Genomic DNA, 280,163 nt, shown 5'->3' with positions numbered 1-280,163 from the left:
TGAGAACACAACATTTTAACAAAATGCTTTCAATACAGAGTGGATTTTTATTTCTCTTTTTTAGTCTTTCAATTTTAAAACAACTCTGAAGTTATAGGAACAAGTGCTTCTTCAAATGCTATCAAAAGTGTGAGAAAGGCACAAGACTGTTTAGGAAAGGTAAGGTTTGTAAGGAGAAGGAACACCACGACTCCCATTTGTGCATGAACTCCAACGGAGGTTGAAGCATGTGACTGTGAGAAAGTTTGAGCCGCATTTGCATACAAATAGTTACAGAGCACTCAAATGAGTCATGAAAATTCACTCTGTTTCTAAAAATGAGTGGAAATGCTAATGCAATGGTAAGGCTGAGATTTCAATTGATGATAAGCAAAAATATTTACTGTTCTGGCTTCAAAGAGACAAACCTCTGCTCATTATTCCTACCTACTACAACAGCCCATGCAACAGTTGTTCAATTCAGATCTTGCCAGTACTTATCTACATACATTTTTTGATTATTTGGGTATTTTTTTAAGGGAGGGTGGATTTTTTTTGTGCAATACAACATTATTTTTTCCTGCATTAATGTTGAAGGACATTAAATCACAAGAGGTGATAGCGATATCTTATGAACAAATCATAAATATACTTAAATTCTGTGCCCTGGCAAAAACAGAATGGTCTAGGATGGTCTAATACGTTGTTCAGGAAAGCAAGGAAGGTGTCAGAGCTGGGATTTGTGCAAAGAAAAAGAAGGGAAGGGAAAAGAGATACTCTTTTTTGGAAGAAGGCTTGGGTGTTTACTTGCAGAGCTGTGTAAAAGCAGTATTAGAAGATGACAGAAAGTTAGGATGAGTAGTCTTCTGTCCCTACAATGACAAAATTTTTTTTTTAAATTAAAAAGGCTTGAGTGCTGTTCAGGGCCCAGGAGACAAAGCAGCAGGCTCGCCACCACAGCTTGAAGAGCTCACTTTCCATTACAACCAATTATAAAAGCCAAGGTAATGCAGCCAACAGCACAAAGTACAGAGGATTTTTTTTTTTCTCCAGTACTAAGTGGAGCAGCTGAACAACTCAGAAAGATGACTCTCACTGACAACCCTGCTCCCAAACCAGCTATCATTAGCACCCATCCACACCACAGGTAACACTTCTATTGCTCTAGGGGAATACGTCACGTGAGGACTACAGGAACGAAGTACTGCCTGACTTTTGCAGCTGTCATCCTCACAAGCTGCCTGGTTTTAAAACATTAGCAAAAATGGCAAGGTAACAGCTTGTGTTTGTTCTGTCATCCCCCCACTTCAAGACCCCTGATGCACTGAGAGACAGACTGTGGGTCAGGTTCTGCTCTGCCCCGTTCTTTCTGTCGTTATTTACACCTGAACAAACTGAGTGGAAAACATGCAAAATGGTACCATTTTGTTTTGATAGTGTTTTACCCTCACTTCACAGGGGTGAGAATGAATAGACAGGGTGCAAGGCAGTGGAGAATCAGGGATTCTGTATATTAAAAAACAGTGCAGACAGCCACAGAAAGTGTCAAACACCATACAAAAGGATTGTTCATGCATTCATGTTCAGCATCTGTGATCTGGACAGTATAAACAGTCACTACCTTTGGGCTATGCAGCTTTTACACGGTTTTGTTTATATAATTTAAAAATCAGCAGACCTGCAAGGCTGAATGTTGCAGGATGCTTTGCAAACAGCAATCTCACCCATTACAGGAGCTTCTGGGGCTTACGCAGAGGAATTCCCTCATTACTGATAGATGGTGAAGGCTACTGTCAGATGACTGACACTGGCTCTCCACCACGATACTGGAGCCCACAATATTAATTTAAAAACCTAAAGCAATTTGAAGAATTGCCTGTCTGAAGCTCTGATTAGCTAGGATGCCTTCCCCTTGCATATGGAGTTGGGCAAGTAATAACAACAAAGAAGGAAGCTTTTCTGCCACTCTGAAGGGTTAAGATCTGTGACTCCATCACCTCCCCAAAACAGATGTTTGATGCTTAAAGCCAAGATGTGCTAATAAAGCCTGCAAGGGTGGACTCTGCATCAGTCCCTCAGCCAGGCACAGGAGCTGAATTCACAGATGTCCAAGAGCCAGGAAGGATGAAAGCAGCACGGTGGCTAAAAGCAAACTGGGACAGTTGGGAGTGAAGGAGAGGGAAGGTAACAACCATCAGAGCCAAGAGCTGCTCCTGTCTGTGTCAGGTTCCAGTGACTGCTGATGATTACTGAAATGGCATCATGGCCTTGTTGTCCCCAGCAGGAAAAGGGTTGACAGCAGATCCACAATACAAATAACGTGAGCATGTTTTCACACAAGCTGCCGAGAAAACAATTTAACTTCCACTCTTCCCAGCTACTGTTAGCAAAGCCCCACAGACATGTGGGGGGCAAAGTGCACCTTAAGGAGTGATTTGAAGGAGAGTGGCTGGAAAGAATTTTCCAGACCTTCGTCCCACACATGGAGGCTAGGACACGGGAAAACTTGAAGATATCTGTGCGGTAAAAGGCCGAACACGTGGTAAAGGCCGAACGCAGGGTAAAGGCCGGCATCGCTACCAGAGCAAAGGTCATGTTCAGCTATGCAATAAGTTAATAGAGCTGGAAAGAATGGATAAAGAGTCCAAAAATAGAGCAAGGGTTTTTTTTGCCTGGAGCACAGAGGATGTTAGGTAAGGTCAGTAGTTGTAGATGCAGGTTTTCCTAACTATCTGGTTTGAGAATTGATGGCGGTTTTTGTTGTTTGGAATAAAATCTCACACATTCTGGGATTTTGTTTTGGTCTCCCTCATACTATAAGCACTCTTCAGAGCTATTAAGTTGAACAGCCACTAGTTAAGCAGTCAAAGATGGGCTCTGACAGGTTTCCCAAGCTGCTTCTGAAATGTATTTGGCAAATAAATTCCTCCTCATCTGCTAATTTCAGACTTTTAAAATAATTTAGCTCTCAAGTACATAACATAATGTTATTATCTTGTTCTTTACAATCTGAGGGCAGAATCTATTTAGAACGTGAGCAGGCTGGCTATGTGCAAGTGACAAGCTTTAGATAAAATTCACTTGCCAACCCAGAGCAGTAAAACAAATTCCCTCTCCGCTCTCACAGGCACCTGTTATGCTAGCCAAAAAACAGCCACATCCCACATACACATTCACAAACACACCTGAAGCTGGATCTAAAGCCGTGAACTGACAGGGAGAGCCTTCCTGGGTCTCACTGGATTTGCATCAGGCCCCATATGTGTAAAGTATGAAGACTACTGAGTCTCCATCAAAGGAGTTTCCACTGCCTGTTTCATGTCTTACCCACAGCCACCCCCATAACAGCTGATTCACACAGACAGCCTGCTTATTCTATACAGGAATGTACATTTGCAGCTTATATACATGTGCTTCACTCCACAAAACACTACCAAAATAGCAGAAAAGAGAGAAATTGGCACACTCCAGACTGCTCCTTAAAACAATTCTGCAAGGTGTGTTGCTGCTCTCAGTACAGAACAGAGAGTATCATGTCCTCAAAAGCTATGCCTTTACCAGGTTTAAAAAAGGAGCATCTGCATTACAGCAAAAAACACCCAGTCAATAAAAAAATTACCAAAAACTTTCCCATGATGTTTTTTTTCCTTAATAGAATATATAAAAACACTTCTGAAAACAAAGTAGAAGCTCATGTAAAAAGAAATACAATCACACTTCAGAAGAAAACCAAGCTTATACTCCTGAACATTTTCTCAGGAAATTCTCAAAGAAGTGGTCTGATGTTTACAAGGCCTGTCAAAAACCAAGGCTTCATACTCCATTCTTCCCAGTTTAGACTGTAATTTAGAATTTCCATTGCACCAGTGAATGTCCCAAATGACCACTTCTAGAGTGTTTCTTATCTGAGGATTGTAAGCACCTCACTGGATCAACCCAGAACCTATGTCTCTTATAACCTAGGAAATTGATTTAGTTAGGGCTAAAATCACCACAGTTTACCTCACAGGTTGTCCTAACAGGAGACAGAAATAAAGAAACTTCTTCAGAAGCATTCACTTTCTGGATAGTGTTGCTTATTTTAGCCTGACATTTCAAATGAAAGAAATCTAAATTGATGAAGAGATCTGAAACTTGAATTCTCCCTCTCCCCTGTTCCCCTTTAATCCTTAGACTTCCTTGTTCCTGCTCCAAGTCCTCATCCAGCTGTGACTGGTACTTTCTCTGGTCTCTGGCAGTCACCCTACTGTCACTGCACCATCTTGCAATTTCCCATCTGGAGAGCAGGAAGTAGAATCTCTCTATAGGCCCTGAAAGGGACACTGGAATGTCCCTTATTATAATTATTACTTCTGCCTCTCCAGAATCTTTTCCCACATTTATTAGAAAATATTGTGTCCTACCCTCAAAAGGGATATTCCCTTTTCAAGAAAAAAAAAAAAAGCTGTTATCTTTAAACCAATGGTAATGTGTGAAGCATCTGGTCAGAAAATATACTGGCTACTAACTCTAGCTCTAGTTCTGGATGCTAAACTTGTGATCGACAGGACCTGTTACTTCAGAGTGGTGTCTTCATCACATTTTAGATCTTTAAGGACAATTCCTATTGACTTCCCAGGTGATATAAACAGTCTCCTGACACAGGTCTGCTCTAAATGACTTGTCCATTATCTCACATAAAAAAAGAACTTTGTGGCAGAGACATGGATTAAAGCCTCCACAACATAATCCAGCTGTTTTAAGGAGCATCTTCCTTCTTTGTGTACCTTGTACAACCGAGGTAAGGCTTCCACAGAAAGCAACCTCCCTCACTATATAAGTCCCATCTACGCCACAGAGGAAAACGCAGCCCTGGTAGTGAATGTTGCACAGCTAACAACAGGCAGAAATGCACAAAACTTACAACTATGAGCATCTAGCCTAGAGGTTACACACTGTAGACTGCAAAACCCTAGCACTCCAGCAGACCACAGCCAGAAAAGCTTCTTGGTCAAAATCTAATAGCCACTGCTCATTCTTCTCAATGCTGTCAAACATGTCAAGTCACACACATACCAAAAAAAACCCAAAAGTGGAGAATTATCAAGAAAGTCTAAGAATCAACCCTGACATGGGACATTCACATCAAGGCCAGGGTGTCTAGTTAAACCACATACTGTCTGAGCTAAGGACAGCTGGACTCAGAAATCAAGAATATCAAGGGTAGAGTTAGGCTTTTAGACTTCTGTATTAGGTAGAAATAAGTCATCACAGAAGCAACGATTTTCTCAATTGTCTGTAAACTGAGTCTTTAAAGACAGGCTTAGATGCAGACATCAACCAGACACTGCCATAAATCAAGTGAGGTGAATCCCATCTCCGGAACCAAGAGACCTGTGAAAGGGAATAAGGAACACAAAACTATCGCTAATGAGGTAAAAACAAGCAGAGTGATAAGGCAGGAAAAAAAGAAACTGTTAAAAGTCCAAATTCTGATTGTTCAATGGAGAACAATCCAGAGATTCTCAGCTATGTAGGTCTAAATGAGCTGTTTTGTTCTGGCTCAAAACATTTTAACAAGTTTTTGCATCCTTTTCATATTTTCAGATCTCTTGTCTCTGCTGTAAACAATAGCTCGAGGTCTTAAATAATTTAATTTTAGTCCATTCCAAATTACTTTTATGTTGCCAAATTTAAAAACATATCCTTCGTATTTTGATAAAAGAAGTAGAAGGATTTCTCAACCATGTTTTGGAATAGTTGAAGGCATTCAGCCTTATGGAGTGATTGACGTGAACAACATGGTGGCATCATCTCCAACTGTATTTGTAGCTAAAAAACTATCAAGAGAACATGTTACTCTAATTTTGCCAAACTGGACATTTATTTTCCACAATTGTTTCTACAATCTAAAATTTGCAAAATGACTGGACAATAAGCCTTTGGTGACTTTTAACAAATATTAAATTATAAAAACACATAGCTTGTCTTCCCCTGAAATCATCCATTTGCAAAGGATATATGTGCACCAAACTGAGACCAGCACAGAAAATACTTGCACTCCAGTAATCTGAAAAGAAAGCTGGGTGACCTTTTGCTGATCTCTGATGAAACAATGAAGTACATAGTTGGGATTCATCCTGCAGTACACCACAGCACTATTCCACATTATCAAAAATGAAAAAAACTATAGCTTTTTGAAACCGAAAATTGCAGGCTCATCTCTTCAGGGCTAGTATTAAAGGTGGTATTTTTAAAGGCATCCAACTTCCAGTTTTAGAAGTTAGAGACAGATTTTTCTGGGTACTCAAGTGCATAAAATGCAGTATACCCTTAGTCCATTTTCCATAGTACTTTACTTTCTTTGATTTAAATACAGAGCCTTTCAGCTTTCCAAAAATCCCAACTGTAGCCTCGTAATATCGTCAAACAATTTTTATGCATATTTTACACAGCTAGCTCCTCCCTTAAAAGCAGCATATAGTGCCTCTAGTCACCTAGACCATCTACAAAAGAAGTTCACAAAATGACATGTAATAGTTTGACACTTACATTTCCAACACCTGGCAGGCACCAGGATTCACAAGCGCAGACTAGGAACGCACATGGCCACTTGGTCTTTAGGCTCTACAGGCTCAGCAATACTTCATCCCAAGATATTCCACTATCCATGTCCAGCCTTCCAATGGAAGGAATGATCATGATACAGAGACAGAACTCAACTAACTTTGACTACACACCCAAATTTTAAAGACTAAATTCAGGTATGATAAACCAGGAAAATTAGTCATCTGCAGTGGAATCCGCCTCACTTGGCATCTATAAGTCAGGCTTCTGGCTGAAATTGGTTGTCCGGCTTCTGCTGAGAACTGATGGTGAGCAATGACCCCCAGCAAGGAGATTCACTCCATCCTGAGAGAGGTGTCAGATGGGCCCAGAATGAATCACTCTCTGCAGGTGTCTCTTGTTCTCTCTTCCCACTGACTATAGAGAGATGAGACATAAAACCTCTAAATAGCTAAGATAAGGTGAGATCAACCTCACCCTCAAGAATGGGTAAGTCTGCCAGGCCAGCAGGCCCAGACTTCGGGCTTCTTACCATCCAGGAGACGCCTTTACCCCTGAGCTACACTGTTAGGCTCCCTCTTGTTTATAATCCCTCTGGCCCTCTGAAATTTGCATCTGTTTCTTTACTGTGGCAAACTTGAACAGGATGGGTGGGTGTCCTCCACCTTAGCTTTATCTCTGGTTGTTAGAGTTGCTTTGCAAGCAGGAGGGAGTTTATATCACCTCTGATGAGGAGAACATTGAATCTGCATCCCTCACTTCCAGGACAAGTGCCCTCATGAGAAAAATTGCTTATGAGAAAGCAGCAGTTCTTTTCCTTCTTTGCCCCTGAACTTTCCGGCAGCTCCAGCTGCTGCGCCTTGTGCTAAGCTCCATGCTGTCAGTGTGCATTTAACCATGATCTTGAGCACACCTCCTGGACCAGGCCTCTCTAGAGATTCAGACACATAGCTATTTTGTGATTCTCAGGGGGGTTTGTGCAGGCGACAGTCACTAAGAAAGTCAGCTTAACCTAGATAATGCTCATTCTGGGCCTATAAAGAAGCAAAGTTTTAACAGCCTGGGAAACTTCACTGGAACCCACGTGGTTCAACAGGACTCGTGAAGGCACACGTGCATTTGAGATGTGGTACACATATTTTGCTAAACTGCACTTCCAGTACCCAAACCCTGAGTGGAATTAGGCTTTCCTGACCATACATTGTTTTTTTTCTGTACATTAGTTAAAAAAGACTGAGAATTATGTGGGTCCTGTATAACAATAGCTTTGGTAAAGTTAAATTAGTACTGCCTGCTTAATATTACAAATCTTTCCACCATGGAACTGAGGTATTCTTCCTGAAGACGACAGGAAGGCCAGACTGACCAACAATTAGATGCCACTTGCAGTACAGACTCAATTTCTTCTCTATGTTCATGAAATATTATTATTGAGCAAAAACAAAACACACAGAGCATACTACATAAACACACTTATACTTGAAATTATCATAATTTTACAATTTGGGGGGTCGAGTGGGATGTGTGTGCTTAAAACCATACCTGGAACAGATTTGCAAAATCTTCTCCCACCAAGCCAATTCCCATTATATCCTTTTTTTAGTGAAATTAAGCCAAGCGTTTTGCAATCTTATTCCCACAGGCCTGTACCTAAAGATCAAAATTGGGCCAAAGTGGGAGACTGAGGGGAGCTGGACCAGCCAGCCAGATAATTAACAAAAGAATAAGCTCATTTTTTTACTCCTTGGTTTATTCCTTATTGCATGTGGGGTACTGTCAGTAATCTCCTGCCTGGCCCCTCTCCCTTTCCTATCCTGAATAGATTTTCCAGAGAATTGGTGGGGAGTGCAAAATCTGCAACACTTTAGACCTACATTAATTTAAATGTATCACTAGAAAAGCTACACTAGATCAAAACCATCTGCTACACAAGCCACGCACTAATAAGTGAACTTGCTTGATCCTAGATTTTACTACAACCATGCTAAGTTAGAGAGCCACCTAACTGGTTCACTGTAAGCACTTCTAGAAGACGATATGTAACTTAATTAAAACATAGATGTTGCATTAATAAAATAATTAAAGATTTTTTAAAAAGAAATGTATTTGGATTTGAGTAAAAACCTCAGAGTTAATACATGGATCTAATACACCTAATACCAGTAGCACTTACTATGCCTTATATATGCACTTAATATGCTGCTCTCAGAAAGATTTCATGGCAATTTTCTTCAAGTAGAATCAGGTAAGCAACAGCCCTTTGCAGGTAGCAGTTTATGTAGCAAAGCCTTCAGGGCACTGGTTCTACTTACAAAAATGAGAAATCCTACAAAACTGAAGTAAACATTAGAACTAAAGCATCTGAATTTGGATTTGATATAAATGTTGCAGCAAAACCATGCAATTCGCATGGAAACAGCCCTCTTTGCAGGGTGGTGCTGGAAAATACAGTCTGAGTAAAAGGCATTTTACTGCACAACAGCAGTTTAGGAATACGATCATAAAATGATACACATGTCAAAACAGAATCTGAACAAAGGCCTGCCCATCCTATAGTCCAACACTTCTAGCCAAAGTGGAGATGTCTCAAAAGAATGAAAAAAACATTTATGTTTTGCCACAATACTTCTAAAGCACCCAAAAGTGAGGACGAAGGGGATGATACTGTGAAAAAGCAACATTATTCAAAAGCACAATGAGAAGAGAGGAAAAGATATCCTAAAATTTGGTGAATCTGTGGCATTTGCAACTACGGCCCAGGAAAGAACACGGTTTGGAAACGGAACTCAGGGACGGTGTATCCATATGTTCTTTGAAGCAGAACCCGGAGGGGTTCGGAGCGGGCTGGGTGAAAACGGTGGGCAGGGCATTCTCGTGCCCAGTGAAGGACCTGGCGGCGAGGGAGCTGTGGTGCCAGCCCCACTGCCCAGGAGCAGCTGCCGGCAGGGCGGGACGCGGAGAGCCCTGCCAGGGGCAGCACGGGGGTGCCGGGAAGCAGGACTGCTGCTCCAACAGCACAGCTGTTCGCAGACCGCCGCGGGAGCAGGGAGATGTCACCCTGCTGCTGCCGCGCCGGGGCTGCCCACGCAGATGGGGCGCGCCAGGGCCCCGCTCCCCAGCCGGGGGGGCACGGCAGCGCTGTCCCACGCGCGGCAGCCCCGCTCCGCCGGGCCGGGCCGGGTGACACCGACTGCGGTGGCGCACGGCAGCACACGCACGACACGCGCGAGGCGGGGGACAGTGGCCGCAGCCGCACCCCTGCCAGCCGGGTCTGCAGCGCTGGGGACGGGGGCACGGGGAGGGCTGCTGCCGGCAGGGCGAGGAGTGGGAAGCAGGGAAAAGTAGAAAGAAAATTAAAAAAAAAAAATTAAATTAAAAAAAAGTCCCTTCCCCCAAGGCAGCTGCGGAGTGTGCTGAAACCCCCTTTTAGGCACAATCAGCCCCGAGCATCTGGGCAAGGATGAGGTGGGTGCAAAGTGCACGGGGAGGAAATGTGTCAGCTGCAGCATCCGAGAGCAGCGGAGCAAGCTCAGACGGGAAATGAGCTTGCGAAGTGCACCCGACAAGATGATCGTGGGGATAAGTTGCTTCTATGGAAACTGCAGCCCGATGAACCAAAAAACAGTTTGATGGCAAAGTTTTAGCAGGAGCCGGCTCATGCCTGGTTTCAGCTACATTCCCCACCCCCTGAAGAAAAAAAAAAAAAAAGAAGAAGAAAAAGCTGCACAATGTGTTTCTTGTTATGGACCAAAAAAAAAAAAGAAAAGAAAAAAGAAAAAGAAAAGAAAAAAAAAGAAAAGAAAAGAAAAAAGAAAAAAAAAGGGGACACAGGTTTTTTTCCTGTATGGGCTACATCATATTAAGCTGTAAGTTTAGTTCTGGACAAACAATCTCTTGTTGCATCTCTGGGATGGAGGTTAATGAATTCCCACAGATGATGTTGGCCAAACAGTGGTCGGCTTGTGACTTGATTTCCAGCATCATGATGTGAGGGGATCAGTATAGAAAAGCACTTTGAAGGGAAGAGGCTGCCTACAGCAGGATTGTTTCTACAAGCTAATTGTACTGAGTGCAGCTGCACAAAGCTGGATCAACAGTAATAGAAGGCGGCGCAGACTTCCTGACGCCAGCCCCGCAGAGCTCCCACCAACAGCCTGGCAATTCCAGATTGTTTTCCAGACCTTATCTCTCCCCCAAGTTTTTTTTTTTTTCTTCTTCTTCTTCTTCGTTCGCCTTTTTTTTTTTTTTTTTTTTTAATTTTCTGACCGGAACAAAAGTAACAGGAAAATCCTTTGTGAAAGTAGAAAATGCTGTTACAGACCGGTGCCTTTCGCAGAAGTTGTAACTAAATATTTTGCATGCGTTACTCTTCCTCCCGCTCAAAAGAAAGGAGAAAAAAAAAAGCCAACCCCCAAACTTCTACAACTTTTCTTTGAATGAATTGGAAACGTGAGGCAAACAAAAGGGAGCGGGTAGTTAAAAGCGACCGGGTTTAGCGAGATATTTTACCTGCTACATTGAAAACTGCTGTATCAAAACATACTTGGACGCCCTGCTTGGACAGGCTGGATGGTGTCAATGACTTGGAACCTGGCCAATTTTAACAGGTTTTTTTTTTGTTTTTTTTTTTCTTTTAGTTTGGTTTGATGGCTTAAATACGCGGCAATTAAAGCTATTTACATTATTACTGGATGTTTTAGATAGATTTCATTAGAGCCAGGGGACAGGGCCGCGGAGGAACTCGCCGGTCCCCGAGGGAGGCGGTAGCGCAGCCTCGCAGGTTCTTTCCTCAGCCTCCCGCCCCGCACACGCACCGGGGGGAGCCAGGCCGGGGGGTGACTGTGTGACCCTGGGGCTGGGCTAGAAAGAACTTCAGAGGCGAAAGAGCAGGTAGCCTTCAAAAAAACCCGTGACTTTTCCTCGTAGAAAATACTTTTTTTTTGTGGGGGGGGCGGCAGGACCGAAGCCCCCACCTTCTACCCCACATCGCAGTCTGGGAAGCCCGGCCCGCTCCTTCCTGCCCGGGTCGCGGCACCCCGGCCCCGGGGAGCAGCCCCGCTGGGGGGCGAGCGGCGCCGGGACCGTTCCCCCCCCTCGTCCATCCGCAGTTTTGCCCGTTTCACTCTTCCCTCTCTCCTTTCTGCGAGCGCCCCCCCCCCCCCCCGCCTTCCCACATTCCCTCGGCCCCCCCCCGCGGCATGGCGGGGCGTCCGGCGGCGGCCCCCGCTGCAGGTGCGCCCGGGAGGGGGAAGCGGGGCCGGGCTGCCGCCGCGGGCGCAGCCCCGGTCGCCATGGCAGCCGCCTGAGCGGCGCCGCCGGGCCCGGGCGGCGCGGGCGGGGGGGGCGGCGGCGAGGGGCTGATGTCACGGGGCTGGCGCCGCGCAGTCCGGGCCGGCCCCGGGCGCGGGGCGGGGCGCGGGGGCGCGGGGGGGACGGCGCCCCCGGGGCGGCCGCGTTCCCGTCGCCGCTCCGCGCACCCGGAGCCGCCGCGGGCTGGCGCCGGGCGAGGGGGGGGACCCGCGCGCCCGCGGAGCGCAGCCCCGGGTTTGTGATCCGGGGGGCGCGGAGGCGAAAGCGGCGCCTTGTGCGTAGCTTCGAGTGGCGGCAATTCCTACCAGATGTTTGCGGCGGCGGCGGCGTTTCGGGGCTGGGAACCGGCCGTAAAAGTCTCGGCTGAAAACTAAGAGGCGGACGCGCGGCTCCCGAGGCACCCGGAGCTGCCTGGGACGGGTCCTGGGAGAAGCCTCCGAGGAGCAGCTCGCAGCCCCGCTGGTTTCGGGCTCCCCCCCTGCCCCACAGCCCCCCCCGCTCGCCGGGCAGCGGGACCGCCACGGCTGTGGCACCGCTCGTGGGACCCGTGTCAGAGCGCAGGAGCTCCCAAAGCTGGCGAGCCTCTGCCAAAGCTTTCAGTGCTAAAACAGCAGAATTGAGCGAATGAAATGTTATCAGCCGCTCGCCTGGGGGAAGCGGAGCCTGGCTGCTCGCGGGCTCTACTTCGCGTGCAGAAAGCGCACATGACAGTCATTTGATGACAGGGAAAATAGCCAGGTTAGCCCCTCCACACAACTCCCCCGTGTTCCAAAAAGCGTGCTAAGCCCTTGGTGCGGAAAAGCGAAAGCAGTAATACAGGGTCCTCTGCAGCGCCCGGCCGGCCGGTTCTGCCGTGCTGCTGTGCTGTCCAAGAACGACAAACAGTGATGGGAGAAACATGAACATATTTACGTTGGCTATTATTACACCAAAACCACTCAACATTTCTTCCACTAGTGCCTTCATTAGACAGAAATGCAAGTATGTTGCAGGACCAAAACGGGTGGCCGCAGGTCAAGTACCACCACTAATTGGTATCTTAGCGATGTAAAGGTTGAAGTCCCTCTAAGTGGTGATTTTAAGCAAGTCGTTAATTGGCAGGGTGTTTTTTATTTTTATTTACTCTCTGTAACTGCACTTGAACAGTGTACTTGTCTTCCTATCAGATTGAATGTCGAGATTCACTTTCACCCTTCGCGTTTCAAAACGCTTGATTTGTGTTCCTGTCAGCCTCGGCACCGCCTCCAGTCCACCCCGGAGAACAGCCGCGGGGCAAACACCCTGGTGTGACAGTCACCAAAGTGCCCTGTTAAAAGAATAGCCAACCACCAGCTCAGGAATGCCACGCTAACTGGAAAAAACACTGATGCGGCTCTTCGTAGCTTTGTCTTCAAGTGTCCATAATGTTCCTCCCTCACAGCCCCGACCCCCTTCGTGTAGCTATGCAACAACAGCGCAGATAAATCCCATATTTGTCTGCTTTTAATAGTTATGATTGGCAGCACAATCCTCACTGATTTTATGGATGTGTGCGTTTACTACGGTTTTGTTTGCCATGAACACTAACGCGCTTTAAGCATCCATGTGGTTTTACAAAATTGCTGCGATTTGTGCAGAATTTCATTTATATTAGTTGTGTATATAAGCTCCAGCTTTCGTAAGTTGAACTTTCCTCAGGTAGTGTGTGCAATGGGAGGTGGAATCTCTGTCCGTTTGTGATACGGCCGGTAGTATAAGCAAAATATGAGAAAATACAATGGAACTAAACTTAAGAAAAAAATCAAAGTCACTTCTCCAGCTCAACAAAACAAAACAGAAAAACCCCGAAAACTTTTTCCTCTGGAATGTTTCTGGAAGATGTTTCATTGGCTGCAACCAAAGCTGCTAAAAGTACAGCGAGTAGTAAGCATTTGCATTTGTCACCAGAAACAATCTTTGCATAATTAATGGCAGCACTGTGTCACGAGCACTCATAGGGCGCAGATGAGCAGCCTTTCAAGGGTAATACATGTAAATGCACTTCCAATATGCACATTTGCTTAATGATCTCCAATTAATAGCATCATCTGAAGTAACCCTGTTCTCAGGAAGCAGGGCGCTAGGAGTGACGCCTGCCTGGCTGTCTGGGTGCTCAGTGCTCCGTTCTCATCAGGACAGTAAGTTGCAGTGGGGTTTATAGGCTTGTTTTATCTTTAATCTTGATTTATTTAATTCCTGCTTACACCCGCAGCCTATAGCTCTGGCTGCAAACGCGGCCACCGACTTTCGCTGCCGTGTGTTAAGTGGGGACGTGCAAGCATCGCCGGGATGCTCCAATTCACGGTGACCTGGGGAAGGCTCAGCCCTCGCCATCCCTCGCTGCAGCGGGACCTGCGCATCCCGCAACGCGCACCTGGCTCGGCGCCGCCAGCCCCGCACAGCAGTGCGAGCCCATGCAGAGATCGGGGCAGGGGAGGGCAGGGGAGGGCAGGGGAGGGCAGGGGAGGGCAGGGGAGGGACAGAGGGATGTCTGAGGGCCGGGCGGGAGCGCGCCGCTGCCGCCCCAGGCCCCGCGCGGGCCCGCGCACTATTTACTCCCTCAGCTGTGCGCGCGGCCACGCCCCCCGTCGCTATTGGCTGCCCGGGCGGAAGGCCCCACCAGTGAGGGCGCCCCGCGGTGATGGACGTGCGAGCGATCGCCAATGGCAGCGAGCGCGGGCCGGGCCCGGCAGCGGCCGCCATATAAGAGCGGCCGCGCAACGCCGGCCCTCAGTGCGAGCTCCGGCAGCGCCAGAGCGGCACCGCAGCGCTCCGCAGGCTTCAGCCCGTCCGCCCCCCGGAATCGCGCTTTCTGCCCGCCTGGCAGCATGAAAGCCTTCAGCCCTGTGCGGTCCGTCAGGAAAACCGGCCTCTCGGAGCACAACCTGGGCATCTCTCGGAGCAAGACCCCCGTGGATGACCCCATGAGCCTGCTGTACAACATGAACGACTGCTACTCCAAGCTGAAGGAGCTGGTGCCCAGCATCCCGCAGAACAAGAAAGTGAGCAAGATGGAAATCTTGCAGCACGTCATCGACTACATCCTGGACCTGCAGATCGCCTTGGACTCGCACCCCAGCATCGTCAGCCTGCACCACCAGAGACCCGGGCAGAACCCTTCCTCCAGAACTCCTCTGACCACCCTCAACACAGACATCAGCATCCTCTCGCTACAGGTAGGTGCCTCCCCCGCGCCCCGGCTCGCCGCTGACCTGGCTCGGGGAGCTCGGGTGGCGTTAGCCGTGTCCCCAGCGCGGGTGGCGAGGTGACAGCACCCGCGGCGCGCTCCCTCTCCCGCGGCGGGGCTGGACCGGGACAATCCGATCCCGCCTCCCTGAGTGCTCGGCCACCTCGCCCTTACCCTGCTCTTGTTCTCTCGCAGGCGTCCGAGTTCCCCTCAGAGCTCATGTCAAGCGAAAGCAAAGCACTTTGTGGCTAAATCTAACGGTGAGTGCTGTGCGCCTTATTCCTAAACTTCGGGTAAAAACTGCCTCCCCAGGGAATGGGAGGCGTGATGGCAAGTGCTAAAAATAGGTCCTAAAAGTTGATTAGGAGATGCCTTTGTAATCAGTAAGAAATGAGACTAATAACTGAGTCTTGAGGTCCTAAGTGTGTGTGTGTGTGTTGCTGAGGTTCACCCAGCAGCACAGGCTGCTCTGATTCTGCTCGCTGCTTAATGCAAATTCTTATCTGTTCTTGGAGTCTTAACTTCCTGGGCCAAAGTGACTGATTAAGTTGGGAATCTTGGCACAATTCCTTGAATTCTGTGATGTGGGATTGTCTGCGCTATCAGTTAAATAAGTGACTGCTTTTAATCAAATAATTGCTCTAAGAGGCAGGCTGGCGCCTCTGAACATTGCGTTTACAGAGATCTAAATAAAGATTGGACTGAGAATCCTCTTTCTAGCCTTTCCCTGGAGTGTATGTTATTTTTATGTTCAATTTGTGCTCTTGAGAGCGAGTGTGTGAGCGTGTATGTGTTGCATCTGGACGCCAGGGTTTGCCCAATCTCTGAGTGTTTGGTTAAATGTTCAAACTGTGGCTTCCTCTCTGGCGCCAGTCTGTCCGGATCTCTGCCCTGTTAGCATTCTCCTAAATATGCTTCTTTTCAATCTCTTGCAGGTGTTCCACTGATGAGATTTTTTTTTTTTTTTGCACAAGAAAATGTCTACAGGATTTTTTTTTTTTTTGAGGTGCTGAATTTATTTTTCAGCTGTATATCTGGAGGGGGAAATCCACGTTCAAGTAAAAGGACCTTTAAAATTAATAAAGAAGAAAAAAATCAAGATTGATCTTTATTCCCCACCCCATTTTTCAACTTGGACTGAACCTAGTTATTTATGAAGAGACTCTTAAATACCCTTTCCCTAGTTGGAAGGCTTCCTTTATATACTATTCCCAAGGTGGGGAGCGAAACAAAAATCTCACAAGGAGTTGCCCATTTTAAAGCAGACTTTGCCTTTTTTTCCAAAGGTGGAGCGTGAGTACCAGAAGGATCCAGTGTTCAGTTTTTTAGGAAAGTCTGTGGTCAGAAATTACCTTTTTGACACAAACCTAGGACTGAATGCTGTGTATATATTTATATATAAATATATATATGAGTGAAACCTTGTGAACTCTTTAATTAGAGTTTTCTTGTATAGTGGCAGAAATATACATTTCTGCAAAAAGTGTAATGATGTACCTAATCATGCTAAACTTTTTATAAAAGTTTAGTTGTAAACTTAACCCTTTTTATACAAAATAAATCAAGTGTGTTTATTGAACTGATTGCTTGCTTTATTCTTTGGGGACCAATTGTTTGCTGGCTTTGATTTGTGTTGTGGTTTTGTTGTTTGTTTTTTTAATACTTATACATTCTGTTACGAATTCATCAAGTAAAATTTCAAGTATGTAGAGACTATAAAGAATAAAATTACCTGAAGTGAATAATTCTTGTAACTTGGAAAATCTTATTTGAGTGTATATTGCAAACTTCTAAGTGCTCTGCCTGTAAACAGTGTGAAAGGAACTAGAAAAGGAATTTATTACACAGGGGATGCTATTGACAAAAGTGCTTGGAAATGTACAAAAGCAGTTAATCCTGAGGCATTCCCATGGAGTACTGCCTTTTTTATTCCCTCCCACCCCTCTGAATGATTCAATTCGGGGTAGTAATGGCCCAGATCTGTTAATTTGTGCTTAAAATAATCACTCAGAATTAAGGGTTGTGGGTGGTTATTAGTCCCCCAACTCCAAAAAGGCTTTGAATGTGAGAGTTGGTGATGCGTTAACATGGGATCTAGAATGATGAAGTGACTGTTGCCTTTCCTCACTGGAATTTTCATGCTTCCATGCAATATTTCAATGAAATGAGCTTTCTAATCAGTTGCAGCAGCTTCTCCATATGACTAAGATACTGAGAATTGAGCTAAATCGCTGTTGTGTTACTGATTAAACTTTGGCTGCTCCTACAGGGACTCTCTCCATAAGAATTAAATTAAGTTTGAAATAGGAGTCTAAATTCCTGAAAGCCAGAAATGGTTTATTCTTTCTCTTTTGCCCTCAGAAGCGATGCAATATCCCTTATTATTCCAGGGACACTTACTGTACCCTATGGACTCACTGTTCATTAAATATGTTTAGTTGTCATAAGACAGTGGATGTGGGAACTGTGCCTTATCAGATGACATTCTAATTTAAGCACACGCATAAACTTCCCCGAAATGGGAAGTTAAATTGTGGGTCCTACATAGGAATTAAAGAGAGTCACTTGTAATCTGAACGAAAGAAACTTCCCTGCTGCTTGGGGTAAGTACAGCTCTCTGTCAGGCGCTGCGCTTTGGGCCTGAGGGAGCGTGTTTAGGGTTTCTGTGCTCTGGGGACTCTTAGTGTGAAAGGCAGGAGCCTCACCTGGGGCCAGTAACACTTTCCCCAGCGAACAGGTGGGTGGGTGGTGCTCTGGGGCAGCAGCAGCTGCCTTTCCTTGCCCTTGACACCAAATCCATTCACGTAGGCTGGGAGAAAGCCAGCTCTGATCTCTTAATACTGACGCTGCCCTGCCCTAGCAGAAGCGCGCCCTCTCAGAGGATCAATGCAATCAGAAGACAAGAAGGGTTAGCAAAAGCTGGGACGGGCCGGGGGGGGTGGGGAGAGAAGGACACGGCCCAGAGCTGATCTTGCATCGCCCCATGCCCAGCCCCGCACGGATTAGGGAAAGCTCCGTGCAGCGCACACCGGCTGTGCCTCCTGTGGCCAAACCTCGCTACTGTCTCAGCGCCCGGAGCGCAGGGCTCGTTCCAGCTTCGTGCAATCAACGTTTAACCCTGACAGCCCAGTAGTGAAATACTTCATTGCCGCAAATCGGCACGCCTCAGTCCCTAAAATACTCTTTTTCCTGTATATTTTACCCAACTCTTAATAGCAGCACAGTCGGGGTTGTAATCAGAGTATTGAGATGTTTGTAGTTCCAAGCCAGTAACAATCCAATGCAATCGCCACCAAATTTCACTGTCAAAACTAATTTTTCACCCTGCTGCTCATTTTAGGGTGAGACAACAGTAAGTCACTTTAAACCCACAGTTCATTTTATAAAATTAAAGAGCTGTAACGGTCAGATCACTGTAATTATTTTAAGATCAACCCCTTTAGGAACTAAGGCATTTACACTACAATAGTTTTAAGCTACGGGATGATTAACACACTTGTAGAATGAAACCCATTTTCTTATCACGCATAGCCAAAAGAGAAATTCACAATTTACAAGGCGTGGGGAGCTGAGCAGGAAAACAAACAAACATGTTTTTAAAAATGTAAATTAAGAAAGGAAAAAAATTTCCTCTTTCAGAATTAACTAATTCCTCGACTTGACAATGCAATTCTACAATCAGAACTAGGGGCTTAAGGTAGGTCCTCCCTTAGAGATTCACTCTTTGGTTTTGTTCTTAAGATTTTGTCATTCAGAGATAAACAGCAAGGTCAAAGCTGAGAGCCCAAAGCCTTAACATTAATTCTTTAGGTTTCCTTGAAGATGTGGGATTTTTTTTATTCTATACGATTGTCATTGTCCCCCTAGAACACATCAGAAAAATGTGTGACATTTTCACCACTTTCCCTGGCCTGTTTACTGTCTCTATACACAGCTGTTGTCCATAGTCCTGTTTATGTGTAGCTGAACACAACAGATCAAGAGGAGCTGCAGTCAAGTATGTGATAGCAAAATACTTTTGGTGACAATCATATTTAAACTCTGCAATATGTTTTTGAGTAGGCTATGCATGAAAGTCGCAAATACACCTATAGACACTTCCACATGGGGGTGGGGGGAAACAGAGATACAAGAGGATTGTCTCGTCTAGAAGAGAGGTTTCCAAACCTGGCTTTTCTTGTGCAGCGCCCTTCATAACACATGGCCCTGCTCCCAATCTTATCCCAGTCAGAAATCGACGGGCTCACACCCACAAGCGGAAGGAATCCCTCCAGTCCATCTCCAGGTAAGGGAAACGCAGAGAGCAGGCTGGGGATTGTTTACTCACCCCCGGGCAAACACCATTGTGTCTATCGCACCGAAACCATTCGGGAGCCACTTGCAGAGCCAGTGCCAATATTTTGACAAAAACACGACCGAGAGCGCTGCCTCGGAGCACGGGCAGGACGCACCTTCGGGCCGCGTCCCCCGGCGCGGGCTGGGCGGCGGGCGGTGCGTGGAGGGCCAGTGCCACCCTCCGGGCCGGCCGCGCACGGCACCGCGCTCCCAGCGCCGCCTTCTCTGCGCGCTCCGGGGAAACGGCGCTTTGGCGAATTCAGCTCTGCTAAGCTGCGAACTTCATTCCCAAGAAGTGACACCTTTTGTAAAACCCTATAGAGAAATCTGCTTTGAAATACCAAATACTTTGCCCGTACCGCAATGGGAAAAGCACCATTTGACAGCACTAATTTGTATTTGACTCTGGAAAGAAACTAGACTGTTCTCTAAACAGTCTAGTGCGTGTTAAGGATTCTTCTATACAACACTTTGCAGTCTGGATCAATTTATGCAATATGGGAAATAGATACAATTATAATTTGCTAATGAGAATTAGCTGTGAGTAAGCATCTTTTCCTGTTTTTACCACTGCCCCTGCTTACTTACAATAAATGATTTACACAGCTTTTACTGGAAGCTGTAAAGAAGAGGGATAGCAGAATGCAACTGTTGCATGGCAAAAGAAAACACTGGCATTGAATTTGTTCAGAAAAAGGTTTTCACAAATGTACTCTTTAAAACTACTGTTTTGCAAAGGGATCAATATTTTCCAATTCTACAGATAAATGAAAATGTTGGATCTTTGAAATCAAATTTGTTTTACCCACATTACCATATTCCTCTCTAGAACAGCTATTAAGTTATCATAATTCTAAAGTGCAGGAGCCAAATGCAAACACTATTTCAATAAATCAAAACTGATATTGCAACAGCCACTGGTTGTGTGAGCCACTAGCTAAAGTAAATTGAAGGATTAAACAAAGGACAAAACAAGCAAATGCAATTATTTTTGGAGTCACTCGTGGTAACTGAGAGGAATTTATATTTCAGTTGATTGCTTGTCTTTAAAAAAAATTTTAAAGGGTAGTCACTGCACTGGGCAAGAACTATAATTAGGGCCAAACTGAGAAAAATGAACTGCACAGGAAGTGCTGCAGTGGACTTACTGCTGTTAGCTGCCCTAGAAGACAGCACTTTACTTGCTATTTCACAAGAACACAATGAATGGATAGATAAAACGACATTATGTGAAGATACAAGGCCTATCCAGATTTGAAACAATTAAACTAACTGCATCACTTGCCAAAAAGAGTAAGTTTTTATAATTTCTAGTAAATATCACCACAAATTACACCCTGTCTGCAACTCAGAGTTTTGTGAATAGATCAGGTATTTCTCCTTAAAACTAACTGCCTGAAACAGCTCTTAAGTTTTACTACTGATGGCAGAACTTCAAAAGCTCACACAGAGTTGCTTGTGGGGTTTTTTTTTCCTTCTCTTCTTAAGAACTGGACTGTAAACCTGCTGAATTTCTCTTTCATTTGGAAGAGAACAAATTATTTGGATACTTACCATCTTGCATCTGAGCAGACAGAGGACCAGCAGATTTGCCTCACTGGAGCCTACCTCTTGCTAACAGCTGCAGTATCTGATACTTAAGGAAGAGTGCAAAATCAGCTTTGGGTGGTACTTCCTCCATGTACTCTCAGCATCTCATATTCTCCTAGAACAGCTTTTCTCATCTTTTTGGCGTGGAGGTTCACTTTGATGCACTGTTTGTCAATACGGAACTTGCATATCCTGCTGGAGTGACACCTGTCATCTTATTTTTCTCTTGTCCTGAGAAGAGATGCAGTGCTCTGAAGGGGGAGAGAGAGGCAAAGGGGGAGAGAGAGGAAGAAAAAGGGAGGACAGAAGTAACATAAGACTAAGTATCTCCTGCATATTAGACTGGAAAAGATCAAAGTAGCATGTCTGGCCTTAAAAAAACAATGAGGTTGAAGTTTCAGTTGTGTTTTCAGTCTTGTGCAAGTTTCTTTCACCTGGAGTAGAGAGCCCAACCTCCATCCCAGACGGACCATCTCACTCGGGCACCCCACAGAACTGAGCTGGGTTGGCTATGTCTGATACCAGCACCCCAGGGAAATTTGGTATATTAGAAAACCTCTAATAGCGTCCTTCAGCCGTATTTTCTGTAAACCTCATTGCCCATCCACAAGCTTTTTGTGACCTTTTAGAGATCTGTGTAGTACTTGAAAAGAAGGAATGTGATAACAGTCTACTGTAAACCACTTTAGAGATCAGAGAATAGAGAAGAACTGGTGCTCAACGACAGATGCTGCTGCTGGCGCTGAGATTTCTGCCTTGTTCAGACCACTAGCTTCACACCCAGCTGTAACATATTAATGCCTCTACAAAAGACAGTCTCACACAACATCAGAAAGACACACAGACTTCAGGGGAACTGGGAGGAACTGTTTCTCATGGACATCATTATGCAGGACATCAACTACAAGAAATTCTTATTTTCCATTCATTAAGGGTAGAATAGACTTGTTCCAAGAACAAGAGTAAACAAAACAAAAAATAAACAAACAAAAAACCAAACTAACAAAAACTGGACCAAGAACATGAACATGTAAGTATTTTTTTAATTTCAGATTCAGTGTCTACATGAGTTAATATACAGGAATAAAGTGATGGGCAGGCTATTTCAGAAAGACTGGTCAAGCTACATAGCTACAATTCACAACTTCTTGGAAAAGTATCTTCCTAGTGCTTTTGTATTTCTCCTCATAAGTATATGAGAACACTGTGCCACTGCTAGGGGTTTGCTTCTTTGAGTTAAAAAAGTTTGTGTCAAATGCATTAAGTAAATCTCCCATTAGTACTCTTCAGAAGATACAACAGTTAGAAGGCTGAGTAAATCACATGCCAAATCTATAAACTCATAGTTCATGTTTTTTGACAGTTTTGAATACTTACTATTACTTTTATTACTATTTTACAGGGCTTTGAGGTAAGCAGTATTTTCAAAAAAGATAAAAGGAATGTGGCTGAACAGTACTTGTAAGGGGAAAGGACACACTTCTGGAGAGATATCCAAGGCAGAAACTTCCTGGACTATGGCAGTCCTGGAAGGAAGCAGATTTGTTAGTTATGAGCCTAAAAATAACCAAAATTTTTCAAATAGAAGAAGAAACTCAGAAGCCAGGCATCAAAGTGAGAAAACAAAGCAGGTACTTTCAGATTTATTGGTCTTCCACTGAGAAGTATGAAGTGACAACACCCTGCCACAAAAAAATGGAAGTGTGACTACAAGTGGAAGAATGAGACAAGAGGGATATGCAGGAAAAAAAGAGTAAGTGATGTAATGTACACACACATACAAGAAAATTCTGAAGACAATTATTCCGCCAGGGAAAGGGAAGAAAAGTAGGTTTTACGCAAAGAATCACAGGTAATGAAAACATGGAAAACACAATGAATGAGGTAAAAAAGAAGCGTCCATGTAAGAAAGAGGCAGAACAGAAGAAAGTATATTTGCAATGTAGAAAGTGAATGCAGTCACAAATTCTACAAGAAAAAAGCAGAGCTATTAGAATAAAAGTATGTAAAACTTACTTGTCTCGTGAAGGGGGTGGACAGATTTATTCTTCAGCCTCTCTGAAGAGTTTTAAGAAAGAGCTAAAAATCCCTCTTCTAATTCCACAGTATTTACAAATATAAAATGCTAGTTCCAGCTGGCCTTGCGCCTCAATCGGAATATAAATGATTTTTTTTTTCCATTTTAGAGATTATTCACACCGCATAACCTATGGAAAATAAACTAGGATTTTAGCCCTTGATAACTATACCTCTCATAACAGACTAAATTTAACATTTTCTAGGGAAAAATAAGATAATTAGCTGTAAAAGTATTTCTTTAAGACTTCCATTTGCAGGTTCAGTTGCTAGGAAAATTATGAATGAATCACCTTCAGTAACACAATTCCTGCCATGCATACAGTAACAACAAAATATTATCATAGGAAGCATGTAATTCACTTAAAGCAGGGAGAACAAAAAAGTAGGTCAACTTTGAGAACTTTTTTTTTTAGATTCCATGTTGGGGTTTATTAGAGTTATTTCTGATTAAATTCTGTGCATTTATAACATGCATAACCTCACATATGATTTCAGGGGGTCAGCAATAAATGTGTAAACAAATATGTAATGAGGAAAATTTTTTTATATTGTTTACATTAGGAATAAAAAGTGGGGTTTTCTCCTTCAGAGCTATATGCAGCAAAGGATAAAAAGGATTATGACTATGTCAAAAATAATAGACATGGTGAGCAGAGTTCAGTAAATGACAGAGAAAAGGAGGACTGATTTTCTAGTGAAAGTCATTCACTAAGCAACAATAACAACAGGTTCTTTTGATATACAAGTTTCAGGCTTACAAAGGAAGAACAGCTCTGTAAGTGCTATTTTTGAGGGCATTAATTCATGCAGTAACCCAAAGGTTAGAGAGAGCGGATGTGAAGATCCAGCATTTTTCCAATCCTGAAAAATACCTCTGTAGTACAAGTGGGAAGCATGATTGCAGTATGTGAGCAAGACCTAAGCAAACTTTCATTCTCTCAAGTTGGGTACCAGCACCAAAGAAGATTGTCCAGTACAGACTTCAGTGTAGGAGACAGCCATGGAAGATACATAAGGCTGTACTGACACCTAAATCTTTGCAACCTGACTGCTCACAATGCTTTAAACAGCTTTTTCAGTCATCCTCATCATCTGCATGAGCTGACCTAAAGGTAGCAGACTGCAGCATAGACATACCCAAAACCAAATGCCTAAAGGCTTCAGTGAAAGTATACTTGGAACTATTACATGACATAATCAATTACTGGATATCTGTCCCTATCTTGGAGACAGTGTCACATTGAAACATGGGACCTAAAGGTAAATGTAAGGTAACAGAGCAGCAATTTGATGTAATCATCACAGAAAAAGGTCTCGAAGCACACTTGCAAAAAGACTTTCAGAGATGCCTCTAAGCAACTGAGTATTTTATTGAAGAAATGTTTATAGACATTCTTCTGTTTCCTAGAGAGAAAAAAAAAAGCTTATAAATGTAATCAATTTCAAGTCTTAAAAGTATTAGTTTACTATCTCTTCTTAGTCTCTGAACTATTGCTGAAATGTATTTTTAATTTTTTTCATCAACTGATGACTTCCACAGCTTTCTTAAGCACTTAATTACAAGTCAGGAAAGAAAGTTCATTTCATTTGATTCGTATACAGTTGGTGAATGATTTAAGGTGTCCATGAAAACACTTAAAAGCCACAAAATCTTCTTACCTTTCCCTTCAAAGTTCTGGCATTTAAGCAGCTCAAACCAGTAATTTATCAGCTGTTAAAGGTGATGAAACAGGGCTTCACTGATGTGGGGGGAAATACGATCTTGTGGTTAAGACTTTGAACAGGGAGCTATAAGATGTAGTTCTTAGCCCAAATTTCCCACAGACTTTGTATGCGACCTCTGCAAGTCATTTCACTCCTTAGTGTTTCTATCCATGTGTAAAAATGGGAAATTTCATTCTCCCTCTCAGGAATTCTCATGAACTAGCATGTCTCATACTGGGCTACCTTTGTAATACTATCAATGGGAGCATCTTGGGCATTAAAATTGGTCACTTATCATGTGAAATTGTACCTGCCACACACTCAAACAATTGCCAGTCATGACTTGGGAGTTACATGGCCCAGAAGCCCTCCTAGAGCAGCATTATGTTTTATAGAGTATCAGAATCAATATCAGCAGGAGAGATTCCATTGCAATAGGCCAAAGAATGGTCCTTATCCTGGTGGAAGCATTAACGTAGGTTCAGGTCCCAGTTTTGTTTATATCACTAAGTAAAAAAGAGCCAGGGAGAAAGCATAAACACTGGGCAGCCACAGATCCCTGTGTGAAGTAAAAGCAGTTTCTTTGGCCTGAATGCAGATCAGGTAACATGATTTTATGTCAAGTACTTGAATTCTTCCAAGATCCATACATTTAACTATCAATGTTAATAACATTGTAACATGAATGCAAACACCCAACATGGTAATAGGCTGGGTATGAGGTCACTGTGCAAAACACAAGAGTCATACTTGTGACTGGAAGTCTGACCATCAAGGGCAAGAACAAGGAGCTATTAATCTGATATGCAAAATATACTGCTTTGCTTCTCCATTTGAATTAAGAGCTACTGTATCCCATATAACTGGAACAGTCTGGGGTTATTGTTATCTTTGCCTCCACCCAGCTTTGAAATAGAAAGAGCCAGGCAATACAAAGTGGGACCTTTTGCATTTGAACTTCTATTCATGGACCTGCTCCAAGGGGAATTTGGCTATTTTTCTCTTTCACAGGTATTTACATCGAGGCCTACTCCATCAGTGAATTTCCCAGAAACACACACAGTTTGGCACATGCTGTTTTTCTTTTGGGAGCCTCATCAGTGCTGAACACAGTGACGGCTGATGTTTGAAACAAATTTCTGTGCATTTTGCAAAGTAAAACCCAAAAGTTCAAACCAGAGTGGAAGGATCTTATGTCATCTTATGATTCATTCACTTACATTACTCTCAAACCCTCCCAGAGAATGAAATTCCACAACTTAGCATCACTGATACTGCTTTAGTAGAAAGCTTTTATTTTCAGAATACTGGGGAGGGGTTTCCACCATAAATTAGAAGCTGATTACTTTGTGCTCCACTGATGTAGCTTATAATCTTTCTGTAACAGTATTTTACACGTGAAGAAATCATGTCCATTCAACCTTCCTCTGAATCCAACTCTTTCAAAATTACATACCTGTAAAGTCATATTTTCTATATGTTCTTGCCATTCTCCTCCATTGCTTATTAAACTTGCTCAGGTCTGGACACAGTAGACCTTCAGCAGCAGGACATACCTCTCCTGGACTGGATAACACTCCTATTTATTCACCCATCAGACATTTCCTTTCTTCCCTCTCACTTCCACAGTATCACTTACCTTCTTAGCTTACTACTGGTTTAGTAGCCACACCAAAACCCCATTGCCCTCTGCAGTATTTCAGTGGCTTAAAATCAATTTTATATTTGTGGATTTGATTTCACTTTTGTAAGTGCAATATTTTATACTTGCCTTTACTGAGTGGCATCATGTTAATTTACAATCTTCTGCGTATCAATAATTCTGTCCTTTGAGATAAGGCATGTTCAGACAATAGCAAACTCTGAGATTCTACCAATAAGGTTGCTTATTGAGGTACTGAACAAGAATGGACCAAACAGACCCCTGTGTGACCCTACTCTGACATGAGATAACTGATGATCACTGGCAGGTTTACCTTTTCCAGCAGTCTGCTTTCACTCCATTGCATGATTTGCTTAAGCTTCGATGATAAAAGTCTTACTGCAGTCAAACATATCACATATGCTGTATCCATCTTCTGCAGGCTGGTTACTCAGACAAAGGAGGAAATTGGAGCAATTTGATAAGGGGTCATCCCTGAAAACTTAAGATTAACTTTCAAACTTGAACTTTAAACACCTGATAAATAACAAAAGCTTGATAAATTAAGTTCTTCCAGATGTCAAAGTAAAGGTAATTCCCCAGGCCCTCCCTTTTTGCCTTGAATATGGTTCCAGGTAGTCCTCTCCTATCTTCTAGTAGCTGTATTTCCACGATACTGCTGTCTCTCTGTTTCTCCAAGAAAATTGATCATGGTTATAGATTGTTTTGATTGGCTCCAGAATTTCCACAGGAAGCACACCTTGGCCATACTGATTTGAGGCAGTCACTGAAAGAAAAGTAAGTATTCTTAAGTTGCTATCTGGACAAAAAACTATTGGTATGCTGGACAGGTCTAAGTATTCAGAACCTCCCATTTCTGATGTCAGTAGTTTTCTTTCTTTAATAATTATTGATTTCTTAGTATGGCAGAACTCCCCTGCATAATTTAGCTTCCTAAGATAATTGGAGAGAAGAAAAATATACAAGCCAGTTATATGGAGTCAATTTATCTTGGATTTTTTCTGTTTCTGCCTGTTTCTTTCCAGAAAGCATTACAAAGAAGATCTTATGATAGCTAAACATGAATGAATTTTGAAGATATTTTCTTCAGAATTTTGAAATCCAAATAATTCTAAGATATCTGAATTGAATACATTTCGGTGCTACATAGCATCAACTTGGAAGATTTTAATGACTACCCTCGGTTATTTTTTTCCTGAAATCTCTCTTCTTCAGCAGTGATTTACTTTCTTAGAAGTGTTGTTCATTTACATATTTATATTGTAATTGCACATGTTCCCAGGCAGCTAGGAATTTTCAACCTTTGCACTACCCACGGCATGTGTTCACACCACATCCTCACACATACTTCAGATACAGGTGCTGTGTCATCTCAGTCCTGGCTCCGCTACAGAACTCCAGGGTTCTCAGAAAGACTTGCCCTTGGGTACAACCTATGAATACTTTTTTTCTCCATTTTTAAATGTATATTTAAACATCTCCGTGCATTACTCTCAGTGACCTGGAAAGAGGTGTCACAGTCCTCATTCTAAGACTGACAGATCAATCTTAGGAGCTCAGCAGCAACCCCCAGATTCCTGTGTGATGCCACAACTCTTGCTGAATATCAGCTCAAAGCCTGTTGGCTCTGCTCTGAGCAGAGAAGAGCTTCACAACTACAGTGGGGACTCTCAAGGGTTGCCAGAGTTCTGATGAATTGCACCACTCTGGGCAGATTCCACCATAGACACATCATAAATCATCATCCTGTTTAGCAGCCTTTACAGATAGTGTTGCTTTGCTACTAACATGGTCCTGGACTTGATTCTGTGAAGACGAAGTAACCCCCTCTTATCATCCTGGTAATGAAAGAATGGCCTAGGTATGGGAGGCTACATAAAATTACATTCCCTAGTTAAAACAGAATTGCTTGGGCACAGGGGAAGCTATAGGACTTCATGGATGCTTTATCCAAAAAAGTGACAGTGGCAGGGACATTCCTAAGCATGGATTTCACCTGCTCTCCCAATGTTACAATCTGAAGAGACATGATCATGAACGGCAATGCTGTAAATTCCACTGAGGTTCTGTCCTGCAGTCCTAGTCCTGATCATTACCTGCTTTGTTCCCGTTGGTCTTCCACACAGGAAACAATTTAATTCAACCTAGAGAACCCTTAAGAACACTGAATGTGTGTGGCTGGTGCACCAAGGTAACGCTGCCAAGTGAACGTGGAGCAGAAAATGGGATGGTTGAGCCTTAGCTCCATCAGAAAGTCCAAAGTCTGGACACTCAGCCAAGAGAGCAGAAACAGAGCATTCTCTCATAGAGCCCTTTACGCTCTTGATAAGGATCTCTCCCATAGCATGGGAACATCAGCACCCTAACCCTGACAGACACCCAGTATTCACATTGAAATAGGAAGGTTGAATGGACTAGAATAGGTAAAGAATTCTTCAGCAGATCAGAGACTGGATAGAGATGTTTTTTGAGATTTGTTATTGACAGATATTAAAAACAAACAAACAAACAAACAAACCTAAGGTTACTTTTCCAGAAAGACTAGAAGGGAGCTCATCATAGTAGGAGGATGAGTGTCTAAGTACTCTGTCCAACTTTTCACAGCCTGAAAAGATTCCTGAAGAGAAAAAACTCTGATAGGTTTCTGCCCTCCCCTGAACTCCAGGGGCTATTTAAATATAGGTTATTTCTATAATTGTTAAATATATTTAAATTTTCTTTTTTTTTTTGTCTACTGTCTCTGAAAAAAAAAAAAAAAAAAAAAAAAAAAAAAAAGTTTAAAAAAAATTGAAGAACCATGAAGTAGTTGATAGAACCTGAACCAACTGATCTTATGTTTTAGAAGCCATTTACTCAAGCAAAAGAGTCATGGTCCATCTCAGATGAGCACTGGCAGGTCTCTGCTATAAGACTAGTCCAAACAAAAGTAACATTTTTTTATGAAAGTCCAAATAATTTCAAGGACGAGAATAAAATAACTGTCCCCTTCCTATACTGGAAAATTACAGAAGTGCGACTACTTTCCTGAATTTGAATTTTAAGCATAAATGCCTTCTCTTGCAAGTCTAGGATGAATCACCATTGTACTTTTTGCTTGAGAGTAAAGTGTCTATGCAGATAAATTATTTCTATGGATCTCAGTTTTGCAAAGTACCACCAGGTGCTTAAAGAAATTACTGTACAAGGAGATCTGAAATCTGATGTGAGGATAAAAAATAAAAAATAAAAATTACTGAACATCGTAGCCATGGACGGCAAAACTAAAGACTCCGATTCATATTAGCATATAAAAAGATCTGATGAAGCTGAGCTAGTCTGTCATCAGATGGAAGAGAGGCAGAAGGTAGCACAGATGGTGAAAACAGAGGAAATTATTCATGGTTCCTCGTCACACCTTGAAAGAAGCTACTGAAAAGATGATGTTGAAAATTAAGACCAGAAGGCATCTTGGAACAACAAAACCTCTAAACCCTCCTTTATATTCCAAAGGTGTAAATATGTCCTGAGGTTAAGTAGGCTTATGGTTTGATGATTTGTCTTTTACAGAAAATGAAAAAAAAAAATGATTTCTTTTTATCTTTCACAGTAAAAATACCTGAACACCAAAGGTTGACAAGTCTTGAGTCTTCAAAACAAACGTAGAAACTTCCAGATTCTTCAGATTACTTGAAAGTAAGTGATAAAATGTCCTGCATATAACACTATTTGCAGTGCCACTCAGACCTGCATCATCAAACCCAACTTAGAGAACCATGAGGAAAATTAACTCTTCCTGAGTGCAACCATAAAGTTCGTCTAGGATCTAAACAGACTACTTAGAATGCAGATGAGCCGACAACTGTCCTTATCCTATGAGCAATCATTGCCTGATTATTTACCAGGAATAGATGCAAGGAAACAAAGAAGCAGATTTTCCCCCCACTAAATAAAGTTTGAAGGTTTTTTCCATTTGCAGATATAAATTAGTGCACTTTTTTTCAGATGCGTCCATAATACCATCCGCAATAAAGATATCAGATAAAATGTATTTTAAAACCAGCTTTGTGGACTGTGGATATGTATATCCTGTGAATTTTCTATGACCTGAGGAAGAAGATGGAGAAAAATGAGAAAAAGATTTATTGTATAACTTAGATCCTACCTAGGCTGTAAAACCTTCCTCGGGTGAAAACCCCCACCAATTAAAAATCCTCATCCAAGCAAAAAACACCACCACCACTGCAGTACAACAGCATTTTCTGCCATTGCTGAAGTGGAAAAAAATTGCAGTGTACAGCAGTTCTGAGGTTATCATGAAAAAGTTGGGGAAGGTAAGTCACACTGTCAGCAACCAAAGCCCCAACTACCAGTCAGGTGTTGAGGCAGAACTGAAACAGTTCCAGGTACACAATGTTCTTGTGCACAGAACACAGGGAGTGGGGGCAAGACAAGACAGGAGCATGTCCAACAATAAGGGAAAGCAAATACATACCCAGTGCCAAATGACTGACATGCCCAAGACATTCAAAGCTACAATCTTAAGGCTTTGCCAGAAGGAGAGGACCATAAACAGACTGCAAAATTTATAGTCAAATAGGGAATGTAGAGAGGATTAAAAAAAAAAAAAAAGCTGGGTAATGAGAAAAAGTTAATAGGAATCTTCAGTTTAGATTTCAGGAGCTCTTACTGTTTAAATGAACATAAAATAAAGGTGGTCTCTCATCAAAAGTCCAGTTTTGACTGGCAGATGAAAGCTCAGGACCCTCTGAAGAAACATATGTAATCCTGTATTCTACTGCTTCTGAGGTGGGAAAGGATTTTTGGTGTTCAAAATGAACTTAGGAAAATTTTGCTGCCTCTCAAAAGTACTATAACAAATGAGGGAGATTTGACGGTACTGCAATATGTAAACATATTCAAGAATATGGATTGCTTTTAGCCAAGCACAAACCATCACATTATTTCAGAAGAAATAGTCAAAACCAAAAAAAGTTAAATCTCTGCTGATTGCTTCCCTGTGGTTTAATTAGTGAGGCAAGGCAGTAAGGCATCACAAAACTTCCGTTTTAGTTTAACTGTTCCCCACAGTCAGTATTTTATGCCTTTGTTTTTATTTCTAAGTTCCAGGGACATATACAAACTATTCAAACTTTTCCTTTTGTTTCCTACCATGAGAAATCCTGGACACAAAGAAAAATCTTATAATGGACCACTAGCATTCCTTTCCTTCCCTTCTCCTTCATAAACAATAGACTTACTGTACTCCAGTAATGATATACAGACACTCTGGTATACTCACAAAGATAATTCTGCAATCCAGGTTATTTCTGTAAGAAGCAACGAAGATATGCAATGTCAGTACTCAGACCTGAAACATGAAAGAACCCTGAACACTGTGCTGTGTAATGGCAGCTCTAAGAATTCACACAACAAAAAGTATGCTCTGTTGCTAGAATCTCATTTTTAAAAGAAATATACACCAACTCTCTATGAGAGACTGAAATGGTTAATGGCTTAAGCACTGTAAAAATCATCGGAGGACTTCTGCCCACTTTGACTTTGCAACAAACTGCAAAGCAGCAGCTGTTCATCTGCAACCAGCACAGCCTACCCCACCCCGACTATGCCTACTGCCTGGAGGTTGGGAAGTGACGGGCACTTGAGATAAGATAAAGGGGTGCTATTGTCCAATCATCCCAGCTCTGGGGAGAAGAATGTATCCACAAGAGATCCTGGAGAGAGACTGGAATGGTGATAGCTCAAACATTCAGGGGCAAGCTGGCGATGTGCAAAGTACCCGCCCAGGGGCAGAGGGCGAGCCCCTACAGTGTACAGGTGGTGTTGAACAAGATAAGGAAAGAGGCAAACCCTGAGGCTCGGGGAGCTGTCTATTTGTCCTTACTAAAGTGAACTCAGCTGTGGTAACTGCCTTGCCGGGAAAGCACTGGGACATTCGCCCTCAGCCTGAAGGTTTTCATCTCTGCCGATGGGCCCTATGGACTGGACTGGGCTGACGTAATAGACAGCTCTAACGTCTTAGAAGGTGCCAAAGGCTTCCGAAGTGTCTCGTGAACCACAACATTAATCCACAATCATCATCCAGTGTGAAACTCCCCACCCCAGGAGAGGTACCTGGGCGTTCCCACTTGAACCTGAGTTGATAAAAACTCAATAGATGTTGTGTTTTAGGGGGTTCTGTGTGACTTCTCCCACCACCTGATGGTCTTCAACCACCACCTTGACCAACAGACATAACTGCAACAACCAAGTGTTGTAAGGACACCTCCTGGCAGTGAGAACTTTCTACACCTGTCCCTTCCTTATACATTTTTAAGTGTATATTGTCATATTACTATAGATAATACGAACCAAAATGGCTACATACCTGCTTTCCATTGCAAGTAAACTTTCTGCAATAAACCCTACATATATTTACAAACACCAATCATTCAGTGTCTTTCACTCTAAGCTACCCCAAGGGATCCATTAACAACAATCTGGGTTACCCCTCACTTTCTGGGGGTGGGTTGTAACACTCTCAGTTATAACCTTTTGCTACATAAAATATCACACAATCTCTCACCTGTCTTTTCTTTCCTCCAAAAGACTCTGTTCTAAAATATCCCAGGGATTTTTTTTCCTTCCCCTTCGGAAGAAGGTGACCCCAAGATACGACAGACTAGGAAACTGGCCAATAGAATGTCCTTTAGAAGTTTATCCACTGTCACCATCACAATTTGGGGGAAACACCACCTGTAAATGCTTTTTAAAGCCCAAACATTTGGTGTTATCAGTATCAGTCTTCTTAAAGAACTACAATCACTTCTGACTCCAAAAACATTGCTAAGAACCCTGTAGCTCTGAGTCTTACTTCATGGAAGACAGGGCATAAATTTCTAAACCAAAACTTTACCAAAATATTAAGCGTATCACATCAAACCCACACATGAAAATAAATATGTTAGATTCAAAGTTTGGAAACATGGTGTGATATTACTTATACTATGACATTTTTTGAGCACCCATTTTCCCTTCTTTTTTTTCTTCTGTTTGTTAAAATTCAGAAACCTGTGAGAATATGTCAATCTTATGAAACTGTTCTGTATTCCCATGGAGAAAGATTCTAAGTAAAGTTTTTCCCCACCCTGCCCTTAATCTGATGAAATGGGCCTTAAGAAAGATAACTGAAATCTCGACAATACGAAGCATAAGGCTGCCAGAAAATAGCATGTAAGCTTAGTACAGTCTTTCCAGTCTTCTCTGCTTAACTGGAACTGGAATTTTGCAGTAAGTTGTCCTCCTATACAGCACAGAAAAGACCAAAATCCCAAAAGCAGTCCCTATCTCACACCAATTACTACAATGTTTTTCTCTCGTGTGTCTGAAAATTCACTTCTTGGTATGAACACTTTTATTTTACCACCACTGTAGCTTTCATTTATGGAACCTCAAATACTCAGGTATTACTTTTCTTTCGCAATTTCTTAGTAATGTGTTTAGAAACTTAAATAAATCTGTAACAGATTTAAAGCTGATCAAAATGATCAAGGCCACAGGGTGCAACATGCTGAACTGTGGCTCCTCTGCTTGTGTTATCTTGTACAAAGAACTTCCCATGTTCTTACAGTGAGGACCAGAAAACTTCCCATGAGAGCTGCACATGTAAAAAAGAGGCTTTGTGGATTCTATTGACAGAAGTGAACAGTTGAGCCTCAGACCACAAGAGAAACCACCTATTTTCACCATTCTGTATAAACCCCTGCTAAGTGTGTCTCAGGAAAATTTCCCAAAGACCATATAAATAAAAAAAAGGGAAGAAACCAAAAAATTTAACAGTATTTGAAAAGAAAACTTAAGAAAGTTAGGGACTGAAAACTTACCAACATCCCGTACCTCTTCTGCTGTGTGGGCAAAGTCACATAGGGTGATCAGATATCCCAGAGTGACCACGACAGGCACAAACTGTAAACTTTTTTCCAGATCTTCAAGAATTTTACCAGACCATCATTTTGTTGCAAGTTTTACAAGTGAAATGTAAGAATGTCCCTCTCTCACTTCCTCAGAAACTGCAACCCTGGAAAAGGCTGGCAAATAGCCACAAGAGTCTCACATAAAACTTGGAATGTTACTTGCATCCATTTTTTTCCTTACAGAAGCGATTTATTTTCACCCTATCACGCAAACTTATCCAGGCATCATAACAGGAGGACAAGCCAAACTGTGCTCTTAAGATTCAGTTAGACAAAGTAGTCATGGTTTCAAGTTCCTGTATGTTCAGCCATCTAAAATTAGAGTGGATACATAAACTATCATTACAAGAGTTCTGCAAAGTAGCGAGTACCAGAAATGTTTGCAGTTGTCTTACTGTTTTATACTTTTCATTGATTTCAATTTTTCATGCAACTCTTGGGTTCCCTGATTCCCACAAGTCACAGAGCTAACATTTAATATTTCAACACTGAAAATTGTTTATGGTTTCTTAACTTGAAAAATTGTGCAACTATGCAAGCAAGTAGCCATAGAAACTGTGGTAGAGGAAAAAAACCAAGTTTCAGCTAGGAAACTGCAGGGTATTTTTATTTCTTGCAAATGTTATTCTGTTATATTCTACATGTAAAAAAACCATTAAACTAGCATACATTTCTGTTACATACTAAAGGACACTTACTACTGTGTTGTATTAAGTCCTCCATTTCTTTCTTTGTTTTCTCCTCTCTCCCTTTATTATATTACCACAGTTTCTTCTGTTAGCTTATGAACACCTGTATAAAAAAAATTTAAAAGAAAAATTCACTCTGCCTAGTTATTTTTATGCAAGTAGATTCTGAGAGTCAGTATATTTACTGTCCTGTTAAAAGCCAGCTTTTATGGCATGCTGTTCTTAAACTGGCTATGAAGCAATCATATTTGCCAATTCTAGGAACTTTGCTAGGAAGGCATTAAATAACAAGTCAATTTGATGATATAAAGTACACCCTGCACTACCATATAATGCAGTTAGAGCAGTCCATGAAACTGAACTGACTGAACCACTGTTTGGAACTGAAATGACTTTAGGTACCCACATCCCATGTGCGACATGGATCAACATACCCAAAGGGAGAACAGCATTAAGTCCTGAGGCATCTTACACACACACTTTCCTTGTAACTATTGCTTCCTAGTGATGGTAAGCAATTACACTGGTATTAGCAAACACAAGACAGAAACACTGAGAAGTTTTCCACTCAACCACCTCTTTCATCCCAACGTTGGTATTTTTATGAAGACTTGAGGGATAAAACTTTCAGGAAGAAAAATACCTCAAAACCATATGAAAATCTGTCATTCATCTGTTTGGAAGAGTTAAGACAAAATTATTCAAAATAATTGGTTATCTTTTGTCAGTACTGTATGTCTAAATGAAGAAGGCTACACTTGTCTTCTCTAACAGAACAATGATTATAAGTACCTTTCTGTCAAAAGCTTTTACATCCCAAATATGTCTGAAAGCAGAGTAATGTACTCTTTATTTTTAAGATTAAGAACTCAACCCAATAAACTGTTCCCAGAGATTTGGCAAACTATCATTAAGCTACACAGGCTTTGGGGGCTTCTTACTTTGTTTTGGGAGGCTTTTTGACTGAACTATTAATCTAATAGTGCACACAAGTTTCCAGTACTTCTGTGACACTCTGATGAGTAAATTTTAATTCAACCACATAACACACCAACCAAAACCAGAAATGGACAGATCACATCTCCAGCCCTCTAAGTATAAGACATCCATGGAATGAAAAAACAGAGATCCCAGATAAAGACAGTTTTTCTGTTGACTCTGGCACAGAAATGCATCCTCTTGATTTGGAAAACAAAGGCCAAGACCACAAGGTCCCTTGGGAAGCATTTGGTTGGAGATGCACTGGGACACAAGCAAAGCTGTGCAGAGCTACCAGCACATGTGACTACCACAAACAGCAGGAATACTGCTCTGGACCAGTTCGAGGTGGCCACCTCTCTGCAGCTCACAGCACTTCATCTAGAAACATCTGCTTTGGCAATTTCATTCATCAAATGTATTTTTATACTTGATGTTTATTTAGTATTAATAATTGTATTGTTTTAATGCATTTTAAAAAACTGAATCCATGAAGTACCTTAACCATAACAACATGGGTTTAACATTTTTATCAAGTGAAGAAACAAAATACTGCAACTAAAAAGAAATTTGGACACAAGCCCAACATGCCAATTTATTTTTTATTTTCTTTCTACTAGCAGACTCTAGCTTGAACAATTCTTTCTCAAAACCATGCAGACTTCACTGGTCAGTACAAGTACTGGCTATAACATCATTCGGGTACATTACTTAGATGATAAAAAAAAAAATCTTCAAACACTGTACTTCAGAAATAAAGAATCTGGAGTACAGCTTTGACAAGATTCCAAAAAGTATGCATTAGTTTTAAAATGGCAAACACTGCTTATTTTTCTTTCCATAACCAAATGATAAACACCGTACCAAGGAAAAACCACACACAGCCACAAATGCTTCACAAATTCAAACATCATATTCATACTTTATCCTTACAATATTTTAATGTGGTGGTTGCATCTACTGAGACCATCTATTTAGTGACTGCAAAATTGCATATCTATAATAAATAATGGATCCACGAAGTCAATGATAAGGTATTACCTTATAAATAACTGCCAGTTCCAGTGACACACCAAGACAATGTTCCTTACAAACCTTATCACCACTCTACCCAAAGTTCACAAATTCAACAGTAACTACTGAACATACAGAGAGCAAAAGCATACATATAGCTGAACAAGTAACTTAACACTCAAATTTCAACATATGTAATTTATCTTGCATACATTAATTCACAAATTAATGCAAAGTTTGGTAAGGGTGTCATAGGTTGTGATATTCAATGTTCTGGCATCTTGTACATCAAATGGCAAGGAAGGACAGTATTGACTTTACTTGCAAGTATGGAGAATTAATGGAATGTTTAGAGTATCCCAATAGAAAACAAAATCACATTGTACTTTTCATAATTAAACCATACTTCTGTAAAATCTGCCCCTGACCAAATCTTTGCATAGTGTTTTAACAAAGAACTGATTTTCCATGCTGACAACTACCGCTTTTATATGTGGGGAAGGTCTGAAGTAGTTTGCTTCTTGTAAAAATTACTCTTCCTTTCAGAGAAAATGCCTGAAAATAATCTAGGCCTTCTTTTACAATATTAAAAGCTTGAACTACAGAGCTTAATGTAACCACCAACTGACAAAGAATTCCAAGCTACAATTCATGAGCATACTCTTTTTTAACCTGGCTGCTTTTCACAGGATACTCTCTCTCTCTTCTCCAAAACCAGCCCCCTCTGAGGCTGCAACAGTGTGGAGCTCTGATGAATCTTTGGAAAGCCTGGTGTAACTCGAACGCTGGCCTCGCTTGTGAGCAACGGTCTTCAGGTTCTCATTCTGAACTGCAGTTGAATTGGAACCCGAGCCAGGCTGCAGGACAATTTGAGCTGGATCTCTGATACCTTGTATTTCTTCAAAATTTTGATTAGCTCGATTGCTTGGAGCACTGTTGTTATTTAAGGTGACTGTACTAGGGGTTCTGTTTAAATTATAGACTTTCTGGCAGGCTGGCCAGCTCTCTTCAGGGCTACTTGCTATCAGGCTGCTTTCAGAAGGGCTTTTCTTATCTTCTGAGCAAATAGACATGCGAACCACAGCTGGATCTTGAAGGCCACTAAGGCTGTGTGGAATTCCTCTTTTTGCACTGTGACTGTCATCTTCAAGCTCAATGAGATTTGCCTTTTCAAGTTGTGAATCATCTGCTCCTTCATTGTGGAGGGAATGATTTGGAGAACTTTCGTTGGATCTTACACCAGAGTCAGACGAATCTTTCTTATCCAAAAGGGCATCTGTCAAATACTCCTTTGCTTTGATGAAGGTTCTAATAGGTTCAGAACCATGTTCTGGAGATTTGGGCTGCTTCTCTATTTTGATATCTGTTTTCTTATCTTTACCTTCCTTAAGAAGTGGAGTATTATCTGATTCTTCAGTTCCTGACTCATCTTCATCACTGGGAAGTTTCTGATACCGGAGAGTAACTCCCTTAAGCTTTAAATCTGCAGCCTGGAAAATACTTGTTCTTTCTGAAGACTTCTTTCCTGGGAGAAGCTTGGAACCAGACTGATCTGATTTTTCATCTTCTTCAGTAATAGGATCCAAAGGAGACGCATCGTTAGTAGAAACACCTGAAGTACTGTAATCAACATCATTCCTCTTCAGCAAAAAGGACTTTCTTCCATCATCTTGTTTCTGTTCACCATCTTTTCCTTTTTCCTGTTCTGCACTGGAGTGCAAGGAGCCCCCCGAGGTGCTCTGGCCCATATAGAAAGCACTTGAGCTATGAGGGGAGGACCTCCCACTTACTGTGGTAGAATTGGCACCTCCTTCTAACTGTGACATTTGAGCAATATACTCTCTGTATGCATCTCTGTACTCTGCCTGCACCTTGTCAGTAAGCTTTGATATTTCAATACTAGAATCTTGAGAGTTAAGACTTGAAAGACTTGGAGTTCTACGAGTTTGTGACTGGAAAAAAAAAAGAAGAGAGAAAGGTAACAGTTAAATGAACTATTTATTTTTACTTTCATCAATCTTCTTAAACGAAGTAACTCAGAGCATTAAATATGTACTTAAATTATTCTTTTCATTGCTGCAAATAAGATTATGCAAGTGAAATTGTAAGCGCTGTAATTAAAATATGTTTATTATAATCACTTCTATGCAATCTCACGTACACACACAAAACTTAAAAAGTTTTCTTATTGTTGGTCTCCATAATGGAAAATTTCCACAAAACAAGCACTTTTTCCAGTGCATTTGAGGCTAACTCTTTTGAGTATATAATTATAAAAACTTAATTTGTATGTCAAGATGGGCTTTTCTAATACATTTCACACATTTACAAAATTAGCATTTTATATTAGAAAGACAGCAAGAATTCATCTAAATGTTGAACATCTCTCAAAAACATTTTTAAAAGACCCCTACCCTACATACTTCAATATATCCTGGCAAAATTCCATTGCATATATCTGATTTCAGAAAAATCAGTTTTCTGACAAACATAATTCTCTCTGCCCCCATGTCTGCTTTTAGAATTTGGTTTTATTTCTCATTACCCTACTCTGATTTGATTGGTAATAAATTAAACTGATTTCCCCAAGTGGAGTCTCTTTTGCCAGTGATGGTCACTGTTGAGTTATCTCTCCCTGCCCTTATCTCATTGTACAATCCTTCCATTATATTTCCTCTCCCCTGCCCAGCTTAGGAGGCCAGTGATAAAGAAGCTTTGGTGAGCACCCGGCATCCTGCCAGGGTCAACTCACCAAAACAAAGAAGCAGCAATACTAATCAGTATTGACTAAAAAAATTCTAACAGGTGAATTTTCTTAAGGACAAACTACCTTTCTCATTCCTTTGATTCAACTTCAGATAACTATTATGGGCATGAGAAGCACTGTTTATTCAAATACAATAAATGTGTGTAATGCCACTTTGGTCTAGAAAAAACATACATCAATACTCTGTGGAAATGGGCAGTAAGGGTAAGCAGTATCCTACAAACATACACAAGTATGCATGCAGACACTCAGAAGTATATGAGATAGAAATCTATCTCTGGGATATATACCCCAAACCCACTTTCACGGACAATGTTGATTATTAAAAGTATCACCTATAGTTACGAATTTGGGGTGTCTTTTTATTTTGTTGCACCTTCAAGATTTTTTAATTTACTTTCAGAGATGAAAAGGGTTCACCCCACTGAGTTGGGCGGGTTTTTTTTTAAATTCTAACCACTATTTAGCCCCCAACTGATTTGTCTTATTTCTTAAAGACAGAAAAATGAAAATCCAACACTTCAGGTGGTCTCATAAGATGCAGAATAAAACTGACCACAGCCTATGGCAGAAACCATAGTTAGAGAAGGATGTCAGTTCTGGAACCTATGAATAGGTTATGCATTGTAAGGACAAGGTTCTGATGTCATGGAGCACTGTAGTTGTCCACTATCAAAAACCTAACAAATGTACCTGTTGAATGGGCTAACCTCTGGTTAGCACATAGCGAAAATATTTCATACACAAAGCCTGAATACTACAAAAATACAGAAGCCTTGGAGGACACCACCCTAGGCTAGATGAGAAAAGCATGATAGCTTTAGTTTTTTTGTCATGAAGAGTGATTACTGGAACAGATGAATAGTTTTCAGATGGCAAAGACTGAAGACTTCAACTCAGAGTACGGTTAGAGTTTACATCTCTGCAGAACTAGGCTTTACCAAGACTGAGGACTGAAAGCATCTGAACTGTCCCAGAGACTTATTTCTTGACCTGTCTGTATCCAAGACTGGAAAAAACCTCTTTTCCATACAGGTAAGCAAGCAGAATACATTTCTCTATTAAATACCTGCCAACTTAAGTTACTATGGCGTGGAGGAGCTTCATCAAGACCAATTGTGTTGAGTTCTTCAAAGCTGAAGTTCAGCGTGTAGGGAGCTTGACCAGCAAGACCTGTCAGCTCAGTGTGAGGCAGCTCGGTGTTATGGCCAGGACGGCGAGTAAGGTCACTGTGAGGAATGGCAGCTGTAACGTGCTCCGTTGCTCCACGAGGATCTTCCTGAGCAGCCTGATTTTCTGAATTTCTCATTTCGAGTATCTTAACACACAAAGAGAGACAGTTTAAACGTAATTACATAAATAGAAGAAGTTCTCAAAATTGATAAACAAGAATTCCATTAAAAATAGGAATGAGGAATTCACAGCTGTAAAAGTGTACATGTGTATGCATTTTTGACCATGGAAAAGTACAAAGAAAAATAATTTAATTCTTGTTACTACTCAGATCCTTGAAAGAACTCCTATGCCAAAAAATACATAAATTCTTGTAAAACTAGTAAGTGATAAATTACAAATTTTAAAGACAAACCAAACACTTTGTATCTAACAATAAATCTCATCATGTAATTCTCAGTGTTTTCAAGACTGCCTTACAGTTGAGAGACATACTGTTATTTCAAGAAAGAAAACCGGCAAGTCTAAAAATACTTAAGAGAAAACTCAGTTCTCTGCAATGCGTAACCCTCACTGTAACACAGGCTGGCTGCCCAGTTCCTTGCACTTATTATTACACATACTTTGAATTCCCTGACTAACTTCAACAGTAGGACAGAGATTTCAGAAAGAGTTAAGTTCTGACCATTTCATTAAAGTAGGCAAATTTGGAAAGGGAAGCCACACAGGAAAAAACAGATCCCACAAATAAAGGAGGCAAAACCTCAGAGTTCACAACCCATTAAGATGCAAATCCATAGGCAACCAGTTATTCATTAGTGCTTAAGGTAAAAAGACAAAGTAACAAAACAGCAGATGCATGCATGCTTTAAGACAATACTTACAAACTTAAAGATGATGACAACAAGAAAGCAACCAGAAAGAAAAAAAGATTCATATGGAAAAAGACTAATTTATGATGACCTGAACACTGAACAGAAAGTCTTACCATGCTCCTGAACAGGTGCCAGTCACCAAAATTCATATTCATTTCTTTTTTCAGTTCATCAATGTTGCACTGAGCCAAGACACGGCCATTTATATTTGCCTAAAACAATAAAACTAAATAATGTAAATTATGGATACAAGACTCATGGCATGGCAGTAACAGACTAAAAAGATAGAGGTAAAGCTGGATGCAGACTACTAGTGAAATTTCCCAAAGTCACTCTTAAGTCCACTTCTATGTAATAACCATGTGTTTTTATAGAAGTATATTTAGTGGCGGTTGCTGATGAATGAGAAACACCTGTGTGTCATGGAAAAAAATGGAAATATTAAACCCATTAAAAATGTGTATATGAAAGGCAATATGATTGTATTCTATAAACCGACATAAGGAAACAACACATAAGTGGTGGAAAATTTCAGGAACAATAAGCCACATTAATCTGCTTAAATTGCTCCAACTCAGAACACAAATGACACCCAAGCATTTGAAGATAATCAGACAAAGAAGTCCCAGGCAGCGTCTGACCCCTGGCTTGAGGCATCTAAGATCAAGTACTACCTCCATTAAGTTCCCTCTCTGCATAAAACAGGCTTACATTCCTCCCATCATCAGAAATATGTAGGGACAGAAGATTAGACTTCCTTCTAATGTTCATCATCAATCAGAGATAAACAAGAAGTGCTTAAACAACATCTATATTCTAGAAAGATGAGTCCTTACATTCAGAATGTTTATACAGCGCTTAACTTCCAAAAGCACCAAATTCAACACAGAACCATTTTCATTACATAACAATGAGAAGTATTTCTCTTTATACCATGTATCAGTGTATGGACAGAATGTAAAAGAGGAACCATGTCTTAGGAGAGCTGCCAGAAAACAGAAGACCCAAGTTCAGACCACTGCTTATAGTGAGGGATCTCAATGGTTTTGTTCCCATATCCCAGCAGATGGTCTTAGTCAAACCAGGAAAAAGACCAGGCTGAGCCATTTTCATTCTTCTTTGATATCCCTTCTAAGAAAAGCAAGAATATAAATAAGAGGAATCTCATTAGAGATAACTGATGAGCACATTCTTTTTGCACTCTGGAGCAACAGAAGCAACTGAAATCTTTTGCAGCTTCACTTAATGACCTGCAATCTAACGTCCTACATCTTGTTTTAAGTAACTTCACTGAAGCTTCCTATGATAAACCTGTCTCTTAATCCTTGAATCAACATCCTTCCTGTATTATTCAAGATATGATAGGTTCCAGGACAAAGCGAGCTCAGCAAAAACACTGACTAATGACAACCTTCATATTTTCCCCTTCTTTCTTTGTAAAATAGCACACAGAACAGTGAAAAAAAAGTTAAAGAGCAAAAAAAATTTCTGCATTAATGTATCTTTCACAGAAAAGAGGAGAGGCAGAAAAACATACAGTGACCTTCTTCCGAAGCAAATAGATGTGGACTGTGATAAAGAAATGGAACCATCTTCACCACTCATTTACAACAGGAGAGATGTGCCAATTTTTCACAGAGAAAAAAGAAAGGGATATTGCTACCTAGATATAGAATACATTTGCAACACTTTTTATTTATTTATTACACATGGCAATTTTGAAAACATTTTTCCTGCTTTTCTCAGAATAACCAGTCTCACCAGCATTTATATTTCTGACTGTTTGTCCTTTCCAACAGAGCACATTTTCTCTGAAAATTAAATAGCTGTATTAAAATGTCCTCCAAACTTGTCATGCACAGAACTCAGGATGTTACTTTAACATATGATGTATTTAAATACACATTTTCAAGAAAAGAGGCAACTAAATATTTCCCACTCCTTGTGTATTTCCATGTTTAGGAACTAAATACATTAATGAAATTCAGCTGATACCTTTTTTATAGTTGCAGAATACTGAGGTAGCATGCTCTGGTCCAGACCATCTATCTGCTTTAGCTTCTCACAGACAGCTTCCACACTCATTGTGCTCAGAGATACATGCAATACTCCTGCAGCTGACCCTGTGCCTGCTCCTGCTCCCTGCAAGTGAGAAAATGTCCACATAAGACTTGTTCAAATACTCAGTACACCCAGAAGTTCACAATACACACTAATACAAATCAAACTGTGTTCAACTACATTTTAAAATTAAGAGATGAGAATAAGATTGCACAGGCATTTTTAATTACTATCAGAATATCTATATACTGGAGAACAGTCATTATATGTATTTATAGGAGAAAAAAACCAGCATCTTGAGTCCTGCCTTTATGACAAATTACATAATTTTAAGAAAAGAAACATAAAAATCAGAAATATTAAGTACGAGTTAATCAATTTGCAATGCAGTTTCACCCACAAGTTTTCCCCTAACTTTTGTTGTTAGTTTGGTTTTGGGATGTTTGAGTTTTTTCTCAAATAATGCAGATACAACCTAGATTTTTCTGTCTTAAAAACTGCTGCTTTATTATCAGACAAAGATGACCTAAAACTCAAAGATACTCAAAACAAAGATAACTCCTCAACTACTTGGATTAAATGGGTAATTTTAACAGTATCTGTTCATTTTCCAGAGGTTCCTTCAGCTCTATTTATGCAAGATCAGCCAAGGGGCTGTGTACCATAGCACAGAAACAGCAGCACTGCAAATGCTCTACAAGATACTATGAGGATGCTTCATGTATCTCAAACTTAGGCATGATTGAGGTAGAAATTATTTATAATTCAGCTCTGTAACACAAAAGTTGTCCTGTTAATGTTGCCAGCTTCTGGGAATTTCAAAGGAAGGGTGGAAAACTAAAAGAAATGTATCTGCAGGTAGACAGTATATTAAGGTGGGTTCTTAAAAAAACCACGTTTCCCCTGGATGGGAACCTGTGCACAGTAACATCAGTGATTCCAAATTCCTAAAAGCAAAATCAGAATCAGTTTTATCAGTTAGAAAATATTGTATGCTCTCCATCTGTGAGGGAGGTTGCATCCTCCCTTGTTTCTGAACATGAAGTTTTGGGTTCAGCATTGTAGACCGTGCACCAAACAGCTCATTTTGGGAGCATGCAAAAGAGCTTCTAAAGCATCAGAGGTCATCATCGCATGCATAAACCCTGGGATGTAAAAGTGCATTTTGACTATCCAGAGTTCAGCTAATCAAGTTTTATTATATTCCTCAAATTACCAATGAAGGCTGGTTTTAGAGTTGCAATATTGTCCCCCATTTTTATTTAATTATGTCTAAATTGTTTAATATTTCAGAATTAATATAAATTACTAGATCCCAATATATTGCTTATGAAAACCAAGGGTTATCACAGAGAATGCCATTAACCTTATCTGAATTATCTAAACCAGGATATTTACAAAGAATTTATTCAACTAGTCATTCCAAGACAGCAATCCAAAACCCCATTATCTACTACCTCAGAGTTATTTCTGACTTATTATCAAAGATATCCTGATCTGGGGAGCTAGGCACACTCCCCACCCAAGCCACTCTGAGTTTCCAAGTTTAGATGATATTACATGTAATTACCTCAAAGTTTTCCACCAGATGTCCTTGAAATGGACTTTAAACTGTGTAACTATCAGCTTCATTCAGGAACACTACGGGGGGTTGTGGGGAATTTGAACCTTTTGAACACACTTGCCTGGAAATAGCTGGGGCACTAATTTTTGTTTCTCTAACCATTCATAATTCTTTTAATGTTATGTAAACTGGATAATAAACAAACAAAAGATATATCTCATTTTCTGGGAAGGCAATCTACCCTAAATTATTGCATAAAAATTAAACATTTTAATTCCACTCCAGTCTAGGCCCTTAAACTAGTGCTTGGTATTCCTTTTGAGGAGAAGACAGCTACTTTTCAGAATCTGCAATGTCTCCCTAATTAGGTGCCTACAATACCTAATTAGTTATCATATAGGCATCTAAAGGACAAATTTCAGCTCTTAATTTAGTCTGATTTTTAGCACAACTAAAATCTGTATCACGTCAAGGATATAAGCCAATCATTAAAATGACGAAAATGACAGAATGAAGCTTCACCCATAATCTATTTATCATATACTTTTTTATGAACATATTTGATTTTCCTCTTTAAAAAATCACTGTGGGTTTTTCTTCAGAATACCAGCTTTATCCATTATTTCCTCATAAACACACTATTTACTATTGGCATGAGTTAGATAATATATCAACAAGGACAAGATACTAAGTTAATTAAAATCTTAATTATTTTTTGCTTATCAATTAAAATAAAAGAAACGGTTATAGCCAAATACATTGTGGCACTACTAAAATAAATGATCCCTAAGCAACATGTGTTAGCAATTGCCTTTTTTCTCAAAATCTATTAAAGACATTATCTATGATACATCCAGAAATAAATGAAGAAAAGTTTTAAACACTTCTAATTCAACAGATCAAAATATTTTTCTAACAATCAAGGACAAGCCATTCTTTCTGCATGCATTAAGACTGAGTTTAGAAACATTGCTTTCAGTGTATAAAAAAGATATGTAAAAGCTGAAATATTTAGACTATTTTTTTTTAAGTGTGAACTGTTTGAAATAGATGCACATTAATCCAAATCATTCTTTATGAAAAGCACTCTCTGAAGAGTAAGTAATGAAATAGCTTTAGGGATATTGTCATCATGTAAGTGAATTAAAACTGTACTTAAACTGACACATTTTTCAGCCTTAGTGGTTTTGTTAGAAATGCTTACAGAACATTAGTCTGAAAAGTATTTGCCATGCAAAAGCTAAAAGCAGCTTGTCAAAACAAACCTCAAGGCTAGTAATGAGCATTAGTTTACAGACAGCCCAGCATGAAGCACCAGTATGATAGCTTTTGGAATGACTCTGAAACAAGTGAATGAGAATTCACAGAAAGTAGCTGTACCTGTCTGATTTTGTCTAACCCAGACTTACACAGCTTTGAGAAAAGGACAAAACACAATTAAAAGAAACAACAGCTTCAAGTGACATCACAAAGGGCAAACATACAGAGAACACACTTTGAAGTAAACAGAGGAAATCAGGGTTAGGACAGACACAGGATATTTTCATAATGTGATGAAACTTTTAAAATAGGTCTTCAAAATATACATTTAGGATATGCTATACAAATACTATTTTCAAGAGCAGACTATTTTGTTTTGCATTTGCAAAAAAACCACTTGCTATATTTTGTTTTGCATAAGGTTTTATACTGTTTCTGACAGAAAATCCTCCTTTTGTTGAAACATTCTCCTGCCATTTCAAGATCACATTATACCACTAATGTACCTCAAATAACTTTGCAAACTTCTACCTAAAGAAGCTTCTATCTAAACGTATCAAATCTGCCAACTCCCCTCACCACCCGCCCCCGAAAAAGCCCCAAAAACAAACCAGCACCATCCACAGAATAGAAAAGTTATTTCTTATAAGCACAAATATTCAAAGCACAAAAAAGCTACACAAAAGCACTGAAAAATCCCTAAGAAAACTCCCATGCCATACATTCTCATTCATGCTCAAACTTTTGAAAAGCACTTCCAGTTTCTTAAGAAGTACTGTATGTTTATCTTTACTACATGCTCTAGGCCACGTTAGTTCTCATTCAAAGCACACATACTACATCTTAAGGGATTATATATTCAGTGCAGTATGAAAAAATGTATTTAAACAAAGTAGTTATATTGGAACAAACTCCTTCCTAAGAAGTCAAAATTAACAATGCAAACTAAAGCACAAAACCAAGTTTATGACAGATAAGTGTTACCATCTCATGACTGATAACACTGCAACCCACCTACAAACTCTTCAAAAGGGCCCTCTAGAAGTTTTTTAAGTTATTCAGAAATAAGCATTTGTACAGTAAAACCAGTAGAAATGTCAAAGGCCAGCATCGTAAGACCATTTTCATTAGTGATTCAAGCTGATAACCTAGAATTTGCAACACACCTTCATGCTGATACAACTAAATAGATGGCATTTGGTCAACTTACCAGTTCGACATCTACGTTTTGATCCATTCAGCAAAGAACAGTAAACAATGGTCTGAGATAGATGAGTTTTATCATCAGCAACACAATCTAAGTACAGAAGGTGGCTGAAGTAAAATTCTTGATACAGGATGACTATTCTCAATGAATTCCTGATTTCTACGAAGCTAACCTAGACTTATACAAATATTATGACACTAATGATGATGGTCTGAAATTTCAGAACTTGGTCACTCCAGCATCAGACTGACAACAACAGCAGACCCTTAACTAGATCACATAACAGCCTCCACACAACTCTGTCAACTCATGCAATAAGCAAAAATGATGATCTGTATGAAAAAAAATTACACTCCTGAGTAATCCTGTTTTTTCACCCTGTTATGACTCAAAACATTCAAAACAATGATTATTCTCTATTTTACACAGAAGTTGAAACATTTCTGGCTCCTTGCCAGTTTAGCATGAAAGACAATTTTGATTCTACATGCTCCTCTTGTTTTCAATCACTAAACCAATTACACATCTTTGTGTTCATTAACTACTTTGTGCAGTTTTTTAGTTCATTTAATTACTTTGCATGCACCAAACCATTTAATAAGTTGTATCATTTATACAGTAGCAACAACCCATCAATTAAGAGCTACCTAAATAGCTGGATGAAATTACTGTACCCATCATCTACAGATAATTGTGGCACATAACACAAATATAATATTGTTTCCTTCCATAGAAAATTCAATAAAGTTGACAAAAGAAGTGGGTTAAAGTACATGAAACCCTGATAAGACATCACATATCATATCCTGACTAGCAACCTTCTTGTCAACTTCCCAAGAGACTTAAAAAAAAATTCAAAGTTTTAGATTTATACCATAGGTTAAATATTGCTAAGTCTTAGAAAAGTATAAGAGCTGGTATGCTGCACTACAGAGATTCACAATAAATTAAATTAAAAAACAGATCTAACAAAATCCTCCATTAGCATTATCTCAAAGAGAGTTTCTTTTTAATGTTTTAATTCCTGTATTTCCTTACTCAGAGGCAACAGGTTATTTAACTTACAGGAGTCTTTTAAATTGCTGTTCGAAGCTGCAGCCTAAATGTGCTTTAACATACACACTCAGAGCAGCAAGCAGAAGAGCAACCAGTTCCAGGTCTGCTGCTGGAATTCATTCACTACTTTGCCCCAAGACTAAATCCTATTTTTCCACTTGTGTCCCTTCTCACTCTCATAGGGACACACACTCTTCAGCCATCATGCTAATACTTTTGAGAAAGTCCTTAATTCTCCTTGCACTGACAAATCTCAAAGGTCTGGCAAAAGAATGGGATACTGAGATAAGGAATCAAACACAAGGATGGCATCAGCATCTCCAAAGGAAAAATTACTCCAAAGTCATCCCTTCACACAAGGTAGCAAATGACATGGGAGAGGGAACTTTAGTGTATCTTTTCCATTGCACTGCGCATACGTGGTTTCTCAGTGAAAGTTATGTACAGTTAAACACAGTTTAGAATCTGTGTGGGGTTTGATTTTTTTTCATTGCACAACAGTAGAAAGACATTTTTGCAATGATTTACTAGAAGAAAAAGTAAATGCAATCCAACTATTACTGTCAACAATGTCAACAATGACTGGCAGCAAATATTAAGAGAATCATGACAGTCACATTAACCTCTTTGTTTTGGTATAAATCATGATTACCATAATTAGAGTCAAAACACATACCATAAAGATGACATCTTTGTACGAATACTTAGGATAAAACAAAACAAGTCATGGAAAAGGTAGTTGTTAACATTCTGACTCAAGAATAAGCTTTTGACTTGCAATGTTTTATTTTTCCATTTCTATCAAAGTTGCCTTATACAGTGTTACCTGCAATAGCTTTATGTCACCAACTAAAGAAGCAGGGGTTCGGGCAAGAGAGTTGACTGAAGCAGAAAAACACAATTACCTCTAAAACTTACACACTGAATGACCAGCGTCATTCTACACTTTGTTTAGCTACCACGACACTTTACGGAAAGCTCACCACAGCTACTGAGAAAGGCAAGGAGAAAACTACAGGGGAAAATAAAGTACATCTTACAAGTGAAATATTAGCTCTTAAATTCATTCACGAACTACATTAGTTTTCAACTACTCTATTTGCCCACCAAAGCCACTGATGCAGTGTTAGTGAACTGCAGTTACGATTAATGCAGACTCATTACTGCTGAAAAAGCAATGAGATGCTAAAATTTCCACACCACATGACTACTCATTTACCATTGAGGGGTCTGTGGGTGAAGGAAGCCCCTCATCAGCATCCTCCTTGATAACATCCTAACAACAACAAAATATTATGGTTTGGGTAAAATGATCAAGGGCTCAACAAAAATTATGAAGTAAACAGTGAATGAGAATGATCTCATAATAATACATAATTTGATAGAAACACATTTGTTTTCTTTAAGTGATTAAAGCTTTAACCACCTTTTAACAGCCTTGCTCATTGTATCAATACCCTAGAATTAAAGTGACTGACAAGTGAGGCTTTACTTTTTTATCTTTCCTTAGTTCATAATTCCATTTGAACAGCCATCTGTCAGTAAAATAAATACTGTTAAACAGGAAATTTATTATTCTATAGGAAGCTAGAAAAGTCTGCTTGTTTTGCTCTTCTAATGGGTAAAATTGAATTATATGTACTTGCAAAAACTCTTAGGATAAAATGTATTTTGTTTTACTTAAATATTTAACACATTTCTTTTAACATTTTAATTTGACCTTTCAGTTTCTAGCATTGTTTACAACATTAAAGGATGTAATTCTATCTTCTCCAGATACAAAGAATTTGTGACATATTATTAAAATAAAACTGAACATAAGTTTACAAATAGCGCTTATTTTCTTATATCACTACATCTATTTTGGAACTATAGTACAGTTGGCATTTTCATTTCTATATTTTTTGCCAGTAGCACAGGTCATTCTCCTCTAACCTTTATACATGGATGCTAGAATTGGTTTTCCTCTGTAAGGAATTTCTAAAGTTAAAACAAAATACATTTACATTACATGTTAATAACACCTTTGCTTAAAATATTTATAATATAAAGCTTATACTTGTCTAACAGAGAATCATCATTAATAACCTTCATTTTCATTACTCACTATATTTATTGTCTAGGTTAGTATTTGAATTACCCTTCAAAATACTTACTAGGCCATTGCTCTGATCTCTGGACAAACTCGTTTTTAGTGGTGGACGTGAGATGAGATGAGAACTGCCAGGGTAATACCTTGGCATGTAAAGATATGGGGCAAAGAATGGCTATGGGAAAAAAAAAGTGTAACAAAAAAGGGACAAACAATTACACAAATCAAAATGTAATAATAAAACAAAAATCATTACAACAAAACACATCCTCTAGTTGAGTTTCATAAAGTAAAAAAGAGCAATTACTAATAGCTTTCTTTACTTTTTGCATTGAACCATTGAACAGAATTCAATCAAAAGCTCTGGAGTGAGTTCTTCAAAATCCCTCAGGAACTGACCCTTTTTTTCCTCTGAGCCTCTGGGTGCTCTGGTACAGTTTTCTGGAGGAACAGAGTCAGAATGGTTTTGGTAACTACACTCTGACATCTGTTTTCAATATGGGATAAGTATAATTTAAGGATAATTCTTGCAATTTCACTCTCTGACCTTCTAAATTCAAAATCAGATGCTCAGTAAAACTTCGAATCATTCATAACAGCCAAGACAACTGTACCAAATAAACAAAAAGTGTGATACGTAACAGCATCACTATAACTTCCCATATTTGTGGCACCCAACCTGAGGGCTTCCACAAATGCTAGATTTTATAAATGTATGAACAGCAATATTTGAGCTTTGTTTTGTTGGAAATACATTAATGCATGTTGTTCAACACAAATACCAGTTTAAGGGACAGTGTTAATTTAAACTTTAGGAAAAGCAGAATTACAGTACTCATTGCTCTCAACTCATTACCCAGTTCTTAATAAAGCTCCCAAAATAAAAAAAAACCAACAACTAAAAACCAACAAAACACCATAAAAACCTAAAAGAAATCTCAAAACAATGGCTGTATTACTGATTTCTGATGTTTCTATATGTAGCGTTTTCAAAATTGTATTATCCAGATATTTCACAAGAGAACATATTATCTGATTTGTGTTTCCGCACATGACAAGATTCTGATTAGTCTACTACACGAAATTCAGTATAGAGTAAATAATTCTATGACTCAAGGGAGAATCCATGAGGAAGAAGTAAAATTGTTGAAATATTTCACTTTAGATTTGCCAATAAGGACTTAAAAACTTCTGTATTCAGAAGCTCTAAATGAACTGAGAAATTCAAGTTTAATTTCTGAGTATATCACTTATGTAGACAGCATATGCTAGACTTCAAGCACTTTATGGAAAATAAAAATGGCTCCATATTCTTAGCTGCTAGAGGTAGACTCTGAACACTTTCACACAATTACCACAAAAATTTCATACGCTCTTCCAACATGCGAAGTTACACAATAAGCATTGTAACCATTAGTCTAAATGGGAAAGCTTGGTTACCTAGCCTTTGCCCTGTATTATTTGGCTAGTATAAAATGATGCAGAAAAGTTCACTGAATTAAAACTATTCCACTGTCATAAGGCACATTCTAGAAATAATACGAACTTTTTTTTAAAAGAGAGATTCATTTCCAGAAAATACCACAGAATAATTTAATGCCTCAGTTTTCCACTAACAGCTTAAACTGTGTGGAAAACCCCCAAGCATGAAATGCTTTGCGATCAAACTGCATTCAAGTGCCCGGCTCTCACTGCAGAGCCTTTCCTCTGCAACACATAGGGAGCTTGCTGGTTGCATGACATCAAACTACAAAGCAATGGAAAAAATCTGCCCACTAAGGCAATTATCCCACAATTCTTTCATAATTTCTAATCAACCCCTGAGCCCATTTCAGCTACTCCACTGTTTCCCAACTGTGGGATTAATTCTCCATTACAGGCTAGGCCTTACAGACTCCACCTTCATTTGAAGTACAATACAGGTATCACAAAAACATGAGATCAATAGAAATATACATTGGGCATAAACCAGTGTAGAGTCTGCAGAGAGCCTACATAGCTCAATGGATGTAGCAAAACATCAGTTTTTTCAAGATACCAAAGAATCTTCTCTTTTGTCAAAAAAAAAGTATTCACATACCATAATTTCTTGTTTCCACCCAGGAAATCCCAATTAGACTTGCCTACTGCTCCGACCTTCCCTTTAAGAAACATCTCCACAATGATCCATGACAGCAGCAATTTTGAGAAGCTGAACCTGAATTCAGCTTTTAGCTAGGCCATTAGACAGTAAATGTCCAGCATAGCCCTATACTGAGAGCCTGAGTGCTAAATTGAAGAGCTTCTAAATGGGACCATAATCTTCCCTTTAAAGCTAACCAGAGGGAGAACTGGGTTTTAAACCAAAAATTAATAGATTACATCACTGGAAGTTCCAGATCCATAACACAGAAGTATCTAAAGAAAAAAGAAGAAACATACATATTTTTTTTAAAAAAAGTATTTCCTAAAAACAAACAGAGCATTTTCCCCAACAGCTCAAAGGTTTTGTTCTTAAGCATAAATGAATGCTTAAAGACAACAGGACAGGAACCATTTACTGGTCAGAATACCCAGAATTTAGGGTGTTTTTGAATAAAATCCAGCCATTTCCACAGAAGTATTTGAATCCATTGTGTTTTGTCATACAAGTATCCAAGACTTCTCTTGGAAACTTCTCCTGGGGAGAGTCTATTCTTCAGTTGCTATTCTTTTTTGTGAACACCATTTTTACAAAAACCTGAGAAATAAAATGTGATTGAAAATGCTGAAGGAAACAGTTTTTCAGGATGAATTTTCTACTTTTAAAAGCGTCTCAGTATGTGGTGTCCATGACAGTACCTTTATGAGTCCAAAGTAATGAATACAGTTCTCTGACAGTATTTATTGACACACTAAAAACAATCACACTTTAGAAGGGCAGTATAAAATTCCAGAGAGAAAGGCCAAAATTGAAGTATTTTAGTCTTCAGCAGGCAAAAAAGTAAGCACGCTTGTAAGCCTTAACACAAATGAACAAATAAACTCATTGAATAAGAACAGCTTATGACTCACCAATAATTGTTTCTCTGATGCTTATTGGAGCAAAAAACCCCCATACAGGTTTCAACAGTTTATCACCCCTGACTTTAAACCTTGTCATGTACAGTAACACAAAACAGAGCAAAACAGACACAAAAACAGGGCTTCAAATGAAACACCTACTTGGACTAAGCTGAGTTAGTATCAGCACAAATATTCATGTGTCAAGCATTTATCAGTGTTGAACTACTTCAAAATATATGTTATTTTCCGTTATTTTCAACAAAACAGCATACTGACACTGTATTGGAGGTATACAAGAATAATTCTAAAATAGAAAACTTAAAAAGTTCTGGCTTACATATACATATTTTTGCCTTGGTTAACAAACACTGATTTAGGAATAACTCAATTTACATTTCACCTTCCTAGGTTATATGTTTATCTACAGTCAAATCTACTTAAAGCTGAGGCTATTTCCTGTATATAGAAGTAAGCTATGACTTATATCAGCTCTCTGAGGTTTTTTCATGATAGTACTGCAGAAAAAAAAAAAGTGAAAAATAAAGTTTAAAAATACTGAATACATCCCACAAAACCAAAAAGTTTAAACTCTATCTGACTATGCAGTAAAGCACTCCATTCAATTTTCACATGAGCCATTCCCAGGACTATGTTTTCCGAGGCCCACAAATAGTTCAAAAATGTATGTTTTATGCAATTCATGTTAATTCCTTTAAACTAGTACAACACCAGCTTAGGGAAAAGATCCCAAAATAACTTTAAAAACAGAGACAAAAGGGAAGACAGACATACATTCTTATAATGTAGCTCCCCACTTGAGTTTCTGTATGTTATACCAAAAGTCACCAAAAAAAGACAGGAGCCCTCCCAATGTGTGTGAGCATGTGAACAGCTGAGCAGTTTACCAAAAAAAAAAAAAAAAAAAAAAAAAGAGAGAGAGAGAAAAAAAAGCGCCCTGCAATATCCTACTATTAAGCAGTGTCTCAAAATTTTTTTTCCCCTTTGTAATTTGTTTTTCTGATGAAATTTACCATGTTTCTTCCCCAGACAACAGCAACTGAACACTACTGAGAAATTTGTCAACTTTTGGACTTTTCTCCACTCCTAAATAAAACTTGCATGGGCATTTTAATATTTAATAAATGACATCTGCAGTATTACCAGACTAAATCAGAAGAATGTTAACTGGATCTCGATTATTTACCCGATTGTAAAATGGATGCTGAGGTCCTGTCATACCACTATAGTAACTGCTGTGAGGCTGTGGGGACAAAACTCCGCTATTGAAAGGCCCATTGAAAGAGGTTGTCGAAGAGCAAGCTGAGGAAGGCTGACTGAACAGAGATGTTGCTCTAGCAGGTGCCTCATGTAAAGGCAAGGTGGGATAAGGAAGTCCTCCAATATTCATCTGATCTCTTGCAGCACGAACATCTGAAAAATAAATAGGTAACAAGAATAAGATTTTGCTTGAAATATCTGGAAAAGTTTTGTTTGCCAATTCATTACAGTACGTTTTTGTGTATTTAACTCCAATCAGAACTCATCAAGTAGAACATCAAGAAGAATGTCGAATTTCAGCTGGATTTGGTTGATTTCTCTTGATGATCACATCTACACAGGTGTCTTTAAGAAAGGATGATTTATCACATAAATTTATGTAATATATTACATGCCTCTAAATATTTAGATTTTTTTTTAAATGTGACATAAAGGAATGTAACAGTCACTCTCCAAGAGAAGCTGCTTCAAGGCTGGTCTGTACCATGGCAGAGTAACAAATCCCAGCACACAGAGGCCTCTTCTGATCCACCAGGGGCTGTAAGTGCTCTCAGAGAAGGTGCTAAGGAGACCTGGGAGTTGCCCAAGAAACCAAGATCCCGAACAAGCCTCAGCCCAGGGAGTGTGACAAGGTAATTGTGCAGCCAGGGGTGCAGGAAGGGCACAGTCACCCTACTCAAGAGGTGAGCTCCCTTGGTGGTCATCATCCCCTCAGAAGGAGATTGGATATGGTATCCACAAGGCAGAAACCTATAGTCCTCTGCACTTGCCAGAAAGGATGTGACAACCCAGACAGAACTCCCATCCAGGTCTCAGGCTGCAGGGGGGCCTGGCACCAGTGTCGGATGGCAGCAGAGACAACAGCTGTGTGAAACATGACCAGGCAGACAACCCTGGTCCAGCCTGGCGGCAGCATTAAGTACAGAAGCAGAAAGATTAAGAAGCAAGAGAGTTGGAGGACAGAGACTGCTGGAATCATGCTCTGACCTCCCTGAGAAAGAACAGCCACCAGAAAAAAAGCCAAGATCCAGGGGACCCTGTATTCTCCCCCTAGCAGGCAGAAGGTACCTGTGCCAGGGGACATTCATGTTGGACATCAGGAAGAATTTCTCCACTGAAAGTCTTATAGAGATCAGCCAGGAACTTGAGGTAACAGAAGCCAACAGGGAAACACCACTGAAATACCTCAGAAGAATTAAAGGGTGTTCCTCTAAGAAGGTGACACAGCTGACAGCCCAGATGAGGTGCCTCTACCCAGTGCACACAGAGTGGGCAACTCACAGGAGGAGCTGGAAGCCACCGTGCTGCTGGAAAGCTATGACCTAGCTGCCATTCCAGAAACTTGGTGGATGAATCCTATGACTGGAGTGCAACTATTGATGGCTACAGACTGTTCAAAAGGGACAGGAGAGGAAGGAGGGGAGGAGAGGTTGCCCTCTACATCAAGAGATGGATAGATTGCAAATTCTTAAAAACAGTAGCAAGGAGGACCCCAGGAACTAGTGGCCTCTCAGCCTCACCTCTGTGCCTTTGAAGATCATGGACCACATCCTCTGAGAAGTTTTGCTAAGGCACATGGAGGACAGAGGTGATTCAAGACAGCCAGCAACAGCTTCACCACAGGGAAGTCCTGCCTGACCAACCCTGTGGCCTTCTGTGATGGAGTGACTGCATCAGTGGACAAGGGAAGGGCTACAGATATCATTTATCTGGACTTCAACAAAGCTTTTCATATACTCCCCCACAGTATCCTGCTCTCTACATTGGAGATATATTTGATGGGTAGACTGTTACATAGGTAAGACACTGGGTGTGGACAATTGCATCCAGAAGTTAGTGGTCAATAACTCGAGTCCCAGTGGACATCAGTGGCAAGTGGTGTCCCTCAGGGGTCCATACTGGGACCAGTGTTATTTAATATCTGCATTAATGACATGAATGAAGGGATCGAGTGCATCCTCAGCAAGTTTGCAGATGACACCAAGCTGAGTGGTGCAGTTGACACACCTGAGGGACAGGATGCCATCCAGAGGGACCTGGACAAGCTCAAGAAGCGGACCTACGAGAATATTAAGAGGTTTAACAAGATCACCTGGGTCAGGGCAATCCACAGTAACAATCCAGGCTGGGCAATGAACAGATCCAGAACAGCCCTGCTGAGAAGGACTTGGGGGCGCTGGTGGATGAGAGGCTGGACATGACCCGGCCATGTGCCCTTGCGGCCCAGAAAGTCAAACGTCCTGGGATGCATCCAAAGCAGCGTGGGAAGCAGGTGAGGGAGGGGATTCTGCCCCTCTGCCCCCCTCTGGTGAGACCCCACTCACAGTGCCGCATCCAGCTCTGGGATCCCCAGAAGAAGGACATAAATGTATTTGAGCAAGTCCAGAAGAGGCCACAAAGATGATTAATGAGGGATGGAACACCTCTGCTGTGAGGAAAGGTTGAGAGAATTGGAATTTTTCAGCCTGAAAAAGAGGTGGCTTTGGGGTGACCTAACTGTGGCCTTTCAGCACCTGGAGAGAGCATACAGGAAAGGTGGAGAGAGACTATTTACAGAGACAGGACAAGGGGGAATGGCTTCAAACTGAGAGTAGGTTTGGATTAGATGTTAGGAAGAAAATCTTTACCGTGAGGGTCGTGAGGCACTGGAGCAGGTTCCCAGAGAACTTACAGATGCCCCAACACTGGAAGTGTTCAAGGCCAGGTTAGAAGGGGTTCTGAGCAACCTGGTCTAGTGAAAGGTGTCCCTTCCCATGGCAGGGGGGTTGGAACTAGACCATCTTTAAGGTCCCTTCCAAACCAAGCCACTATAAGACTCTAAGGAACACCTTTCTATGACAGCTGGTGTGGGGTCAGTAGCTCTGACCAAGGAAGCTGTGACCGGTCTGGAGAGATGGTCCCATGGAGGATCGCCTTCCCGAGGCCCGGTGTCTTCCCTCAGCTGCTGGCAGGAGGGCCTGTGCAGAAGCTGTCAGCTCTTTAGTGATTGTCAGCTCGTGATTTCAGCTCAGCTCTGCAGGGCAGCCTCCAGGCCAGACCAAGGAGAGAGACGAGAGGCCCATACAGCTGTTCCACAAGAGGCAGCTTTATCGGTCCGTACTCCGGCGAAGGGGAGGCCAAGGACAGGCTCTCTCTGCCCTCGCAGGGGCAGGGGGCTGGCTTTATAGGGATACAGGGGGTGGGTGTCAGAGGGTAAAGGCCAATGGGCTACAAAGGATCTGCACAGGGCCTCCCAGAGGATTCTGGGTCTGTCTTCTTGCTGTAACTGAAGAGTAGCTGCCTTCCGGGGGGGCGGTCCTGCTGGGAGATTGTGCAATCTCCTTATCTCAGCAGATGTCCCTCCAGGGCAGTGGCTGGGCATACCCTACGCCTCTCCTATGAGAAAAGGCTGACAGAGTTGGGGTTCTTCAGCCTGGAGAAGACTTTGTTTCACTGACTTCATTTCTATAGGGTTTTACATATATTTTCAAAATTGTTAACAAAGATGTGAAGTCAACTCGCATCTCTTCTACTAAAATATAATTGCTTGTATTGGTTTCCTCCATCTCCTAAAGCACTCTGTAAAGCAAGAACAGTGGACTCCCCCCTCCAAAAGGGAAGCTTTAGTCTAGTATGGTCTGGCTGTTACAGCAAAACTATTAAGCAAAACTGAATGGCCTCTTACCAAAGTCAAATCAGACAATCTGAAGGTATGATGTATTGAACAAATGAGTGTTCTGTGTGACATGCCAAGTAGCTCAACTTAAAATAAAGAATAGATTTGTCATTTTCCATTTATTTGAAAGCATACTCGCCTGCAATTATTTCTCGTAGCTTGGGATCCAAGTTCACAGTACAAGGCAAAAAGGTTCTTACATCACGTGCAACAAGAACAGGTGTTCGTGAGGATAAAAATACTTCAAAGTTCCGAATATCTGCATCAATTTCAAGTAGAGGTTCAACATCTTTAGTTGTAGGAATATTCTTTGAAATTCTGGGGGGCGAAATTAGATACATCATAAACCATATTTATTAGAGTATGACTTCAGTTTACAAAGTGATATTCTAGTACACTTGCACCCATTCTCCCTGCTTTCTGAAACATAAAAGAACACATAAAGAGCTGCACTGTCTGCAGAAAGATCAGTGTAATGTTTTCTAATATGCAAAAAACCTCAAACTGCTGAACAATCTGATCTAATGGTATGCTTCAGAGAAATGTCAAAGAAGCCATACATCAGTAATGTCAAATCCAAAGTAAGCAGAAGTTAACATTTGTCAACTTCAACCTCAAATATCTATTCAAATTCCTATACCCAAATCAGAATTCCATGGTAAAAACAATCTCATTTTTAAACTAACTTTTTGTAACAGGAACAGGCATCCTAGAAGTTGATCAAAATCTAACCGTGCATCCATTGCAAAAAGTGGGAAAACAACCACCTGCTTTCAAGCAATTCACCTTCTAAGAAAAAGCCACAAACAAATGAAAATAACAAAACCATGAGACATGATCAATGTAAGGGACTGTTCATGCATTATGGCTATTGTCAAGCAACAGTGGGGGTTTTGTGAGCACTAGTATAAAGGCAAGTTTCAGGAAGGAACAAGTAGAAGGATTAAATGTTAGTCTTATGGAAGTTTATGAAAAGCTCCTACCAAGCAAAGTGATGAAGGCTAACATTGTTGGTCAGACGGACCTATCTTATTTGATGTTTCATCTCATAGTACTGGTATATCAAATGAGAAATGTTAATCTAAATTAAAGATTACTAAAATGAAAAAGTATTTCTCACACCCAGCATAATAAAAATGTAAACAGTGAAAGAACGCACTGAGAATGGTGAATACAGTTACAGTAATGGCTACAAAGTGACTGTGACAGCACTTCATATGGATACCAATGAAGTAACCTCACTGTACATAAAGCAAAAATAGAAAAAAACTGTGAGGAGAAAAATATAAAAAACTTTATATAAATATAAAATTAATTATGATTTTTAATGGCTCTTTTCAAAGACATATCAAGACTACAGCTCCATGATAAAGAGCAAGAGCACAGATATGTTGGCTGCTCTGTGAGCTGCTGAAACTTGCTAAAAAGAAGAAGGTAGCATAGAAAAAAGAAAGTGTAAGAGTTTTCTCTGATTATTGGTCAATTAAAAGATCTAAGGCAACTACCAGTGCTGTCATGGGGGAAATAAGTGCACTGATGCATGCATGGGAAGGGAGGAAGGAGACTCTCATGCACACTCAGTAAATCATCAGTACACCAGGAATCTCTTACATTAAATAAATTCACACTCACATTGTGTCTATGAAGAGGAAAAAACCATAAAACACTTTAAAGAAACCCCCAACTGGTTGTAATTTAATTGCATTTTTAATAGAACTAATGAACTAAGTCTACCATTAGCTGAATAATCTTACCCTAGTTCACAATTTCTCTGCTTTTAAAAAGCAACAATCTTTTTTTATCTTTATTTTTAGATCCTCCATAAACAGTAGAATTTTATGTACCATGGGATTATTCCAGAGACAGAAGTGGCAGATTTACACAAAATACTTAGCATTTAATGTTAAGAAAAATAAAAGAATTGAGAATCAATGTTACATGCTTGAAGTAAGTGCAACTCCATTACATTAAAAATGTATTTCAGCTGTGCTAATCTTTCAATCTGATCTTTTAAGACATTCTTGCCATATACTAAGAGTAGAATTAACAAATTCCTATAAATTTTACCAGAAAACATCTGAATGGACCATGTACCTAACAGATGGAGAATACCACCAGGCCATGCTGTCATAAACAGTATCTATGAATAACTTCATTCATAGTGAGAGGCTACTTTATAGCACAGGAAAAATGTAACAAATATAAAGCATAAAAGCAAGTGCAGCCTATTTTAACAAAGGTTCTAATTCTGCAAATCATTATGAGACACTGTCCAGATGGCAGTTGGATTATCCACTCTGGGGAAGTTCAGTGTATGTAAGGCTTCAGAGACTCCAGCCTTAAGAGAATAAAAAGTGATGCATCTGTGAAAAGACAAACTGGACACTCAAAGGTTACAATTTCAAATAATGGGAACACTTCATTCTCTGGCAGAGTTTAAAGAAATCTAATAGAAGCTGAAAGCAGTCCTAACCTCAAGAAGTGAAGGGCCAAAAGAAAAAATAAGAACTTTGGCAGTATCAAAGAAAAGCTTGTATACTCCACAGAATCTGAGAAGTGCATATTTTACACACTAATGTTTAGCTACTACCTTAGGTTGTTCTATTTTGCCTTATATAAAACTACAACTAAACTGATTGTAAATGTGTCTGTTTTAAATCAAACATCAAATGGTGAAAAAAACCAAGATCCTTAATGCACACTTTAGTTATGTATGTTAGTTATATATATTTACTGTAAGTATTTGAGTCAGGACTTCAACATTGGAAAAGCAAAAATTAAGTCACTTTTCAAGTCAGGAACTGAAGAGTTAAAAAGTGGCCTACTTCAACACTTCAATCTACAAAATAAAAAGCCAAAAGAGAATGTGACATAGATTTAAATAAAACACACAGCTGATGAATCACATGAAACAAATTAGCTGATTTTTAATGCCAGCTCTACTTAAGTCTGAATGTGAACAGTGTTCCGAATACGATGAACAAAGCTACTGTTCAGAAGCCAATAGCCCACTGCTGGTGTGCAGATTGAAGTCTCTATTCTAACCTCCTGAGCTCAATGTCTTAAACTACGCCTTTGAAAGAAATATTTATGTAAATGATAATCTTTTGGCAAAGAGCCACAAAAACCATACGTGCCTGCACTTCTCAGATAAAAAAATAAAAGGTTAGCATGTAAAGCACTTTAGGAGTTACTTTCTCTAAAATATTAGCATGCAGATCTAAAAATAAAGCACTGTGAACACACTATTCTCATTTTGAGGCTAGATTCCTGAGGCAAAAGAATTATTTTTAAAATCAGAAGCATCAAAAAGTGTCAGTGTTACAGACTGTCTGTTTCCAGGAGAAACTACTTGAATTTAGAAGGAACGAGGCTAAAACAAAACATTACATTGATTGAAGTGAACCTTAAAAATTCATTCCACTACTCTTCATATCTCTTTCCCATGAGCAGGTGAAATTAAAAACTGCTTTCATTGTGGAATAAGTTGTATTCCAACAATGATGAATTATTTCTGCTTTTTCCTCAAATACAGATAACTTAGTACAAGTACACAGAGGCACATCATCTTACCTTCCATCCAAGAGACTGTAAATAAGATTCAAATTTGTTCTAATTATGTTCACCTTGTACTTCCATGACTGACTTAGAAAATAACCACCATGGTCTGACAGTGTGTCCAGCACTGAATGTTGCCAGCATAGCTCAGGCGAAGGTGCTAAGCTGTTGGGCTACACATGGCAGCCCACCTATTGACCATCTACTTCACTGCCCTGCTAGGTGGTGGCAAAATGGCAACAGCCAAAATCAACCACCTTCATCTGCACTGGAGGCTGTACTAGAGGTGCCCACATAGCCTATGTCATTGGTTATGTCAGGCCCTGAAATATGCCAACAGGATTTACCCACCTCTTCCCCCCAGGCAGGGATTTTGGGGCCTGTGCTCAAGGCTGGATCTGATGCAGAATAGCTGAGGAACCAGGCTGTGGTGACAAGAGCTGTGAGAAGCATCACTGGAGGGCTCTCTTGCCTGAGTTAAGAACAGCTTTTAAGCTCAGGCCTTTAACCTTGGTCCTCCCCTCTTGACCTTGACCACTGGCTTAACTTCCTGCCTTGACCTAAAACGTGCCTTGTGGCTAGAGGCCACCGGGCTGTTTGCTGTCCCTGGTTACCGTCACTGAACCTGCTCCCACCTTCCCATTTGGCTACTGTGGGACTGCTCCCCTTGCTCACAATGCTGTGCCTGCCTTGCTGTCCTCCTCAGCTCCCTGCTCCTCTCTCATGGAGCAGCCTGCCCTGCTGTTCCCAGACTGGTGAAAGGTTAACTTCTTTACAAGCCCTCATACCCTGAAGGGCTGGTCTCCCTGCTTTTTCCAAACCTCTCTCCCTGAAGGTGAAAACAAAGAAATGCTTCAAATTTATCTTTGCACACCTTATTTTTTTTACCTCGTGTGTTTCACAGGAGCAAGCAACTGCATGGACAAGAGTCATTTAACTTTTTCACTCCATAAAAAGCAAATGACTTAATTAATTGCTATTAAATAATAGAGCAACAGAAGGCATGAGCATGAAGGCATGTCATGTTTTATCTATCATGTGCTTTTTAATTTTTTCCTCTCAATACGGTACAAGTCAAAAATGTTGCTTAAAATAATGAAATAATTTGTCATTAAAAATGAGAAAAAAATTTTTCCAGAGATTTGATACTGAGAAACACAAAACTAGAAAACCTCGGCCGCTATGGAATGCAATATGAAATTTTGATGCTTAACAGTCTGCTAATTAGACATCTGATCTCTAATACCTAATAATCAAATCCTACTAATACTATGCTTTGCTCTTTAGTTACTTATCCTACTTTTCTCATGTCTGGTCAGTATAGTGACAGTGTTAAAAGCTCTCACCACAAATGGCTCCAGGAACTTTGCAGTACTATCAGCAACTGTGCTGCAAATATTCTCTCAAACTGAAAATTGCAACAGGTCATTTGGACACTGAAAAAGAACATTTGCTTATAAGCCCATTCGTATAAAGACAGGAATAAAAAGTCATTGCACATTCAGTACTATAACATAAGGAACTAAATGATTTATCTCAATAAAGACCAAAAAAGAGAAAGCTATAGTTTGATATATCTATGTAGACAAAAATTCAAGCCCCCTCAGCGCATATTAAGCAGAAGAGACTTCACGGAACAGATGCAATAGCTATTTAAAAACTCCTATTACCATAGGTATTCAGGAAAGCTTGCTTTGCAAAACTGACTCTATTCAAGTACCAGCGGATAAAGCACCTCTCCTCAGTGCTCCCACTTTTGATCATTTCGGAAAGAAAAAAAAATTCCGATCCTTAAAAGATTGATATTTATTAAACTAATCTTCGACTCCCAGTATCCTGCACTGTCACTAGGCCGTATTAAAAAGTTCTGGTTTTTAAACAACTCTCCAGAACACACCCTACACTGGCATACTTTAAGATAAAGTGTTGAAGCAGTTACAAATGCCCGGATTCATTCACAGCTTTGCAGTGCTATTTGAATTACAAAAGGCAAAAGAATTAAAAAAAAAAAAGGTGGGCATCAACCACCTACTACTCAACTGGTACACTGCCTTTTAACACTGAGACCACACTATTAGCCCAGTAGGAAACATAATAACTTTATGTGCCCTGCATTTTAAGTAAGAGACAATAAAAGGAAATGGAAAAACAAAAAGGTTAAATATTTTAGAAGTAATGCCTCACTGTGAGGTCTACAAGAATACTAAATTGTCTACTTAAAGGATGTGATTTATTTAAACCTGGCCTGGGCAAAGATGATTGCAGAGAACATTATAATCAGAGTGATGAATGTGGCACCTTCCACAGCTTTTTCATTTTTAATTTCTATAATCACTAAATAGCTACACTTCTTAAATTAATACATCAATAGGCATTAAGCAACTCACAAATCCCTCAAAAGTTCATTTCACCCTTTTTCTTAAAAGGTGTTTAAACAGTGTCAAAACTGGAATTAACATAATAACCTTCCAGAAAAGTTACATTTCAATGATCTTGCTCAATTTTAACATTTAAAATTTCTACAGATTGGCTGAAAGCATGTAACATACTTTTCTAAAAGAATAATTCAATAGATACTTGTCTAAAGCACTGTAATGAAAAAGTAAACAGATAATGCTTATCATCAGTTTTTATTTTACTTCTTTTCTTCTTACTTATGTATATTAACAAAAAAACCCTCAAATGATTTAAACAAAAGCTTTTAGCTCAACACATAATTGCAACAAAATTACAATAATTGTACCAATTAAAATAATCCTGAATGAACAGTTTGTCATCTTAATGTTCCAATGGTTTATAGAAGGATCTACTTAATTAGCTGAAATTGCTTTTCAATGTTAGTATCAAATGTCATTTGTTAAAAGTTGAACGATTTTGAAAATAATTTAACAAAGCAATTTTACAAAACACCAAGAACCAACATTTTCTTTTCAGCTGAATAAAGCAAGCAGATGTGTCATCAAATTGCTATAAAAATAAATGAGCCTTTATATGGAGAAAAATAAATTTTACTACTAGTGCTACAGAATACTATGTTTTTATGAAATCAAATTCTTTAATAAAATAATTTCATATCATTTATATCTCGGTGGTATTTTTAGTATTCTATAAATATACTTTCTTAAATTGAAGTAGTAAACAATGAAGGAGAAATAGTCCACCGTACATGAAACAGAAAGATGTTTTAACCTAAGTGATTTCTTAATTTGATTACCATGGGTGTATCACACAAGAGATCTAAACCTATCAGGAAAACACGGCACCAATGAAACCACGCGATAGAACTACAAATCTAGAGTAACGAACTGCCATTTCACTTGCAACTAAATTCGTTTTTATCCATTTAATTTCAAGAAAAAAGGAAAAAAATAAAAGAAAAACAGAGGATGAGTTGTGTAGTAACCTGAAATTAAGTATTTCTCTGGTTACCATTATTAGAGATAACTGTTTCTGTGGTTGATTTCAAAAAGGGATAACTTTAGTAAAGACCAGAAAAAAAACCCAAGCAAGGTAATATACCAGTGCTGAAACTGGACTAGAACTGAAGAAATTAAGAAACAACAATTCTTTTTATTATTGATAAATTAGACAAAGCATGTATATTCCACAATTCATCCCTTGGAATGGTGTTAAGAGTTGCAAAAGCATTAAAATGAAAGTAATAAATGAGCTATGCCTTGCTTAGATCCTTTAGTTCCCTTGATCCCCCCCCAACCCCCCTCTCTCCTCCCCATCCCCCCCCCCCCCCCCCCCAAAAAAAAAAAAGCTGAAATAAAGAAAGCTGTTATGCTATTCTTCTTCTAAATTCGGTGCATTCTGCCTCGGCACGTCGTACTGCCATCCAATTTGCCATCCATCATAGGTAGGCATGCACATATATGTGCACAAAGACTTTATCACAGAGGTTAAATTAAGCCCAAGTGATGGATAAATTACACGTTGCTAAGTTTTAAATAATGGTTACCTACAATTCTGAGGGAAGTATAACCATTTTCTTGTCCTAGAAAATATCTTTTTTCAAAATCAAAGAGCTAGGATTCTTGATTGCCATAGTTTCCTTTCCAAAGTTTCAGCTTTCCAAAAAGCATATTTTCAAGGAGATTAAGTAAGGGTGAAGATCCTAATCTGAACAGATGGCTCATGAGAGTTTCTTCTATCCTGAGCCAAGCTCTTCTGTTCTAATATTTTTAATAAATACATAAAAATAGTATCAGAAATTCAGGAACCATCAGCTATTTGCAAATATTCTCATAAAAAATTGGTAACTCTGGTCTTAATATTCCAGTTTGGTCAAAGCCCCTGTCTTAATACCCCACTTTGGTCAAAGTCTGTGCAAAGAATGACAGGTAGGACTGACTCATGTCTTCAAGCTGACCCTTGTGCCTTCAAGCCTAACAAGCAGATTAACCTCAAAAGCAGCCAACAGGAAGCACTTCAATAGAAGGTTGTGTGAATACCTGAATTCTGCAGTGTTAAATAAATTGTATATTCAGTCACGGGGACAAGCATCCTCCCCTCCCCATCATCTTTAGGCACTGAGACAATAAGTCATGGTCTCTCTTCGGACTATCTCCTCAGATACACCAGCCTTACATTTCTCACAGTTTCAGCAGGTAATGGCTAGAATTTTATTCAGAAAGATCCAGAACTTAGATCCTAACCCCGTAAGAGAGAGGACAATATTTATCACAGATCTACCTAATTCCTGGGTGAATGTTCTACCTATGTCTGGTATCCAGGCATAACCATGAGGAAATTCTCATGGATTGTCATCAACTTCATACTGACTTTCTTCTTTCCAAAGAGCTTTCTGTAACAGGTAGTAGCTCTGGCAGTATGTTCCCTGCCATTTTCTTTTTAAAGGCCAACTGAAACTTTTCTACAGTGGCCTTGCCTGCCTGGACAACACATCAGCACCGGAAGGTTCCTACACCTTGTCACACAGCCTGTCCCAGCACTTGGTATAATTAATTTAGATACATTTATCTTCCAGTTAAAGTAGCCTTTGCTGCTGTGCTTTGTGTTGAACCTCATTCTTTCCTCCTGCTGCAAGCATGCTCAAACCACATTCTTTTTGTCTTTACTTGGCTTTTTAAGGGCTTCAGTTACTGACTGAATAGGTTCTAGGTGCAAGGTAACCTAGGCCTTGCTTTAGCAATTCTATGCATTCACAACAGCAGAACCATTGATTTCACAGGAACTTCAGGGGTAAAAATTCAGACCATCCATAGTTTTTCAAGTGTTTAGAAATTTACAGTTATTTTCTGAAATGCAATACAAGACATTCTTGAACTCAAGAGGCACATGCATGCCTGAAGTTTCACTTTCAGTTGTAAAAATCTTACAGTCCAGCTACTAACAGGTCTAAGAAGTGGCAGACTGGTAAATCTGCCATATCCAGAAGAGAACTGGTTAGCTCATAGATACAGAAACTCTCCCTAATGCCTCCAGAAGGACAAAAGCCTCCAGAAGGACAGGCAAGAGAGTTACAAAATTACTTTAGTGATTTCTAGGAACATCTTCCAATTGACAAAGTACTGCAGACTTTTATTTCTGCCATGATAAGAAGGATACAAAGACATAAAATGTGTTCAGCACATTATCTTATTTAGTGAGGCAATTTAACGAGGAAAGGGACTTCAACAAGAAGACATTTCTTCTCATACAATCAGCTTTAATAGCATGATTTTTGTTCAACAAGGCGGTAAAATCAAATCCCTGATATCTTTAGCCTTAAGAAGTAGAAAATATCAAGAAACAAAGACAACCAAGACTCACAGTCTCAAAATGAAATGAAAAAATAAGACTTTTGGGGAAAAGAAATAAATGAATCAAATGTCTTAAGAATGAGGAGGGCTTGAGAAGAAAGGAGAAAGTAGTCCAGCAAAACCGGGACTCATCACTGCTTGATGTAAGACTACAGCTTTCCTCAGCCTCTTAAATACATTTGCTACTTTGGTACAACCATTTTGAAATGTGATGATTAGAAACTCAGTCTTTAGAATTTAGAAAAATTACGTATTTGTATAACACAATACATTCTGCCCTTCCATGGACTTGTTAGGAACTCCTAAAGATACTGTTTCATTTTCTGACTGAGGTGGGGCACTGCACATTTTTCAGAGAAATCAGCAATAATTTATTAATTCCTTTCCTTAGTGCACATTGACCATCCACTACTGCGTTAGCAGGATTATAGGTTAGATTATTTTCCCCAGTAAGGTATGATACCTATATGCACAATGACTATGATCTGCAACTTACTCATAGCGACTTCCACAACCCTCTGTGAAACTAGTTATCCTGGTTATACCCCCACATGGCATCTCCTCCCTCTGTCAGACCATTCACAGGTATGTCAAATAGCATAAGAATTATCTTTGGAAACCTCACCTGGAAGTTTCTCATGAGACACATACTCCTATCTTTCACTTCCTTCTTTTGTTTTTCTGAGGCAATCGCGTCTGTTATTATCTTAGATTTTAACACATTTAGATATTCTTACGTGAAGATCTTGCTTAAAATGTCTTAAATTTCAAAATATTTCCTTGTCTTCTTCCTCTGTTCCTTGACTCTGTTGAGAATTCAGTTTCTCGAAGTGTATCTTTTTTCTACAAAAGCCACAGTGACTTTTCCCAAGATACCATTTATTTAGATCTGGCACTGTCATTTATTCTGGTGTCATGGACACTTTATTTGCCTTCACAAGAGAGCACATTCCAATAGCTGGCTAATTTACAAGTCTGAAAAGTCTCAGTTGCAAACATTCAACAGAAACTTGCTTTAATCTGACAACTTAATTCTCTTAGAAATTTATTTGCAGAAAGCCCACATATTTTATTCCACTTCAGAGCCTTAAAAATTTGCCTTTTGCAACTTCTGCAAACCACTTTGGCATTACACAAAATTGACATTAGGAAGACTCTTTACGGTAACATGGAAGAGAATGCAGCACAACATAAATGTAGAGGAATATTAACTCTACACCACAGCTATAAATAAAATGGTAAAGATAATTAAATTAGACCAGGATGGAGAGATGGGTAATGACAGTAGTAAGCTTGACCACTGAAGAACCTAAACACAAAAGGGGAAGAAGAGGCAAAATGAGAATTAAGATCTTAACCTGGTAAGGAGAGAAACTACATGAAAATCCCAATGATGAGAAAAGGCAACACATAACCTGAAGGAGTAAGTACTAGTACTAATAAATACACCAGGTGGAAAGCAAGACCAACCAGACCAGCAATGAGAGAGAGGCTGAAATGAGAGGACAGAAACAAGATGATACAGCAGGTTGGTTTAAGGAAGTAAAAACAGTAAACACATTTTTCTCAAGAATATAGACTGAAAGCCAACAAAGCAGATTCAGCATTTTCTTCTCAAAATTTGCCACAGTTACAAAGCATGGGCCTGGTTCCCCCCTACAAAAGATTCAGAGCATAGTGCCTCTACCTTTTACTGTAAGAGATGTTAAGTGACTCCAGTTCATAAAGATTCTTCACAGAGGTGTGCCTGTGTCACAAACTGAAGCCTAATTTTCTTTAGGGGGTTGTGATTTTTCTTTCTCTGTTTTGGGTTGGGGGATTTTGTGGGGTTTTTTGTGTTTTTTAATTGTTTTGTTTGGGTTTTTTGTTTTGGGCTTTTTTTCTTTGTTTGCTTTTTGGTTTTTTGGTTTTGGTTGTTGTTTTGGGGGGTTCTGTGTTCTTTTGGGGTTTTTTTTTTGTGAGGGTGATTTTTTTGTTTGTTGGGTTTTTTGTTACAAACCCTGGCAGAAAGTTCCCAATATAATGTTCAGTAGGTTTTTCACCTCTGCATAGTATGATACAGGAAAGATACACTTCTGCTGACAGACCTGGTTTCATACTCATCAATATAGTCGTCGATATTCTTCACAGTATCTATAGAAAAAGACAAATTTACTTTCCCCAAAAAGCCTTCACAATAAGAACATATTAGTTAGCTTTATTTTTAATGACAAATTGAAGCACAGATGTATAGGTATACTTATTTAGTTACCAATTTGAGATATCCATTTTTTTCGGAATACTCCACCAACTGAAAGCAGAGCTCTCAGCAGCTCCAGATATAGCTCTGAACACTGAGTACTTAGCAGTATCAGCCTACAGAATCATAAGCTGTACACCACCTCCCCACAGAGGCACAAATACTATCCAAGTGAAAGGTACTGCAGAGGTGACTAGTCCAGAGCATCATGCAAACTCTGACAAGCAGTTGTGGAGCAGTTTTTAGTTGTCTTACTTTAGTTATTGCATTCTTTTCAACTCCAACAGATAGCACTGCAATGTGAAAGAAAATGGCCCTCTCCTTTACTGCAGTTTGCAAAATTAAATTCTGGACATTACAAGATGGGAACCTCATGGAGGCAAAAGAGCATATAATCATGGAAATCATATATCAATGTGCCTGCAAAGAGGGGAATTAGATAAAGACTACATTTATTCTTTTTCTTCTTAGTGCTTGACTACCCGATTCTTTTCATCGTCCTGTATTTTTTGTATGTTGTGAAAGTATCGCTTTCCCTCGGAAATACTGAAAGCAAAGGCTCTGGTGCCAGCGCTCCCCGCGGCTCCGCCGAGCAGGGAGCGCCACCTGCGGGCACCGCGCCGCGCTGCACAGCCCCTGCGGCACCAGCGCTGCTGGGGACAGCCCCACCGGGGACACGGCCGGGGACAGCCCGCCCCGGGGACACGGCCGGGGACACGGCTGGGGACAGCCCGCCCCGGGGACACGGCCGGGGACAGCCCGCCCCGGGGACACGGCCGGGGACAGCCCGCCCCGGGGACACGGCTGGGGACACGGCTGGGGACAGCCCGCCCCGGGGACACGGCCGGGGACACGGCTGGGGACAGCCCGCCCCGGGGACACGGCTGGGGACACGGCCGGGGACAGCCCGCCCCGGGGACACGGCCGGGGACACGGCCGGGGACAGCCCGCCCCGGGGACACGGCTGGGGACACGGCTGGGGACAGCCCGCCCCGGGGACACGGCCGGGGACACGGCTGGGGACAGCCCGCCCCGGGGACACGGCCGGGGACACGGCCGGGGACAGCCTGCCCCGGGGACACGGCCGGGGACACGGCTGGGGACAGCCCGCCCCGGGGACACGGCCGGGGACACGGCTGGGGACAGCCCGCCCCGGGGACACGGCTGGGGACACGGCTGGGGACAGCCCGCCCCGGGGACACGGCTGTAGGGCACAGCCCGCCCCGGGGGACACGGCTGTAGGGCACAGCCCGCCCCGGGAACACGGCTGGGGACAGCCCGCCCCGGGGACACGGCTGTAGGGCACAGCCCGCCCCGGGGGACACGGCTGTAGGGCACAGCCCGCCCCGGGGGACACGGCTGGGGACAGCCCGCCCCGGGGGACACGGCTGTAGGGCACAGCCCGCCCCGGGGACACGGCTGTAGGGCACAGCCCGCCCCGGGGACACGGCTGTAGGGCACAGCCCGCCCCGGGGGACACGGCTGGGGACAGCCCGCCCCGGGGGACACGGCTGTAGGGCAACACGGGGTTAACTGTCCCCGTCACACCCTCAGCGCACAGACCGATTATCCACCCTAACTCTTCAGCCAAGGGGGTTGTAACAGATCAGTTTTTTCACACGTGATATTTTAAAACCTGGAAAAGCAACTGTAGTACCAAAGCATTCTCGTTACACAGAGGATGTGATCCAAGTGCGAAACTCAACAAAGAACCTACAAGATTCCTTTCAGCGAAGGGAGATGTCCAAGCAGCAACCCTAAGACTGCAGTGTCACAATAAAAAGTAGTTTGATACAAACTACTCAATACTAGGAAAACCATATACTTGATTCTGCTCTAAAATATCAAGATATTAAAAAAAAACCCTAACCTTGAAGAACAAAAAACAGAGGAAGTAACACAAACTCAGTACAGGAACAAGCTACATAATTATCAAAATCTGGTATCTATTTATGAGACTCCAAATGGGAAAGCTGCTCTATAAACTAATAAAACCTAGAAAACAGAGACTGAAGTTTTAAACAAGGAACTAACTTTGAAATGATGCTGAAACAGTTATTTAAGCCAAGTTACTTTAAACAGTTGCAGATAAAAAGAATAGCAATGACACCAAAAGGATTGCTTTGGATAAAACAGAATTTTTAGAGCTCTAGATAATGCCAGAGAAGAGTCCACAGACCTTTTCATACTCAGCATATGGTAAAGATGATCACCCAAATCACCAGACAGATGAGACCTCAGCTTTGTCAGTATTTCAGGAGAGTTACATATTTAGTTCCTTACACAGAAGCTGCTGAGAGACATCAATTCTCCTGAGCAAGCAGCAACATGATTGTTAGGAAACTTTTTTTTTAATTGTTAGGAAGCTAAAGAAACTTAAGTCTTTTAGCTTTATCATTTTCATATCAAATAATCCTGTTGGTATTTTGTGCTAAAGAGAAAATCCTGAATATTGGTCTTATTTTCCTTTTCCTTGTTTTTCTGGCATTGCAGGTAGAATACAAACAGCTTTCCTTAAAAGATGATGATCACCTTCCCTTTTCCAATACATGCTACAGGGCTCTTCACTCTTTCTTCACATTATGTACTCTAGTTTTATATACCAAAATTACCTATACCCTTGTAACTGTCAGCTATGAACTAGCAGTCTACTCAAGTGGCTGTATCACTTCCAAACAACCTGCATAGCAAGAGGTACAGCACAGCAGCAGTCATGAATCTCCTCCACACCTTAACTAATAAACCATGACACGCTCCAGCTGGCACTGGGCATCAACAGCTCAAGTGTTTGTACCAACAACAAACAATCCAGAACCCAAAGAAGTTTTTCACATTCAATTCCGAATGTCCTTTCCTTTTATTCATGCTGGTTTACTACAGATTTAATATCAGTTAATACTGGAATTAACTGATATCCATTTATGAGAATAAATCAGGTGTCTAATATCTCCTCTGGTTTATCAGAAGACAAACTTTGTTATGTCTTGAAGACAGCTTTGGACTTCAAAAACTCCGAAGTGATTTATTACTGTACATGCCAATAATCAGAAAGCTGCCATGAGTTTGTTGGATAAATACTGAAAATAAAAAAATCTGAAACATGACAGAGAGCAAATCTAAATAAAGAGAAGTTTGAATGAAAAGCATGACAGGAAAGAGAATTCCTGATGATTCTGAGTTACTGTATTTAGCTGATCACATAAACATTTATGACACTAGTTGTGTGAACCCACAGTGGAAAGATGGGTTCCCAGTGCTTTACCTTTGATTTCACAGGTATATTACACTCACAGAGGAAATGCAAAACCCAGAAACCAGGTCCATACTCTAGAGGAAAGTGTTTTCTAATCATGCACTTAATTTACCTGTGAAGTTCGGTATTTCTAAAACAATCTTCCAGCTTGAAGCCACTTCAGCCTACTACTTGCCCTCTTCATCTGTTTTCAATCCTCAGCCTCATCACGTCCAATCTGTCCTTGGCCCTTTACCTTCTGGAATTTCTGTGTTCAGATCTTAACAGCACTTCAATTTTTCATTCCTAATACAACTCATTCAATCATCTTTCCCAATCAATCCTAACTCCATTCTCAACGCTTCAACCATTCTCAGCCCACCCCAGACCCTCATACAATTAATCTCCTCTTCCTTGACTTTCAGTGCAGGGCACACTTCCAATATTTTCTCTCCAAGTTCATCCCCCTGGACCTTGCAAAGTCGCTAGGTTTTCCGGTAACTTGTTCAATCAGTCACAATCTTCTCTCTTTACCTCAGCTGTTCTTTTCATCTGATCTCAATTATATTTTATCCAAGTCAAACCTACCTTTCTTCTCCCTGATTTTGATTCTCAGATTCTGCTTTTCTTCTATAGGCCCCACTCACAGTCACATTCTCTCTCTTCCATTCCTCCCACATCATCAGGCCACAACCCACACATCCTTTCTCACAAGCAGAGGGGTTTGGAGATGTTCACTGGCAGCTCGGGGCCATGTGTTCTCAGTAGCAAAACCTAGACAGCTCTGTTGGACAGCAACTCGTAGCAGAAACGGAGAAAGTCATGCCTCTTTTTCACACCCCTTACATGCAGCACATGGCCACAGACCACCTGCTAAGCACAAAACCTTCAGAGATTTTTATCAGTAAGGGCAGTTTTTGCAGAGCTTATTTCAGATTAACAAAGAATTGGAGAAAATATCCAAATTGTAGCTTGGCCAAGGTAAAGATGAAAATGACATCAAGAGACAAAAGTACAGCTTGCTGCCTGTGAAAGAATTCCTGCATAGTTCTCTTTGGCTTAAATACAAAGCATTCATTCATACATGGTGCATTGCAAAAGCAATGAAACTCACTTCGAAGTTTTCAAAAATTAGCAGAAGAGGGTAAGGTTGTGGGAATCTTAGATTACAATCTGATAGATGTTTGAAAGCCATGTTATTCTAATGATCATTAATAATAACTACTATTTTAATCACTGAAAGTGCACACCATCACCAGTATAATGACTACCTCTCATAGATGGTTTTTAAAGTCAGGTGATCCGGAACACCTTCGGTCTCTTCAAGATGCAGGATGAGCCATGATGTTCTGTATGGCCACTGCTCTGTGAGATTGATCCAACTTGCCAGTCTGTCCCAATTGAATGTGATCTGATTAGCTCTCAGTAAACGACCTAATAGAACAAGGAACGAGAGAAGAAAACAGAAAGGATTTTTTCTCCCTTTCGAAAGATACCTTTTTTCCCCCTTAAAGTAACAGCTATGTTACTTCGTTAAGTCCTTTCATCTGATCTGTGAGCTTCCTGCTATTATATTTCTAGCTCAGTAAATTCAAAATCATCACAAGTTGCATCTAAAAATATAATTTTACAATTTAATAAAAATCCTTCCATATACTGGCCAAAATATGAGACTCTCCAAAACTGTCAACTTCAGCCCCAGGTTAAACACTGATTACTATCATCCTGCTACTGGTGAATCTTAACTTAATTCAACAAAATTCAATAAAGAATTTCACACAGAATTAATTTCTCTATCTAAACACAGAATTTCATGCTAATACTTTGATAGATTTTCTATGAACTGGCATATGAAATGTGGTCAAAACAAGTTAAGCATACAACTGCCAACTTCAAAAGCCAATATAGTAAAATTCAAAGCTATAAAAAGGACTGTCTTAAGTTAATAAGGCAAGGTATAAATTACAAATAAAGTTATTTCAAAAAACCAGAAAAAGTTAATGCTACAATTTATGCATTTGAAGTTCCAGCAAATTTTCTGTAATTCCTTTATTAATATCTGTCATGACACGTAGCCTACAGCCTGACGGCTCTGCTCATAAAGCTGTTCATGAAATCATGCCTAACCACAGACTATACTACACTAAAAGTGCTCTGGCGAGGTTTTTTTCAGCTTAATTTTACAACTAACATTTTGTGATTTTGTTACTTTGTGATTTTGTTTGACAAGCTAAGAGACAGCACTCTTATTTATAAGATTAGCTTGGAATTTGAGGTCTGTTGCAGATTTATGCTCTTCACTATATACAGTGTGAAAAGTAAGTCAATTTCTTTGTTCTGGGTAGCTGTAGGGCTACACAGTGCCTTCTAGTGTCTGTAACAGAAAAGACAGAACATAATCACTCCCCATTCACTTACTACTACATGATACAGGATTTTATTAAACCTCCACAAGCCCTTTTCCAGTTATTTCCAGTTTTTAAACCTTAGAGATACCAACGTCTTGACTGTGTTTTGCTGAAGAAAAACAGGTCAGAAAATGCTTTCATTAGTTCCACACAATCATTTAGGGAACAAGGACTCTAAATATTCATAGAAAAAATGAACAGGATATATACCTGGTTTTTCCCTCAAAGCTCACCTTTTCCTCACTACAATCTTTGTTCCCACTACAGTATTATGAAATTGAAAAACATAATTTTCTTATCCCATTTCAAAATCAAAAAATTCAAAATTTCCTAAAAATGTAGACTAGAATCATTTGCCTTCCAACTGAAGTCGATGAAACAACAAATATTATGGATCTTTCAGATTCTGTGTAGAATGGTCTATAATGTTTTCTTACATTCTAAAAGAGTTTGCTTCAGAAGGATCTTCAAAAGCAGCACATGGACTGACTTGTTAGATTTAGTTTACACACTAAAAAGTCTGAGTGTAACTACAAGCAGCCAAAGCACAATACTGTTTTTACTGCACGTGATCATGTCACACTTACCCGTCACTGAAACAATATTTAGCAACCTCCTCATGGTTTGAGGGCTGATATCACTGAACCAATCCTCTGTAACCAACAGCTTGGTCAAATCAAAAGACATTTGACGTGTAATGGTCCTCTGCATCTGGCGTCTTCGGTAAGTATCCTGATGATACAAAAAACCAAGGAATACTGGTAAGTATCAAAAGCTTTTATGTACTTCAAATACTTCAGTTTTACTTGATTAAAAGTTAGAGACTCTGGGTAAGTCTGTGAGGCTGACACTAAATATCAAACGTACAAGAATTTAATTGTGATTTAGCTGTGTAACAGCTGAACATTATATCCATAGAAGCCAAGCAGTTGTAAGAGTTACACATTTTACTTCCACATCAATTGTGAGAGGGCAAAATAGAGTGGCATAGCAAAGTATTTCGTAAAAAGGTTACTATTTTCAGCATTCCCATCATCACTTCCTATTGTCTCTCAAAAGACTTATACCATCCATTTACTAATTACACAAAAAAATTAAAGGGACCATCAGGTTCCTCTGCTACAAAACTCCCAAAGTCTCTACCTATGGCAGCTCAAAAATCTCAGAATCCTCAGATTCTGTGTTGCTTTTCACAACTTTCTAGATACCTTTTATTCAACTAGTTAGTGATTCTATGTAAAGATGAAAGAACAGAAAGCAGGAAAAAAATGTGGTAGACATTACAGTACAAGTCTAGTACTTAACATCTGAAATTCTTTGATTTATTCAATTACTGCCCCTTGTTGCAACATCCTGCAACAAACTGATTACCCAAAAAAACCCAAAATATACACACAGACACAGACCATAGCTCCTATCAGATTTGCTGTATCATCTCGGAATTCACAGAGAGCTGCATTTAATTTTTTGTGGAAAGGAATACTTTGGTGAGCAAGCAAACTTCTTCCTCTTTACAGAGCATCAGTCTACTGATTTAAGAATGGACTTTTCCTGTGTGGATCACTTACAAAAATTTCATAAGAATGGTTTGATAAGTCTTCCAAGCTCATGTTACTGAAAATGTCAAAGAAAAAAAAAGAGAAAAGAAAAAAAAGGTTTTACCAGTAACTCTATTTAGACTAAAAATCTCTCTCACCCGCCTGTTGAGAGCAGTTTTGCTACCAAGCTTGGTCATGTCTCCAAGACTGTTCTGAGAAACTCTCCTGTCAACCTCTTCATGCAATCCTATAGAAAGGAAAACAAAGGTAGGCATTTTCTCCAGTCATATGCATTTGACTGGCCTATAAAAATAACACTAATGATCTGTCAATTCTTTTAACAGTTTCTTCCAAAACCAGATCCAGATTTTGGATCACTGGTTTTGTAATGCTCATACCACCCTCCTGCATAACCTTACCTGCATTATCTGCATACGGAATATCCCCATTGGTTGTTGAAGCTACCATCAGTTTTTTTGCATTACTAAGCCCTCGGCTGTTCAGAAAAACGGGCAAATGGACAATATTTCGCATGTAATCATGGCCATTTATGTTTGAATCACGTAGAACACTGTTGAGGTTCTGGTTAATTGCCTTTATTATAATGTGTGGGTCACTTGCAAAAATTGCAATGAACGGGCCTTTTGAAAACAAGACTCGCACCTGTGAAAGACAGTACACCTTGTTAGCAATAACTAACTGTAGCTGCAGATCATTTGAACACTTGGCTCAACATTTCATATTCACTCCTGTTCAAGGAATAAACCTGAGAGGCCAAGAGGTGTACAAAGATGTTAGCTTCTTCTATATGAGATATCTAACGTTAGGAACTAATCCACAGTTAGAAATAAGCACACTCGAAAATTTAACAGCAGAATTTACAGTGGAAATCATCACCACAGATGTATCATGCAGTAATGTCCCAGTTCCCCCCAAATATTTAGCATTTAAGTATTTTTCATCTAAAGTACTTCAAGGGTAAATATGAAAACTCTCCAAGTATTTTCAGTTTGTTTCAACTGAATAATTATTTTCCATAGTCTATATTTGATTCTTGCAAACCTTTTCAAAAGTACTAACGTGCAATTTAATTTTCAACTTCTAAAACCCATCACTCTTAGCATTATAATTATGCCAATGTACACAAATATTAATCACTACAACATAGCCTTTTTTTACAGAAAACACACAATAACCACATGTATCTGAGCTCATCTGTGCAAGAGAGCATGCATATAATCCAGCATTATCTTCATAAAGCGATCCAACTCACAGTATCAAGCATCTGTAAAACCTTGTCCTGTTCACAAGCATCCAATCCATCAATAATTACAACAAGCCTTGTCTGATTCTGAGTGAAGCTGTCAATGGTTTTTGCCATTTTGGCCATCAGTTCCACTTCACATTTCAAAACCTATAAAAATGAAAACAAAGAAGGAAAAGACATCTCTATAATACCTAAAACTAATAAAAATACATACATTCCTTTTGCAGATTGCTATTTGTCCCAAAAATACTTCAGTAAGATTACAAGAATAAACTTACAAATATTCAATGTGAAAACTCCTAAAATGTCACTTCCAACATACTAATTTCCTATTTCACCTATTCCACTTTGATATAACAAACCATCCTTATTTAAATTCCATTACGATGTTAAGAAAATAATATTTATGCACAGTAAAACATTATTTCAGAAATAAATAAAAGAGCATTAGTAGCTTCAGCTAGTCCTCAAATATTGCTTTGAATAAAAAGTACAGCAAATTTTTCTATCTGCCTTCCAGCCAAGCACATTATGCTATTACTCTAATGCTCAGTCATTGCAATTCAAGATATGCAGTGTGAAGATCTGTTAAGCTTTTCAACATTGTTACACATGTAACAATCTGATCTCTTAACCACTAGATTCATTAGAATGTGCACAATCAGATGACATATAATAGATGAACAACTCTCCTGAAATACCTATTTCTCTCCTTTGATGATCAGCAAAGGGTGAACCTAACTCCTAAACAGCTGAAGTTATGTCGGATAAATACCACTCAACAAACAACTGTCAAGAAACACAGCACCAAGACACAATCAGGTACTCTGATGCAAATCATGGCACCAGGCATGTTGGCATCAGGGATTCTCAAAGGGCAAAGAGAGCCTTTGATCAGGAGCCAGCAGGGTTAACAGAGCTTTAAACAAGACATGACAGGGGAAGGGGATAATATCACGCATGTCCGTAACAAGCTGTGGGATGACACACCAAGGTTAAAGGGACGCACTGCTAGTGAGCAGCTGCTGGCTCTGAGATGTGGTGGCCACACTGGAGCACGCTTGAAGTCTCATGGAGATCAGCAGGGGGCTCCTGAGGTAACAGAAGCCAACAGGGAAACACCACTGAAATACCTCAAAGGAATTAAAGGGTGCTCCTCTAAGAAGGTGACACAGCTGACAGCCCAGATGAGGTGCCTCTACCCAGTGCACACAGAGTGGGCAACTCACAGGAGGAGCTGGAAGCCACCGTGCTGCTGGAAAGCTATGACCTAGCTGCCATTCCAGAAACTTGGTGGATGAATCCTATGACTGGAGTGCAACTACTGATGGCTACAGACTGTTCAAAAGGGACAGGAGAGGAAGGGGAGGAGAGGTTGCCCTCTACATCAAAAGATGGGAGAGATCACAAAGAGATGCCTCTGAGAAGCAGCCACAAACTGGGTAAGTCACTGCATAAAAATCAAGGACCAGACCAATAAATGACACCTTGAGGTTTGTGTCTGTAACAGGCCTGATAAAGGAGAACCTATTGATGAAGTCATTATGTCCCAACAACAGGAGGCATCATGCTCATGGGTTCTCATCCTCCTGGGGAACTTAGATGACCCCCAACATCTGGAAATGTAGCCTCATGAGCTGTCAGCAATCCAGGAGATTGTTGGAATGCATGCAGGATAACTTCTCCAGCTAGGTAATAGACAAGCCCTACTAGAAGGGAAGCAACATTGAAGTGAGCTAATTGGGGACGTCAAGACTGGAGGCAGCCTGGGCTGCAGTGATCACACACTGGTGGAGTTTGCAGTCCTGAGAGATATGGGTCAGGTAGGGAGTAAAGTCAGGACACCGAAATTTAGGAAAGCGAACTTTTAGCTCTTCAAAGAGACAGTCAATAGGACCCCCTGGAAAACTGCCCCCAGGGACAACAGAGCTGGCAGATCTTTTAAGGATGCTTTCCATGGAGCCCAAAAGCTTGCAATCCTCAGGTACAAGAAAATTGGCAAGGAAGACTAAAAGCAGGCTACACTGAGTAGAGACCTGCTACTCAAACTAAAGACCAAGAAGTAAATGCACAGGCAATAGAAGCAAGCACAAGTATGCTAGGAAGAGTATAGGGACACAGTCTGGTTGTGAAGGGATGTGGTGACAAAGGCCAAGGCACATCTGGGGCTGAACTTGTCAAGAGATGCAAAAAATAACAAAGGGTCAATGGCTCAGTATCCCAGTGGACATCAGTGACAAGTGGTGTCCCTCAGGGGTCCATACTGGGACCAGTGTTATTTAATATCTGCATTAATGACATGAATGAAGAGATCGAGTGCATCCTCAGCAAGTTTGCAGATGACACCAAGCTGAGTGGTGCAGTTGACACACCTGAGGGACAGGATGCCATCCAGAGGGACCTGGACAAGCTCAAGAAGTGAGCTCATGAGGTTCAACAAGGCCAAGTGCAAGGCCTTGCACCTGTGTATTGAATCCCTGGTGTTGATCCAGGCTGGGCAATGAACAGATCCAGAGCAGCCCTGCTGAGAAGGACTTGGGGGTGCTGGTGAATGAGAGGCTGGACATGACCTGGCAATGTGCCCTTGCAGCCCAGAAAGTCAAACATGTCCTCGGGCTGCATCTAAAGCAGTGTGGGCAGCAGGTGAGGGAGGGGATTCTGCCCCTCTGCTCTGCCCTGGTGAGACCCCACTCCCAGTGCTGCATCCAGATCTGGGGTCCCCAGCACAGGAATGACACCAGTGTATTGGAGCAAGTCCAGAGGAGGCCACAAAGATGATCATAGGGATGAAGCACCTCTGCTATGATGAAAGGCTGAGAGAATTGGAATTTTTCAACCTGGAGAAAACAAGATTCTGGGGAGATGTTTATTGCAGCTTTTCAGTGCCTAAAGAGGCCTATAAGTAACATGAAGACAAACTTTTTATCAGGGCCTTTTGCAAGAGGAGAAGGGGGAATGGTTTTAAAAACTAAAGGACAGTCAATTTAGATTAGATGCAAGAAAGAAGTTTGTTTAAAATGAGGGTGGTAAAACATTGGCACAGATTGCTCAGAGATGTTGTGGATGTCCATCCTTGGAAACATTCACGGTCATGTTGGACTGGGCTCTGTGCAGCCCGATCTAATTGGAGATGTCCCTGTTCATTGCAGGGAGATTGGACTGGCTGACCTTTAAAAGATCCCTTTCAACTCAAACTGTTCTATGATTCTATGAAAAAATATTTGTACAACAGATTTTTATACAATATATTGGCTGTAATCTACAAAGGTAACAATCACAATGTTACATTTTACTTTCAAATAGGGGCATATAGGATATCTGATGACAGCCTGAGAGTGTATTTATCATTTTATAGATACAGGCGGGCAAAACAATAGTATTTTCTATCATTTTTCATTAAATATGTGGACTGGTTTGGAATGTTCTTTCCTTTCTTAGCAAAGAGGTCTTGCTGACAAAGTTGGGCTTGTTTTTTCACCTTTAGAAGATTCTCAGTTATTCTTCCTAATCTTACTATCTAAAGTAAGCTTTTACTAAATACTGGTAATTGAGAATTGTTTTCCAAGTACTTTCTTCCCAGCAAAAATAAAATCAGAAAATTGAAACCCCAAATTGAACATTCCTGATTAAGCACACAGGTCTCATACGCTAAGAACAATTACCACTGGCACAGAAGCGTTCCCTTCAGTAGACACTCACCAAGCCTCACTCTCCTGTTGTGCGACTTGGCCTGGTTAAATTAATGATGCCCCAACTTAATAATGCTCCATGTTTGGGGGTTTGTTTAATTCCTTTTAAGGGCCAATTCATATAAATGCTCACCTTCATGAACCCCTCGCTTTTCAACTTGTGAAGCTTGGAGGCAGCATTGTGAAGACGTTTCCTCTGAGAATTCAAAACTGAATCCATCACCTGCCACCACGTGCGGCAATTCAAGAAAAAGGCCAAACCAACAATACAGGTCACCGTTATAAGAATAACATTCACTGTCATGTTGGCTGATTCCACATTAAAAATTGCCAACAGGGCAATTGCAGAAACAACGCAAGACAAGATGAACAGGAAAATCACAAAGGATGGGAGGCAGCAAGTTTTCTTCCATTTCTTTTTACCTAGGAAACAAGTATTGCTGTTAGAATTAATGTACAATGTAATGACAGGAGAGTGCAAAAATTTATTAACTTGCATGCTTTTCATAAAACACTAACTGGCACAAAAGCTTACTGCTGTGTTACCACCCAATCACAAACCAATGGGAAGAAACTAACTATTATTTGCTAAAATTATTGGAAACTATGAAGAAGAGATATTCCTTTAATCTCCAGTTTATTTCTATCATTTCAAGAAATCCATACAGAATGGAAATTACAATTTTGTATCAGTGTTATCACCCCTTTTGCGGAATCTCTTTGTAAAGTGTATTTATGTAAATAAATTGTAGGAAAACAGTACGGGAACTACTCAGTTTTAAACTGGAACCTGGTACTTACATAATCTACTAGTAATGGTACCACTGAAGAACTAAAGCAAAACTGCAAGCTGCAACCTGAGGCCATCCTTTCTTGCATGCTAAAACACACACAAACAGGAGAACTGCAGCAAATACAGTTTGGACAGATCACAAGGGCCCCAGAAGAGAATACAGAGCTCCTGACTTCAAGTGTACTGATAAGAAAGAAGCAAATACTGCAGTTGGAGCTTAGCATAGCTAAACCAGTGACCAAAGAAACAGCATTTTCCAAAGCAGCCATATCTGCCTTTAGGACCTGTACACATCCAGTGGTGTACATCTAAAAGACTGGTATCTTCTGTACACATTTGTTGATAAACAAAGAACAGAACAGCAATGATCTAAAGTAAAACTATGACAGCTAAAAAACAGTATTTCAACTAGAGGAAAAAAAAATCAAATTTTAAATATGTTAAATAGAAAGAATATCCAAGGTTTATATGTGGCCCATATTATTCTATACACTGAGATATGAGCTGCAAAAGTTTTTAACACTGCTGACATACGTGACTCAGAGGATTGTGCTGCAGGACAAAGCAAGAGAAGTGCATAATGACAGAAGTGAGGGGCAAGAAACAAAGGGTAACAGCTCAGATATAATTAGATTCTGTTCTAGATGTAACCAGAAATATAAGCATCCTTTTATTAGAAGGAGATAGAACTGCATTAGAGAGACACTTAAGAATCATGAACAATGAAATGACAATTGAAAAAGGCTTGTCTGCAAGTTTACAGACATAATTTAAAAAAAACTTAAGATACAGAAAGCTAAAACTAAACCCTATGGAACGCCTGTGAACATCTAGAGATAATAAGCCTATGATCCTAGACCTGTAAAGAACTGGAGAAAAGGAGAGAATGTGCAAAATCACCAAAGAGATAAAATTTTAAAAATCAATTAGATATTTAGGCAGAGGATAGGAAGGCAACAGAGCCAAGGATCAGAAGACAATGTAAGATTACAAATGAAAGGGAAAAGATGATTACTGAAAATAATCACAAGAAGTCAGCAGTACACTGCCATTCCCAAGACAACTTCAGGAGAAATTACAGCATCAAGAAGGCTGTTCCACTGAGGTTAAGGAGAGGGACAGCAGAACCTAACATGGAAAAAAAAGGGTGAAAAATTCCACACATCCCTTTCATAAAGAACACTTAGTGAATTTGAAAAAGAACATTGAAGAGTAAGTTGTGCTCAGCACACAGCTGAACACAGCACGTTTTTTCCAGTCTCTGCAGGACAGAAGAATCTAAACATTTCACTTTGTGAGAGGTGACAGATTCCTCAATTTGTGGACAAAAGCAAATGAGAAGTAACTGACACAGACTAAACTTAAAGTTCAAGTAAGTCCTCAATTAACTGGAAGTTAAGCTCCTTAACTTTTCATGATATCATACTCTACTCTGCATATTTATTTTTCTAGAAATCTACAGATGAAACAGAATAAAAAAGCTTCTTCTGTTTGGATCAAGCCGGTACATTTCATCCCATCTTACTAGCACTGATCACAGCAATGAATAGGATTGTACCAACACGTTATACACATTTATTATTTCCAAGAATAAGTAGTGGTCACTCATAAAAGCTCTAAATTAAAATCTACTACACTAAACAAATCCCTCTTAGCAATACACAAAAACATACATCTCCCTTTATCTGACTCAGACACAATGATTTAATTGCTATGGAAATACGTTGCATCTATAAGGATGTAATGTAAATATACATTTCCACTGACATTTCTGAATACTATACTTCACAGGAGATATTCCTTTATTATATTAATAAAATCAAGATTAGCAAATAAAATGGGGAATTTTTTTCTCTTCCAAACAAAGACTTTCCCCTTCTCTACGAATTTCTGCACAGCTACTTCTAAAAAGAGCTTATAATGGAAAAAACAGAAGCCCTGGTAACAGTGCACTGAAATGGAATAATCGGAAATGTCATTCAGGTAAAAAAAAAAAACCTTGTGTATCTTCTGTCTTGAAAACTCGAAATAGCCTTGTTGCTAGGAAACCAAATTCCCTTTCACACGCATCAGAGAGGGTAGCAATCATCTCAGCCAGTGAAGTCTCTCCACCTACACTGGATAGTCTGTTGTAGTCCGTAAACAAAAATCTGAAAGAGAAAAAAACAAGTATTTTGTATACTTCAGAAAGCTTTAAATATTTTCTGGCAACTAAAACAAAGTCTTGCTGCATCTCTGTAGTTAAAAGTTTTTTTAAGTGGTATAAAATGTAAAACACTTAAATATTTAATTTTTTAAAAAATCTACATGGAATTTAACTACTTCTTCTCCATTTATCAACTTCTTCTCTGCCCCACTTCCTATTCTAAAACTTGACTTCTTAAAAAGATAAAAATGGTCACATCACTAATAGTACCTCAGATGACAGAAAAACCATGAAAATATCTTTATGATACCAAAACGTAATATTGTCAAGACTTTTTAAAACTGCATTCTGATCTATTTTTAAATATTTATAGAAGATGAAAAACATTTCAGAAACACAAGAACACATGAAAGCACCATGAGGCTAAAATAGAAGTCTCTAAACAATAGAAGTAAATGAAATTTTAAAACACACAGCATAAATTTTCTTGTTTTCAGGTAAACCAGAAGCTTTGAACAGTCTGATGCTTTACTAACAGGGAGGAAAAAAACCCCCAAACCTTAAGAGAAGTAATCAGTGAAACAACTGATTGTTGTCATTAAACGTACATAACACACAATAAGCTATACCAGAAAATTCTTATTTTGTCTGGTGTGAATTTTCATTAGTACAATAGCCAAAATCTCTAATTCTGAAAAGTACTAACTTTCACCAACTTTGGCAGGTTAGTAGTGTTTTCAAGAAAAACTATCTTTTTCACACTGTAAAGTTTATGATCTTCTAAAGCTACTGTTTTTCAAATGGGAGTCTCAACAACTTTTCACATGAAGTTAAATGTGCACATTAATATGCACAGTTGAGAAGTATCAGAGTGAGCCTGACTGATTCATTCAAGATTAAATAAAGGAAATAACTAACCTGACAGGCAAAGCTTTAGTGGTTTGCTCTGGTAATTCTGGTGGGTTCACAAACATGAGTTTGAGAAGCAACTCTAAATATCCAACATGTCTTGCCAACCTTGTACTTAACACCCAGGCCCAGTTCCATCTCTCCCCTTCTCTCCGGCCACCAAAGTAAATTACAGCTAAAATATTAAAAATTAAAAGGATGTTATGGTTTTATTTTAGCCAACATTCACAACTGAAAGAATCATGAAGTTTGAACAGATAAAGCATGGAGTTCTGTAAAAAAAGTTAATGAACTTTTAGCAGTTAGGCTAAAACTGAGAATGGTAAAAGTAACACAATGAAATTAATGAACAAAATTCTTCTTTGTTCTCAAGAATGCCCTCTCACAAATCACATGCAAAACACAAGAAAAGGGTCCAAAGAGGTCTTATTGTCTACAAAACCATTTAGCATTTTTTCTGAATGGCAAAGTATATCTACAAAGCAATACTTAATTCTAAAAATAGATAAAAACCTTCACAAATTCCATATAAGACTTACTGAAGAAAATGTAGAGAACAGCTAAAAGGCTGAGTGACACTGCTATTCCAAGCTTTGCATCCACTGTGAAAGCAAGCAATAAACCCAAACCTCCACACAGCAAAAGTGTGAGGAATACAATAAGCCAGGAGAACTGAAACAGAGGTTCAATCTGCTGTCCTGCAAAGGTCTTCATTTCATCTAAAACAAAAAGATAAAGACCAGTTAACATGTGAAGTCACTCAAAACCAGATCATTTTTGAAAAAAACTTTTTCAGCAGACTGTATAACTTACCCCGATTATTGATCCAAAAAAGATAATGATATTCGAATTTTTCTTCAAGCATTAGTGCAAAACCCTAAGTTTTCATCTATGCAACGAATGAAAACATTAAATGCACAATACTCACACTGTTTGCTGCAGATTTTCTACTTTTGAAAGCATATTAAAAGTCATGCCATTTCCTATTCTCCTTCAAAAGTGTGAAATGTATTTCACGACACCAAGAAAAATAAATCCACCATCCCCCATCCAAACCCCAAAATCTCAATCACTGAAACATGGACTGTGTTCCTCACGTAGTCAGATATAACAGTACAATGTGAAGGCTGCAGTATTATTTCTGTTTGTTGATTCTTATCTACTAAAAGAGGAGTTCCTGAAGGAACTTATTTAGGTTCTAGGGAATCAGAAGTAATAGATACACAATCCAGAATAAAAACAGGAAAGAGGAACAGGAAGAAAACACTGAGAAAGTGTTTTAGAAGTGTAAGAGCTCATCAGCAATAAATGTCACAGTCAAAATACATATGCTTTTTGTTTGACATAGAACAGGAGGTGAAAAAAACGAATGCAGCAGAATCCCATTTTGGCAAATACAGAAATCACAGAAAGTAAGAAACACCAAGACTGGCAGAAGTATTTTGAATTATACTGAAACATCTCAGAAAAACATCCTTTATAAGAAAATACTAAAACTAAATAAGATGCCTATTTCCACCAGGAAAAATATTGACTTATTTCATATACTGCATTTGCCTTCCTCTGTCATTTCAGAAAGTTCAAAATACTCAAAGTAAGAAAGAGGAAAGGGGAAGAAAACTAGATGCAAAGAAAATACACTACAGAGAATAAAATATTAACAGCCTGAAAATTGTTCTCAAGCATTAAAAAGACACATAGGATGCACAATACATAAATACTGCAGCAGAAGAGTTCTGAACCTGATCTGACACACAAACAGGCCCAGCAAGGCATATTTTGGCAGCCAGACTTCCTCCAGTACCTAAAGGGTAGATCCACTGCTGCAGGAAACTCACAGGAAAATAGGCAGCAGCACTTAAAGACTGTCTTGGCATTGTATAAATGAACAAAGCAATCTATGCATGAACTGACCACAGTAAAATTCGAATCCTTTTGTCATAGAAACAGAGACCAGATACAACATTACATGGACTAACAACCCCCACAAAAACTAGTAACTCCCATGTGATGCTTTTCATAAATAGACTGGAAGTACTGAAAAGACTAAATCAAGTTTTTACCTTCCAGTTTCTTAAGCAGGAAAGATTTTCCACTTCCCCACTGTGCATACAAGCCTACACAGATGGGTGGCTGCATGGTTGGCTCACTCAGAATATCAGCCAAAGCGCTGCTGTACAGATCATACCCCAGCATGTCACCATCAGATTCCGTGGGAGACAGGTGTCCTGCAACACAAATACTGTGCTACACAACTTTGCTCTAAGAAAGCTCTTCAGTATGATAATTTTCATACATAAAGTCACGACACATTCACCCGTAGTTGTATATATACTCCTGCCATATAACAGCTCTTATTATTTGCACATTCCTATTCAAAGGAATTTTAAATCATCCACATAATTGATACATAATTATCACAACTATTAGAGCCTACTACAAACTCAACATCCCAAACCACAGGAAGTCAAAGGAAGTAATTCCTACACAAGCAAGATGCAAATAAAAACTAAGTGATCAACAGAAGTCACATAGTATCCAACATCTAAAGCCAAAATAAATGGTATATTTGACCTTTGCCAGGCTTTTAGAGTGATGGGTTCTTTTGCCAACTGATTATTTTTAAGCCTTCTTCCCATTAGGTGCAATGTTAAAAAACCTGTAGCCACTTTTCAATACATAACTGAATAAACTGGATTCTCAATATATGAGTGATTAAAAAAAAGAAATACTTACTGGCACCAAATATCTGTGTCAAAATACTCTTCTGGTGGCTACAGTCAATATTGTAAGGGGTTTCTCCTGTTTTGTTGGGTCTATAAAGCAATCGACCATCTTTTGGATTTCTTAAGAGTAATTCAGCAAGTTTACGGCTTCTTCCACGAATAGCAATGTGAAGTGGAGTATCTCCTTTCTGCAATTAAGTGAAAACTAGTAATATCTACCATGAATTCCTAGGATTATGGACAGACCATATGTTTAGCACAGTTTCACATGCATTATTTCCTTGAAATAAATCTTAAGGCATTCTCAAAAGCATCAGTCCCTTACAGTAAGCAGTTTCCCCTTGAAAAAGCATTACAAATGTTTCAGAGAAGACATGTGAAAAAGCAGTTTTAGAATGCTAAACCTCAGACACTGTCTTCTTTCTTAAATGCTTATATTAATATTTTAAAGTTCATGGAAACTGTAGTCTCGATGTAAAAACAAATGTCTACTGGCAAACTCAAGAGACATGTTTGGAACAAGAGACACTGCTTGTTAGAATTGTTTCAATGTCTGCTCAGACTTCTCAAAAAAACATCCCAGTAAAAGCTTTCTTATTGCATCAAATCAACATTATTACTTATTTGCCCTAAATAAATTAGTAAGATATTAAAAAAGCATCACATAAATGTTCCTATATTTAAAAGATTTGTGGTCAAAGTAGGTAATGCATAAGAAGACAGCAATAACCTGTTTATTTGTCCTTGGCATCCTTTAATTTAATGTCTAATAATCAAAAACTAACATTAGTGACAAATAACAACCATTCTCTATACTCTTCTTCAAGTGTATTAAGAATTAGTTGTCTTATCCATGAAATTTTTATTTCTCACCTGGATTTTTTTTTCAAGTTACTAAGAGCACCCTAATACAAAACAAAACAAAACCCAACAATATATTAATGGTGGAAACAAATTTACACTTAAGTATTCTCAACTATTTAATTATTAAACATATGGGAGACTAAGCACATAAGTATTATGGTCTATTTAATTATGGGAAACTCTCTGTATTAGCTGCAAAAATCCTGCTGCAAAACTAAAATGATTAAATATAGTGAAGTAAACAAACAATGCTCTTTACCTTGTCTACAGCAGAGACCTTAGCTCCTTTATCCAGAAGAAGCTCTACTATTTCAATATTTCTCATCTTGGTTGCCTTTATAAGCGGTGTTTCTCCATCCTAAAATGAAATTGTAGGACTAATATAAAGATCTCTGTATACCCAAAACCATGAAAAAAATAGTTTGGGAAACAAATTAAATTCAAAACTTTTAAGATGATCTTAATTAAACATGCTACTGTGTAAGTAGCAATACTTTAGCACCTATGTTTGTGAAAAAGTATCCCAGACCCAGTTTTCTAGATTGATTGTAATCAAAGAACAAAATACACTTCTGTCAGTAACAGTGTCAAATAGAGAAAGACAAAATTCAGATATAATACAGGATATTCGAAGAGACTTCAATGCTGTGCCAACTACTTCCTCTTTTTTTTTCCTTACTGCTGCACAGGCCTGAAGTCATATCAGAAACCTCTTTCCTCAGTTTCCAGCAGCACCTGCTCTTTACTCCTTACTGCTGGTCATGTCAGTGATGCTGAGATAAAGAATCCAAATGTTCCCTGCTACCAAGGATTTAATAGCAAATCATATTTATCAACAAGGGAACATTACTATTGCTGAGAATCCTCATTTCAGAATTTTTTTTTTAACAGTGTGCAAGGTACCAACAGTTCACAAAAACTGAATTTAGTATGATCTTCACATCACACAGGAGTTGAGAAAAGAACAGATATTAAAAAAAGCAATTCAATTAAAATTCTAATTGTTACCTTAGTACACGTCTCAGTATCAGGATTGCATTGCAAGATATCCCTCACCATTGTAGCATTTCCTTTCTCAACTGCCCAATATAAAGCAGTTTTATTATCCTAAAAAAGAAGAGTATTAAACATTAACAGTGTTTTCATTCAGCTGGATTAATTTCAAAAACTGCATGTAAAGTACAACCACTATATATTGAAAACAGCATATAACACAGCAATTTTTAGCACAACTCAAGGCAAAGGGAAAGGTCAGCAAACCTAACTGGCACAACAGTAGAATTTAGGGGGGAGGATGCAAACCTGGCTAGGGAATATGAATCTATTTTGGAAACCTTTGTGAAATATATTAACAGCTTTAGCAATCCAAGCAGACTGAACCTTTCTTGAAAAAGCTTCCAAAACTACATGTAAGTATTCAGTTCTAACTCAAATACAGAAATTACCTAATGAAATAAAACAACTTTTTTTTTCAGAAGCCCTGCAAGCTGGAAAGCTGTAAAAGCAGACGGACAAGAAAGTCAACACAAAAAACCAGAATGCTGAACAGCCAGGTATCTTATCAATAAACCTGGGGGATGGTTCATAGCTGCAAATCTGCTTCTGTCATCCTTATTTCCCCCCACTGACGTGTGCTATCCCAGAAAGTCTTCACATCTGCAATCACTTTGCAGCCTAGTGACTGACTCTTTCTGTTTGATGCACATTTGTGTAGAGACATTTAAGAAAAGCGTCTGAATGCACACCTGCTTCTAAGCATAGCAATGTCAAAGTGCCCCTAGCACTTCTACCTTGCTTGCTTCTTTCATTTGCAGCTCTTTCTCTTCCACTCTTAGGCTTCACAGCAAACTGAGTTTAAAGCTTTCCTCAGCAGTTTAACAGGCCTGGTCACTAGGATTTCTTTCCTCTCCAATCACTTGGGTTTCATCTTCTCTGTCCTTCAGTGAGCTGGTTTCCAAGGCATCAGCCTGAGCTGTAGATCAGCTACACAGCCATGAACAGGTCTGCCAGGTGGACCCAGCTGGGTCCTTCCCCCTCCCAGAAGGGCTAAGGAAAACACCACCTGAGCCCTCACCTGCCTGGGCACTCACTCTCAAGAGCCCTACAGTCATGTTTTATCTGCTGAAGGTATCCGCTGGCTAATAAGAATGAATGATCAGCAAGGAACACCGCTGCTGGAAGGCTGGACAAGGCTCAGCAATCTTTCTGAAACATCACAAATTTGGGCAGTCAACACATCTCCCCAGAACAGGTCTGGCTGGCAGGCAGGTGCTGCAATGCCAGACAGCAGGGAAGTTACTCCCAGCAGGGAAGTAGTGCTCATCTCCAGTTTTGATACTGCTGGTCCTAAACTATGATCTGAAGTGCAAAGCTAGAACCTTCCTCTGATGGTACTGACTCCTGCTGTGCCTCCTGTAAGGCCACAGAAGTATTCCACAGATCAACCACTGCAAATTGCTAGTCAGGCAACCTCACACTGCCAGAAGTCACAAGCTTCCCTGCTACCTAAGAGGTTGCATTCTCTTGCTGGTTCTGTATTGCCTCAGTCACATCAAGATGTTGAAAAGCTTCAGCTTTTCAGACCTATGTCAGCAAGAAAGCTCAGACACACGGGTTGCCAATGGCAGGTTAGAGGAAGAGATCCAAATGCTACTTTTACTTAAAAATAAGAACTTGTTGGCTTCTCAGAGAGGCTCTGCACCAGGAGCAGGCACTGACCCTTTGCAGCTCTCATTGCCTTGTTAGTTTTGTGTTCAAACTTGGGAGAACATGTGTGCCGACAAAGCAGAGTGATTTAAATAGCTTCAAGCAAAAGAAAACAAGTTGAATGTAATAATAAAAACAAGTACCATGCTGAGTAAGAGAGCTTCCACTGGAAGAGTAAAAATAAAACCTTAATCGAAGGACAGAAAAGAAAGAAGGGGTAGGTAGAAAACATGGAAATCACTGACAATGTTTAACAGTAAGCAACACAGAAAGTTAGTGAAGAAGACAAGAAACAACCAAGCACAGTGACAACCACTGTGACAACAGATATAATCTCAGGTGCATCACATTTCATTGGTATTATATTTAAAGTATTACTAAAATCATTGTATTAACTGTCTTCAAAGTATGTCATTATTTTAAATCTGTTCAGTAGTGCAGATGAAGTAAACGCAGTTTACAACTTTTGCTTTTCAACAATTATACAAATTAACTGAAAAAACTGTGTTTAACAAGCCATCATAATTACATGCACCTTATATCTTAAAACCTGCCCAGCAATGTGATGTATTTTACTGTTTGATGGAATTTGAGTTTCCTACAGAGCAGACAGACCAAATTTTAAAGCGCTGTTTTCAGGAACACAGTATAAACATTTGGCATTCAGGTTCACATCCTATTTAAGAAGAAGTCTAACATTTACTTACCTGACCTCTGATATCTATGTCAGCGTATTTATGGAGCAGGGCCCTCACAATTTCAACGTGACCACCTCTAACAGCCCCAATCAACACTGTATCTCCACTCTAAAAAAATTGTGAAAGAATATTGAACAGGAATTATTATTATTTAGCAAAAAGAAGTGCAACAGAGAATGAATTACATACACTATACATATTTTACATTAATAATCTCCACTCATTAAAAAAAAAAAAAAGAATTATTTTTTGTATCTCTGAAAAAATGGGTATAAAATAGAAAAAATTCTGAACATTTTTTTTTCAAAGAGATGAAATTGTTCAGGAAAACAAACACTCTGAAATAGGTCTAGATTAAACCACTATTCTACAAGAACTCAGCATAAATTAATAATAAATATGAAAAAAACCCAGTTGTTTTCTATTCATAGGAAGACCAGTCATATTAATAAACTCCTTGGAATACTGTGTGTCCCCTTGAGACGTTTCACAGCTGACAAAAGCTCTTCAAGAATTTCGAATAAATTTATGCCTTTGTGCAGATTTGACTGCTATCTTGCTTACATACACTATGCTGTTATAAAGAAAAAAGCAAAAGACTGATTTCATCTCAGATCAAAAGAAAAAATATTTTGGTGTGTTAAATGGAGTTGTATACACATAAAAGTTACAGTTGTGTTCAAGGCTTCTGATTTTAACACACTTAAGTACATGCCAGAATTTCAGAAATTACTTTATACTCCTGAAATTGCCTAGTACTCCTTCTATGATGAAACAGGAAAAAAAAAATAAAAGTATAGCAAAATCACAGGTGTGGAGCTCAGAGAGCTCAGCAGTAGGAAACGTCCCATCAATCAGTCATTACATACTTGGCTGCAAACCAAGAAATTTTCTTTATCAAAACCTACTCTAGCATCTGAATCTAAGAGTATTCATTGTTAGGTGTATTTTTGGAATGCAGTCAGCTGTGGTGAAAGAGGTAGTTTATCCTTCCTAAAAGCACAGAAATGCAGACTGTTGTAGAACATTGTGGCAGAAGAGGTGCTAAGAAGAATTGCAATGTATTTTCTTAAATATTTTTAAAGTTTTGCTTTGATATGTGCCTGAGGTCAAATTTGTTATTACATGCAACACTGTAGCTCAGTACACTGCCATCTAAGACATGCACTGACTCTTGAAATACAGGACAATGCATCCAAAAATCCTTTTAAATTTAAGAGGCAAATATTAGGAGGCTTTCCTCTATTCTCTGCAGTCCCAAGCAATCCAACTTAGGGATTCAGAATGCAGCCTCAAAAACTTATTACCACTCTGAACTAAGTTACTGACCTTGATAGAGGCATCTATGTTTAGGCATCTAACCAACTATAGCCTCAAGGCTGCAGTGCTTGACCTGTCTCTGACACTTCAGAAACACCTGACTATCAAGAGGGCACTGCAGACAGTCCAAAGCACCTGTATAAGCAACCAAATAAAATCCTGAGCTGCCAGCAAGCAGATTCACACTCTGGGCACTGCTCATGTCACATCTCTACTGAGTAATGCACATTACATTAGGTCAGGTACACAGTGCCACATTTACATCTCAACCCAGAGCTGAAGTCTTCCTCTCATATATGCAAGTTTTCTAGTAAAAAGTTACATTGTAAAAGATAAAGGTACATGCTGAATTAAATATTCTTTTTTGTAGAATCCATGGTTTACAGTTTTAATAGTACTACCCTGCCCCAAACCTACAGATTAGCTCAGTACTAGTCTTGTGTTACAGATGTGACAAATGCCCTATGTTCTCAATTCAAGAATCTCAAAGAAAAAGAGTAGTTTCTGTGGTATTTACCACTTAACATACTTGTAAAATAGCAATACATAAAAATACCCCTAGATGGCAGAAAAATTAGAAAGCAAGAAAAATCACATATTTACAGATCTACATACACTGGTACTTAAACATATATTATCTATATATAAAATGACAATTATGATGAAAATTGACTCACTCTATCAGGAATGTTCACATAAGTTCCAGCATCAAGAAGATCCTGCACAATTTCAGTATGTCCCTCCTTTGACGCAATCATCAAAGCTGTATTTCCATCTTTATCTGTCAGGTTTACATTTGGGTTCCTTTTCAGTATTTCTTTTACGGAGTCAGTATAGCCACCCTTTACTGCTACAATAAGTGCAGTCATAGAATTCTTTAAATAAAACCAACAGATTTTATTGTACAGTGGATATATCATTATATCAGCAGTTCAAATAACAAGAGACCACTCACTGACATCACGCTCTTAATCATTCAAATGCTACTTCAGTTTTGTGTTTTAAAGTGCACCAAAAAACATGCTTTTTAAAAACAAAGACATAAACTAAGAGTAATAGTAGACAACACTTCAAATGCAAAAAGCATAGTTCAGATCAGTTTATTCCATCTCCTGAATGCCATACATATGATAAAATAATTTTCTTGTCATAGTATTGTCAGAGCACCCAGGTCTGCCAATACTGTTCACAAAGAGAATTTTTGAAAAACTTCAGAAATAATCATATGAATACCAAAAGTTTTCCTAATTTTCCACTTAACTTTTAATGGATTTTTTTTTTGACAAGCAATTTAAATGTAATCTGTTTTACTTAAAAACATTATGCAGCTGAAACTTCTGAAAAAATTTCAATTTCTGAAAAGGTTCAGTCACCATTATTATTTTCAAGAGATGCTTTGTATTTGATTTACTTTTCAAATAGCACTGAGGAATAAGCTATTTGATGTATCAGGCTTGGATACTGAATGAATTTTGATAGTGTTAACCTTCAGATAACAATTACCTAAATTAATTTATGTTCATTGAAATTTACACTTAAGATATCAGTGTGTCCACTGTCAATAAAACTCCCTAGCTACATCAGAGTTTTATTGAAAGGCACAAAGAAATTTCAGTAACTCTCACATGCAGTCTGCAAAGAGCTGGAAAGCAATACACTCCAACACCAACATTTCATCTTGTTTCATGTATTTCTTGGTATTTTTATTATTTAAAAAAAAAAAAAAGCAGGACACACAGATGTACTTATCACTGGAAAATGCACAGTTACTTACAGCTCCTTCTTGATCAACATCAGCTCCCATCTGCAGCAGGTATTTCACACACTCCAAATGACCTTTCCTTGCTGCCCAAACCAGTGGGGTGGTTCCATACTGAAAAAACACCCACAACATTTTATCATACTGCTCTCTGTATTTAGTATCCCATACAATCTAGCATTTACCCCATACTTTATTGCTTTAGTTTTTACAAAGACATAATTTGGTCTCGTGAATTAACACAAGCATTTGAAAAGACACTTCAATTTTTCTTTTCTAGATGGCAGCTGTAAGAATTCTTTTTCCATACAACCTAGCATAGCAAGGTCTCCAATAGCTCAGAAAATTGAAATATGCTCACAACATCTTGAGCACACTATGGAAAAACCTCTTTCAAGAATAACAACTTACTCTAGCATACTAATTCTAATCTCATGGGCAAAATATAATAGCAAGTGCTTTTCTAATCAAGAACTCAAAGATTTCCTTTTAAAAGAAATTTATCAAACACTACAGAAATTAAATGTTACATAGGTATAGCTTACTTTGTCAGAGCAGTTCACTTTAGCTCCATGCTGCAGTAAGAGATGGACTATATCTGAGTGGCCCCGTCCTGCTGCCCAAATAATTGGATAAACACTGTATTGCTTAGAATTAAAAAACAAATAAATAATTATTGTCTTACATATTTTAATTATTTTACATCAACAAAACAAGTCTCAAGAGAAGTTAAATCCATAGAAGAATGAATATACAGAAATAAATCCAACTACATTATCAGTACTTGTTACCTAGTACATTGCCTAGATGCTATCTAGGAAGATGTCCACTCTTTTGAATCAGTTTTGATTCTTTAAACAAGTGTCATAGGTTAGCAAGCATAGTCCCGGAAGGGATGTCCTTGCTAAGGGGTGCTTACAGTTTCCTCTGGGAACTGACAGAACCTATCAGCTGGCCAGTTTGAATATGGACAATTCTTTAAGCCACTTAAAGTTGTGATCACCTCTGTGATCCACATTTAAGAATAGGCAAACTCCCCCCCCAAGCTCTCTCTCGTTTCCGGCGCTGGCACAGGTGGCTGCGGGCCCCGTCTGGGGGCCAGCGGGCCCAGCCAGGCCCTGCTTGGGCCAGGCCGGGCCAGGCCACGGCCATCCTGGAGCCAATGGACCTGTTCCAGCCGTGGAACCCCCCCCACTGCCTTGCCGTGGGCAGCCAGAGCGGCTCGGCTCTCCCCTCTCTCCACTTCGATAAGAAAAATTCAACATTCCAGCTGCAAAGCTGCAAGGCCAAGGTGAGATTAACCCTTTTATTGCTGTGAAGAGCTGAAAACCTGAGGGAAGAGAGAGAGGAGATGCTTAAAGCTGAAATTCTGTTGTGAAGCTATGATATATCAGAGTACCCTGTTGTAATTTCATGAAGATATGGGGGGTGGAGTGTTCAACTCGTAAGCAAAAGCACCTGCGCTGAGATAGGCAGATGCTGAAGCAGCTGTAATTTCATGAGAAGTTTGGACAGGGAGAGATGAACCAGATGAGGACTTTTGCTCCAAACGGGAAAGGAGAAAACCTCAGTCCCTAGAGATGAACCAGATGAGGACTTTTGCTCCAGATGGGAAAGGAGAAACCTCAGTTCCTAGAGATGCTCCCAGAGATAGTCCTAACAATGAAGATGATGAAGACCCTTTGCTCCCAGGGAAGGAGAAGGGCCTCTGTTTTTGTTTCTGAAGGGCTCAACCTTAAAATTGTACCCCAAAAAACTTCAAGAGTGGACCCTCGAAAGCAGTTGCGGGAGAAGCTGCAAGTCAGAGGAAGGGACTCGCAGGCAGAGAGACTCCTCTTCCTAAATGGACTGAATAATATTTGCAAGTGGGCGGCTGTCTCGTTGTGATAATGTTTTCATAGCACAAGCAAGAAGAGACTTCTCTTTCTAAATGGACTGAACAAGGTTATTATGGAAGTGGTGAACAGACTGAACATCTTAAGGGTTGTCTTTTTACATTGTCAGTGGGAGAAGGGAGGAAGGTGGGGGGAGGAGGAGAGTTCTGAAGGTGGTATAATTTTTTTTTCCCTCGTTTAGGTCTGTTAATAAACTTCTTTATATTCTTTCAAGTTTGGCGCCTGCTTTGCATTTCTCCTAATCCTTATCTCACAGCAGATAAACAGTAATGAGTGTTTTGGACCAAACCACTACACTAAATTGGTGTTTCCACCCGGTTACAAACCGAACCCGCGACAACAAGGTTTGTAAATTCACACTGTCATCTTAATAGGAACATTTGTAAGGCAGAAAGGAAGCAACAGACAGCTATGCAATATCCTTAACCAATCAGGACTGCAGAGGAGTTGTGCCATGCACACAGACACTGCATATGTGAACCAGAGAAAATCAACCATCACAAAGGTTGTTCTGGCCACTGGGGTTCTTCCTTCATTGTTCACTGCCTCAAACACCAGAGAACTGACAGTATAAACAATTTGTTCAGTGCCTATGCTTTTGTAGAAAACACTTATAAAATAAACTAAATCTCAAAATCTTAGGGTTTTTTTCTTCTTCAACATGAGTGGTATATGTTCATATATTCTAAACTATTATGAAACAATTAAAGCAAATTATGGTTTCTAAATTGCACACATTAGTTACTCCATTAACTTCTAAAGATGCAGAAAAATGACAGTTGTTAAACAAGTAACATTAGATACACTAGTTATCTTTTCTATTATTTCCTCTCCTGATAATTTCAATCTTAGTATGAGCCATACACCCATTTGCTTCAATTAAAAAAATTCAAAATTAATAAGAAAGCCAGTGGCAATCACACAGATTATTAAAGCAAGCCCTTTATAAAGTACAGTGATTAATGTCATACTGCAAAAAATGCACAACGTTTAATCAAGATAATAAGATGAGTGTATAGTTCAGGACTTCAAACACTTGGGAGGTGGCGGCGTTTAAGACTAAACCTTACCATTCCTGTGATGTTTGGATTTGCTCCTTTCTCAAGCAGCAGTTTAGCCACTTCAGTACGGCCTTTGTATGATGCCCACATCAGGGCAGTCCATCCTCCCTGGCAAGCACAAGTCAAAGAAATTTAAAAACTGAAAAACACTTAGAAATCTAACTAATGACTTTTATTTCATTTTGTATTTCTCCTAAGACTATTCTGCAAATCCAAAATATAATAAGGATTGACCACATAATGCTGTAATTCTATTTATGTAGAATAAATAATAGGCTCCTGCAAAACTTGGGAAAACATCATGTCCTTAATGTTGCTGAATACTGAATTCAGATTTCAAATTCACACAGATTCAACCACTAGACTAAAAAGAAAGCCCAAGAAACATACCACAATCTTAAAACAAAGTCTAGAATCCAACTCAATTAATACGAAAAGTTTACTTTTGATTTCTGTAACAGAGATAAGAGCAATTAATTTCAAATTACACTGGTGTGTTCATTTAAGTTTGTAAACTAGGAGACAATGAAGTTTCACTGCCTAAGGCATTTGAAAGGTCACGTAAACAAATTTAATTTTAAAATAACAGTATGCCTCCAATAAATGTAAGCACAATTTTTATTTATTTCTTTATAATACACTTTTGGAGATGTGAAAGATCCCTCTGACTGACAGAGGTCTAGAAATCAAGCACTTGGGCCATGTGAATCTGCTTAATGTTAAATGAAAAATCTTGGTTAGTGAAGATGCTTCAGGCTTCAGACAGAGCAGAACTTAAATTAAAGGAAGCACTTGAACTCACCCATAGTGGTTTTCCCCACTCTAACTTAAGCAGAACAAAATTAGTCCTTGCAGGTACCTAATTTCATCTTCTGTCAATGGGGACAGTTTACAGCTCTTCAGAGCCATCTAACCTTAGAATGGTGTCAGCAGCTTTTGTAACTCTTTAGATGGGCTGGACTGAAGCGTCCACTTTTCCACTTAAAAATTTGGCAAGATGAACAAAAACAAGGACTGCTGTATGAACAATCACGGCTGCCCAGGGAAAAGGTAAATACGGACAGGTATCTTCTGGGAAAGACAACTTTTATTTTACCAGAATACTTGAAAAAACAAAGTCACTACTACCAAAAAAAAACCCCAACAAAAAAACCCCAAACCAACCCTCTTCCTGCAAGAAAATCTCACCCACACAAAACACACCCAAAAATCAAACTGCTCTTCAGTTTAGCTTTTTTCCAAAGCAAGTTGAGGGGGGAAAAGCAGCCCTAGTAAACCAGATGCCTTTATTAACACTAAAGCAATCATTTTACAAGTGTAAAAAACAATATCTAACTATATATTCTTTTCCATTCCAGTCACAATGAGTACAAAATGTAAAAAGGAAAGATCTTTCCTTAATTTTATGGAATTGAAAATCTCCAATTCACAAAACTGTTTTTCTATTTGATTTTTACTCTAGGACAACACATACCAAATCCCGATGCTCCAAACTGACATTGTAATTGAGGAGCTCTGCTACAATAGCTGCATGTCCTTCTTTAGCTGCTGAAATAAGAGCTGTCCAGTTATCCTAGGAAAAAAGAAAAAATGTTATAAAGTAATATTCAATATTTCAATACAAGTAACCTTGTTTTTCAAATGCTTAATCCACAACATATGGAAATACAGAAGCCCTTAAAATAGCTGTCCTTTAAAAAAAAAAAAAGTACTAATAAACTCACAGTGTTCCAGTTACACACATGGAAATACAGAGCAACTACTCCAAATCTCAGCTCCAATTAAGTGCTCTCCTACCCAATATCTATCTCTTTCCACTCCTCAGTTCACTGCAGGTTATCTTAATAAATATATGGAGAAAGCAGCACCTCCAAAGGATTAGGGAATGAGGTTAAGACACTGCAAACTGCTGAGAGGGAACAACATGATAACCAAGACCACAGAAAACACTGGCAGTGGGTCTCCACATACAGTGTGTGACAGCACCCAAGGGACTGATATGCAGAGTAATCTGGACCACCGCTTTTCACATTTCTGATCACTTCGGGAAGATATATTTTCCCTTGCATTATGCTTATTTTCCCCCCACTGCTCAAAGCACATCCAAGTGTGGGCTGATTTTTTATATGCCACACACTTATAAAATATAGCAACAGTTTATAAGGTAGCTATCCTTCCTAGAAATATAGAAACTGTGGCATTTATAGCAATTATAATAAAATGTCTCAAAACAATAGAGACTTGGTTGGGTTTTGTTGCTTTGGTTTTTTTAGGTGACAGATTCCATAGCAGACCTTTCCTGAATGTCCATACTGCTACACTTAAACTAAGTGCAGAAGTTAAAAAAAACCCAAACCCAAGCAATATCCTTTTCCTGTTTATCACTCTTCACTGGAATATACAGACCTTTCAAAACTTTCTAACAATATCTCTGTCCCATTCACTTGTTTTGGGCATCTTTCATCAGGAGTCAACCTCTTTTGCTGAGGCATGAAGACAATTCATAAATTTGAAACGCCTCTCTGCCACTGTTCTGGCTTTCACCTGAAATAAACCTTTAACCTAAATTCTCCCTATGTATTTACTGGAAAAACACCAAAACCAAATGAAAAAACCCCGAACAAATGAACAAAAATTCAACCCACTGACATACCTCAACAACACCAAGATGAGCAAAACCACTTGGACTTCATCTTTGATGCTGTATTTCTCTATCCTAATTTCCCAGAAGAAACAGCAGCAAGATTCAGCAGAGATCAAGATGTTTTAAATGTCTGAGGGATATCCCTACTCCTCATGAGGATCCAGAGAAATAAAAAAGCTAAGCAATTTTGAATAAAATTTCTCTTACATGTCATCATTTCCCACCTGCTTTTTTCCCTCCTGAGCTCAACACTAACCTAAATTCCCTTTCTTTGCCTGCCCCTTGTAATTTCTTGCTCCTCCACTGTCACATACCACCACATAAAGCACTAATACTTACTGCATCTTCCAAGTTGCAATTAGCTCCCTTCTTGAGAAGCTCCTGGACAATTTCTAAATTGCCTTGCTCAGCAGCCAACATAAGTGGAGTCTGGCCATTCTGAAATCCAAGTGACAGGAAAATAGATGCATTGGGAAGTGATAAAAATGACACACATACCCACACAATAAAAACCCAGAACCTACAGGGCAATGTTGTTTCCATTTTTAACTGCCAGTGAGAAGTTGTAATTAAGACTGCTGTTTAAACCACACAGCATTCTTGCAATAAAAATGGAGAACATGGTATAAAACCCTGTCCCACAGGAGATTACAAAACAAACACAAAAAAACCCAAACATTTCAGACATTAAAAAGGGCTATGAAAAGAAAAAAGTTACATTATTAAATAGCTACCTTTCTGAATGATTTGCTTGCTGAACACAACTCCAATACGAGTTACATCTTTACAACTTGGAGCAACTCAGTCACATTTAAAAAAATAATAAAGAAAGAAGTCTACCCTAGGAACCACAATGGCCATTAAAACATGCACACTGATTCAGAGGAACAGCTGCTAAAGCCTTGGAAAAAATAGTCAGTTTCTACAACCCACTTTCATCTGACAGCATAAGAAATACAGACATCACTCCTGTCCTCTGCAACATGGATTCTTAGCAGACGGTGTCATCTTAGGGAAGATGAAAGACAGAAAACCTAGTTTATTTGCCTTCAGAAGTGTTACAAAAGTCAGTTAGAATCTGTCACCCTTCCATCAGACTACCTTCGTGTCAGCAAATTTCTGAGATACAATTGCTCTGCATGATGAAAAGCAAAACTTGCTAAATTTTACAGTAAATTTATTGATTACAACAAGTTTAATAAATTAAAAGAATTTTTCCTGACCTGGCTTCTGTTTTTTCTCTCTACCATCCAGAAAACTCAGATTATCTAGTCTCTAAATAATGCAAAAGCTACATGTTAGGAGCTATATACCAGCAATTACCCTGGAAAGAATAAAAATGAATGCAGAATCACAATACAGTAGTATCACTAATCTTCATAACTGACACAATTAATACTACAATTAATAACAATACTTGATGACTCTGCTCTTTACACACACAAAATTAGAGAAATGCATGGATTCTTTCAAAAACATTTTTTGGCGCATCAGCTGTTGCCCATCTAATTACATCTATAATATAATTTTTCACAAAGAAAAATTATGCTCTCATGTAAGTTTATGTTGTTATAACTGTACATTGTATACATTCAAAAGGACACTGTTGCTTTTAGATCCTAAAGTATATTCTGTATTAACAAGAAGTAATTTTTAGGTCTCGTCATTAAAAAATTAATTAAAATGCTCAAAAAATCAAGAGAAAATAAACCACTACTTTTTAGAAAAGAACAGCTCTCTTTGAAGGAGGAAACAGTCATAACTTTTGCTCTTTAAGATATGCAAGCTAGTAAGTTGGGGATACACATGCCAAGTGATTTCAGAAATCATGACTGACCACTCTGCCTTCTGTGATGACATCACCGGTCAGTGGATGAAGAGCTGAGACGTTGTTTATGCCATATCCAGTAAGGATTTCAACACTGTCTCCCACAACAACCACAGACACTAATGAAGTACAGGCTAGACAAACGGACAAGAGAGGTGGACTGAAACTGGCTGCAGTGCTGGGCTCAGAGCATTGGGATCAGCAGTACAAAGTCCAGCTGGAGGCCAGTCACTAGTGCAGGGAATCGATACTGGGATCTTATTTAAGCCCTTCATTAAGGACTGGGGCAAGGGGACAGAGTGCGCCCGCAGCACCTTTGCAGCCTGGACTAAGTTGGAGGCTGATGCACCAGATGCTTGTGCTGCCATCCACAGGGACACTGACAGGCTGGGCACGCAGGAACCTACCGTACTGAGTACAGGTGTCTCGTTGTGATAACCAGAGGAAACTGCACTGAATCTTTGTGAAGAGAAGCTGGGACTGCCCTGCGCCAGACACAGGCAATTCCAGCTGGCTCCAACCAACTCACCCCAGGACACAGGGCTAGATAATCTCCAGGGATGCCTTCCAAGCAGTGCTTTACCAATACACACAAAACCCCCTATTTTAGCCTGACCATTCTTCTCACCTCCTTCAAACAGTTACTGTTGCTATCAGTCTGAGTGTCTTCCACAAGCGGATAACACAAAAGGATAATACAATCCAAATAAAAGTATGTCTGGGAAAGAAGAGGCTGTGGATGGTAAAATTATTCCCTCCCGTTAGAAGTGCCAGACAGCTGCAGACTGGCTTTGGTTTTCTGAGACAGATGTAAAATTTTCTACAGGGGTACTGAAAACATCCTTCCCTTTTTGTTAGAAGACTCTCAAATGTAAGTAGAATGTTATAATGTTTTAGCAGCCATCACAAAGATTTCACCAACACAGAAACAAAAGATAATTACCACATCTGTGCTATCCAGATTAGTTCTCAAAAGTTGCGAAAGAGTCTAGACACTCCACAACAACTAAATACCCATATTTCTCACACACACATCAAGTACTGTCTATATGTACATCACAACTCAGTCTAAGTATTGGAATGACCAAATTATAAAGGAGCACACCTGTATCTTTATAGGGAAATCAATTAGTGGTGTCACCTTACAGATTAGCACTCTTGCAGTCTGTGAGAGAACAGAAGATTCAGAATTGAACATGCAGAAGCTCCTTCAGTACCAAGAGCAGAAAGAAAGCAACATCAAGGGAAAGCGGAGGCTGTTAGGATCAAAGTCTATCACCCAAGGCAAGAATCTATCATTAGCTGTTAATTCATGTGTCTGGTATGAGAAAGAAGAAATCACACAAACGGAATGATGAGCAGGGAAAAGGCAGAGAGGCTGAGCCCTCCCCTCCTTAACTGAAACTGATGGTGTTAATGAACAAAACCATCCATACACAAACTGACTGGGACATCCCAGCTTTTCTGGCAACTGGCCACAGTCAAGATAAAAATGATTGGAAACAATGTGGGTGATCCTACCATTGGACAAGTCACTGCAGCCTGGGAGGTCCTGGCATTAGCAAACCTTGGCTTGCCAGCAATCTTTTTAGATCTCCAAAGGCACTCTCCTTTTGGTATTTTCTTTTTACCCAAGAAGAAAAGATGACTTGGCAGGTCCAAAACTGGAAACTGAATTGCACTCAAAGCCACTGAATTCCAAGGAAGAGCTAGCATTTAAACAAAACTCCTATCGTTATACATATGGACTGTCCCTGTAAGGGGTTTAAAACTGATGTAAACCACACACGTCTGTCTGCAGAAATGACTTTCTCCAATGCAACAGATCAGAAGACTGAAAACAATAGGTATCAGGGAAATGATCTCTGCAAAGGCAGTTAATGAAACCCAAGACTACATTTAGTCCCACCAATAAGTGAAGAAAACTTTAGAAAAGAAGGTGAAGGCAGTGACACTTGATAAAATCAACATGAACTCTGATTTCGGCCATGTTGTTGAAAGGAATTGCCAGCAGAGGGAACAGATATTCCCCTTCTCACATATGCTACATGCCAGGTGGTGAGGTTAATGTGTATGCTCTGAAACTTAAAAATTCTCCCATCTCAAATACCTCCGTGTATGTGCATACAAAGCATGGAACGAATGTGCCAACAAGGAAAGAAAGCTGTCTTAATTGAAACCAGATCTGATAACTACAGTAAGGCTGAATTCTGTACATTTTCACATTTGCATGATGCTTTTTGAGTTTGAGTAATATATGCCATTGGACTTCTTTCCAAAAAAATATTCTTTCCATCTTATGTGGATTTGAAAAACTGATCAAAATAACAGATTCTGAACAAGTCTCATATAAACTCCCTACTGTGTATCAATACTTCCATGTACTCCTGGTAACCTGTAGATACATATTTTTTCATCTAGATGAGCACATGCTCATGTAAGTTGCAATATATGCTCTTATTTGGACTGTATAACAAAGTATCTTGACTGAAAACCAGGATGTGAGGCAGGGATCATCATCATACCAGGTCTCACCCCAAAACAAACAGGGCACATGCAGTTGCATCTGTGAACTAAGAACCAATTCTTAGGTATAAACTCCATTTACAAAGTAAGGATGGAGCTGCATTTTCCAGCTCAGAAGAACATTCTAGAAAGCAAATACTATGAAAGATGCTTGAGGTGCTGACAGAGACCGAATACAGTGTTCAGGTTATGCAAAGATAAGCAATCACTTAAAAACAAAACTGAAATTTGTATATTAAATAACCAGTGTGATCTCACTAATTATTCATTCTGTAACTAACAAGCTGCAATGTGAAACTGACCTTTTCAAAAATCATCTTACCTCATTTCTCTCATCGACATCCCTGCATTTCTCTAGAAGCGCTTTCAGAGCAGGAACATTTCCTTCTTCTACGTAGGTCAACAGACTCTGACTCATCAGACTTGCCATCTTCACACAGTATTTAAAATGCCTCTAGATAACAAAGCTTACCTGTATTTCAGGAAAGGAAAAAAAAACAGCAAAGCATAAGTAACAGGTATGACATTAGAAAGCATGAATTGTATATGCTAATAAATTATTGGTTGGGTACAAACACCTGCCATTCTCCTCAACAAAACACTGTGGAGACGTGCATTAAAATGCACTACATTCCCATGAAAAGTCTTAACTCTTTCTAGTTCTTAGAAAATTACTGGAATTCTTTTAGCTGTTATGTGTTGTCTAAATAAATATTCTGAATGGAATGCATAGTAGTTTCTGTATATACAGCATCACAGGAATATCTGTATATGTTACATACTTTATATCTACTATTTACAATATAACCCTTATCCTTTATGTGCATAAGCAGAGCATTGAGACTAATCAGCATTACAAAATACAGTGATTCTATCTAAATAGCAGCCATATGGAACTCTGAGAAACGCCATTTACTAAATCAGTTATCACCAACTTTATGCAGACATGCCTGCATGTGATGGCACATTGTTACTTGCTAGTCAAACTTAACATGGCTTCTGTTAACTGATTATGTTTTTAACCTTTAATATGCAAGACAGCAAAGGTTTTTCTTTCTTAAGGCAGACCACTAACAACCATTTCAGACTTCCTAAAAAGTTGTGCCCAGTAAGTTCGGAGCACCAGTAGTATTACAGGGCCAGATTTATACATACACAGCGACAGAAGCGGAGTCACTCACTGCACCTAAATTTAGTTTCACTAGATGCAGAACAGGTCATGGGGTTAAATACAAGACTCCACCACCCCTACACACCTTTCTCCTCACCAGTGGCTGACATGATCATGCTCTCTGGCTTTCTCTTGTAACAGCAGAGGAAAACCTCCAGTTTAGTATCAGCTAAAGCCTACTGCTTAGGCTATTCTCTCCCAGGGAGAAGCCAAAGACTAGTGGCTTTCCCAGGCAAATGTTCTTACTTTTGTTCTCAAATCAAAGCAGCCAGGGAATTTTTCTGCACTTCCAACTCAAGTGGAACAAAAAGAGATGAGAGGAAGACAGCAGGAACTTCACCATGCTTAGCACAGAGAAGTTAGTTTAGATTTAGAAATTTAAATAAAATTATCCAGTTCCACTTTCAATTGCTGACGTAGTCGGTAACAGTATAACACCATCCTTTCTCCTTTACCAAGTGAGTATATATAGTCATACACAGCACTGTCACAGTTTATTAGATACAGCCTGAGCTCACCTACAGCACTGCAGCCACCACGTGACCCACATACAGAAATGCCTTGTTCAAAAAAAGTGCCAGCTAACACCTCAGTCAAGATGACAGCAGCTCTGGGTACGTGCAAATACAATTCAGGTGCACATGAATGTCTAGTGACAAAAGAAACTACACACATTGTTTAAAACTTACATCTAAAACCAGTAAAAAAAAAATCTAGATTCAACCTGTAAAGCCCAGAAGCAGTTTTTGTAGGCACTGCTGCCAGTCCGTCCCACAAGAAAGCTATAAATAAACTAAGAAAACAAAAGGTCCGTCACATTTACCGTACAGTTAAATTACCATCGAAGGGGGTGAGCAGCACAACAGCGGTGTTATATATCTGTCTTCATTTTCTTCAGTAGGAGGAAGAGCCAACTAAGAGGTTGCAAACTTAAAAAAAACACTAAACCACACAAAAAAATGAAAGGTTTGAAAAGAAACAGAGATTTTACTGACTCAGGGTGGATACACAGGCTCCTACTGCCATTTCAGACACAAAAATACCAGGAAAGTTAGCATCTTGCCTGGCATCCAGCTACCAGTCCAGAACAGCCCACCTCCCTTACAGCCAACAGCAGCATCTTACAGCCCTATGCAGGTGTCTCAGATATTCTCAGTCACCTAAAATGACATTAGATATTCACACGCACCTGTATTCCTCCCATTAGTTTTTATATATGACAACAGAAATCCATGAAATGTGATTTGCTGCTAGCTCCATTGCCACCACAGGCATTTTCTGCTTTTCCTGTGCAGTCTCCCAGCTTCTCTCCTGTAGCTGTACCTTCAATACCCATGCTACTTTCCATACCAAATATTAAATTGAAAACTGCATTAAGAACATCCCCAAAACATGACTAAAAATGTCTCACCAAATGAATTATACTCTGCAGTTGCCATCAAAATTTCACCAATTAATTCTCAGCTAGTGTGAAAAGAAAGAAAGTACTCAGAATTGCTTTTTGCTCAAAGTAAGATTCTTCCCTTGATGATCCCTGTGAGCAGACAGAGGGCAGAGGCAGCCCTGCTGCACTGTAGATAAGCATACTGCTTCAGAAATTCCAGTTGGCAACAGTGCAGCTTCTGCCTTCATGCAGAGCTGAATCCTTAAACCTCTGACTAACAGCAAAGCACCCAATGCCAATGAACATGTCTAGTGATGTGTTTAGAAACTCCATGTTAATATTACTTTTATAAAATGACAAAAAATTTGTACCAGTGAGCCATCTCCAAGAATATTAGTATGTCTTATCCCCTATGCTTCACTGTCACATAATATGCCTTTCTTGGAATTAATAACAGTCTATTTTATAAAAACAGGAATCACAAAATCAAATATTATAATCATGCACTTTATATCCTCATGCTTTTATTTGCCCTTTTTCAGGCAAGCTTCTTAGAGCATCCAAAAGATTAACGTCACTGGAGGGCTTTGGGAAGGCACAGTCTAGGGACAACAACAACCATCAAACAAACAAAACACTCCCCACCACTCCAGAAACAAAGGTAAATAAAAAAAGGGTGGTATTAAGATTTTTGGAAACTTTATTTTTTCCCCACCAAGAACAAAAAACATGCCCGAAACAAGCCTGAATGGGTCTGTTCATTAGACTTTCACTCATGACAGCAAGTCAACATCACTTGAACACAGCCACAGTCCACCTTTTTATTAAACAAAATATATGTTATTATGTTATGAAAATTAGGCACTGTACTCCAAGTCCATATGGGTGCTGGTCACTGAAGTGTGATTTCCTCCCATGCTTCAGATTTCTTTTAAATAATGATAAAAACTGAACCAAGATTCTGAGGAACAGTCTCTAGCTGTAATTCCATTCTAAGTAATTCTATTCTGGTCTCTCTGATGAAAAATGCTCCTGAAATACATATTCAGTTTTCAAACAACCCAGGAATAAAAAGAAAACTCTATGTCTTACCCTTGACCAAATTAAAAGATGAGAACTTAATCCCTGTTAAATTACATAAATATAGTGCAAAACCAGTATAATTCCAGAACATCCTATACATAAATGGTCCTTAATTGCTCAATTAACACATTTACTTTTTCTTTGACACAGCAGAAGTATTTTCACAATCTGTAACAAAAATTTCAGTTCAAACCAGGATTGTGCTTGGAAACCAATCCCCTTTCCAATAAGGATTAATGCTATTATTTTTCTCTCCCACCTAAGTGAGCCAATTTCCAGTGCACAAACCTGCTCTTCATTCATAATCCAAACTTTCAAGCTTGGAAATCTCACAATGCCCTTGGGCAGCAAATCCTGGTATTTTATAAAACTAACAACACACCAAGAACCATGAAAAGTTATAAAGTGCACAAATGCTCAGGTGAAGGCAATGTTTGCACAGGGATTAACCTGTTTTTGTAAGACTCTCACATCCTGAGCTGATGCAGACAAATGTTATCACTGTTTAGGAAAGACGGCAAAAATTTGTCAATTTAAAAAAATATGATTTCTCTCAACAGCACCAATATTGACAGCAGAGGTCCTGATAACTCAAATCTGCAGGTGTTTTATGTATTCTCAGAACCTCTTATCAGTTCCTAACTATATAACAAATATTATTACTCACTAAATTTTCAAACTATCATATTTTTTACATAGCTCTTCCCCATTTTTTTTTGTTGTGCAGTGATCTTTTTTGAATAAGGATCAAAACTGGTCAACAACACTAGCATTACTGAGAATATCTATTGAAAACAAAAAAAAGAAAGTCAAGATAGTAATGACATTAAATTCATACTTTTCATCATACTATGAAAAAACTGTTGCCTACTTTTTAATGCTTCCTTCCTTTTCCAGACACAAAGGCTATCTTCCCAACATGCACCACTGTGGCAGATCTTTCAGCTAACTGTAAAAGGAAATAATTACTGTGCTGCTGAAATCTGAGCACGTACAACTCAAATGTGTAAATGCAGAGCATTTCACCCTTAAGAACTGCAAACGCCATCTTTTCAAATTAGAATTAAAAAATGTGAAACACAAGAATTGTACACATTAAATTTATTATAAAAACCTAACAAGTCAGTTTCATATTCTCACGTTTTCATGCTTTATGATGGCATAAAGAAATGGAAAACATGCTGAAACATCACCTTTACTCACACCACACAGAATGCTGCTAAAACAAGCATTGCCCAGCCTTTACAACACCTCATTGTAATAATCCCTTCCTAAACACAAAGAGATCACAAGTCAGGCATCACATTAAGTGGCAAATATTTTAAAATATTCTTTCTCTTGGGACTGAGTCAACCAGCATTTTGTTTAAAGAACAAATTTTGAGAACAGCTGAAATGAGCCTCTAAAAATATTAATTTATGGTATTCAGAGTCAGAGAGAAACAACAAATCTAAGTTTCCATAAGTAGTCTACACCCACACCTCTTCTCCAGTGTCTGAAATTCCAGTGTGACTAATGACCTTATGCTGCATTTCTGCTTTTCCTTATTTATCTGGGAACATTTATTCTACTTCTCTCAACCACATTTCTGTTATCCAGGTGAGAAGTATTTTTTTTAATTACCTTACTTTTTGTTACCTTATCACAAAGAACAAAATAGTGTAACTCCAAAGTATCAAAAGACACAAAAAGTGAACTACTACAGCTAGACACACAGACATTCTTATTTTGAAACCCAAAACCAATAAAACTAAAAAAAAATTTGCACAAAAGGAGGTCTCTATTGTAACCATTATAACTGCACACAGTAAGAAGTAGGGGAAATTGGAGATACACAAGTCCTTTTCTACCTTATGCACAAAAGGCAACAGCCATTTCCAAATATTGTAGTGACGGATTTTTTGTTTGTTTTAATAAAATGAAAGAAACTGGGGATTACATACAAAAGACTCGAAAGATGTAAATCCATATTTAAAATACAGGGCTGGCTGTCAGCTGATAACAACTATCAGACATGCCTATGTTCTACCCTGGTTAAAAAATGAGTTAAAATAAAGTGTGAAGTATCTGATAACAGAATTTATACTTATCAGAGAAATCCGTCCTCCTTTAAGACAAAATTTAAATATGGTCAATGAACAGTAACATATTGCTAAGAACATCTGAATTCTAAGACAAAGTTCAATTCCAAAACAAAATACAAGATGCTCAGTCCTACAGATCACTGTTTCAGGTTTTAAATACATCAAATAAAAGAAAGCAAACAGAAACAAATACAAACAGAAGCAAACAGTTACCAATATTAAGAGGTTTTTTTAAATTATACCAACCAACACAAATCAATTGTCAAAACCTGTATAAAATACACAAAAGCACAAGAAAGTCTGCAATGTCATCTTACACAGTCTCATATGGCAAACACGTTTCTCTGTATGATAAAATCAAGGGTTTGTTAGTCACAGACACAAGTTATATGACAAAAATCTAACTTTTAGAGTGTTTCCACTTAAGAAAAAAGTGAATGATGTGATGTAGAACTTTAAACTAATATGGCACCATTTCGTAAGCTGTTGTCACACAGAATTTCAAGCAGATTTTAATTTCCTAATAACCAATTTATTTTAAATAAACACTGTGGCAGAACAAAGAATAGATGCCTAACCAGTAGACAAAAGGACGGGTTTTCTTACATGTTCTGATCTCAGAAAAAGATCTTCCGTTTTTCTTTCCATTTCTTTACTATTTGATGGGGGAAGGAGTGTCAGGTAATTAATCAGGCAATGATTCAAACACTTTTCCAGCAAAAGACATATTACTGTATTGTTCCTCCCATTAATCCTTTACCAAAAGTTATAGAGAGGAAATCGCTTTTCCAACCAATTTTTAAGCATATATGAGAAGTGGCAAAGCCCTACTACCTTTAAGACATTTTGCTACTCTTTCAGTGATGTCCTGTGGCAGGACCTGAAGCAATGGGCAGAAACTGAAACACAGAATCAATTAAGCTGGAAAAGATCTCTGAGAGATCATTCAGTCCAACCTATGATCAAACACCACGATGTCAACAAAGTGGTCTTTCCTTAAACACCTCCAGGGTCAGTGATTTCAGCACCTCCCTGGGCAGTCCATTCCACTGTCTAACTCCTTCTGTGAAGAAATTCTTCCTAATACCAACCTAAACCTCCCCCGGCACAGCCTGAGGCTACATCCTCTTGTGCTATCGCTTGTTACCTGGGAGAAGAACCTGATCCCCACTTGGCTACAACCTCCTTTCAGGCAGTTGTAGAATGATAAGGCCACTCCTGAGCCTCCTTTTTTTTCCAGGCTGACCACCCCCAGCACTCCCTCGGCCGCTCCTCATAGGACTTGTGCTTCAGACCTTTCACCAGCTTCGCTGCCCTTCTCTGCATTTGTTACTGTGAGAGTGACCCAGCACTGGCACAGATTGCCCAGAAAGGTTGCAGATTCTCCGCCCCCGGAGACAGACGAACAACCTCTGGGCACAGTCCTGCGTGATCCACTCCTGTTGTCCCTACTCGAGGAGAAGGGTTAGACCCGATGACCTGGGGAGATCCCTCCCAACCTCAACCGTTCTGTTACTCTTTACCTCAGAAATTAGACGCCAAAAACTTTCCTGACGGGTCGAACCCTTATCTACCTTTCCGAGTCGACAGGAGAGAAACACGGTACAAGAGGCTCCTCCACCCCCGGGACAAGGGTGACAGGAACTCCCGGCCGTGCCCGCGGCACCCGCGGAACGCTTTACCCACGGTGCGTGGGTAAAGCGTTACCCACCCGCACACCGAGCCCGGTCCGCCCCGCACACGCCGCCGTAGGAGCTCCGAGACAGAGCGGAGCGGGCGCGCCGCTGCTCCCGACCCGCGGCCCTGCACAGAGGGGACCGGGGCGTGAGTGTACCGGGCCCGCAAGCCACGGCGGCCATGAATCGCCCGAGCCCAGCGCTCCTCCAGGCCCCCGCCGGGAGCGGCCCCGCGGCGCCCTTTGTTTGGCAGCGGGAGCGCCGCCTCCCCCACAGCCCCGTGCCCTTCCCCTGCCCTTCCCTTCCCGGCCCGCGCTCCCCGCCTTCCCGCCGCTACTCACCCCACGGCCGGGGGCACTCTGCCCCTACGGCGGCTGCCCGGGCCCAGCCGGAGTCTGACACGGAGGGAGGCGGCGGCCCAAAGCGCGGCTCAGCTCGGCCCGGCGGCGCCCGCCATCTTCCACCGCTGCACTCCGCCCGCCCGGGCCGTGACGCGCGGGGGCGGCTCCGGCCGCGCCCATCGCCGCGGGCGGCGGTAACAGCGGGCACAGGAACCGCCCTGCCCGGCAGCCCCGCGGCACCGCCGGCCCGGCCCGGCCCGGAGCGGAGCGGGCGTGGCTGAGTCGGAGAGCAGCGCTGGGCAGCCCAGAGGGTGGCACCTTCCTGAGAGCCCCCAGCAGTCACCCCCCGCTGCTTTCTGATAGAAAATAAGGGGGAAAAGGGTAGTGAATAACTGCTGCCAGATGTACGGACAGACTGGGGAACGGGAGGCTGGAAACCAGCGCCGCCGAAAGGGACCTCACCTCGAGCCCTGCCGGCAGTTTTGGGCACCACAATAAAAGAAAGATATTAAGCTGTTAAAAGAGCGTCCAAAGGAGGGAAACGAAGATTGTGAAGGGCCTTGAGCCGAGGAAATAGCAGGAGTGGCTGAGGTCACCTGGCTTGTTCAGCCTGGAGAAGAGAGGGAGAGGAGACCTCATTGCAGTTACAAGTTCGTCCTGTGGGAAAGAGGGGGGGCAGGCACTAAACTCTTCACTCTGGTGACCAGTGACAGGACCAGAGGGAACAGCATGAAGCTGAGTCAGGGGAGGTTGAGGTTGAATATTAGAAAACGTTTCTTCCCTTAGAGGGTGGTTGGGCACTGGAACAGGCTGTCCAGGGAAGTTGTCAGCAGCCAGGCTGACAGAATTCAGGAAGCGTTTGGACAATGCTCTCAGGCCCATGGTGTGACTCTTGGGGTTGTCCTTTGCAGGGCCAGGAGTTGGACTTGATGAGTCCCTTCCAACTCAGAATATTTCTATGTTTCTATGGTTTATACACAGAAGCTGTGTCAATAACCTTCCAAGTGCAGCCCCTCCATTATGGCTTAGTTGTAATCTGCATACAAGTTACATAACCCCAGCTGACTTCTGTGCATGCTCAGGGGAAGGGTCTTCACCTGGGCAGGGTCTTTTTGACCTGTAGGAGTAATTTTTGGTATAATAATGAAGATAGACCAACTATAAGGATACATGGACCTTGAGTCTTTTGCTAAGTTGGCAGCATATGCATAGATATACATCAACATCTTGATTTACTGCATCCTTAGAGCTTGTTAGTTCCAGGATGTCCTGACTAAGGGATGCTAGCTGCTATCTGTTCTACTGGTTAAGTCTCCTTTCTTGCTGATTGGACTTGAAAGTATATAAAGACCAAATATCAAAGTACATCCCAATTTAAAATAATTTTATATTATATTGCACATTTTGCAGAACTACCACATACCTTGAAATCCACCAGCTTCTCTCAGACTCCCTCACAGCCCAGATATCTGAGCAGCTTTATGGGTATTTTGAAAATTCCCCTCTCAGCCCAGGCCAGGGTGTGCATGGCTGCAGCTGCCTGATACCATTCCCAACATTTTCTTCAGTTCTTCCATCAGTGCTTTCAGTGATGATAAAATGCACCCAGTGACTGTAAAATGTCATTTCCATCTTCAGCATTTCAGTCTGAATCCATGATCATGGATGCGTTTAATTCATTTAGACAACTGCATGAGAGATGATCTCTGATGACTACAGCAATAACATCTCCCCAGGAAACCACAGACCCTTGCTTAAACCCAGGATGGCAGCAAACCAGCCAGGGAAAGGAACATAGCCCCCACATTACTGCTTATTTCTGAGGTTACCGAGTTTCAAGGGTCAAAGCATAGGTATAATTCTTTACAACACTGAGATTTTCAATCTCGGTAAAGAGCCATGACTGTTTGCTTCTTAAAGAAACATCTGACAGGGCTTCCTGTACACCCCAAATACTTACAAACCAGAAACCATGCAGCAAGTGCTTTGCTCACTCTTAAGCATGAATTCTCCAATGACCTTAAGAAAGTCTTCACACCTGGATAAAATATACAGCTTCCTTACATGCTCTGAAGTTGTTAATACAAAGCAAAGGCACAAGCTGTGAAATTCAAAAGCTAAATCCACTTAATCTTACACCAAAACACTGTTTCAGCTGAAAAACCAGGAAAAATTAAGTACATAAAGCACATTCTTCTTCTTTAACACCTATTTGCAGAAACAAAATGTGGACAAATGGAGGATGAGTCCCTGCAGCTAATGTGGGGCTGAAAAATGCTCTCTGTGCCACCTGAACATATGCATAAAGGGCCACTACTCAAGGAAGAGTGGTCCCAATGCTTCAGGCACCCATATAATCTTATGTACCTAAGAGAAACCACAGTCTGATAAGACTGCCTGTGTTAACCTCTTAAGGTTTATAGATTTTGAAACACTTTCAGGATATTACTCTTTTTTTCATACTTTATACAAAAATGTATATTAGTATCTCACTTCATGATCTCCCATTGTCCAAATCCTTATTCCCATATCATAGTGTTCCCACCCATCAGGTGTTAGCTGTGTTCTCACCATGCAGCTACAAATTTCAGGCAAAACCAGTAGCTCCTTCCCTCCTGCATAAAAAGGAACTGTACAAACACCATGAACATGGAGGCAGAAAAGACAGTTTTCTGTATGGTCCTTCACTATCACTCACTTTTGTTACAGATGGATCCAGCTCCTGATATCCTTGTGCTCTTCTAGCTTGTACCCTATGCTTAGATTAGGAATAACACTTTCCCACCAGTGACTAATTCACATAGGCACAGTGCAGTTGTGGTTTATTCCGTTTGGAAAGATCATGTGCAGCCCCCATGGAGAAATAACTCCTTTGCTACTATATATGACCATCTTAAGAAGAGCTCTAAGATGTGCTGCCAAACCGGACAGATCTCCAACTCTCACCTAGTAAATAGGCTAAAGATATCTCCCCCTAGAGCTACTTCTGTATTCTATGCTGAAACATCCTGCATGTTATCAGGAAGTTACTCAGATGGAACTAAGTTAATTATAGGCACAGGAAAGTATCTGCTGGCTCCAGGATGCTCTTAATTATGATTTTTTCTGTGCAGTACCTTAACAATTTACAACACTTAGTAGCAGAAAGCTGTGCTTCATTTCAATCTCTTCAAATGAGTTTTTCACTAAATGCAGCAATGTTTAGTTCATGAGGACACTTCATACTCATGACTGACTCTGTTGTGAATGCGTATTTGAGAAGGCAATTTCCATTGCAGCCTAACTTCTGGTTAAAATGACAATATTTACCAGAGCTTCTAAAATTGCATCTGTAGTCCTTTCTGTTGGAATGGCAAGTATTTTTATCTCCTGTGATACAGATTGCTGAAAGAGAATTCTAAACACACAAGGCTCAAAAATGCTATTGCTACAGCAAGGCCTTTCAAGAGAACACCACACATTTCAATATTCCTCTAGGGCTGGATCCCCGGCAGAAAGAGATCTGTAGGAAGATGTCTTCAAAAAGTTACACCATCTTTACAAAGTTTGTACTGAAGTGGAATTAATACCAGATCAAAGAAGAGAGAAAATGATGCAGTGTGAGACAGGAAATGATGGAAACAGCCCCTCTTTAGTAGTGGCACATCCCTTCTTTTCTCTAACAACCTCAGCTCACATGCTAAAAACCTGCAGGTCCAGGATTCTCAGCCGGCTCTGACATACTGTCACCAGCCAACAGAAACTGCCTTAGCAGAGTCCTGGTAGTCAAGTTTCAAAGAGAAAAAAAATGTGCACGTATGGTGCACACTTAGCCCTGCTTCTTTGGAACCGCCAATTAAAGCAGCAGCTTCCTCAAAGCACTGAATTTGATTTCTCAGTTATGAGGTTTCCATTTCTCAAGCTAAAAATAACCCAGTTGCCATATTCAGAAGTAGCACTCATCGGGCAGGAATATGCTCTGAGATGGAGGATTTAAACTGCTTAAGCACCTTTCCCAAGTAACAAGAGGCTAGGCTTGAAATACTGTCTACCAGCTCTACTGAAAAATAATTATATACATATACTTATAAGTATATATATACGTATATAAGCTCTAGAAAACAAATTAAATAAAAGCGATTTTGAAGTTGAACATTCAAAATAACAGTGTAAATGCATGCAATGTATATTTTGCAATCTAAAAGGAGAAACTGCATTAAAATAATTTTGTTCTTTAGCACTCATTAAAGACAGACACCAAAGAATTTAGAAAAACAAGTTCACTTTTTTTAAACTACAGTTTAATCAGATTTAAAGACACAAATTAGAAAAGAACATTTATAGGCAAGTTAAAAACACCTTTAAAACATAACAGCATGCTGTTTCTGCAGCACTGCTGAGACAAATTAGAAATAAGTAATTATTAAAATATCACAATCACAGTGTAACTAACAGTGGTATTTTAGTTTTACCATACACCAACACTTAGTTTATGGATCTGTTGAAAAATAACACTTTTTTAAAAATATATATTTTGGAATAATAAAAATGAAATTCACTGACAATGTATTATAATCTGAACCAGGAAAGGCAAATTTAGGAATACTGTAGCTATCCACTTTTAGGGGTGTTCTCTCACCTTAACATATGGGTGGTTGGAGGCATAACTACTTCTGCATTGAGGTAAAACTATTCCCTTGAATGTGTAACCAAGGCAGGAAAGAATAAAGTTCCATATTTAAAATTCTTAAATTGAATAACTTATTACAACATCTTTGAATAATGCTATATTACCCATCTTAAAGTATTTTTCATCCAATACATTTTGAACGTTCTCTTCTAACTGATCTAGAACACATCTGAGGTCTGGGATTTAAGAGTAACTACCTAATTACTATTGTAGCATTTTGACACCTTTGTCACAGTAAGACACATCAGCAGATTCTTCATAGAAATAGTCAACACCACTGGACAAAAGAAGGTACAAAGAAGAGATGTAAAGAGAACTGAAAAACAGAGAAAGGCAAAAGATGCATAGGCAAATACTCCTTAACTTATTGTGATAATTGTTGCACCTTTAACACGCGGTGTTGCACTTTTCTGATTACCAGTCTGTAGGCACCCTGTTTCTCTATTTTTTTGTTTCAGGTTACATTGTCCCAATTTTCAAGTCTAATCTGGCTAGAGCATGGACCACAGCTATCCATTCATATGACATATTGTAGTGAAACCTAAATGAAAATCCAGCCTGGGGTACTCCTTCCTTAGAGAACAAAAGGAAGGAAGAAGATTGTGCAGAGGTCTCTTTTGCCAAGAGGTTTGTTTCAATAAGGTGCTGGATTGAGTCACTAGTAATACAAAAACCTTCCTCCAGAAGTGGCCCTACCTCAGATCTCAGTCTGAAGTCAAGTTTTCCATCATAGCCTGCAGCAGAATAACCTATAAAAGTTGGTTTTGCAACACTGTGAAAGAAGCCTTTACTTGCCACTTAAAGTGTAACCAACAGATTCTGTTTTCACTTTAGAAAGCAGGAAGCTCAAGTACTCTGAGAATAGAGCCCCCACAGCCTTCAGCTGTAATGTACAACTGGAGGGCTCAACACCAGCCTCATCTGAATATTGACATAAGCTGTTTTAAGTGTTTTTATTCTTATTATATGTAATGACAGTTTGTCAATTCAAAGTTTACACAATGTTTATATGGATATGTACATGGGTTCAGAAAACCTAAGATCATCTAAAACCAAGACCAGGTCTAAGTCACTGGACACACAGCTAATGCACAAATGATGATAAAGTGGCAGAATTTACTTTTGCACATTTGTATACTTAAACTGAGCAAAATTATGTTTTAAATATTTGATGTGACAAAAATTGATACATTTGACGGTTAGATTTTGTAAAAAACCTACAAAAAGCCCATTCTGAAACAAGTGTATAAGAAATCTTTTTTTCATTTAGTTTTGACCATAATAAGCAAGTGTTGCAATATTTGTAGTTGTAACTTTGCAGGGTGACTTTGTGGATGCCTGGATTTCATGGTGTTTGCAAAATGCCTAGGTTAAGACAGCAAACATGTCAAAAATCCAGCCAGATGTAGCAGAGATCAGCTGCAGCCTGGGTCACAAGCAAGTAGAACCTCTGTCAAGCTCTGCACACAGGGTTAGCTCCCTGCAGGAACTGTGTGACAAACCCTTCCAGCCACAGATGGGACACGCTGTGACTAGAGACTTCTCCACTGCCATCCTTTTCCACCGTGGCTGTGAAGAAGATGAAGACCGACAGTGCAAACTAGCTGAGATGCAGACAGATCTGGTAATCTTATGAGAGTAGGCTCAATTGACTAGTGTCTGCTTACTTATTCAGAATCACATTTAAATACTTATTAAAGTACTTATTGTCAATTGATTTTTAATCAGGAAAATTTAAAAAATACACCAAGTGCAGTTCAGAGTATTATTGGATCTAAATAAATAAAGGTTAATCGTGTAGTGAAATGCTGTGATGAATCAGCACAGAACTAATGTGTATTTTTTTATACATAGAGTCTGCATCATATTAAAATCCTTAAATTTATTTTCATCTGTTTTTCTAACACTGATCACTTTTCAACATAGATGGTGTTATTTCAAAATTTTCAATGAAAATTAAATTCTCAAGCCTGATTTCAGAACTCAATGCGAATTACAAAGTGAAAGACTTAAAGATAAGGGAAATGAAAGCCTAAATTACAGTAACTTGTGCTTTTAAATTTCTTTATCTTTCAAGGCCAACTTATAAAGTTGAACATGTGAAAGTTTACATATAAGCAACAGTTACACATTTGAATGCAAACGTGAAGACACATTTGACCATGAATTAAAACAAATTGTCAACAATTTGTTTGCAAAGCTTCTGAGAGAAAAAAATCTAGATTTTGTTACAATTACTTTTGATATGAATTAGACAGGAGGTGATGATCTCAAATATCTCCTCTGCATCAGAGGACATTTTACCACCATCCAAATCACTGCCATCGAAAGAGGCAAAACTACCTAGTGTGCATCCTGTCATACAAGCCTAGCATTTATATTAATATTACTTATTCCCCTTGGGGAAACAGAAAAAGTCCTTTAAGTGTAAAATTCTTCTAATAAATAATATACTACATTGGTAAATCTTACACCATATGTCAGTGTAGAGTAGGGAATATACTAAGGTCTCTTCATGGTCTTCTCACTATAGTGTGATTTGTAATCAAGAGCATATTGAAATGCATACCAATATTTTTAGATGTAATACATTTTCAAATGTCACCAATTATTGAAATCTTGTCTACATGTCACCTTAAGGGACGGCCAGGGAAGAATAAGTTTCCTGAATAAGAAGGACATATCTGTAACTGCAAAGCTAACAAAGCCTTTTTGATTACAACAGTAGTGGGCACCACTGAATGTATTATTTAAATATGTAATATAAATCTCTCTCATTAGCACAGAATCATAAAAGTTAAAAAAAGTTAAGCAAGCAAATAGTTACTATCAGGGTGATTACATTTACTAACTAACATTAACTCATTAAGTGCCTGAATGAACTGTTCACAATAGGCATATATCTGCAAAGCACCATAAAATTATGAATGATATGTTGTATTTACTTTTCATAGTGTGCTGATCTGCAATACAGGAAACACTTTTACCTTTTGGATATACATTAGTTAATAAGTGAAAGAATATTTAAAACCATGTTTCCTTCATGTCCAAAACATTTATAGGAAATATACTTTCTACAGTTTTTCTCAGGAAGAGGAATAGTAATCACTACCATCCTTTCAAATTCACTATTATCAAATGATGTGTGTAAAACCTAAAAACTGTCTAAAGCATTGGGGCTGGCTGCTCTTGACTTTCCGATCGAATGGATAAAAAGGATCCAGTGCGATAGCAAGGCAGAAAACGAGTAAAGCAGAGGGAAAGAAACATCAAAACCCCAGTTTTACTAAAATCAGAGTGCTGCCATTAAAACAAAACACTTCTTTCCATAGTCCCCAAGAGAATTCATTTGCGTGAAGAGCAGATTTTTGTTCAAAGTCCTTTTATATTTAACAATAGCATTTAAAGGGTAAATTCTAGGACATTATACTTAAATTCTGTGCAGAATTAATTGTCATAATTTTCTTGTTTTGCAATTACTTAATGAGTTCAAATAATGAAAAAAGTCATGTCCAATTTTGAAACCTGTATTTTGCCACTTGTGCCCAATGAAAGCATGAATGTATTTTCTTAGTTGTTTTAATTTCCCTATATACAAAAGTTCTGAACAAAACTGTACCTCTGAATTCATTCACACTGAAGTACCAGTCTACACTACCCTAAACCTCCTTATTTTCTGGGAGCCCTGACAACTGTTTCCATATTTCATTAAGAAGAATTAGGAAGTCTCCATAGCACACACGGGCATGCATGCCAAAACAGTAAAACAAGAGTACCAGAACATAAATAGGAAAACAGCACATTACACTGGCATCCAAAAGTGTTTGTTTGAATAGATTTGGAGACTGCACCAATAAGATGAATTTATATTCAAGAGTAACAAATGCTGAAAGAATCAACCGTATTTCTACTTACCCACCCAGAAATGTGCAAATCTCATTTTTTCTTTTATGTAAATATCCCTTCAAGTACAGAAAGCAAAAAAATGTCTTTCCTGATTCTGTATTTAACAAGGATGATCAAACAAACTAGCATGCCCTTACTTATTAGCAAGAAGAAAACCATAATGCGGTGTCAAAGAGGCACATGACAACCACAACCTCATGTAAGGGGAAGTCTACCTGGGCAATCAAAGGAAGGATTTAGAAGTCAGATTACTTTATCTTAAAGATAATACAGCTGGCACGGAAACAATGAACATCCCTGCTCATCTAAACAGACTCATCCACTCATTTCATATTCAGTTCCCCCTTTCTGAGTAGATTAATTAGTGCTAACCTACATATATGGGAAGTTATGTTCTCCTCCTCCTGTAGTTTTATGCAAGGAGCCAAGGGCCAGACACAGAGTTATGTCAGCAAGGAAACAACTCTGACCTAACTTAGGGTCTGGTTCTTTAGGGAGTTCTGTGATGATTTTTGCATGGCAATATCCCCAAAGCTGAGGACCATCATTGTACTTCTGGTAGTAAGAATACTCATTCAACTGGTGCTAAATATTTGATGAAAACTTAAAAGTTTCAAAATATTATGACAAAATTTCCTCAATCATTTGTTAGTTATTAATCTACCAGCTGCATTATTTTTCTCTGGTATTACTTTGTATCTGGTCTAAAATCAAAAATAAACCCCACATGGATAAACAGTTTGTGTTTACTTAAAAAAATTATACGAAAATACAGAATATATGCAATTAAAATATAGCCCTTTAACAGTAGTACTCTAGCACTGGCCATCATCACAATAAATGGTCGGGAATAGATACAACCACTGCACTGTTTCCTTGACACACTTCCATAATTCAGACAGTTAGATATTCTGAAGGATTTTCTTTCATTATGTTACCCAGAAATATGACATGAAATTTGCATCTAAAATTCTAATTCAAAGAAAAAGCTTTTCCTCAAATTCACACATTTCTTTGGATAAAGGTTCATCAATTATCAAGCATACAGAAATTGGTTATAATAGTCATTTCATGTTTGACTACCTATGTGCTGGAGCTTCAAGGTTAATTTTGCTATTTTATACTGAAAGCATCATCAACTAACTGATGCCTGAAAATTCAAAATAACTTTAAGTATTAAAAATCACTTTTTGTAAAACAGTTCTATTCTAGAACAAGTATTTCTGGTATTTAAGGGCAAAACTGCACTTTCATTGAAATCCCACTGCTTGCACATTGTCTTCTGTGCCTTGTGGCTGCCTTTCCCCCTCTGGCTGCAAAGCCCACTTGGCAGTGTTTTATTGGGTTTAGGTACTTTAAAGTAAAAGAAACCTACATTAGAACTAGCAATCCCTGGAAAAGGTAAATCTTGAGGTGTTTTTAATCCATTCAGAAGGGCCATTTTAATCCATTCAGAGTACTTATACTCTTTATCAAAGAAACCTAACTATAATTTGGCATCAATGTTACAGTTCTGTGATGTACTCTAATAGTTTGAGATACTTTAAGAAAACCCTCCAAATACTGAGATGCTTATTGCAATTCCCTTTGAAAGATTCCAAAGTCTTCTAGTGACTTTGCATTTCCTACTTTTACCTTCTTTATAGCACATAGTGTTATATATTTGAAACACTTTCCACATAAAATCAAACTTGAAATACCCACTAGAAACAATATTTCAGTAAATAGAGGGTTTAAGGCAAGTCATTCCGTTGGAAAAATTAATTTCCATTTGTTAATCCTAGATTGACACAATTTTGTTCCACCCCATCAGTGCCTTGGGATACACAACGTACATTCAGCAAAGGGCACACATATGACCCTATGGACATACGTTGCAAGTCCTGAGTGCCCATTGAAATAATGGTAATATCTTCATATAAGGCGTGACCCACAGGGACATGGCATGGGAGGGGTTAATTTGTTTTGTTTCCAGTCTAGCTATTGTATGTGATTTTCCTAGGTAATGCATCCTTTTCTTACTAAATATCTTTGCAAACAAATACAAACCCCTTTAAAAGGTGCTAAAAATGGGTTTCTGAAAACATACAAAATATATTCATCATAGTATTTCCTCAATCACTGTTTTAATGCTTGATATCTGCAGGTTATTTCTTGTTTCTGACTGAAACTATTATTTGTTGTGGAATAACTGTTCTTTTGCAAAAGACTTTCTTCTTCTAGTTTTCTGGACCACACGGGCTGGACATTTTCATGCTTTTTACTTCCTTTTTGAGTTCTTTTCAATGGAAATAACAACAACACCAAGATGCTGGCAATATGAAGACAGAAATAGCAGGAGCTAAAAAAACAAACAGAAAAAATATATCAATAAAATTCTGACCACTCTTACAGAATACTTTGCATGCAAGATATGAAAACATTAATATTTCCTTTACAAAAAGTAAAATAAGGGGAAAATCAGAAATTAAGTCTTCCCTCACACTATTTAGTACTGTAACAAGGGGTAAAGTGAACAGAAGTCTGCTTTCAACTTTTTTCACAAGTTATTTCTGGGAAGTCAGAATCTAGCCTCGCTATAAAATAGTTCAACGGCATACAGTAATGTCAAAGGTATTGTCTGCTTTTGGTTTTGGTTAGGTTTTTTCCCCTGCCTCCTGAAAAATAAGTCTGTTATGACAGGAAAATGTGAACGCTCTTTCGTACACAAGACACACTATGTTCAAGCACTAGAACAGAAATACAGTTTGCTCAGCTACAAATCTATAATTATATCTCTAAAATAGCTTCAGAAATCATCTGCCACTGCAAGTACTTCTATTGTAAGTTAAAGAAAAGGAAACAGGTAGAATGTGCTTACCTGTAAAAGGTGAAAGAGGGTTTTACAGAGAGCAGTACAAATGGCACGACTGTGTAACTTATTGCTGCTTGAGTTGCCATCCATGTTACAATATCATAACATAGTTTAACAGCAGGAGATTCAACAAAATAGTGTCTGATATTGTTTCTGATCTGAAAAATCAGGTAATACTACGTTAGCTGAGGAAGAAACCTTGAGAGCTCAGAGTTTGTTGCATTGACACAAAAGTCACAGGATGAATTTAAATGCTACAGTTCGCTCAAATATGTTTGAACTGTTCCAAATGTGCATCACCTTCAACAGGAATTGGCTCAAATTCCCTGCACTTCTTTCAGCATGGGAATTTAAGCATTTATCAATTTAAACAGAGTTTAAGTAAATTAATTCTACCCTAAATCCAATGCAAATTTGCACTGCTTGTCTGAATGAGGCAGACATTTTATTCTATCAAGCCGTTCTATAAATATAGAGGTTTGGAGTAAGTGAAGGCCAGAATGCTTCTGATGAAAGCTTCTATATGATAAGCCATTTTCATACACTTGTTAGTAAAATATATTTTAAGACAAGCAGGGTATAAATCAGAATATACAAAATATCCGTTCTGATTACACATTTCAGGAGTACTAACTTCTAGCAAGTGGAATTATTACAAAATGACTAAATTTTCTATGCTGAGTCTTCTTTTGTTCTAAAATTCTGCTCAAAAAAATGAATACCAAAAGTATTTAAGAAACCCAGATACAAAACCCACACAGGTTTGGGTTCAGTTTTATGTAAGTCTATAATTAAGACATCAGCAAATCTTTGCCTCTCCTTACTTTGACAGAATTGTTATCATTGCTCACACTCTTAAGTGCTGACAAGCCGAGATGGGCTCAATTCAGCCTTTGATCCCAACCTGATATCACAGTTGCCACCTCCTGGTCACCTGCACTAAAGCAGTCCTCTCTGAAAAGTTGCACACCAGAGTAGACTGTTTAGCTTCCACAACCCTCAGTTTCTTTAGAACTCCTTGTTCCAAAGAACATATCCAAGGCTAGCTCCTGCTGATTTAATTCTTTACATTAAAAACCATTTTTTACCCTTCTTGTTCTTCTTATTCTAATTGCCCTGTAGATACCACATTCCCACTCAGTCTTTGCTTAGTTAAGCTAAGTCAAACAAGTAATTCTAGCTACATATCCTTCATTCTGCCACCTCCCTCTAGTTTATTCTTATGGTCACATGCAAGGACTTGTTCCTGAGTTTAGTAGAACTCAGATGAAGCTTCACAAAAGTTCTTGTAATCTATATTTTAGGACTTGAAGAACAACTTTTAATATAAATCTATGACTGCCACTAGTAAACACCTGATTACGAAATGTGTAATGATTAAAGGCGGCAAAATAAACTGGATACATGCTTAGGCATAATACAACAAAGCATGAATCAGAGCTGCCAAGCTTTGCAGTTAAAGGCTAGTAGAGTTAAATAATAAATATGCTGAAGTACCTCTAACATATCTTAGTTAATATTAAGTACCCGTTGATACAGAAATTCAAAATATTTTTTTATAGCCTATTGATTGATACATATGAAACATTAATACAATGTCGTCTACTAGAGAGGCCCAGGATGAAGGGCAGCGAGCACTCCAATTTACTGGACTCATCTCACTAAGCAAACAACTTTTATCTGTGAACTATCCCCGAACCTTGGTTCCTGGCTGATAAATGTCAAAAGTTCCCTGTGATAGAGTCTGGAAGGGGAAGAAAGCTGTATCTATTGTAAAGAAAGGAGTTGGTTCTGTCAAACAAGGACTATAACCACATCTTGTGAAGAAAGAGAAGCATCTGTTTTATTGATGTAGTAACAACCTAAATCTGAAGTACCACCTTCCCCTAGCTATTATAGAAACCATAGAGCAGTCTATTTAATTTCTCACTCTCCTGGTTCTTTCAACAAAAAAAGTGCTCTGTTATGCTGCTCTGATCTGAGGTGTAATTTGTTCCTCTTTTCCACTGAGTGACTGATAAACCTGTCTCTGTTCTTACACAGCTTTCTAAGGCAGAACTGTGAGAGATTTCTTGGCAGATTTGCTGGTTCCATATGGTTCTGAATAGCAACTGCAAAAGCTTGTTAACGTGACTGCACTACTGGCTGGACAACTTGAAATAGTAATTGCACTAGAGATTTTTATGTGCCGCTTGAGAGGGAACATTCTTTAGTTACCATCCTTACAACAGTACTGGACAGAAATTAGGAATGAGGCAGACTCTAGAAATATATAGCATTGACACCCAAATTTTAAGCTACTCATCATCACTGATTTTTTCCAAATTATTTTAGATTACATCAACCTGTTCAGCATACCACAGTAACACACCATCAGTTAATACACAGGAAGAGCTTCCACAAAAGATATGCTACAAAGATGTTATAGGCTGTGTACAGTCTTGTTTGTTTCCACCAATCAAGCCCTCCTTTTAATTAATCATTCCCATTGCTCTCCTAACTAAAAGAGTAAACACCACTATCAGACAGATTGTTTATAAACAGTAAAAGGCATCTCTGGACTACAGAACATGATCAATTTGCTTTTACAAAACTTACTATTTAAGAAGATACTTGGTTGGTACTTACAGCTCGTGCTGCTAGTGTCATTAGTACTCCTGTTAAAAATGTTAAATAATATCCTGGATAAACCCCATGCCAGATGGCAGAAAGGATGAAGGTTTGGATCGTTGGGCTGAAGGTGGCTCGCTCATAGCACACTCTAGCAAGTCAAAAACAACTCAAGATAAGTAACACAAAGCAAATCACCCACGATCTTCTCAGCTATTATTTATACTTTTACCAGTTTCATCTCCAATACAAAAGTTTCAATGCAATTGCAGTTTTCTATTATTTAATAATGTTGTCACTATATTATGGCTTACAGAAAATGCTTAAATCTATTCACAGCTCCTGATTCCAGCCCTGAGTGCTAAACTGTGCTCAGTGCCATCACACATGGTCCTTATTCCTAATGAAGTGATACACAAGCATCCAAAGATGGGTGTTGCCATTAATAAGGGATCTTGAGCCATCCAAGAATGTGGAAAAGATCCACTGATCTTGGAAAACATCCAAGAATGTTGAAAAGCTGCACTGGAAGGCACAAACCACCCCCAGACTCTTGGGATGAGTCAGGTATGTTTTCCATAAAATAAGAGCAGCTTATAGGAGCAGGGGAAAACTAACAACCACCTTCAGTTTTGAGTAATAAAGAAACAACAGTTGAAAATGTGTCTGTGTGACAATTAGGTGAGCATGATGATGAAATTATAATAAATACTCTAGTGCCAAGAGAGTATCAAATAAGGAGAATGATGAACTCTGTGTTATTTTAAAATTGAGATGCTGAATTACTAGACAAGGACCTATAGTAAGGAATTCTAGAAGGAAGAAGGGAAAAAGGAATCCAAGAAAGGTGGTTTCTGGAAGACAACATTATATGACACAATGACAAACCATCATGATGTGGAAGAATGATAGGAAACATGGTAAGGTCCTGATATGGCTTCATCAAGAGTTTTTTAATGATCTGAAAACCAAAAAGCAATAGAAAATGTGGAAACAGATACAAACTAACAAAGCAAAAATAAACAGCACAAGCATGCATGAGCACAAATCTATGGCTAGCATACAAAAATGAGTTTTAACTAAAAAGGCTATAGACACCAATATGTAAAAAGGTTTTACAACCACATAGCAAGTAAAAGAGAAAGAGAAGAGAATGCACATCTGTTATTCAAAGATGACAACCTAATGATACAGAGAGTCACAACATCCACTACTAATCTAACTACAGCAACTTCCACATAAAGGAAAGCTTAATGAAAGCTACTGATGGCAGTGGATGTTGAAGAACAGAAGGTAAAAAGACAGGATGTGAATAGGGGCAGATTGAAAGAGTAATTTGCTAATTTAGTCCAGTCAAATAGATGTGGTAAGTTTTATCTTATGAGGTCTTCAGTGGGATATGTGCACAACCCCCTCCTCTTGCTAAAGGGCTTCACTCACAGTGGCCATTAATATGAGAACATGGGGCTGGTGTAATAATCAAAACTATCTGAGGACATTTGCCCAAAACAGATCACCTTAAAGAGGAAAGCAATATTGGCCAGGGATGAATAGTAAACAGAGACATTTTTTACAAAGAATCTGTCAGCCTCGGGTGTAGCAAAGCATTAGGAAAATTTGCAATGAGTTGGGGAGACATCTTGGAGCAAAATACTTTTCATCAAAACCTGGTTTGACACTGCCAGAAGTCTGCCCACCAACACCATGACCACTGCCTTTGCCAAAACAGAGCATCCCTGGTAGACACCGAGTAGCTGCATCCAGATAGGGGACTGTCAGTGCAGTGCATCATGCCAGGGAGCAGTGTCTCATCCCTGTTGGCTGCTGGCACATGGATTTGTGCCAGGCTTTTCTAGTGGGCATGTGAAATCAGCGGGTTCACACCAAGCTGGAGCACCCACATCTCCCACAGGCACTGCATGCAAGCAGGGTTTTGTATCCCACACATCCTTGGGAGAGGAGGCGCAGTTTGCATTAATTGTGTACGTACATGTGTGCTTTTTAAACTGCTTGGGGTTAGTTACAGAAGAGTGTTTAAAAATGTTTATTACACCAGAGCACTAATCACATACAAAATGTTATGTGTTCTAGTACTGCTATTATTTCTAAATGTATATGACTGGTGGTTAATTACGTCTCATTAATAAAGTGATACATGTCTTCAATCTTTATTTGATTTAAAGTACTGAACTTGTCCCCTGAAAAGCATTCAGCAGCAAACAAAACTCACTAAACTAACTAACCAAATTTCAGCTGTGTCAATGCAAGTGAGGAAAGATACAGTACAAAAAACCAAATCATCAGACTTCAATTTCAAAGGATAAAAAGAAAACTTAAACACTTCCATAGATTTAGCAATAATAAATCATGTTCAAATGCTTCAAGGAAATATGGTCATCACAATAGGTTGAGAAAATCTATTCAAATACAGGTGGTTCAGGTTATCTTATCCATAATGCTCTGAAAGTGGGAAGATGCATCAACTGTTCAATAAGGTACTGTCTTTGGTCTGGTTCTATAATTTCTTTAGTAAGTTAGGTGGTAGACTGAGAACTATATTTTTCCACCTTGTCTTCCCTTCCTTTTTTGGTGGGGATGGATGAGATTGGCATTGTTTTCTTAGTAGAGAGCACTAGAATCCAAAATTATCTTGGCAGACTTGAAGGATGTTCTGAAACCAACAAGATGAAGTCCAAAGCATAGAACATCTAATAAGAAAAGTGGAAGACACAAACCAGTACCATTCCTGTAACATTACTGAAAAAGTGTAGCTGAGTATGACTACGGATCAACAGTATGAAACACTGAGTATCAGCTAAGCATGAATCAACAGTAGATTGATGCTGCAAAAAAATGACAGATGTAACATCCTTTCTAATATATCACAGTATTACCCAAAGAAAATAATGATAACGAATCCACTCCTATTAATCAACTCTGCTTCTAAAATGCCAGGGAAAGATTTTGAAGGTCTTAGCAAAAGTACCACATCCACTCTAAGAAGACAAAAGTTTGTGAAGATTTCAGAATTGAGCAACAAGAACCACAGAGGTTTTGCAAACATGACCAGAGACAAATGAGATTAGATGGTTTCTTTGGAAAAGAGAAAGAATAGGCTGAGGGGGAACATAGAGCTTTCCCAGTCAGGAAATGTTATAATGATACATTTTGTTGATATATGGTACTATGTAAATATCTATTTTCACTTACATGCTTGTAACAATAATGCCTTTGAATTGCTGTATATTATTATCTACACTAAATATTTACTAAACCTCTTTGTGATCTGTAGGTCCATTAACTGTGTTTTTTACAAGTTTGTTTTTACACAATCAGGGGTTAACTGATGGTTCAGTTTCTCTTTAAGGAGTATCCAAAAAGAACAGAACAAATGCTGATGTCTGGCATTTCATGTGAGATAAATAGCTAAAGTTTTAGGTACTTCTATAAATGGTAAAAAAGTGAGGTATTAAAAGTGGATGTTTAAAGTAATCATGAGCAAATCCTCTATGCAAATTGTTGGAGCATTGCAACTAACCAAATTATTACTAAAAAAATATATATTCTCTACCACTATTTATGGAGCTCATATATAATCAATTAAAATGATCTTTTACTTGCAACAAAACTTTCACCAAACATCCACCTTTCCACACCCTTTCACTCTGACAGAATCAATTTAGACTATCCTCAAGGATTCTTCTACTATTGTTTTAAAAAATACTTTTTAAAGGAGACGCTTTTTCTTCACATCTTTTCATTGTCACCCTGAGCAATTGATTTGCATTTTTTTTCTTTCAATTATCAACAGAAATACTGTGCTCCTTCACTAATAATTTTTGTTTAGAATCATTCAATTTAGGAGATTTGAAAGTTTGTTGAAATACAACCTTTTCCTATTATGTTTTAATACTGTTAAACCTCTGTTCTCTAACTAAATTAAAATAGCTAAATGACGTATTTGCTTTTTGAAATGCTACATTTTATTACCTGCAAATATACAATTTTTTGTTGACTGTCCTAGCAATAGATTCCATTGACTATTGAGCCAACCAGAATAATCACATAAAATTCAATTTCTTTTTTAAACTGGGTGAGCAAAATATTTAGGGATGAAATTATAACATACTATGAAGACATTTGATGGAAGAGACACCCTGTTGCCAGCTATCCTAGAATAAGGGGTAAAGTCCTCTAAGTGATCCCAAGATAGGGTCTCAGTTAAACTTGCACCTATGGATAGGAGACGAACTCAACAGTCGGACTGGAAGAAGGGAAACAACACCCATGCACTACTCAGGAACACTTCCACTTTCTCCTTACCACAAAGAAGCAGAATGATGTAGTTCACAGGGCACTGTACCTGTTCCCCAGGCAAGGAAAAGGAGTGCAGCTGAGAGGGATTAATTTGGAAATTTTGCTGACAGCACATTGTAGGGTTTGATGTCTGTCATGCACTCATAATGGAAGGAGTGCAGAAAGTTCTCTCACAGAACGTATGGAAGCTCCTGTATCACTCTGTGGCTAAAAATAATGCAGAGCTTTCAGAGGCTGAGATGTACATTTTGCCTGCTGCTCTCAGCAACATGCCCTGGTTGAATGCTAAGAGAGGGAAAAAAGAGACCCCTGCAGATTAACAGTTTTAGGTTCCCTACGGCCGGTGAAGAAAAACAGTTTCTATCAAAACTTGATAGTTTACACTGAGAGAGAAGTCCTAAACGCAGAGGCTTTAATTCAAGTATTACAAGAACAATGTCCCGTGCAGTTGCTAAGCAAGTGATGTTCTGTGGGGGTTAGCTTTAAATGCTATACCATCTTCAAAGAAATATTTATCTAAGAAACTTCAGTGGAGAAAAGCTTTCCTTTAAGAAATAAATACCTTTTGAGCCAAAGAGCTGTTTGGATATTCCAGTTATCAAGAAACATCTTGAAACTCGTGGAAAACTGTAAAGCAAAACAAACTTATTATTTCCATGATTGCAGTGTGTCACGTGTTTCAAAATTCTTGTGTATAAATTATAAATCCTCCCACCCAACTTTGTGATGAGTTGAATAAGTTATTTACTCTACTTATAACTGCAAAATATTTTGGAAGTCAACTGACAAGTAGAACATGTTCAAAGCAGGCTATTGTCCACCCTATTCTAAAGGTGTGAACACATCCTTTCTGACAGAATATATTCACTATCTTAACAAATGAACGCGTAGGAAAAGTTACTGAAATTAAGAGCAACTACCTACATAGGCATGTGGGGTTTTTTCAAAAGAGCCAGAAACAAACCTCTATTTGCTGAATTCTCAGATTTGATATTAGATCCCAACGTGTAACTCCATTTTTATCATAGCCTCTAAAACCAAACCCTGCTGCATTATTAATTGCATCTGCTGCAATGAGACAAAAAGAAATAAATTATTAACCGTCTGTATTACAAATGGTGCATCATGTAGTTTGTTCAAAACATTTATCACATTTTAAAGACTACATTTATTTTTTCTTTTAAATACTGAGGATGACTTGAACAAACAGAAAACAATCCAAGCAACACCAGCCTCCAATTCATAAACTTGTACAAAAGCATGAGAATGAGAGGTAGCAGTAGCTACTTCACAGTACAGATGTTCCCTGTCTCCCATACCACCTACTTGGACTTGCTTGACCAAGCAGACAGAAAAACAAACTCAATGAGATGCATCAAGACCACAAAACAGTGGCTGGTTGTAATGATTTGAGACAGCAGCTCAATGCTCAGATGCATGACTTTGGTCTTCATTATGCAGCAACAGTGATACTTAAAGCATAAAGATTAAATTGTGTGATTCCCTCTAAGCAGGTGCACATTCACAGCACCTCACACAGAGCAGCACAAACCTAACAGAAGAAAACAGTAATTTTCTACAATTTCCTCAGCTGTATTTTTCAAATTAGGATGGCCACGTACAAGGCAGTGAGGTGTTTTTGAATTTATAATATTTTTACTTCCTTGTGAAATTTTTTTAAAAACATCTTTGAAAGCGACAAAATTTGCTGCCTTACATCTGATGTCATTATGTCAACTTCAAACACTGGGCAATAATTTTATGCTCAATTAGAAACAGCTGGAGACACATACTCCATAATGTTTTGCAAGCTAGAATACAAAGATGATAACTAGAGTTAGACTACAACTACAGTTAGTAATCATTTTATTAACTAGCATTTTAGTATTCAAGTAATTCATTTCATTAACACATTTTTTTAAAGTGCAAAGAACAGTAATGTACAACTCAAAGGTGTAAGATTCAGTAAAACTTTTAAAGCCGCTCACATTCTGCTCCTACCAATGTAAGTTTAGATGAGACAAAGTGGAAAGAAGGCAAAAAAAAGCTACCTAACAAACTAGAAGTACAGAGCTGGTATCGTTTATTTTCTTCGGTATTTTCCAAAGGAATGCTAGCTCTACACTGCTAGCAAGTGCAGAAGGAGGAATCCAACTGAAGTATTAAAGGCAAAAAATAACCCAAATAAAATTATTCACTTTTCAGATGACTACTACTATTTACAGATGATGATATGGGTATGTAAGACCACAATATACAAAAGTATTTCTTTCCACAACAAGCCCCAGAATTACTATATCCAGACAAGCTGAAAGCATTTTATTCATTTACCAGGAATGAAACCAACAGCTGTAAATGAGTCATGCTGCTCTGCTACACTAAAGCTTTCTTTATTGAATTGTTCCCACAGATTCTCTTTCAAAAGAATTATGAGGCAAATATGTAAAACTGGAGAGGAGGAGGAAGCTGATGAAATCTGTTGTCTGAACCACTTCCAAGATGTCAGCTTACTTAAATAAAGCATCTTCTTGCTGTATGTGTCATTTTTTTTACAAGTAACATGAGGGGAAATGCAAAATATTCCTTAAACTATATAATCTATTCAAGTGTCTTAAATAAGTTACTAAGCATGTTGTCCCACCAGTCATTCAAACTTTTAGTAAACAAATACTAAAACTGAAGCGTCAACCCATCAAATTCTGAAAATGCCACCTACTATTAACAGCAGTATCATGCATCTGAATTCCAAAGTATTAATTTTCCTTCATGATTGAATAACATCAAGCAAATTACTGATAACTAACCACAGAAAGAGGTTAAAATTAACTTTGAAGATATGCCAAAAAGAAAGGTATCAAAATAAATTTTTAAAAAGCCACAAACAAACAAAAAGAAAGATTTAACATCAGACCAGATTTACTACTAATTTTTTTTTAAGTTCATTGTTCACTGAAACACTATCACTCTCCAAAACTCCTTATGTTTCACTCAGACTTGTAAAGGAGACTATGATCTCATTTGCAACACTCTCCCAACACTGTGCTTAAATTTCTGATAGCTTTTGTTTCTCAAAAAGAGAGACACTATTCAATGTACTTAATACCTCGAAATACTTAAATGCAACCAGGTTTTCCTAAGGCCTCAAGAGGGCACTGCCACTTGTTAATACACATTTAAGTGCGCACATCTCAGATGATTCTCAGTACATGCTCTTTCTGTTATTATTATATTTTAAAACGTATACTTACCTAAAGTCCATGCAAAATAATACTTGGGTCTGGCAGCCATAAGAGACACATATAGGTAGAAAAACCTTACAGGCCATGATGCTGTAGCTCTGAAGTTATCATCAATGTTGTATTCCACAGGCAAAGTTTTTGTAATAGTCATGTGGAAGAGTAAGGACAGTCCACAGATCAAGAGTTTCTGTGCCACAGCTATCTGAAAATTTAAGATGGAGATTTTGTAAGCTTCATTTTTTTGTTTATCTTCTAGAAACAAAGGAAAGCTATAATCTTCCTTCCCTATAGATATATATATATGTATGTTAATTTTTTAGTAATATATATACTAGCAACTTTAAAATAGTTTTTAAAGAAAAAATCTCTATTTTATAGATCCTCAAGGAATATTGTTATATTAATCAAGGTGTAAGCATCACTTCTCCTGGCCAACACAACAAATCCAGTCTGACTACAATGAGCCAGAACACCTTTTGCAACTCAAATTTTTTTTCTTGTCAAATTACTGAAGCAATTAAACTGTTAAGACATCATAAAACATATAATCTAGGACAAGATACTATTACTACTGCAGAGATTCCAAAACAATGGCAAAGCTTCAGTTTCTTTTCAGGAATCTTTGCCATAGTGCAGGTGTTCAATTGCTGCCCAACTCAATACATCAATCATCTCTGTTGGATTATTACAGCCTCTAAATTCTAAACCAATTAAAATACTGAAATGATTTATGAATTTCAGCCCAAATTTCAGTCAATCAGTTCTAGACAGACCTGTTTTCCCAAACAGAGTGATCAAGCTATAATGGGACAAATAATATGCTCACAGATATGTAAAAGTGTGTTTTTCATGTAGGACCTACTCAGATTTACTTAAAACTCAGCTTCGCTATAACCACCACACCAAAGAGTATGCATTTTTAGTAAAACATTTCTAAGGTTCTATTATAAAACAAACAGAGCAATAAATGCCTGACACTGACTGTTCTAAGTCACTAGTCTGATCCACATCCCAAGGGCAGACACCATGTTTTGTGAAAGTCCCCAGTAACATACTAAACCAAGCACCTACAAAAGAGAAGTTGGAGAGCTAATTCATTTAAATGCAATTTTCAGGTTTTTATTTTATGTAATCTCGATATTTAAACATTACAGTTTTAATTTACATTACAATTCTACAGATACTAAACTTAACAAGAAAACAATCAATCTACTTTTCTTTGAAGCATCAGAACAAAAATATAACCAGAATCTTTCTGTCTATGCTGCTTCCAGTACACTCGCCCAAAGTTTTAAGGATAACATCCTGTTTCACTGAGAGTTCAGCTCCACATGTCTAGTTCCAAAATAAAGGGCAATTCTGTTCCACGATACAGAATGGAGCATTAAATGGCCAATTGAAAGCACACACTTTGGCAAGATACATGGTATCAAAGATTCACCCAGTTGCAGAGTAAGAAGTGGTACAACCTGATAAAAAAATAGACTTGGAAAAGCTGTAAAACGGTGAGGGTATTTTTGGATATTGCATATATTTCACTTGGCTCATCTCAGAAGGTATTTCAGAGAGGATCAGGAATCCCAGCTATTTAAAAAAAAATCAACCAGATAATTCAGCAGGCAACTACCTACTAACGGTTAAAGCTGGTGTTTAATTATTTGTTTCTACTTGCTTTCTAATAAACTTCATGTTAATACTTTATTCTATTACAAGAGTTCAACGTGAAATGATCTCTCTCTTTGCTGTAGCAGAGGGAAAGCTCAGTTGGCTTAACACCTTCAGGATCTTATATAGAAATGAACGTTCACAAAATCAGTTACTACTAAAACTAATGAATCTTTAATTCTTGTATGTACTATCTGACAAACACAAAAATTTGATATTTGTAAATATCAGAAGGCATCACCCCGAAGTTCTGAAGACATTTGCAAGGATTTAATTTTAACGCCTAAGCCATAATTAGAAGTCATGCTCAATTTTGCATGAGAAATATAAGTATAAGCATGAATACAGAAAATAGGTGCTTTCCATCTGAAGATGACCACAAAGTCTCAAAAACATGTTTTGGCCAGTTATAATATAATAAATAAATAATGTTATCTCTGTTTAAAGGCTTGCTTTGTGCCACTGTCTCTATTTACCAATTTCTCTGTTAGTAAACAGAAATCATTCATCTGCCTATTCAATGCCAAATATGCTTTGTATTTCTCTTCTTAACTAAATTGACGAGGTGAAAACACCTCTTTTAAGGAAAAGCATCAGGGTTTCAACAAAATTTATTTTAAGAAAAAATAATGAACTCATACAAGACTCTGCCATAAAGTAAACTTTTTTATTTTAATTGCACTACTTCATTCAAGAATTATAAATCCCAGCATGCTGATACCATTTACAGGGATCAGAATCAGGGATATTAGTATCCCTAGAAAACTGTGATGGAGATAAATCTTCCACCTCTACAAAGTCAGGGAGCTGTTGTTTCCAGACTGGTTTAAGCAGAGTTTCTGAAGGCCAAGCCAAACACAGGCTGCAATGCAAAGCAGAGTTCTGCCCTGCCTCCACTCCTTCACTGGAGGTTTGGCTTGTGCTCCCTTAGGCTGAGTCAGACTAGAGAATCAAATCAGATGAAAACCTAGATTTTTGGCATTTTGTTTGGGGTGTGTTTGTTTGAAATTTTTTTGGTGGGAAAGTGTGGTGGTGTGTTGTTTGGTGGGTTTTGGTGGTGGTTTTTTGTTTGTTTTTTACAATAAAGTAGGTTCAGAGTAGATCGAATTATCTGAATCAGACTATGACACTGTACACTGACAGCAACAAAATCATTGTTCAATTACCTATAGAAATGCATCTGGTAAAACATTCATTCACTTCCTATTACTTAATTAACCAGGTTATTAATAAAACCCTCTTTGCCAAGGCATAAATGGGCAATCACCAAATTGCACAGTCACACAGGAGGGTTGGTCAGTTTTTACAAGGATGAAGTAACTTGAAGTTTAATTTCATTTATTCTCTAAAGTTTTCAACATAGCAAAATAACTGTTCTGTTAAGGAATTAAAAGACCATAAGATGCAGGATAAGTTTGACCTCAGAAGAAGCAGGATATACAAATTATTTTATAACAAAAAGGTAAAAAGACCTGGCTCATTTAGTTTTGATGAACTAGGCGTACCTGTATAAAAATATCAAATATGATCAACACTAGGAAGGGAAAAAGGTACTTAAGCTAGAAGACAATGCCAGAACAAAACTAAATGTGCATAAATTAGGTGGGAATATAATTAGGTTGAAATCTAGATATCTAATTGGAGAAAGGGGTTCAGGAACAGCTTTCTAATTGAAGAAATAATGGTAAAACACAGAGCTCAGAAATTTTAGAAATACATTACTGCATAAACACATATCATACATAAAAACAGATTAAAAAAGTAGGGAGGAATCTTCAAAAATTTTATTTGAATGAATTTGCTCTTAGGTTGATAAAGAATCAGTACATAATACATAATATTGGACTGTATTAAAGCACATTATTCTGGGGAGGCTGGTACCTCAGATAAAAATTATAGAGAATTAAGCAAGAACATTATAACCTGTAGGAAGATTCTGCATAATAAGCAAGAAAGCAGGTATCTGCTGACAGGAATCTTGTATTTTAAGGGTAGCCATAATAAAAAGAAACTTACAAAGACAGATATTAATTTCTGAGAGTTGACACCACTTTGAGCACCAACAAATGATAGCTTGCAAAAAGGCACAATAGGAGGGATATAAGAAGTAAGTTTTAATATGGTGACTCGATTCATTTAACATGCAATGAGCACAGCAAAAGTACTAAACCAAGTTAACATCATGCAGTCAACACACAGTAGAGAGGAGGAGGCTGGCATGAACTACTTTGGCTATGTAATTATATTTAACAAGAAATGAAACTTACTGTAACTCAGCTCAAGGATTATTTTATTTATGACATTAACATTTGCTGATCCCCACTACAATTCGATTTTTTTTGAGTTACCTAAAAATTTATTCTTCTTGAAATAATAAAAAATTTAAAGTATTCATATAAAGTTAATGGTATTTAAACATTCTTCTAGAACAAGACAATATTTTAATTGATGCAGCAAATGCAGTGAAATTGTATCATTCATCTTTCTCCAGAAGCACACAATACTCACTGGTGTTATAAAATGCAGCCGGATTTCTCTAACACCAGTTGGGAGATGAAGTATCAGGAGCATAAACAGCTTCTCATTGTTTTTATGTCAAAAGCTAATGCAGCATAAATCACAAAAGTTTCAAGCATCTTAAGAGCAATTAATTTTGAAGAAAACCACTTACCTGAAAGAAGCAGCCATCATAGGTTTATATTTATTTCTATTGACCTTGTCCAGAGTACTAGCAAGATTATGTGGTAAAAAGCCAGGAAGTCCTATCAGGGCAATCAGGAGATGTGTGTCCTGCAGTACTGACATGGGCAGATTTGGTTTACCTCCACTCATTTGCAATAATTTTACTACCTAACACTTTTCTGCAGAAATAGGATTTTAGTACACAAGACTTTCCTGGGCCAAAACAATGTTTATAAACGAAAGTGTCTGCAACTTTGTCAGTACAACACATCAAAGCAGAGCATGGGCCATGTGATGCCAATCTACACAAGGAATTCTCCCTGTGTCTTTCATCCTTCCTAACTTGCTCCACAGCTCACTTGTGTGAGCCTACATGCTCTGTCTACTTGTGGAGCAGCTTGAAGTGTTCATCCTCCAGACACTAGTTTGCATTCCTGTTGTGCAAGTTACTACAACCACACAAGAAGGGTAGAACGGAACATGCAAAGAGTCCTCACCTGCTTTGCAAGCATGGAAGTGGTTGGAGATGCCCCAACTGATTAGGAAGCACTCCCTGTTGGCCCAGCTGTGGGGCCATAACCTCTACATGGTAGGACACAACAAACAGCTAATGTGGGAACACCTTCATCTGTTCCACCAACAGCTGGTGTCACAACATGAGCAAAACATGGGCAACAGGTGCTGGAATTAGCAAAAGCCATCCATGTGAAGTGTTCCAGTTGACCCCATGATAATTCTGCCTCTTATGTGAGGTAAGAATTATCTTAGGCACACGCAAATTTAAATGCCCAATACATTACTATTTAAGACAATATGAAAAGAGTGAAAAAATAATAATCAGTACTCTGAGCATTAAACTAATTGGACTAAATTTTAAAAGTAACAAGTTTTATGAGCTTTTGATTTAAATTTTGGTCATACAATCTCTCCTGTAAGGCATGATGAACTGGACTATCTTCTCTACGTATTTGGTTTCTTCTCCAATAACAGACCAAAGGAAAAAAAAAGTATTATGTGGCTTGGAGTACTATTCATAGTGTTATGGCTAGTTCATCTTACTACACCTTCAGATCAAAATCCATCTTTAATACCTCTCTACATGACTGCAAGCATGAAAAATGAAACTACTTGCATGACTTTTTCCATTTGTTACATATGACTGGGTTTTTATACACAGTATATGCTCAGAAGTGAACATGCATGAACTGTTTTAATTTAAAGAAGGCTTTTTAGCATATAAACTTGTTAGGAAGCTCCAAATTAATCTGCTTTTATCCACAAGAGCCAGACTGGAAACCATGAAGAAAACCTGCCTTTAAAAAATAAGCATATAACGTTTTGAACAGGTAACCATTCTGTTGATGAATGAACTCCAGATACAGCTCAGCAGTTATGCCTGTAAATGAAAAGTGCAAACCAAGCTTTCCATGCAATGATTACATAAGCATCAGCACGGCAAGAGTCATACATCTTACATTTGGGGAAGGATCCGTTTGTTCATATTTTGTATCTTCCTTCCCATTTGCTTCAGACTGTTGCAGCTGGTATGATCTGCCTTCAATGAAAGTAATATAGTCTTTGTAAGAGCATAACGGGCCTGCCAGGATACCCATGAAATTACAGTTGTAACTTAAATACTCCAGTAGACTTGGCATGCGTCTGTAATTCAAAGACAAGCAATTCGTGAGATGGGTTGTGTAGCTCTTCAGGATTTCCACAGTAGGAAAAGTCATACTCCATGTTATCGCTTACTCTAACTGCAGTAAAAAGCACACGGACAAGAGCAGTTTGTCTGTCTTTGCAATCACAGCTTGAAACATTCTACACACAGCACTTCTTCCCAATCCATACTGAGCATTTTCAGACAGACCTCCTGAACTCTAATGACTCTCTCCTTGTTCAGTAGAGGTGTTTGACTGAAGCTGAGCCTAAGGAAGGAAAGGGAAGGCTGTTTTCCTAAGTGTTTGTTCAACTGTATTAAGTTCTCTATTTTTCCCTCAAAAATTGAATCAATAAACAAAGGTTTGTGTTAACTGGCAGTAATTTCAATTAAAGCAAATGTCTCAACACTCGCTTGCCCAAGAAAACACACTTTTTTCAAGTGTCCTGAATAAAAAAGGAGAAAAAGTAAGTTAAATACTGAAAAACAGAATTTAACAATGTTCCTTCACCAGCTACTTCACATGTGTACTGTTTACTAGTCTCCTATCTGATATGGCATTCATTTGCATAAACCACATAGAATGCTTTTTCTAAATAACTATAAAATCTACTCCTAGTGATATTTTTCAGAACAGATATACAAATCTAACTACAAATATACAAAAGCATGGATCTGTTTCTTGTACACTCTGTTTTGAATGTGAGCTGTAGAAATTGCCCAGAACATTAATAAAGCACACAAAACATCCCCAAAGCAGAATGTCTGAAAGCCTACCTTACAGCCAAACACCTCTGTGATGGAGTCAAGTCTTCATTTTTCCGAAACATTCCTAGGGAAGAGGACAGGAAAAAGAAAAAATAAAGACCAGCTAACCTCCCCTACATTAATTAGCTTCTTTACTCAGCAGAGAAAGCCTCATGCTGCAATGTAATTTCTCAATGCCTCAAGCAATTTCAGAGCTATTATGTCACATAACATTTTTGCTGGAGCTGGATCAAACAATTCTTACTGACAAAATTACAAACTCTCATATCTTCAGTTTTATCCAGCAGTGCCTAAACCTGAAATCACATGGATTTCAGGAAAGCATTAAGACAACCTGTAGAAAGTGTTAAAAAACCAATTCTCCTACATTGGTCAAGACTTTACAGTCTGCAGGTTTTAAAAACCTTTATTTCCAATTCCAGAAACTGGACAAGCCCCAAACATTGCATCAGTCATTACAGTTTTGATGCATAAAATGAACACATTCCAAGAGAGATTTCAGCAATTCAAAACTTATGGCAGACCTCAAGAACAGCAAGCAAAGGTTGTGACTAAGGTCCAGTGAAGCAGGCACGGCAGTAAAGGTGCTACAGTCTTTTCCCTGAGCGCTAACAAGAAGCTCTAAACCCTGCTAGCAGAAGGGGGCAGTCCAAGTCTAAGTTCGGCAGCAAGACTGAGTTTACCTTCTTGCCGTATGTGGCTATTTCTGAAATGCTGGTGACCTATCCCTGAAAAATAGTCTTCAAAATCTGTACTCCCACAAGAGAGAAAAGTAAAAAATAAGACTTTCAACACTTTTATTTATTATGAAATACACTGATTCAGGGGAACAAAAAAAGTAGAGATCCCTCCTTCAGACAGCCCTGGCTAGTACCAGCCAGCACTGCCTGCCAGAATGACCACTTCAGCTCCTCCTGCAGCCTTCTCTACTGGCTCAGACATTCCCACATGCAGCCATTTCCTGCTGTTCATATTTGCATTTTTTCTTTGCCATTGCAAGTACTAAAAACTTTATTTTTATGCACATAGCTTCCTAAAGGAAATCAAATTTATGGGATCACACATCAATTATCTTCCTCCACAGCAGTGCTTAAACCCAACAGCCAATTTCTAACCAAGTTTGATAATAGAGTAGTGTAATATAAATATGAAATCCCAACGTGCTTTATGAAAATACTTGTTTGTATAGAAAATCCTCCTCCTCTCACAGAACAGTTGCCTTCAACCCCACTCCTTGATACCAGTAAATCCATAGAGGGGAGCCCTTATACTTGATCCAAGCATAAGGTTTCAACTGGAGCCAATTTTCTTTAGATATCAAAATCAGTCAGCCTTATGAAAAAAAAGAGTGAGGGGCTGAGGGGAAGTAAAAGCTAATTTAATTCTATGACTCATGGAAACACTTGTTATCTACCAAGAAGATAACACTGTTGTCTTAGTGTGACCATGATCTACACACACGACTTCAAAACTACACTTTAGTCTTCAACAAAGCTGAGAATACAGAGGGGTTACCAACTTCCCATCTCCTCTCTTTCAATATGACCTGGAAAAATGTTTCCCTCGGTCCTAATCCTTCACAGTGGAAAATCATCCCCATTCATACCCATTCAAGGCGAGAAACTGAAGAACAAATTAGCACCCTCTAACTTCATGCAGCACCTTCTCTTCCTCATCATTACATTTTCACATCTTCTCCTTGGTTCTGTAGCAAAGACTTTTAATCTGATAAAGGTACTGAATAAAAAATGTGGAAGGAGCATTTTGAAAGATTCTGTAACCTTTAAGGTCATAATATTACAGTTCTCAGGTAGTGAATCTCTGAATTTAACACAAACAGAAATTTAACACAAAGACTCTAACAGATGGATGTAGATCCCACCACATGGCTAGTGCAGGGAAGTGTCCCATACAGAGCCTTCAGTCTCTCCTAGCCTATACAATGCAAACTGACTGGAGCAGGAGCCTCCTTTGCCATTATATTCCATACAAGTATTTTACCCTTAAGTCAGAAAGAGGAAGCGATCACTCAGTGTGTCCAAATGAACTTGCATAAAGCCAGATTAGCCACTAAATAAAGGTAATTAGTCAAATGAAATACTGCACATCATTGTGTGTGGTATGAAAAAGGAGGGAAAAAAACCTCAAACCTGAAACAGAAGAATCTAACCATTGAAATATGATCTTTGGTTTTGGAGAGGTAGGAGGAAAGAACTGGTCTATTTAAAACAGGTTTTAGTTATATACACACATACATATTAAGTCATTTAAGGCCCAAATAACTTTGTGAGCAACACACTTGCTGTCTCAAACGTATTGCATTCAAGTAAGCCTCCATTAACTTTCCATTTTCCTTTCTCACTAAAGTTTCTCTCCAGCCAGCAGATTCCTTGAGGTCAGGTTAGTGGCTTTCCCTGTTTTGGTTTTTGTTTGGTTGTTTGTTTGGGTTTTTTTAAATGCCTTTTCAGTGCCTTGAAGGCCCATTTATCATCTTTGCACAGCATGCAAGAACAAGGAAACCACTGGATCTCTGTCATAATCTTGAAAGCTTTCAGGAAGCTATCATTAAGGTTTTTTAAATCATAGAAAATATACATGGAAGAGGTGCTCTTGCATTGATGCTTATTCAATATGAGATGAATTAATATATACACATTCAATATTTCCCAGGCCCATGGGAACAGAAGCCTCGCAAACCACAGCTGTTCCCTACCTACTACACACTGGAGATGAAGAATTCCCACTTTAGCAGCACACTGCTGCTAGGGAACTCATGAGGTTTTGTAACATTCCTTCGGTGATTATTAGAATTGCTTTCTCCTGTCCTAAAGCAGAAGACTACCGCAACAACTGCAGCTCTTAGTTACTACCAAATCACACAGCAGAGATTAGAGAAAATGGGTTTCATTGAACATCTATTACAGAGGTGACACAATTTAGTCACTCAGCAACTATAACTCCATTTTCTCATCTGTAAAGGAGGGAATACCTCCCATGTTCCTTCCTTGGTAAAAGAATTTTGTAAATCATCAGTAACAAAATTTTTCCCAAGTGGTCTAGATCATGAGGAAGTTCTATCTTTACACTCCTTCTCTGGAGCCCATATCCTAATGGTAACAAACCCAACACCCTTAGGCACACAGCACTGTCCTGCCACATAGGCTTTATTATGGGATATTATGACTGCTTCTGTGGTTTCACTACAACAGTGTTTACAAACACTGTATCATGGCATCACCCCAGCTTTGTGGTTAAACTTATCCACTTTTCTATTTGTATGGAAATCCAGCTAATCAGTAACTAATAATGCTTAGACATAGGATTATATATTAATAATAAATACAGATCCTATTGCAGGCTCGGTTGCAATTACAGTAAATTTTGTGGTTCTGAAATGAATCACCAGCTGAGCCCAAATGCATGTTGTTATTAAAACATTTTAAGATCCAAAGACAGACAGACAATAACAGTTTTAGTTGTTACTACTACTACTTTAGTTGTTACACTGGCAGCAACAAAGGCAAATAGCTACGAATACCCACAGAGTAAAATTGGAAAAAACCTACAAAAAAAGCAAGAAAATTTATAAGTTTTAATATCCAGAGAGCCAAACAAGCAAAATGCAGGCACAAAACTATACTTGAAGACTTAGAAGGGGAAAAATACAATATAATTCCTTTAACCACTAAGGACACGTACTATAAAAAAATAATTTGGTAACTGATACTGAAACAATAATCACCATGCTATCACTATCATAAGAGAGAGCACATTAAAAATTAAAAAAATAAAATTAAGAGGTAATTGGAGAAAGAGCATTAAAAGGAACTCCTAAGCATAATAAGAAACCAGCAAGTTAACCAAAAACCCCCAAAACGGCACCACACAGCAGTTTCACTGATATAATTAACAGAAATATTAGAAAGCAATGTTTTTTGTTAAACAGCTGCAAATTCTTTGTTCTAATAAAAAATACAATCCTTTTTCTCCCTTAACTCTGTCATTAGCTTGAAGTATTGCATAAATAAATCTAAATCTTGCCACAAAGAATTAATATGGACACCAGCAGTTTCCAAATACGTAAAAATATTTCTGCCTTTAGAATACACGTGAGATGCCAGGGATAGTCAGCAAAAAATACAAAGCAAATGTTAACACACTGACTACTCATTTTTGGCATTGCTCATTTGAGTAACAAGGAACTGGAAGGTAAGAACTATCAAAGACCAAAGTTCAGAATGTAAATCAGAATACATGAAAGACATACTTCAAATCTCTTCAGGTGTAAGTTTGTGATCCATGCAAACTTCTGAAAAGTCTGTATTATACAGCAAGCTTAAAGTACAGAATCACAGAATAGGCTGAGTTGGAAGGGACCCACAAGGATCATCAAGTCCAAATCCTATGCAAACTTGCATTTAATTTCCCTGCTTAAAAGAAAAAAATCCCTTACAATGAGAGCACAGGGGTGTAACTGTTACAGGGGTAGCTGTTATTGTTCATGGGATTCCACACTAGCTTTCAACTTGGAATCAAGCATATCCACTTAGCTAGACAGATACTTGAATATGCAGCATGAGTGAGTGCCCTCTCTAGTTACATTCAGTTCACTCCAGGACCTTCAAATGAAACCAGCTGAACACAACAAACTGGCTGCCACGGAAAGATCAAGTCCAGAAGACTGGCCTTTACCACAAAACCAACCTAGCTACAACCGGAATCTTGACGTTTACCAGGAACTTCCAACACACCAACACTTTTTTTTCAGCTGTTTATTTTCATTACTCTCCTTGGATGTACTGGTAAAAAATGAGGGAGGAAAATAAAGTAATTGGTGATTAATATAGCCAAGCTGATGTGACTAGAGGCTCAGTGTGCCATTAATCACTTAGTAGAATGATTTTCAACATTATCTCCTCTCCCATCAGTATATCTCTAAGTAATTTCCAGTGGAAGCATGGACCTTTGTACAGTGAACAAAAGCTCACTGAGAGCAGGGCTTGTTTTCATTAACTTTTCATGAAGGATCCCTTTTAGGCTAAGGTTAAAAAACTTTGCTTTAATGGAATCTTAGTCTTCCTTGTATTTCTTTTCTTAGCATCTCCTGACACCAGACTATCAGTTGCTCCTGAATTCACACTGGTCACATCAACTTTTGAAAGTCATGTTCACACTGCAACTGCGACATCCAGCTCAAAGATTCTGCTGAACTGCAGACACAACCAGAGAGAAATCTTTCCAATATACTGTCAGCTACTCCACACTGGCTGACAAAGACTTCTGAGGTCAACAAGGAACAAAATTTCAAGACTGATACTGAAAATTCAGTGGAATCTATACAGAAATACAAAAGAAAATACAAATTATCTGAAAAATCTAGTCTAGTTCATGAAGAAAGTTAAGAATAGAGCTGACTAAATGAAACATTTGTTTCAAGATTGCCAGGAACACTCACATGCTTGTTCCATACCACCACTCCACTACTTGTGCATGATGTCAGCAAATTCAGAATAGCTCTTTCCCCTAGCAAAATAATAGTAAGAAGAAGCATTCCTGCTTGATACTAGAACTATTACTTCCTTATAATAACCTGTTTCCACTACACTACTGTGTACACAACTACACTGTTGTGTACTCCGTACTTCAGTTGATTATAGCTTGCAAGATTACTACTTCTGAATGTATTTTCTCTGGAAGTTAAACATCAACATCTTTAACCAACTAGATATGCCTAGCATTATTTATTTTCATTCATGCAAAAATACTTTAAAAAGGTCTTTTCCCAACTTTTGATATTCTGAATGTTGTTGCCTACAGGCTTCTCTAGACAATACCACTTAACAAGAATGGGAAAAAATATGAAACATCAACAGCACCAAAGCTAGGATGCATATGAGACAAAAGCACATTGAACTTCATGCACAAGGTTAATAAACAATTTCAGAACAGCAGGCGTCCTGATTCGGGTGTCTGGAGCTACACTCCCAAATCTTCAACTGGACAGGTTTATTAGATGACATTTTCAAACTTTAAAATGAAAATTACTCCTTTGAATTTAAAGGTAACTAAAAACCTAGCCATCCCTACCCACAAAAGCCAACATTAGGATTCTTTGTCACAACTAGGGCCCCTTTATCTGATGGATACATCTGACAGGAGAGAAGACAAACATAATTAGACAATCTCCCTGTTCACAGCAATATGTTAGCAGTGAGTGTAATTATGATACTAAACAAAGTGAAACCCTCAAAGGTTTTATAAAAATCAGCGTATATGGCACAAACTAGGGCAGTACTCAAGAATTAACATTTTAAAACTAAAGGAGTTCCACAACTGAAATTACATGTGCTTTTTCTATCCACCCATCAGCAACAGAGATATCTGAATCAGGAAGTTCTTTAGTTAACTCTTACAGTCAATACCCTAGCCCAGAACAGTATCAGTGGTCTTTAGACACTGACTCCAGCAGTGTCACTGGTCTTCTGAAAAGTCATATCTTCTGTACAGTGTCAGCATTTTTAGAGCTTCTGTAGAGTCCAAGCAACATTTATCAGTACTTTCATTAGTAAGCATCAAAAGAAACAATTGAGACACAAAAATTTATTTTGCCTTGAAATAACAAAACTGGTCTAAAGTAATTCACTGAATCATCATGAACTTTCCTTAAATTTATTTTGTATGGAAAATTAAACACAGTGAAAAATCTTACCATCATGAATCTCAAATGCCAAACTAGTGATCTTCTGTGTAATTATCATCATCGGACTGTTACAAAAAAAAAAGGAAGAAAGAATAATTTAGATACAAATTCAGGATTTTCTTTCACATATAAATACCAGGGGAAGTTTATATTGGGAGTCCCGGTTAGCTACTCCAAGCTGGAAGATCTTCAATGCAAGGACAAGGTGATTAGTTTTTTAGCTCAAACCACTACAGTTTTCAATGCAATAAGAAGAATTAAAGCCTTAAATGTAGTATTTGATAACACCTGTCTTTTATTGCTGCATTAGGTTGTACAAATATAGCCAAAATATTTCACATGTATTTTCTACTAACATAGTTGTTTTGGTTTTTTTTTTTACAGTGAGAAGAGTAAATAAAAAAGGACAGTAAGATCAATTTATATTCATTTTAAGTTTCAGTAGCAGTAAACAAAGGACAAGAAAACTACAGCAAAGTTGAATATTAAAGTAAGTTATTTAGCTATGCAGACCACTTCCATGGTTTCTACTAACACCTGATCCTATGTTTGCTTTTTCCATTGAGAATTATTTTTTGCTTCAAGTAAACATATCTGGCAAAACAAAAACCCAGCATAAGTATGCTGGCTCCAACAGAGCTCACTTTGTTCTGAATTTGGTACACTTGAGTGAATCTTAAACTGTCCAAGAAATATTCTGCCCTGGCTAGCCAAATCAGTTTTGTACTGAGAAATTATACGATTTTCATAGTATCTAAAAGCTTTTGCCTGATGTGAATCTCAATATCACAAACCCCCTCCCTGGGGTAGGGAAGGGATAGGGAATGCAAAAAGTAAACTACTAGAATTTAGAAATTTAACTTTGAAATCAGATCTCAAAAAACATATCAGGAACTGTATTTACCTAGAAGTATCTAAGCTGGAGACAAAAAAAAACCCAAGCCAAAAAAATAACAACAACCAAAAAAAACCAAACAAACAAACAAAAAAAACAAACAACAAAAAAACCCCAAAAAACAAACAAAAGCCCCCCACAATAAAATAATCATACTGTACAATGGGCAACTCATGTCTTGAGTGCACTTGGCATTTTTATAACACATTAAGTTGGCACAGAACAACAAATCCAAAAGCCACCAGGTCCTCCTTCATTAACAGGGCTACACCAGTATTTTTGCCATATGGTTCAGTCCATCAAACTGATAATTTTTTTTTTTTTACGTAATGGTTAAAATTGGTTTCAAAGCACACAGTTATTTCCAGTCCTCAAAATGTAATTGGGGGAAAAAAATTTCTACTGTACCAAAAAATTTCTACTGTACTGTGCCCCAAAATCCTGGTATCAAGACTAGAGTGACATGCAAGGGTCATAAAGGAAGAAGACTAAACAGGAACAGATACTCTGGTAAATCCCTCATACCTCTTTCTAACATTTAAGCTGTAGGCCTGCCTGGTGCTGGCAGAAATCCCCAACTGACTCTAAATATAATGGGTTTTCTTTCTGTAGGCAGACATGTGACAGCATGGGTCCTGCCTGGTGGAAGGATGAAGTCCAGGAGGATCTCAGTCAGCCCTTACATTCATTCCAGATGATAAATCTGTCATTGTTATCATAGCAGACCCTGGTATTCTCATTTTGTTGATTTTTTGTTTTTTTTTTTTTTCCTCCTGAAGTGGCTATTCCAGTATCATCAAATATTTGGCTGAGGAGCAACAATCTAGAGACTAAAAGAGGAAGAGTCCTTCCTGGCACAGTGAGGCTGTGAAGTAGGATTTTAACAATCCCTTTTAGGTGCTGGCAGAAAGGCAAAGGAGGCAGCTGGGATCTGTTAGTACTGCAGCCAGGACCACACAGCTCTCCACAAGCAATTGCATCTCCAGCATGAGGTGCCCTCAGCTTTCTCCACTATCAGTGCAACTGAGACCTTCCTTCAAATTTTGAGCAGATTTTCTCAGCTTGGGCACCCCAGACAGGCACTGCATGCCAGGAGAAATATCTAGGTAAACACACATTCAAAGCTCTTTTGGGGCTAACCACTATATGAACCCATGCCAACATCTTTAGAAGAACTTGCTCATGCTGGAGTTCAATAGCTGGTTATGCAACTTTAGTTACTTTCTTGATCTTACTTTTTCCTTTCCCAGAACCAGAGAAAGTTTTCTTTCTCTGCCTGTTTTGGAAGTAATCTCTGTCTCGTGTTAAAGGAGCATATGCAGTGTATGCCAGAGATTTAATGTGATATGCATACATCAAGCTCCCAAGTTGGTACATGAAAGGGTGGTTTAAATCTGCCATCTCAAACATACAATCAGAATTGGATCTAGGCTTCAGAACAGTTCCGTCCAGAGCACAGAGCTCATAAATCATGGAATAGTTTGGGTTGGAAGGGACCTTGAAGATCATCTAGCCCCATCATCCCTGCCCTGGGCAGGGACACCTTCAATTAGATCAGGTTGTTCAGAGCCCCATGCAACCTGGCTTTGAACATCTCCAGGGATGGGATGTGGGAATCTTTGGACATGTTTAGACCTAGCAGAAATCTCTGAGCTACCACTAAACCATCAGAGCCACAAAGCCAGCTGCTATCTGAAAGCAGTACAGTCACATTTGAGCGATGGTGTGCTCAAGCTCTACTAATTATGTTGAGAACAAGAACAACAAAGTGCAATTACACTGCTTCCAGAGTCAGCTCAGAGCTTAGATCACTGCCAAGGTTGTACACTTTGGCCCTACAGTGAAGTGGAAGGGACAGCATCTGGATTACAGTTTCACTAGTAAAGGTGAAATTAAATTCAACATCAGTAAATCTAGTGTCTTTATGCATATGACTCTGTTGCAAGCTCTCATTATAGCCAGTGCAGATGTAGTCAATAGAGTCAGGGGCATCTGACAAATGACCCAGTTCACACTCAGGTAGATACTTAGTGCTGGGTCAGCTGAAATGCCCTCCAGGCTTTACTGTCCACATCGATCACATCTCTGCTGACTACAACTGGAACTTGGATATCTGGCTTGAAGGCAGACGCTTGGATGTAAGACAAATGTAGAAAGATGTTTCGGAAGGTAAGAAGATAAAGATGACAGAAAAGATGAACTCAACCATAAGAGCTTTTGGCTTCAGCCTACAAGTTAATTTCCTGGACTATATGCCTGTTCCCAATAAAGACTGAGAAGTAACAAAGCTAACAAGTACAACTCTACCACAGGTAATGTTAAACTACGAAGACCACTGCCACTCAAAGTATCCCTGGAAAGTATTTAATGCATTATTTTAAGCAGACTAGCAAATACTCCCCCATTTCTTTTTTTCCCCTAGAATACACACTGTCCTTTAAATCAACAAAAGCACTATCACAGTAGCAAACTTGTTTATAAGAAATGTTGTGCTTCACATCTCTGGGTTTGCAGCAGAAAGAAGAATTACCAATATGGTTTATTTTTATTTTGCCTATTTAATTCTGTTTTGCTCCTATACAGTTCACTATATATAATGAAGGCACATAGAGACAAAACTTCCTGCTGCCAAGGAATCTGTGACTACCTCACCATCCAGGTACCTGTCTCCTTAGCTTTCTCCTTCTGGAACATTTAACATAAAACCAAAAAAGAAAGAAGCTAAAAGCTAAATTCCATAAAATATTCAGATTTTCCTCAAAAAGTAGTATTAGACTGTGCCAGGCAAGCAAGTACACCAGACACAATTCAAGGTTCATCATGCTGTCAAAGATGGTAGCAGAGACTTTAAGGGAAGACCCAAAGAGAAAAAATTCCCATAGTCACCAAATCCTTTATGCCATTCAGACAGGAACAGGAGGCAACAGATAACACCTTGGTGGTTCTAACAAGACACAACTGTTAACAAAAATTCTCAGTTTGTATGATTAAAGCACAGTTACTTACATATTTGCATGTGTGCCAATTGCACATACATGCTCAGCTTTCTTCCAAAGTTTTAAAGGTCGACAAAATTAACTGGGGGTGGGGGGGGGGGGGGTGGAGAACCAATAAAAAACCTCCTGCAACAACAGATACAGTATCACTGAGAAGGAAAGATTATTTTTCTCCTTACCCAGAAAAATCAGCAGAATACTGTCCATAATCAAAGATATAGACCCTAGTAATTTGGCACACAGTGAGGTATCCTAAAGCGAAAACAAAGCAATACCTAGAAAGAAAATGGGGAAAAAAATTTCAATTAAAAATCATAAACATTTCTCCACTGAATAAAGTACCTTTTAAATAGAGTTTAATCTCCAATTATTTTTAGTGAATTTTACATAATAGAAATTTGTAATTACACTTTTATTCTGCCTGAGGGGTTTTTTGGTAATGTTTATTTTATGCAAGCATGTACTTTTTTATTTTAAAAGTGTGTAGTAGAACCATATAAATTCTGTTGTCATTACCCAAAATATTTATTCACATAAATAAAGCCTAGAATTTATAATTTTAAGCACCACTGTAAAAACTGGAAGTCCTATACAGAAAAAATTATCTGTTGTTTTTGTAGTTCAGAGTTTATTTTTGTCTGTATGACTATAGAAGTTTGGAAAATGATATATCAAATAATTTCCATTGCATGTACTGCTATGCATTCAAAATTCAGTACCACAAATACTATTGCTGCTGTTTTTGAAGGAACTGGAAAAGGCAATTAATTTTAAAATACACATATTAAAACATAGCTCAGTGAAAAACGAACAGGATGCCTTTTGTCTTCTGTTAAGCTGGTCCTGAGCAAATCTAAGAAAAAACACATATATGAACCACCTTATAAAAGTGTTATATGTATGATAAAATTAGTTTTACATACCATTTTCTCAACAACACACTAGTGAGAACTGATTTGATACCTCACAAAATCTGCCAGATATTCTTTGAAGTCCAAAAAGACAGTGAATGCCACCAGGAACTTAACTAATCCTTTAGGATTTTAATGTATGAACTGTACAGTCTTTATTTCATGTTCACAAGACTGATGTGCAATCCCTACAGCACACCATATAACGCATCCAAAATCCAGTTAGAATGAAAATATTCATACAACAAACTGAAAATCACAGCCAGGACTGGATTTAGGTGAACTAGTGAGGGACACTGCAAGAAGACCTTGGAACATGACTTTCCTTTCTTTTCCAGATAAATATTTCGCAAAACCTTCTTAACATAAGAAAATCTAAGGTCTTAGAAATTATTCTTCAATCTGACAGTTGCTACACAGAACACTTGCAGGTTAACCTTTAACTGAAAAATGTGCTAGATATATACCATTTAATGTATTAAAACATCCAACTTTGAAATTACAGATTACCTCATATACCATTAAATTACATCTGTTTCGGTGAAAAAAATAGTTTTAGAGGGTCTGTTTCAGCAATAGTTTGTTTTCTGTTTTCATTAACATTAACAATTCAGAAACAGTACTCTGCTGGGTGACTAAGTGGTACAAAAGTGTTCGTAGTAAGAATACGCTGGCACAGGTCGCCCAGAGAGGTGACAGATGCCCCATCCCTGGAAACATTCAGGGTCAGGTTGAATAAGGCTCTGAACAACCTGATCTAGGTTGAAGATGTTCCTTCTCATTGCAGGGTGGACTAGATGTCCTTTAAAATTCAATTAAAAGTAATCCACAATTATATGAAATAAATATTAGTCATCATGACCAACATGGTAGGGGTTTCTCACAACATTCAGTTAAATCCACACTGAAGTCATAGTGCAGAAATGGGAGGAAAAAAAACCAAAACACCTAAACTTCTTGATTAGATTCCAAATTTCATTTTTCAGTCTAAAACAAAAGCTGTCTTCCAACAGAGCAGTGAAATTTGCTGCTATGTTGCACTCTCCAAACACAGCTATGAATCTTAACTACCTTCCAGCTACATCAGCCACAGCTCCAAATTACACACCGATGGAAGACTGCAAATTTTTGATTGTTGAGTAAAACACAGGAACTTGCAACCCATACAATGCTTTTCAACTTCCAATTGCATCTCTGCACGTTAGTCATGCCACATCACATCCCTCGTTGATGAGAAATGTCATTTAATCAGGCAAAGTGCAGCAATACGTTCTCCCTAAAAGAAACTTAAAAGGTTTACAACAGCTTACATCATTCCTGTTGTTTCTTCTGCAGGTTTGTAGTGCAACTTGCTGATCATCCTAACTCTCATATAAACCCACCTCTACTTTAAAAAATTCAAAACTAACCTAAAATGCTTTGAGAACTTTCTTAAGTACTCTTAACTACACGTTTCTTACTCTCTTCAATGATTCATTCACCAAAAACTCCCCTTAGATCAGAAAATTGAGTAAAGTTTTGCAGAGCTCAAACACATCAAGTTTTACCCAACTACAAACTAATTACGGGCTGCACATAAATGCAAGTTTTAGCCAAGGCTAAAGTTTCTCCTCCAGTAGAAAAGCAATTGGTCTTGAAAGTCAATGTTACCCTATACTTGCTTTTCACTGAATAATGTTTTTGTGACCAGAAAGACAAAAGTATTTCACACTGAACATTAAAAGCTACAAGCAAGTCACAACATTGTTACTATTACAAGTAACTGTTAGACAAACTGACCTGCAAGGAACACTGTACTATGTAACAGAAAGGCACAAACACATTCATTTAGAGTATGTCTAATTCCCAGGATCTTTGTCAATATGACCTTACTGTTATCTATCAACAGATGCAACAAATTCAGACATATCTGGGAAACACCGTAGCAATGGAGCACCAGAAAGCAGAACACAGTGATATGTTTAACTCCTGATTTAAAGTTTTAAAAAAATAAAAATAAAGCAAACAATACTGGATAGCCTATTATATAGAAGGGCTTTTCTTGTACAGGTATTCCATATTACATTTCAATTCCTTACAATTCTAAACTTCTCAGAACACTAAAAACAATATTTAATATGTTCTACCCATAAAATTCTATCTTTCCTTTAAAAAGAAATACATCAAGTAAACTACTCGATGCTTTTTAAAAAGTATATTCTAACATATTATAAATGAAGTACCTTAAACTATACATATAAATATTACAATATATAGAAAATACTAAGTAATCAGTCTCTCCATGTACTTCTTTACAGAAGGTGTCTATCAAGAGAACATGTCTAATTCTATTTTTTTTAAAAAGGCAAATAAATCTCTTATTAGCAAATGAAATACATTGTCCTATTCATTATTTTTTGTCTAGTCACTTTTTGACAAATAATATTAAGCAACATACATATCAGGAATTTTTACCTGCATGTACATATATAAAACCAAAAAGCTTCATTCTATCTATATGTGTATATATATACACACACAAACACACATGTACCCATATACAGGGTTCGGTTCCTTCCCGTTACATGAACTTTCCTTTAGTCTCCAAACATCCTGATGGAATCTGATACACACTTCTATTACACTTTCTACTGCTAACATTGAGTTGACTCCTGAAGCACCATTTCTGCTAATGCAGAAAACTTCAATCTCATCCCTGTACTCCTCTTTTTTATTGCCCTCACAAGTTCAGCACAGCCAACAGAACATTCACACCAGCATTGCTCCTGCCTCCACCATCCACCCACCACCCACATGGTAAAGGAGAACCAGAAAGAAGAGGTGAACCTCATGAGTTAAGCACAATTTAATAAGTGCAACTAGATATAATAATAAAAAATACACTAATACTGATGATGATAATAATTGAAATTACAAGGAGGGGAAGAAAGAGTAATAGAACCTAAGAGAAAAGTGATGCACAGTACAATTGCTCACCACCTCCTTATGAGGAGCAGATAAGTCCCCTTCCAGGTAACTCCCCCCAGTTTATACACCGACCATGACACTCTATGGTATGGAATATCCCTCTGGCCAGCTCAGGTCAGCTGTCCTGGCCGTGCTTCCTCAGTTTCTTGTGCACCTCCTCACTGGCAGAGCATGGGAAACTAAAAAGCATCTGACTTAGAGTAAGCACTACTTAGCTACAACCAAAATGTCAGTGTGTTATCAACACAATTGTCACACTAAACTCCAAGAACAGCACTGCACCAGCTACTAGGAAGAAAATGAACCCTGTCCCAGTCAAAAGCAGGACACAGCAACCACCCTGCCCACCACATCACCTACAACAGAGAAGGACATAAAGGCTCCACACCAGTGGCAGTACTAGCTCATGCAAAGTCTCCATCCAGCCCAGGATCCAGAACTGTGTCCTCCCCACAGCAGGAGCTCAAACACAGATGCCCAGGAATGCAGATGAGCAGAACAAGCACAGAAGATGCTTCCCAGTCTTCTTCCACACTCAAACAATCAGCACCTTATAGACCCAGATGCAAGCCCAGCATCCACATGTTTAATAATCCTCAGCATACTACACCTCTATCAACTTCTGGCTCCAATGCACACTCTCATCTTTACCACCCTCTGTTGCCTCAAATACACTTGAGAAAAAGCTGTTAATTTCTACATTTTCACCATAACTATATACAAATTTGATAGTACTGAATGAGCCAGCAGAACTACTTATATAAAGATTCCACATATTTAAGAATATAAAGATTATGTATGTGGTTTAAAAGCAGAACTCCCACCTTTTACCTGCATTCCTCAGAAATTTTGGGTTGCTCGTTTAGAAAGAATATCCACAGGTTACTTCTAGAGCTTTGTATCTGCTGATGGCAAGCTGAGCAGCACACAGACCCAGGCTAACAATCAGGCAATGTATGCTATGTTTTTGCATAACAAGGGGTGGGAGTTGCACTTTTATTTTATTTTACACTTTTGGAGGACTCAGCATCTCAGTTATAAAATATTTTTTCCTACCATACCTATCTTTGTTTGCACAAAATACAGCAAAAATAGAACTGCGACCTTGACAAAGGCAGGCTTTGAGAGATGTCATAACAGCTTCTGTTATTTTAGGCTCTTCTCATGCAGCGGAAGGACAACAGCACAATATGCTATTTTGCTGGAAGAAAGCTAAATAAACCAATCAACGGAGGGTGCTTTTTTACCAGTTAGTTGGCACATACTACAGATTTAGCCTTGAAATAAAGGCTTCATGTCAAGTCAAGATCTACTTCTTCCATTATGTTAGGAAAAAATACTTCTTTTTTCTTTAAATGTGTAATTATTCAGTTTCAAAAGGCAGACCTAGACACCACGTAACATTATACTGCATTGATTTTTAGAAAAGGTGACAGAATAGTCTCTGAGTTTTCCCAAGCCCTGTGCTGAAAGCTGCTGCCTGGGTTTGCTTGTTTGCTTTTCTACAGATTATGCCAAATTAAAAAAAAAAAAAAAAACCCTAAAAAAAATTAAATTCTTGCATCTAGGGCCAGAACTGAATTCTTATTAAAATCCAGCTATATTAATTTTTTTAATTCTAATTATCATAATCAGTTTGCATTGTTCACAGAGAGAAATTAAACTCTATACAGTTAGATCATACAGTATTTGCTTACAAAAGTTCAAAGGGAAGAATGTACATCAAAAAAACCAGAAAGTGTCACAGCTAAACATCTAATTCTGCAATCATCCAGCACAAGCCAACAAAAATACTGATTAGAACTAGCTTCGTTTTGACTGTCTAAGAGCCACAAGGTAAGCTACTCTGCCCCAATCTAATGTTTTTACACCAAAAAGAGATGCCTATTTACACAATTCCTGTAGTATGGATGCATTGTTGATATACGTAATTGGTATTTCTTAGAAAATTTATTAGTTTTATAACGTAAACAATAACAGACTCAGAGTGTGTGTGCCTCTAAAATACAAGCAATATTAATCCTTCTGAGCCACTCAGAAGCCTCTGATTCACACACTAGTCTGTCTCTTCTGATTACTTCAAGTGGAGATCCAAAATGCATTGGAATAAACAACAATTAAAAAGACAAAACCAGACTGTCTGTGAGCCCATTTCCAGAGAAGGAAACATTCATACCATCATGCTTTGGTAATAAGCAATCTGGCTATCCTATTCCATTCATTTTCCACCCTCAGCTGAAGATTTTTGGGTCTGACAGCCATTTTAAGGCACATTTAACAAGTGGGCAGAGTTCTCCAGCATTTAGATCCAACAACAGCCTGACACCACACAGGGCAGGAGGGCTGCACATGCCTCCAGCAGCACTTGCTCGGCCTGCCGTCACTGCAGTGCTGAGCCCTGCTGAGCTGGTCCACACCAGGCCCACACCCTGGCATTGGAAGCCCCACACTGGGTTTGTTCAGCCAGTAGAGAAAATGCCATCCAGACCCATGAGTTTCCTGCATACAAACACACAAGGCTGGGGACATGAAGATTCATTAGCTCAACTGTCCCAGAACTATTTGTGACCGTTTGACTGTTTGTTTACTGCAGATCAGCTGCTGACATTATCACTTTACTAATGTATTTTGATGTTTTGCCACCTAATGGCAACATAATGGCTTGGTAAAGTAAATCTTTACCAAGCTAAATTAAATTATCATTCCAGTTATAGCTACAGGCTATATTCCAAATGCAACATTAATACATGACAAATGCAACACAGATATTCCCACCAAAAATGCATGCAAAACCACTTCAGACCTTCTACACGCTCCCTAACTTTACATTCTCTTGCTTTCCAACCTCTCACCCTGCTCTCTTCAATTCTGGAACACCTCAAGGACAAGGAGACCAGCTTCAGACTCTTGTAAATTGGAGAAACATCTACAACAGAAGACAGGCAGGAGGGAGGGTGCTTTCACGTCTTCCCTGGAACGGAAGAAATGTATTGTGCGATATATTTCTCCTGTAAGACTCCAAAAGGAACACAGAACTAGGAAGAGTGGAAATAGAAAACTTGATTTGATCCCCTAGAAAACTCAAAGCTGAGAGCTGAAGTTGACTATGTCCAAAACTGTAATGTTAAACTAAGATGAGACATGAGGGGTCACCTAAGTGCTCTCTCACTTGAAAATCCACACTGTGTCATATCAACCCCTATTTCTGCAATCACTTGAAAGTATAACAGTAAACAACGCAGATAAGAGCACAAAGTCTGACCTTTGCATTTTAGAAAGTTGACAGTAGTATAGAGCACTTAAAAACACAAAGAAGAAAGCCTAACAGCTTCACAACACAAAATCTGTATAAGCAGATGCTGGAATCTACCTTACAAAGCCTTGATGAAGGAAGCAGAATCTTGAGATCTTCTAACAAAAATGAGTACTCATAACTCAGAAAACAAATAGCTGACATGCTGGTGCTATGAATTTTCATCTGTTCACTCATTTTTCTACATAATATTTGCCTAGGTATAGGATGTTTCAGCATCACAGCATGCAAGCAATTTTATGCTTCCTCTTTCTTCTATGTGATACATAAGTAACTTTTCTTCAAACACCAGAACTGTGCCCAGTATCATTAATTTTGCAAACCAGCAGAAACCCATAGACCACAGAGTCAGAAAATGGTCTCCTAGTAGTTTCTGAGAGTATTTTTAAAGAAATAAAAATATCACACAACATTGACAATAATGGGACTACTGCAAGCGCTATTTTAAAGGACAGGCCTAATAGCCATAATGGTTTAGAAATGGTAAACTAGAACTACTAAACACAAAATATTTTGTAGGACTAAATAATTCTATTTCAGTGGACCAGTAAGTTTTATACGAGAACTTACAGGTAGTTTAACAGAACAAGTTCTCTGACAGCAAAACAATAATAGCAAGGTCAATCATTAAACCTATCACTGCTGTTAACTCGGTACTTGGCAAGTATCATCTTGGATGAAGGTAAGAGGGAGCTGTTATTTCCATTCACCCACTCATCACCCTGCTCTAGCTACACACCCCCTCATGCCCCATGCACATCCCCACGTTCTGTGGGGAAGGAGCTGTCGCTCCTTCCTGGCTGAATGGAGCAGATTCCCAGCTGCCTCAGCCCCCCAGGCTCTGCTGCAGCCCCACATCTTTGCCTTGAGACACACCACCTGAGGCAGAGAACCGGAGTGGCTGCAACACTGCCAGGAGAGAGAGGGGAGGTTTGCTCAGTCACGAGGTGATACCAGCTGGAACTTGTGTTCAGCCAGCCAGGAGACGTTTTCTGCATGTGTTAAGGATGGCAGCAGCTGGGAAACATACGGGATATGATTTGCTGAGAAGGTAGTTGTGCAGCCAGAATCAGTACACAGAGCAGCCAGCAGATTAATAAACAACCCAACTCCCTGCAAGGAGAGTGCAAAACAAAAGGCCACAGGAATCAAATTTAGTTACAGAAACCAAGTATTTTAATGATTCCAAGACCAAAGGAAAGCCAGGAGTTTGTGCTAACAACCTAATGCAGCTGCATTTTCTTTTAAACTATTTGCAAAACAAAATGCCCTACAGAGGAGTATTTTATCAGAGGGGATGATGGTATTTATATTTTCCACCCTATTTCTTGCTTTGCCTCCAGGAAGGAATCAAACAATTCTTTGTTTTCAGCAGGGTAGTGAATCAACTGCAAGCCCCACAGCTGGTCAGACCTGCACCAACACTGCAGCCCTATACCTTGCTGAGCTATTTACACCATCTTACAATCAGACACACATCTCAAACAGCACAATGGCCACAATAAAACATTTCTGAAACAAATAAAACCATTTCTGAAAAATCTGATTCACTTAAAATATAGCCTAAATGACATGCCTGCTTTTCTCCAATGCTTAACATTCCTTTAACCTGGAAAGACCTATCCCTTCAGATGACTTGTTTCATTTCTGTCCAATCCCCGTCCCCCAGCTAAGTTAAAGCACCGCTACAATTTCCTATCTTCTGCATCCTTTAATCAGCGCATGCCGATGTATATAACATTCACATGACACATCAACGTCACCACTGTCACAGTATTTGTCATACAGTCCTGCAAAAACACATGCAGAGACTTAAGTCAGCTGTTTCCTGCTCTCAGTCAGGAGAAAACCTGTGGGTAGCTCCATTTTCTTTGCTCAGTGATAAAGCCTGACACAGGAAGAGAAGATGGTAACTTCTATTTTCGTGTAGATTTTTCTCCCGCATGTGAGAATCACTATTGACTATTTCCAGGGATGAATTTGAGATACTCCACAAAAAAGAATTATATGCAATACACAAGGAACCCATAATGAAAAAGCCTTGCATTTTTTTTTGGAACATTCTTCATGCTTCCAATTAGCAATGGAAAACCTAAAAAAAAAAAAAAAAAAATTAAGCTACTCAATGACAATCCAAGTCATGGTACAATCATTTTATGGAACTGTCAACCACGGGCAAACCATATTACACAAAGCTACACTTATGATCTTTAAATTAGGAAGTAACTATGTTCCCCAAGAATGTATGTACATATAACACATATTTGTATTTATATAACCCATACCTTTTTAAATTTTTGATTTATTGGGGTACTGTCTTGATCCTATTTCATGCATATTTGACCTTAGCTGCACTTTTGGTGTACCATAGCCACTGAACTGCTTGCACTCTGTTTTGTCACCTCCCTGCTCTTCAGTAGAGACCACTCATGTTTGTCATTTTCTAATACCCTTCAAAAATTTCCCTTTAAATGCCCAGTGCAATCAAATTACCTCACAATTTATTAAAAATAAAAGAAATTTTAAAAATCAGAATGGCTCACTTTATTCCAGACAAATTAATCATATGATCTGTCCCTCACAATATGTTGTATGAAGTCCACTAATAGATACTTTTGTGTAGATTTAATCACAATATATGCTAGTAGAAGATGCTACATTTCTGTTAAAAGTCAGTCTTCATGTCAATGCTAAGAGGAATAAGGCATTTCAGGTTGTTCATCAATTATCCTTTGAGAAATGAGATTAAAATCATGAATTATTCACCTATATGTATACCCATATTACTGCCATTTGTCTATCATTCCTCATCAAGTTGTTCCATTACCTTCCTGTGTGATTCTCTCTCTTACATTTCCTAGAACTCACCATAGACCTCAACCTTCAGTTCATTGAATTTACATAACAGAGAAAAGCCACTTAAGATTCTCTGAAGAAAATAAATAATAATCAACCTTACTTCAACAATTTCTTTCTCCCAGCATTCAAACACTTTTCACACTCGCTATCTGGAAATTTCCTCATACTGCTGGTTTCTTCTGTTTTGTACAAGTAGGGATATGACCAAACACAATGAGTCATTCTTTATGCAGGCTAAGACCACTTTTTTTCATCACAAACAGGGTGTCCAAACAAATGAACTTCACACTCCCACATCTTTTGCAACACTGATTTATCAATGAACAAAATCTTCTGCTGCTAGCAGAAGTGTCTAGAGACTGCAAGTTACACACAAAGAAGACATCGGCAATCATTTTGCCAGCTCAAAGCTTCCTTTGTGAAAATTTTTATTACGTAAGTTCTTTTATCTACAGGTAACACAAAAATCACAAGAGAATTCTAAAGAGACATCTATGAATTTTAAACCTGAAGTACAAAAAAGAGACTAAGAAGAGAGTTCATCTTAATTTGTGCTTTTCATGACTGGTACAATTCTGAATTAGGAAATATGCTCAAATTTCTTTTTCATCCTAATTCTAGCCATTATACAGTGAAAAACTCTGTATTTATTAAAAGCCAAATATCACTTCAGAGTTTGTTAAACTTAGAGCAACAGTTTAAAAAGTAATTTACAAGATATAGTTTATAACTTTTTGTTCATAGCAAGAAATACATGTTATATACGTATAGAAGAAAATTATTGATTACAGCAGGAAAGGTCCTACTGCACATTAGACAATTCACCATAACACCACTGAACAGCCAGCACAGACAGGCAGAATCAAGGAAGAGGACTCCAGCAGCCTGGGAAACCTATCACAGACTCATCATATGATTACAAACAGGTGGTTTAAACCAAGATCCACAAATGCAGTGTTCCTATTTATACAGCTGTTCTCTAGGCATTCAAATTCCCATTGTATAAATCCACAGAACTTTGATATTAAGTTGCTAAATTTACAGAGCTATTTCAATCCCTCTGACTGCCCCATCTACATAACACACAGAGAAACACCTAGTGCACAAGAGCAATCCATGAGCAAGTTATAGATATAGATTCCATGTTACAGATGAAGTCTAGATTACACGTTATAGACTACGATTCATTGAACTGAATTACAGGATCATAGAATACCAAATTGGAAGGGACCACTAGAATCAACCTGATCCAACCTTTCCTGGCAAAAGCACAGTCTTGAAAGTGTCTGATATTGGGGAATCCACCACTACACTGAAGAGATTACTTTAACGCTTGATTGTTCTCACTGTGAAAAATTTTCTTCTTATGTCTAGTTGGAATCTCCTCAGGAGTAACTTGTACCCATTACACCTCACTTTTTCTTTTTTTTCCAAGGAATCCAATCTCCATTTTCTCTGTAGCCACCTTTTAAATATTGGAATATGGTGATAAGTTCTCCCCGAACTTTCTTTTCTCAAGACTGAACAAACCCAGTTCTTTCAGCCTTTCCCCATATGGCAGGCTGCCCAGTCCTTTTATCATCTTTGTGCCCTTCTCTGGATCCTCTCCAGCCCGCCCACATCCTTTTTTGCAGAGCAGGGGCCAAAACTGAACACAGTGTTCCAGATGTGACCTGACAATCAGTGAAAAGAGTGGGACAATGACTTCTTTCTGCTGGTGCTGCCGCTGTTGACCAGCATCATGTTGGTTTTCTCTGCCACAGCAGCACAACATTCACTCTTGAGCTGTTGTTCCTCAGGGCCCCCAGGTCCCTTTCCTGGAGCTGCTCTCAGACCAGTAGATCCCAGCCTGTGCTGCATTCCCGGACTTCGCTTTCCCAGGACCTTACACTTCTCCTTGCTGAACTTCACAAGGTTCTTGTCAGCCCACTCCTCCAGCCTGTCCAGGTCTTTCTGCAGGGTGGTGCTCTCTTCCAAAGTGTGCACTTCTCCACTCAGTTTCATTCCATCTTCCAGATCACTTACGAAGACATTTAAGTGCATTGGGCCCAATATTGAGCCCTTGGGGACCCAATTTGGGAACAGGTTGCCAGTCTGAAGAAGAGGCATCTACCACCACCAGGTTGAGAGAGCAGTTTCTCGGTCACTTTCCCACCCACCGCACAAATCACTTATCTAGGCCATCACACATAAGTTTCTCTAGCAAAAGCCCACAGGAAATGGTATTGAAAGCCTTGGAGAAATCCAGGTAGACAGTGTCCCTCCCTCACTCCCCATCAACCAAGCAGGCTATTTTGTCATAGAAGGCAATCACATTTGTCAAGCACCATGCTGGATTTTCCCAATCACCTGCTTCATCTAACTTGTGATAATCTGCAGAAGGATTATATAGAGAGAGATATTTTGCTTTCCTAACTGCACCTCTGCACACCCTGGCACTGTCCTTGTAGTTTTCAACAGGTGTACATCCACTTTTCCATCTGTTACACTTCTCTTTAGGTTTTAAACACACTCAGAAGCTCACAGTTAAGGCAAGGGGATCTTTTGCTCTGCTTACTCCCCTTGCCTTTGAAGGGGAGGAACTGCTTTTGTGCTTCCAGGAAAATGTTATTGAAAAACTCCCAGCACTCGCTAGCTCCTTTATGGATCTCCCTCAACTAAGCTCTGAGTAAGCTGAAGTCTGCTCTTCTCAACTCCGAAGTTTTTTTCTCAGTACTAGCCTTCAGCATGCTCAACCAAATCCCAAACCACAACATCGTGATCACTGCCACCAAGGCTATCACTAACTAACACAAAACACGTTTTGTCCATTTGTGAGCAGCAAGTTCAGCAGTGCCTCACTCCTGATTGGCACATCTAACACTTGTATGAGGAAGCACTTCCCTATGCATTCCAGAAACCTGATGGATGACATGTCAACTGCTGTATGGTTCTTCCAACATATGTCCAAGTTCACCCATAAGAACCAGGTTCTGTTGACCTGAAGTTTGCTTAAGTGACCCAAATATTGCTTCACTGACCTTATCATCTTGGTTTGGAGGTGAATGGCAGATGCCTGCTGTAAGACTCCCCTTGGAAACAAGACCTCTGAGCTTGACTCAGAGGCATTCAAAAGGGCTTCCATGATCACCAGAGATGGCTACTATACATTCAAAGTGCTCCTTAACATAGAGCACAACTCCTCCTCACCTTCTTCCCTACCTATCTTTACAAAACAGCCTATAGCCATCCATCACAATTCTCAAGTCACATGAGCTGGCCCACCACGTTCCAGTTATTCCTATGATATAGTAACTTTCTGGCTGCACAAGGAGCTCCAGTTCCTCATGTTCCCCAGCTGGATGTGATGATGTGAGCATTGCCACTTTGGACCCAATCCCTCAAGTCCTTCACTTTAAAACCAGTCTCATTGAGTTGGTCAGCCTGCTGTCAAAGACTCCCTCACCTCTTCCAGACAGATGGATCCAACCCCTCCATAACAGACTATAGTAATCAAAGAATGTCCCGTTATCATAAAAGCCCAAACCCCCATGATGGCATCAGCCACGAAGACAGAAGGTAACTCACATCATATATCTATTTCTGGCTGCACCCTTTCAACTAACCATCAAAATGGAAGAAAAATACACCAATACTTTTCATTTAGACTCCCAGGGTTCTGTAGTTTTCCCTGATTTTAGTTTATGCTGAACTGCTTTATGGTTACTATTATAAGAACACCTAAACACTAAACTTGTCTACTCCCCAAAACAAGTTTTTGTTAGAACGGGTGTAACATACTTATAAATTGTGTTCAAGTTAATAAAAATCACTAACTTTCAGATAGAAGAGAACTTTTAATTTTATTCTAAGCATGTGAAATTCTACACTGTAAGTCTTCAAGCCTAAAAATAGTGTGATTGCCAGTCAGCCAGAGATTTAGAATGCATCCAGAAGTTCCTATGCTGCACTTGCCAGGAATGTCAAGACTTTGAAAAATCACATATATTATAACAGTCAAGACAAACTAATCTGTAACACAAGCACACAGAACACTCTGATTATTCACTACTGTAATGCCTGGCAGTGTCACTGTAGTTCAGCTTCCTTCTGTACTTTCATTATAAACCAAATTTGAAGAAACATTCCAGCTAAATGTGCATGTCCTGGTTTACATGCCTTAAAAAAATACAGTTTAATATCTTTGGGGATTGTCCACTCCCCATTGTAACAAATTTCAATTGTTATTGAATACTTGGAGTACTAGCTCTTCAATCATTTATAATGCTCTTGTGCTGCTGGTAATGACTCTCCTCCAACTTTTAGCTGTTGGAAGAGTTGAGAAAAGATTCTGTGAAGACATTACTAGTCTGAAAGCATCTTCTGTTTAGGCCTTTCCGTTACTCAGAAAATTTCAATCACAGAATGGGTCAGGTTGGGAGAGACCACAGTGGGTCATTTGGTCCAACCTCCCTGCCCAAGCCATCCTGGAGCAAATGGCTCAGGACTGTGTCCAGGTGTTTCTTGAGTATCTCCAGTGAGGGAGACCCAACAACCTCTCTGGGAAACCTGTTCCTGTGCATGGTCACCCACACAGTAAAGAAGTTCTTCCTCATGTTCAGGTGAAACTTCCTGCGCATCAGTTTCTGCCTATTGTCTCTTGTGCTATTGGTTAGCACCACCAAGAGCCTGGCTCCATTCTCTTTACAACCACCCTTCAGATGTTCATACACATTGATGAGGTCCCCTCTCAATTGCCTCTTCTCAAGGCCAAACAGGCCCAGCTCCCTCAGCCTTTCCTCATAAGACCAGACCCTTGACCAACTTAGTAGCTCTCTGCTGGACAATGGCATAAGTTGGAAAAAAATTTCAAGATGGAATGCTTTTCAAACTTCTGCTGGGTGTTAGGGACAAGTACTGTTTGCTGTAACAGCATGTCATATATAGTCTTATGCCAGCACACACATTTGAATTAGAAAGAGGCAACAGGAAGAAAAAGGTTGGTGGCAGCCTTGTGAGAAGACAATAGAATAAAAAACAAGCAAACAGATTGTAAGATTCATATTTTGTTTAAGCGATTTCAGCTGAATGCCAGAACCTTGTCATACTTGATCTCTGGAGATGCAAAGATAACAAGTGTAGACTGAAAAAGGATGGGGGAAAAAAGAAACAACAGAAGTCATCATGAGCAAAAACATTCTACTTGAAGCAGCATCAAAGTGTAAAGGACTACAAGAGGGAGATGCAGTCCTGTCACAATTCATAAGAGAATTATATACTTAATAACTACAGAAACTAAAGACAGTAGTCTTAAACCTTTCTAAACCTAACCAACTAAAAAAGTTGATGTTAACTGAAGTATTTTCAGTCTATATGAAGGCTCTATCACAAGGATCAGATATTTCTATTACAATTGAAAGCAGTACATAGGTTAGCCTTCAGCTGCTAGTAAATTAAGATCAGCGACATAGCCAAAAAATCAGCAGTGTACCCCTAAGTTATTTGTGCCTTTGCCAGAGAAGGTATTTTAGGAGATCATTAACATATTAGCACACCTCTAGCCTAAACTGATTATTTTCACAAGATACAGACATGCTGCACTTCTGCAATGACTGATTTATTTCTCAAATTATTTCAACAGCAAAGCAATAAAGCCTGTGAATGCAATGATGTATAAAAAAGTGAAAACATATGTCTCCTATAAAATCTACGACTGCAAGAATAAAGGGACAAAGATTTTAATCCAAATGAATAGTTATTCATCATGGCCCAAATCACACTGGACCATTGCAAAGCCATGGGATCAGGTTTACAAGGCAGAGAGGGAAACCTCAGACAATCAGAACTGTTGTTAAGCAGCCCACAGCTTTGCAGTTTGTCTTGTTAGCTGCAGAGATGTTTTATGAAGTGGTAATGCAGGTAATTTTAATTCAATGTGAATGATGAGCATGGGGTAGGTTTTTGTTCTCAAGGTCCACTTTGACCTTATATAGATCTACTCCTAGCTGATGATCAGCTTGAAGGAGAAAGCATAGGATGGCAACGGTTATCCATACCAAACAGGAAAAAGTCCTGAGTAACCTCATCTGTCCCCACCACTGACCCTGCTTTGAGCAGGAGGCTGAATCAGAGATTTTGATGTCCCTCATTCTATGAATTTATTCAGTTTATTTAATTGTTAACATAACAGCTTATTAATTGCTATTTTTTTAAGATAAAACTAGAAAAAAAGCAATTTTTTTTATTAAAGCTTGCCATCACATCATAATATATGTGCATTCCAAATATAAAACAATAGTGTTTAGCAGTTCTTTGTCCCAAAACAAGTTAATTTTCCTCAAATAATCCATATCCTGCCTAGGACTTTTGAGAGGGGCGAGTTGCACAAAAGAATACCACCGATGCAGGGTGAAGCAGACCCTACTGAAAGAAATTACACTGCAGCAATGAATACTGGAGCACAACTAAGATGTTGCTACATGGGATAAATGCAATAGTTACACTTTTGCATATAGTTTCATCTGTACAGTATCTATATATCTCCAAGTTATAATACATTGCTGCATTTATGGAATTGTACTAAAAGCCTCTCACTTTAAAATCCCAATATTTTAACTTAATAGTAGGAACATGTACCTCCTACACAAACTTGTAATTCCTAAAATGTTAATTTAAATAGCAGATTCTGTTGCACTGTAAATATCACAGTTAAGTCAGATTTCTCTTACCACTCTAGCTACAAAACTATTTACTCCCAAATACATGTTTTTAAGTTGCAGAGGCTTGTAACTATAAAAGCAAATGTGTCATCTCAACTTTTAGTACAGGTGGCAGTGATTGTAGAAAAAATGATAATTTTTATTAAATATGCCAAACATTTGTAAAGATAATTTGAAATAAATAACTGGAAAATGACAGGGGAGTATCTGAGAAGAAAGGTATCAAAAAAAAAAAAAAAAATCATTCACTTTAATAACCATATGCTCCAACAGTCACAATGATTTGCTGTGGGGAAAACTTCAGTAAAAAAGCCTCCACATGTGAATGACCCAAACTGCTTAGTCAAAGGAGGACAGGACTTATGTAAAGCACCCAGAGTTAGCCACAGTTTTAAAATTATGTGTCTGGATTCTCACACCCATCTCCTCTTTATGCAGTTTTTGGGAATTGTTTTAAAGGCTTTTTTTTTTTTTTTTTTTTTTTGGGGGGGGGGGGCACGGGGGGAGAACAGACACAAAGAGGGGGAACATGGCACACAATAAAACAAAACAACACACACTTTACTAGAACAAGAACTAGAAGCTTAAATTCCTACCAGAAAAATCTGAGAGCAAGTAGGGCGGGCAGAACAAAAAGCACATCCCTCCCTTTGTTCATTGTGTCCTTGGCAGACAGATCCATACTTCCAGCCAAGTCTAGTATTTTCTGAACAGCAGCAGACTCTGCTCAACTACCCCAGTCCCTCAGAAGCTCTCCCTGTTTCCTCTGAGAACTGGCTGCCTGTTCCCAGCTCCTCATCACAGCCTTACAGCCCCTTAATGAGCCCTGGGCATCTGCAGCTCCCTCTGCAATTCTCCTTTTGCCACGCTTCAGCAGTTTCTCAGTCCCTTAACCCCTAAGCAAGCTCTCATGGGAAGAAACAATTTCTACCTCTACCTATCCCTGTCTTTAAAAGAAGAAGCTAGTCATGATGCCTTTTGTTCACTGCTACTGATTTTGATACTTCTTAGGCAATTTTTAGGTTTTACATAAAGGATCAAACCCATGGCTTGCTTAACACAGTACCCTTCTCAGGAACAGATACAACAGAAGCAGTTGTGAGAACCACATGGCACAGTAGCTCAGACTAGAAAATACCTGGTTAGAAGAAAAATGTTACTTTCTCAGCAAAAGAACGAGAGCTCCATTAGGATATTTATTTAAAAAGCAAAAACCAGGCAGACATAACAAGAACTAATGCCAGGAATACAGCTCAAACCCACTCAGATTAGAATCAATAAAAAGTGATTACCAGAACCCAGTTTAATTAAAAAAAAACATTTTCTGACTCTTGGAATCTTCCACAAAAGCATCCAATCTTGATTTTGAAATACATTTAATTAAACAACTTATTGGTTTAACCATAGAAATATTATGTCTGTGCTACATCAGAAGCCAAGATGAACTAAAAAAATCTCCCTTTAAAAGTTTATCTCCAGAAGACTTTATTTATCTTTGTTCCTTATAGCAGGAAACCATTTTAGATTCTGACATCTAGCATTTACAATTCTTCCAGAATACTTTCTCTTTAGTAAGGATACTGAAATCCTTCTTGGCATTTTTCTAGTATTGGCCCCAGCAACATCTTAGAAAATTAAAAGCTATATTTCTACTATGAACGGAGATAGACGCAAACACCTGCCCCTTTTGAAAGTGGAATTTTAAAAGCAATTTGGATCTACATTCCTCCTGAGGGAAAAACTAATAAGCTGACTTTTCTATGATGTTCATATGCATCTCCATTCATAGCTAGAACTAGGTATATCCTTAAAAATAGCTACATGCTTCAGGCAAGAAATTGCCACGAACAAAAATACTTATTTTTAGAAATGAGTAGTCCTGTTGAACAGGATAATCATAACTGCTACTTTTCTCAGCAACAGGAACATGAAATCCAGGTTTCTAACCCAGATCCCTTCTCAGTCTCCTGCCCACTGTTGTACAAGAGAATGAAATTTCTCTATGCAGACAAGCAGCCTTAGGCAGGTTACAGCATTACATCTCTTCTAATTAACTTCCTCTTCAAGACAGCCAACTCAGATGTCCACAATATCTCATCTGGGTTTTTCACACCTATTGTTTTTTTGTTAATTAATCTTCTCCAAATCCACAACAAATGTGCAGTACTCCTTGTGAAGTGAAGTCCTTGACACTGGGCTCGGAATGACACCACATACTGTATCTATGTAACAACACTACGCCTTCCCTGTTATTCTCCATTTCACATAGTCTGCTTTATGAAGCTTCTCTTGGAGGTCATCCATGACATACAGATCCCATTCCTAATTTCAGGCCCTCATGTTGCACACACAATCAAACAGCCTCCATTTAAGTATGTATTGTTGGCTTTTTCAGTGCTGAACCAAGCCTGTCTTTTCTTGTCCATTTATTCTTTCCTGCTAGTTCTGAAATTCTTCAAAACACTATTACCTGCCTCATTCAGCCAAACCTGCCAAAGTTTTGATTCAAGGGAGATGACACATACTCCCTATACAGCACTGCACAATGAGGCCACACCTGGAGCAGCAGGTGCAGTTCTGGCCTCCTCAGCAAGAGGGAAACACAGACTTAGTGGAGACACTCTAAAAGGCCACAAGGATAATGAAGGGACTGGACTTTCTCTCCTGTGGGGAAAAGCTCAGAGAGCTGGGACTGTTCAGCCTGGAGACAAGAAGGCTCAGGGAGACCTCATCAATTTATGTAAATTCCTGAAGCAAAGTATAAAGAAGATGGAACCAGGCTTTTTACAGTGTTTCTAAGTGACAGAACCAGAGGCAATGGACACAAACTGAAACACAGAAGGTGCTGTGTCAACAGCAGGAAACATTTTGTTAGAGTGGCTGAGCACTGGCACAGGTTGTCCAGAGAGATTGTGGAGTCTTCCCTCCTCTGAGATACTCAAAAGCTGTCTTTTGTTATGGACCAGGGCAATGTGCTCCAGGTGGCCTGGCTTCATCAGTGGGATTGGACCTGATGGCTTCCACAGGCTCCTTTTAACCTCAACCATTCTGTGAGTCTGTGGTTATTAGTGTCTTTTTCAGATCATTAATAACCATAATTGAGTTGTGCAGTTACTACACTTTCACCCAGAAAGAGCCTATTTCTACTAGCTTCCTAACAGTAGACGACACAATTGACCGCAGCCTTTTCACTCTAACAAATGCTTAAAGCTTAAGAGCAAATCACAAGAAGCTGCTTTTGAGGTATCTTTCTTTTTACTATTCACAATGCATTCAAAAACATGCAAATCAAGTAGCCTGTAAATCATAAAGGCAGTATGGACAATTTCAGAAAACAAATAGAAGATAAGGTCCAGAAACAATCTGGAGAAGTTTGAAGTTTGAAGGAAATACAAGTAAAATCTATAAGATATTAAGTTAAATTATGCTTAGTCATATTTAATAATTATCCACTGAGAAAAATTTAGCATGGGGGTAAGATTTTCTTTAAACTGGAAAGAAAGGGCTACATTTCTTTAGGACCTTGTCTAAAAGTAGAAAGGGGAACTCAGAAAATCATGGACCCTTGAACTTGAAACCAAATACTATAAAGGGTTTTGTAGGCTTTTTACACAGTATGTATTTATAAAAACACCTAGAAGGTAAACAGTGCAACTGAATCAAAAGCTTGTCCAGAACAAGTACAACTTGATTATATGACTGCAACTAACAGATGTGGCCTGCCCCATGAACATGACTGCCACCCATGATCAAACCTATCCTTAGTGCAGTCAGTGTGAGGAACAGCTGGGACAAAGTTAATTTTCTTCCTAGTAGCTGGCACAGTACTATGCTTTGGATTTAATGGGAATAATGTTGATAACACACTGAACTTTTAATTGTTGCTGAGCAGTGCTTACTCCAAGTCAAGGACTTTCCAGTGTCTCATGCTCTGCCAGTGAGGAGGTGCACAAGAAACCAGGAGAGAACATGGCCAGGGCAGGTGACAAACTACTCAAAGGGATATTCCATAGCATAGAGCATCATGCTCAGGATAGAAATTGGGGGCAACTGGCTCCAGGGACCGATCACTGCTCAGGGACAGGCTGGGCATCGGTCAGTGGGCATGTGCAATTGTACCAGGCATCACTTGTTTCTCTCCAATTTTATTTCCCTCTTTGTCTCCCTTTTTTATTAGTACTGCATGGTTCTTAGTTGCTGGCTATGGTTAAACCACAACATACATGTATGCATATAGCCAGTTAGTCTGTCTTAATCCTAACATTTTGGCTGCTGGAGAACAACAACCAAAATCCAATTTGTACCAAAAAAAAGTACTAATGAAATACTATCAAATTATAAGGATGTATCAGATATCATTCCACTAATTCAAACCTATGAAAACAACAGGAAACATTTCAATATTTTGGTAACAGTAAGTACACAAAGCTTCAAGTAGATATTACATTATAAAAATTGCAAACACCTTTGATCAGAAAACCTTGGAAAAAAAATTAGGAAAAGTTTAAAAACCTCAAAAGGAGATGAATTAAATTACATTCAAAGCACAATTTTGGCTGTAAATAATCAACCATAAAAATCTGTAATGGAAACCAACTATTAGGCAGCATTAGAGCAGAAAAGGATCCATGGAAAGGAACAGCATTGCTAAACAGACAGAATAAGCCTTTTACTCTGCTTAGCATTACAAATACCTCAACCTGCTTTGAGAAGCACATCTCCAAATAACATAGAACAGCTGGAAGAATTCCAAAAGCAGCTACACAAAAAAAAAGAAAGAAGCCTTGAAAACACAACCTAAGAAGAGATTTAAATAGACTTGTTCAGGGTTTACTGGCCCGAAAGAAGACAATATAAATAGAAGATTCCTGCAAACACAAGGGAATACACTTCTCTACATAGATGAAAGGGGCTCAAACCACAGGTTATTTAGGCTAAACTTGGGCTAATTTCTAGGGCAACCTAACTGCAAGCATAGTTAAGCACCTGTACAGGTTGCCTAACAAGACCAGAAACACTGTAGAATTTTTTTATTATTTTTAAAGGTTCAAACTGACTTTGATCAGAGGTCCAGATAAACCACTAAATCCCTTTCAGCCTCCATTTCCAGAATTCTATATTGGATCTTGTTTACCAAAGACACATTTTTCAAAATGAGAGAAAAGGACTCTGCCTAAAAAATTCTCCAGTACATAGATGAAGAGACATCTGTATTTAAAGTACTTGTAATTTAAAGTCTGTTAAGAGGTCAGATGCAATAGGCAAGAAAAACAGCTGTGGGAGCCAGTCAAGATACTGATGATCTGGCAAGACAAACTCAAGCACAGGAATGAGACACACCCACGCGAGCTGTTTTTGTGTCATACCATTCTAGTACTACTCAAATTTCTTTTAAATGCTTCCAATCTTGTCAAACCAAGGTAACATTTGCTGAAAAGATTTCACATTATAGTCATGTACTTGGTTTTGAACACATTCCATATGTTAAACTTTGTTTCATTAGGAGTTCAGCTATGCTGTGAGGGCGGGCATTCTACACCTCCCTTATCTCATGATCCATGCAAACAAATATTTTCAAGTGAGGATGAGCCTTTAGCACCAGTAAATTCAGAAACCTTTGTTTGGTGAGAGAGACAAAACCTACAATATCTTTTCCTGTCTTCTAATTTACAGATTGTTCAAATATTTTGTGCATTAAAGTTGTTTGCAATCAGTCACAGAACACATCATTAAATGTAAAAAAAAAGAGAAAGCAGTGTAAAAAATTGAACTGAGCTGAAGTTCTCAACCACACTTTTTTCCTTCTATATGTATTGCCTTTACTCTACATGCTTGCCTCCTTGAAAAGCCAGATGTAGCATTTCTTATTAATTCCTTTGGGAAAGCAGGGACTGCAAGAAAGCAGACAGAATTTCTGAAGAAATGCAGAAATCCAAAGACTATGCTTAGAATAATGGATTTGTTAACTTCTGTAAACAGGGAAAAATACTGAGCAAGATGCAAATCTAGTAATAGAACTATAATTTGATTCAGCACCATCCCAAATGGGGATACAAAGCTTGTAGCCAAAAGCTACATCGACAGCAATGCACTGTAAGGCAAGTTATTTCTAAAATTTTCATCAAAAAAACCCCAATTGTTCATATATATCTGGAGGACAGGTGTAGAGAAGTTGTGGATTTAGAACCTGAGTTACATTTCATCAGAAGCTTTGTCCCACCTCCTCAAGCAGAGATCTTGGACTCTGCAGCAGAACTGCACCCACACATTGATTCTCATAAGACGTGCCCTGATGAGCACAAGTAAGAAAGAAGACAGACAAGCATGAAAATAGAAGAAGGCTTCTTGCTTCACAAAGGCTCTTCAAGAAATGTTAATCTGTTGACAAAAGTATTACTGTTTTCTGCTTTTCAGCAACTCAAAGAAGACAGCGTAGGAAGAAATGGAATACTGTTTCTAGTCTACTTCTTACTTCTGCTGGCTTCTTCATAGTCTACCAGAGGGTATAAAAATAAAAACAAAAGTAATACACTTACATACAGAAACTTTCTTTGCTTCTAAGGAGAAAATAAAAAAAACCCAAAAACACGAACAAAAAACCCCCCACATTTAGTTGAAAATACTTTTGATATTCTCCAGTTCGGAAAAAAACCTTCGATTTTCAATTAACATTTTCATACTGACAGATCCTGAAGAATCAATCTCTTTCTAAAGTCTAAGTTAGTCTAAAAGGAAGGTGTACACTTGTTTCATTTAAATGGTGACTTCCACATTAGTAGTTGGTCAGTAGACTTTCTGCACCCTGTGTTTTGGACAGCTTTGTGCTCCAGTGGAACACAACTGCTCTCTTACTATCTAGAAATGTTTCCTATGGATTTAACACTCTCTTTATGCAATCTCCGGAAATCACATTTCATTGTATTTATCTAGTTCAAACAGCAAGAAGATTGACATTTCATAAATAATAGAGCATCTTTCATTACTGCAGCCAAGTAATCTCCAAAATAGCCTATGATGTTTAAAGGGTGAAGCTACTAGCTCCCTTTGAGAAATTAAATCACCCCTTCCCCCAAGATTTAGTCAGAAAGCATGACACAAGGATTTTAAAAAAACCTCACAACTATATTGGTAGAAAATAGTAACACCTACCGAAGTCCCCATATACACTAATTAAGTCAGAGGTCCTGTTCCCAACTTGATTTTCATGCTGTCCTTCCCTCTTATTAGAATTTGGAATACTGAACTATGTCAGACTATAAAACAACAATAAATGCCCAAGGATTTGCATTTTGTTGCTGTTTGTTTTGGGAGGTTTGGGGCTTAGCTCTGGGATGAGGCTTTTTGGTTGGGGTTTTTTGGTTTTCATTTGGTTTTGGTTATTTGTTTGTTTGTCTGGTTTTTTTCACAATCAAGATACCCTAGCAAGGAAGATTATCTCAAAATGATCTTTTAAAAGATCCCTAAAGGAAATTATATTCTGATAGATGCTGTGACAGCATCCTGTATTTGAGAGAGCAGTTAATGCCCTGGAAAAGAACAAGAGCATTAAAATAATGTGGAAGTAGCAGGCTCTCTAATTAATATCATCCAACACAAAAGCCTGAAAGAGACATACAGAAAATTCTATCCTATCTCAAGCTTAAAAGGCCTTCCTCTGCCCAGACTTGAGCAGATACAGAGAAACACAAGAGCATGAAGTACAAAACAGCCAGATAAATATCACCAGTTCAAATTTAAAAAAAAAAGAAATGAACACACCTGTTGGGGCCCTCCCCTGCCATGTAGCCCTGGGAGAGGGGCCCTGGGGGGGAGGCACGGCGTTTCCCTGCCCCTGGTCAGCCTCGTTCCCATTGGTTGGTTTGTGTTCCCTGCGCGGGCAGAAGGACCCTCGGGTCCCGTGATTGAGCAGTTCCTCGGCAGAGCTCCGGCCATGTGGCTGGAGAAATAAACATCTCTCTGAAACACCTATCAAGAATCAGTCCATTATATTTCTTTCCACGGGCCTCATTGTCTGATACATCGTGTTGCAGTATCCATACTGTAACAAACGGTGGATAATGAAAGCAAAACAATCCCCAGTCCCTAAGGACAGTAACTGATTTGTGAGTAAACCCTAGAAACTCTGGATTTCTCTTCTTGTTTTTGTTTTGCTATTCCGTATCTAAACTATGGAGGAACCGTGGAAAGACTCTTGGTTCTCAGAGCCGCATATGGACATTTATCTTAAACTTGAGAAGATTCTTGAACAACGATTTGTAAACCTTAGCTTAATTCAAGCTCAAAAGGAACTGAACAACTTCCTGGCATGGTTGTTTAAGAACTTTTTCTACGTTTCTTGGGATTTAGTTCTTACCAAAGACTTTTGGAAGACCGTTTTGACACAGTTAGTTTTTGAGTCAAAATACATGCCGATGGAAGAATATTTTCATATTATTTAATGACCGAGACTGTTGAGCAATGTCAGCTGTGTCCTGGTGAAGGGAAGCCTGCCTCGGGGACTGTGCGGCCACGTGGACCAAGCGCTCTGCGAGCAGCAGCGAGGCAGTTCCCGTGCACAGGCGGAGGAGCGCAAGCTGCAGTGTTGGCAGCAGAGCGAGGCATGGCAGGAGCGGCGTGACCCAGCGGTGCCCGCCCAGCCCCGCGCAGCGCGTGGTGGAGCCAGCCCCGGGAACGCCTGACCGAGAGGAGCAGCATGCAAGCAGTGGCCAGCGGAGCGGAGGTGCACCTAGCCAAGACGCACGCTGGAGCGGGGCACAAGGGGGCCGCTGCTCGGGGGCCTGGCCGAGATGTGGGTGCGGTGCCAGGCAGCGGCAGCGCAGCTGAGAGCAGAAGTGGAGGCACGCGGGGAGATGAGCGGCGGCCCGCACAGCCCCGAATGCGACCCCGGGAAGAGCGTGCAGGCACGAGCAGCCCCGACAGCTCCACAACGCGGGAGCAAGCGAAAACTAAAGCAAAACCGAAACCAGGAACACAGCGAGACAGAAAACAGCAGCCACTCTGAAAAAGGAAAAAATCACCGTAGCTAAGGTTTTAGGAATAGTAAAATGGTATAATGTTAAACAAAATTATGGTTTTATAACAAGATGTGCCAACCAGCAAGACATATTCGTTCATAGAACTGCTATTAAAAAGAATAGCCCTGAAAAATGCATCCCAAGCTTGGGAAATAGAAAGGTGGTGGTGTTCAAAATTGTGCAAGGTAAAAAAGGGTTACAAGCAGCGAATGTTACTGGGCCTGGGGGTATTCCCGTCAAAGGCAGCCGTTATGCACAAAATTATAAACAATATCCATTCCAGCAGCTTCCCTACCCACAACCTACTTTCCCCTTTTACCCTATACCCAGTATGAACCCCTTCCTAAGTTTACCCCATCCCCAGTTTATTCCTAATCCACTTTTCACCCCATGGCTTCCCTATACAATTCCCTTTCCCTACAACTCTTCTCCGATGCCAAGGGGGGGATGAAAAGAGGGAGGGAAGAAATTAAACCCTCTCCTGCCTCAGTTTCCCCACAAAGCATGCCCGGGGAGTCCTGTCTCCCTTCTGTCAGCATTAAGATGTTCCGGAGAATCTGTTTGGATATTTAAAGACTCAGGAGGGTGGCTTGTTTTGTTTTGAAACTGTCCTTGTTATCTCATGTTTATCCAGTTGTTTTCAATGTTAAGCTTTAAATTTCTTTTTGTTAAAAATAAACGGGTGAAATGTTGGGGCCCTCCCCCTACCATGTAGCCCTGGGAGAGGGGCCCCGGGGGGGAGACACGGGGTTTCCCTGCCCCTGGTCAGCCTCATTCCCCATTGGTTGGTTTGTGTTCCCCTGCGCGGGCAAGGACCCTCGGGTTCCATGATTGAGCAGTTCCTCGGCAGAGCCCCGGCCATGCGGCTGGAGAAATAAACATCTCTCTGAAATATCTATCAAGAATTGGTCCATTATATTTCTTTCCACGGGCCTCGTTGTCTGATCCATCATGTTGCAGTATCCATACCGTAACACACACCCTTCACACTGAAAAGCAGGGAAAGGTAGGGTAGTTCACACACAAAAGGTCAAGGCACGACACAATGTTCTACATAGAGGCAGGAGAGGCAAGCAGAAGGAAAACAGCAAGGAGTTGCACCAGTTCACAAGAACTGCAACCATTAGGTCCAGCTACTGAAAGGGAATCCTGAGCGTACAAAAGAATGGCAAAGTTTGGCCTGCAGGACACATCAAGTCCACAAGACATGGGTGAAAGGCTTTGAAAGCATCATGAATTTAGAGTGATCAGTACTCTCCTCACTTAGCTTCCAATTTTCATGACATGCAAAGAAAATTATCTTTAAAGAAGTCAAATTTATGCCCAAGATGATTGGTTCAATCAGCCAATTTCAAATGCACAAGCATAGCATTAGCTTCCATTCATTAAGGAATTGAAAACAAATCAAATGAAACCAACCACATATGGCCCATGATGTTCTTCCATTTTTAAGAATCAAAAGGAACCAGAAAGGGACTGAATTGTGGAAGAACAATTCATAGGATCACAGAATGCCTTGGATTAGAAGGGACCATAAGGATCACCTAGTTCCAATCCTCCTGCCATGGGCAGGCACACCTTTCACTAGACCAGATTGCTCAGCACTCCATCCAGCCTGGCCTTGAACACTTTTGGGATGGGGCATCCACAACTTCTCTGGAACTGTTCCAGGACCTCATCACCCTTACATGGAAGTATTTCTTTCTTGCATCTAATCTAAACCTCTGCTCTTTCAGCTTAAAGCCATTTCTTCTTGTCCTATCATTTTGTGCCCCTGCAAACAGTCCCTTGCTATCCTGCTGGCCCCCACTTTAAGTACTGGAAGGTGCCCTAAGGTCTCCCTGAAGCCTTCTCTTCTCCAGGCTGAACAGCTTCATCTCTCTCAGCCTGGCTTTATAGAGTTCTCCAGCCTTCTGATCACCTTCATGGTCCTCTGGACTTGCTTCAACAGTCTGATGTCTTTATGCTGGGGACCCCAGACCTGAATGCAGCATTCCAGGTAGGGTCCCATAGGAGCAGAATCAGCTCCTTGACCTGCTCCTTGACTCACTTCTTGTGATGCAACCCAGGATATGATTGGCTTTCTGGGCTGAAAGCACACATTGCCAGCTCATGCTGAGCATCTCATCACACAACGTCCCTGAGTCCTTCTCAAGGCTACTCTCGATCCACTCTCCACCCAGCCTGTACTTGCATGGCATTGCCCCGACCCAGGTGCAGGTCCTTGCATTTTTCCTTGTTGAACCTCATGAGGTCTGCACAGGCCCACCTCTCAAGCCTGTCCAGGTCCCTCTGGATGGCAACCCTTCCCTCCAGCAGTGTTGGCTACACCACAGTTTGATGTCATCGGCAAACTTGCTGAGAGTGCACTCAATCCCTTAGCACTGGTCCCAGTACAGACCTCCAAGGGACACCACCCATCACGGCTCTCCATTAGGACATCGAGCCACTGAGCACAACTCTTTAACCCCATTAATACTAAAAAGGTGACCTGATCTTTGGAAATCTGCAAGTGTTTTCAGGTATTGCTTTAGAATTAAAATAATAAAAGCAAAATCAAACATACTAAAACCAGTATAGCTTCAGATGCAGAAATCGGGAAAATAAATAACACAGCTAGAAACACTTCTACAAAAGTAAATTGGGATTGCTTTGAAGCCCCTAGACTTAAGTAGCTTAATAGCTTTTCTTAAAGAAAAACACTCTGGTGTTTACTTTCCAGAAGGAATGTTCCTTGTACTTATAAAACAGCCTATTTCATACAGAAGCCAGCTGCACGCTCTTACCACCAAGACTAATGGCATTCCAGGCTACATTAGGCAAAGTGTTGCCAGCAGGTCGAGGGTAGCATCCCATCTTCTCTGTTGGGCACTGGTGAGGCCACATGTGGAATGTTGGGTCCAGTGCTGTGTTTTCCAGTACAAGGGAGGCATGGACATACTGGAGAGAATCCAATAAAGCGCCACTAAGATAAGGGACAGAAGCATTCTTCTTATATGGAAAGACAGAGAGCTGGGAGTGTTCAGCCTGGAGAAGAGAAGGCTCAGGGAGATCTCACCAATGTGTGTAAATACTTGAAGGGAGGCTACATAGAGGATGGAGCCAGGCTTTTTCCATGGCGCCCAGTGACAGGAATGTGCCCAGAGGCAATAGGCACAAACTCAAACACAGAAGGTGCTCTCCACACAGCAGGAAACACAGTTCAGTTCCCTAGGACAACTCTCCCACCTTAGAGATATTCAAAAGCCATCTGGACATAGTTTTGGACAACTGGTTCCCCTGCTTGAACCCTGCTTGGAGGGTGATCTCTGGTTGAGGTTGGAAAGAACCTCCCAATCTCAAATTCTGCAAACACTTTTCAGGCTGTTACAACTAACACAAGAGATTACTTCAGAAAATGTGCATCACAAAAACAGGACTTGCTCCCGTATGAGTCAACCCAGAACTCCAAGCTCAGAACTTCGCCATTAGAAAATAATATGCTGACAGAGCAGACTAAGCAATCAGTTGCTGCAGGGGAAGGCTCACTGCTGAGCCTTTAATGAGAACTGTCTGGCTGAACTGAGGCTACCATCCATTTTCTCCCTCTGCCTCCTGAGATTTCTTGGCATCTAAAGAATCCACCAACCAGCATGCATCTGGCAGGAGTCCTATTCTGGAATCCCTCAGGCTCTCAGAGATAGAGTATCTTGAACTTCTCTGGCAAAATGAATCAATATTTCCATTTGCAAAAGATTCCCTTTAACAGAAAATCCTTAACTGAGCACACTGATAGTTCAAGGATTGTCTGCTGAAGTTACACAATGACAATGTCTGATTACTCAAGTATAAGGGAACGGGTCAGGACAACCATAAATACACAAAGTCCATAATTCAAGTACCAGTTATTCTGTTTGGGTTGTTTGGTCTCCTCTTTCCCACTCCATCTTCTCTCAAATGCATAATGAGCCACAATTTGCATGAGTTACCTGTTAATCACTACCTACTACAGTTCTTAACACACAGAGTCAGACAGGAACAGAGCAAGAATTTTCACAGTCAGGGAGGGGAAAGGAAAGTGACAGGTTGCTCAGGTATCTATCTGCTCAGTGACTTGACCAAATGCCATTGCAAACATATGTCACCACTTTTCATGTCCTGTGGCATGAAAACTGAGGCAGTGTATCCAGAACAAACTGGACAGTGTCACAATGTTCCCATGTGTTTGCAGAAGACGGAGAAAAAGCACAATTAAGAAACAGAAGCTTTTTTCTGATTGATCACATATTTTCACTCTACGAGAGAGTAAGGAAAGAAAATCCAATATGTGATTATGAAACACTGGAGAAATACAGCATGGATAGATAATAGCTTCATTTCACAATGAACACAAGCACACAGCAGGTCATTACCATTCTGATAATATACTTTAAACAAATGCCTATCACTACTGATCTGAAGAATAAGTTTACAAGAATTATACTGAATAATGGATGTTCTTACATCAGTTAATACCTACAGCAGATGATTTAAAAGATTAAGAATTATTTTATTTCTTCATTGATTCTGCTCATAAACACAAAGTGGTGATGCCTGTAAGGAACTGATGTATTAGCAAACACTGGCATTCCTTCTACCATTGCCCATTTTACCAGTTTCAGAAAGCATCACTTACCTCTTTTCATTATTATTAACTGCTAAAACATAAGGGGTTTACTACATCCAGCGAAAAGATTTCTTCTACCATAAGAACTGGTCAGGGACTGCATCTGATATTTGTGTGTTTGAGTTTATGTTGTACCTCGTATTTCAATTTTTGTTCATAAGACGACGATGTTTAAGACCAGAAGTCATTTCATATTCCTGAGGTAACTGCACTTCTGCACTGCAGAGGGAACACTTTTGCAGGATCTTTGAAAAATGCACTGAATAGTTATATGAATAGCAAAACATAGCTAGTGCAACAAACTAAACATTCTGCTTCTAGATGTCACAGGCTGCTTTATTTAGACCCTTCTTCTATTTATACAGATTGCGTCACATATACTAATTGCCCAAACAGGAAGTATGGAAAAAATACCAGAGAAACTAACCAGCCTCCAAAAGCCCTATACTTCACATCAAACCAACATCAGAATAAAGCTTTATTTTAACACATTTTTCAGAAGCCACCCATGAATCAAGTTTTGTTCTCACACTTGAAAGCCTTACCTTTTTCAGTTTGGAGATATCCTATCTGGATACGGATGTTGATACTTCGGACATTCATGTAAAACACAGCAAAAGCCGTTATTCTGCTCTCCAGCAGCTAGGATTGATGAAGCCATTGGCTTCTGACTGCACCTCTGACAGCAGCTTGGTAGTGAGGCCCTCATACCCTTCTGGAAAGATCCCTCGGGTACAGTAATAGAACGTACCACGTCATGGTCCCGTAGACTGAATTTTAATTTTGTTATCACATAAAATGGTAAAACTTACTGTGGAGACAGCTCTTTAGGTAATCACAATCACATTGCTTACATAAATTTCTAAAGCAAATCTTTCAGTGAACCTACTGCAGTCAGGACAACTGAAAACCAACACCCTCAAAACTATAGTTTTACATAAATGTCGTCTCTCTGCAGAAGAATGTGCCTACAGCATGTACTGGTCAGCTTTTCAGAGCACCATGGTCATGCAGAAAAAGAGATCCAGAGGAGCCTGGACTCTTGTTTCATTACAACTGGAGAGAAGTGGATACTGCCGATCAATGAGACCTCCTTCCATCTTGTAGGAAAAAAAAAATAAAAAGATATCTCTATAGGTTTTTCTTTTGTTATAATACATTTACCAACTTTTAGTTGATATCTATGCATCTTAAGTACGGAAATGGTAAAATCTTACTATTCAATCTCACTGTACGCATACCACCTCATTTACACCTCACAAGATGTCCTTAAAGCATTCAAGAGATTAATATTATTTGAAGACAAAAAGCTCTCTACAGAAACACCTACCACCAAAAATAGCACTCCGTATCAAAGTCAGAAGACAGTGATTCGGCACATGGTTGATGACACAGCATATATTAAACATGGTATCACAAATGTATACTATGGTAGAGGGAAGCAAAGAGGAAAGCCCTGATGAGCTGAAAAGCCTGACACTTAAAAGAGTTTCCAGGATACAGGATTTAAAACGGACACTCCTAGAAAGAGCAGAATACAAAGAAAAAGAAAGCTACCCATGCGACTCTTACTTAAAATGGTGCATTACTTGTATGCATTGTGCATTACCATGTGGTATGATCTATTAATAAAACAGATTATTCACTCTAAGTAATCACACACCAAATTACCCAGAGCTTCCTTTTGCAAGCCTACTGACTTCACAGTTCCTGTTGTGCCTGTAATGAGTAATGACTGCAAGAACTGCTTAGCACTTGGCTATACTAAGCATTTTTTATTTCAGTATTATCCAGTTTTGAAGATTAACACCATGCTACATTGTCTAAGGTACTTGCATCTTCTTACCAGATGTAAACACACAGCAAACCTGCCACACAGCTAAAATTTCCTAAAATAGAAAAAAGAACACCAAAAGTTCAGATTTAAGATAGAAATCACAGAGCAATTTACAGTACCTGTCTTTATTTACACACTTCTCTTCCAACATAATCCAATGCGACTTTTAAACAGAAAGTTTGAAATTTACTGTTTTAAAACAGTAAGCTTCTCAGCTAAAAACAATGTCAATCGATACATAAGGGAATTGGATTTCTTGCACATAGCCCTCCTGCAAGCAATTTGTTGATACTGAAGACAGTACAAGTAAATCAATTGCATACCTTCTCATAGCATCACAGAATACAGTGAGTTGAAAAGGACCTACAAGGATCATCAAGTCCAACTCCTGGCCCTGCACAGGACCATCCCTAAGAGTCACACCATGGGCCTGAGAATATTGTCCAAATGCTTCTTGAACTCTGTCAGGCATGGCGCTGTGACCACTTCCCTGGGGAGCCTGTTCCAGTGCCCAACCACCCTCTGGGTGAAGAACCTTTTTCTAATATTCAACCTAAACCTTCCCTGACAACTCTCAGGCCATTCTCTCAGGTTCTGTCCCTGGTCACCACAGAGAACAGATCAGTGCCTGCCCCTCCTCTTCCTCTCGCAAGGAAATTATAACTGCAGTGAGGTTTCCCCTCAGTCTCCTCTTCTCCAGGCTTGAACAGACCAAGTAACCTCAACCACTCCTCATATGGCTTCTCCTCAAGATCCTTCATCATCTTTGTCAAGAAGAAAATAAGGGATTTCTTGCTTGAATACTGGAAGAACACTTGCCTTCAAACATAACTGAAAATTTAATTCAAAATAAAACCAACTTGCAGTGTCGAATACTCCCTTTGACATTTTTTGATTACTCAGCCTGGCTTTCACCTGTTTCTACTGACTTAAAGACACAAAACGTCTGTACTTCTTCTTGGCATAGTCTTTGTTTCATTTGCCCTCACCCCTCTTTTTATTATTGATGCTACGTCTTAGAGAAAAGGATAGAAAGACATGCTACTACTTGGTGCCTAACATGATCTCCTCCTACCAAATTAACTGTCTCAATTACAGCTAGTTTATTTCACTTTAAATTGAAATGAGCCTGATAAATTTAAGTTAATAATACCAAACCTGGACAATTGCTGGGTGAGGGAAAATTAAAGCATAAAAAGTTTTCATGCAAGTTCAGATCAGATGACAAAACTAAGCTGCATGAAGTCACCTCAAATAAATTTTAAGCTATAATAGACATTGAAGTAAGACACCAAAAGGAAATGGATAGCATGCTTATGACAACTGGAATTATTCAGGATCATGACAGTACTAAGAAAGACTTGGGTTTCACAGAGCAACCTGCTCTAGCTGATCCTGCTTTGAACAGGCAGGCTGGAAGTTAGAAACACTTCCCCTCCTCAGCTATTCTATGATTCTGTGATCTTGTCTTTAACTTCCAGTAAAGACATTTGATCTGCAAAACTGATCAGCTTTAAAAGCTATATGATACTTAACATCTTTAATTGAGACACTGGATTTTAAAATTAAGATGTTTTTATTTTTTAAATATCAATGCTCTTTATTCACATCCACCTTCCCTTATAGAAAAAAAACCCCTACAAATAGAATTTTTGCGGTTTGCTGTGCATTGGTATCAAGGGCCATGATCTTTTAGCTCCAACCCAGACACTTTATACACCATCACTTGCAGTTCTGCAGGCAAAACTGACTTGCCTAACTTACAGCCAGCAGTTTCATTAAGAACAATGAAATTATTGTTTGCTGAGCTAGTCATAACTAAAGTGAAATTTGTCTCAAATGCAAGATATTTCACCAAAGAATAAAAAAAGATGCATAAGTATGCTCTTAGAGAAGAAAATTTACTACAGTACATGGTACCCTTGCATGTAATCTCTCTATCCCAAACACTACTGGCTCAATTCATTCAATGCCATGCAACCAGAATTTTTAATCAACTCTTATTAGCAGCTATCTTTGCCAGGAGCTGAAGAAGAACACAGCTTTCACTGAAATCTTCTCGGTACAATTTATTCTGCCACTTCATTTTGTAGGGACCCTGATTTATTTGACATCAATAGTTTGTTGAGGTAATAAACCATGCAGCAATGATACTATGACTCAGAGCTCATTTGCTAACAGCCAAGTTGCTTGGCAGCATGACAGGCAGAGTAATGTGCCTTGAAGAAGTATCTGTATACATGCTACAGCTTTCAGAGATTACCAAACAAACAGAGCCCAAAAACATGACTTTATCAATTTTGTTTCGATTGATTGATTGTGCTCAGCTTCACTTTGAGCACAAAGATTAAAAAAAAAAAAATTTAAAAAAAATCTATGCAAGCCAAAAAGCTACTCCATCACAACAGATTTCTAACACACCCAGGCAATTTTACACTACTGCTTCCTTCCAAGAAGGGGTTGTCCTCTATATGCTTACAGAAACCAAGCACACAGTGTAGGAAGTAGGAGAACCCTCCTTCAGGTAAACACCAACATAAAGCATAGCTACTTCATACAACAGAAGTCCAAATTTTTTTTTCACCTGAATTTTCAAGTGTGATGAAAGAGGTTTTATATGCCAATGGCATCATTTAAAATCCCCGTTCTCCTGAGAACTCTGTTAAGTAACATCAGCAATCAAATGAAAAATAAAATAAAATTTCAAAACGGGGTGGGGATTTAACAAACAGACTGATTTAGACTCTTCTCTCTGGAAATACAAAGTATATAATCAGAATTTTTTCTAGTTGCATTAAGGCAGCATATGTCTTTTTTGTACCAACCAGCTGTGAAGACTACAACACTTCAAAAATGCCCATGCATTGCTATTTATTATATTTTTCAGCCTCTCTACTTAAGCATCAACCTTTGCAAATCTGCAGACACTGGATGATTCCTATCTTTCTTTCTCCCTATACATCTATAGGGACACACACACTCCCCAAAGATTAAATATATTTATTTAACCTTTATTAAAGGTACAGCAAAAAGTGATAGGCACTACAGGTGAGAAAATTGTAGTTCTCTTTTCACTCCATTCCTGTAATTACAAAATACAAGCTCATTAAAGGCCTTTCTATTCAAACATTCCAATTATAGGAAGGATAACATATAAAGTTATTTTTCAACTTATACTTTTATTGTTTTAAGTCATACATTGAGTTCTATTCAGGCGCAGCCAGGAGTGTTACAGGAAGTTATCAAAGTGGGTGAGCTTGTAATAGCTACTTAGAGCAAATACTTTCAGAAGAAGTTCATAAGGATTACTAGGAAATTCCTTCACAGCTGTTAATTTCAACAAGTGCTTACTTCTCAAGTGATTGAAGACAGACATCCATTTACAGGGTTATTTTTATAATCATCAAATCTCCAGCGTACAGAGAATCACTGCCTGGTGCTAGTCAGTGTTTCAACTCAGTCCTCAGAATACAAGTCTGATTTCTAGGTAAGCATCAGAAAAACCATGTCATTCAGCATTATTCAACACCTGACTGACAAACTAAGTGCCACAATTAACATGCCAAGAGAAATAGCTTACTCAGGTGATCAAGACTTTTTGGCTCTGAGATTTCTAAGATAAAACCATCAAATCTCCACCACACCTCCTTTGCCACATCTCCCATTGTTTGTCAACCCCCACAGTAAGGAGTGAAGGCAAAGGGGAGCAAGGCATTAGTCAGTCCTGACTCTGGCTAGGAGCATAAGAGAACTTATCGAGGACTAACGTTCCAAAATCCCACAAAAAGGTATGACCAGAAGCACCTCCACAGATACCAGACCAGTTACAACCAAACTTTCTTAATCAAATTTTGTTTAAATAAAAACAAGCCAAAGTTTGTTTACTCAAATTCTAATCTGTCTTTACATTACCATGTTCAAACAACTTACGTACATGGGCTTAGGAACAGTACAAGGAACTGCATGTCTATCAAAACAAAATAGAACCCCAGAATAGCCCAGTAACAGCTACCATGAAAGGCAAAAGTGCTTTGGAGAATGCAAAAGATTATCAAAAAACACTCCTTGCTTCAAAGGGTAAGGAAGCCTGTATACCCAGTGCACAGCTACTGAACTGATAGCAGTATAAAAAATTTAGTTGTCTCTTACTTGTTTAAGCAATTTTTAGAGAGGCTTGAGAGACTGAGGAGCTATATTAGAGGGTAGGGAATGCAGGAAGGAGAAGAATAATGTTTTTCCTATCTGTACACTCATGAAATCTGCAGGACAGCAAGCAGGGCAGGGAGAAGAAGGAAACCTAGGTCAGTGAACAAATTTAGATAATAGACAAAAATATTTTGTACAATACCTAAGTGCTTTTCCAATACAAAATCCACTTGAATCCATATTTACATCACATATAGGTATTTGAAGTTTGACTCCAATGTTAAGATGCTTGTAGAACAATGCAGGTGACCCTCTAACTAGGACTGTCAGCCAATGGGTCCCTCTGCAATACAGAAACTAAATCCCAAACCTGGGGCTATGCAGGCAAATACAAGTACTATGATTAGTTGTACATACACATATACCCCCACTAAAACACTGACATTCTCCAGTCCTGAGGCCAGCTGGTACCAGCTGCACTCTATTGTACAGCACTTAATCTTCAGTCTTCCCTGGGCTCCATGAGACACATTTCATTGCCTGAAGAAAAACGCTTAGGTGGGAGAGGAGTAATTCGCATTAGTTTCTATTCAGACTGTCAAACAGAAAGCTGTAAGTGGCATTTTTCTGACAGAAAATTAAAAGTACCTGGTGCATTCCTTAGTTAAAGGTATAGGCATCATCATTTCTGGGATACTCCAGTAATGTAGGAAGCAAACCTTGTACAGTCTTGCCTGTATCACCTACTACAAGTGGCTCCTTGAGTTTCCCATACAGCATCCAGACACTGTCCACAATTTAAAGTAACAAATGATTCTGTTACATTTTTTTCTTCCACTGAAAGAAGAGGTTTTTTAGTTTTATCCAATGGCAGACTAATTCATATGGTGACAAAGCAACATAAGCTCTGTAATCAAATCTAGGTTTCCCCTCACAGCTGTGCAGTAACAGCTGTGTATAACACAGCAAAATCTCAGCAGATCAGGCCATGCAGTTAAATCAGCTGGTATGAATTAGGAGGATCAGGAATTAGTGTTCCCTTGCCCCCATGCAGGAAATCTGCCTACCTGTCTCACGCTCTTAGGAATGTAAACCACTGCTGGATTTCCATTTATGAGAAACCTACGTTACTTGTTATGATAAAGACCACAGTGTTCCTGACTGGTACCTCCATTTGCCGCATTTAACCACATTAAAAATGTCTTTAAAAATATTAAGTAACACAAGTTATAGATTACATTGTTAAAGGTCTAAAGAGAAATTGACATTAACAAGTTGCTTTACAACAACTTCTAATCAAAGAAACTGTTTGTCTATAAACCAGCCACCCAACCAAATGAGGTTCTTTCGCATCCACAGTAGATTGAATACATGAGGCTCTGATGAAAATGTTGAAGATAAGACCCTAATATGGGACATTTCAAAAGACAATAAAATTACATTCACTATCACAGTACAATGCAGCAGAGTATTCTAACAGGTAGGATCATTAACTAAGGCCACCCTGGCTTCCTTTCTTTCCTCTTTGTTTCTTCTACCAGCATCTTTTCTAACAGCCTCATATACTTCAGGAACCTATTCAAGCAAGGATTTGCTGTTTTACTAAACATTTATGCAGGAATTAACACAGTGGGAACCTAATTTGATTCTGATCTCTAGGCTAGTGGAATAGTAAAACATATGCATACAGTAATAAAACAAATGTCTGCCCTGCTTTTAAGAACAACAGAAAAAGAGAAATAAGTGTTATTCTATATAGATTCAGATATTGCTAATAAAAATCAAGCACTCAAACTTAAAATAATGCTGTATATGTTTTATATAAATGTATTCTTAACCTAAGACAGCATTCACACTGTTACTAAAAAAAGGGGAATTATAAACACTTAGTATCTAGAGAAATTTCTCACACAAATTCTCTTCCCTTCAGACATCTTCCTTCTACTAGCATTGGCTGTTTTCAAATTACATTTGTCATTTGTAAACACCCAGAAATACTTAGGATTAAGTAACAATGAAAAAATAAGAATATGTAGAACACAAAAGATGTCACAGTAGGGTATTAATTTTAACAAGTTTTAGATATTTCAAAAAGCTGGCAAAAATTCCCAAATAAGCCATCCTCTCTCCTGAAAATAAAACCATGGTTAGAGAATGCAAATACTGAAATGTTATGATACAACTAGGATTATGGTATATATGCACCTTTACAAAAAAAAAGGTCTCAACAGTAGCCTTCTTATAAAAGCAAAACAAAATAAATTTTAGAATGGAAACTTACTTGTGCATATTTTCCACTCCTATTATGATCATGATATAGTAGGAAATTCCACTTTGTATAACAAAATGTAAGGCATACCTAGGGGGGGAAAAAAAGTAAACCCTCATAGCATTTGCTTTAATGACAATAAACTGCATGCATTTATTGTGAAATTAAACAGGTTCAAAGTTTAAAGCCATCACTTCTCCCAAAGAAAACACCCCTTTTAGTCTATTTAGGTTTTCTGCTACCCTTCCTTCTGTTGAGAACTTCTCCCTTTAGCATAGCACAAAGAGCAGTAATGAAAACTAGACACTGAGCTAGAATGCTCCAGCTCAATCAAGGATATTGCTAATTCTTACAATGCAAAGAATTTGCCTCATAATACTTCAATTTGGCATTATTGCCTATGCAAATAACCATAAACAAAAATTTTGTGGTTTAATTTCTATACTCATCTTTCTACCCATTTGCTACAATAGATATCTCAGTTTAGGCCAACAATTTCTTAGTATCCACAATATGGTAAGATTTCCCACTCAACAGAAATGGTAACTGTGTCCAGCCAGTCTTTGCCCCAGGTTGTCAATAACTAATAAAGGGATGGTGGTGATGATAGTCACAAAAAACACAAACAAAAAATCCCTACACATCAACAAGCCACAGATTTATTTCACAAAGCTGCTCTAAGGTCTTTTGTTTGTTTTCACAGCTTACCACCACAGCTATCCAAACAGCGTGGCTTTGGGGGTTTGCTCTGGTCTTTGAAGGAGTTATACTCCAGTAAACTGGAGAGCATTGGTATCAAAGCAGCGCCAGTGAATGGGGAAAAGAGCTGATCTTCAGTAGCTTGCTTTTTTTTCATCCTGGTACCTTAAGTGCCTCAGTACCACACTTACATATGCCCAAGTGACACACTCACCTAATTCGGGATTTTTTTTTCCCATAAAAAGCAGCCATTATTTTGCTACAGTGATGCTGTTTTCTTTTGGATTATCACCAACAATTTCCTAATTTCACTCCTCCTCTACTTACAAGGAAATGCCTTCAAAGACTTTCAACCAGAAACCCAGTTCTATCCCACTAAAATCCTTCAAAGCCTACACGTGATGAACTAAGGCAAAACAAGTCACTTGGACATGAATTGACTTTGAAAATCTTGACTTTTTATGGACGATCTAATCTGTACATGCTCCCATGCTTCACTCCTAGTTAGCCTCATCTAAGATAGGACTACTAAAATTCAAACATGCATTTTAATATAGTAATTGTCAATTAAGAAAATATTTACTTTCTTATCAGCCAAGTATTAGCAATATTGTGTAGCAAAGACAGGCATTAGTAAATGACAAACTTAAAAGGTTTGCTTCTTATACAGAGAAAGGATACTAAGATATCAAAACCTGAAAGAGTGTGGGTTGGCATGGAGTACCTTATTAGGATTACAGTCACTGAAAACATTTCTCTTTCAGAGCTGTTAACAATAGCAATATGATTGATCTTTGATTCAAACACTCCAAGGGATATATTGAAATACCACATGGAATAGTAACTTTTAACTATATACACATGGCACATACTCTGGGCCTTTTATGCTGTTTCCTATTATGCCAAGGGAATTACTGCTTCTCTTCCTTTCCTTTACCACCATCACAAGTATTACAAAAGTGACTGAAAACTAACACACTCGAAGATGACAACATAACTACTACTAAATGCCCTTAAAAGGGTGCAGATTCCAAACTACTTCCCACATTTAAATTTGCATGATCTTATCCACAAATCTACGCTTACTAGTAACACTATGTAACAAAACAGTAACAGTTTCCTTCTTGTTATATAGGTTTATAAGACATGTTCTAGCACAATCCAAGAGTCACTGAAGATGTATCACAGGCTTGTAACCTGTATGCATACTTGATTCCCTGGGGAGCGGAACCAAAAAAACCAAAACCCTCAAAAAACCTGCTTGTATAATATGTACTTAAGCAAAAGGAAAAAGCATTGGCAGAAGCACAACAGAAATACCAATTTCTTAAATAATGTGTACTTTCAACATCTCAAATGATGTTTCGTCATTTTAAAATAATTTTTAGCTCCATAACTGCAAAATAGAAATTAATTGCTAATATAATAGATTTAAGTGTGATCCAAAAACAAAGTAGAATAATGTGCATTTCTACTATGGCAGAAAACATCTCTTTTTTTTTTTCCAGGGCATATTGCCTGTGAGAGGTTTTCACAAATTTTTATTTATGTCTGTTGGGAGTAAAGATTGTTTTTTTCCAAAATCTCCCATACCCAAAATTCATATATGAATATATTAGTAACTCTTTCTAATTAAAAATTACAATTAATGGTTTCTCCTTCTAATGCAATGGTTACAGAATGTGCTTCTAAGCCCTCAAAAAAGCCCTCACATAGCCCTCCTATCTCTCATATCATCCTCTTTATCTGTGGTGCTAAGACTGGAAGTCTTTGAGATCAGATCATTCTCTCAAAGCAGAATACCATGGCCAAACATTTAAGAAATGGATGGGAGTTGTAGAGTTTTATATGAAAGTAAATTGTGCATGTAAAGCTAAAGAATAAAGGTTACTGATTTCTTTTCCTAAAATTTACAAACAATATATATCAATTAATGTTGAGAGGTCTCTGCAACATGCCAGTGTAGAGGCCAACACACTCTGCATGTGCAGAGACAGATGCATGCACACACTGTGTGCATCTTCCCACCTGCACAACAGCTTGATTAATTCCCCCAGCTCAGTAATACTCTATAATAGTCAGCATAAATAAGTCTTTTATACACTTGAAGCTAAGTAAGCACCTTGCTTACAATGCAATAAAATGAAACTGGCACTTAATCTTAAACCATCTAGGGAAGATGTGAGCCATTTAGTATGCCAGTTTTTGAGGAAAAAAATTTCACCAAACTAAATGCATACCCTTTTCTAACTTCACTAACATTCTGTCTTGCAGCACTGTGAAAAGATCAAGATATGCAAACAGAAGTCACACAAAATATGTGTTTGAAAAACAACCACATCTTACTTTCACATCATTAAAGAAAAAAAAGAAATCATGAAACAGTCTGAAGTCAAAGCCAGCTTCTTTCCAGGTATTTTACACTAGTAGGATATATTTTACAGTTCCAGCCACTCTTCCTAAAAAAAGTCAGATTATATTCAATATTCAGAAAAAGACATTGAGTTATCTCATGCCATGAGTATTTATGGGGAATTAACTTAGCCACCACATCTGTGCTATGCCTCAAGAGACTACTTCTCCAGCAAGTTTACAGAGAAAAAGCAGTACAAGTTAAACAAACTGCACCTGCTTCATCTTCCCCAAACCATAGACAGCCAGTATGCTAGTTACCAGTTTGCAAATACATTATCTTTCAAAATTTGTGCACCTCATCAGAATATCTAAGCTAATTTCTGTACATTTGTAGCAGCTAAAAACCCTACAGAATTAGGTAATGAGGTTTTTCATAACAAAGAAACAAAAATCTGCAAGTTCCTGAAAAATGAATTTAAGTGCAACTTACCATCCAAAACAAAAAAGTGCAAGATAAAGGCCCAAGAGTGTTGCAACAACATGTCTTATAAATGGGCTAGTTTTGCTTGAATGAAGGTATGTTCGAAACCAAACAGCCGCAAGCAAGGCAAACAGTTGGCACGCTACAAAGTTGACCTGCATAAAAAAAAGAAAAGAAAGATGATCTCACACAAGTGTGTATTAAAAATTAACACAAATATCCACACATTTTCAGCAATTTGCAGAACCTTTGGCTTTGCCATGGCTTTTACCACAGCACGTCAAAGAGCTTCTCCCATGAGTCCCTCTTCAGCTAAAGCACTAACCAATGCTCCCTGAGGAGCTCAGAAGAAAAGATGTATCAAGCACGTGAGGCAATACACACACAAATCAAGACACGAAAATGACGTATTTTCCTGTAGATTTTCTAAATACCAAACCACTCTATCAACCATTAAATCACTTCTGTTCTCCCAGTAATGCAAAGATCTGAGCTGTGGTTTTACTTGGTTTTTCAAGTGATCAGGCCTTGAAGCTATGTATCAGCTCCAAAAAATCACTGACAGATCCCTTGCGTAGCCTGTGCAGAAGCAGGGCTCAATGAAGTGCATTTCAGTGCTATGTAATCAGATAAACAGCCTGGTTGCACACTGCATTTTATTCTTGTACATTCAAGTAGTATAGTTTCAGAAATTCTTCCTCCCTTCAGGCCATTTATTCTAGAAGACAGAAAAATTCTTGCATATTAAATATTTAAAGACATTAGGGCACTGGAAGCAAAAGTGGAATTAAATACAACTAAACCACTGAGTAAAAAGAATTGTTCTGATTGTGGCCTGAAAAAAATTTAACAGTAAGGGCACAATAAAGAAAGAAATTCCTCAAATCCAGTAACCACTACTAAAAGTGGCTTAAGCTACAAAAAGCTGGATAAATTACTTTATTTAGAAAATAACATTTCTCGCTTCATAGATTTTATTTTTTGCTCGCACAGAAAACTGCCTAACAATTTTCCATGTCTAATAGTGACATCCCAAGTCATCACAGGCAACAGCTTGGGAACCACTGCTTCAGGTCATAAGCATTTCAATACAAGAAACTTACACATCCTGCATGCTTGACCCATCCTCTGCACAACAGTGTTTTAGACAGTTTGACGGCACTTAGCTGAAATACATACTTATCTTAGCACCACAGGGTACAATGACAATACTATTTTTGTGTTCCTGACAGCAGGCCTAATATTAATGTTTGCAGCAACACAGTGCACACTTGCAAACATTAATTCAGCTTGTCCATTCCTTTATCATTTTTCAACCAAGTTTCAGGCTATAACAGGTAAGGGTCAGAGTATGCAAACATGGTCATTTTTGAAGTAGAAATTAAAACAACAACTACAGAATTCTCATTCTTGTAACAACTGAACCACTCAAAACCTGTAATTCCAAGCTAAAACATTAAGTGCTAGCAAGGAAAGAGACTCAGAAGGCAGGGCTGAGCTTTTTAATAGGAGCAGTTCCCTAAATTAAACCATTCCCTAAACCGTCATGTACTCTTTTCCATCCATTCTCTTACTTCCACATTTCTATTATGCTTTTAACAGTATTTGAAAAATCCTAAATAAATGAGGAGATATTCTTTCAGGGCATAACTTGACCTGTTTTCTCTCCTTTATAAGCAATGATGCAAATGAAACAGAGCAAGGTTTATTACTCAAGATAATTCTATGGATTTAGTGGAAAAGTTTCATACCAAACAGTCAAGTTAAGCAAACCACTGAAAGGGGAACAAACTGATAATGTTTTAGAAAAGAGGGCAAGAAAGAAAAATCAAAGCAAAAAATTATTATTAATTCAGAATCAACATTTGTATGAATATTTATTACAGAAATTATGCTATATATCCCACAAAGCATGTTTCTGACCCAAAGAACTCAGACCCTCCAGAGACTAGAAAGCGAAGGGAGACAGAGAAGGTTGCACATTCACAGATACATAGTGAAGTTGAGGTAAAGAAGGGAAATGAGCATGAATACCTGTCCTGAAATGGACACACTTGCACTGCTGGTTTTACTGAAGGCCCAGACATTAGCGCTTTGACTGCTATTTAGATAAGATAATACCAACTGGTATCACAGGGTGTCCTTTTTCAGATTACCACTAAAAGCAAGCTAGCAAGGCCAGGGAAAAAGGAAAGTCATCATCTGGCTCCTACTATTACCATGACAAAGGGTAGAAGTGCTTGGCATTTCTGACCTGTATCATCAACTCTATAGGAGCAGACACTAACAAAACAACAAACCTTGAATCTCAAAATTCAGGATGGGCCTGCAGGTTTAGAAATGTGTAAAACCCTCACACAAAACACAAAAAGAAAACCTGAGAAAGGATTCAGCAGGTAGGGAGTGAAAAGGGGGTACCTTTCTTGGTCACTTGCTCTTAGTTTAGCTATTTACTCAAATGATCAAATGTCTATCTGAAAAACAGTAACCCATTAACTAAAAAACGAACAAACAAAACCCCACCCAAAAAAACCCTAAACCAAAATACCTTCCCCAAGAAGAATATTTTGAGAACAGCAATAAAATGCAGGAAAATATACCTTTAGATCAACCCCACAAGCCAACTTCCAGGCATGTGAATTCATTATGTTCGTTTTTCGAACACAAAACAAAGTGACCCAAGCAGCACAAACCTGTTCCAAAAGCCTTCCTCACAAATGAGCCCAAAACTGCCAGTGGGTATTTTTAAAGTGCTCTTCCCAAAAAGTGCACAAACATAGTCATACCTGGAAATCTAAGGCATCACCAAGATGGTCACACACCACCCTGTATTCCTTCTGTACTCTTACCAATCCCATCCTTATCCTTGTCTCACATGCACCAAAATGCAGTTTACAAGCACCAACAGCTCTGCAGAACTTGTAAAGCTCCCAAAGCTTTAAATACATATCTGTAAAACCAAGCTATGCAGCAGTTAAGATTTGAAAGCCATGCAACTTGAGTTTAGCCTTTATACATACCTACTTCTGACTATATTCTTTCTGCTGCTTTATTCTATTTTCCCCAGCAGTATTTCTGATTCATTCAGCAAATGGACAACTGCCCGGTTTTTGCCCTCATCCTATGACCCACTAAATACTTACCATCTTCCTTCTACACTGAATATAAAACCCTTACATTTCCCCATAGACATGTTTATGCAGCTCTGTCCATAACATGGGAAGACTACACACAATAAATGTAAATTTTGCAATAATTTTATAAGATCAATATTCCTAAAGGTGAATGACTAACACAAAAATTATGAAAGCCAAAGGGTAAAATAAATACCCACGAACTTTGGTTGCCCAATTTCAGACACTCAGTGCCTAGTTTTTCTGGCAGTACTTTTAACAGAACTTTTATTGGAACTGTGTTTTGAAAATATAAATTCAGCTGCTATTTTGATTATCCAGCATGCCTATAAATCACACCCAAAGTATCTCAAAGTGCAAGAAAGATTGTAGTGATGATTTTAAATTTATTTTTTTCTATTGTTTCCCCAGCTCACAAAAAACCCTGGTTTACTAGTGGTTTGCATTCCAAATAGAGGAGCTCACATGGAAAGAGTTTGTGAGCACTGCTGGACAGTGTTACAGTCACAGGGGTAATCTTCATCTGACACTTATTCTGACTTATGAGCATCTGCTATCACAAGCTATATATTCACTTGGTAAACATCTTGAATACTTGACTTCTTATATTTTAAAAGAATACACGGCATTTCTACAATAAAAATCAAAACTTACCTGTTTGCCATTACCTGTGGCTTTCAGTCCAAAGCACTCATTTCTACCACTTGTACTCATTCCTACATGGAAAGAAGTTTATCCCTTGCCAATACTACAGGAAGTAGAATGAGAAACGGACTCTTTGGGCTCCCAAATTCCATGCCATGCACTTCCAGCTCCAGCAGCGAGATAATACATGCATCTACACAGTGTTTTAGTTCAGATCAGACAGGGCTCCTGAAGCCTTCCAGTTATTTGCACTTCCCATGCTTTGGCAAGTGCTGTGCAATGGTGTCTGAATACACAAACCAAATTTCTTTTAAACTAAACTGAATTAGAGTATCTGCTCCAAAGGCAAGTGAACGTTTACCCATGAACTAACCTAGGCAAAAGTAGCATTTCTCAAAATTATTATAGCATACATGTTGGATCCTCAATGCCAACCACTTCATCCCACAAAAACACTTTTCCTGTATTGCACTACTTGGTTTAGTAAACAATGCCAAAATTTAACATTTAACCTTTTCCTAACTCCATCTCCCATCTTAAGCCACACTGACCAGTGTGGAATTGACAGACAGCTTCATTGTATCTACACACTGAGACAGATGAAGAACTGAAGATACACAGCTTGCCTTGAAACGGTGACAAAAATTATCTGGCTGCCTAGGAGACAAAAGGAACAGACAGCAAATGAGCAGGAACAAGGACAGAGCTGGACATCACCACCTTGAAAGCTTCCATGAAAACCAGGCACTTAACCAAGCACTGATTTGGTTGGCAAACGTTATATACACAAACTTCAATGCCTGGGAATGGTATACTTGTGTACCTTTTCAAAACTTATGTCAAGCTCTCATAACACTGTAAGTTTGGGCAAAATACAACTTTCTAAATACCACATGACTTGGACAGATGTGAGCAGAAAACCCACAAAGAACAAAGACAACATGTTCCCTAAAGCTGTATGATGCATTCTTCAAACCAAATTGTAATGTACCTCCATGAGGTCATAAAACCTGTTCCAATAAGCAGCTTCAATTTTACAGAAGAAATTAAAAAAACAAAAACAACCTAGGATCAATTTAAAGCTGAGACTTCGTAGGGGAAAAAAAAAAAAAATCCTGCCACACAATGGCAAGCTCCACCCTGAGCAGCTATAATTTAGCACATGTATAAGAAAACAAACAGAATTTTTTATTCCTCCTCAGGTACAGGATATCAACAGCTCAGTCAATGAGACTAACACCTCAAAATCTTAGAGAGAGCAATGTGTAATGGAAAGTTATGTGCACATAAGAATAAAAAACATACAACTATAATGTAAATTATCAGCACTAGTTATTCAGCAATGAATAATGCAAGTGTGTGTCAGACATACTAAGCTATTACAGATCCTACTGTGTGTAGCCTAGCAATTTCAAAATTAAATCCACTATTTTGGTTCAAAACTAGTCTGCAATAAAATACAAGCACTGCATTTTATAGGCAGAACTCATGCCAAATGTAACAGTAAAGCATGAGCACAAATTCACAGTTTTAATATTTGGAGTAGCTACATAAAATGCAAATCCATTATATCATTAACTGCATTCAGCTATCTATATAACAAATTTTCCATTTGCATGGCCTCTGCAAAACTCAATAGAAAGTATATAACTTTTTAATACACTTATTTTAGTATTTAAAAAAAATTAAATGTAAATTATGCCATGCTTTTGTAAAAACAAAGTTATTGCTTAGGAAAAAGTATTTAAGGAATCAGTTCTTAACATAAAGAAAAAAAAAGAAAAAGGTCACTGTCACAAGGATTTTCATCATCAAGAAGAAATTCTAGCATAACATTGCATTTGAACAGCTGGAAGTCTCCAACTTTACAACACAGACAGCATCTTTAATAAATCATTAAAAAGAAATGTAAGTCCACATTAAAAAGAAATACAGAAGAAAAGTTCTTTCTTCTACAAAACTAATTTCAATATATGCAAATTTTATCCACTAATTCAGATTTTAGGCTAAGCTTCCTCTTCATATCAGCTATATTTTAATATTAAAAGCCACTTGCTGCACTTAAGGCCTTCAGAATCCTGCTACTTCACAGCACAGAAGGCATTTGCCTCATTCAGAAAAGCAGCCAAAGCAGAGAGGGAATTTTACTGATACAGATAATTCCTAACTGGATGGCACAAGTTAATCATACAGGCCCACACAGCCTACTGATAATCCACTGAAAAGCAGCAACACGATGGCATGAAGTTTTGCTTACCAGCTGTAGCAAGGTACTGAGAGACACCCAAAGAACAACACTTACAACAAAGGACCTCACAAGAGAAACAGCGGTTTACCAGGTGAAGCACCAAACATAACACAGGAATGTCTCACTTTATCTGCCAATGACCCACACAAACTCTTTGGAAGTTACCTTGTCTTGCTGCTTCTCTGTTTTCTCATTTTTAACAAATTTTCTCCAATAAGAAGAAAAATAAGTATTCAAACCTTTAAAATGCAATGAATGCCTGTAGCCTCAATAAAACACGTTGGACGAATTAAAGCTGATGTGGGGGTTTTGTTTGATTATTTTGCTTGGGGTTTGTGTTCTTCTGTGGATTTTTTTGTATGTTTGTTCTTTTGTGGGTTTGTTTTAAGTTATTCTTGAAAAAAAAATAAGAAGGTACTTGTGTTCTTATTGCTGATGAATTAGGCTTTGAAAAAAGATTACCCAGATAGAAGCAGAAGCACTGAAGCCTACCTGATCATGTGTACAGCCTAAACTAACAAGTTTAAGATGTTTCACAGACAACAGTCAAGAACCTGTGGCTATGACAATTCTGCAGATAGAGATTTAGGAGTACTCCCATTCCCCCTCTTAACCACACCGTGGTACATTTCCTCCCTGGAATTCAATCTCTCTGAGGTGCAAGATGCCAGCACTACTTGTCTCCCTGCCTATAGTAATTTTTGGCCCTCCATTCTACCACAGAAACAAAGTTATCACATATGCTTCCTCCTTCATCTGAAAGGGCCTGTGAGCAAGGTGCACTAAGCAGCATTCCTCTTCTCCCACCTTTAGCTCCTTTTCAACATCTATGGCTATTAGAGAAAAAAAATACTTTTTAGGGAAAAAATAGAATTTAAACTACAAAACCACTTTGAAATGAGTTCTTGCAAGAGCTAGAGGATCAAGACAGAATGATGTACATACACCTTAAGAAGACCTTAAAGCTAAGGCTTTAATGTTTTTTCTAAATCTGTAGGGCTACTCTAGCAGTAACATTTTAAACACAAATTTCTTCAAGCACCATGTTTGTTGACACATACTTGCCAAAAATTGCCAAACCTTATCACAATTAATGAAGCATCAGTTGTGCCTTGTTCCTCAAACGTCATTATTTTCTTGTTCCTGCTCCAAGTTAAGTCAAACTATTTCCCTTTCCCACCAAAACAATCAGTTGAGGAATGAAAAACATCTACAAGAGTTCACAAAAAGTTGGTTATAACATAGGGGGGGAGTTAATGTTTTCTCCACAACAACCAGACAGCAGCACTGATGGATATTCTCCCGTTGAATTTCTTACCTTCATCAAGCATAAAAACAACTTGTACAATCATCCAATAATTGCCTAATGCCAGACAGCTAAGAACTGAAAAGTGAGAATGACCATTATTTGATACCAATGTCAATTTTCCAACTACTGCCTGAAAGTTGCTGCAATAATATTAAAGGGAGAAAAATTAAAAACAAGAAAAAAGAAAATAACATTTTCCACAGTAAAGCTGAAAGAAAGCAATTCTATTACAAGGATCAAAATCAAACTCCTTGGTAATTTTCTTCAATTTATTGGGAAATGTCAGGAAGAGGAGTTCAGAGATACTGGCAAAGGTATTTGATAAAGTTGACAGATACTTAAGAGTAGTTCAGAGAACCTTTCTTCTCTGAATGTGTGTTGGGTTGACCCTGAGTTGATGGACAGTCTTTAAGACCAATTACGCTTCTCACAATTTACATATTTAAACCGCACAGAAAGGCGGGACTTCCCCTTTTGGTCGGAGCTCGCCTGCTGGAAGGTGGGGGGGCTCCGAGCCTCCCGGCCCCGCTGGGCCGGGCCGGGGCCACTGCCCCTTTCCCCCTTTCTCAGCACCACGGCACGGACCCTGGGTCGCTGGGGGGGACTGTCCCAGAGCCGCAGGCAGCTCAAACCAGCCATGGACTGCTCGCAGCTAAACCCATCCAGCGCAGCTTCTGGGGACAGGCGGGTCCCTCTCCTCTCCATGCGGAGCCGGCGGAGCCAGCGGGAGCCGGCAGAGCCTCCTGTCTGCAGCCAGCACACTTCGTGCTGAACGGAAGAGGACACCGTGCAGCCAGCAGCACAGAGGGAGCGAGGCTTTCCCCACCGTAAAGCCCGAACAAGAACACCCTTCAACATGGCGGTTTCAGAGTCAGAGAGAAAGAGAAGTGAGTCACGTGGGACGGAGCTGGAAATGGCGACAGGAGAGAAGAGGGCGGTGCCGCGATTCTGGCGCGCAGCTTAAAAGAAACCTTCTTGCATGCCGTGGTAAGAAACCGTAATACCACAAACTGTTTGTCTCTTTAATCCATTTGAAGAACATGGGGGGATGGAGTATCCTCGTGTGCCTATGAAGTTTGTGAAGAGTGCCTATGCCAGGCTATATAGAAGTAGTGAGAGGCTGTTAGAGACTTGTGGCGAAGAAAAGCCTCTGTGTGCAGGCCAAAATAACTTATCCTTAAAAAGATTAATAACCCCATGTGATGGCCCATGTTTTGTAGTATGAAAGAACTGTGAAATTCTTCATGGGAGAGATGTTCTACACACAGCAGACTGTTTGTTTCCGGGCGGGTGTGCTGTTGGTGGCAGTTTGGGAACCACGTGCAACTGAAGGAAAACCTTTTCTTCCTTAAGCATAAGAGAAAGACTTTTCAAGAACTGCAACACTGACTAACATCCCATGTTCTGTTATCCCTTGTGTGAGCTGGATAAAAGGGGAGAAGTGCTGGAAGGGGGGGGGGGGGAGGGGGGGGGGATTTACTTTAATTTTGTTTTGTTGTTTTCTCTTTACTTTTAATTCTGTTAGTAATAAAGCTCTTTCATTGTACTGCAACTGTTTAAGGTTTGTGCCTGCTTTGCTTTTCTCCTAATTCTTATCTCACAGAAGGAAAATAAGTAAATAATGGATATTTTGAATCAAAACCACTACATTTAATAGGTGTTTCTGCCCGGTTTCGAACTCAACCCGCTACATCAATGGTGGAGAATGCGGGCAATTAATGAGTGCTGTGAGATGAAGATTAATTAGGAGAAAATAATAAGCAGAGCAAGTAGAAAGTTATAACATTAAGTAGAATAATAGAAGAAATTTGCTTTGTAGTAGTGGTAAAAATTCTAGGGGTGGAGGTTTATGGAATTTGTTTTCTTTTAGCTCTGGTTTTGCTATTTTAAGTAACTTTTGGATATGTAAATTTTGAGAAGCGAGGGGTGGAATGTGTTGGGTTGACCCTGAGTTGATGGACAGTCTTTAAGACCAATTACGCTTCTCACAATTTACATATTTAAACCGCACAGAAAGGCGGGACTTCCCCTTTTGGTCGGAGCTCGCCTGCTGGAAGGTGGGGGGGCTCCGAGCCTCCCGGCCCCGCTGGGCCGGGCCGGGGCCACTGCCCCTTTCCCCCTTTCTCAGCACCACGGCACGGACCCTGGGTCGCTGGGGGGGACTGTCCCAGAGCCGCAGGCAGCTCAAACCAGCCATGGACTGCTCGCAGCTAAACCCATCCAGCGCAGCTTCTGGGGACAGGCGGGTCCCTCTCCTCTCCATGCGGAGCCGGCGGAGCCAGCGGGAGCCGGCAGAGCCTCCTGTCTGCAGCCAGCACACTTCGTGCTGAACGGAAGAGGACACCGTGCAGCCAGCAGCACAGAGGGAGCGAGGCTTTCCCCACCGTAAAGCCCGAACAAGAACACCCTTCAACATGGCGGTTTCAGAGTCAGAGAGAAAGAGAAGTGAGTCACGTGGGACGGAGCTGGAAATGGCGACAGGAGAGAAGAGGGCGGTGCCGCGATTCTGGCGCGCAGCTTAAAAGAAACCTTCTTGCATGCCGTGGTAAGAAACCGTAATACCACAAACTGTTTGTCTCTTTAATCCATTTGAAGAACATGGGGGGATGGAGTATCCTCGTGTGCCTATGAAGTTTGTGAAGAGTGCCTATGCCAGGCTATATAGAAGTAGTGAGAGGCTGTTAGAGACTTGTGGCGAAGAAAAGCCTCTGTGTGCAGGCCAAAATAACTTATCCTTAAAAAGATTAATAACCCCATGTGATGGCCCATGTTTTGTAGTATGAAAGAACTGTGAAATTCTTCATGGGAGAGATGTTCTACACACAGCAGACTGTTTGTTTCCGGGCGGGTGTGCTGTTGGTGGCAGTTTGGGAACCACGTGCAACTGAAGGAAAACCTTTTCTTCCTTAAGCATAAGAGAAAGACTTTTCAAGAACTGCAACACTGACTAACATCCCATGTTCTGTTATCCCTTGTGTGAGCTGGATAAAAGGGGAGAAGTGCTGGAAGGGGGGGGGGGGGGAGGGGGGGGGATTTACTTTAATTTTGTTTTGTTGTTTTCTCTTTACTTTTAATTCTGTTAGTAATAAAGCTCTTTCATTGTACTGCAACTGTTTAAGGTTTGTGCCTGCTTTGCTTTTCTCCTAATTCTTATCTCACAGAAGGAAAATAAGTAAATAATGGATATTTTGAATCAAAACCACTACATTTAATAGGTGTTTCTGCCCGGTTTCGAACTCAACCCGCTACAGAATGATAGGAAGAAACAAGATTCCTCTTTCAACTGAAAGGATCATAAATCTAGCAAAAATGCTTCCAAAATCATTTTTTATTCAATTAATACCCAGTGCCTTACATGACAAAAATACAACTAATTAACACTCCTGCCCTGAAGTCTCAACCTTGCTTCCTGGGTGAAACATGAAGAAATGGAGGATAAGCAGCAGTGGTTCTTTTGAAATCATGTCAGTATGGGAGATGTTTGTATTACAGCACTATGTTCTTTGTAGCAAAGATTGTATTACTGAGTGTTTAAACAGTATCCAATGTGAAGGGACACATTTTTCAGATGAAAACTCCAAGCACAGCCTTCTAATACCAGCCACTTCCTTCAAGTGCATGCTCTAACCATTTGTGTTAGTCAACATCAACATCACTGACAAATGCTTTTTAATACTGCACACATATACCTCATCTTCCCATTAATTTATTGGCAGCTGAAAGGACTTACTCATAAGATCCTAAATGGTTTTTTTCCAAGCTGGTTTCAGTCCAAAACATCAAATCCAGTTATGACATAGGTTAGTAATATTATTTCTATTTCCAGTATTAACTCCCTGTTTCCAGTTTGCAATTAAGTATGTTACGGAGAGCAAAGCACATCATGAACAACACGATGTGGGCAATAGTAATCTGGTTTGTGCAATAAATGAGCATCAAATCCAATAAGCTTTTTCAAAGACGACTTACTATATCATTACTCAGAATTACTCTAAGAAAAACTGTATGACTAAAGATGTAAAATGAAACATCAATGTACACATTTTATAGTGAAAACAACCAAAACTAATTTATTAAGGATAGGAAGATGGTGGCTGAAGGGTGTTCTCTCTGATAGGCTCCTAAGGATTCAGCATTATAGATACTGTGTTGTCAAACATAAAAGCTATTTATTCATGGAAATACCCAATCTAGGATGCAAGTTTGGTTCAGAGGTGAAATAGGAATCCTGGCTTCCGTCTTTTTGCTTGTGTGTTTTGTTTTCTCCTCTCTTTAGAAACAATAAGGACATAAACCACTTGCTTCTGTCAAGCAAAAACTGGTTTGGCCAGTTAAGGATTGCAGATCTCAGACTACCAGAGAAAAAGAGTTTACAACATCAAAATACCACAGACTGGCATTATGTTGGCAAAACACAGTTCTAAACAAAGACCAACTCAGTTACTGTGCTTTTAAAACCATGGGTTTTTATCACACACTCACAGTGCACATGCACACAGTGGGATGAACTCAAAATCTCTACTCTGTCACATGTATCAGCAGTACAATGATAACAAAATCAGCTGGAAAATAAACTAACACAATTTGAAGTATTAGAAAGCAGGCATTCTTTATTACAGTGCTGGACACTTTCAGAGGATATTTCCTTTAATCAAATGTGTGTCATGAAACTACAACAGGGTATTTATTCCATCATGATCATACATATTCATTACAGAGTACTTCCTAGCTAACACATAAACATCATTTTTCCTAGAACTAATCTGCATGCATCTGCCTCCTACTGGAAACCCTTTTATGGTCCTAGAGGGTCATCTAAAGGTGTCTCTGGTGGTCATACTCAATGAGTGCCTCAATATTACAGGTGACCTTCCCTTGAACTTTTCTTTGGGCATGTGCTGATACTTCTTGTTACAGAACTTTGCCAAAAGCCCCACTACATTGCTCATTATGTGTTTATCCACTAGCTCTGTATTCCTCATCATGTGTTTATCCACTAGTTCCAGCTATGTTTATCATCCTGTGTGTCTACTCTTACATTCTTTTATCCTTTTTTTTCCTAGTTAACCTTTAAGCTCCATCTAGCAACTCCAGGGGAACTGAAAATTTCTATTCTTTGTGTTATCTATAAATACAGGGTATTCAAATGTGGATTTGAATGACAAGTTTTTATTTTAACATCCAGAGAACCACTACAGTGTCTGAAATCTTGCAAAAGCTTTACAAGCTACTCACTTTCCTAGGCATTTAAAAATAAAGCAAAATAACCAACATCTATGGAGGTATCCTTCTCAAATGCAACCAGAAACTGACATTTTCTCAATTAATATCTACTTCACTACAATTATATTCTCCTGGTATGTGAGAAACTGAAACACATCTTAAAATAAGCAACAGACATTGAAAGTAAGTCTCTTGTCCACATAACATGCAGAAATCTGGTAACGACAATAGCCATTTCAATCAGCAAGTAGAACAAGTATTCCCCATCTTTAAAATGGTCAGCTTCTCAGTGCTCTCCTTGGGAAGGAAAAAAAATAGGAGGGGGCTTCACTGCATTCCCCCTTGAACGAACTACTATCTAACTCAGTCTGTATTCCTCCATGTCTATTATCTTCCTGCTCTTCCCAATTCAGGAAGCACCCCCATCAGATCAGCCAAGCCTCACCTCCAAGCATCACAACAGCAGCCCTTTAAACATCTGCAGTGTGCAGCAATCTGTACAAGTAATGGACACTACTTTGAGATGTTATATCTTTTCAAATTAACTCCATCTTAAATAATACTTTAGTAACATTTAGAATTATACTTCAATATTAAAATATTTTATCTGACTGCTTACATTCAATTCCATTACAGAAAACAATTTGCTAATGTATTCTATGGGTAGACCTTCTACAATCATAGCCATCACTGAACTTCTACAATTCCTGCAGACCTGTGATGACCTCAAATTCTTTCTAGCCTTTCCACCATGAAGACTAAAACCCAATTCATTATAGTCTGGGCCTTCAGCCCACTTTTTCAATGACATGCTTAGTCAATTGAATAATTTGGGTTTTATGTATGTGTGCATTTATATATATATGTAAGATTGAGACGAAGCAGTAGAATCAAGAGCATTACTCAGCCAAAAGGCAGGTCAGAAAGGTTAAGAATTATCTATACAGGTGGCATTACAGTATAGAATATACCACTGTAGTTATACAACCAGTATGCTCACAAGCCACATTTCAGAATAAGAACAACTTCTGCAGCTTAGGTCACTTTAACTGGAAATAGAAGAAAAGACCAAAATCCCAGCTACAGAAAATCACACCATTACAGCCAAACCAAAATAGCTTCTTCACCTTTGGATATATTATTCTAGAACAAAAGGCAGAGCTATGGAAGTTTTCCTTTGCAAAAGATGGCTTAGCTACGAGAATGATCACTTAAAACAAGTAGGCATAACTAGCACTTATCTAAATTTGCAGACAAATTGAAATTCTCAAACAGATCTGTTCACTTGAACAAGTGCTAAAAGACTAGCAATGTTGATTCAACTGATGTTGAATTTAAAGTACTTCCCAAAGTAAAGAAGGAAAATGAAATATCCATACCAAAGAGTTACATCAACTTTCCTTGTAACACAAATACTGTGAAGATGCACGCATCAAGCAAACAGATTTTCACTTGGGTAAATGTAGTTGTTCTTATTTTTCAGGAGAAAATAAAACTCCAGTCTGGACTCCCTCATTCAAGGAAAACAAGTAAAAAAAAAAAAAGGGCAACTGTTACTCAGGAAAAGTGCACATTAGTCAAAATAACAAATGTGAAGAAAGTATTCTGTAATCAAGGCTGCAAAGGATGTATCACAGTGCTTCATTAGGTCAACATGGGAACAGGCAAACAGGAGTTAGAAGTCAACAAATGTCAGGGCGACTGAATGATAAAGATGACTCATCTATTTCAGTTGTATCGGTTTTCAGAACTCTTGCATGAAGTCAGCACAGTACTCAAGAAAAAGCCCACAGAGACAAAAGATCAACATAGATGTAGTATAACAGATTTACAGCAGAAACCCTTCAGAAACAGAAAGCAACACAGTGATAACCATGTACTCAGTAAAAAGTGACTCTTGTTACCTTCCTAATGCCTTACTATTTTTTCTTTATTAGACTTTTCTTTAAGCACTCCACTATTTCTTTTCAACATTCCTGAACTGCAGTATTTTCATAGCAACTTCTGAACCCCATTTTGGATTCAGATATGAGTTGTACTGTCATGAGCACAAGTAAGTGTTCACATTTACACCACCTCAATGACTTGCCTAAGGATGTGAAAAACAATGTGACAAAATAAAACAGTTGACTATAAGCTATTCAGGTAAAGAGTGTTTAGTTTAGATGATTACTGTAGAAACCTTAGGTGTAACTATATTTGAGTTTTTCCACTGCTTTGCAAAAAACTGGAGAAAACATACCCAGTATGAAAGTGTGTGAGAGAACAAAATTCACCGCTGCTTCTGTAAAAACTAAAGAATTAAAGCAGCTATGTAATTTACATCCTCACAACAATATTCATGAACCTGAATTAAAGAGATGTATTTCTTTCTTGCACTAAATCTTTCTATCGCTTAATAAACAGCCCACCTTTTCTAACACTGTAACCAGTGTTCGCTTTCTTTTCCAACTCTGTTCATGACAGATTTCACCCCTTCCTTCAAGACAGTCAGTTTCTCTTGTCAATTTTTTCTCTTATCCCAACAGTTTCATCCTTCTCTACGTATTTTTCATTGCAAAGTCTTTACCTATTGTTTGTTGAGTAAGTCAACACCTAACCACTAATAGTAAGACCTGGGAAAGGTGTCACTGCAGACGACCCTTCTGATGATACATTCCCTCCCCTCCCATAGTTCAAAGGGAAGTTAAGAAACCATTAAAAACTTGGCTAGCAAATCCAAACAATTCAAAACATCCAGTCACTGAGAAGAGCACATACAGAATGAAGAACAGAACTTTATTTCCAGCTTCTTTTCACCCACTACAGTCTCCATCTATCATCATAGAAGATCATGCTTTGTCATCCACCCTTCATTCTCCTGACTGCTGCTAGCAGCACATAAGGAAAGTACAGGGCAAAGTAGGGGCACAACTTGCTTATCCTACCACTCCCTTACCTTCAGTGTTCGCATTTTACACACCCGTGAATGCTAATTTTACTCACATCTACTACTTGTAAGTTTCCTGGGTCACATCTGAAAAACCAGTAACAAGCTGCTCTGTGTTCCACAACCATACACAAGGGCCTAAGAATCAACGATGAAAGAAGGAAACTTGAGACACTCTATTCTTTTTTCTAGTTTGATAATGCTTCAGTCAAGTGTTAGGCCATCTAAATTCTGGACAGTTATACAGGACAAACATTTTCATATCCATTCCATGTTTAGACAAAAAGGTTTTTATCAGACTAAAACATTTCAGCCCTCAGGAGGCTATGTTGGCAGAAAGCAAGGGATGATAAGGCATCGCTAATGCTCAAAATTTTGTGAAATAACAGATCGACTAGGATACATACTCAGATGTACCCTGTAGGCAAATCAGGCACATAATGCTTCACAGCAAAATTCCCTACACCACCTCCAAGCCTTGCCTTTTCCCCAAACTACAGCTGCGCGCATCTCTGAGGCATCAAAATAAAGGAGAAAAAAATTGTTAAATTGCTTTCTTACATCATATGCATGTAAGAAATAAATATTTCATAGATGTATACAAGGAAAAAATTCCTGCCCACTCTCCTTGAGGGCTTAAAGGTGAAACACAGGCTCAACATACGTCAGTGCTTTTATGTGGAACCAAGTGTGTTAAGGGCATGATGAAAGCAACTTGGTTAACTCTCTGCACAAGGAAGGGCATGCAGAAAATTATGTAAAGCCAGCAAACTGGCTTATAATCACTAAATGAAGGAAGTTTGTGTAGTTTATACAATTCATGTTTAGGAGGATTTGAATTTTTATGTCTATTCTTAATAAAAAAAGGTCAGTTTAGATTATTTGAAGATTGATGGCATTCATGTAGAAAATTGTATTTATTCTACACAAATGAGCAGACTTAACAAAACAAAAGCTAAAACTAGATTGGAAAAAAAACCCAAACCAAAAACAAAGAAAAGTGCGGAAATGCACGGAATTTTCTTTTTTCTTCTCTTGAAAAAATACTGCTTATTTTTACATCCTGGAGTTCAAGTCAAGTGCATAATCATAAGCATGACATTTTATTCTGTCCACATATCTTCATAGAACTACACTGTTAGCTGTTGGAGCCACATTCTTCCTTTTCTTATCTAGAAGATAATCACTGAAGCTCAGACTGATAATCAGTTCAGACTGTATTTCAGGATCTCAAGATCAATCTCTTAGACAACTCATGTAAAAAGCTGATGTTCACATATTGTCATAGCCAGTCTCCTATCTCCCCTGCTCAACTATTCCTCTACTACAAATGATCTATTTCTATAACAAATGAAGGGCAGTAATAACCTCTATGATTTCTGTCCATCTTCAGTAAAAAAATTTTGCTCCCTCTGGTGGAAGCAGTGAAAGCAATGATAATTCTCTGAACTCTCCTAGCCCCACAGAGACCAAAAAGAAAGCTTTGCTCTCCTAGAATCATTGTCACAGCAAATTTAAATCTTTCCAATTTAATGACAAGTAAGCTAACACATCAACATGGTAAGTCACTTATCAATAGAAAATCAGCAAGGTAGTGATAGAATTAGACACAGACCAAGGTCCAACACATTATTTGTCAGGCTTCACCTTAGAGAAAGAAGGAAGAAGCAGAGGCAAAAATATGACATGCAAACAGGGAAAATACAAGGCTAGGTAAGAGATATAACTACAAAAAAAATAATTCAGGTTACAGCCTCAATGCATTATGCAACATGTGACACTCTAGCAGACAAGTTTTTATGATAAACCTTCCCATACTTCTCTTGGGAAGTTGTCCAGGTGGGAAGGACATGGCTACTTGGATTCCTTCTCTCCCCTGAGAAGACACAAGGAATATGCAGTACATTAATATTTATTCACTCATTCATTAACTTTAAGGACCTAATGTGCCACAGCTGTCAACAGAATGCTTCCTTTGCTGAGCAGCCAACTTACGTTCTCCAAGACATGAAAAGAAACAGTTTTTACGCGGCTTTTCACTCCCAAGAACTAATTTTTTTTTTCCTACTACAAAATACAGAGAAAGGCAAGTTTGCTGTAGGCTCTTGCTCACACCAAGCATCTTCTTCCCTTTCACCAAATGACTGAAAATAACAACAGAAAAACTGGCCCAAGAAGCCTATAAAGAACACATTAACTTTTCCAAGTAGCTGTTTCGGTAAACTTGGTGCAAGACAAAACGAGACCCAAAGGAAGTGTTAACACAGCAACAAGTTACTGCACAATACCTTGTTGGGGGATACACACACAAGCAGAAAACAAGTTCTTCTCCATTCCTTTAGCTACCTAGTACACTAGTTCCAAGAAAAAATGTCTAGGAACAGCAAATTGTTAAAGCAACAAAGCTTTTCTTTTTGCAACACAGTTGGGCACATGGAGGAGACTGCTGTGTCAAATGGCTCTCATGCAGCTCATCCTCCATCTTTGCACTGATCTCCAACCACGATATAACCAACACTGTTCTCAGATCTCTATCTCTAGTTCTGCCAAGCATTAAGTAAAAAAGTAACCAATTTCTCACACTTGATCCACACAGAGATGTGGATCTGATTGATTAATCTTAGAGATAGCAACGTCACCTTGAATTTAAATTTCTACTTCCATCCACTTGCCAAATAGACAAGGTTCTCAATTCACTGGTTTGAACACCAGAGTAAGGCAACATGGACACATGCTACCTCAATTTCTCTTCCAAGAGTTACACGCCTTAGCAGGATAATTAGATAGCAATGGGTTAAACCTAAAGCACAATTTAAGCAACATTTTGGGTAAAGATTGGTATCTACTTGTGGTCAAAACTGAAACTTGAGTGGAGGAAAAAAAACACCCTACTGATCTCCAGCAGTTCTGAGTCCTGGTATTACACCAGAGCACCTATTTCAAGCAGCTTCTATATTGGTATGACTGTAGTCATAGTACGGATTTGGAGCAAGTAGTAGAAACAATGTACGAATCAAAAAAACTTCATTCTTCTATTATTTTTTCAAAGTAGTGCCACATTTTCATTCTGAATACACCTATAGTATCACCAAATGTCATGCATAATCTTTGAGCAAACACACCAAAGAGTATCAGCACTTTCTTTTTCTTCTCTGCCCTTATTATCTCCTTCACTCCCTTTGATTCGATTACACTGAACACAATTCACATTCTTTCTGTATTACAAACTTACTATCAAGATAAACTCTTGCGCTGAGGTTACAAAAAAATAACTTTGCTTTTTTTTATCAGATTTTTTTAATAGATGTGTTCTCCTCAGTGCAGCATAATTTTGAACCTCTTCGATTCATACTCCAGTTACAACCAGTGCTCTTCATACACAACTGGACCTATATTATGTACAATCCAGTGATGTCCAAAAACAATGTTTGCCTGACTTTCAACTACTTATAACAAATTTTCTAAACTACATATTTAGCCACCCTCCAATGTGATTATTCCCAAAAGCTCCAACAGACCTCAAAGTGTACTTTATAAAAACTCCTTGGCTCTACAGGAACATCTGTTGCAAAACATTTAATACAGGGAAGTTTTCCAGGCTTTAATAAAAAGTAACTTCATTATCATCAAAATGCCATACCTACAATAGTAAAACAATTTTGGTAGTAGCCACACTATGTTGTAAATAAATTAAATTTATGACTACTAATACGAGTAGATAATTATACACCACCAGCATCATGCCATAAAAAGATGGTCATCTCTAATGTGTTTTACAGTACCCTGTACAAGGCGAACATTTTATGGAAGTAAACACAGGGCACCAGGAAAGAGCAGCTTACAGCCTGCAGGTATGAGGCACCAAGCCACGAGGTGCCATCGATCCCAGCCAGAGGTATCATTGCAAGGGGTGCCCAGTATCCATTCCATCATAGCAAGCTCAATGTCAACTTGCCCGTTTTATGAGTTTTCTAGAAGGTACTTTTTCATGTATATCCTTAACCATGGTTCCATTCAAACAAATGGCTGGGGAACAGGGAAAGAAAAAAGAAGAGTAAGTGTGTAGCTCAATCATCCAAAACACTTTCACTAGGCATGCTCATTCCTCTGTATTTCATTTCCAGTTACTTCCCTCACCTATTAGGTGTATTTTGTAAAACCAAGCCATCAAAGTCTCTGTTTTCTTTGATGTGTTTCACTCATTACATACATTAATGGAGCCATTAAAAAAAAAAAAAATCCTACTATGAAATTTCTTGGTGCTGCAAAATTTATATGAGGAGTTACTTCAGATTACTTTTCTTATGTATCCATAAATACATAAATATTCTGTAGATTTAGGAGGTCTAGACCACTTCCCCCATAAACAAACATTATGGTCCAACTTCAGTGATAAAACTCAGCAAACCTCAATTTCCCAATCTTATTTTGTAATCTTCTGATGCTTCGTGAAGACACCAGGATTAACAGCCTTCAGGAATTTTTATATCACTTGGACAATAGATACCACAGAAACGCTCTGCCTACAAAGTACATACGAATTCCCAGCAGCACTGTGTGCAGCGCACATTATTATTTAACACCGCGTGTAAACCCCCCTGGCAGGCACATCCAGGCGCAGCGCGCTGTTTTGCACTCGCAATTATTACCCAACCTTTCCAACCCTTGAGCTGATACCGGCCCCGTTCCCAGCTGCGGATCCACATCTGGCCGACACACGATGCCAACAAGTTGGGGCGAGGCAGTGCCGGGCAGGACAGGGTGGGATGCGGGCGGGATGCTGGACCAGCCAGGGCGGGCGCGGAGCGGGGCGGGCGCACCTGCCCGCGGAGCGCGGCCGCCGCCCCGGCGCCCCCGCCCGCGGATGTGGAGAGGAACCGCGGCCGCCACCCGCTCCGGGAGCCGCCTGCCCTGCCCCGGCCCCACGGATGGATGGAGGGGCCGCGGGGGGGACGGGGCGGGGCAGGACGGCGCAGAGCGGGGGCGCGGTGCGGTCCCTCCCCGGCGAGCCCGCGGGAGCAGCGGCGGGGCAGGCGCCTCCCCATCCTCACCTGGTCGACGGGCAGGCGTACGGCGTTGCTGAGGGGCTGCAGCAGCGTGGAGCCCGTGGTGCTGGTGGCCATGGCGAGGCCGGGGAGCCGCTCCCCACCCGAGCTCCCGCGGCGGCGGCAACAACAGCGGCGCGAGCGGCCCCAGCCCCGCGCGGCGCCGTGACAACAAGGGGCGGGCGCGGTCCCGCCGATGACTGACAGCGCCGCTGGCCAATCGATGCACGGCGGCGCCGCGGAGTGACGGGTGGGCTCACCCAATCCCCGCCCCCCGGCGGGCTGGGCGGGACGAGGCGGCCTCGGGGCGGCCGCTCCGCGCTGAGGGCGGGCGGGAGCTGCGTGCACCGCGCAGGTATCGCGCAGGGCCTCACGCTGTCTCGACCCGCGCCAGGGGACATTCAGGTTGGACATTGTAAGGAATTTCTTCGCAGAAAGAGCGATTAGACATTGGAATGGGCTGCCCACTAGTGTCTGCGGTGGTGGAGTCTCCGTCCCTGGAGGCGTTTAAGGAAAGACCACTCAGTGCCATGGTCTAGTTGACACAGGCTGGACTCGATGGCTTCGCAGTCTTTTCCTACTTGTTCGGTTCTGTGATTCTGAGCACTGACCTCCGCCCCGATGTGCGGGGTGAGCACTGAGGGCGCGGGTGGGTGAAGGATGCCGGCAGCTAATGGGAAGTGGCACCTTCCTGCGCGGGGTGGGCAGGCACAGCCGGACAGGGAGCGCAGTGCTGGTGGGGTCGGCGCCCAGCGGTTCAGGTAGCCCCTGAGAAGGTGTCTGTCGCTGAGGGTAGTGCCAGACCGTGTGGGTCCAGATACCTGTTGAGGCAATGAAGAGCTCAGCCCACGTCCAGCTCTGGAACCTTCCCTCCTTCGCCCAGACGGGCACATGGGCGCTCAGCAGGGGCGTACACAGGGCGGTATGAGTGATGGGTACACACAGGGCGTGAGGTTGGCCTGGAACTCTGAAGAAGTGGCAAAAAAATGCATGAGGAAACCCTATTCTTACAGCCACCCATGGACTTAAGGAAGTCTGTCTATCATGGCTGTAAGACAGTTTTTAGTTTATTATTGGCCTATTTCTTGAATACAGAAGCATGAAATGGTAAAAGCATCAGTACTTCTTCAGTGGGTTCAGTCTAGCAGTGCTGTTTCCTAAAAGAAAGCAAAAAGTGATGTGGTCAGGGCAATAGTACTGAATTGGTGCACAGCACCAGGCTTCCACCTGTCCAGTCAACTCTATCCAGTGTGAAACAGAGTAAGGGCTTGAGTGAATGCATCACGTTAGAGAAGTGCAGAAAACTCTACCTGATGAGCTTGTGCAGTAGGCTACTTACCAAGCCATTCTGGTTTAGTGCTCTGCCTGCCTATTTACATTAAAGCTTTCTGTAGGTTGTTTTTTTTTTTCCTATGAAATAACTGAAACGTTAATTGTTCTAAAAGATATGGTGAAGGAGGTTCCAAAGGAATATTCTGGTCTTATCTATAAAACTGCTTGAGAACCCTGTGTCTTTTGAGATAAAAGTGCAAGTTTTTTCTTGCCCTTTATCAAATATTTTTTACAATTATTGTGTGTTGCACCTCTAAACCATGCTGCAATCACCGATTTGCCCTCAACACAAAAAATGTCACCATTTTAAGCACGTAAAAGATGAAATGCATTGTCCAATATCATGCTAGTAGTCTCAGTGTGTCTGGAGTAGTGGCCAGGTGTAGTGATTTACATAGCCATTTAAGTTCATGGTTAATGCTAATTGCTAATAGGAGGAAAATGGAGGTAAGTGTAATTATCTGAAAACACACGTGTTTTCTCTTACTGAATTGCAGACTGCACTCTGTACTTATGTTTTAGCTTGTGGTAAGGTCTTTTGTCTGAATTTAAAGAGACTGGTTAATAGGTGCAAATAAGTGATTTTAATTAGATTTCTTCACTGCATGACAGGCAATTACAATTGTGGTAGCATCTGCAGCTGCTGAAGCAATAGCATAATGTTCTTGTAGTAAAGCAAAAAGAGCTGCTTTCAGAAAGGGGAAAAAAAACTCCGAACTTTTCCCAATTAATTCTGAATCAGTTTCTTAAATCTAAACCTGCAAATTATATATGTATCATTAGGCTCCGTGCAGTTTGCATTACACTATACATATGTATATATGTATATGAAGACTCAGCTCACTTTATCTGATTTTCTTTTGTTAAGAAGATACATACCTACACACAGAAATCTTTGGAAATCTTAACCTAAACATTCTCGAATGAAGCCACAAAAGAGCTGCTTTAGAACAGGCTGATAGCTAATTCTGAATCAGTCTAATCACAAGAAATTATTCTGGTGTATCTGTATAAATCCATGGAGGTGCCATCACTGACACTTTGATGAAATACTTGCAGCAAATAATTGACCTGATGAATGAACTCCTTACTTCCAATTAACAAAATGCCTGAGAACAAACTCATGATAGCCCAGCATAAATGTTGCTTGGGTTTAAAACACAAACTTTTATTTTTCTGGTAAGTTTTATTCTTTTGTCAGCATATATGTTCTTGCAATGCTCAGAAAATAGCAAAAATATTCTTTCCTGGATGATTCCTAGGTTCCTAGGAGTTCATCTGTGAAAGATACATCTATACTATGTATCACAGTAGTATTATAAATAGTTTGCACCTTTGTCATTAAGTTACATAATTATGTCTTTTGCAAGTTTTCAGTGGAGAAATGTGTTTTGAGATTTACTTGTGCTCTTCTTTAGGAAGGCATGTGTTGGGGAACACAACGTTACGGAAATACATCTTGATAACAGTTACAGAATAATAGTCTCTTTGTAGAAACCCAGCCTTTGTGGGGGAGATTGGTTACATGGAAGAACAAAAGGTGTCCTGCCCCACAGAGCTGAAAATCTAAGTTTTCAATTAAAAGTGAGGTGTGCAAATGTTGCTTAAGAAGAAAGTAACAGGAAAATAAGCAATTCCTGACAGAGAAAATGTAGCTTGTCTTTGATGTTTGCTATATAAATGTATGGTAGGAGCTGTCACTGGCATTGCAGTAAAACTAGGTCTTCTGCTTTTCCTATTTTTTTTTCTTTGAAAGAAGGTTTTATTACAGATGTTTTCAGAGAACTTCCTGCCTGTATGAGAATACTGAGTGTGGGAAGGTGAAACAATTTCTGGTGGCAGGTAGTGTTCTGCATCACATTGACACAGTGACAATGCAGTTGGTCCTGAAAGGTAAATGATGCTGTGAAAAAGAAGGCTGGTGAGTGATACACAGAAGCTGATGTACTGAGAGTAGTGAATCTGTAAAATTTCATGGGAATCGGACAGTTTTCAATAAACGTGACTTATATTCTCACTGTTCTAAATATTTTCATGTGAGAGAACAAGAAGTGGTACTTCCACAAGGAAATTCTTTCCACCAAAGGCTGTCAGGCAAAATGCAGGAGGGTGTGGTGATTTAAGTAATTCCAGGAGAGTGGCTTGGAATGCCACAAACAACTTCTGATGTTCTACTTCTGATTACATTTTTATGGTCCCATAAATACTTATAGTTCTTGGGTACAAAAATAATCACAAAGGCATCTCAGCCCTACAGAGATTCCTCAGTCTGTCAGAATGAAGTAACAAACACTACAGGCTTCCCATCAACTTTGTTTATTTGAATAATAATTTAAGATACTCAGGTGCTAACAATACCAGTCTTCCCATATGACACTCTACAATAAAATAACAAAATGAGAAGTATTTTGTGGCAGAGGACAGGAAGGGATAAAGTTACTAGATGCACCATTGTGTACAGTTCTTGTTCCTCTGTTTAATAAGGCCATTCTAGGAACACATTCACAGTCAGAAAATAGGAACAATTACTGAAACTTCTTTTAGCAAAATAAATGAAAAGGAAAATGAGTTTCAGTGTTAGCGAGTTGACCACTTTTCCACAGTAAAGTCTTATTTTAAGATTTTCCTATGTGGCTTGCTTAGCCTGAAATATTTGAGACTTCTTTCCAAAGAGAAGAATGTTTCTGCAAAGGTTGATGCCAGTCAAATGGAAATACTTTTAATTTAAAAATCTACTATTGAAATTTAGTTATTTGTATTTTTGTCTCACCCTTCCTGCAAAGCAGCATTTTGCTATATCTTCAAATATTCTGCACAGCACAGTAAGCCTCACATGCATCAGCTGTTTTCTGAATTAATATAACCTTTAATAAGCCATTTCTGCTATTTTAGTAATTTAGTGCTCAGTGCAATTCCTTAACATTTGTAGGAATTCTTCATGATGATACTGTTGATTGCTAGTTCAAGTAACATTTGTTTGTCTTTCTCTCTACTTATGAGGGAAGATATAAATACCTTTCCACAGTTTAGATACAAGATAGATAAAGTCTCCCTTTGGCTCTTTTAGCAGAATGCTTTGGTTTCAGATTTTTGACTTATTTTAGTCTTAGAGCTGTTCTGAGAGTGAACAACCTTCTCTGTTATTAATGCAGCAATCAGTTTCAATCATAAAATTGATTTAGATCAACTTTTTTTCTTCTAAGTGCATACATCCTGGAAATTCTCTTATGGAGAAATGTATCAGTGTCTCTTGAAAAAAAGTCGTGTTCAGCTCAGACCATTTTGGTTTTTAATTATAGCACAAAGTCTGTTAACAAAATCGGGCAGAGCTTCTAAAGAAGGATGAGTGAAAGCTGACTAAAGCTTATTGTTCAGCTGTAAATACCAACTCTTATGTACAGATCTTGGAAGTTGTAATTTCCTTATAAAGGAACTTCCTGCTTTCATGACAAGGTCAAGCCAACTGACTGCAACAAGAAGTTACTCTGATAAATAGGTTACCTTTTAAAAGCAAATTCTACTCAAAAAATTCTTTATGGAGAAACAGTCCAAACTGACAGTGTTTCAAAATGTAATAACCAGTGCCACAGGCAGTTGGGGTTTTGTTGTCACTGATAATTGGAAAGTTTAGGGAACAGAAGCCCTTTTTTCAGAACTGAAATAAAAGCAATGAACTTCAAAGCTTGGTTATGAGTTTAAGAACAGTTGTTTTGAGCTTAATTAAATATTTATTATAGACTGTGGGAGATACAGTGGATGGGAGAGGCTGGTGATAACCTTGCAAGGAACCCACTACTATAAAATAGTAGTAAAGAACTGGCAAGTCTACCTTTTTCATTGATTTAACTGTTAAAAAAACCCATATTCAGATGAAATGTATATAAATAAGTGTGCAGTGAATATATAATTTCGTTTTATTTCCTGTCGTACTGTAACAGCAGGGCATGGAAATAACAGCTTTTACAAGTTTCTCAGGTTTCTGGGCTATCTGTGTATTGTGTCTCCTTAGCTGAAAGGGGAGACCTGACTTTCCTTGATATCAGATATTACAAGTTCTCAAACTGATCCTTGCTACTTAGAGAGCTCAGTTCCCAAGGTTCCTCCCACTTGCCCTAGGTGAGTGTAACAAGATAGGACTAAGATTCTTGTTTATTTTGATTAATTGTTTTTCAAATAATAATGGGCCTTATTTATCCCAAGGTTGCTTTAGAGTTGCTTTTAATGCCAAGATAAGCTTCCAGAATAAAATGAGTTTACTTTAAGAGCAAAGGTTGAACTGTAGGAGGGGATGCAAAGTAAATAACAAAAATGCAATTTAAAATTAGGCTTACCAAGTAAGTTTTCCTTTTGGATACTTCAAGTTCACAGTTAACTTAAAGGTGAGAAAGGGAGAACTATGGCTTTTTCTTTTTCTGTATCCCAGGACTGGCTCGCACTAAATAGCTTTCTCAGTCCGTATGGTCATTGGTACTTAGTTTGGGGTGGTTCTCCCTGTTCTTAGGCATTATCATGTTCAATCTTATCATATTTCTATTCAGGAAGAAGGAGGAAATTTTCCTTCAGGAGTTTCTGGTGTTAGTCTTGTGTGTTCATTTGAGTTTAAATTATCCTCTTATTTTTGAAACATTTTGTAAGTTTTTGTCGTAAGACATTTTTAGTGTTCATGCACCTTATTAGTTTCATTGTCTGCCATTCATTTTAAATGCTTTATTACAATTGCACAGATCAGCGCTAGAAAGGATAAGGTTGGATGTACAACACTTCATTCCCACTTCTTGCATCATTCCTATTATCTTCTTCTCCACATACTATTGGGACTCCTGCTCTTAAAATTCCTCCCTTGCTGCTTCTGACTCCAACAACATCAGTCAGCACAGCTTGAGGTGCCTCCTCTTTGACAGCCACTAGGTCATGACAGACTTCTTAGTCATCAGAACTGGTGGTGTGTGGCAGAACCAGGTTGAGTGGCATGATGAATGGAAGGTAGGCACTTGGGATGTTCAACCTGTCTGCTGCAGCCAGAAACAGCCCGGTGCAATTGAGCTCGTCACTGGGTCACTGGATGTTTTTGCTATTGTTCTGGGACTCACCTGCTTCACCAGTGCCTTTCTCTTGCTTTGTACAACAAGCGAGAAGCTGTTGCTGTCTGTCCTAGTGGTTGAGCCTTCACTGTTCAGAGCAGCAGGACAGGCTGGTGAGCTCAGAGATCTACAGACCTGAGAGGAAGTGGACCAAGAGCCTCACACTGTCAGCCACTGAACACAGAAATACTCCACTAAAGTTTAATTTTGTTCCTTGTATCTTAGCTTGCTGTCCGCTGAGCGTCCATCTGCAAGCATAAGGGGATATGGAGCATGAGCCATTCTCCAAATACAAATTTGTGAGGTAAGTCATAATAGCTTAGTCCTCCGAACAGCATGCCCAAGACTTTAGTAAGTAAAGTAAGTTCTGGGAAGAGTAGCGTTGGGGTTTTAGGAGTTCTTGTGTTTTCTTTTTCTCTTAAAGAATTTTCTCCGTACACGTTGCCAGGGGGACAAATTACTGGGTGCTTAAGAAAAACAAAAGACCTGGCCACAGAGGGAGGGGTCCAACTGTAGTACTCTCTTTCACCTGGGCTTGTGGGCTGTTAGTTCCCGGCGTTCGGACGGAGAGAGAGGCTGGAAGGAATTCGTCAGCATGGCAGGCTTCTGCTTTTCAGCTGCCTTCTTTCTACAAGAGAAACCCTGGGATTCCCAAGCCCGCCTTGCCCTGCCCCCGCCATTGCTTTGAGCCCTCGCTACTCTGTAGCCCCGCACGCCCTGCCTGCCCAGACCTCCGGGGTTCCCGCTGCAGCTCCGCAGTTCAATACATCTCATCTGCCACCCGGGATTTGTGCTCGTCCCTGCCGTTCCAGCCTGCTGTTCCTGAGGGTCCGGCCGGACACCGGGATCGGCTGCCCAGGGGTTTGTGAAGCTCCTTTGTCCCATCCCTTTCCCAGATCCCAATGCACCAGAGCCGCGTGCTCCCCGAGCTCGCTCCGGAGCGCCCCCTGCAGCCGCGGGGGAACCATCGCACCTGCCCTGCTCACCGGGAGCCGCCAGCGCCCCTGCCGGCTGCGAGCGGAACTGCACCCGAGGGGAAAGGGCCCGACAGCCGAGGGAGGCTGGGACTGGGTTTGTGCTTCTGTCTGCTGTTACTGCCATAGTTATTGTTGTTTGTTTGACTGGTTATACACATATAGATATATAACAGTAAAGAACTGTTATTCTTATTCCTCATATCTTTGCCTAAAAGCCCCTTAATTTCAAAATTATGATAATTTGGAGGGAAGGGGGTTGCATTTTTTTTCATTTCAAGGGAGACTCCTGCCTTCCTTAGCAGACACCTGTCTTTCAAACCAAGACAAGTAGTCAAAGATACATACTTGTATCTTTGTTGAGGTTTATGAGGGTTATTTCAAGTCATATACAAGCTCAGATATGTGTTCCATTTATATAAGTGGTGTTACTTGCATAAGTGAAGCCATTTGCATAAAGTTCAACCATTCAGTCAAGGAGCACTCTTCCTAAAATTGCACTATGTTTACCTGAAACACTTTAGGATATAAATTTATTTTCCAGAAAACCTATCTAGGAAACTGAAGAAGTGTTTTATTAAATTGAATATACTCATTGGTATATATAAATTCTTTTCTTTTTCCTTGATAATTCAGTTAAATCATCATCAAATCATTAGATATATTTATCCTGCTGTGCTTCATTCTTTTCACCCTTTACATTGTGTGTAAAAGCAGGATTTGCTTATTATCTCCTCCATGGTTTTTGAGATAGGTGTTTATGATGAAAGTAAATTTAATGTTTCTAAACTGTACTTTAATCAAGGGGTGAGTATTTAGGGTCGTGAATGATTAAACAGCCTGAATGAAAAGGCAGTGTTCCACCTCTTTCTTCAAGTTGGTAGCGCCCTCATCACTTCCCTGAAAATCAGGATTTTTGTCTGCATATAACAAAATCTTTTCATAACATCAACTGCTATGCAGGTCAGAATAGTCCATTTCATGATGTTTTGTCCACAGATCTTTGTTGTAGACAGCAAATCTGTCTGACATTGCTGCTTTTTTGATGATCCTGCTCCTAGTTTTGGCATTTTTATTGACCAATTATGATTACATTTACTTTTAATAAAGAATTGACTATTAAAGATTTTATAGAACTGCTGTATCTCCTTGTCTAGAAGTTTTGTGAAAGAATGTAGAACAGACAACAAATTTAAAAGTATGTAGTTATTCTTTGGAAATCACTACCAGAACAGAAAAGCCTTCTTAAATGTATTTTAAAAAATAAGAGCTACAGTACAGAGAATTTAAAATCACAAAGGATATAAATCTTTAAGCCTTGGACTTTTAGTTACTAAGCTAAGCGATTACTGCTCTGTCAAAGAAACTTATGTGTAGGTTATTATGTAATTGACTTCTGAAATTTTTGCACCTTTTTGAAAGATACTAGGGAGAGACAGGATGCTAAAGCTAAACTGCTGATCAATTCCCTAGTGCTGTAAAGTTTTTCCATCTCTTCCCATTTCAGTTGGAGAGTTATTGTGTCACAGTGAAGAAATACTAACTGCAGGATCTTGCCATGTATAACACTGCAGGGGACCCTTGAAGCTGACTGGAGCCCTGTTCCTGCAATGCTCCAGTCAAGTTAATATAATGAACTGTGTGATTGATGTTCTCAGGGCTGCATCCCCTGCTGCTTTAAACAGGAAGCTCTTCCAGTGTTGCTTCAGCTCAGTGAACAAGGCCACTTCCTTAACAATACAATAACAGGAATTTGATCAGAAACTTCAAAATTCAGTTCTCGAAGGCATGATGATGATTACTTTTATTCTTGCATTATCTGCAGTATTTAGGTATAAAAGTTATGGATTTTGAAAAAAGAATGCTTTCCTCATATTCTTTTCACAAGGAGGGATTTGGCTTTTTTATGATAATTAAAATATTGTTCCAGTATTGTGAGAGATTTATCATTCTTATTTCTTTCCCTAGACTAGGTTTATGTTGCCAATATCACAGTATGATTCTGCAGGAAAGTGCCCTCAGCTACTTATAGCAGTTTTTCATCTTTCAGGGTCCATGTTCACCACTAAGAACAGTAGTTTTAAACAGATATTGTTCAGGTACAGGATGCTCAGGAGGCTGGCCTCAGTCATTGCCTGCATTCCTTTGCTACTTCTAATACAGATACAAAAATATTACAGCTAAATAAAACTGAATTATTCATACCACAGAACTAAATTACTTGCCTTGGTTTTTACTGGTAAGATTTGCTTTCAGGTATCCTAGGCCATGGAGATCAGTGGAAAAGTCTGGAGCTCTGCAGACTTAACCTCAGTAGAGGAGGATTGAGTTAGGAAATGTTTAAATAAATAGAGCGTACACAAGTCAGTAGGATTTGGTGGGATTCAACCATGCATGGAGGGCTGCTCTCAATTGTATCTGAAAGGTTGTGGAAATCAGAGGAGGTTCCTGGGGCCTGTAAGAAAGCAAATACCCATCCTGTATTCCAGAAGGGCAAGAAGAAGAATGCAGGGAACTACAAGCCTGTCAGCGTCACCTAAACCCCTGGGAGAGGGTAATACAGCAAATTCTCAAGAAAATTATTTTCAAATATATCATGGACAGGATGATTAGGAGTTGTCAATATGGATGTAAATGAAGGAAACTTTGCCTGAGCAATCTGATGGCCTTTTGTGATGGAAGAGCTGGCTTTGTGGATGAGAGGAAAGTGGTGCATGTTATTTATCTTGGCTTTAGCAAGGTTTTCAATGCTGTGTCCATACAGACAAACTGACAAAGTGCAGACTAGATAAGTGAACACTGAGGTGGACTGAAAACTGAATGAACTGCTGGGCACAAAGTCCAGCTGGAGGTCAGTCACTAATAAAGTACCACAGGGATTGATACCAGGGCCTGTGCTGGGTGGTGCTGTCAGAGTGAACCCACAGCAAGTTTCCACACAATACAAGATTGAGAGGAGTGGTTGAAACCAGATGCATGTGCTGACATTCAGAAGGACATTGACAGGCTCAAGAAATGGGCCAGCTCGTTCTTGAGCCTCATAAAATTCATCAAAGGGAAATGCCAAGTCCTCTAGCAGGTAAGGTTTAACCCTATGTACTAGTACACATTGGAGCCTGGAAAACAGCTTTGCAGAAAAGAATCCAGGGCTCCTGCTGGGCAAAATGTTGACTGTGAACCAGCAATGTGCAGTTGTAGAAAAGGCAGCCAAAAACATCCAGGCATTGCCAGTAGGGTCAAGGGAAGTTATTCTTTCTCTGTGGTGAGGCACTGGTGAGACCACACCTTGAGACCTGTGTCCAGTTCTGGGATCCCCAGCATGAGAAATACATGCCCATAGTGGAGAAAGTTCAGTGAAAGGTCATAAAGATGATGAGGAGAATGGAGGATGTGTCATACAAGGAGAGGCTGAGAGAGTTGGAATTGTTAACCTGGAGGAAAGAAGGCTCAGTATGTCTTATCAATGTGTGTAAATACCAGAAGGGGTTAAGGTAGTAGAAGACCACAGAACCAGCATCTTTTCACTGCTGCCCAGAAAGGACAATTGGCAATAGGCACAAATTGAAAGACAGCAAATTCCACTTAAATATAAGAAATAACTTCTTTACGGAGAGGGTGGTCAGATGCTGAAACAGGTATCCCAGAGTGGTTGTGGAGTCGTCAGCCTTGGAAGTCCAACTGGATAAGGTCCTGCGCAACCTGCTGTAGTTGACTAAACTTGGAGCAGGGTAGGGCCTGAACTCAACATTCTGACGATGTCCCTTTATGATTCAACTATTGCTCTTCTGTGAGTCTGTCAAATCAGGCTACTCAGAAAGGTTTGAGGTAAATTCTGTCATTTACAAATGGAGCATAAGAGCATAAGGAGCAAGGTAAAGCCTCGATAAATTGTTAGCTAGGAGTTTCTATTCAAGAATACAGGATTTGCGTACATTAGGAGTGCAATATGTGTAAACAGACAAGTGCTTGCAGAGCAGACTTAAACTGTTCCTTTTGACATTCTGTACTAATTTGCTAATAGATGCCATGCAGATTGGGATTTTTAATTGTAGAGAGACCTTTGAATGAAAAAGTAATTTAAAGTCCTTCTCAATGTCTGTTGAAATCTTTTAATTAAAGAAGCCTGCTGGGAAACCCTATTATTCAACCATGCAGAGATTTCTATTTTTAATATGTTTTTGAAGGACTCAATTCAACTTCCAACTCCAAGAAATTGCAAGTTGTGGCTTTTATGTATATGTGCAACAATGTCATTAAATAAAGGGGAAGCAGTATAAAATGCTTCTTTCCACCATTTTATTGAATCTTTGTTTAGTAGCTCCCATATATTTTCTGGATCTTGGAGTTGTTTCGGCTGGTGGCAGGTTTTGGATAGTGCCAGGTACGGCACTCAGGTAAATCACTCCTTTTCCTGCAGTTTATTCTTAGCTGCAGTTATACCTACTCTGGATTAAGTTCTTTCCCCATTTTTTCTTTTTTTTTTCCTTCTTTCTTTTCCTGTGTTCTTTATTTCACCACCCATCTCCTTGTGGGGAATGGCATGTCACATACCTGGAGACACACCACACTTAAGCTTCAGGTTCTCCCTTGGATAAGAGATTCTACAGCCATTCTTCAAACTTGAGACATTTCTCTTGGATCCACATTGTCAGCTGTGTGGACTTCAGCAAAGATTCAACAACTTCGCTTTCCTTTCATCATAGGCTCCAATAGTTTCTTTTTGGCCAACATGCAGTTAGTGTGTCCAGAACAACTGCAAAGGCTTTCCCTCCTTGTTTTTCAGTAACAGATGAGTGTTACTGCTTGTGTGTTTGGGAAAGAAGACAAAGACTGGACATCTATTTCTCAGCCATCTGCTTCCTTATCAGCCTCTTTCTTTAAACCATGTTATGGAAGAGTAGCAGGGTCTCCAGCATGATGGTTCTACATAAATAAATAAAAAGGCATGGTTCCTGCTCAAAAAATTTACAGTAGAAGGAGAGAAATGCCAAGAAAATAATTGTTGAGGCTTCACACAGGTATGTAAGTTGTATCACGTATCATAAAAAATATTAATCAATCCAATATTTGAGGTAAATATCTAATGTATACAATTCCACCATAGATCCTAAAAAAATGCCAGAATTTTGTTTTTAAATTTTGGAGCACTACAGAAGACTATGTATGTGTTTTATAACTGACACAAAAAAGCCTGTTAACAGATGTGCTTGTGTACAAGGCACTGAAAAGTCTGTGCTGTTTAATTGCATTATTCTCCCCCTTGCTCATGTAGATAGTTGGATTTGTCCTGCAAACTGGAAAGTCCAAAGCTGGGTTGTGGAGTTTTTTTGTTATCCCCACCTGCTTTCTGAAACTTTTGTAAAGTTGTAATAGCCATGTGCATGCTGTGCTGCTTGGAACTTTGGTCTGTATTTTCCTGGGAGGAGCATTTCCGGTTTCCTACAGGGCCCAATAAAACAACCTTCTCCCCTTGGAAAGTGATTTGTGCTTTTTTATTAGTCCAAAGCTAGAGGCTATTTTAATCCTCCAAAGCCTGCACTTTACTGAACTAGATTCTGACTTTCCTGCTTACTAATGTAAATTTGAAAAAAAACCAAAAAAAACTGCAACAAAAGCATGGATCTTCTTTATGTCTGCAAGTCATGTTTTCATGACAACACACAGACACTGCACAGAGGCATTACAGGACTGAGGAGGAGATAAAACAGGAAGGAAGGAAGCAGTACAGATGTTGAATACTTTGTAGGCTTTTCAGAGCAGGAAAATCTGCCTGAAATCTCTAGTGTCTTAGCCAAGAAATGGTAGACACTGGCTACCCTGGACTAACATTGGAAGTAAACGGTTAGACTCAATTGCTAAGCCATGTCATCAGGAACACACCTGAAATATTATTTAGTTTTTAGAGTGTTCTATTTATAGGATACAAATATTCCCTTAATTGCACTATTTGAAAGAGCCAAGTTATCCTCAAATAGTGGTGTTCCTCTGTCCCGCAGGATTAGGAGACTGTTGGGGAGCATTCACAAGCACCCATTTGGATGCAGCCTCTGCTTCAACATGTTCTGAAACAAGTGAGCCCACGCCTTCTCGGACAGCCAAAACCTACAGCCACATGTACGGTTCTCTGTCACAGTCTAGGGAGAGCTCAGTCTGTCAGCTTCTGATGTGGCCTGAAAGCAACCTGGCGCAATATGGGAGGTGCATAATATTTTAATCTTAGTTGTTCATAGGTAACAGAGTTCCACAGTCATAAAACTGTCACCTAAACAATGTTGACACAAGAGGCACTAGTGAAATTAATGCTGAAGTTTTTTAATTCCCTGCCCTTTACAGGTATCTTAATAAGTAGTTGCCTACAACCATGTACAGTGTTAAGTTGCAGAATACCTTGCAACACGTCCTCCTCATTTCTTCCATGCTGTGTGGTCTATATTTGCTTAAGCTTCTACTGTCTGTGACTGTTCTTCTGCCCAGGGTATTCTGTCACAGATTAATTCCCAAAATGTATGAGAAAATATTTAAGGAGTTCCATCAGATTGCTAAGAAAAAGTAAATGTACTTTAAAACTGTGGTAATGTATGCAAACAAGCCAAAATTCAACTTGTGAAATGCTTGGACTGGGGCAGGAATTTTAACTTCTTCTGCATTTAAGGGGGTTTTTTTCCCACAGATCATTTCCTCTTTTGGCATGGACTATGGCCACTATGTGAGGTCACACAAGCACGTCATAAAATGCTCATCTTTGCCTTTTTCATTCTCGGAAAAGCAACAGACCAAAGTTTCGTAAGAGTTTGGGATGCCTGCCTCTGAAACTGGAGGGGAGCTTGTGAGATGGGGTTCATGTGTCCCTGTGTCTGTAGGAGCCTTTTTTTCTCAGAGCCTGGCAAAAGTGCCAGCGCTGGGGCTTGCACACGCTCTTGTTTCTGTGTGTTTATGGACCTTCATCACTGAGCCAATGCTCAAAGTGTTTCTGGTCTCCATCCACAAAAGGATTTATCTTTCAAGAACCGTGACAGGGTTTCCAATTCTCCCATGCCTGCAATAATTTTTGTGATTTTTAGCCTCTTAATGTCGGTAAGGGGTGCATTTTCTCCTGGCCTCACACTGTCGTGACCATGCTCCTCTGTTTTTACAGTATTTGCAGTGGGAAAAACCAGTCTCTTCAATATTCTTTTTCACAAATCAAGACCTGTATTTTCAATGTCAGAATTAATGACTTTTACATTACAGGGTTTAATTTTATTTTGTATCTTTTCCCCTTTGAGCTCAGCAGACCTCCGAGGTTTCTGGTAAATTTTATCAAAGTGACAACAGATCGTATTGTGAGAAAGTGGCTTTTGTAATTTGTTGCTTTGTTTAAATCACCTTTTATAAGCTTCCTAGATTCCTATGGAAGTGGCTTGCCTTTTGGTATTAACGTGCCTAAACAGATAACTAGCAGCTTAGCCTTGGGCCTGTTTGACTTTCTTAGAGCTTGGGAAACCCCTTGGTGATATTTATATCTTAGAAATGCCTGAATGGAGAAGAGAGGGAGTCTCGAAGGACAGCATGGCCTGAACATTCTCTTCAGGCTCTGCAAAGTTTTAGAACAGCCCTCTGAAGACATAATATGTAAATAAAATGAGAAATTTTCTGAACTACAGAAGCTTGAACACAAATTGCACTATTATTTGACCAAATCCATTGCCTGGAATGCTTTTTCCTTAAATTTGTCATATTACTTTTATATGGATCTGGAAGAGTGCTGCTCTAAAGTAACTGCTTTTTGAATTATACCTGCCAACCAGCATTCCCACAAGAATGGCTTATCTGCTGCAGCAGAGGGGGCAGAAGTGAGTTGTATGTAGTTTATCACCAGGACCTCTCATGATACAGGTCTGCCACTGTGGCTGTTCAAAGGACCCCTTGCCAAAAAGCATTGGCTGCTGCACTGGCTGGGACTGCTTCCACCTAAAACAGACCAGCAGAACAGACCTCTGGTGACTTTTCATGTTAACAGATGTCACCCACTAAAGCAGCCTCACAATTTAAAAGTTAATCAAAATTTAAGTTTGCTAAAGCTTTTCCTTAGACTAATTCACGAGCACTATCCTTACACAGATGATAATGACAATTATTATTAATGAAGTACAGGTTGCAGAATTTACCACACACCACAAAGCATCTTCACTTAGGGGACAAGCTTCTATAAAAATAGATATCACCATATAAATTAACCTTGGAGAAAGAGATTTAAGGAGACAGTTGACTTAACAGTTCTGCAGCCCCTACTGAGACAGTGTTGGGGAAGGTGCTGTGCCATTATCACGGGGTTTGAAACAGCATGTCCATCAAGGATGTCTCACTGTGAAGAAATTGGCCAACTATACAAGGCAATTTCTTTTAGGGGAAAAAACTGGATGAGATTATTTCCTTTGTAGATCACTGTCCCTTACCTGGCTGGAAACACCATTCAAACCAAGTAACACAGCACAAGCCATCAGATTCTTCTGAAATCTATTTCCCATGTGACCTGACTGTACTTGTCTGTAGGTTCTGCAACCATGACAAAAACAGACTTCTTATGATTTTGTGCTAGTTTGAAAACAAACCAGTGGGAGGCACCAAGTCAGAATAACAATTTAATGGAAATTAAAGAAAAGGAGAAAAAAAAAGGTAAAAGAAAACACTATCAAACTGACAGAGTCAAGGTACAACCTGACACCCTGTTAGGCAGGGTGGTGGTAGCAGTCTGGTAGAATGGTGGCTGCAGTCCTCTGAAGCAGTGATCCTGTAGTGAAACAGTCTGCTCTTCCTCTGGAAGTCCAGTGGTGGCTGTGTAGCTCCTGTCCTCTGGAAATCCAGTGGGAAGCCCGTCTCTCTGGTGTTCAGCCTCAGCTTATATCCACGATGGGATGCTTGGTTCCTCCCTCTGGGTGGAGCATCTCACAATGGGGTAATGAGTCATGAGGCAAAGTGTTGATTAGGCTCATTAACAGAAGATAGTCCGGAGGGAGTTATCTCTGAGTCAGGCGGCAGGACAATGATGGGCAATTAACAGAAAGTCTGGGGGGAGGAGGCAAGGAAACACTGCCCCACCTGATTTCAACAGCTGATGGGGATGGTAATAGAATACACTGCAACCCAGGACATTATCCACCCCTTATTCTATTACCATCTACATTATCCCAAATCAATACCTTCTTAAACTCTAAAACACACATACATATATATATATATATATACACAGTGAAACCTACACACCGTTCTCACCTAAGATTAGGTCTCCTTGTGGTACACAACGGGTTTCCCCATCTTTCTGCATTACCCACCAAGTGCAACCAGGTCCTTGAGCAAAGACAATCCCACGGATGGGTTTGTCTTTGCCTGAGGTGGGATTAATCCAAACAGTCTTTCCTAAAATACCTCTCAGGTGTACCGCAGGGACTCTATCTCCATCCACTGTGTGCAAGGGTTCAGACTCGGCAGGACCAGCTCGATTGATGGACCCTCGGGTATTGACTATCCAGGTGGCCTTTGCTAAGTTCACTTCCCAATTTTTGAAGGTCCCCCCACCAAGTGCCTTTAGGGTAGTTTTAAGTAGTCCATTGCAGCGTTCAACTTTTCCAGCAGCTGGTGCATGATAAGGAATATGATATATCCACTCGATACCGTGTTCTCTGGCCCAGGTGTTGATGAGGCTGTTCTTAAAATGAGTCCCGTTGTCTGACTCGATCCTGTCAGGGGTGCCATGTCTCCACAGGACTTGCTTTTCCAGGCCCAGGATGGTGTTCCGGGCTGTAGCATGAGGCACAGGGTAGGTCTCCAGCCATCCAGTGGTTGCTTCAACCATGGTCAACACGTAGTGCTTGCCTTGGCGGGTTTGGGGAAGGGTGATGTAGTCAACTTGCCAGGCTTCACCATACCTGTACTTTGACCATCGTCCACCATACCACAGAGGCTTCACCCGCTTGGCCTGTTTGATTGCAGCACAGGTCTCACAACTGTGGATGACCTGTGAGATGCTGTCCATGGAAAGGTCCACCCCTCGGTCACGGGCCCATCGGTATGTTGCATCTCTCCCCTGATGACCAGAGGCATCATGGGCCCAACGAGCTAGGAATAATTCTCCCTTGTGCTGCCAGTCCAGATCCACCTGTGATACTTTCACCTTGGCAGCTCGGTCCACCTGCTCGTTGTTGCGATGCTCTTCATTAGCCCGACTCTTGGGTACGTGCGCATCCACGTGTCGAACCTTCACGGTCAGCTTCTCTACTCGGGCGGCGATGTCCTGCCAAATCTCAGCGGCCCAGATGGGTTTCCCTCTGCGCTGCCAGTTGGCTTTTCTCCAGCGATCCAGCCATCCCCACAGAGCATTAGCTACCATCCACGAGTCGGTGTAGAGATAGAGCCTCGGCCACTTCTCTCGTTCAGCGATATCCAAAGCCAGCTGGACGGCTTTAAGCTCTGCAACCTGACTCGATCCACCTTGTCCCTCGGTAGCTTGTGCAACTCGTCGTGTGGGGCTCCATACTGCAGCTTTCCACTTCCGGTTAGCGCCTACAATTCGGCAGGAACCATCAGTGAAGAGGGCATAACGTCTTTCAGTCTCCGGTAGCTCATTATATGGTGGGGCTTCCTCAGCACGAGTCACTTGCTCTTCCTCTTCTTCAGAGGATAATCCAAAAGTCTCACCTTCAGGCCAGTTTGTTATAATTTCTAGAATCCCAGGGCGATTCGGGTTTCCAATACGGGCACGCTGTGTGATGAGGGCGATCCACTTGCTCCATGTGGTGTCGGTGGCATGATGCGTGGAAGGAACCTTTCCCTTGAACATCCAACCCAGCACCGGTAGTCGGGGTGCCAGAAGCAACTGTGCTTCAGTGCCAATTACCTCTGAGGCAGCTTGGACTCCTTCATAGGCTGCCAAGATTTCCTTCTCTGTGGGAGTGTAGTTAGCTTCAGACCCTCTGTAGCTTCGGCTCCAGAATCCCAGTGGTCGGCCACGAGTCTCACCAGGCACCTTCTGCCAGAGGCTCCAGGACAGACCATTGTTCCCGGCTGCAGAGTAGAGCACGTTCTTCACCTCTGGTCCTGTCCTGACTGGGCCAAGGGCTACCGCATGAGCGATTTCCTGCTTGATCTGGGCAAAGGCTTGCTGCTGTTCGGGGCCCCAGTGGAAATCATTCTTCTTGCGGGTAACCAGGTAGAGAGGGCTCACGATCTGGCTGTACTCGGGAATGTGCATCCTCCAGAAACCTATGGCGCCTAGGAAAGCTTGTGTTTCCTTCTTGCTGGTCGGTGGAGACATCGCAGTGATCTTATTGATGACCTCAGTGGGAATCTGACGTCGTCCATCTTGCCACTTTACTCCCAGGAACTGGATCTCTTGGGCAGGTCCCTTGACTTTGCTCCTTTTGATGGCAAAGCCAGCTTCCAGGAGAATCTGGATGATTTTCTCTCCTTTCTCAAACACTTCCTTTGCTGTGTTTCCCCACACGATGATGTCATCGATGTATTGCAGATGTTCTGGAGCCTCACCCTTTTCCAATGCAGTCTGGATCAGTCCATGGCAAATGGTGGGACTGTGCTTCCACCCCTGGGGCAGTCGGTTCCAGGTGTATTGCACACCCTTCCAGGTAAAAGCAAACTGGGGCCTGCATTCTGCTGCCAAAGGAATGGAGAAGAAGGCATTGGCAATGTCAATAGTGGCGTACCACTTCGCTGCTTTGGACTCCAGCTCGTACTGAAGTTCCAACATGTCTGGCACAGCGGCGCTCAGTGGTGGCGTGACCTCATTCAGGCCACGGTAGTCCACCGTCAGCCTCCATTCTCCACTGGACTTACGCACTGGCCATATAGGGCTGTTGAAAGGTGAATGGGCCTTGCTGACCACCCCTTGGCTCTCCAGTTTGCGAATCATCTCATGGATGGGAACCATAGAGTCTCTGTCGGTGCGGTATTGCCGACGGTGCACTGTTGCTGTGGCGATTGGCACCTGTTGTTCTGCAACTCTTAGCAGTCCCACGGCAGAGGGGTCATCAGAGAGGCCAGGCAATGTACTCAGTTGTCTGATATCTTCTGTCTCCACAGCAGCTATCCCAAAAGCCCAACGATGTCCTTTTGGGTCCTTGAAATATCCATTTCTGAGATAGTCTATGCCGAGAATGCACGGGGCCTCCGGGCCAGTCACGATGGGGTGTTTCTGCCACTCGTTCCCAGTTAAACTCACTTCAGCTTCCAGTACAGTCAGCTGCTGGGATCCTCCTGTCACCCCAGAAATAGAAATGGGTTCTGCTCCCACATACCTTGATGGCATCAGAGTACATTGAGCACCGGTGTCAACCAAAGCCGTGTATCTTTGTGGGTCAGATGTGCCAGGCCATCGGACCCACACAGTCCAAAAGACCCGATTCTCCCTTTCCTCTACCTGGCTAGAGGCAGGGCCCCTCTATTCCTGGTCATGTTGCATGTTGCTCCCTTCCGGTGAATACGTTCCTGAGGTCCCTTCAAGAGGATCGGTCATAGTATCATTCCGGTACCGTCTGGAGTTCTGTGTGCGGGAGACCGGAGCAATGTTGACTCTAGATGCGCTTCTTGTGGTAGTTGTCCCTCTTTTTAGTTCACGTACCCGAGCTGCTAAGGAGGAGGTGGGTTTTCCATCCCACTTACTCATGTCTTCTCCATGTTCCCGAAGGAAAAACCAGAGATTACCTCGTGGGGTGTATCCTCTCTCCCTGGTTGGGGGTCGCCGGCTCCTAATGGCAGAGACTCTTGTTGGTTCTGGTGGGATGTGGTAAATCTCTTCCTTAAGTTCCTTTTTCAGTTTCTGATGGCCTTCTTCAATCAAGCTCCGGACTTGCTCAGCCAAAAGACTTGTTTCCACGGATGAGACATGGGTGCGAAACGGGGCTGTGACGGTGTCCTCGTAAATCCTCAGTTTGTTCACCAAGACGCCCACCCTGTCCTCGCCTTCCCTCCATTGCAGCGTTGCCAGGTAACGGGAGTATATCTCTGGTCCAAGGCGTGCAAACCTCAACCACATCTGTGACGTGCACTGGACACCATCTGGGCTCTTAGGAAATCTCTCGTCTTCTGAGAAAATGATCTCCAGCACAGCCAATTCCCTCAGGCACCGGATACCTTGTTCCATTGTGCTCCATTTTCCTTGGTGCACCTGGAGGTCTTCTTTACAAAGGTACCTGTCCCTTACACTTGTAAGCAGTCGCCGCCAGAGGCTGAGGGTTTCTTGGGTTCTCCCGATCCCCTGGTCAATGACCACATCCCGGGACAGAGATCCCAGTTGCCTGGCCTCACTTCCGTCCAGAATGGTGTCATTGGCTGCAGCGTCCCAGATGCGGAGCAGCCAGGTCAGGATAGACTCGTTTGTCTGGCGGGTGAATTCCCTCCGCAGGTCTCGCAGCTCACCCAGGGATAGCGACCGAGTGATGATCTCTGGCTCTGCCTCTTCTGCTGGGTGCGAAGGTCCTGCTGCATCCTCGTCAGTCACTATGCGGACTGATTTGCTTTTTGATTTCTTCTTCTGCACGGGGGCAACTGCAATCGGTTTAGGCTGTTCTGGTTCAGTGATGGTTTGCGTGGGGACGCTGACAGTGCTTTTGGTTCCCTTCTCCTCTGTGTCAGTCTGCGTGGACATGGACGCTGTTTTCTTGCGTCTGGGTTCTTTCTCCTCTGTGTCAGTCTGCGTGGACATGGACGCTGTTGTCTTGTGTCTGGGTTCTTTCTCCTCTATGTCAGTCTGCGTGGACATGGACGCTGTTGTTTTGCATTTGGTTTCTTTCTCCTCTGTGTCAGTCTGCGTAGACATGGACGCTGTTGTCTTGCATCTGGGTTCTTTCTCCTCGGTGACAGTCTGCGTAGACATGGACGCTGTTGCTTTGCATTTGGTTCCTTTCTCCTCTGTGTCAGTCTGCGTAGGCATGGTGTTTGTTGCTCTGCTCTTTTTCCCTCCCTCATCCTGAGGATGCTGTGCCATAGCTCTGATTCTAAGCATGGTGTACATGGTGCAGGCTGTACAGAGAAGACAAAGCAGAACTGACAGCAAGTTTATGCCGTCTTTGACATCCAGAGGGAATTCAATATTTTCAAAAACTGCTGTGCCTGGCCTGAAAGGCTGGAAGAAACCACTCTCTACTCCTCCCACCAGGGGCTGGGTGCGATTGTTGAGGAGATCCCAGACATAGGAGCCCAGACTAGGACAGCCAAACAAAACTGAGTATATACTCCGAATGGTATTCATCGCCTCACAGGTTATTATGCTGTAGACATAATAAACCATTAAAGCAATTCTCATACCATTCCCTGGTTTTAACAGGAGTAATACTACAGGCAGGTAGTTCCCCATGTGAGGAAAAATATAGAGAGCAAGATACAGTACCCACATAGACAAGCTGAGCACCATGGTGAATAGGTTTCCGTTAACACAAAATTGTAATTCTGACTTTCTCTCAGAGCTGCCCCACGTTGGGCGCCAAATTATGTGCTAGTTTGAAAACAAACCAGTGGGAGGCACCAAGTCAGAATAACAATTTAATGGAAATTAAAGAAAAGGAGAAAAAAAAAGGTAAAAGAAAACACTATCAAACTGACAGAGTCAAGGTACAACCTGACACCCTGTTAGGCAGGGTGGTGGTAGCAGTCTGGTAGAATGGTGGCTGCAGTCCTCTGAAGCAGTGATCCTGTAGTGAAACAGTCTGCTCTTCCTCTGGAAGTCCAGTGGTGGCTGTGTAGCTCCTGTCCTCTGGAAATCCAGTGGGAAGCCCGTCTCTCTGGTGTTCAGCCTCAGCTTATATCCACGATGGGATGCTTGGTTCCTCCCTCTGGGTGGAGCATCTCACAATGGGGTAATGAGTCATGAGGCAAAGTGTTGATTAGGCTCATTAACAGAAGATAGTCCGGAGGGAGTTATCTCTGAGTCAGGCGGCAGGACAATGATGGGCAATTAACAGAAAGTCTGGGGGGAGGAGGCAAGGAAACACTGCCCCACCTGATTTCAACAGCTGATGGGGATGGTAATAGAATACACTGCAACCCAGGACAGATTTTAATATTTATACACATAATTGCGTATTTTAAAATATATTGACCTTTTGTGGCAATTGCTGAGACGTGCTTTATTACATAATTTAAAAAACCCAACACTATGCAAATTCAAAATGATACAATCGTTCAGTTTATGTATATAAAACCCCCTCCTATTGGCAGTCATCCATGCAAGCAGCAGCCATAGACCTCTTACTTGGTTTCTTCCATTTCTAACTGTAGATTGTAACTGTCTGTCCAGAAATCTCCTCCCTGTTTACAGAGACATTCCTCAAACAGAAGCAAAGTCAGTGCTTGATATTTTGACAATGTCACTCAGAGCATGGAAGGATTTCTCCCAGTGCATCAGGTCCCCCAATAATTCCTCCAGCATGTGGAGGAACTGTTTGTTAAGGAAGTTGTTCCAGATCAGGTGTTAGGATAAATGGCCATGTTTGTGTTGTAGTAACACTTCATGGAATGCCTTTCTACTCTCCTCTCATTTTTCTGTCCTTTTGAAAAAGTGACTCCTGGAAAAAAAAGGATTTCAGAAAGTTCGGTACTGAAGACAACATAAACACTTTATTGGGCTCTACTCAGCAAAGACTGGAGGTCAGGGTGTGTCCAGGCACAATTCAGATCCATTGCCTTTCAGTAGGTTAGAGACATATGCTTGATGCTCCCCTCAAATTGCTACGTGCACCCTCGCTCAAAATGGCACTGCTGCAATGTGCTTAATATATCAGCTGAAGTCATGGGGCCCATGTGTCCCTGCCGGGATCCGACCAGGATTTGACTGTACTCTTCCTACTGATGACTGCATGTCAGGAACGTGCATGACTCGGGCTGACAGCCTGGAGCAGCCGCCAGTAACGAGAGGCTGTAGGTCAAACACAGAGTTGTACAACACTGCCTCAGTAAAGCAGCAGAATGGGAAAGTTTGTCCAAAGAGCAGGAGATTTGGGGATGGTGAGTGAAGGATGTACTGGCTGAACTCCCAGCAGCTCATGGTTCTGCTGCAGCTACGGTGCAAATGAGCAGGATGAAGTGGGGCCAGCAGCTGAAGCAGCTGTAGGAGTGAAATCTGAGCACCCCGAGTCAGGCTGCCCTTACGCCACAGACCGAATATAGGAGCATGGAGGTGCTTGCCGGGTGCTCTGGGCAGAGGCGTGAGCAGGCACTCGCACCCAACCCAGCTGGGCATGGTTTCCTGGTGTGTGCTCAAGGGCTGGATTATACCAACAATAAATTCTTGCCTTTCCTCATAAGGAATGCTTTTCTTTGCCCATAAACAAGATTGTAAACACAGCAAAATTGGACACACATTTTCTTTATTTATTGTTCCTTTGTTTGTTGTTTCTTTCTTTATTGTTGTTGCTGTTGCATCATCCCAGGAAGGCAGGCACTCTCCTGAGTTTGTGGAGCAGTCTGAGTCCTTCTCAAGGAATGGCTGAGAGGGCAACTAGCAGGGGGGAACCAGGTAGCCACATCATCTTGATTCATCCAGCACGTTTTCATTATGTGACTACATCCTTTTTTCCCACTAATGATAAGCCTGAGATTTCTTAATTTAACGTATGATCTAATTATGAACTTTCTATACTACCATAAAATTAATGTCCTTAGTATTATTTTTTTCTCTTCTTTCCAGTGCTCTGAAGCAGAACTTTAGATTGAGCACAAGATTACTCAGGAATTCAGATTTAAATGCTCATTTTTGTTTAAAGATAAACAGTAATAATTACAACTAATTGTACGTGTACAGTTCTTATTATACAGCCAGTCCATAGCCCTTTACAAGTATTGATAGAGTTAGAATAATAGTGCCAAGATAATGTAAGTAAGCATAAATTTAGGCACTCAGCATGAAACAAAGCTGGTAATGCATGTGTGTAATAAAAGTGTGTCATGCTTTATGCTGATTTACTAAGCCTGTTGACTCACTATGTAACCAAAATCCAGTTAAAGGAACTGGGGAGTGGCTGTGTAGGACAAGGGCTGAGGACTGTACAGGCAGGAAGGGTTTGATAGGGTGGGACACTGTAAACACAAGGCAGAAAGTTTTTTATTTCCTCATTTTATTTCTTTTTTATGGTTGTCAGATTCCAGAAAGGGACAAGTTACACTGATTGTGTCATTGAGAAGGCTGGGCACAACACCTCTTCATGTAAGAACTACATCTGCTTTGAGATGGGAAATTTGAAGAAGAAAGTGTAAGAGTAACACCGGAGTAGTGTCACCTCTGCATAGCCAGTCTCTGGCTTTATTTGACAACCACATAATATATTTCCTTCTATAAATTAAGCAAATCAGTTTGTAAGCTCTGTCATATTATTTGCCCTTGTAACTCCCATTGCAAAGTTTTTTCAGGAACTCAGTAGTTTATTCTACTGTCAGTAAAAATCAACTTGGGTATCTTGACACCTACTGTGTGCTTTCATTTGAAGAGCACACTTCCTCCTTTCATCTGCTTCTTTAACTCAAAATTTACTTTAAAGTCCCGTTCCCACTGCTGGCCCTGCGCTGGGAACTACCCTTACAGGGCACCTGGCATTGTTGCTGTTTCCAGTATTTTAAGTCATCTGTGTGTTGTTTTTTTCAGTTCTTGCCAGTCCTAAAGTAATCAGTACAAGTCATTTGCTGTAAGTACAACAATTTAACTACAGTGAAGTGCATTTGCCATTATTTTTGCTCTGTGTGTTTTAAAGGTTTTCTTTAACTATTCCGTTCATACATTTCTGCATTATTCTGAATTAGCCACTCAGCATGCTGGATTGGATTGACAGCCCAGAATTCAGTGTTCACTTGTGCTGCCTGGCATTACAAGATTTTTTTCTTTTCCATTGGCAATGTTCATGGATCCTTAGCAGAAAGAATGGAGATCAAGTTAACAAAGCTGTACACTTCCTTTGCTGGCATTAAATAAATGCTGTACATTTGGAGACATTTCAGCTGTTCAGTCCACTTTAAGTCATTTTCAAACCACTGTCAGACAGCCAGAGGAACCTACTGAGCTCTCCTACACTTAAGAAGAAAACGCTGCTTTTGCATTTAGAATAACTTTTACTAATTTTGCTTTCTAAGTACAGCTAAAAATCAGATGTAAAATGTAATTGAAAACCAGGCCATTATTTTCTAGTGCTACCTGACATAAATCACAACCTGTGACCAGCCAAGTGACTGGCTCCATCCCATGAGACAGGTAAGTCCTAAGCATAAAGTCCAATGCATGCCTCATGCAATTCAGATTGGCTTTAAGATTTTCCACTATGAATTCTTCCTTCACAAATCTCTCTAGCTTTCAGAACTTCGTCAGGTTCTCAGAGAGTAGTAAAGTTCTTTCCCTCATGATTTTAAGTGCTATGGAAAAGCAGAAACTGAGGTTTCAGAAGATAAATAGCCAGGAATATATGAATTCATCAGGATCTCAGTGGCCCAATTAAACCGTTTTCTTTATGAAGACTCAGCTCTTGAAAAACTGAATATACTAATAAAACTGTGAGTCATCATTCCTTTTTTATTGATTCTTGTTATCTTTCTGTATCTGAGGCAACAATAAACATGATTTATATACACTGCCTTTAATTTCTCGTGGTGTTCTAATCTCGCAGTGGTGTGGGGGAAAAGTCAATGAAGATGGATGGTGAGCAGACTGCAAACTGGGAGGCAGGCAGCAAATTTGGCCAGAAATTGGGGTAGGGGGGATTATGTTGCAGAGATAAGTAACTTTTATCTCTAGAGCTGATGCCATTTAGAATATATTAAAAAAAAAGAATTATGTGACTGGTAAGGCAGGAAGATGGTCCTGTCTGTACCCACTAAAAGTGCTCATTTACATCTCCTTGTGTGGATGAATCATAACACGATGCTTAACACTTATGAGCCTTTCTTCCCTCTGCACACTGATGAGCAGGGGCAATTTCTGTGAAGATGTCTTCTGCAAGGTCCAAATAATCTAATTTATATTGGTGGAATCTGCTACAGCAGTTCTCCTTGCTGAGCCACTTGGACAGCATTACACACATGGCATCACAGGAAATTCCAGTGCCTTCATATACATTTTTGATGTCACATGGGTGTTTGATGGAGAGCTGCCTGGAAATAGGCTGTAGGCTCCCTGGCAGCACTGTTCCCCCCCCCAAAAAAAAAAAAAATTAAATCTTCTAAAATATAGGCAGACTAGAAGAATATTACTACAGGCTATTTTCTGGTTCCTTCCATTTGGATCCATTGTTGGAGCCTTTTTGTTTTGAAACAGCATTGAATTAGGCTGTGAAATCCTCCCCTTTCATTTATTGTCTCTGATAACATCCTCTTTATGACTGTATTCCAGTTACTGCTGAAATGGTGCCATTTCACTAAATGCTATTTATCTTTGCAAAAGGGATGGTTAAGCCTGCAGCTTCTGGCAGAGCCATGACCCTCATGCCTCCATAAAGACCTTTGCATATGATACAAAAGAGGCACCACTGGCTGCCTGTGAGAATCTGAATGAAGATGAGATACCGGAGCACTTGGCTGAAATGGGAATCAGTGCTGAGGACAGCTACCAGGAAAGTGCTTAAGAGTGCAAGTGCAGATATTTACTGACTTCATTCCTTCTAAAATTACTGTAGCTCAAGAAATCAAGAGCATTGGTGTGCAAACAGGTCACTCATGGGCACAGAAAATGTAGTAGCAAAGCAACTAGACTTCTAGAAATGCTGTATACCTCTGTAGAGAATGCCTCAGGGAGGAAAAAGAAAGCCTTTCCAAGGAGCAGCTCTTTGCAAGGCCATTGCAGCAATTGTAGAGGGATATCCCTGGAAGCCCAGCTTTGTCTCCAGTTGTCGTTATTGGAATAAGAAAAAGGTCACATTCTAAGGCAACAATAGTGTAAGCCTTTATGAGTAGCTCCTTCTTTATGGTTCATTTTGTGGTCTCACCAATAAATTATTTTACAGTTTCTTCCAGAGAAAGGCAGCCTTACAGTTAGAGAAAAGCCCTTTGGGTTCTGTTCCTCAGCTCCACTATCCCTCTCTTCTCCAGTGAACACAGAGATCCTTAACCTACTTTAACGTTATTATGAGGCTCAGAGCCTGTGCTGCTCCCTTTGAGGACAACTGGAAAGCTGCCACTGACTTCAAAAAGAGCATGGGCAGGCTTCTTGTTAGTTCGTAAAGTGCTTGGAGGTACTTAGACAAGAGATATTACATAAATGCAATTAATATTGTAACTTGGCTGTCAATACTGCAAGGCTCTGCTGCACCTTGGTGAGCAGGATCTCCATTCACACTCAGCACCATGTGGCTGAGGATTAGGGGTTAGTTAAATGCAGATAAATAATCTTCCCAGATTCAGTGCAACTATTCATGTACATAAATAAAGCTTCTACCTTTCTTTAAATAAGGAAGTCTTGTTTGTGTGGAAACCCTTTAGAAGTATATATTAACACTAGCTCTTTTTTCTGGTACGATTATAAAACATAGCTGCTTGTTTAGGTGTTGTCTGTTTGAATCATCACAGATGCCCTGGGGATAGCAATGTAACAATAGATACAGAAGGTAAATGCTATTTAATACTGACAATTCAATCTTTTAAGTTAACCTTTGCTATTTATTTGTCAAAATTAGCTTTATCTTCCAGTGACACAGAGAAGTCCACTAACACTGATGAGTTTTTTAAGTTACATAAGTACTTTGGTGCCATTTGTTCCTTTCACATTCCATGAGAACAAAGTTATTTCCTTATCATTTTACAGAATTCACATCAATATTTCAAATTCTATGGGCATTTCTTAGTGGTTCCATAGAGTAACCTTCAAGTTAACTTTGGGCAGTATTGCTTGACTCTATCATCTTGAGGCCACTACAGCCAGAGATTTGAAAAAGAAGTTAGAGGCTTGGGAAGAGAGTCCGATGAATGCAATGCCTAGACATCACCTGCTGACATGGAATGGCAGCCAGTGCTGGCAGGGAAAGGTGGATATGCTCCCCTGGGAAGGATCCATGGCAGAGGGCTGGTAGAAAGAGGCAGATTTCAGGTGAGTCTCAGCTCCTTGCACCAGTAATGGCAATGGGCTTAGCAGTGAAATCCCATAGCTGGAAGGCAGTAACAAGCACAAATCCCTGTCCTGTGTAGACAACTCACATTCACGACACAGGCTTTATGTTGTATGAGCAGAGTCATCATCCATTATGAGAACTAAAATATGTACTAACTGATTGATTTAATTATGTTCCATGAACCATTGACTTTCTCCCTAAAAATTCAATCCACAAAATAAAATCTAACAAATATTTTGATGGGTTTTCTAATATGATGTAAACTTCCCCTTTTCTATCACACCCCTGCAATTCTCTATCAGCATTCCTTATGCATTTTTGTTACTGAGAGCCTATAATTAATACTTTATAGTGGTTCCTTTCGTGTATTGTGAACACTTCGTTGTCATGTGCTGCAAGTATTAATCAGTTTGGTTATTCTTAATAAAAACAATGGCATGTAAATTATTAACATGGCTGTGTATCTATCATTTCAGATTCTAGTTTACTTGTTTGAGGTCGTTACCAAAGAAATCTGCAGATCATCCATGGATAATATACTTAAAGAACAAAACATTATTGTAAAAGTGAACATAACTAAACTACAAAAATAAAATACAGTGAGTAGAGAGGAAATCTACTGAGTATTTGAAGGGGAAAGTGTAACGCACTTTATCAAATCAAATAGTCAGCATTTGTATTCCCACATTTCTTTCATGTCCATCACATAAAGAATGCAATTATTGATATAGACATCTGGTTTAGTAGTCTTTAAGTGATGGAGAACCTAGGATACATGGATAATTCAGACAAATATTTGCAAGCAGTGCAACAGATCTGTGCTTTTCATTTCTTAGACACATAATGTGAGATACTTAGAGTGTGATTGGAAGAGGTATTTAGCCCATTATTCCAGTCGTGGCCTGGCAATCATAATGCCAGTTCATGCACCATTGATATATTTGGTATTTGAGTCACAGCCTTTCTACAAAAGAGGATGTTATTCACTATAATTGCTGTTCACTCTAACTGCTGCTTTGCAGCCACTTTCAAGGTTAGTGTTTACAAAGCTGCTGTTCCCTTCTGTACAAATATGACTTTTCATTCTCTGACTGTATTTGTCAATATTAAAATGTGGAATACCTCTTTCCACTCTGTTCAGCAAGTGCTGCCTATAAAAGTTAGGTTTGCATCCTCAATTTCCACTCCATCAGTCTTTGTGCTGCACAGGGATATCAAAGCCAGCTCAAGAGGAGCTCACTACAGGCTCGTGTTGCTGAACAGACCCGGCTATCTTCAGGCTTCACCAGTTCCCTTCAGCCATTTACCAGCTCCAAACCTCAAACCATTTCTCAGCCAGTTCGATGACAGATGAGGAGCAGATTGAATAGAGAAGTGGAATGTTAATGCTGCTCTCTGAGTTAGTCAGAAGCTTCTTACAAAATTTCATTGCACTATGTGGACAAAAACTTTCTTTCTCTCTAATGCTTAAGAGCAACTATTTTATGCAGTCTTCAGGGTGACTGATTAAAAAATTAATGTATAGTTGCTTAAATAATTTAAAAGCTGAAGTGTGTTAAATCATCAAACTGAGTAATAAGGATGGGTATTTTCTCTACCCTTCTTCTATTCAATTCAGCCAACTCAGTATTTTATGCCTGAAGAAGATTTACACTGGCATTTGAAGAGAAACATTGAATATATGTTCCTTGTTAAAAATGTGTTCATAGAATCACTAGAATATCCTGAGTTGGAAGGGACTTGCAAGGATTATGAGTCCGAGTCCAAATCCTGGCCCTGCACAGGACAAGCCCAGATCACACCGTGTGCCTGGGAGCATTGTCCAAATACTTCTTGAGCTCTGTCAGGCTTGGTGCTGTGACTGCTTCCCTGGGAAGCCTGTTCTAGTGCTCAACCACCCATTGGGGGAAGAATCTTTACCTAATACTCAGCCTAGACCTCCCCTGAGTGAGTATTGATTAGGTGATAAGGTCAGTGATTGACAGCACCTGACTGTAATGCATTGAACCAGAAGATCTTTCAGACTGGGCTTCCATTTTGCAGGGAGAAGACAAAAAAGCATTTCCCTCAGTTCTGAATATGTAGGGAGAGCTGGCTCTATTTTTCCTATTCACCTCCAGCATCCATCGTTTATAGATATATACAGTCTTTGCTCACAAGAAGGCTGGAGTCATGCTGTCATTGCAGCATCACCTCCTGCATAAAGCGCCACAGGCTTGCCCAGCATCAGCTGTTGTCTAAATTAGAGCACAAATATGCTGTCTTGATGTTAAAATTGACAGAAATGAACAAGGAACCTGCAAAAAGGTCTCAGTGTTACAATTGTTTCTTGTTTACAGTGAGACTGTACCTAGCACCAGTGTCATTTGCATGTAATGCAAAGGGTTATTTCTCCTGGCCATTTATTAAGACAGACCCAGTCCTGCCTAGAAGCTACCAGTCAGTCATCCCTTGTGCAGCTCCACTGAAACACATGGAGTTAGCATCTGCTGAATGTAATCTACCTTAAAAAACAATTCTGCAATCATGTCTGGATCTTAAACCTCAAGTAATTTTTCTTTGTAGTTTTTAAAAATGTAGGTTTTTTAAAAAGACATTTTCAGTTATGTAGCCTCTTTTCCTCTACAGCGCTTCACAGGAGTGGACAGCTCTTGACTTGGAAGTGGTCTGCAGCATAAAACACTGACTTCATGGTTGAAAAACTACATGGACTTGTCATTTCCAGCAACTTGGTTTTTTCTTTGAATAATTATACTCATGAACTGAAGCAAGAGAAGTAGAATATAGACCAGCACAGAGACAAAACCAGCAGCTGATTGCACAATATGGACACCTGGTTTATGCTTTCACAGAACATTCAGGAAATATTTTGTTATACTTGGTATAATTTTATATTTATATATAAATATATATAAAATAAATATATAAAAATTTGATTTTTTCATTCAAAGAGGCTGTAATTTATATCAACTAAATATTATAGCAGTAAAAGTCCTTATAGCAAGCACAAGAAGTTGGAGTAAAACAAGAGACGCAAAAAGCTGTCCGAAACATTTTATGTCAGCTAACAAATTTGTTAGAGCTGATTTATTATTGACAATGGCTACCTATACAGACTGTTATTCATTTTAATTTTAATGAGGATTTTAAATATATGTAAAATCCACCCAAATGCTGAATATTCTCTTTCTGATCCCAAAGCCCCACTCGCTACCAAACAACAGCTCCAACTTGTTGAGAGAATACCTTGTGCTATGACTGCAGTGGGCAGAGAATCAGATGTGACCATTACGGAAGACATTAACTCCTGGGGTTTTTTCTGGATTTGGACACCTCTCCCACAGGTGAATGGAACTATTAGTTTCAATGCTCAGGTTCTTTTTCCTTGAGCTCTTAAGAGCACATGACCTGCATCATTCCTGTTATAATATCTAACTAATGATGTGCCTAGCAAGAATTTTTATGTGAACCTTTTTCATTCTTCCTTTGCTCATTTCAAACTTAGCTTCAATCCTAGAGAAAAAGCCATATAGCCATTAGCAAGCTTGGGACAATATTTACCAAATGTTGTGATTTGCGTGGATATCTATATCCCTTTCAAATCACGCCTAGTTTGGCAATCATATGGGTGCACTATTTGTAATTCACCAACATTCAGTTATACATCACATTATGAAGTTTACTGCTGAACAGTTTCCTATTTCTTAGTTTATTTTTGATCAGTTTACTGTTGTAGTTAAGAAAGGACAATACATACATGGACACTGAGATGAGACTGACTCTGGGCTGTAAAAGGGAGCCAACATTTTTAATTATATGCTCAGGTTATTATTTCTTCCCCCTAGCAGAAAGCTAGCATCCAGACTTCAAAATAAGATACTAATATTTTATTACTAATGGTGAGCTGGCTATGGATAATTGATATAAACTGTTATAGCTCTAATGACTTCACCATAATACCTTAATTAAGCAATTGAACCTGACAGGTAGTGCATTGTAGAGGAATTATTGCGTGCCTTTAATAAAACATAAAATAAAAAGAAAGGAATTTTAGCTACCAAGAAACCTCTGAAAACAAGTCTTCTGTCTATCTTGTTGTAAAAAAAATAAACCAATGGAATTTTTGGAAAGCAGAAAAGAAAATAGGTCAGTCTTGCATTTAGCAGTCTAAGGGTATTTATCACCACTCAGAAAAATCTGCCCAGAATACTGTATTTATTTCTCATAACCCATTGCAGGATAACTTTTACCCTGGAACCAAAAGAAAAGATTCAAGCAATGGTTTAATGTTAAGATACTTTTCCAGGTATTCTGATGAAAAGCAAGAATCATTAAGGAACTGACCTCAAGGTATTCTTTTGAGGGGTGAGCAGAGATGGAGACAATCTGGTTTTTAGGTTTTTCTGCTTTTCTGGAGACAGCTGAAATGACAGTGCAAAGATAGTATTAGCAGCCAAGAGCTGGTGGGACAGAGCCCAGTTTGCTCGAGCCAAGCCCTGTATAGCTGTCAGAACTTTGCCAGCTGATAATATGGTTTGCAGCAGATGAATTTTTATTGACTAAAGACTTGGTTCTAGAGCCAGTTATACAATACAGAAATGCCCAAATAATTTATTTCACTAAAGCAGTGAGGAGAGCTGAAATTCTGCCATGCTAACAAAAACCTAGGAACTTATCAGAACCATTTTACTGACAGGGGCTACCAGCACAGCTGTACTGTAATGCTTTCCAAAACTTTACCTTCCAGTATTTCATATCTAAATGTAATGTGTCAGAAAAGGAATGAGATTAGGCCAGTCAAAGCCAAATTAGGAGTTACTCTCCTTTTCTGAGCTTTTGAGGTTAGCATGCTGCGTTCTATATGGAGAAATAATAAAGGCTTTGTTTAAACCTCTTTCAATCTGGAGCAATGAAAGCAAGAGTAACATGGAGGGTATTGTGTTGCAAAAAGGTTTGGCTTTCTTTTGATCCCTGCTTTTCTATCTGAGCTCTACTATGAGGTCTTCCTGGGCTATGTTCAGTTTTCAGTACCTGAAGGGCACTGATTGTCCCTGTTAGATGTGGATCAGATGCCTAATCAGTGTCAAATGTAGACAATAGTTAGGTATCAACATATTCACTCAGCACAGACTCCTCACTGTATCAACAGTGTATTGTATTTTGAAGGCTATTAAAAAAACAAACCATTGACTTCACCTTCTGCTTTCTTCCCACCTCCTCCTTGGACTTACCAAATATATTGAATATCCCCCTCCCATCTTATGTCTGACGTCAGTGACAGACTGTCTTCACAGGAGCACATGCTGCCCATTGAAGATCAGAAGACAAAACAATGACGTTGTTTGACTGATCCTAGAGTTAGCACGTGGTTGAATGAAGAGGATGCCATTTCTGTTTAGTTTACTGGCACCTTAACAACCACTGGTATACGAGTCAATGCTGATGAAGGAGGAAGAGAGCTGTGAAGGTGCCTGATGAACTCCTTGTGGCAGTCCTTATCTAAATGCCATAGAGGCATTTCTGCCACTTTGGCACCAGACCAAGGGCTGACATTCCTTTTGTTTCCCTTTCCAGTTATCTCTCTGATATGCTTTCTTCCTTGAGCTGAGGATAATCACATTAGGAACATACTGTGCTTCTATGTTTAGGTCTCTAATTAGTTTATTCAACAGGGTAAGTATAATTATCTTCATTTTGAACCATCGTAAGAAGATGAAACAATTTGCTCAACATCTCACCCCAAATCATTTAGATATATGCTTTTATATCTTTGAAAGATCCCCATTGTGTTGCTTTTAGTAATAGCTTGTCACAGTTAGTTCCACACCCTGTGTCCCACATCTCACTTCCAAGCATTTATTTCCAAGTAAACTCCATACTAGACTTCAGCCCACATTACATTGTGATGTGACTGAGAGGCACAGCCTCACACAGCAGCAGCAGTGAAGGAATCTGCCCCATAGAGCACCTCACTCGTTCAGATAAGGAATTAAAACTTTGAAAATTTCCCTGTTTACTCTGAAAAAAAAAAAGAACAGATATATATTGACATTTAATCTCTCCTAGTCAGTTATTTGTAAGCACGCCACTTCTTAAAGCAAGTATAATGTTATGTGAGTAGAGGTTCAGTAATTTAAAAAAGACAGTCTGTAGCTGATGAATCCCAACACAGTTTTCTGTTCTGTTACCATTCTTTGCTATAATGGACTGAAAAGTTGCACTCATAAGCCACAGTCAGTCAGAAAGTTAATTTTTTTTTTTCAGCTCTATTTTATGTGATTTTTTTAAGGAAGAGAAAATTTAAAGGAATCTTGAAACGGTTTTTTGGCAATTGCCTCCGCAGCAGCACATGTATTCTGTTCAGCACGATCATTACACTGGAGCCCACAAAACCCCAGCTTTCATTTGTCAGGACTGGCTTTTTCACCAGAGCATACAATTTGGTCTGTGTGTCCTCTTTTGTGGCCATTATTAACTTGCAGTGTGGGCTATAAACCCAGGCTTCCTCATCTGGTGCCAACTGGCATCTGTCACCACTGTCTCTTTATCTACTACCTCTGCCAGTTCCCAGTGTGAAATGAGGCCACGCCACGCTATCGTTGGGATTAGACCTAATGCACTGAGTTCTGTCTGCCCTGTTTATTTTTACCAACTTATTTAGATTTCCAGTCTGGGCATCTGATGTCCAGAAATGCTGGTGTTTAATAAGCAGTAAATCCACACAGATGCAAAGCCTGACTATTTACTCTTGCATTTTTTTTGTGTGTCCTTAGAGAGCATGGAGGAGATGCAAAATCCTACAGCACAAAAAGCCCTGAAAAAATTGCTTCCATACCACTGCCAGGTGTGTGTCCAGTTGCTAGAAGGACCAGGGGACACAAGGAAGGACAATTGCCTGACTGTGATGAGAGGCACCTGGAGCCAATTGAGCTAATGCTCTGCAGGTATTGACCAGAGAATAGTTCTGCTACTATTTCCTAAACTAGCTGTATCTTTATTAGATAAAAGGAGATTAAATGGACAAGCAATAAATGGATTTTAAATTTCCTCCTCTAATAAATAATGATGATTAGATAAAAAACATTGTGTGATCCATTTATAACCCCAATATGAAACTGATGGAACAAAACCCAAACTAGATCAGATGCCAAAGCACAAAGAGCAGGGACACAAACATGAGATGTGCAGTTTGGTTCCCATGTATGGAAGAACGTAAAGGAGCTCACTGCAGAGAGAGAAAGCATCTAGTAGCTATTTAATGCCAATGCAGAAGTATCCTCACCCAGTCTTTCCTAAGGGTTCTGGTTCAGCCCATTTTTAGACACAACCAATCTCTTACTAGATATTTCAGATAGGAATACATTGCACTGTTGGACAGCATTTTTCTTCACAAGCTAAACAGAATTCTCCTCATTTTCTTCTCTTCATTTTTTTTCTTATTTCTACACAAGATTTTTGTGCATCATGGGTGTTTACACCTTTTTTAATACTTATTTGCCGGTTAAAATCCCTGGTACCTTCTTTACCTTCCTTAAATTAGCCACCACAACTCACTAGTCAGAAAGTAATAAAAACATCAGGCTTTCATTTAATAAAATAAGGTTAGTAAGGTTAAGATAAAAATGGAAATAAGGCAAGCCTCCAAAGCAGAAAGCTTCAGAACACTTCCGGAGGGTGTTACAGACTTCAAAATTTTATGCATTCATGGAAGAATTACATTCATGGAAGCAAAAGCAATTACATTCATGGAAGAAAAACACTTCAAGGGCTGCGAAAAGAAAGACGTCACCTCTCAGCAAGTCAGTTAGTTGCAGAGCTCTAAGGAATGGGGGGTGAACTGGGGAAGAATCACCCCATGCTTCCCAAGCACCTTGTGTCAGCCACTTTCAGGGAAAGACTAATGAACTAGGTGGACATCTGTCCTGGTTCAATACATCAGTCCTTACAGTTTTTTATTATCCATTTGGGATGGGTGGATTGTTTGATTGATGTAATTTATCTACTGTATCACACAGAAACTCTGCCAAGAAAACAAATTGGTATATTCATCATAATGTTGCTGTGACAGAGGTCAACAGTGCAGAGCAGCACTTCTGGGCTGATAAAGGTACAGCCTGACAGCCTGGAAAAGGGTTTCAGAGAGAGATGCTCTTGATGTGTGCTCGTGTGGGGGAGAGATAGAGTGAGTAAGTGCACAACAGCACGAGTGCCACTCAGGTTTTTCTCCTCATTCACTTCCCATGGCAGATCCCTCCCTGGGCAGCTTCAGTGAGAAGCTGCTGAATGAGGAGATCGAGGAGCACTGCGCTGATGGGGGCCCGAGCGAGGTCCAGCGGCAACGAGGGGGTGCTTGCGGAGCTGTGAGGTGGGGCTGCCACGGAGCTGGGAGCAGAAGTGCAGCTCAGCTCCGTCAGTGTCTGTGCTGGCAGGGTGCCCTGCTTACCGAAGCCCAGGGCGGTGCTCCTTACGAGCAAAACATCAGGACCCTGCAAGTGCAACAGTGCTTTAAGATGCAGAGGAGTCACGTTTTCCCTGTGTGAAGTCCGTCAGGAGGAGCTCCAGGACGTTGGCCGAGGTTCCACTAACTGAAACTTGCGCTTTCAGGCCATTACAACCTTAGGATTGTACTTTCTTATGCACATATTCATCTTTCCTCACTTCACTTGCTGGCTCACTCAACAGAGATAGTTGGCTTCTAACATGTGCAGCACAAGGTAATTGAGGGCAAGTGCCCTGAGCTTAGGGATGGTACTTGGGTCAGAAGGTGAAACAGTTGATGGAGACTGCCTATGAAGGAGTCCAAGCCTCCTCAGAGGTAATAGGCACTGAAGCACAACTCTCCTGGCACCCCGACTACAGATGCTGGGGTGGAATATCTTGAAGTGACTTTATTATGCTGTATCTCCTATCGTCCACCCTATGCCAGATATGAGTTCTGTGCCTTTAAAGCTAGGTCCGGGAGAGTGGGGAAATTCTTTCAGCGGCCTGTGTTCAAAAACACAGATAACTCTCTCTCTTGCTCCCCAGCTCTCGGCTCTGCAGCAGGGCAGAGAGGTGCATTCTTTTGCTTTTTAGCTACCTTCTTGCTCATTAGCTGAAGCAAGGAGTCTTCCCAGTACTGTGGCTTCTTTTTTCTTCTAGAACTGTTCAGCAACACCAGAACATCACTGAGAGGCCCTACACCACGGCCCAGAGGGGCCCATGCCGCACCCCAGCTCCGGAGAGAGCTGAGCCACACCTACAGAAAGGATTCTGAATCTAACCAGGTTTTCTCCACAGAGAGAGGTTTTATTATTTAACATTATTCTTTTTTTTTCTTCCCTCTCATGCCAGCATGCACACTGCTTGTTAAATAAAGAGGGTTTTTTCACTTTCCTCCAAGGAATTTCTTTCTGAACCTGGTGGGGGAGGGGCTGCTGAGATCTGCCTTCTGTTAGAGGACCCATTCATTTCAGACATTTCCTCATAATTTGTCTCAAACCGAGACAAAGACTCATGAACACAAACCAGAATGGGTTTCAGATCTCTGTTTTCTTATCACTTCAAAGAAAACTACATTCATTTATTTTAAGGAAATGAAATGCAATATTGGAATTAATATTTTTAAATTTTTCAGTGATTAAAGAAATCAGACTACTGAAGTTTCAAAAGTAAGTAACACTTGACTATTCCTATAAGTTTAAACAAGCAGTGATTTATTTAGAAATACTAAGCCCAAACACTCAACATATAGGCCTTGCTACTGGGAGAAGAATTGTCCAAACCAGTCAACCTTCAGCTTGATCCATTACTATCCAGAAAAACAAACCTCTGCCACAAGCAAGGCATTGCAAACTACAGTCCTTGCCAGTCAGCTGTAGTCTCTGACTATATTTGTCCATAAACAGGTCTAGTAATCACAGCCCAAATAATTATTAAATTATTGGAGTTTATTGGTTTCATTATTTAATTTTTATCTTTAACTAATTATAATTATTATTGTATTTATCTAGCTGTCTATCAACACAAAGAAAGCAGGATTCGTAGGCCAATTACTGTTTTCTTGATCATTTCATATATTCTGTGATTGCCTAACCTGGGCTAAGATAGAGACAAACATCTGTGTTTTTTCATTAAGTTTGGCATGGTTTCCTTATTTGTGGAAGGGAGGAAAATATTGCCTCTAAAATATTGCCTCTATCAGTTCAGTGCTCTGTTCCTATCAGTTTCAGTGCTCTGATGCATTTCACTCCTGTTTTTCTGTAATTCATTTTCCTTTTCAAGTTATAAAATATTTGGCCTGGGTACTCTGCTCTAAACTAGTATAAACATGCTGAGGACAGATTTCAAGAGTAAAAGAACCTTGTTCATCTATTTGTTTTCACCTTATGAAACCAAAGCCAGATTGTATTATGTATTCAATTTCATTATAATCATCTTAGTGCCTGCGTCTGCAGTAGTCAGCAACTCACAAACATATGCTTATACAGATAGCTTTATGCCTGAGATATTTCCAGTGGTTTTGGGGGTTGCTCCAGTACCAACATCCTCGTATGTGTGTGTGTGTGCAGGCTCAGGGTCACAGCTTTCAGGGAAGTAATTTCTAAACAGGAACATTTCCCACTGTGACAGATCTTGTAGTAAAACTCAAATCTTCAAGAAATATTCTCACAAGAGTGTGACTCAAACCGGCCTTGACTGTCAGCACAAGTAAAGGATCAAATCCTCAGGAAAAAGAAGTATCAAAACGAGAAGCCAAAGCAGCATAACTATTCTTAGGTACTTCAGGGCAAAATCCAGCTGCCACCTGGCTGACCTAAACATGGTGATTGTCAATTAAAAGGAAAAATGAAGATAATAAAGAATGTTAGATGGAGGACTAGTTAAGGAGTTTACATAACCTGTCTTTGGCTTTCACCAGCCTCATTTTGAGGTTTGGTGTTTCTACCACAGGAGCATAGCTGTGATGTGTGGGGTATTATCAGTATAAAATATTTTTCATGGTAAAATCTATTGACAAATACATATTTTCACAAAGCAGGACTTTCTTAAAATATCTAAAAGTTTTTAATCAATACTTTTAATTTTCTACTTTCAATCCCATCTTTAGAATTATTTTCCAAACTTTGCATTCTTTATCTTTTTTTGTGAATGTAGCAGGCTTTCTACATTATCTTTACTTGATAACTTAAAATTTTTTTCTCTCTGAAGTGTCATAGGCTGCCTTGTACGTTATTGTACTAGACAACTAGAAAATATTTTAAATTCAATCAGTGTAGCCGTATGATGTCACAAGTTCCTTATGACTAAGCAATATGTTATCCATGAGGCCTTGTGCCTATGCTCTGTGGGTATGCCTGGGATTTCACATGATATTGTCTCTTTCTTACTGAATTTACCCTTTCATCACTCTCCTCATCCTTACCTTCCATCATCTGCTCATCCTATCCTTTCATCCTCCTCTCACCAGGTGAAACAAGTACAACTCCTTTAAGCTTTCCTTGTAGGCGTAGGCCATTAACAATCCTGGCATCCTCCCCTCCATTTTCTCTGCATCCATCCTAACTGGACCAAAAAACCCTCCAGAAAGCTGGATTTCAGATGGAGCCTCACCAACACTGAGTAGAGAGAACAAGGCAGTGGGACAGAGAGTATGGAGCCATGAAATGTAAACCTGACAGACCTGGACATTTTCACTCAGAAGTAAAGAGTCTTTAGAAATCTCTAGCAAAAATGCATCAGGGTAAGATCACCCTCACCCTGGACAGGAGCAGAGCATCAGGGCAGAGCCCTTTGGGGCACACGTAGCAGGGCTTAGCACTTCCTCCATCATGATATATTTTTTTAATGTTTTTAGCTGATAAACTTCCATGAGTGCACCTTTAATGAGCTGGTATGAACACTGCACCAGGTGAGCACTGCTGCCACACTGCAGTCAGGGCAGGTGATCCAGGCAATGCTTCTCACCACTCACTCACCAGCTGATCCTGGTGGCAAGGGTGGAACAGGCACTCTTGGTCAGCACCAGTAGTTATTCCAGATCCAAATGACAAATGGAGTGATACAGACACCTTACTGATGGCAATAGTGAACAACTACCAGGTAGATTAAATTAACTCTTTACTACAGATAATATTGAGATTTGATCAGCTCTTACCCATCCCTAAGGGAGTCTGAGGCTCTCTGGTTCTGGTCCTGCTGTTTGGTGTAGAACAGTAGTTTTGGTCATGTTTATTGTCACCCTTGAGGATGTTTGGTAAGGACCATCATTTCTGATGTTTTTTGACTGCTGTAATGGATAAGGTGTTAGGCAGAACTGTGTTTCTGCCCAGCCAGGGGCTTCATCATATCTGCCATGGGCAGCCAACACTCCTTGGCATCCCCTCCTGCTTGTGATCTTCAAACTGCTGCAATTTATGCGCTTGCTAGGCCAGTTCAGTACAAGTAACATTCTGGAAAAGATGTGGTTGTTTACCAGTGCTCATGCCAGGAGAATGGCATCTCAAAAATACTGTTATAACATATTTTCATTTAAATAGATATAACCACACAGCAGTGAATTTAAGTCCCCAAATTCAAAACACATCCATTTCTGGCTTTGCCAGGGATTTGCTTCTGGTTTGAATCATCTTTTAGTGACCACAGCTGTTCCTCCATGTCTCTTTATGCTTTTTTGAGCTATGTAAAGAATTGCTAACACTTGGTATGGTCTACATATCCAGACTGATAATTCAATGTTGCTTTCTGTTGTGATGAATGATTACAGACCCAATGAAGGGTTCTCCAGATAACAGGTTACAAGTTCTGCGTAATCTGGTTACAGCTTTATCTGTGACTGGAGGGACTGGGATGTTTTTTCCAGGTAAGAGTCTCTCTCGATTTAAAATGAACTCGTGCTGCAGATGGTTCTTCAGCCATGGTGTTTCTAGCTTCCCCCTCCACGCCCTGATCATCTTCTTTCACGAAACATTCAGGAATTCCGTGTGGAATTAAGACAGCAGATAGGCACTCGGGTTCAGATGGGCAGGATCTCCCTCTGGAGGCCTCCAACAGCAACTGCTTCTCTCCGTTGGTTTCAGAGACCTGGGGGAGAAGCGCTTTAGCAGGACCAAAATGCTGTTGCAAATCAGATCTCTCACCCCGGACAGGATGCCCCTGCTTTCTGATTTACCTTACACCACCAATCCTTCTGCCAAATGTGGCTGCAATTTGCCAGCAGCTTCAAAAGCTCTTGGACTGGCACTTCTCCCCACTTCATCTCAGACGGAAAAGCAGGGAGAAGAGCTGAGGCGTTTCCATGCGCTGCCCGGGCGAGCAGTGCCCGCAGAGCCGGGGCTCCCTCGGCGCTGCTCGGAACGACCCGACCCAGCTTATCTGACAGGAGAACCGACGTGAGGGGCTACTAAAGAAGTCTGATAGAAATGAGTCCCACGAAGATGATAAGGAACCAGAGAAAAACACTAAACCAACCCATAAGGAAGTTTCTAATGCTAAGGTTTAAAAAGCGTACAAGAAGGCCAGCGCGAACTACGGAGGGCTTTAGGCATGTTCAGGGGTTAGTGCCACACGTGTTGTTAGTGTTACACATTTACTTCACTGCCATAGTCCCCCATCTGAACAGCTGAATCACTTTTTCCAAAACATACTTGGCATAAAATTAAGTATTTCTGGGCATACGAAGGAAGATATGCAGGCTACCATTTTTTCCAAGTGAAATATTCTGGATTTTATAAAAGATTTACAATTGTGATTCTAAAAATAACAAATGTGCCTTTTTTCTGTTAACTGGAGTAATTTGTATCAAGAACTCAGAATAAAATTTTACTGCAGAAACCATGTTGAATTAAACGAGTTTCACTTAATACTTCCCACTCTTCTTATACTTTTTTTTCCCACTTTCATGAGTTTTTGAACTCATGTTGATCAGGTCTCCCAGTAATAAACTACTCTCCACCACACTTGTAAAGAATGCTATCAGACTGAAATCTAGCAAGAGGAAAAGGTTGTTTGAAAAGTTGTATCTTAATATCAATACCTGTGTATAAATAAAGGTTTCCATTGAATTTCAGCCAGCTAAGCTGGTAAAAATTCCTGGCTAAAGAAGAACTCAGACTGCAATCTCTTTTGAAATTCTACTGGTTAGCAAATCAAATATCTTGTAATAAAAAAGCATCCTTGATAGATTTAAGGTGGGAATTTGTTTCAGTAACAGTTAAAAGATTTGTTTCAGATTTTAAAAGTATAGCTAAGCTAAAAAAAAGTAAAAAGAGAAATGTCAACCCATGACCTGTAGGGGAGATTGTAGTGCAAATCCATGCCTATCCATAAACACGACAAAAACTGTAGCTTGAATAATAAAAAAACTCTCAGATATAAGTTGTTGGAAGCTAAAATGTTTGTCTGCTGTGTTAGTGGCTTGGGAATCAAGGAAACGGAAAGGTAAGCAAAAATATTCCTGCTCCCGTAGTAGCTAAATGCAGACTTGACTTCCATCACTAAGAGGCGCTGCTGCATCAGGCCCATGGGCGACTCTTGCTCGTCACACGGTGAGGTGGAGCCAAGAGTAAATAAACACCTGCACACATAGTTTTGGAGGGTTTTTTAATGCTGGAACGTGTATGTATTATCTATCTATCTATCTATCTATCTATCTATCTATCTATCTATCTCTTTATCACGTTCTGAATTAATATTCTTCTTTCAATTAAAAAAAAATCTTTCATCTTAAAAAATACACTTCACTGAGTGGGTGCTCTAACTTCCATCAGAAATATCCTGTATTTTCATTAATTTGTGAAAGTTTTTGTGCTGGACTTGTGATATTGGAAACTGTTCTGAAAGTTATGATGATGCAGACAGCAAATTCTTGGTGCCTGAGGCTGTGTAAGTCCTCAAGCTGGTAATGTACATTAAAAGGAATTTTAGATCTATAGAGCCAACTTCCCTTTCATGAGAGGATCTAAGAACAAGCTTAAAGTGCTTCTTACTGTGATACACAAAGCATGTTAAGTAATATTTTACTCCTTCATTTGCAAAGATGGAGTTTCAGGAGGAGGGCATAGCTAAGCCAGAAATACACACAAATATTGTTAAACCTGTTCATGCAGGTAAGGGGGCTGTCACCAACTGGTAGAACTTGTTCTAATTTGGAAATGAGGTTTTTCATCAGTAAGCTGGATGTGGACTGGGATGGAACAGGGTAGGAATCTCAGAAAGGATTTGCAGTTGATGAGGGTGAATACACCTTGTACAAAACCTGTACAAGACTAAAATGATCACAGCTCAGCATGCAGCAGGCCTAGAAAGTACAGTTTGGGCTTACTAGGCTTGTCTTGGGTTTGTTCTTTACATCCTTGGACACTCTGGAAATCCTAGAGATGAAAATAATAGATTTCAAGATGGTTAGTGGTCCTTATGGCTCTCCCAAAATGGTTTTTAAGAAAACGAAGGGAAACACAAACAGTACTCTGCCCTTTGAAGAAATGCAGAGAAGACTATCAGTACTGATTGAGCAAGAAACTATCACCTCAAAAGAGTGCTTGACATATAAAAATACGACAATTTTAATTAAATTGATTTACACTTGTCACAATTGCTCTATGAACCATTCTCCTCTCAAAAGCTAACTTAAGAGCTTTTATTCAAAAGAAGACACAATCCATTAAAAAGAAATGGGAGATAAAATACATTTGTAAAGGCTCTGGCAGCTATAGGCTCTCACATTTTTGCATTAGGAAAAAATAAGCTAATTAACACAGGAGAAAGTAGTAGTTACAACCACAGCAATGTTTACTGTTCCCCATTCCTAGAAGATTTTTTAACAATTAAATTAGAGGAGGAACATTCTTCTTTTGTGATTGGTGATGTTGGAACTATAAACCAAAACACTTTTCGAAGAAATTAGTGTAAGGGTATGGGTTCAAACACAGCAAAGCTGCCAAAATGCAGCCTGCCTCCCCTTACCCACCCTTGGCTTCAGCCCTTGAGCTGGTATTTGCCTGATCAAATCACAGGCCAGTTAAAAAAATCTAAACTGACACAAAATGCACTACCCATTGCAAAAATACTAATCAGTGCATTTTTGCTAGTTCAGCTCACTTAGCTCAGTCACGAGGTGATCAGACAAGCTCCAGTGCAAAGGAAAGCATGGGAAGAGGTGGCGGGGATGGGCTCAAGTGTCCATTTGGGCAGCAGTTGCTGCCTCAGCTTACATGGATCAGCAAATTGAAACTTAGCCCTTTCGGCCTTCTCTTTTCCATGTGTGACTGATTTTTGGATGGCCTTCCTCTTGTGCCTTAAGAGTCTTTGAAGTTCTGTCTCTATGATTTATCATAGAGTAGAATCATAGAATCATAGAATCATAAAATCATTAAAGCTGGAAAAGAACCTTGAGTCCAACCTTTGACCAAACACCACCCTATCAACTAAACCCCAGCACTAAGAGCCATGTCCAGTAATTTCTTGCATACTTCCAGGGATGGTGACTCCACCACCTCCCAGAGCAACCTGTTCCAGTGCTTAACCAGACTTTCAGTGAAGAAATTCCTCCTCATTTCCAACCTGAACACATTATCCTGGCACATCTTCAGGCTGTGTCCTCTTGTTCTGTCACTGTTGCCTGGGAGAAGAGACCGACCCCCAGCTGGCTACACCCTCCTTTCAGGAAGTTGTAGAGAGCAATAAGGTCACCCCCAAGCCTCCTCTTCTCCCAGCTAAGCAAGCCGAGCTCTTTTTCAGATGTTAACTATTATAATATCCTTTTGTCTTCAATGGGAAGATCAGTGTTATTTCCAATGCAATTTCTGCTAGTTAACTTGTACAAAAAAAAATCAGTTCCAATCAAGAACTTAGAGAATTTATATATATTCTTCCTATTTCTTTTGCTACATCAGCATACCAGAAATGGTCAAGAGACATTTTGGACTTCTGAGTTACTCTCTCCAGTTGCTTTTCAGACCTGTAAAGCAGATTACAAAGATGTGCTGCCAAGATGCTTGTTCCTTCTCTCACTGCCACTGCTGGCAATGGTGTTGCATGGAGAGGAGCCTGACCCGGCAGGCCACGCCCAGGTCCTCACCAAAGCCTCGCTCTCCTCTGGCAAACTGCATTCCAAAAGGACAAGTTATGAAGGAGGCAAAGGGCATTATACCAGAGGTCAAGAAGACACAAGATATGACTCTAACATAGCAGCGGTACAGCAGTGTGTGATAACAAAGAGCTGAAAAGCACTTCAGCGTGTTGCATTCTCTGAAAGTGTCAGGACAGGAAGGTAACGTGAAGGGTGGTTTGTATGCTCTTAGCATTCACATCCCATGTCTCCAATTATCCCTGTGAGAACAGAGATTTGTTTCCTTTTTAAAATGACGCTATTCTTTTGGCATCAGGTGGCTGAAAGTTACTAATATTATTTAACATTGTGCAAAAGAAAAAAGTCTTTTGTGGATTTAAGTAGGAGAGAGCGGCAGAAATCAAGACGCAAAATTCAGTTCATACATAGAACAGAAAAACAGGAAAACGGGTCAGCTTCTTCAAGTAGAGGGGGATTTATAGTTGTCAATATGTAGAGTAGGAACATAGCAAAAATATTCAGTGGAATTTAACTTTTTAAACATTTCAACTGCACTTTAGTTATAAAAATACTAAGGGTATGTGAAGGAAATTCTGCCTGATTTCCAGTATATCTTTGTGTAACTGTTTGTCACTGTAGCAAATCATTGAGACATCATCAAAGCAGACCAAATGTAAGACTTGTATTTCTGTCTTCAGCAATCACAATACCCTTTAGAAGGGTAAGGGCATACCAGCAGGGATGGCATCAGAATTTGTTTTCATTTATCAGCATTAAGATTTTGGTGGAAAATATTCTAAATAATAATTAATGGATGACGTGGTGATTGTGTTTGTGTGAGTACTTTGCTTTCCCATGAGGTCTTTACCACATCCCAGTATAGCATTGCCAGTGTCTGTCTTTTGCTTTATTGTTCAAGTTCAATCATTCTTTCCATCTCCAGAGCCACCACAGAATTCATAATCGAACAATGCCATGTAAAGGAAAAGTACCTTCTGCCATAATTAAACATTCTCTCTATGCTGCAAACATCATAATAAATCAATCAACATGCTGAAATTTTTCAAATTACTATAATTCTTGTGTCATAAACTCTTAAAATAGTCCTTTAATTTCAAGGCCCATAAACGAGGTTAAAGAAGAAATAATCTAAAGGAATAGTAAAGGGAGGAAAAATATAATTTCTCTGAAAATATAATGAAAGCGTTGTATTCTCTCCAAAATATCCAGCAAGAGCAAGGCAGTGACTGCGTGTCAACCACTGAGCAAACACCATAGCATTTCTCTTTCACCTTCCCACAGTATAAAATTTGGAATAATCATCTTGCTGCATGTTGCAACTTCTACTTAACTTCCACTGTTTTTTTTTTTAATTCTGTAAGGATCTAAAACACATAAGCTCTTCTGCTTGTCCCCAGCTTTAAAAAAAACTCATCAAGTGATGAGTAGCACAGAAGTATTGTGGAAACTCCACGCTGATGTTCATTATGCTTATAATTTTTTCCTGTAGCAAGTGTGATCAGAAACTAAGCCTTAACTAAAATATCCAAGATTCCTCCTCTATCACTTCCAGAACTGAACATGATGAAGATAAACAACCATCCTAAGTCTTGCAATAAAATCAGTAAAATTAGCTCAGCATGGAAATGTAGCCTATTAGGAATATCTTACGCATGAAGATGGAAAAATATAGTACAAGAGGTAAATTGACACATAGAATGGCAGTCACTTCAAGATTAAACAATTTTTGTGTCCTGGGAATTCTTGTCAGTACTGATTCATCCACACACCACTTACATCCGATTCTTTTTTCCCAATTAAACAGAATGCAGTCTTATTATCTGATTGTTTCTCTGGCAAAGACACTGTGTTTTCCTCTTGTGCGTCTTAAATAGAGATGCAGATTCTTAAACAGCTGGACATTCAACAGAAATTATCTCATTCTTTAAATCTGTAGCATCAAAACAAGACAGAAATAACCTTTGAGTGCAATGAGTATTTTTGACAAGATTAAGGCCCCATGCAGGAAATGGGATACTGAATTGGTTTTAAGATCTTTAATATCTGTCTGTCAGAAGAAATCTAAACTGACTTTTGGAAAGGAAGGACGATGTGGACTGAGCATTTTCTTATTGCTGTACCATAATTAAAGTTATTGTTGCCAGGCTAATTTATAATCACTGAGAGCCTCTGCTTTCCCCTTTGGCTGCATGAGGAATTTGACTGCAGGATGGAGTAAGTTTTTCCAGTAGCCTGGGTAATCCCTGTTTTTCCCACCCATCACTAAAACCATTCTTTGCATTAGTGTGGTTTTCAGCTGCACTTCAGATCTGAAAGCAGAACTCTTATCAGTTACAGAAAGAAATTCCAAAATATTGTGACTAATGCTACTGAGAGAGCTAAAAATCCTCATGCCAATAAAGGGTAAGGCATAAAAAAATTATCTTTGTATTCCTAAGACACTAGGATTTTAATATGAATCCTGAAGTATCAGGGATTTTCAGGGCATGTTGTGGGTCCATGAGTGCAGGAGTCCTCAGGAAGCAATGGAAGCAGAGACAAGGTATGTGTGCAACTTCCCAAAAGGTCCTCACAGCTCCTGCTTCCTGCACACCTCTGCTTAGTTCCAAAGCACTAGGTGATTTTTGGAAGTGGATTTTTGGAAGTTTGCTTTCCTCAGGAGTTTTGGACAGGTGGGGTTTTGTTTTGGTTTGATTTTGTGGTTTGATTTTTTTATTGGGTCAAGAGTTTGAGTAAATTTTCTGGGTAAGCTGGAACATATTAAACCTCCAAAGTGAGAGACAGCTGTCAATGGAATAAAAGTTCCTGCTCAATAAGGCCTATCTTTCTCACATTTACTTGAAAATTAAATTTACTTGAAAAATAGTTCTGCTTCTATATATGTGCCTGTGTACTTTGGGATATAATTTATTGTAATAACAAACAGGATACTATGGTCTCTGGGAACAGCTGCAAGGGGCTTTGGAGCAGTGGTGTGGAAAGAGCTACATCCTTCCTGCAGCAGCCAGCAAGAACAGCAGCCAGCCCAGCACAGAGCCGGGCTACAGTCAGCAGTCTTGGTTAATCTCAATCTAAATCCCCCCGGAATGCCTGCAGCAAACAGTGTTTGACAAACTCCTGTGATGAATCTGCCACAAAGGCCACTTATTACCTGAATTTATGCCTGAAGTTCCATCTCTTCCCATCATCCTGGCAGTTCCCAGGCTATGAAATGGGGACTGAGTGCACTTTCTCTTTTGGGGAACGAGGAACTTTAGGAGGATGCAGCAGTTTCAACCCCAGTAGCTGTGTAAAGAGGACCGCTGCTGTGGGGAGGCTCAATTTCCTCAAAGACCTGACAAAATTGCTTGAAAATAAAGAGGCTTTGCCCATATGTAGGTGCAGATAATGTCATAAGTAATTAGAACTGGTCAGAAACAAAATCACTGAGACCTTTTTAGTATTTTGCTCTAAATCAGGACATTTCTAAAATCACAGGATCATAGAATCATAGAATGGCTTGGGTCAGAAGTGACTCTAAAGACCATGTAGTTCCAACCCCCTTGCCATGGGTAGGGACACCTTCCCCTAGACCAGGTTGCTCAGAGCTCCATCCAGCCTGGCCTTCATCACTTCCTGGGATGGGGCATCTACAACCTCCCTGGGCAACCTGTTCTAGCGCCTCACCACCACCACAGTTAAGAACTTCCTTCTAATATCTAATCTAAATCTACTTTCTTTTACTTTAAGTCCGTTCCCCCTTGTTCTGTCACTACGAGTGCTTGTAAAAATGACAAACTCTCAAATATAAGAATTATAATTAGAAATATAAGAATTATAAACAGGCATTTTACATAGATGTGAAATGCTTCCTTCCTTAGCACATTAACCTTTCAAAGAGGCAGAAAAAAAACACTATTCATTTGAAATTTTTTTTTAAGTTTTCCACTTACAAATATTCTTTTTAACCTGACATTATGCTATTTTAGAGGGAGAGCATTGAAACAAAGCAATCTGTTTCAAACACCGTCACCATGCAGCCACTAGGCTGGGCTCTGATCAAGCACCTTGTGCTCTACACCTGCACAAATAGACATGTCCCAGATTGAGTTTCTGAGATGGGAAATCACACCCTTTTAGCTGATCAAAATTGGATCATGGAGATATGAAATGGGCAGAGCTATGACCAAAAGCTGAAAGGGCCTTGCCAGACCAGGTTTAGCAGCCTCACGCTCTCACACAAAGTGCTCTATGAGTGGAGATTCACCGAATCTTTAGCCATGGGAAAAGCTATGCAAATGATTTGCATATTCCAATTTTTTATACTTTTCTATGAACCAATTCCTTGGAAAACAGTTTTTCATGTAACTTCTTCTGTCAAGAACTCACTGAAGAATGAAATCTAAATGTGAGGAAACCTCAAGTGCAGTAGGATGCTGCCTCAAGTCCAGTCAATTATTCCACCTTTTTAAAGTTTTCCAGAATTGTTCTTCCTCAGCATGGGACCCTGAACCACTACTTCTTAACGTAGTCCACGTGTCATGGAAAGTGGTGACTGGTTTCATGAGCAGCTTCTCACTGACCCAAACCCCCCATAGGAACATCTCTGGTATATTACAAATACCACAAGAAACTACTAAGGCTCTACAATCAGAGTAAGTTTCTGCTGCAGCACAGAAAAGTGTTTTTGGAAGCCAGCACTTGAATATATTCTTGGATTTTAGAGACTGAAAGACTTTATGTCTGCTTTTCTGACTATTCATCCATCACAAGCCTTTAAATAGAAGAGCAAAGTTTACATATTTTGTGAGAGCCCATTTCGGTCAAGTTTTTTTAATTCGAGCCCCTCCTGCAGGACCTTCAGCCTGGTCCTTGTTCCAAACTCCCTTTTCAAATTTAAAGATGGATATGAATACATTTGAAATAAGTCCCAACCACTGTCCTGGGCTTAAGAGAAGATGAAGAAGGAAGGAAAAAATTCTTGCCCAAGCAGTTTTGAAAAGGGACATTTTGGCTGTTGTTCTCTTCTGTGTTTCCAAAGTAAATCTTCTTGTCTCTTTACTGTCTGTTCATACACATCCTGGCAGTTCTACCTGACTGACACCATCTGTTATTCCTGTGCTTGGGGAGAGAAATTAGTCTCTTCAGTGTCTGTAGGAAAAGATACAAAAACAAATGCTGAAAATGTAGTGGCTGTCTATAATATACTGCAAAGGCCTAAACCAGTGGTATTTACATCTTGAGCCACATTAAATTTAGGCTGTGGGCAAATGACCAAATCTTTTTGCAAGATGTTGCAAATATTTGTTGACAATAAATATGTGATGTGAGTATCCAGAATGTCTATGAGGAATTGGTATTAAAACAACATTGTTGCAGATCACTGTTCATAATAATGCCTTGGAAACTTGTAGCTGAAGTATGTTTGCTACCTTGATATAATTTATAGATTTATCTTAGAGCCTGAAATTTAGGCTTTAAGAAAGTATTTTAAAAAAAGAAAAGAAGTATTTAAAACAAACAACGAAGTAATGCCTTCAACGTTTAAGCAAACAGAATAAGTGTTGGTTGTAAAGAGGAACCATGACTGAAAATTAACCACCCCTGCCCTTATAGGATTGTCTACACTTCGTCTTGTCATCTGGGATGCATCATTACTGTATTGTGTTGCTTTGGATCAAACAGATTTTTAACTGAACTGACAAAGAAGTGTAAATCCTTAAGGCAAACCCCCCAATATTAGTTAATTTTATCAGAATTAACTAGCTGGATTTCATGAAGAAACTTGCTGAGAAGCTTCAAAGGGTTTTTAATAAAAGGATACTGTAGTTACTGGGAGCTAAAAAATTAATGAGTGCTTAAAGCTTGAAATCTTAGATCTTATTCATAGAAAGTCTGGAGGGTGGTAACCTACAATAGCAGTTACTAATATTTCTACTTCCTCTGCTTTAAGGAGAAATATCCCCATAGCTGTGAAATAAGCAGCTTAGAAAACTCTTAAATTACATCCTATGTAGCTTTATTGGCTGCTTCATTCAAGAAAGAGTAGGCTGACACTGCCATAGTAATGTCAGATGTAGTTTGCTTAATAAAATGTCTCTCTGATTAGACTGTGGGCAGATATCTTGGCACTAAAACGATAAGATTGTGGTGGATTTCACTGAGTTTAAGAATAAATTTTTCACAAGCATTTTATTTCTTCTTTCAGGCAGTAAAATCAGAATTAAACATATACTCATCTTTCTATAATCAAGGCATATTGTGAAGGACCTCCCACACAGCCCTTACTGTGACTGTGATCTTTTTCTTGCTTGCAGGGGTCAATAACCAAATAACACAGCTTCTCCAGGAGATATCCCCTTAAAGAGACCTTGAACGTTTTTCTGAGAAATCTGTTCCTATTTGGAGCTGTCAGACTAAATTTCTCTGTTTCAAGACAGCAGTCTTCTGTTGGTGGCTGGGGGTTTTCTGTTATTTTTTTCCTACTACTTTCAAGTAGTGGGGTAGTATCAACATCTTTCTGGAAGTTCTCCAGCAGTTTCCAAAATTCTAAGTCACAATTACACATGCAGTATCACACTTTGTGGATTTTCTGACACAGGGGAAGATCAAGACTTAAAGCCTTTCTGCCTGAAGATGTTTTTCACTTCTGCCTGGTGAGGTACTAATTTATATCCCAGAAATTGACTATAAAATAGTAAATATCAGAGTGGTATCATAATTAACCTTGATTTTATAGCAACATGTGTTACCTAGCAAGGTGCAGGGCAAAGAGGACTCATATCCCCTGTACCATACTGACATAGAATCAGTGTGCTAAGTGATTACCAGATATAACAACTAAGTGTAACACAATTTGAAGGTCATTATCATGGTCTGTTACAATGGTGCCTTAAAAAACCATAGAAGTTGTCAACAGACACTACATTATCATTAGCAAGCAGTTCAGCTAAGAGATTTCTGTGAAGACTGAAAATGGGAAGCACTGTCCAGTCATAATTAACTCCAGTACTGTGGACAGTAAAGGTCAAAACTGAAATATCTGGCAGACTCAGAGACTGACTGCATGTTGCTGTGACGTAATTCTGTCCATCTTACTACAGAGACTTCTTTATCATCACCAACAAAATAATTCGGTTAGAGAGGGAAAAAATCTGGTGATTTCTACAATTTCTCTTGTATAAGAAGAGAGAAAATAACTTCTCTGAGCTTAATACCATCACCACAGTGAACTTGTATCACCATGCAAATGCTATCCAGTGACAGCAAACATTTCCTCACTTACCCTAAAGTGACAGTGGTGAGCTAAATTAAGTATTTTATACTCAGTTAGATGATCATCTGCTTATGTGTACAGGAGATTTTGTGCCTTCAAGGTTGGTGGCATACATGTGTACCCTTCAAATAATACCTTTTTGCTAAGTAAACCCAGCACTGCCTCTAGACACAACCTCCTGCAGCCAGGCTGCAAGCACTGGCCACTGGGCAAAAGCAGAGATGGCAACTGGTTTATGTATGGAATTGAATTGGTCCTGAGCCTGCAGTTAAACTTTCCTCAGAATACTGTGGAAGGAAAGACTGACTCTTCCTTTAGCTGTTATTAATTGACATTATTTCTGTAGTTCCACTGCCATGCACCTTTTTCCTTGGCTTTCAGTTTACCAGTGAAAGTAAAGTCTAAACAGAGAGTACACATGAGGCAGGGATTACTGGCCATCTCCTTCCCTTTAGTGTCAATCACCTGCAGAAAGTAGGGAACTATAAAACAGTGAGATAAAAGAACAGAGTGTTTCAAAGAACAACACTGAAGATCCTGTATCATAGCATTAAGATATAAAAGCTTATTTTGGGAGCAGCTGGGTTGAGGCTGGGTAACCTCAAATGCTTATCAAAATGTGCAAGGAGCTACTGTTTTAAACAATGCATGTGCTCTCCTGCCATGGGGATGCCACATACATGTCCCACTTCCACAAAGAAAAGCATAAACAGCCTTGCTAGCTGCAAAACGATGGAGAACAGTCACCACTAATGAGGCTCTGATATTTTTGCTTTTCTGTGAAAAGAAGTCAGCAGATCTTTTCATTCACAGGCATGAAAGAAAGAGATGAGGAAGATGCTGACTTCCAGACTCTGCAAATGCTCACAGAAATTGCAGTCCAGTGACAGGTAATTTATTTATTGTCACTTCATTGTGAAATCACCATATAAATTTCCCACCATTGTAGGAAGATTAGCTACTATGTATTCAGGTGGCCTTAAGTGTAGAAATAAACTCTCTACAGAGGTCAAATAAACTGTCCCTGAAAATGCTCATCATCTTGGTATGTGAGAATCCATTAATACAGTGAAAGTGGGATGCAGTTGGGAGGGATGAATTTCAGAAAACATTTAGTTGAAAGTAATGGTAGGTACAAAATCTAATTGGACACCAATATGCTAAGAGTAATTATTAACGGACCCACTGTTTAAATTGAGGGATTGATCAAGCTGCCTTTTCCTATCAACCTTGGGTCTATAGAAATCTGGCCCAGGTCCAGTTTCATTCAAAGTTTCATTTGTAACCTGGATGATGGACTAGGCAGCATTTCTAAATTTGCAGACAACATGAAACTGCAGAAGACTAAAAGGATATTGGCTGATAGGGTCACAATTCAGAATAATTTCAACTCATAGGAAAAAAATTCAGAAGAAGACATGAGAGGGAATTCAGAGCAGGTGATGAAAAGCTTTATACTTAGGCCATGTTTCCACAACATGTGAGATCTGTGCATTGCTCAAGCGCACACCTTTACCACATCACTTAGTAGCAGATATAATGTTTATTATCATCATTTGTAACCTACTACCACATGAGCAACACACCATGCTCACCTCTACCCTAAGCAGCAGCAGTAGGCTGTATATCTACCTGGAAGTGGTCAGAGAGCTGTGTGAAGATGTATGGACCCATTCAAGGCTTATCACACATATCATAAAGGGACAGTGCAATTGTATGGCTGTCAGTGGTGCTAAATCTGGGCTGCTGTAGTTCTGCTATCTGCAGGACTTCCCAGCTACATTCCCATCCTTTTATTTTTGCGACCACTGCTTCTAATTCAGCCACATGCTGAGACAGTTCAGGGGGCTGACAGCTGGCTCTGCCAAGAAAGCGATTATTTTTTGTCAGAGCAGCTCTCAGAGTCAGCTCACCACATAATTCTATGAGCTGGTGCAATGTGAGGGATGGGAACATGAGTCTGGGGCTGAGTGGGGCAGCAGGAACTCAGCAGCTTGGATGTGATCAGCTCAAAAGTACCATAGCACTGTAAACAGAGAGAGGACTCAACTAAGACTTTAGGAAGTCACTGTAGCCATGTGAATAAAGGGACTGCCCCTCTGAAATCATCCCATGAGAAAAGAGATGTCTCATAGCTATGGGATGAGCATCCATATGTGGCTGTAGAAAATGGGCTTAATCACCTGAAGGCCAGAGGAATATCCCTTAAAGGGAAGAAAGTCAGATTTCAGACTAACTTGAAAAGGATTCTGCTTCTCTGCTGTCTCCTGCATGGCATTTGCAGGAGCAAAAAGGAGCAGATGGCACTAGACAGAGAGCAGGAAGCCCAAATGGAGCCCTGGTCACCACCTGTGCCTGCCACAGCTTGTTCACTCACCCGGGACAAATGGGAGGGGCAAATTGTGGAGAATGCCCTGACTGACTGTGCTGTGCACAATCCCTGACCACTGCTTGCTGTGGTGTGAAATTATGCATATGCTGGGGTGAAAGCAGTAAACAATTGTGTTCTGCAAATCTTGCTCCCAGTCTTTTTTTAATGGTGTTACTCCTGCACCCATCCTGCACTCCCAGTCTCTGCCAGACCTGGCATAGGGCTGGCAAGGCCTAGATCCCCCAGGCCGCCAGTTCATTATTCCCAACATTGTGGTCATAATCCGCCAAATTACTCTTGCAACTTTTCTGCCTGGAAAAAGTGCAAAGACAACCCAGAGCTGTTAAAGTGTAACGGAATTTGTTAAAATGTAACAAGGGCTGCACTACGCAAAGACTATGGCCGTTCTGAAAGACAGAGGGACTGTGAAGAACTGGAAAGGTTGGAATCCCATCACGTGTCCTGCTGTGTCCATCCCTTCTAGTGACCCTTACAGTCCACTGTTCCTCAGTCAGAAGGAGTTTTCAGTGCTAGAAGGAATCTTGTTGTCCTGGGGAAATATCACAACTGCCACACATAGGGCACAGATGCCATGGTGTGGTGGTGGAGGAAGATGCAGAAGAGCAGAGCACGGCAGACAGTGCAGAGATCCCTTGGCCACTGGCACTAACTCTCCATCACCTGCTCTCTCTTCAACAAAAGCACAGACGGTATGATCACCTGGACAGAAACCATAAGGGAGCAATAAAAGCAATTGGAGGTCTGGAAACACAAGGAAAGATTACAAGAATAAGGGATATTTATCCTGTGGAGGAAAGACAAAGGGAAGCCTCATAATAGTCTTCAGAACCCTCCAATGGAGAGGAGCAGAGCAGTGGAATTAAACTGCAGCCACTAAGTCTTTAGCACCTGCCCTGACAAGGCCGTGTGAGGAAGCTGGTGATACAATCTTGGGGTGAATTGATGACCTGTTCCACCTCTGACAAAATTTTTATGATTTTATAATTAATACACATTGCATTTGCATCCTAGAGCAGATAAAGCAATAAAGAGATTCATTAGATATGAAAGAGGATTACAGGGATTTGGTTAAGTATATTGCTGTAATCAGAGTCCCCTCTTAGCACACTGAAAGAATTCTGCTCAGAAATCAGAGGACCAGATAACTCTGCAAGCCATACTCCCAACACCATTCCTCTTCAGTCTTCAAGTTATTATTTAATTGCTCTTTTAATTATCTTTATTATAATTTGCTTGAATTAATTTTACTCAAATAAAAAATACTCATATTTACCAAAGTCAGAAGGATTTTATAAATTGTACTTTTGTATATATTTTATGTCACCACCTATTTGAGCACTATTCTGGATTTAGGACTGCTAAATAACAGCAAGTTCTTTATCCAGCACCCATCCATCTTCTAACATCCATTCTTTATCCTTGAGTCCTTCAGTGTGTTGCACTAACAAGTACACTCTGGGAAAATGCTTCTGGAATCACCTCCTGTCTTTTACGACAGCATCAGAATGGTTACATGTCAACCAAACCCATTTTACTGAACTACCTGTATGATCTGATTTGAAAGTAATGATAACAATAAAACAGAGAATCAGCACAGGAACTCTTTCAACAATTTTTGACTCCTCAGTTAAATTCCTCTATGGAAACAGTAATTTTGCTGAGCTTTTCCACTTTTTACTGTCCTTTAGCAGACAGCTTGTCCTTTTACTGGTGCATTTGGGTACCTAAATCTCATTGTTTGTGTCATTTCAGCTGCCTGGGTGTGCTCATGCAGTGCTACAAGGAGAGGAAGCCTGGAAGTGGTGCCTGTTGCATCCCAAAGGACAGGCTGAAATGTCATTTATTGCTGTGCTGTTGCTTACACTCCGGTGCTGAATGACAATGTAGAATACAAGTTGTGATGATCTGATTCCAGATTTTCTGGTAGTAAAATTAATCCTGGAAGAACAGACATCCTGGTACACTGCAAGTTTATTCTGGATCCTATTAATATTTCCTATCCCCTGCTTCCAGACACACACTCTTACTGCCTTGTAATTCAAAAGGTTAATCAGTTTACTGGGTTCTAGGGGGGTTGTACCAGGGAGAAGGGGAAGATGATCTGGGGGCAATTGCTTTGATTCCTCCTTGTATTTCCAAACAGGTTCTCTTTTTTTAAACAACAAGACAAATCAAAATAATAGTATATAATTCTATAGCTCCCATCCTCAAATCTTTCCCATTTAAAACCTGATTAAAATCTCCTTTTCTTTCTCAGCTTTTTCTCAGATCACCAGTACCAGACTTCTGTGGGTGTGCTCTATCCCATATTTATTTATTTATTTATCTAAGTGATATTTCTGCCTTCTTTTGTAAAGACAACCAAAAAGAACAAAGCAATACACAACAAATTCCTTTGTTTATATATATATATATATACATATATGCTTTCTTTTGCATGAAGCCAGCTGGTGCTTCAGCTGCTTTTTTTCCATGAAAGTGTTTAGTAACTTCTTAATCTTAAATGAGGAATCCTATACATAACAATATACTAATCCTTGATAAATGTCCTGATAAATCCTGGTTTTTTTACTACAATATAGGAATTCAGGCCAAGTGGAGAAGAATATCATAAAGTAATCCCTTTATTTTCCATCTGAATTTTGCAGAGGTTTCAAATATGTTTAAATTAGCTTTGTAGACTGCACTTCCCCTGGCCTTTGTCTTCTCTTCTGTTTATTTATGCTATTTTAGCCCCTCCGGCAATATTCAATAAATAATCATTTCCTTTCTGTTAAAAACTGCCATTGTATAATGTTTGTTCCAATGCATATCTCCTATAGTTTTAGCTGAAAATCACCATCACCACCAACCTGAAGAAGCTTAAGTTATTAGTGCAGGCCAGTGCTTAAGAATTTAACTCACAGAAATTAGGAAAATGAAAGCAAACACATCTACAGTTTGGCTATGTTTGTACAAAATCCTGCATGAAGTGAAAGTCAAAGAATTTATTGTTTCTATTACATGCTGCATATCAAAATGCACTTGATGTTCTAGCAGTTTTGGTAAGCATATGATAGAAGGAGCCAACAGAAGTGTATTTCCCATTGATACTGAGTCCGTAAGCCTGATTCCACCTCAGGCTGATTTCCAGTTTACAAACTCAATAGACATCCAGTGCTAGTGGAAGAAAGGCTAACTGCATGCTTTTCCAACAGAAAACTCCTCAGAAAGGACAGATATCTCAGGTTTTTTGAGATCTAAAAAATTATTGTGTCCTGCCCATTCAAAAGACAGAAGATTTTTTTCGTATTCACTGAGCATAATTCTCCTTTGCTTTTCTCAGAAAGAGAAAATAAAAGCTCATTGAGAGATTTTATCCTAGAATGACTGTGGCATGCAATGTCTTGGCTAGCTGTGACAAGAGAAGCTTACAAGATGATCTTCCAGCCAAATATTTAGTCTTACTCTGGTACCTTTACTATGCTACTCATGCAGGCATCCCTCTGTCTCTGCAGTTTTACTGCTGCCTCCCCACAGTCATATCAGCAAGTTCATATTCTTCCTTTGAAACAACACACTTTGCTGTATGTACTTGTCTCATCTGATCGGTTTTAAATCATTCTGGGACCTCCTTAACCAAGACAGACCCTAAAACATCATCTTTGTTTAAAGCTTTCTTGGCAAGTTCCTCGTGAGACACACAGTAAATTCACTCAAATGAAAAACAGGTCACCCTACTGCACCTTGCCACTGAATCATTGCATACCTCCTATTCCTGTGCTTCAGATGCAAGAAATGGGCTTTGCTACTCCATTACATTTTAGCTATTTTCCTTTAATAAAGGGAGTCCAAAGTATCACCAAATCTAAGTTTTCCACTTGTTCTGTTGTTAAGTTTTATAAAATCTTGGCATAAATGAAAAGTTTGTTATAAAATGAGGTCAATAAAGGATTGCTATACGAGGTCACTGAAGAGCTCATAGAGCACGTGTTACACAATGCCAGCTAGTCAAAGTGAGCTACCAGTAGCAAACCATGACAACGGCAACAGAAGTCATAATGATGCATAGCTGCCTCACAGTTGTTTGCAGTTCTCCATAAACCCCAGCACTTGCCATGCAAATAGAAAGTCAGAACCTGCTAACAATAAGGTATGAAAACAACACACTGTTTTGCAACAAACAGGCATTATGTTAATGCACAAAGCCTAAACACCCTTTAGGACTAGATAATTATCCCCCTTGTACTTCTGGAAAGGCAGAATTGCACAAAGGAGAACTGCACTAGCCCAGACATGTGGTTAAACAGTGGTCCAACTGAGACCTCAGCGCTTCTGGGTACATTTTATTGTTGCTGTAAAATAATGATATTTTGTGGTATCTAGACACAGAACTTTTCTTCCGCAAAATCCTATAACAGTGCTTTAATTCTCTTTTCCACAGTTTTCCAGACAGTGCTTGCAGACTATAACAGAGCTGAGCTAGCATCACACAGCACCAGGGAAAAACAGAGCATTAAAACACATAATGGACATTGGCTGTCGCAGGGAACTCAGAATGAGGATAGAGAGAGGTCAAGCACCAGCAAGAGGTCACTTTATGTAAGCAGAAGTGGAGAACACTAAATTTAGTCAGCTGATTATTTATCTTATATTACATTTCGCTTGAACATTTGGCTGTGGAATACAAAAATGCTAATGTGACTCTGTGGACATTCTTGAATGCATAATAAATTTGAAGAGTAGATAGATAATCTCATCAAAATAAATACTTTGGACCATTCTGAAAATAGCACTCAGGACAATACCATTTAGACATTAGAGATATTACAATAATTGGTTTCATATAAAACAGATAGCTAAAGACATTGGATTAGTTCCCAGGAGTGTGCTAGAATACATCATTGAAGATGGGTTCTTTAATTGAATGCATATAGGAATAGATATAACAGCTTGAGCCATACACAGTATGTCACAAACCTTAACAATTATGGCTACATTTCATTTTGCACACCATCCCATTCCCACAAAATAGCTTGTTTCAAATTTAAAGGTACAGAATCCAATATATTTGCTTAAGAGGAGTTTTATACTGTTTGAGGAAGGAGATACATCCTCCTGCTTTTTACTGAAAAGAACCAAGTACAGTCCTGGAGCAATATAAATAATAAATCTCTCTCTTACACATTTATAAAGACTCCATCAGTATGATACATATTTAACATACAAGCACTTTATATTTCATTATATATGTATGTGAAAATTAACTCCACTTTCTAGGTTTCCATAAATTTTCCTGTATAACTGGTTTGAAAATATGGGCTATGTATTTTTAAATTTTTAGTTTTCTTTTCTTTTCTTTTCTTTTTTTTTTTTTTTGTTTTCCTTTTTTTTTAGTACATTTATAGAAGCTGAAAAACTGTTTGAAGCTATGTTTATCCTTTTCCTGCATCTTAATTTTTTTAAAAGGAGCTGCCAATACCTAGACTGTTTTTTGTTTAAGTGCAGGAAACTAAGAATTTGCATTGGTAGAGTGCACCTATACTGTTCTAATTTCGTAATTCTACATGTGGAAAAGTAAAAACAGAGCAACTCAAGCCATAAGGACCACAGATCAATCTGGGCAAATAATCAGGCATCCTGCATTAGAGAATTTCCTCAATTATTCTATTTTTTTCAAAAAGATAAGTATATAAAGCAAAGCTCTACCTTCCACCAAAACCAACTGTGCACTGTAATGGCTCTCTTATGTGTGTTATCAGAAGACAATAGCTTTGGAAATAGAGTGTTGTGTTGTCTGTAAGTGTAAAGATAATGAAAATATGTGAATGGAAACCATGTGATTTCCTTGGAATGTTATATTAAACCTCTTGATTGACTCTCATAAATTGCTTTCCAATTACTGCACTAATTCTACTCCCTGATTAGAGATGAAACAATGTAGAATTTACTCAACAACTTTTCTAACACTTAAAAAATGCATCAGGAAGAAGTCTGAGCTGCTTTCAAAATAGCATATGTGCTTTGACGCATATTCTGGAATTCTTTATAAGTTTTTGCAGAATCTATTATTCTCCTACAGGACAAAATTAGATTGTAAAACCATAAATATCAAATTAGGTTGCTTGCAGTTTACACCAGAGTAGCCTCATTTCAGAGGCGTTCAGAAACCACAGGAGGCAGTGGATTGCATCAGCTCTCAACCCTGTGAAGACACTTTCCATAACTCGCCTTTCATGCACACAGCAATTGTGAACCAAATCCTCATCTCAGTTTACTTTGACCCACATGGACAGTCTGGTTCTGTGGAGCCAGATTTCCTTCATGAACTGCTAATTGGGATGCTAATACAGAGGAATTAAGGGGCTGCCTGAAGGCTCCTTACATGCATCACAGTAAGCAACTGCACTGCATCCAAGCACTACTGCATTTGAATTCTTACTGGCAAGTCAGTTATTGGTGTTTATTTTTTTATTTCCTTCATACAATATTGTAAATGCTTATGTTAGCATAAATGAAGGATTTTTAAAATTATTTTTAATCATCTACTACACACCAAGCAACACACTGGCATGTGATTTGTTTCACTTCATTGATAATATACTCAGACCCTTTTGTGCTGAGGCATGAAAAGTTAATTACTTGCAGCATGGGGTATTTATTATATCTCCTTGGGTTCTAAATGCTAGTATTTTCTGGATGGACTATTTAAACCAATTTTTGAGGTAGTAATATTTTTTTGTTGTTGTTATTTTAATGGACAGCATGATTATGTACATTGTTCATCCTATCTGTACTTTAGCAATGGATTGTTTTCTCTTTTTCCTTTGGGTACTGATGACACATGCTTTTAGCCACTGAGAATTGTGTACTCATTACTACTTCTCATTATCTTTTAGATGTTAGATAGTGACACCAAAAGAAAGACTGCCAGATACCTACAAGAATGAGTGTAACTCAGTTCAAACACAAATAAAGCTGATGTAAAAGGACTGAGCTTTGTGGCATCCACAAGTCTGTACATTTCAACTGAAATTCGTCACTGTCTGCCACTAATCCTACAAAGCTCAGTAGGGATCAGCTGCTGATAACACCAGTGAAAGGGGGTCTTTGTTACAACACTCTGGGTTTTTGTACATATTGAAGACCTTGTGAGCCTCATTCAGATTGTCTGTTACTTAGCAAACATTAACGGTGTGTATAATGCAGTGCTTCAGACAAATCTGTATTTTCTCAGGGTTTTTAACGTTATTTCCACGTATCACAAATGTTTTATATACAATTCATGCTTATGACTTAATTCTCTATCCACAATAAATGCCTCATAAATAAACGTTTTCTTTTTTTGGTCTTCTCTTTAGTGGCAAAATAATGATTGCCCTGATAAAGCTCAAAGCTAGAATGTTTTGCCTGTGGTGAAGTTATTATTACCATTATAAATGTCTTCAAAGAGTTAAAGTTGGTTAGTTAGTTATCCCAATTATCCCTGTTTAATGAAATTATTTTGTTTCCTTAAACTGTGTTTAATAAGTAATAAGATAGACTGGAAAATTAATACACATCTTGCTGTATTGATTTAGGTTTAGTTAATTCTGTTTTCTCTCTGAAGTCTACAAACCTTCAGGTGCTAGCTAATCTATTCATTTCTGACATGCACATCTTTCCAGTGCCTAAGCACCAGTGCTGTTCTCGAAACAGCCTCAGAGATTATTTAAATCCACATGCTTTGCTTTTTCACCTGTTCACCATTTCCCACATACTTTTATTATGTAGTTCAAAACATTGTAATTATACTCCAAGAAACTCCACTGTCATATTAGGTCTAACTTAACACTGGACCACATTATCTAAGGATAGTCCCTACATCCATTGTCCTGCAACTGCAGGAACACTGCTAGACCTCCCCTTGGATTCTGAAAGTGCCTGGCAGCAATTCCAACTCAGGACTGCATTTTAAAATGGATAGCACCAGTGTTGGAGGGTAATGACTCAGTAACAGGTTGTGCATATACAGGTAAGATGCAAGCAAAGTTAAGACTGTGGTGCTATGATAAATGCAATGAGAGCAGACTGCACAGTTATTTTTAGATTATGGTGAAAGAAATAAAATTATGGGCTTAAAACCCACAAAATGCTAAATTCAAACCTATGAAGTGCAGGGTCACTGTGACTGAAGCAGCCATAATTAGCAAAGTGAGGCACCAAGGCTGGTGAAAACACTGGAAGGCATGTCCTGCACAGAGTGGCTGAGGACACTGGCTTTGTCTAGTTTGGAACAAAGGCAGCTGAGGGGTGAATCTATTGCTCTTTAAAGCTTCCTGAGGAGGGAACATGGAGAGAGAGAGGGAGGTGATGAGCTCTTCTCCCTGGGATCCAGTGACAGGACACATAGGAATGGTTCAAAGCTGCACGAGGGGAAGTTCAGACAAGACACTATGAAGCATTTCTTCACTGTGAGGGTGGTCAAACACTGGAACAGGCTTCCTTGAGAGATAGTCAATGGCCAGAGCCTGTCAGTGTTTGAGAGGCATTTGGACACCACCCTTAACGACGTGTAACTGGAAGTCAGGCAGTTGGAGCAATGGTCACCGTGGGTCCCTTCCAGCTGAAACACTCTATTCCAGTCTATTCATATAGTCACAGTGCCATGCAATACAAACTACATCTCCTCAGTATAACTTCTCCACTGGATCCTTCTGCCTCAGCCTCCTTAGGCAGGGGTTGACCCAAGCTGTACAGACTCTGTAGGGTCTTTCCCTACCACTCAGAGCAGCTATAAGCAGTTCCCCCAGGAGGACGCAGGCCTTTTGTAGGCCTGAAATGCCAAATAGCTAAGTACAAATGTCAGTAGCTAAGAACACTTCTGGACTATGATCTTGTTCAGGCAAAATTCAAGAGCAGAACCACCACTCTGAAGAGAGTTTCTCTCTGTATTGCCTAGAACCTGCCATGTCCCCTACCAC

General features: G+C 39.5%; 3 protein-coding genes and 2 long non-coding RNA genes across 14 annotated transcripts; 3 read left to right on the top strand and 2 right to left on the bottom strand.

Annotated features, from left to right (window-relative positions):
- Positions 1-14,577: 14,577 nt before the first annotated feature.
- On the top strand, positions 14,578-16,623 carry ID2 (inhibitor of DNA binding 2). The gene is made up of 3 exons (XM_032104476.1): positions 14,578-15,029; positions 15,236-15,300; positions 15,976-16,623. Exons 1-2 carry the CDS (start codon positions 14,682-14,684, stop codon positions 15,290-15,292), a joined length of 405 nt encoding a protein of 134 aa, XP_031960367.1. The 5' UTR covers positions 14,578-14,681; the 3' UTR covers positions 15,293-15,300; positions 15,976-16,623.
- A 924-nt stretch (positions 16,624-17,547) lies between these two features.
- On the top strand, positions 17,548-30,354 carry LOC116441975. Its single transcript, XR_004239322.1, has 3 exons — positions 17,548-17,643; positions 19,226-19,325; positions 29,998-30,354. It is a non-coding gene; the product is annotated as an uncharacterized LOC116441975 (long non-coding RNA).
- Positions 30,355-36,610: 6,256 nt separating this feature from the next.
- KIDINS220 (kinase D interacting substrate 220) lies at positions 36,611-114,520 on the bottom strand. 4 transcript variants are annotated; one of them, XM_032104339.1, is made up of 31 exons: positions 114,367-114,520; positions 111,137-111,214; positions 106,950-107,099; positions 102,613-102,711; positions 101,104-101,202; positions 99,639-99,737; positions 97,219-97,320; positions 96,689-96,787; positions 95,592-95,789; positions 93,604-93,702; positions 91,199-91,297; positions 90,450-90,548; positions 89,337-89,514; positions 88,664-88,828; positions 87,140-87,319; positions 86,610-86,775; positions 85,544-85,695; positions 82,886-83,175; positions 79,070-79,210; positions 78,216-78,459; positions 77,955-78,043; positions 76,846-76,990; positions 75,122-75,284; positions 59,193-59,371; positions 55,325-55,551; positions 51,161-51,271; positions 50,224-50,280; positions 43,852-43,998; positions 41,970-42,068; positions 40,878-41,126; positions 37,725-38,993 (listed from the first exon to the last, which is right to left on the bottom strand). In XM_032104339.1, the coding sequence occupies exons 3-31, from the start codon at positions 107,055-107,057 to the stop codon at positions 37,725-37,727; spliced, it is 5,352 nt and encodes a 1,783-aa protein (XP_031960230.1). In that variant the 5' UTR covers positions 107,058-107,099; positions 111,137-111,214; positions 114,367-114,520. The 4 variants fall into 4 exon arrangements, with proteins under 4 accessions (XP_031960229.1, XP_031960230.1, XP_031960231.1 ...); XM_032104338.1 differs by lacking the exon at positions 111,137-111,214 and having other exon boundaries at positions 36,611-38,993; XM_032104340.1 differs by lacking the exons at positions 50,224-50,280; positions 111,137-111,214 and having other exon boundaries at positions 114,367-114,519.
- A 4,104-nt stretch (positions 114,521-118,624) lies between these two features.
- On the bottom strand, positions 118,625-216,240 carry MBOAT2 (membrane bound O-acyltransferase domain containing 2). Of its 5 annotated transcripts, none has more exons than XM_032104333.1 (13): positions 216,061-216,240; positions 195,531-195,676; positions 191,999-192,076; positions 153,507-153,602; positions 149,446-149,501; positions 142,746-142,800; positions 141,784-141,967; positions 135,971-136,163; positions 133,687-133,790; positions 133,285-133,349; positions 128,424-128,556; positions 125,802-125,953; positions 118,625-125,282 (listed from the first exon to the last, which is right to left on the bottom strand). In XM_032104333.1, the coding sequence occupies exons 1-13, from the start codon at positions 216,130-216,132 to the stop codon at positions 125,060-125,062; spliced, it is 1,557 nt and encodes a 518-aa protein (XP_031960224.1). In that variant the 5' UTR covers positions 216,133-216,240; the 3' UTR covers positions 118,625-125,059. The 5 variants fall into 5 exon arrangements, with proteins under 5 accessions (XP_031960224.1, XP_031960227.1, XP_031960225.1 ...); XM_032104336.1 differs by lacking the exon at positions 216,061-216,240 and adding an exon at positions 215,664-215,772; XM_032104334.1 differs by lacking the exons at positions 195,531-195,676; positions 216,061-216,240 and adding an exon at positions 190,366-190,504 and having other exon boundaries at positions 191,999-192,077.
- Positions 216,241-216,355: 115 nt separating this feature from the next.
- On the top strand, positions 216,356-242,035 carry LOC116442019. Of its 3 annotated transcripts, XR_004239345.1 has the most exons (4): positions 216,356-216,684; positions 222,693-222,771; positions 240,565-240,629; positions 241,065-242,035. It is a non-coding gene; the product is annotated as an uncharacterized LOC116442019 (long non-coding RNA). The 3 variants fall into 3 exon arrangements; XR_004239344.1 differs by having other exon boundaries at positions 240,565-242,035; XR_004239346.1 differs by lacking the exons at positions 240,565-240,629; positions 241,065-242,035 and adding an exon at positions 223,085-223,284.
- The last annotated feature ends 38,128 nt before the right edge of the window (positions 242,036-280,163 follow it).

Source organism: Corvus moneduloides, chromosome 3, assembly GCF_009650955.1.
Source record: "Corvus moneduloides isolate bCorMon1 chromosome 3, bCorMon1.pri, whole genome shotgun sequence".
Taxonomy (NCBI): Eukaryota; Metazoa; Chordata; class Aves; order Passeriformes; family Corvidae; genus Corvus; species Corvus moneduloides.
Note: the sequence above shows the minus strand (reverse complement) of the source record. Positions and strands in the feature narration are given on the sequence as shown.

Excerpts from the sequence above, each read along its gene's own strand:
- ID2 (XM_032104476.1), top strand. The coding sequence starts at position 14,682 with ATGAAAGCCTTCAGCCCTGTGCGGTCCGTCAGGAAAACCGGCCTCTCG. Across the intron at positions 15,030-15,235 it reads TCAGCATCCTCTCGCTACAG|GCGTCCGAGTTCCCCTCAGA; the intron begins GTAGGTGCCTCC and ends GTTCTCTCGCAG.
- KIDINS220 (XM_032104338.1), bottom strand. The coding sequence starts at position 107,057 with ATGGCAAGTCTGATGAGTCAGAGTCTGTTGACCTACGTAGAAGAAGGA. Across the intron at positions 93,703-95,591 it reads ATGTGAACATTCCTGATAGA|AGTGGAGATACAGTGTTGAT; the intron begins GTGAGTCAATTT and ends CAATTTTTTTAG. Across the intron at positions 89,515-90,449 it reads AGGTCTCTGCTGTAGACAAG|AAAGGAGATACTCCACTTCA; the intron begins GTAAAGAGCATT and ends ACTTAATTGCAG.
- MBOAT2 (XM_032104333.1), bottom strand. The coding sequence starts at position 216,132 with ATGGCCACCAGCACCACGGGCTCCACGCTGCTGCAGCCCCTCAGCAAC. Across the intron at positions 133,791-135,970 it reads TTATTTTGCATGGACTTTAG|CAGATGCAATTAATAATGCA; the intron begins GTAAGTATACGT and ends GTCTCATTGCAG. Across the intron at positions 133,350-133,686 it reads TGAGAATTCAGCAAATAGAG|TTTTCCACGAGTTTCAAGAT; the intron begins GTTTGTTTCTGG and ends TTTGCTTTACAG.